The sequence below is a fragment of the Pecten maximus genome, chromosome 4, assembly GCF_902652985.1.
Source record: "Pecten maximus chromosome 4, xPecMax1.1, whole genome shotgun sequence".
NCBI classification, from domain to species: domain Eukaryota; kingdom Metazoa; phylum Mollusca; class Bivalvia; order Pectinida; family Pectinidae; genus Pecten; species Pecten maximus.
The window spans coordinates 11290678-11579035 of record NC_047018.1 but is presented as its reverse complement, the minus strand read 5'-3'; the positions used below and the strand labels follow the sequence as shown (position 1 = coordinate 11579035).

Sequence of the window (288358 nt, the reverse complement as noted above, 5' to 3'; positions counted from 1 at the left end):
GTCTTCGGTATAACTATTTTCTAAATCCATCCCTTACCACGCGATTCAGCATCCAGTCATCCTCCGCGGCCCGCTATAATTGTATTTCAGCCACGCTTTAAGACGTAGTCGGGATGAGATTCAGGCTAATACCCCTGTCCTGTACACGACTGACATCCTGGGGAACCTGTCAAAATAAAACTTTTCCTCAACTTCCGACAAGCCATCCAATTACGTTTTAGGGGCTTGTCACAAATGGATAGCAAGTTAAGCTGTCGATTCCTGGAAGTCTTCGAAGTGTTTGTGATTTTGATACTATACCCCCGGAGACATAGCGATCGAATGCAGTGTGTACTAGGGCCGCCTATAGAAGATAAATCATGCCCGTGGCATGCCCAGACAGCTACACATGCACGAAAGCAGTGCAGGGATTAAGGGCTTCCCAGGGGCTTTCGTTCGACTGTCTCCAAGCGGTGCCAGGCCATCACCGGAAAGCCTGACTGCCAACCCGAGGCGCACACGGATCAATAATAACCGAGTTGTTTGGCGGGATAATATACGAGGACTTGTGAAGCATGGGACATACTTTCCAATAAGACACTTTTTCACCGACACAGTGTGATTTGAACCGGTAAATTATTTTCTGTCATCATTCATCTTTTTCACCAAATCTTGTTCTAGTATCCCGGCTGATGTATCTTACCAAGGCCAGCGCGATATATAGGGTTTAGTCGATGAACAAATACATTGAACTTGGTGATACTTTGCATTATATAAGTTTTACCGCCAAAATGAATGAACGGTGGTAACAATAGTAAGAGGTTCTTATATGATGATTTTGACATCACGCCCCTTATCAGCGCGAGAGTCCAGATATCTGCCAGAGGGCCGAACGCCCTAGTTCTGATATCAGGATTCGATGGGTGATTAGGGATGTCATATCTAAATTGTCATATCATAACTTGTCAACATATGTTTTACCTTTTAAATAAACAAAACATACGCATAAAATATTTCTTTTAAATTCGTGTTCTCGAGGTGCTTTTGTTTCTCATGCTTTACATGGAAGCTTCGGTATGATTGTCTTATTGAAGGGACTCCTTTTCCATTTGTTTGTTGTTTATTAATTTGTCTAATTCAAAAAGCCATACTGCCAATTCCTCAAAATCCCTCGCCAGTCGCCATTGCTGTTTACGCAGACGACAAGTGTACCACTAATAAGCAAGTCATTGCCATCCGCATATTTGGGTGTGGTTAACAAATAAATCATCAAATTATTTCCCGTGAAACCGCAGCTATACCATGCCGTGTTGGCTAACGTTTTGAAAGAGAGCAATGAGCGGAAACGACAGAATCACTTTTGTAGGGGTGTGTGATAGCACTTTTGTAGGGGTGTGTGATATCATTTTTGTAGGGGTACGTGATATCACTTTTGTAGGTGTGTGTGATATCACTTTTGTAGGAGTGTGATATCACTTTTGTAGGGGTGTGTGATATCACTTTTGTAGGTGTGTGATATAATTTTTGTAGGGGTGTGTGATATCACTTTTGTAGGGGTGTGATATAATTTTTGTAGGGATGTGTGATATCACTTTTGTAGGGGTGTGATATTTTTTTGGGATTTTTTGATGTTTAGAACTTTGCCGTTCAAAGTTCAAAATATCAAACTCGTTCATCTCTTTAAAGCATCCGAATGACCTCGATCGCCAGAACCGCGAAACCGAAAGTAGTCTAGTGCAGCATGGCGGCACCATCATCATACGATGACTCAAAAGTATTTTGTCTACAAAGAGTGTGCTGGACACATCAGAGCAGCTGTATTTCCATTCCTCTACCATTAATCGAACAATATCTACGTACGGGTCGAATTCTGACATCTTTTGTGAAAATGAGTCACGTGATTTACTTTCGGTTTCAAATTCGTTGCTTGCAATCGTGGGCATTCGGGTGCTTTGAAGAGATGAACGAGTTTTCATATTTTAGGTTTTTAGTCAAAAACCTAAAAACCTAAAACCTAAAAACCTAAAAACAATTATAAAAGTCGAAAATTTAGAATTTTGGTCAGCAATCTAAAAAACTGAAAACTCATCTTTGTTTTGAAATTTGAGATTTTAGGTTTTTGGTCAAAAATCTAAAAATCTAAAATTCTAAAACTAAAACATTTTAGAATTTTGAATTGTTAAGTGTTACACAGACCGGATGGTTGTCAATAAGACACGAAATATTTAGAGAGACGTTTGTCTGTTAGGCACGAAAGCTTTAGGGAGACGTGTGTCATTAGTCTCTATCACGACTCGGTTTGTATTTGAGTTAGATTGCTTGTCCTTGAGGTTTGAATTCGAGTTAGAATACAATGAATGTATTGTCCCAGGTGTTCCGATCGAGTAAAAAATGTCAATATTTTGAATCATTGGCACGAATTTGAATTAAAATATTATTACTCTATGTCGAATTTGATCTTCTAGTGGTAGCTGTCTGGGTTTAAGATAAAGTGTTGTTAGACTACAATAGTCTCCGCCTGTTGTAGGTAAGACAAGAACGTTCCTCTGACGGAGGTCTCCCTGGTGGAACATGACTCTTACATGAAACAACACCTATATCCCTAATCTTATTCCGAATTTCTAGAATATGGAGGTAAGTAAAACAGGGACGATTTATTAATTTGCGCACGACTCTCTGGGTAGTCTGTATTCAGTTTAAAACGTGTTTGATCTGTCTGCACTTGTTCTGTACGACAATAACACTACACTGCTCTTCTCCTGAAGTTTTAACATGCTTTTTCTTTTTTACTGAAAACGGCATGATAATATTTTAAAGAATCAATGTAGACAGTGCTGACTAAATCAGAGTATTTCTGTCGGAAAGGAATTGAAAACACCACACCATTACGATTCAAATGGATGAGCATATTGTGTGTCCGATAACGATTAGGCCGGCTGTTTACCATACGGACGACTCGTATACGGGATCGAAACTCAATGTCATACGTCAATAAAACAAATGAAATGTTTCATTGTTATAACATCTTTACATATATACTCAACACTTCCCGCCACTAGGCTACAGTACTTTGTAAGTCATTGCATGTAAAATCTGCAGTCATGCAGTGCACGCAATACTTGGTGAAAACTAGTCCATGAAGTATTGTGACATGATGCCCAACAAGATAGCGAGCTGTTCTTAAACGTACATTGGCAATTGTAACATGTTTATGAGTTGTACGACTGATAAACATGGCTATGAGTTGTATAACTGATAAACATATTTATGAGTTGTTTAACTGATAAACATATTTATGAGTTGTGTAACTGATCAACATATTTTTTTGCGTTGAATTATTGATAAACATATTGATGAGTTGTATAACTGATAAACATATTGATGGGTTGTGTAACTTATAAACATATTTACTGGTAAACATATGTATGTATGTATGTATTGTATAAATGATAAACATATGTATGCGTTGTCTAACTGATAAACACATGGATGAGTTGTATAACTGATAAACATATTGATGAGGTGTATAATTGATAAACACATTTATGAGTTTTATGACTGATAATCATGATCATGAGTTTTATAACTGATAAACATATTTATGAGTTGTATAGATCTAACTGATAAACATATTGATGAGTTGTATGACTGATGGACATATTTGTGAAGTATATAACTGATAAACATATGCATAAGTTGTATGACTGCCAGTCAGTGACAGAAATCAAAAGCGCACTTGACAGCATAGTTGACATGGATTAACCGAGAAGCCCAAACCGGAACACGACAGGACACTCTAATGATATGACCTAGAGCCCGGAATCGGGCCGTAAATCCGAAAACATATTTCTATGAAAAAGGAAATATCCCGCAGTTGGAGTAGTCATGTTGCGAGAACATAGCTACGAACCACATCTGACTTGGTTACTATCTGACCAAATGTATACGTAGTCTTGAATACAAAATATACCACCAGTACTTCAACTCAAAGTCAGAACTCTATATGACTCAATGGCACATAATGAAGGCGTCCATGGATATTCACGCCTTGGATGGGAGGACCTGGTAGGTTCAATGTTGAATGTGTCCAGGGATGTTCTGTAAAAACATACTACTATCGTCATTATTTGCTTTGTCCGGGAATATCCTACACCGGCATCCTGCTATCGTCATCATTTTGTAGATCACGTCAAACATCATTGGTCGGTATAGGGTATCGAGATGGCACTCGATAAGGCCGAGACTGGTTACCAACAAACTTCTGAATGGAATGTACAAAGGACAAACAATATAAGCACATTTCAAAATAAACTTAGAGTTAGATACAGTGGAGCAAAACTTAAATATACACCATTATAGGAGACAGAAACCAACACTCGAAATAGAACCGAAGTAATGCAATGCCCAATGAATGTTATCATTTTCAAATTTTAAATAAAAATTCATAATTTTCAATAATGCATTCCAAAAGAACATAAAGAACATTCCGTACACGTGAACATTCTCAACCGTGTCACTATCCCAATGAATTAGAAAACGTGGATGTAACACCTAGTTCCCTCAAATTAAACGACGAGATGTCGGTCTCGCGCTCTGGTTTTCTTCCTGTCATAATGCAGGTACACAAGATCACCAACCCGAACTTTCGGACACTAAGTCTTAAGTCTGATGGCACTTTGGACTTCTCACTGAAAGCATGGTTGGCCTGACGGATGTTATATTGCTCAAATGTAAGTGTCTGGTTTTTCATTGGCACTGTTAAACATTCCCGTACAAGGAGGATGGGATGACGGTCATGTTTGATGACATCAGCAATGAACTGACTTCCTACTGATACCACGGGATCAGTTGTACACTCGGTTGTCAAGGACACAGATGTTTGTCTGAGTGACGCATACACTGGTTGCAGCTTTCGGTGACTCGTTTGATAGCACTTTAACCCACACTCCACATAAAAAAGAGTTGAATGAATTGAAAATAGGTCATCAGAATGTGACAAGTTTATTGCAACAAGATAGAACCACATGTCAAAATAATAAAACCTCCTATGCATACAAAAAATAAATAAATAACATAATCCCTACCATCTCACTATTGAGATTAAGATAGGGATTCGATAGAAAACCGCCACAATATGAGGTTATCTTCTCCACTTGAAACTTTCGATGAATTGTTGGAAAGCACTTTCTATGTCTTGAGTGTTTTTTTAAACAAGTCTTTCAGCATTGCATCGATGGGACCTTTTTTCTGTGTGTTATTTTAAACATCTGAAGCTTTGAGTCTTTTTTTCTCTCAATCGGTTCCACAGGGAGCTGGCACTTTGAATTCGAGTTTCTATTTCGATAGATGCAGGGTTGTCTACCTTTGTTATTTCCACTAAACTTTCGTACCAAGGTGGCAACCGTACTTTAGAAGGTTGTGGACAAACTGTATCTCCACAAGACATGACATTATCAACATTGAAAGCTATGTCATTCTTTTGAGTCTGAAATAAAAATAAAAAAATAAATGTTTAACTGTTGTATTTTTCGGGGACATCTGCGAACTACTGTCAGCAGTAGTTGAAATAAATAGGCTACAGCAGTATGAGATGTTGAATTTGCATCGTACATTATGTGAACAACAAAATACTCCATCTGAAAATACTTCAGGATCTGGTAACAAAACAAAACCACTGACTGTTAACAGTATTCTTAAGCAGGACTCGCATGTTGAAGGACTTTTTGTGAGTGAACTATTTCTTACTTGGGTGGACCACATGTATTTTTGTCTGGGTTCTATTCCTATCTGGTCTCATCGGAATGACATCATCAAGAATATGCCTACTAAAAATAGGGAGACATTTCCAAAGTCTATTGCAATTATTGACTGTATAGAGTTGAAAACACATAAGCCGTCATCGTTAAAGTTACAGTCATAGATGTACTCAGATTACAAATCTTCTACTACATTAAAAGCACGTGTAGCTTGTGATCCACTGGACAATTTGATGTTTGTTAGTGAGCTTTTCACTGGATCCTTGTCAGACAAGGAAATTACCTCAAATAGTGGAATTTTATACCTTGTTGCAACAACTAATTGATGCTAGATTTATTGAATAGGGTGATGCAATTACGGCAGACAAGGGATTCACAATTAAGGATGAATTGAGCAAACTTGGATTGAACCTTAGCATCTCTCCATTTTTTCCCCTCTGGATGTCAGTTAACTTCTTCAAATGTCAACCCAACACAGACCATAGCACAATATCACATTCATGTTGAGAGAGCTATCCGCATAATAAGGACTTTCAGCATTATTTCAGACTTGATTCCAACAAGTGTTTTTGGATCCATCATTAAAGTATGGACTGTATGCTGTTTACTTACAAGTAGTTAGCACTACAGAAACATGTGATTTTCGGTTTGAAATTCAAATTTGATGTACAAAACTGTATATATCTTTACACAGGTACATACCTGATAACCAAATACTGATCCCAGTAGCACAGGGACAGGTTTGCAGGACACAACTGGAGTCGATTTCAAATGTAGGTTGGATATTGGTGCACCCTTTACACACATCAGAATGTGTTTGTGTTCTTCAGTAAAATTCAAAAACCTGCATCAATGGTCACAATTTTGTAATTTAAGAAAAGTATAATTAACTTTATTTATGGCTTAAAGTACCAATAGTTTTGGATAAGATATTGGTTGCAACCACAGCTTTAGGAAAGTTATCAGGAGAGGAAAAGATGGTTATTTAATAGCTCTGAATGCATTAGTTAAATGATGTGCACACATGTACATTGCTTATGTAATAGGCACTGAAACAAATATGAAATGATCCTATATACCTGTCCGAATTGACAACTTGTGGGATGATAGGCGATAGGTTCACTGATACTGGCTTGATTTTATTTCCCGAGGAATATGCCATGTCTGAGGAGTACTGGTCAATGCTTGATCAGCTGTTACATCAGTAATTTTCAGTTGTTGAATGGTCTTGACGAGGCCAATAATATGAAAACACCTTCCACTAGATCTATAACTTTTTTTTACATTCTACCATTCAGTGAATTTTGATTTAAAGGTCAAACATTTTTGAAGATAATTTACAGTTAATTTATATTGATATTAACTCAATGATGCTTCATTTTAATGCATATTTTTTGATTTTACAGATTTGTTCATATTTTGTAAAATTCACATTTTTCACGTAAATGATCTTGATATCATAATTAATATCAATTTGCATGATTGCATTACATTGGCCATAACTATATTTTGGTTGACTGTCAAAGCTATATATCAAATCTTTTTGAGTCATTTCGAAATTGGAATATAACAGGTCTGGATTATCAAACATGAATATAAAGGAAAAAATAACAAACAATTGAAAATAATTTTTCTAATTATAGAATGACGTAGAAATACCAATCAGAACAAATCATTGCATTCTCATCTTCTTTTGTTCGAGTCTGTTATTTTGATTGTGAATGTAAACTTGAAAAATGTATTACAAGGCGTGTACGGTATGTAAACATCAGTTATTAATTACTTTGATAAGTGCAATAGAATGTATTGTCATTCTGAATTGTAGCAATCCCCGAAGTTTGCTTGTGTTTCCCTGTATGTTACTCCTAAACCCCCGATATTTATTTGTGTTTTCTTGCATGCCACTCTTAAATCCCCGAGGTTTGGTTTTCTTTCCCTGTATGTCACTCCCCTCAATCCCCGAAGTTTGTTTCCGTTTTCCTGCAGCGAAGACACGCTCAATCACAACGGTCCAGTGTCAGGTGTTTCGTATTCTAAGAAGGATTGTATTCTTAAAGATACTTTGTACGGTAGTTTCATATTCTGAGAAGGATTGCATTCCTAAAAATTATTTGTACGGTAGTTTCGTATTCTGAGGAGGATTGCTAAAACTATTTGTACGGTAGGCCTAGTTTCGTATTCGAAGGAGGACTGTATTCATGAAGATTATTTGTATGGTAGTTTCGTAAATCTGAGTAGGATTGTAATCCTAAAGATTGTTTGTTCGGAAAATTCGCAATCTTAGGAGGATGACGTTTTAAACACGGTCGTGCAAGACATTCCCGATGAGACCGCGGTATTTTTTGTCTATGTTCGCTACCGTAAAGACATTCCCGATGGATTATATTATCATTTTCTCTAAGTAGTCAGAAAAAAATGTTCTGAAGACACTTCAGTTTTTTTTTAACATGTAAGCATTATGAATAAAACGTGCCATTAACAGCATAATGAGGTAATTAAGTATATTGATGATGAAAGTCCTGCAACTAAAAATCACAATATGATTTACCCAACATTCCGTTATAATCAGTGCGAAATCATTGTATTTCCAGACTAGACTTTCATTACACACAGTTAGTTATAATTACAAAAATACCGTTGGGATGTAAATGGGATTAAAAATCCAAGATGTATACTATAACGACGTGGAAAAGAACACTCAGGAATGTCTCTAGGTGCCACGTGATTTATGTCACAGTCACACAAATGCTTGCAATTAGCAGTATAGATATATAATTGTGTCTTCTGAAATGAAAGCAAACAATTATACCGTAGTTCAACGACTCCTTTAATTATACTTTAATTTTTCAGGCGGAAATTTGAAAAGTAGTTAACATATCGTAAGAAGCAGTGAAATATATCAATTATGTTTGTAAGGATGACAGGGCCATGGCTCGGCGAAGGATGTTTGCGAGTTCACTTGAACGGAAAAAATAGCTGCAGATGTTGAAAACTCGCGGAACAGCGGACCAGTAAAAACGGCAATCGGCACCCGCCCCTGATTGAAAGCTTCGGCAGTCACCATATTGTTGTTTCATTTTCGTCGCATAACTGGTGGTAATCGTTCCCTAGACCCCCGGCCTATGTGATTACGTGTTAAAACTGAATCAATACCTGCTCACCACTCCGGATCTGCGCGTCCCGCTTCCCCTTCTGACTGTGGCGAATGCCGATCCCACGAACCTATGGCGTTACTTTATGGACGTGATTCCAGGATTGCTCTGCCAGTCATGTACAAGGCAATGGTCGGCGTAACCTTCGAGGCGATAAAGTCGGCCTATCTGACCGAACTGCCGCGCCGAGTTGGTCCCTTTAGCAATTAAAAGCTCGCTTACAGTTTTGTTCTGCGAACCTGTCTCGGAGTTTTTTTTATGTAGGTACTGATCTAACGATTGTGACCTTTCTTTACCATTCTCAGTGACTTATGATATCGCGAATCTTATGATACTTGCTATACAAATACAACAATAAACATTACTACCTGGGATAGTAAAGAAAGTATATGTTTTACAGATATACTGAAGATTTGCTCTAACGTTAATAGTTTTACATCATGTACACGTTTGGTTACAGCTCTCTTACATATATATTAAAACATGATTAATGTGTGTTAGTTCAAGATGGTGCCGCCACAAAGATAAATTTAACTGTAGCAGTCTAATTGATATACACTTATGCCCCGTGCATTGCTTCTTTAGTTCAATAAACGCCATTTTGTACACATAATAATTCTTTATGTGATTCCTTTTAATTGTTGCTCCGGGTAAATTGTGTGTGTGCTGAGAATGTTCCTAACTTTAGTTTATGTATCCTTCGTGCTTACAATATTCAGAGGTTTTCAGACATTAATTCATTTTTATCTGATGAACGTGAATGTCACCGAAACGTCACGCTCAAATCATACACTGGCTATGATAGTTAATCTATTCACGTTATGAAGATATATCATCCTTTCCAATGTGTAAACCTTGATGTTTTTGAACAACATTCCTTATAGTGATGCCTACTATTAAACAACATCATTATCGTGATGCCTATTATTAAACAACATCATTATCGTGATGCCTATTATCACAAAACATTCCTTATCGTGATGCCGATTATTTAACAACACCCCTATCGTGATGCCTACTATTAAACAACATCATTATCGTGATGCCTATTATTTAACAACATCCTTATCGTGATGCCTATTATTAAACAACATCCTTATCGTGATGCATATTATTAAACAACATCCTTATCGTGATGCCTACTATTAAACAACATCCTTATCGTGATGCCTATTATTAAACAACATTCTTATCGTGATGCCTACTATTAAACAACATCCTTATTGTGATGCATATCATTAAACATCATTATCGTGATGCCTTTTATTAAACAACATTCCTAATCGTGATGCCTATTATTATTAATAAGTTTTCTTTTTTGTAAGTATAAAAAATATAGTGAAAACCGTAAAGCGTATGTTTCATGAAACTGGATGACGTAATGTTGAGGGCACTCCAGTGTTTTTATCTTTACTGCTGTCGACAAAAAGGTTCTGATGACATTTGACATCACATCCTTCATCAGCCCTCGACTAGATACTTAATACCACGCCCCTCTCTGGCCTCCGGTACTCGGACTGATGAATGGCATGGTACCATACCTTCTAAGGCAGCCCCGGTACTGGGACTGATGAATGGCATGGTACCATACCTTCTAAGGCAGCCCCGGTACTGGGACTGATGAATGGCATGGTACCATACCTTCTAAGGCAGCCCCGGTACTCGGACTGATGAATGGCATGGTACCATACCTTCTAAGGCAGCCCCGGTACTCGGACTGAGGAATGGCATGGTACTATACCTTCTAAGGCAGCCCCGGTACTCGGACTGATGAATGGCAGGGTACCATACCTTCTAAGGCAGCCCCGTTACTGGGACTGATGAATGGCATGGTACCATACCTTCTAAGGCAGCCCCGGTACTGGGACTGATGAATGGCATGGTACCATACCTTCTAAGGCAGCCCCGGTACTCGGACTGATGAATGGCATGGTACCATACCTTCTAAGGCAGCCCCGGTACTCGGACTGATGAATGGCATGGTACCATACCTTCTAAGGCAGCCCCGGTACTCGGACTGATGAATGGCATGGTACCATACCTTCTAAGGCAGCCCCGGTACTCGGACTGAGGAATGGCATGGTACTATACCTTCTAAGGCAGCCCCGGTACTCGGACTGATGAATGGCATGGTACCATACCTTCTAAGGCAGCCCCGGTACTGGGACTGATGAATGGCATGGTACCATACCTTCTAAGGCAGCCCCGGTACTGGGACTGATGAATGGCATGGTACCATACCTTCTAAGGCAGCCCCGGTACTTGAACTGATGGATGACATGGTACCATACCTTCTAAGGCAGCCCCGGTACTGGGACTGATGGATGGCATGGTACCATAACTTCTAAGGCAGCCCCGGTACTCGGACTGATGAATGACATGTACCATACCTTCTAAGGCAGCCCCGGTACTCGGACTGATGAATGACATGTACCATACCTTCTAAGGCAGCCCCGGTACTCGGACTGATGAATGACATGGTACCATACCTTCTAAGGCAGCCATCAAGGATACACCGGGCAGGTGTGACTCATTAGCGATGAAATTCTGTATACAAGAAGTTCAACCCAGAATTTGGACATGTTCTTTCATAAACAAAACACCTTCATAATAAAGTTAGAGATACGTAAGAAACTGTAATCATTAAACAATAGTCTGGTACACCTGGACATTATCTTCATTTATCGCTGTGAGTTACGATTCTATACAACACACTCTGTTAGAGATACATTCGTCATCAATTTACCTAGGTTCTCACGAACAAGCTACAAAAGCATGATGGAAGTCATTTGGATAGGTGGGCAAAAATAAGGTTTAATTACCAATTAAAAAAATATTCAATTGTAAAAATAAAATCAAAGCGTCGTCTTTCAGACGTTAATTAAACACTGTGCGTCATGCATTTCTTTTGTTATAAAGATATATACCCCTGACGTTGACCGTGGTTCTATCATGATACGGAGAAATTAGGAACAAGGTGGGTATTTTTAAAATGTGTTTTCAATAAAGAAAATCGCTGTGATGGTGTTATTTCTTGCTCGCGTACATTCTAATCCTGTTAAGTTGATGAAACTTCTCAGCTGAGAATAAACTTAACGTCATTGTCTTTGGTTGGTGGTTATTTTTTTTTATTAACTTATTACATGTACCTAATATTCGAAGAATCTGCTAGAGTAGAATAGGCTGGTTGGATGCCGCGATATTCTGTTGTTATCAATCTCCGATCTCAGACAAAGTACAGGTTGTCCTGTCGTCAAACCTTGCGTATGGTCTCTCAAGTCTCACGAGATTTGAATTGTCAGAAGGAGAGCGGCCAACATGTTCATGCTAGGTCTCTGTTGGATTGTTTTATAGGTATAGCGGTGTATAACGATGTGATTTGTACGTGTGGTGTCACACTGTAAAAGCGACCTGGTACCATCGCTATGTCAAATTTAGTGTTCAACATGCCCTCTAACGAGAACAGACTTTTTGTGATCGTCAAATGGGCAGTAACTCCTCATTCTCCGTAAATCACCACACGGAACGTAGTAATACAGCCGTATGTCGTCCCTGTTTCCTTTGTTATACGTCACACATACCTTCTCTGATCGAGTTAAATATCTTAAAGGTCTTTTTTTAAAGTAACGCATGGCTAAAATTCCAAATCATTATTAATTGATTGCAAATGTATTTATTGTAAAATCAAACATATGAATACTCATTGTTAAAACCTGTGCTGTTCAAGCTGTATTGTACTGTATAATTTTGTGTTAATATATCTTTTCTTCCTCGTTTGAAGGCGCCGTGTTGTTATTCTCCAGGGCTTGTGACGCCATGCTATATTTCGCCATTGTTTGTTGACGTTTTGTTATATTTCTCAATTGTTTGTTGACGCCGTGTATTATCGTGCCATTGTTTGTTGACGCCGTGTATTATCGTGCCATTGTTTGTTGACGCCGTGTATTATCGTGTCATTGTTTGTTGACGCCGTGTTATACCGTGCCATTGTTTTTGACACTGGGTAATATTTTGCCATTGTTGGCTGACTCAGTGTTATATTTCTCAATTGTTTGTTGACGCCGTGTATTATCGTACCATTGTTTGTTGACGCCGTGCATTATCGTGTCATTGTTTGTTGACGCCGTGTATTTTCGTGCCTTTGTTTTTGACGTGGGTAATATTTTGCCATTGTTTGTTGACGCCGTGTATTATCGTGCCATTGTTTGTTGACGCCGTGTATTATCGTGCCATTGTTTGTTGACGCCGTGTTATATCGTGCCTTTGTTTTTGACGCGGGTAATATTTTGCCATTGCTTTTGACGCCGGTTAATATTGCCATCTTTTTTGACATTTTGCTCTATCAACTGAAAGCTTAAAGTAAACCAATAATTTGATCCCGATGTCTACAATCATGTCAATATTTATGATTTAAAAATAGCGATAAAGATGCTGACCTTCCTTGTTTACATAGGATCACTAATGTGATTAAAACCCCTATTCATTGCTTGCTTGACACGTTGCTTAGCTAAGTTTTTGGTAAAGCTTCTTTGTAATTTAGTGTTACGAATATTAAGTCACGGTTTTATTCATATTGTATCAATTAATTAATGGAATGTGAATCTTGAGGAACTCTAAAGAGCTTTTGATCAATCTACACATTCGTTCATGGAAAGTTATACTGTACATGCCCCCGACATTTTACACTTTTATTCTCCATTAAAAACCTTATGCAGCCTTTAGTTTTCTGTTGGATGAGAGTTGTCTTTCCCTAGATAGCGATACGACTATGTGGTTGTGAGCTGTACAGGATGAAAGACAAGAGTAACACCAAGAGGAAGTGCTCGTATTTGTAAGCCCATCATTGTGTGGATTGGTGGGTCCGTGAGAATCAGACTTGTTGCCGTATATAACGTTGATGACATTTGCATATGTTCGTAAGCAAGGACACTACAGACAATTTTACCAGCAGGGACTAAGCCGTATGATGAGCGTACTATTTGATGCTCCTAATGGTTAATTTCCCATTTCTGGACAGTGACATCCTTTCTATCACTACCTACGGAGTTAAAACTACGCAGAAAACTCAACATTCAGGATATTGTCCCCAAAATCACGATATTTTGTGACGGATGCCGACTGCTGGCAGATAAAAAAAAAACAGGTTTGGAGAGATGAAGATTGATGAGGACCAGGAGTATTTTTGGGGGTCGACGCCATGTTCTCATAAGGAAATATTATGTTTCCTCGTACGTTAAAATGTGTTAAATACTTTCGTTGTTTCCAACATGGTTATTACTTTTGGTCTGTTTCCAGGATTTGACTAGGTGTACAAATCGGGTATCGTCTTTGTAAATGAGTACGGACATACTGTCTATACCGCTTAATATTATCATTTATAGATATATGTCAGTAGTAGGTTTAGACATATGTGGGAAGCTCGTCTCGTGAACACAAGTATAGACATGTCGGTAGTAGGTTTAGACATATGTGGGAAGCTCGTCTCGTGAACACAAGTATATACATGTCGGTAGTAGGTTTAGACATATGTGGGAAGCTCGTCTCGTGAACACAAGTATAGACATGTCAGTAGTAGGTTTAGACATATGTGGGAAGCTCGTCTCGTGAACACAAGTATAGACATGTCAGTAGTAGGTTTAGACATATGTGGGAAGCTCGTCTCGTGAACACAGGTATACACATGTCAGTAGTAGGTTTAGACATATGTGGGAAGCTCGTCTCGTGAACACAAGTATATACATGTCGGTAGTAGGTTTAGACATATGTGGGAAGTTCGTCTCGTGAACAGAGGTATGGACATGTCAGTAGTAGGTTTAGACATATGTGGGAAGCTCGTCTCGTGAACACAAGTATAGACATGTCAGTAGTAGGTTTAGACATATGTGGGAAGCTCGTCTCGTGAACAGAGGTATGGACATGTCAGTAGTAGGTTTAGACATATGTGGGAAGCTCGTCTCGTGAACACAAGTATAGACATGTCGGTAGTAGGCTTAGACATATGTGGGAAGCTCGTCTCGTGAACACATGTATAGACATGTCGATAGTAGGTTTAGACATATGTGGGAAGCTCGTCTCGTGAACACATGTATAGACATGTCGATAGTAGGTTTAGACATATGTGGGAAGCCCGTCTCGTGAACACAAGTATAGACATGTCAGTAGTAGGCTTAGACATATGTCGTAAGCTCGTCTCCTTTACACAATTATAGACATGTCGGTAGTAGGTTTAGACACACGTTGGAAGCTCGTCTACCCTACACGTGTATGAACATGGACAGGTGCCAGAGTAACCCCTGTTTTTGTGAGGAAATGTTAATCCTTAAGTATTGAGGATGTCAATATTATCACCGTTTGCAAAACGATAGCTATTTATGATGATGATTTCGATATGAAATTGTTATGGATTTCTTAATTAGAAATATAAACTTAGAATTTATTTATTTGTATGCTTGGTTTTGGCAGTAACGTGTGGTTGTTTTGTGTATACTTGGAACAAAGCTTGGCGTCAGCTCTGGGATGAGAAGCACAGATAATATTATACATGTTGAGACAATTTTGAGGATTAAATTACAGGCTTTGCTGCATTTCAAATTCATCTTACTTCTCGGATGACGTTGTGAACCGTCTGTGATAAATAAGACCGCATAATAACACAGCGTTTAACTCCGGGATGACAAACGTGTACGTACGATTCTGCTTTCTCGGCAGTTAATACACCCCAATAAAACAGTTTTCACATTACTCACCAGAAGCCCATACTGTATTTGAGATATTTAAACACCAATACCGTGTCTTGATGGAATTGAATCAAAGCGTAAAATCTCATTTTTGTTCCTTTCGTAACTGCGTTTTCTAAACGAGCAGTTAGAGGAACATGTAATCTCGTGTCGTCCCTAGTGCTGTGGGGTCCCGGGCCTAGCGACCGTGACAGCTTGGCCATTTGTTCTCATTTACCAACCAATTTCAGACAACCTTGATAAATTGTCCTATTACATTCCGTCGAGGCACACCGTTAGTGGCAGTAAAATCTGCAGGCTCTGAAGGCCTAAAATGGCCCACACCGTTTCCATACCGGCATTGCCGTTCTCCCGCCCTTAATCATACGTTTAAATTTGATGTTCGGCAAGCACAACTAATGTTTTGATAATTAAAACCCGTTTACGTCTGAGATACTGTAAATGTAAAACATTTCTATTCCAAGTGACTATTCCTGTTTTTGATTGTTTAATTCGAGATAGTTCGAGCTTAAACAGATTTATCTCCTGATCAGAAAAGTAGCTCAGTTTTGCGGCGTGACAATGCCAAGCAAGTCAGGCTCATCAAAAACCTCATTCGTCCCAACTTATTCTGTAGCCACTATTGAATTGTAAACTAATTTCCTTTTTACGAAAATTCCTGATTTGCATGGAATTGCAAAGTGTAAATTAAATCGCAGCGAAAAAATATCATCACTTAAATGCGACTAGCTGATAGTGTAAAAGTGTTTCGAGGAAGATACCATCCGAGTCCCCAGTCACAACTAGCTTGTACAGTAATAGATGCATCATGGAAGATTTCATCGGGGTCCCCAGTCACAAAGTGCTGGTACAGTACTAGATACATTATGGAAGATTTCATCGGGGTCCTCATTCACAACTAGCTGGTACAGTACTAGGGTGCATCATGGAAGATTTCATCGGGGTCCCCAGTCACAAAGTGCTTGTACAGTACTAAATGCATCATAGAAGATTTAATCCTTGTCCTCAGTCACCGACTAGCTAGTAGTATGAGGGTGTATCAAGGAAGCTTTCACCCGCGTCCTCAGTCACCGACTAGCTAGTAGTATGAGGGTGTATCAAGGAAGTTTTCACTGGGGTCCTCAGTCACCGACTAGCTAGTAGTATGAGGGTGTATCAAGGAAGCTTTCACCCGGGTCCTCAGTCACCGACTAGCTAGTAGTATGAGGGTGTATCAAGGAAGCTTTCACCCGGGTCCTCAGTCACCGACTAGCTAGTAGTATGAGGGTGTATCAAGGAAGCTTTCACCCGGGTCCTCAGTCACCGACTAGCTAGTAGTATGAGGGTGTATCAAGGAAGCTTTCACTCAGGTCCTCAGTCACCGACTAGCTAGTAGTATGAGGGTGTATCAAGGAAGCTTTCACCCGGGTCCTCAGTCACCGACTAGCTAGTAGTATGAGGGTGTATCAAGGAAGCTTTCACCCGGGTCCTCAGTCACCGACTAGCTAGTAGTATGAGGGTGTATCAAGGAAGCTTTCACCCGGGTCCTCAGTCACCAACTAGCTAGTAGTATGAGGGTGTATCAAGGAAGTTTTCACTGGGATCCTCAGTCACCGACTAGCTAGTAGTATGAGGGTGTATCAAGGAAGCTTTCACCCGGGTCCTCAGTCACCGACTAGCTAGTAGTATGAGGGTGTATCAAGGAAGCTTTCACCTGAGTCCTCAGTCACCGACTAGCTAGTAGTATGAGGGTGTATCAAGGAAGCTTTCACTGGGGTCCTCAGTCACCGACTAGCTAGTAGTGTGAGGGTGTATCAAGGAAGCTTTCACCCGGGTCCTCAGTCACCGACTAGCTAGTAGTATGAGGGTGTATCAAGGAAGATTTAAAAGGAATGGAGTGTAAAGGGCTACCAACCAGTGTCCCAAAGTTCTAACTATTCGATAGACTGTTCTACCTTATATAGACTACGATAATTTGCTTCCTCGACGAAACCATTTTATCTACATATTGTTTACCAACACTAAAGCAAATAGGCTGCAGAAGTATCTAGATGCTGGTACACGTGGTGTCTGCTACCATTACAGAAATATCATTTATCGCCCTAGCTTCAGAGTTGATTGCCAATTACTTTTATTTGGTCAACTTGACCTTTTCTTCCGAGGTGAATTGTGGAATTTTACCGAAACGCATACATACTATAGATATTCTTAGTGAAGAAAATGCTCTGATCATAGTTATGTAATGAGAGAGAGAGAAATGTAGCAAGGAAGTTTAACGTTTTTATTGTCATCTCATGACGACTATTTCTCATCGTGAGAATATGATTTAACCCGGATTGAGCTCGATTGATATGGCTGGTGTCATCAAGTTGTTCTCATTTTTATCAGAGGAAATGATTTATTACTCATGTATGTAGTAGCTGGTATATTGTAATGTATAGATGATAAAGTATATTCTCTCTACAGCTCCGTAGAAAGGAAATTGACTATATTGATATACAAATGAGGTAGATATCTAGTACTTAAAGTTATGACCTTTTTAGAATATTACATGCTGAGATTTATTGAATTTAGCTGCGGAAACTTTGTGAGAATGTCTATAATGTCCCCTTTATAGTATACAACACCGTTCTTTTCTCGCAGTTATGATGCTGTAGATCTAGGTGTTGTGAACATTTGTGGTTACGTGTACATGCAATCCAGCAAAAGATGTAATAGTTTTGACTTATCGCTTGTCACAAAAGTTTAATTTGCATTCCGTGAGTAACCTCTGGACAGCCTTCCTGACTTTATAAAATATGAACCTTCATTATCCAGGCTGACCGTCATCTTATATTGCGAATCTACTAATGTATTAATATTCCAAGCGGTGGCAGGTAAGGCAAGATTTCCATGCAACATTACATTTCTATGTATTCGTAACATATATAGTATGACAAATTTGCAAAAAAATATGTTAAATGATTGAATCTATACCCCTAATGAAGGTATAGTGTGAGAAGCAATACCGTAGTTCTTTACAATTCCATCTAAACTCGGGGAAATTACCCACCAATTACGGGGAATTTCTTATGCGGTGCTCCGCTCTCTATATGTAAAAAAGTCGCGGAAGATATACTGTATGTCATGCACGCATGCGCAATCGGGTTTGTTTTGAAGAACAGCGGACTGGCGATCAACGCTACGAATTAGATGCCCAAAGTCGATCAGACGTACTTATTGCTGCTGCGATGGCAAAGAAAGGGGTTTGGTAAAAATCCAAACATCGTCTACGAGTTTCAGAGTCAACGTGAACCTGTTAGACAATAATTAAAGGCGAGTTCAACGTGAAAGATACCATGAATTGGCAGCAAAACTTCTCGGTATTTGACGAACAAACCCGTGCTTTTCTGTTTATCATACGGCGATGTAACACGACTCGGGCAGTGCTGGTTCACGTTCTCTTTTAAATGTTTGTTTCATGTTTTACTTATTGATTGTTGGCGTATCCGAGCAGGTTTGGCGGAATTAAATGCATATAAACCCAAATGGATTTATGACGTTTAACTTGATAAAGTTTCATATTTACAGCAAAAAAACATGGAAACTTTTAGTATGGAGTTGAAATTCTCAAATACTTGTTCCGTACAAACCTCGTTAAAAGTAATTTTGTCTATGAAAAGATGGGGATGAAACTAACGAATACTTAGTGTTTATGGAACGCCAACAGGGTCAACATTCGAACTGCTTATTTTCTTATTCTTATTTGCTATTCTTCATTCCTAATGCTTCTATTTCAATCCAATTTCTAATTTTGTATTCTTACCTGCTATTCCTAATTCCTAATGCTTATATTTCATTCTAGTTTACAGTTATTCTAACGTGATGTTTGTTAGCGATACTGCTTCATTGTATGTATCTACTTTGTATTCCCGTTTGCCCTAGTCCATACTAGTTTATGATATAACGCATCTTTCTTTGTTGCAATCTGAATATTCTTACTTGCAAATGCCATTTGATTGTTGTTCTTTTTCTATATAATTAGCGTTTAACACAATGTTAACTTTTTGATTACTATTTCCGTTTCAACTGCAGTCGACAAGAAATTGTTGTCGTCAAGACAACATGAATGAGACATAGCACAAAGCCGAACGAAAGTTACAATATGAAGTTCCGTATTATGACAGCAGGCGTTGCTGTACAGCAAACATCAGGGGGTGAAAATGTGTATCCCGAGTCGAGTCCCGAGCTCTCTACTCCGTGCGTGCACGTGCTTTTAATATTTATCCAATTATTAATTAATGTCAAAAAATGCCTTCATTTTTAAAATAGCATCATCACATCAAATAGATTCGACTTAATGCTTGATTTATAGAAATTTATCATCAAAGCTGACAACCTCACAACTATCGATGCCGATTCATTGTATTACGGACGGTGACACTCCACAGTCATGTATAAACTTGACGATAACCTCGATGTTACGGACGGTGACACTCCAGTCATGTATAAACTTGACGATAACCTCGATGTTACGGACGGTGACACTCCAGTCATGTATAAACTTGACGATAACCTCGATGTTACGGACGGTGACACTCCTCAGTCATGTATAAACTGGATGATAACCGCGATGTTACGGACGGTGACACTCCAGTCATGTATAAACTTGACGATAACCTCGATGTTACGGACGGTGACACTCCAGTCATGTATAAACTTGACGATAACCTCGATGTTACGGACGGTGACACTCCTCAGTCATGTATAAACTTGACGATAACCTCGATGTTACGGACGGTGACACTCCTCAGTCATGTATAAACTGGATGATAACCGCGATGTTACGGACGGTGACACTCCAGTCATGTATAAACTTGACGATAACCTCGATGTTACGGACGGTGACACTCCAGTCATGTATAAACTTGACGATAACCTCGATGTTACGGACGGTGACACTCCTCAGTCATGTATAAACTAGATGATAACCGCGATGTTACGGACGGTGACACTCCACAGTCATGTATAAACTTGACGATAACCACGATGTTACGGACGGTGACCCCAAGTCATGAATAAACTTGACGATTACGGCGATGCTACGGACGGGGACACTCCAGTCATGTATAAACTTGACGATAACCTTGATGTTATGGACGGTGACACTCCAGTCATGTATAAACTTGACGTTAACCGCGATGTTACGGATGGTCATTTTTTGCGTTTATTGATTGGACCGGTTGCACCAGATAAAAGTTCTAACGCAGGTTTTTTCAAATAATACAAAATGAATAAAGGATGTAAGCATATAAAGTAAGCAAAAAAGAAATAATGAAGTATTTGAATGATTTGACATTTTAACATCTCATACTGACACCCTCATCGCAAACTTTACAAAATTTACGCTAAATCCATTATTTTTTTAAGCAAATGTAGCTGTGAGGTGTGTTAGAAGTAGGGATGTAGCAGTGAGGTCAGATAATATCAGTGGTATGACAGTGAGAAAAAAGTCTTTTTCCGCTTTAACAACATATATCAATTATACATAAATGAAAAAAAAAAAAAAAAAACATTTAGAAATTGAATACGGCTAGGAATTTCCAGATGTAGATTTTTAGTTCCTCCCAGCCTGACCAAGATATTCAGGCAAACACAACACCAGGCTGAATCAAATTGATCAGCTTTAGCATCATGTACACGACACCAAACTCTAAATATTAACGGACACACAGACATTGTCAATTTTGACAATGCATACGGACGCTTGCATTGAATAATGACGTCGCTTATACAGGAAGAAAAGGAAGTTATCAGTAAAATGGACACGGTTGAATACCACAAAACTGTCTTGATATACAGGCAGAAAAGGTAGTAATCTGTATCAAGGCACTGTTTGAATACCACAAAACTGTCGTGAAATACAGGCAGCGGAGGGAGTAATCTGTATTAAGAACACAGTAATACCACAAAACTAAATGCTATTACTTATGACAGCATCCCTTCAATCTCTCATATAAAGTTCAAATGATGTGACATTCATATCAAATTAACGTTTAAAGGTTTCCCTAACTGAAAAATGATTTTATTGGAAAGGTTTAATAGCATATTAGAGCACATCGGTACTCGGAAGACAGTAATCCTCATATTTACAGTGGAATGGGAAACCCCTACCCGGTGAGTCCCCATCTGTTTACATCTGTAGTCCTGCGTCATTCTATTTAAAATAGCAGTTTAAGCTTCATGTATTTTAAATAGCAAGACCTCACAAATTCATCTCATATATAGAAAAAGTATCTATGTCATATGCTAATTACTTAAGGAAATACATACAAACCTCAGAAACACATTTTCTTTAGGGAGTTGGTTCAGGGGGAAACACCATCTGATTGGCTGACTTACTTGGTTGAGACCTATAGATCTATCTAGGCTGTTTCTAGAACCGTAGTAAGCTGCTCACACGTAATAACGTATATGTCTACCAAGACTATGCCACGAGAAAGAGAGATAACCGTGGTAGGCTGGTCACACATAATACCGTATATGTCAATTTAGGTTGTTTCAAGAAAAGGGCGGTTAACCGTGGTAGGCTACTCACATGTAAATACGTATATGTCCATTTAGGTTGTTTCAAGAGAAGGGGAGATAACCGTGGTAGGCTGCTCACACGTGATAACGTATATGGTCAATTTAGGCTGTTTCAAGAGAGGGCGGATAACCCTGGTAAGCTACTCACACGTAATAACGTGTAGGCCAACATAGACTATGTCGAGAGAAAGGGAGATAACCATGGTAGTACGCTACCGCTTTATGACGTACGGGCCTACCCAGACTCAGTGTCATGTAGCCATACAGCAAATATAGCAAAATAAATCCCCATTTTAAAATGTCACTATGACAATTATCCTTCAACAACCTCCGAAGGAAACGTGATATATTAGATCATAAACACAGCCATAATCTCCATCTCGAATGTCGTTATTAAAGGTGACCTAGACAACCGTACTCTCAGGGAAGGATGAAGACCTTGACAATACCCATTTGATACACACGTATATATAAAATATCAAACGAATAATTATTCGACTTCTAGTGAGTCATAGTTCTTCAGTACACTCTTCATTCTCATTTGTTTACTTCTTACCGGGACTTAATATATTTATCATTCTTTCGCACAACGGGACCCAATTAAGTACCTGACATTTTCTGTAATCTTAACAATCTACACCTTGTCTTAGTTTCTCGGATATCAAAAGTTAATTATAAAACAATGATGTCCTTATTTTTTTTTTAAATATCTTAAATGAAGGGAGCAGCCTTTCGAAATGTTTTCCAAAAATAAAAACAAAACTTACTGCGGGTAATATTAGGGACATAAGAGGACCAGAGGCATGTCGATATATTTTCGACTAGGAATCTAGATATACAATGTATTTCTTACGGTATGTCATCAGGGCACGTGTCATGTAGACATTTTCTTTTGGTCACACCCATTTCATCAAAACAAAGAAAGATGAAACATCAGCTAGTTATTGTCATGACCACTGGAGAAATCATCTGTTGAAAAATGTTCTACATGCACAAAAGTAACCTTGATACAAATCATAATTAGCAAATTATAAAAGAACTACAAAACTTCAGAAAGGTTTAACATACGATAGCGAGAGAACGATTGTTCAAATGCCCAGAATAACTTTATTTATTTCGAATATAAAATAATAATTCCAAACCATTAAACTTTTCTACATTGATAGATGAAATAAATGACGCCGGCTGTATACTCTGTCCCCTCAATATCACTTTCAAGTAAGTACCACAGCTCGTGGTGTTATTTCATTACCAGAGTAAACAAGCTGTTAGATAAATAAAATACTGATAGTGTATGTATTAAGGTGATTTAATTGTCTGAGAAGATGAATATTGACCGGTATCATTAACAAAGTTTAATTATTTCAGGTTAAAACACGTTCAAATACAATAGGATTTGTAATGTTATTGTTTCTCAATGAATTAATATTTGAAAAATGGTTTTAATTGTTTTAATTGTTTTACATACATATTTTACTAGATGTATGTATGACGTAGACTGCAAACCACCTTGCGTATTTTTGCTGTAGTTTTATATACTGAATGCACGTATTTGTTACGCGGGGCTATTGTTTTTACATTGATCCTGAAGTATTGTTTTAATATATTTATTTGAACAGTGCATTATTTTAAACTTTAATCGGAAACCGATACAGAGCCAAATAAGAGAGCTTCATCTGTACTTTTTTAAATAGCTATTCTTTGAACGGTTTTCTTGCATTGAAAATTTTGACGACGAGTTCTCACAAAAACTGTAGTGAATGCCTCTCATGTACAATGACATCACTCAAAAAGATTCTCTTTAAAACATACATTTCTTTGCTACATGTACAGATCAAGCAGTAGAAAATGTTTCATTCTCATATATCTTACAACTAAAAAAATCGGGGGAAGATCCCATGAAAATGATGAAGTATGGTTTTCTGCCCTATACTGAATCATGGAGTAACATGATAGATCACTCAGGCGTCTTCCATCCGTCACAGGATCGCCCATAAACAAGTGTTTAGGATGCGCGCCGAGCAGACGACACTCCCGTCCTGTTCCCTCCACAGCTGCTGCCAGTAGGCGGGGAGGAGACGGCGGCTTACCTTGCTGCCAACGATCGATACTAATAGACTCTCAGGATGTTTGTATCGTATTAAAGGATCTATGAAAAAGCCATTGATTCCACAAAGTATCAGGCATTATTAGCTTAAAGCAACAATTAAGAAGAAAATCATATAGACGACTTATAATAAACATAGAAAATAGTTGGAGCAGCAAATTGAGCATGTTGACATATTTCTGTTTTGTATGGATAGACAAAACCGTCCCATCGATATTAAAATCGAAGTGAAAACAAATGGTCCTAGACCAGTATGGAACTACTAATTTAATGGGCTTACATATAAAACAATAATGATTTGGAAGACACGACATCTTAACATGAAACAGATATTGTTAGAATTGGATGATTAAAACCCATCTGTAATCTAGCCCAATTTCTTCTGTCACAGTAACGAAGACAAACACATTCCGAGGAAGGCGGAACGCCTCACACGACTTGTACAAATGGACGAGACCAGAGCAGGGAGATCCATGAAAGCGTTATATAATGTATGGCAGTAAGAACCAAGGGAAGTGGCCAGACTTCAGGATGTTTGATACAATGATAAACTGGTATTTTAGTCAGTTAAGAATAATAACTTGGATCATTTATTTTATTGAGTCCTTTTCAACTGTTTTGCTAAAACATTGAGTCCTACAATGTTAAATTAAGATAATTTCCAGAAATTATGCTAGTGCCATAAAATCAATGAGTACAGAACTCGAGATTCAAATGTACTTCTGCACATAGGATTGGTTATTGTAAATAATTAAAAGACACCCGATGTCTTTACAGGCTAAACAAGAATACAGCGAAATATTGAAAGAAACATGTCTAAATAACAAAACAGCGAAATATTGTAAGGAACCTTTCTAAATCACGATGAACCGTGACCCGGAAGCAGATCGTAAGAATTATATCCGCTGCCCCTATGCCTGGATAGTTAGAGGCGACTAATTTTGGGATCTTATCTGTTCTCTTTTTTTCTAAACAACTTTCTTCTTCCTTATGTTTTCCTTTAGTTGAGAGTTGCCCTTGTGAGGACGGCTTTGGGTTTTGTCCGCTGGCCGAGATAAAGCAGTCTTTTTATAACAACGGCAGTTGCTACTCCTGCTTTTAGGAGTGGGACGACTTGTTCGCCCGTTGTTAAGGCTGGGTGTCTTTGGCAGTATACTTCAGTGAGGTAGCACTACACTGTCGGCATCGGTTCCACGCTATCACAAAACACGAACAAACCGCAGCCTTCCAAAACACACACAGGGGCGCCTCGCGCTTGTATCTTGGAAACGGGGAGGCCGTCCTTAAATAACCTTAGCTGTTAAACAATACGAACATTAACCAAACCAAACCACGATTTAACTGTGACTTATTTGTGAAATTAATAAGCAATGTGAAGCTCGGTTTAGTCTGTTTTAATTTGTTGATTGACTAATATATTGAAATTACTCGAGTGATGACCATGTATGATTAGGGTAGTGATACCATCAATGGTCGATTTTTCACTAGGATTCACACCGACATCATAACCAGATGCAGCATGAGCAATGGCTTATCTTTCTTCATAATATTCTCTGTGTCCTGAATAATACATCAGTATAAAATTTTGGCTAGTTTATATAATCAGGTGAAAGCGAATGTGTTAAATACCAGATTGATATGTGAAAAATGCATCGCACAGGGGTACACATTGCCGTTATCCCCCACAACCTTTAACTCCAAATAAATATATACACTTTGGAATATTAATATTGTTAACATGCTAGATCAAACCAAAATTATATTTCCACGAAATATGTCGATGGCAATGATTCCTCAGAGAACACAACGACAATATCGATTATTAGAAGAAAAGCTGAATGCTGAAGTATTGAAAGAATTGAAACAAAGTATGATTCCCATCACCACTACACTGAAGACGATCACCTCCGTTTATTACCTGCTAAATTTCAGTACAATTGAATTAGAAAGAACAATAAATGATAGGAGTTATCTGAAGTAAGTTTCAAACATTGATTGCCTTGCTGTGCAGAGTAACATGGCAGGAATTGCGCGACAATTTTCTAAAGTTCTCAAGTAGCGTTTGGGGAGAGCTCCGGCGCCGACAGTTGTCGACTTTACTTTAACAGCGTGTCTTCACGAGGCACAAAATACTTCTCCGTATGTCTGTCACATACTGGAGTCCCCACCGGACCTCATGGTCCCCGTCAATCCAATTAGGACAGACATTCTGATGTGAGCAGAAAGTAAATAAATTTATTCCTGGTGTCGCTAGCTTGATTATACCTATGAATGGTGGAAATCGTCCTGGACCGAACGGGTAATCTACGTCAGTAACGCGCTTAACGACACTTGAAAGTCCTTGTTCCCGAGAGGCTTGTATGACAATGGCGGGGCATTTGTTACATTGAACATGTCGCTATGGATCATTATCCGTATATTGGTCATTCTAATGGTGATAATTAAACGCTACTACAGCCATCGAACCCCAGTCAGGATGGCCAACTCCCCCGAGAGCAGCTTAAGCTCCATACGTCCCGAGTAATTCCAAACTTTATTGGTGGCGAGCACATCCCAGTAATCTGATTGTAGTTTTATAAGGGGCATTATATCCCATCCATTGCACTATTGCCACACTGTTAATACCTCCAGAGCAACAATCTAAACAGCAACGCTCGTAATTTGACAAAGCCCTGGATGTAAAGTTGTCTGTCTCGAAAAATGCCTGGTTTTACGAGGTCTCTTAAACATACAAGTCTTGTCAAGAGATCCATTTCCAACATTTCATGGTATGTGACATTGATATAATACCTATAATGACGGACGCTACTCATAGTGCTTGTATTCTTTGGCTGGGGACGCAAAGGCGGGGCAATACGGAAGTGATTCTAGGACAGAACGGAAATGGTTACGAAGTGACAGAAAAACAAAGTTTTTTTTTCTATCGTTTTGAAAACGTTTAGTGTGATATTACAAGATTATTCGCCCACGAGTAAAGAAGACATAAAGAGTAAAGAATCTAAGAAATAGACATCGAACCTGTATCTAGCATGGATATGGGTTATATAGGTAAAAAGGGTAGCCATGACGCGAGGACATCGATGATAATTTTTGAGTTTAATTGGAATTGGTAACTAATTTGAGGAAAGGTCATCGAACTCGTACACGAGTACGGGACATAGAACTAAGAGGTAAAATGTCCGGTTGATATTGAACGGGCAATGGACATGTTTTAAATTGTGTATTTTGATTTGGCTTTGGCTGTGCAGGAAGTCGGATAAGAACACAAATACGATTTGATGAAGAACTTCCGTATCCATTTAAAATACGATTCACAATAACACTTTATCGATTTCAGTGGAAACATTATATTCTTTACTGGTAAAACACACCGCCATGGTGATATACACTCTCAAAACAAAATTATATTTTCTTTTCCGGTTCCAAGGCCACACTTCAGCGTGCCACAGCATCCGTGTATACTAACAACTCGTGAATGAGATAATGCCATGAATGGGGAGTGATATTTGTTATTTGAGTTCCTTTGCATTAAAATCATTCATCAATCCGAGGACAGTATTTCTTGTCCCTGAGTGGTGCACCGTTGCTTATCAAATTCGGGAGCACACGCCGGACATCCAGCTTGTATTATGAATATTATCGTGTCCCCTCTGATTAATGTTTCCTCACAAGAGGATAAATACTGCTTGTTGTTTTCCATTTATTCCACAATTTACAATGGTGTTTGAGACGTAGATAATTGGTTACACTTTGGTTATATTTTCAGATGTTCAAACATCCACTGTAAGTCTTTGTCAAAGCTCGCCAGGAAGTAAAATGTAAAACATCACTTGAAAGTCTTTGTCAAAGCTCGTCAAGAAGTAAAATGTAAAACATCCTTTTAAAGTCTTTGTCAAGGCTCGTCAGGAAGTAAAATGTAAAACATCCTTTTAAAGTCTTTATCAAGGCTCGTGAGGAAGTAAAATGTAAAACATCCTTTTAAAGTCTTTGTCAAGGCTCGTCAGGAAGTAAAATGTAAAACATCCTTTTAAAGTCTTTGTCAAGGCTCGTGTCGACGTAAAATGTAAAACATCCCTTGTAAATCTTTGTCAAGGCTCGTCAGGACGTTGAATTTAAAACATCCCTTGTAAGTCATTGTCAATGCTCGTGTCGACGTAAAATGTAAAACATCCCTTGTAAGTCTTTGTCAAGGCTCGTCAGGAAGGAGATAATTAAGTCTGTTCCGATTATCATGGTCCAACTGGTCAAAAATTTGGATGGCGTGAATATAAATGATATAAATGATAACAGCCTGATGCTCGGTGTTTTTACAGGTACTCTCATCCCCCCTGACTGAGTCAGCTTGTTACCGATCGTGGACCTGTGTGTTCCTTTAATGACACACCTTCATTACCCCTAACGTAAAGTCTGCACTCAAGTTATATTTATGACCGGGAAACTCGAAAACACATAAAAGCCATTCAAATTAGCTTTGTTTTATAGGTCGGCGACTGTCTATTACGTTACAGTGGAGACCGTATGGGATATGGGCGGAATGATATCGGCCCTACAGTGTAGCACGTGTACTCTTACACTCTGTATAATGACGACAAATTAGCAAGACATAAACACACAAAATCACACATTTTAATTATAATCATCAAGGAGACAGAATATCCTCCAAACAAATTACAACATATCATATCATCACAGCTCATCTTTGTCGGTTTTCGGAAATGATTTGGTAGATTTAAACTCTGCAGCATTTCATACGACACAATGTATTTACATCTATACTTATGGACTGTATTTACCATAACGCTCATGTAATTATTGTAGTCATAAACGAAAAGATATATTTAAACGAAATTTAATTAGGCGATTGAAGAGTTTTGTCCTGTACGAGTAAATACATTCCAGGGGGCTCGACCCTTAAGTGGGGCCACGAGGAGGTCGAAGCATACTGGGACTTTTAATGGCCCCGGGACGGATGTGTGTCCTCCAGTCCCATCGACAGGCAGTGAGACTGGAGTACCACAGTCGACCCTGATAATTAATTAGCCATCGACCTGCTGGTAAAAAACACAAATTAAGATGCAATTCACTGTAGAAGAATTTCCTGTCCTGGGAAAGCTGTTCCAATTAGTGTAAGTTTGCTCCATGCCAATTAGCCGTTGTGAAACTGGACCTGAATTCGGGTCGTGGTGTGGTGTTATTGCTGTTGGGGAGAAGGCCATCTTAAACGCGATCAGTCACACCATATCGAATTATAACAGTAAAACCATGCATGCTTTATATGTAAGAAGCCATATATAGTTATTACTGTTGTTCAGAAAATAATTAGTTCAGTACTGATTTTGATGAAAGCCTGTCATCAGATGAAATGATGTGGACATTTTTAATGCCATACTTCATATTTCAGGCGAGTCATTATAGATATGAAATCATAATATATTAGATATTTCTTAACAAAAAACAACCAGAATGCAATACCAGCAGAGAATACCGCCATAAAACGAGGGCAAAATATATATCAACTTGAATGGATACCCTTGAACAGTACGAGGAAGGGAATATGATTCGCCATACAAATCTAGGGCAAATCCGGGTTACGTCACATTCTCAAAATGAGAGCGAGGTTGTTGCAAAAGGAACCAATATACATATCAACATATCGCACTAGGAAATCGAATGTTTCTAAAAGAAATCGTGATATTGACCATAAAAACTTTCTCCCGATGTCTTCATAGAAATCACCACCAAGATATTTTATACTTAAAGACGACATATTATGTCATTATACCTACAGGTACAATTGGAAGGACTTTGCACGGTCTCTTTATACCTTATATACACAAAGGGAATATTTACACAGCCGCCCCGAATACCAATGATGACATTTACTTAAATCCAACGAATGTTACGTCCTCCAGGTTACAGTGTACACCGATGATCACCATGAAAGTTGACATATTGATATGTAATGTTTCCCAATAAGATTATGAAAGCGACCATGACATTGGCTGATAATATTTTCCCACCTACATCCTCTGATAGTTAATTTTTCGGTAAGTAGTCGACGTCTATCACCGAGAGTTAATCCTTGGATGTCCTATTAACTGTAACAACTAAACAAGTTAGGGATAGATTTTACAATGTTAACATGAAGTTACGAATTATGTCAAAATGGGGTTAGAAAGTATGACGTCATCATGCGGTTGGGAAGTATATCATCAACATGCTGCTAGGAAATATGATGTCAGCATGTAGCTAGGAAGTTTGATGTCAAAATGCGGCTAGGAAGTAAAATGTCAACACGTAGCTAGGAAGTAAAATGCCAACATGCGGCTAGGAAGTATAATGTCAACACGTAGCTAGGAAGTATAATGCCAACATGCGGCTAGGAAGTATAATGTTAACATGCGGCTAGGAAGTATAATGTCAACACGTAGCTAGGAAGTATAATGCCAACATGCGGCTAGGAAGTATAATGTTAACATGCGGCTAGGAAGTATAATGTCAACATGCGGCTAGGAAGTATAATGTCAACATGCGGCTAGGATGTATAATGTCAACATGCGGTCAGGAAGTAAAAGTCAACATGTGGCTAGGAAGTATAATGTCAACACGTAGCTAGGAAGTATAATGTCAACACGTAGCTAGGAAGTATAATGCCAACATGCGGCTAGGAAGTATAATGTTAACATGCGGCTAGGAAGTATAATGTCAACATGCGGCTAGGAAGTATAATGTCAACATGCGGCTAGGATGTATAATGTCAACATGCGGTCAGGAAGTATAATGTCAACATGTGGCTAGGAAGTATAATGTCAACATGCGGCTATGAAGTATAATGTCAACATGCGGTCAGGAAGTATAATGTTAACATGCGATCAGGAAGTATAATGTCAACATGCGGCTAGGAAGTATAATGTCAACATGCGGTCAGGAAGTATAATGTCAACATGTGGCTAGGAAGTATAATGTCAACATGTGACTAGGAAGTATGTCAACATGCGGCTAAAAAGTATAATGTCAACATGCGGCTAAGAAGTATAAGAAATATAGGACCGATATCGACATACCAGTGAAGCACAGAAAAAAGAAATCCGGACTGTTAACATGCGAGTAAATCCCGCTGACAGACATTGAAATATATAAATCAAATGATACATTTTAAAAGCTATATATATATATATATCTGAAGATTGTATTCATCTAACTGTCACAGATTCACAATCTAATTTAATCACCCCCCTCTCCCCACAGGACAGATAAGATAAGGACACTATATTTTTGCGGATCTTGGTTTCTACTCATCCGAAACAACCTTTTGTATTCTTAATGTTTCCCGTGACATTGCCTCACTTTTTGAGATTTCGGCCCTTTGAGGAAAGTTTCTTCTTGACATTGTGAAAGCAATTAAAATTGTACCTGACGTACCCGGATTGAGGCTGAATACTAAATAATCCTTTAATTGTACCTGGCGTCCCTTGATTGAGGTCCAGAACTGAAAAGTAATAAACATTTTATATGACGTCCTTGATTGAGACGAAGCACTGGAAAGTCATTGAAATTGTACCTGATGTCCCTTGATTGAGGATAAGTACTGAAAAGTCATTAAAATTGACCTGATGTCCCTTGATTGAGGATAAGTACTGAAAAGTCATTCAAATTGACCTGATGTCCCTTGATTGAGGATAAGTACTGAAAAGTCATTAAAATTGACCTGATGTCCCTTGATTGAAAGTCATTAAAATTTTACTTGGCGTCCCCGGATCGTGGCCCAGCACTGAAAAGTCCTTAAAGTTGTGCTTCATACCTCTTGATTGTGCCTCAGTACTGAAAAGTAATTAAAATGTTTCCTTAAGTTATTGAGGTTAAGTGCTTATACATGTACAAGGAAGTGTTACTATCCCGGTACCAGTCCGACAGGTTAGTAGAGGTTATGTCAAAACAACAGGTTGGTAGAGGTTATGTCAAAACAACAGGTTAGTAGAGGTTATGTCAAAACAACAGGTTAGTAGAGGTTATGTCAAAACAACAGTTTGGTAGAGGTTATGTCAAAACAACAGGTTGGTAGAGGTTATGTCAAAACAACAGGTTGGTAGAGGTTATGTCAAAACAACAGGTTGGTAGAGGTTATGTCAAAACAACAGGTTTTCTGGGCCGATCGATTTCTAATATACATATGTTTATAATGTTACGGGCATATTGACAATAACAGGGACTGTGAACATTGCAAATACAATGTAATTAAAACATAAATAATGTAGGTATTACAACATAAATCATACAGGTATTACAACATAAATCATATACGTATTACAACATCAATAATGTAGGTATCACAACATAACTAATGTAAGTATTACAATATATATCATATAGGTATTACAACATAAATTAGATAGGTATTAAATCATAAATAATGTAGGTATTACATCATAAATAATGTAGGTATTAAAACATAATGTAGGTATCAAAACATAAATAATGTAGGTATTAAAACATAATGTAGGTATCAAAACATAAATAATGTAGGTATTAAAACATAAATAATTTAGGTATTAAAACATAATACGCAGACAGAATGCATTATCTAGGGTGAACCTTCTTTCATATATTACCAACCGATACTATGACTTTGTTGCTGTGAGTTGTTCAGGATAGCAAGAACAGACATAATGTATGCTAATATACAGGATGTACTAATATGTTGTTTTGTGTTCTTCGCTTGCGTACATTCCACGAATTAATTAAACTGGTCGTCATATGGCCTATAGTTCCTTAAATGGACATCCAGTAAACAGTGCTCACTTCTTTTAATCAGAGGTAGCTGAATCATAAACAAAAGTAAAGCGACAATCTAATGTTAATATACCCGAAGATTGACCATCACAGAGAGAGGAGCCGGATTAGCCCAGAACATGAGCAAGGTACTGCTGATGTCATGAACCGCTTCCAGATTTAATTAAAAGGTACTCTTCAAGCAATACATGAATTCTTAATTGCGAATGGAATTTGAAATAACGAAATATTATAGACAATGGCACATGTATTTGATTTTCTATATAAACTTAGATGTGGTTACAAATTTTAAGAAACTAGGATAATTATGAAAAGTTGTATTTAGTTTAAACAATACTTTGTTATAACTTCACTCACGCAAATACCAGTGCAGTACAAGTATAGTTTGAAGACCGTTAGACGGGTTGTAAATGATCGTTATATATTTCGAGTCAAGCCAATTTACTCGAAATAAAGCCAAAAGTTGGATATAATTCCAACAGAATTTATTTCTTTGTTCTTGGAATGTTGGGTATCTACATTAAAACAAGGAAAAGTCTACCAAAATTGACCTATGGGATGTCCTTCAGGCCTTGTAGGAAATCAAGAACATAAGAGAAGCTCACGCTTCAACCCTCCTTTAAGTGTAATATCAACTTTTTGTGTAACAATGTATTTAAAAAAGTTAACAGCATAGTAAGCTCAACTAATATACAGCACAGATTTGCCAACAATTTTTATTTGGGGTGTTGCAGTGGGAAAATATTGATTATATGATTTAAAATCATTCCATTAAATAGCATAAGCCAGTTTAGATTTTACTTCAAAAATAATGCATTTCATTGAATTTTCACTTATGGTCGATAGTTCATGCACGTTCAAAGATAGTATCGAGCATAAATTTTGACCAATTGTGCTAATTTTGTTTTATCTTTTTCAATATTATATGATATATCTATGTCTGAAACATGCAATTTAAAAAAAGCAAGCAAAAACTCAAAAATTGTTATCCATTTATGTATGTGCTTCGCTCATTTGAAATGCTAATTTAGGTAAGATAGTTTACATATGTATCAAACATCTAACAATGAAAACATCGTTACTCGCAATTTTGCCTGAACAGTAAAAAAATGCAAAGTCTATGATTCTGAACAACAAAATTCTTCGTTTCTGAAACATTTTTTTATCTGATTACCTGATAACCTTGTAAGAAATGTCATCATTATATGGATGTTTTAATTAAATAAATTTGAAGTTCAACTTTTGCACAACTTCATAATAATTTTGTTCAAAATTGTGTATTCCCCCACTCTGTACGATTGGCCATAATGACAAAAAGAAAATATCTGTTTGATGAAAACAAATTATTTTAACCTTAATTCTCATTAAACGTGAAGGTGATAATTCATGCCAAAATATTCAGCAATAAGATATAAAACAAAATGTATATATACGAGCGAGGGTATAGATCAACCTGACGTCTTTCATGATACCTAAGTATGATGTTATTTCTTCTACGCTAAGAAGAATATGCACAGAAAATGGTTTCCAATAATTTCAGCTCTATGCTTTCATGTCATTCAAATACAAGTTGCATAGATTTTAAAACAGTTCCAAATCAGGCCAACAGGCCAAAATTTCATTGCATGAATGCAAAATCTTTTATTCAAGAAAATCAAATACTGTACATATGCCATATTTCAAAGCTTTTATTCTAAGTTAGTATTGATATCAATTATCATTTTATTTTCTTTTGTCTTAAAAAATGCAATAAAAACAATATTCATGGTGCAATCTTTCTTTGATGAAATAGTTCCTATCTTTTTTTTGCTTGATTTGTATTATACAATGACTAATCATGTAATATAGTAATTCACCCGATATTCTGTATTATCCAGAAATCAAATATAACACTTCAAATTTGTCTAGTAAGCAATTATGCGTAGTTTCTTGACCACAATAAGAGCCAAAAAACAGTTTCCCAAAAATCAAATAGATTTTTTTTCCGATATAACGTACACGCCGATAATTAGGAAAAAACGTTGCAGTAGTATCCCGGTTAATCCTTAAAATTACTGGACTATTTCTTCAAAATATCAACAGAAGAGTTAGAATATATAGTCGAACTTTTACTATATTTCCAGAATAATTAGGAGAAGGTTATAAAATAGCTCAATTTAGTTATATTAAATATTTTCGTTTCTAAACGAACTGTTTTGATTAAGGGCTTTTTAAATAAAAAACAATATTCGCCAAATAGTTAACAGGGGTGGATTATAAATAAAGACGTCTATGGTGTTGGAAGGGAATAATATATACGCATGGGAGGAGACAAGAAGACAACCTATTCTGGAGTTAGAGCAATAGTTTGGTGCTCTTGATTATCAATATAAAGATTTTGTACCGCTGCATATATTTAAGAATGTAATCAATTCATAGCTAATGGTTTAACATAGTATCGCAAACGACGAAGGAAGACAATTTTAAGACTCGTGACCTGATTGGGCCTCGAAAGCATTTTCTGGTAGTCGTTGTTCAGTCTAGACACACAGAAGAAAAGAAAGAATAACACCCACCAAATCGTCACAATTGATCAAATAAGATGATCAATATAAATACACCATTTTTCATGCATTGATGTCTGAAAAATACCATGTTTTCAAAAGCTAAGGGATTAAATAATACTGTAGTATGTTCTGTATTTAAAATAAACAAAAGAGTCAATATTGTCAAGTTTAAAAAAAGGTTAATACTCATTTTGATTGTTAAATACTTTTAATGCTTTGCCTCAAATATAACATTTTAGCAATACACTTTTTGTATGTATTATATTTCAGTTGTTTTGCTCTAAATTAATTTCATATATCAGTGTTGCAAAACAGGTAGATATTTCACTTCAAAAGTGGTCAGATATTTGATATGGTTTTATAAAATGGCAATACCAATAATAGCTAAATACATATAACAGTTTTCATTGTTTAATTAGAAAGTGGCTATTGTCTGCCAGGGAAGTTTTATGTCGAATGTGGATGTCTGAAATATGATCACATCTAAACACAGAGATATATGGTGTGTGTGTCTGAAATATGATCACATCTAAACACAGAAATATGTATCGGGTGTCTTTGTCTGAAATATGATCAGATCTAAGCACAGAGATATATGGTGTGTGTGTCTGAAATATGATCACATCTAAACACAGAGATATGTGGGGTGTGTGTGTCTGAAATATGATCACATCTAAACACAGAGATATGTATCGGGTGTCTTTGTCTGAAATATGATCAGATCTAAACACAGAGATATATGGAGTGTCTTTGTCTGAAATATGATCAGATCTAAACACAGAGATATATGGAGTGTCTTTGTCTGAAATATGATCAGATCTAAACACAGATATATGGAGTGTCTTTGTCTGAAATATAATCAGATCTAAACACAGAGATATATGGAGTGTCTTTGTCTGAAATATGATCAGATCTAAACACAGAGATATATGGAGTGTCTTTGTCTGAAATATGATCAGATCTAAACACAGAGATATATGGAGTGTCTTTGTCTGAAATATGATCAGATCTAAACACAGAGATATATGGAGTGTCTTTGTCTGAAATATGATCACATCTAAACACAGAAATATGTATCGGGTGTCTTTGTCTGAAATATTCAAAACAAAATATATCTTATAAGAACAATTACCGGAAATTAAATGATTGGTAATTCTACAGATGTGAATATTTCGGGAAACTGATGGGTTTTTTTTTAATTCCCCCTACTACATGATAATATTACCTTTACCTTATCTGATTCCAGGTACAGGAAATCCATACTTTTCTACTAGCTTATATTTGGATCTATCTATAGGTAATATACATTAAACTTAAATTAAAAGCTTTAAAGCATAACCGATTGTAAATACACATGTTTTAAAGCCAGTGTTATTGTTGCAAGTTGATTCAATGATACTAATTATAGTTTGAAAGCTTATCATATAACAACTTAACCAACGGTTTAAAAATGTTTACATAAGCGCATGTATTTGTTATCATAAAAAAAAAGAGGGGGGGGGGGGGGGGGGGGGGGGGGGGAAGAGAGAGAGAAAATTGTTATTATAAACAATTGTAATAAATCATGAGAGTTTTTGAAAAGGTTTATATTTTTTACTGTATTCATCTTTATACGTAATTAATATGCATTGATATCAAGTTTACAAAAGAAACATCAACACTATGGAAATCCAGAACGCAATAATAGAAATAAAAATATATTTGAATATAAAGTGAGAACTTCACTGTACATATACTGATTTTAAATGTCGACAATGTATAAAAGAATAGTTTAAATTATCTGATAGCCAGCTGAAATTTCATGATTCATGACTTTTACTAATGATCAAATTTAGTCGGAATTGAAATCTTGATTTGCAAACCGTTAAAGTCTGCCCAAATTTGATAACGAGGCTCATAAGAAAATTGTTAATACAAAGTTAAGATTCTGCATCTTATTGTCGTAATCTTATTTGATATTATGAAAGCTCAAACATTCTACTTCCAGCGATGGCACTGTGATGACAAATTGGTGAGAAGACCGCAGTTTAGGATTTTTTTATGGAACATCAGAGCTGCTTCAAAACTATGCACAACATCAAACTTTGCTCCCCTGAACTGTTCGATAAATGTTTTATTGTATCAGTTATTTATATTACCGTAACCATTGATTATCAATATCATTAATGACACAAACATTCCCTCTCTGTTTACAATACAAATGCAAACCTAAAATCTACAAACGGAGTCGCATCACAATTGCCATAGTTTAAATTCTATTTGTACTACGAAATTATGTTTTTGTTTTTGTTTGATTATCTGCATGTTAAGAATATCTGATTTTCATTTTGAATATCATAAATAACTTAACAATTTTTGTAAAAACAGTTGACGATTAGCTACTATTACGTTTAAAAGGATTCTAATTATGTAAAGTGTTATTGCAGAAATACTATCTTCGTAAATGTTATTTCCGAGTTGATGCATTTCTTGATTTTTATTTTTCATTGTGGTCAATATATCTGTGACTGTAGTGTGTAAAAATAAGCTTATTTTTTCGAGTAATATCCCCAGAACACACAGAATTGAATATTACCTGTAAGTATGAATTAGATGCAGTACATGTACAAACCGATACTGAATAATCCTCCTACGACTCGTCATCGATGCTAATGACATCATATGGCTGTTTCATCCTTCTACAACACGTAAGTGTGTTAGGGACGAGTCGTCAGTGAGGATGCTAGTCAAATCATACAAAATATAAAATGTGAAATATAAATCCACCTTCTACTTATGCATGGTTTCTTCAGTTTGGTTCGGGGCCGCGGGGTGTTCCGACACTTTATCACTAGCCCTCCACCACTGGGTTGCGAGTTCGAAACCTACGTGGGGCAGTTGCCAGGTACTGACCGTAGGCCGGTGGTTTTTCTCCGGGTACTCCGGCTTTCCTCCACCTCCAAAACCTGGTACGTCCTTAAATGACCCTGGCTGTTAATAGGACGTTAAACAATAACAAACCAAACATCAGTTTGGTAGATTTTAGGCCTTAGGTTGTCTTAAAATAGTACTTTCTACTTCCGGATTTTCACATATGCTACCATCATATATAAAAAAAATCTTATTGTAGCAACATAACACAATAATAAAAGTATGACACATTATACACTTGACCAAAAATTTAACCAATAAAACCTGTATTTTAGTGATGTAACCGATTACTGTTTGTGTTAGATAATATTTTAATGCTCCTTAAACTCAAGCAGGAGGATTGGCCACAGGTTATGGCCACTGTTAAAGCCCTCTCCTCCCTGGTTTAATACAACAGTGTTACAGCAACAACAGACATATATGTACATTTAATACAATAAAACAAATTTGGAAATCATGAAGGTGAAAAAGGAAACAGTTTGAAAATGAAGTGGGAAAATATCATAAAGTGATCCTTATCATTTACAACGATATATTGTACAATGATATAATAATAAATCTCCTTGGCACATATTACACACTTTCTCTGTTCAAAACATCCATGTAAATTTTCATACCTAATACTCTTGCTCTAATGTACATCGATCAAGTTAGTAGCTCAAGGTATTTACTCATTTATTTATTTATTTATTTTTTAAAGATTTTTTCAATTCCATTGTAAATCTATCTTGTTATTGAATGTACATATAATAGTAACTACAACATGGCACATGTACTAACACTTGTCTCTGATTTTACAGTAAAGACGTTAGTAGCATAGAATGTATAGATACATGTGTGTAGATAAACGTGTTTGGTCCAACTATCGTATGACGTCTCTCCGACATATGTCTTAATAGATTTATATCACATTTAGAAGCCATGTTTAACCACGCTGGGTAATAGTTATAAATAACCAGGTAGGGAATTGGAAAGGAAGAAAGTCTATAGTGTGTTTATACAATCAATCTTACAAACGTCAGTGATTCAACAATGGTAATGGAAAGATGTAATTCGACAGGTTACACAACAAAAACGGAAGTTAACAGATTCTATAGCTGCTGTTTAAAAATGTTCAATATGTGGAATCCAAGCTTGATAAGTGTTCTCAGATATTGAACAAGTAAAGACTGACGAAATTATCAGCGTTAACGGTAACTACACACGACACTTTGGTTATTGCTTGTTTATTTCGGTGTGAAAAAACCCAACTAAAATGAATTAAACCCGAAGAAATTTAACCTGATAATGAGTTTAACTGCGTTTTAATACGAATGAGTTTAATATCACAATGCGTTTTAACACGAATGAGTTTAATATCACAATGCGTTTTAACACGAATGAGTTTAATATCACAATGCGTTTTAACACGAATGAGTTTAAAATCACAAGGCGTTTTAACACGAATGAGTTTAATATTATCACAATGCGTTTTAATACGAATGAGTTTAATATCACAATGCTACAAAATATCAACAGTGATTTTTAGAATAAGATTATTTTTTGCAATGAAAGGCGGCACTAAGAAGTAAATATTTAAAATGCGATCTATAAAACTACTTGTCAATGTGAACTTTATTTTGTGTAGATTAAGCGCACCACTCGGTAATTAGCGTTTATAATTGATATATATGCTTTGTCGATCTCGTGTGGTGAAGATTTGAAACAGTTCTCACACAAACTCAAGGCAATTAATCAAATTAATTTGTTTAAATAAACATAAGGATTGATTCGTGCATACCTTAAAATTGGCCTGTTTGACTACTGAGAAAACTTAAGTACTTAGAAGTACAAGATATTTATTTCAAGATAAACTCAATTAATCATCTCACGAACTCGTCAAAATCACGACCAATTTCTCAGAAAGCAACACTGCAGATATATGTATATCCTATATGCAGTCATCCTAAAATCAAGAAATATCTTATTATTAATTGTTGATGGTGTTCAGTTAGTTATGCCAAACAACAGACACACAATCCCTAAAGTGTGGCAGATCATTAAAAAAAAGTTCCAAGGGTGGCTTTCCAAAATTGTCCTTCGTTTATTTTGAAACTGCTTTAAGTGATGTGCTGCCCCTACCGTTTTAGCAACAACTTTAGCAAGTAAAATGTATTTGAACACTCGATTTGTTTAATTATTGCGCACCAGAATGTTAGTACATGTTCGTTGTTTTTGTTACAATTGCGTTCAATAACAAAATAGTTTTATGATGGTATTGAAACAAATCTAAAAAGTTAATAAGCTATTAGTTTGATCGTTTACACACCACCATAAGATATTACGTTTTTCGAAAAAGATATATTTTGTTAGATTCAAAGTTGGCGTAAATTTATGTTTATATCATTAGAGAGAACTTGTTGAGACAAAATATCTGAGTTTTTTTGCTGAATAAACTATCTTACGAGTGTTGGATACACATAATATTTTGACCTAATAAAGGTTAGATAAAAAGCTATTGATAAAAGAACAAAATATCAAAATGTAAACAACAATGATAATTGTCAAATATGCTGGGAATATGTAGGCAATTTACACAAAAGGTTTATGAAAACGATTTCTTTTAAAAAATCCAAGATGGCCACCTAAGGATTTTATTGGTTGAACATGTCGTCACTTAACAACTACTTTGCGTCATTCAGCATCGGCGTATGACTAGTTTAGGCTTATTTGTGTGTTTATTTGTACAGTTAACAGCTAAGACAGTAAGGTATAATCTTTAGGAAGACACAATATTATATATCCTTATACTGACGATAGTCACGTCAGTTGGGGATCCAAGTTTTCATGTTGTATTCCAAACAAATGCTCGACATAGGCTCTATACTACGGTTGCACCAAGTGTTTCATTCTAATTCAAGCTCTGTCTGAAATGTTCTTTGCTCGTGATTGCAATGGTCTAGGATTGTATAGGTTTCTGTAAAAGCCAAGGTAATACAGTATGCCGGATGTATGCATGCACTCACATTCCCGTCGTTCTTTGATCGACTGGACACTGACATTTGTAGTCTTTTATCGGAATTTCGTCATCAGATGACAAGCTGAACTGAATCCAAACATTGTATCTAGTCTGGCTCCTGTGTCTAGAACGAATCTGGCATCGGATGAGGTCTGGCGAGTGCTGATAAACCCACACCTCCTAGTCTCCATAATAACTTAATTGTTCAATGATGTAACCTGAAGCTAAGATTAAAAGCTAATGATAACTGGAGAGTTTCACGTGTAATAGTCTTCAAATAGTCTTAATCCAGATCGGGAAAGGTAAGTGAAGATGGATCCATATTGACAAATTCGGACTTAGCCCGTCTAGAGAGATCCGATCCAGCTTTCACTCTCTGAACCAAACAGCTTGCTATAATCAGTCGAGCCTTCATTTACTTTGCGATCACCTTGTCCTTGTCCTCTTTCTTACGATTTCTTGTAAGTTTGTCATCGAATTTCATTTAAACAGGCAGTCACAATTCTAAGCAAAGCCTCTGTAACATCAACAAAGCTTTAAACCACCAGGATAGTGCAATATTCTACACTCCATCGCTATTTACTGTCAGTCCTGTCATGGTTTGCTTGCATGTCTGAATGTTAGCTCTGACCAAGCTTCAGATGTGAAGACATACTAGAATTGAGACCTGATGCCTCAAACAATGGGAGGACATCTCCTAGTCACGGTCAACGACTTCATTGTCATCTGGTTCCAGGCACGTCATTTTTTATGATTTTTTTTTGTTAATGATGCATCTTTTTTGCTTCCTTCCAGATAATGGTTACTGTGTCTAGAATGTAGTCATCAGACAGATGACTTCTGATTACAGTAGGATATTTTCTCGAGCTTAAGTTCAGCACACCTATATGGCAGTGACCTTTTCCTCCAGAGAATATTTCTGAATGGACTGCAAGACCGAGTTGATTCCATGCGAGTTATTATGTACTCACGTGATCTGGATCAAGAAACAGTGGTACTATGGACTTGTTTGATGCCTGAACTATGAAGTGAAAGGTTTAGCATACAGTAAAATTGGAAATACAAAAGAGAGAAAATTGTTGATTCCAGGAAATATCTGTTTTTAGTTTTACTCAAAACAGTAATGGAGATCTGTGTGTGGTCTCCGTGTTTATATCAGAAGAAAGGAATGGGACGCAGTGCGAGTGGATTTTAAGGAAATGATCTTCGGACCAACCTGTCCAGGCTTTACAATCAGAGGCCTTTAGACAGGAAAAGCTTACGGCAAATGCTGACTGGTTCTGTGAAAGAATATGCGACACTTCTAATAGGTCATTGATTATTTTAGACGATCTTGTAAGTAACTGCGAATCTAATGATTCACCTCTCTAACACAACGTCTGTAGAAGGATTCAAATCGTTGTCAATAAGGCGACTGGAGGAAACGCAATGTGAAGTATGACACTGTAGTTTGTGCAAGTAGATCAGGCGAGGTCTTGTACGTTATGACAACAGCAAAAAATGTGTTCCGGTTGGTACAAATGTGAGGAGACACAGACAGCAGATGTTGATTGAATATGATCTATTTAATGTATTCTAAACTGCCGACAAAGACAATATATGAGGTTATTGGAATTGTTCCGATTTTAGTCGGTTTCTTTTTCGAAGTTATATCATGTGACACTTTTACAAATGCGTGCACGTGTTTGTCCTCTCTTTGAAGACATCGCCCTTGTTAAGTCAGTGTATCGTAAAGCATTGTTTATTTCGGATTATTTCCTTTTCCTGCACCTCTACTTTTCCCTTTTTTCTCACAATAGTTTACAACCTTCATTTAACAACTACATCAAATAATACCGCAACTAAAACAAAATATCGAAGTCCAGCGACGAACAGGAACCTTCGTGTACTAAGTAACAAAACATATAAAGACAAGTAAAATAATCAATAAAGCGGTACCAATAACACTTATTATGTATACAAATAGAAATATAATAACAAAACTATAAAGAAAAGTACCTTAATTGTACTTATAAAAATTTTTTATATCAAAATAATTAGTTAAGTGACGTTTGAGATAGGTTATGAATTAATAAATCTGATGCCAGCATTAGTATCGCCTTTGCATGATCAATGGATTCTTTCCTTTGATAAAGAGATAACTCAACAGGGAATACCCACACCTAAGTCTAGACGAGACCATTCTGGTTACCAGGGAATACCCACACCTATGTCTAGACGATACCAATCTGATTACCAGGGAATACCCACCACCTATGTCTAGACGATACCAATCTGGTTACCAGGGAATACCCACACCTAAGTCTAGACGAAACTAATCTGGTTACCAGGGAATACCCACACCTAAGTCTAGACAATACCAATCTGATTACCAGGGAATACCCACCACCTATGTCTAGACGATACCAATCTGGTTACCAGGGAATACCCACACCTAAGTCTAGACGATACCAATCTGGTTACCAGGGAATACCCACACCTATGTCTAGACGATACCAATCTGGTTACCAGGGAATACCCACACCTGTGTCTAGACGATACCAATCTGGTTACCAGGGAATACCCACACCTATGTCTAGACGATACCATTCTGGTTACCAGGGAATACCCACAGACATGTCTAGACGATACCAATCTGGTTACCAGGGAATACGCACACCTATGTCTAGACGAGACCATTCTGGTTACCAGGGAATACCCACACCTATGTCTAGACGATACCAATCTGGTTATTAGGTAATACCCACACCTATGTCTAGACGATACCAATCTGGTTACCAGGGAATACCCACACCTATGTCTAGACGATACCAATCTGGTTACCAGGGAATACCCACACCTATGTCTAGACGATACCAATCTGGTTATTAGGTAATACCCACACCTATGTCTAGACGATACTAATCTGGTTACCAGGGAATACCCACACCTATGTCTAGATGATACCAATCTGGTTACCAGGGAATACCCACACCTTTGTCTCGACGATACCAATCTGGTTACCAGGGAATACCCACACCTAAGTCTAGACGATACCAATCTGGTTACCAGGGAATACCCACACCTAAGTCTAGACGATACCAATCTGGTTACCAGGGAATGCCTAAGTCTAGACGATACCAATCTGGTTACCAGGGAATACCCACACCTGTGTCTAGACGATACCAATCTGGTTATTAGGGAATACCCACACCTATGTCTAGACGATACCAATCTGGTTACCAGGGAATACCTAAGTCTAGACGATACCATCCAGATTAGGTCTTTGAATGGTGGACTAGACAGAAGCTCAATTTCGGAGCAACAATGCAAACCTGGATTTTTTATCTTTAAATGCATCATTACTTTGACTTAAAAGGCTTTATTACACCTGGCTTATAACTGATTTGACAAGTAATATGAAATTTGGCATAGTATATGCATAATAGATTATATGACAGGGAGATCATTCAGCTCTTCATTTATCCAAACATACGATCTGATTTATAAGGCAAAATAAATAGGTAGCCCCACTTGCATTATACTGATTTGTTTTCATACATATAATATATCGTATTGCCCTCATATAGTTTAAATATATATTGAATTCACAATTATTAAGTTAGGACAACCTCATATTTAAGGTTTCTAATTCTAAAGCATTTGTCACCTCATCGACATTTATAGTTTTTTTTTAAAGTGATAAATGATTAGACCTCTTTTATTATTTTATCTTAAGATATAACAGAAATTAAAATAAAACTATTATCAGAACTATAGCATAGAGATGTTTTTTTTCTCATTTTTTGACCATAAGTCTTAAATGTTACATACTACAACCATAACGCAAAATATGTTTGAATAGTGTAAAAAATAATAGAACAATAAAGACAAAGAAGAAGAGATGATAAAGTAATGGGAAGGAGTCAGGTAGCAGACTACAGAAACAAATGTCTGGCCATGGGTGATTTTTTTGTTAGGCAAATAACTCATGTATTATGATATGCCTAAAAAATGAAAAAAAAACTAAATATACACTTTAATTGGTATATTCTTATATACATATTATATATATATTACATACAGGCTTCACATTTGTTAAAACTAAAATAAATAAATTGGTTCCGGATTTTAAATTGCCGGATTTTCCGACAGTGTGTTTAGTTTTAGTTTTGCCTACAGCGAAAAATGGTGGCTCAGAATCAAGGTAAGATTGTGGAAAAACTTAATGTACATGTATAACATATGTCAAACCAAGATTAATTCTGTCTTTGGGATAGAGATATTTAATTTCAAATAGTTTTTAGAAAAAAAATTGCGTCGAGAATTGTGTCATTTTTGGTCAAATATCATGGTATTTTGTTTGAAGTTTTTTTTAGTTGTTACCATGGTATTCACAGGTCTGAAACATAGAAAAAATAAGTTTACTTATCCTCCAGAGCTGCATTAAAAATGCAAATGTTCTATAGAAGAGTATACTTTTTTATAGGTAATATATAGGGTGAACTGGCAATGTTTGCACATCTAAAACATGTGCCATATTTTTCAGAATTGGGCAATTTTACTGTACACTGCTACCTCAGGCTTCTATGTTAAAATCATCACTATTGGAAACAGTCCCTTTATAGGTCATTAGACAAAACGGTATTGGCTTTCTTGGCGTTGAATAAATTAAGGCTTTCATAATTTGTTTCAACTTCCCGAAGTAAGCCACGTCTCTCAGTACTAAATTGTCTATAATAAGATCAGAGGCGTACTTCCGAGTATGTCACGTGTCTAAGAACAAACACCGTACCTCTGTGGTAAGCTCAGAGTACTTCCGAGTATATCAGGTGTCCCATAATTAACACCTCTGTAGTAAGCCCATAATACCTCAGAGTGTGACGTGTCTCAGAACAAACACCTCTGTAGTAAGTCCAGGCTACCCCCGAGTGTGTCACGTGTCTCAGGAGTCAGAACAAACACCTCTGTAGTAAGTCCAGGCTACCCCCGAGTGTGTCACGTGTCTCAGGAGTCAGAACAAACACCTCTGTAGTAAGTCCAGACTACCTCCGAGTGTGTCCTGTGTCTCAGTACAAACACCTCTATAACAAGTCCAAAGTAGAATGCTAGTCTTTGGCTCTCGTGTCCAATCCAAATTTAAGGAAAGTACAACATGGAATTTCACTGTCATACAGATGTTGTATATAACAAAACGGTACGATCAGGAAAGCATGACTTGATGTTGTGCGATTGCGGTTTATTGGTGAAAACCACATCTCGATGGTTTATTTTCCAACCCGCACTTCCAGTATGCTAGTACGGATACGAGAATAGACTGGAGTCTGATAGATATATGTCATATTTCAGTTAATCGGATTGATAATATAGCGTGACACAGTTACTGACACTGCTGACAGAAGGTCACAGACAGTTGGATGTTCCGGTTCAAGCTGATATCATTAATTTGCTGATGAAAAGACCGTAACATAAACGGTTCTCGTCAAGATGTTCAGATGGAAATTAAGACAATATTGTTTTTAAAAAGGCTGGAGAAAACATGTCGATAACATCATATTTACTTGTTTAGAGATAGTATGTACATTCCGATTGGTTTGGAATCAGGAAGTCTTGTAAGTTTGTATCTAATGTTGCTGTATGGTAAATTCAATTATGTCAGCCGCCTAGCGGTATTCCAAAGGAAAAGACCGATAACTCTTACAAGAATATCGATATGCGTGGCACTCTATTGATCGGAGATATCATACTATCTGCTATGCTAATTGTTGTCTAGAAGTAATTTAACTTGCTGTCTGTAATGACGGGACGAAACTTGCCATAGTTGTCGTGATAATTGTAATTTGTGTAATTCTTGTTCCCACGCAATAAGCCCAGTCTGCCTTCCTAGAGCCTCATATCATATATAATAGGATTGCGACTTTCCAGCCCAAACAAAACCAATTAGTCCTAATCAAAACCAGTAAGATTTATAAGCAGCTGATGTGTATAAGCACATGTCCCGTGTCCGATGTACGAGCAGTAATTGGTAAATCATAATTATGATATATAGCCGAAGTATCATGCTTTAAGGCCCTACCTAGTTGCTGACTTGTAAAATGTATTGACACTAAAACAGGCCGAGGTCTTTAATAGTTCTATTATATAAGTGTCATTTGAGTTTTATTATCATGATTCTTTAAACATATACGTTAAATATACCTTTCCTCGATTACAACAAAAAAATGTATTTGTATGGCGGGTGATGTCGATGATGCAGAAGACGCTTAATTTTCCGGAGCACCTGGTCTTAATCTCATCTGACTTTTTCAGGGGTTTTCACGAAAATCTATATATTTTTTTGTTTTTGTTTTGCCATGGTTTTTGAGTTGGAATTATGGTTTAGTTATTATACCGGTATTCTTAGCTGTTTTCATGCTTTTTATTGAACCATCTAAAAAGATTGACGGTCAATATAGGTTTAGATAATTTATAAAGGAATAAATGTTCTAGTCCTTATATATATAACAATGTAGCAAAATAACAAGTTATTACTCAGCTTTGGAAATAAAAGTGAAAAATCAATCGATCGGTTTTGGTGAAGTATAACATCTTGTATAAATATTTATAAAGAACAAAACTCGACGACACGTCTTTAGTACTTTCAACTTGATCATTCCTAAGACTGCTACCTGTTATAGATAAGTATACAATAGACTTTCCAGTACTATGTCTTCCTTCTTACCATCAACTTTACTGTCCTGGTTAGACTCTAATACAAATCTGTATCCGTATACACATATCAGACGCCAAATCTCTATCTTATCATAGCTGTGGAGAAAGTAAACTCAATACCGTAATGTGATGTGATGTGATGTAATTTGATTTAATGTAATATAATGTAATGTGGTGTAATGTGATGTGATGTGATGTTATGCAATCTAATGTAATGTTATGTGATGTTATGTAATGTCATGTGATGTGATGTAATCATGTAATGCAATATGATGTAATGTAATGTAATGCTATTTAATGTAATCTGTATCATATATATGATGTTGAATGTTTTCATACATTATGATAGTGGTTAAGGTGTCCCGACACTTTATCACTAGCCCTCCACCTCTGGGTGCATTTATCAGTTACTGACCGTAGGTCGGTGGTTTTTCTTCGGGTACTCCGGCTTTCCTCAACCTCCAAAGCCTTGCTCGTCCTTAAATGACCCTGGCTGTTGATAGGACGTTAAACAAAATAAACAAAAAACAAATAAACCAAATATGATAACCATTAATCTTTGGAAATGTAAATCTGTCGTTAGATATCAATACCACATTTTTTAGAAGTGTCAAAATCTACATCAATTTTAGCGAAAGGTTCAAGTCAATGGGCTATGTAATATATTGGTGAAGTGCTTTTCACTTATTGCGAAAACATGAAATATGTTGATAAAAATGCATGACATCGTTTTATGAGAACGCTACTCGATCTTATTTATTTCTATTGTGAAATTGATCCTAGTACAATCTTGGCTGAGCTCGAGCTTTCAATGTGTATTTAACTTTTCTATCCATTCAGATCCCGTCTATATGTCTACCCTATCACTACCCTTTCACTACCACATATTAATAACTGCATTGTGTTATTTTATTATGAAAAATAGTTAAATGAAAAATATTCTGGAACACAGAAATGATACCTTGATGACACTGGATTAAACAACAGGAAAGGTTATTCAGGAATGTGTGTCCGCATAAAATGTTATCAAATGATGTGATAGGCCTAGTTAGAAAGTGCCAGGCACTCTTATATATGTATGTGTACATATGATATGACAATGGAAATTGTTCTGTTATAGTTGTCCTCCTTACTCTTCCTTTGTCTGTCTGTTTCCCTCCTGAAGTCTTTATATCCTTTATTTGTTTCATTGTTTGTTGAGTTTGCCGCCTCGTGAACAGCCAGGGACATGTTGAGGCGGGGTCTTCTAGTAGAAGTTGGTTAACTACCTCACTGAATACCATACGGGAGGCTCGCCACATGTCATCCAGACAAATAAGAGTCAAGTGTTTTTCCCAAAGAAACAACCACGACAGCACAGACCGGCCCGTTTCTCAGCTTTCCGAGAAACACAAACCGACACGGGACGGGACCGTCGAATCACGCACATAAGATTTTCACAGGAAAAGACTTCAATAAGTTGTGAAACTTGTCTCCAATCTGTTTGCCTATAATATTGGAAGCATGCTAAGATATGTTTTTAAGTAATATATTCAAGCATTCAACTGCATTCTTTGTAAAATAGTCCTATAATTCTCACAGGATTGCAGACAAGTTGATTAACAAGCGATTAATTGGATAATTAGTGTCCACACAACGAAATATAACAATGTGATAACACACACGGAAAATAAATAATGTAGCGTCAACAAACACGGAAAATAAATAATGTAGCGTCATCAAACACGAAAATTAAATAATGTAGCGTCATCAAACACGAAAATTAAATAATGTAGCGTCATCAAACACGGAAATTAAATAATGTAGCGTCATCAAACACGAAAATTAAATAATGTAGCGTCAACAAACACGGGAAATAAATAATTTATCGTCCTCAAACACGGAAATTAAATAATGTAGCGTCAACAAAGACGGGAAATAAATAATTTATCGTCATCAAACACGGAAATAAATAATGTATCGTCAACAAATACGGGCAATCAATAATGTAGGGCCAACAAACATGGAAAATAAATAATACAGCATCGACCCCCCCCCCCCCCCCCCGCTAAAAAATTATGTTGTCAACAAAACAAACACGGAAAATGAATAATGTAGTGTCAACAAACACGGAAAAAAATATGTAGCGTCAACAAACACGATAATAAATAATAAAGCGTCAACAAATACGGAAATAAATAATGCAGACTCAACAAACACGGGGAATAGATAATTTATTGTCATCAGGACGTTCACACTAATACAAAAGACTCTCACACCAATACAAAGGACTCTCACACTAATACAAAGGACTCACACACTAATACAAAGGACTCTCAAACCAAAACAAAGGACTCTCACACTAATACAAAGGACTCTCACACCAATACAAAGGACTCTCACACTAATACAAAGGGCTCTCACACTAATACAAAGGACTCTCACACCAATACAAAGGACTCTCACACCAATACAAAGGACTCTCACACCAATACAAAGGACTCTCACACCAATACAAAGGACTCTCACACCAATACAAAGGACTCTCACACCAATACAAAGGACTCTCACACCAATACAAAGGACTCTCACACCAATACAAAGGACTCTCACACCAATACAAAGGACTCTCACACCAATACAAAGGACTCTCACACCAATACAAAGGACTCTCACACCAATACAAAGGACTCTCACACCAATACAAAGGACTCTCACACCAATACAAAGGACTCTCACACCAATACAAAGGACTCTCACACCAATACAAAGGACTCTCACACCAATACAAAGGACTCTCACACCAATACAAAGGACTCTCACACCAATACAAAGGACTCTCACACCAATACAAAGGACTCTCACACCAATACAAAGGACTCTCACACCAATACAAAGGACTCACACCAATACAAAGGACTCTCACACCAATACAAAGGACTCTCACACCAATACAAAGGACTCTCACACCAATACAAAGGACTCACACCAATACAAAGGACTCTCACACCAATACAAAGGACTCACACCAATACAAATGACTCTCACACTAATACAAAGGACTCTCACACTAATACAAATGACTCTCAAACCAATACAAATGACTCTCACACCAATACAAAGGACTCTCACACTAATACAAAGGACTCTCACACCATTACAAAGGACTCTCACACCAATACAAATGACTCTCACACCAATACAAATGACTCTCACACCAATACAAAGGTCTCACACCAATACAAAGGACTCTCATACCAATACAAAGGACTCTCACACTAATACAAAGGACTCTCATACCAATACAAAGGACTCTCTCCAATACAAAGGACTCTCACACCAATATAAGGACTCTCACCAATACAAGTCTAGCAGATAAAAAGTTCAGCGTTAGTTGTAGATACCATCGTATAATACATTAACGTACCTGATTCATTGACAGGAATTCCAGTAGGAATATCTGAACTTTGGATATAAATGACGTACAATGTATAAAAGTGTTTCAAATAGCCTCATCTTTTCTTTATAACATCATCATCGCTGATGCACGAGTCAAATATGTAGTATATTTAGTAACAAGAGGCCCAAGGGCCTTAACGGTCATCTGACTCCAAATTAAAGACCCTTATACCATTGTAGTCTGCATTCTCTGTAGCGAATATAGTGGCAGTGTTTGCCATGGTAACCATCTTTAAATTTAGACCAACCCGAAAAATAACAACACTTGATCACGACTATCTCAGGATCATTCCTGGTAATGTTACAGCTGAATCCCACTGGTAGAATTTGAGAAGAAGTTTGAAATAGGTATTGTTCAGGAAAACCATGATTGCGCAATCATCTTACAAAATGGCCGCCATGGCTGCCATGTCAAAGTTTTTACGAGGCCGAAAAATAACAACACTTTGATGGCTCTCCATCCTTAACATCCTCACCAATTTCCAGCTCAATGGCACCGCTGGAACTGGAGAAGAAGTTTAAAATGTGTTTTTCAAGATGGCTGCCATGGCGGTCATCTTGGATTTCTGATCGACCTGAAAAATAACAACACTTGGTCAGGACCATCTCAGAATCATTTTTGCTAAGTTAGAACTGAATCCCAATGATAAAATTTGAGAAGAAGTTTGAAATAGGTGTCGTTCAGAAGAACCATTATTGCCTAATCATGTTACAAAATGGCTGCCATGTCAAAGTGTTTACGAGGCCGAAAAATAACAACACTTTGTTGGCTTTCCTTCCTTAACATCCTCACCAATTTCCAGCTCAATGGCACCACTGAAACTGGAGAAGAAGTTTAAAATGTGTTTTTCAAGATGGCTGCCATGGCGGCCATCTTGGATTTCTGACCGACCTGAAAAATAACAACACTTGGTCAGGACAATCTCAGGATCATTTCTGGTAAGTTAGAGCTGAATCCCACTGGTGGAATTTAAGAAGAAGTTTGAAATAGGTGTTGTTCAGAAGAACCATGATTGCGCAATCATCTTACAAAATGGACGCCATGGCTGCCATGTCAAAGTTTTTACGAAGCTGAAAAATAACAACGCTTTGTTGGCTCTCCTTCCTTAACATCCTCACCAATTTCCAGTTTAAAATGTGTTTTTCAAGATGACTGCCATGGCGGCCATCTAGGATTTCTGACTGACCCGATAAATAACAACACTTGGTCAGGACCATCCCAGAATCACTTCAGGCAAGTTTCAGCTCAATCTCACCAGTGGAACTTGAGAAGAAGTTTGAAATGTGAAAAGTTTACGCACGGCGGACGGCGCACGACGACGGACGAAACATGATGATTATAGGTCATCCTGACCCTTCGGGTGAGATGACCTAAAAATCCTGCACGGCAATGGTCCGCCAGTAGATGAGTAAATTAATGATTAATGTGTGATCTGTATGCCCTTGGTATCACCGACGAGTCCTAGAAGGACGAAACCTTTTATATCTACTGTATCTCACTCTAAATTTGTATTGAAAGTACAATCCTTTGAAATACCATATGGTTAACACTGCTGGTGGACATAGTTCCTGACGTTTGCCATAACCTGTCGTATTAATTCACAAACGAAAAGTTTACTCCAACGCCAAGTAGTTGTCAACATGTTACATGTATGTTCTTAGCATCACAGACAAGGAGAGATATGCTGACACTTGGGGGTTAATTTTTTCCCAGAATGCCTCATTCAAGATGGCTGCCATTTTTTGGCAGCCATCTTGAATGAGGCATTTCTGGGGAAAAAATAACCTCCATAGATATTATGGAGAGAAAAAAAACCCATAGATGCCAGCAATTCTCTCTGTATCTTGGTTTCAAAATACAGAAGTGACATACCTTTCTTTTAATTGAATTTTCTTGAGATTTGATCTTTTCAGGTTGAAAACCTTCTGGACATCTTCTTCTTTCAATATCTGTTGTTGATGAGGCATGGTGTATATAAAAAAAACATTGGAACCTAATTCATCAGAGACCTTGGTGATTGAAACAAGATCTGTGTTCCTGATGACACGTAAACAGTTTCTGTCTGTGTATCAGCCATGCTAGATTTGTTACACCCCATTTTTAAATATGTGTAAACCTCAAAACTTACCAGAATGAGGCTGTGAAGAATTCAATATGACAGCCTCCATGTGTTTACATCACCTCAGGATGTTTATGGGTTTTAACATTATAAAATATAGCAGGTAAGTTGTTTTTTTAATCTTTTTAATCTTATCTTAGAATATTTATTGTAAATATACCAAATTATGTAGAAGGAAGTTTGTTTTTATCATGATTTACGGAGATTGATTTGATGATGCTCAAGTTATCATTGACTCAGTGTTCCGGAGGTCATTTTTTGGAGATTACAGTAGATTTAGATAGTTTTTATTGTAAAATGAAATCATCTCAGTTCAAAATGATCATTCTGAATTGATGTCTTCATCGTTTTGATAATTTAAAGGTTTTGTTTTGTTGCTAGAACTAAAAATACTACCATGGTAAAATGCTTTCACTTTCTATTCCCGGAACTTTCTAGACTGTGACGTCACAGCCATAAATGTCAAGAGTGTTACGGAGGTTATTTTTGTGAATTACAATAGATTTAGATAGTTTTTATTGTAAAATGAAATCAGCTCAGTTGAAAATAATCCTTCTGATTTGATGTCTTCATAGTTTTGATAATTTAAAGGTGTTGTTTTGTTGCTAAAAATAAAAATACTGTCTTTGTAAAATACTTTCACTTTCTATTCTCGGAACTTTCTAGAGAGTGTGACGTCACATCCGTTACTGTCTTGAGTTGTACGAAGGTCTTTTTTCCGCAACTTACAAAAGATTTAAATGGTTTTTATTGTAAAATAGAATCATATTGATTCAAAATAAACATTCTAAAACTGTCTTTTTAACATGATAATTTAACATGTTGATTTGCTGTTTTTAACATGCTAACATGCTATTTTAACATGCTAATTTAACATGCTAACATGACAATTTAACATGCTGATTTGCTGTTTTTAACATGCTAACATGCTATTTTAACATGCTGATTTGCTGTTTTTAACATGCTAACATGCTATTTTAACATGCTAATTTAACATGCCAACATGCTAATTTAACAAGATGAATTGCTGTTTTTAACATGCTAACATGCTAATTTAACAAGCTTATTTGCTGTTTTAAACATTCTAACATGCTATTTTAACATGCTAACATGCTAATTTACCATGCTGATATGCTGTTTTTAACATGCTAACTTAACATGCTGATTTGCTGTTTTTAACATACTGACTTAACATGCTGATTGGCTGTTTTTAACATGCTAACATGCTAATTTAACATGATAACATGCTGTTTTGACATGCTAACATGCTATTTTAACATGTTAGTTTGCCAATATTTAGCTTTTTATGTGTAAAAATTTACTAAAATATGCAAAAAAAATGAACAAAAAAATAGTAAGAATATAAAGTGAAATTTTGTGTTGAAAAAAATTAAGCATGAAAAATGCAAAATTTGATTAAATGTTTTTCAAAAACTGGTTAAGAATTCTGCAAAAAATGACTAAAAATATGCAAAAAAAATGAACAAAAAAATAGTAAGAATAAATAGGGAAACTTGCTAATTTTGCATTTTTCTTGCTTCATTTTTACTATATATTCTTACTAATTTTTTGTTCATATTTTGCATATTTTATCTATTACTATAATATAGCAATCAGAAATGCCTCATTCAAGATGGCTGCCAAAAATTGGCAGCCATCTTGAATGAGGCATTCTGGGGAAAAAATAACCCCCATAGATATTCAAGGGGACAAAAAAGTGTCAGCATATCTCTCGACAAGTCCTACAAGGTCGAGTCATCAGTTTGTTTTTAGTTATCATCTCGTGTCACATTTGTAGGTACTATATAGCAGTGATCAGTTAATGATTTGATGGTCTGACCTCTGGTACCAAGTTTATGTGAGCTGTTAATGATTTGATGGTCTGACCTCTGATACCATATGTTTGTGATCTGTTAATTATTGATGGTCTGACCTCTGCTACCATATGTTTGTGATCTGTTAATGATTTGATGGTCTGACCTCTGGTACCATGTGTCTGTGATCTGTTAATGATTTGATGGTCTGACCTCTGGTGCCATATGTTGATGATCTGTTAATGATTTGATGGTCTGACCTCTGTTACTAAGTGTCTGTGATCTGTTAATGATTTGATGGTTTGTAACTGACATCTGGTCAGCAGTTATTCTGTACATCCTAAGTCACCATGTCCTTGTCAGAAAATGTATAATTAAATCAATACATCCAAATATCCTCCAATAAGTTCCTGACTTTCCCTAGATCGGCAAATAAACGCTTCGGGTGTGTTTTACGTGCTGAAATGGCCTTTAAACTGTGTGAAGTTACACCCTCAGTCTGAGTTATGCGGGGTGTAAAAACTCCATGAACCGTACATACTGGTACGGTAAATAACACACAGCAGCTGACCTTGGAAGGTCAAGGTCACACTGTGTGACACTGTTAATCTGCAGGATGGTATTGACTGGTAACACATGCAAGAATAATATGTACTTACCAATATATCCATTGTTTGCACATACAATAAAACCAATATATATAAGAATTGTAGTGGGAATTTAGTAATAGACGGCATTTGGAAAACAAAAACAAAAAAATGCTGCATCACAAAGCAAGCTGGTACTCCTTCCATGACACATAAAACACATTCTCTAGTTACCTTCCTACATATATAAACCAAACGCTGATCAATTCGGTATTAGATTGTCTAAATCTATTTAGGCTATTAGATATTGAAATTATTAATTCTTCGGAACATTTTCAGTAAACCCAAAGAAGGGCGATTCTGTTGTTTTCGTGATACAGCTTTTCTACATCCATGTACATAGGTATGATGCTTGGTTGATATGGAATTCAGATAGAAAATAAACTTATTTGAAAAGTATTTTCCTTTCATATAGTGAAATAAATCAGAAGCATTAACTAGTCTATAAAAGTATTTATTTACCTATTGATTTGTTGACCACATAATTAAGTAAAAAATGTGTTGGTCTGAGGTATACAGGTTTACAGTATCAGTTATAAAAAAATGTGTTGGTCTGAGGAATACAGGTTTACAGTATAAGTTATAAAAAATGTGTTGGTCTGAGGAATACATGTTTACAGTACAAGTTATAAAAAATGTGTTGGTCTGAGGAATTCAGGTTAACAGTACAAGTTATAAATAATGTGTTGGTCTGAGGAATATAGGTTTACAGGACAATTTATAAAAAATGTGTTGGTCTGAGGAATATAGGTTTACAGGACAATTTATAAAAAATGTGTTGGTCTGAGGAATATAGGTTTACAGGACAATTTATAAAAAATGTGTTGGTCTGAGGAATATAGGTTTACAGGACAATTTATAAAAAATGTGTTGGTCTGAGGAATATAGGTTTACAGGACAATTTATAAAAAATGTGTTGGTCTGAGGAATATAGGTTTACAGTACAAGTTATAAATAATGTGTTGGTCAGAGTAGGAAAGAGGAAAAAGGCAGGTCAAGACATCGTGTGCTAACTTGTTCACACTACTTAGACAAATGGAAGAGGCCAAACAATACTCCTATTGTTGACGCAGGTCATGTGGTATTGTCGCTGTAATTACAGCGTACGGATGTGGATGGGCGGTACATTTATTATTGGGGACTGTTTAACATGGGTTATTGTAGGTAAAAGGACTGTTTGATATCGGTATTATAGATGATGGGATTGTTTTACATGGATATCATAGTTAATTGAACTGTTTTACATGGATATCATAGTTAATTGAACTGTTTTACATGGATATTTAAGTTAACTGAACTGTTTCACATGGATGTCATAGTTAATTGAACTGTTTTACATGGATATCATAGTTAATTGAACTGTTTGACATTGATATCATAGTTAATGGGACTGTTTTACATGGATATCATAGTTAATGGGACTGTTTTACATGGATATCATAGTTAATGGGACTGTTTTACATGGATATCATAGTTAATTGAACTGTTTTACATGGATATCATAGTTAATGGGACTGTTTTACATGGATATCATAGTTAATGGGACTGTTTTACATGGATATCATAGTTAATTGAACTGTTTTACATGGATATTTATGTTAATGGGACTGTGTGACATTGATATCATAGTTAATTGAACTGTTTTACATGGATATCATAGTTAATTGAACTGTTTTACATGGATATTTAAGTTAATGGGACTGTTTTACATGGATATCATATTTAATTGAACTGTTTTACATGGATATCATAGTTAATTGAACTGTTTTACATGGATATTTAAGTTACTGGGACTGTTTTACATGGATATCATAGTTAATTGAACTGTTTTACATGGATATCATAATTAATTGAACTGTTTTACATGGATATTTAAGTTAATGGGACTGTTTTACAATGATATCATAGTTAATGGGACTGTTTTTACATGGATATCATAGTTAATTGAACTGTTTTACAGGGATATCATAGTTAATGGGACTGTTTTACATGGATATCATAGTTAATTGAACTGTTTTACATGGATATTTAAGTTAATGGGACTGTTTTACATGGATATCATAGTTAATTGAACTCTTTTACATGGATATTTAAGTTAATGAGACTGTTTTACATGGATATCATAGTTAATGGGACTGTTTTACATGGATATCATAGTTAATTGAACTGTTTTACATGGATATCATAGTTAATGGGACTGTTTTACATGGATATTAAGGTATATAGGCCGTGATATAAGTGTCAGTAAGGTATAAAGGCCGTGATATAAGTGTCAGTAAGGTATAAAGTCTGTGATATACATTTGTAAGTGTCAGTAAGGTATAAAGTCTGTGATATAAGTGTCAGTAAGGCATAAAGTCTGTGATATAAGTGTCAGTAAGGTATAAAGGCCGTGATATAAGTATCAGTAAGATATAAAGTCTGTGATATAAGTGTCAGTAAGGTATAAAGGCCATGATATAAGTGTCAGTAAGGTATAAAGTCCGTGATATAAGTGTCAGTAAGGTATAAAGGCCGTGATATAAGTATCAGTAAGGTATAAAGTCTGTGATATAAGTGTCAGTAAGGTATAAAGGCCGTGATATAAGTGTCAGTAAGGTATAAAGTATGTGATATAAGTGTCAGTAAGGTACAAAGTCTGTGATATAAGTGTCAGTAAGGTATAAAGGCCGTGATATAAGTGTCAGTAAGGTATAAAGGTCGTGATATAAGTGTCAGTAAGGTATAAAGGCCGTGATATAAGTGTCCGTAAGGTATAAAGTCTGTGATATAAGTGTCAGTAAGGTATAAAGGCCGTGATATAAGTGTCAGTAAGGTATAAAGGCCGTGATATAAGTGTCAGTAAGGTATACAGTCTGTGATATAAGTGTCAATAAGGTATAAAGTCTGTGATATAAGTGTCAGTAAGGTATAAAGTCTGTGATATAAGTGTCAGTAAGGTATAAAGTCTGTGATATAAGGGTCAGTAAGGTATAAAGGCCGTGATATAAGTGTCAGTAAGGTATAAAGGCCGTGATATAAGTATCAGTAAGGTATAAAGTCTGTGATATAAGTGTCAGTAAGGTATAAAGTCTGTGATATAAGTGTCAGTAAGGTACAAAGTCTGTGATATAAGTGTCAGTAAGGTATAAAGTCTGTGATATAAGTGTCAGTAAGGTATAAAGTCTGTGATATAAGTGTCAGTAAGGTATAAAGTCTGTGATATAAGTGTCAGTAAGGTATAAAGGCCGTGATATAAGTGTCAGTAAGGTATAAAGGCTGTGATATAAGTGTCAGTAAGGTATAAAGGCCGTGATATAAGTAGCAGTAAGGTATAAAGTCTGTGATATAAGTGTCAGTAAGGTACAAAGTCTGTGATATAAGTGTCAGTAAGGTATAAAGGCCGTGATATAAGTATCAGTAAGGTATAAAGTCTGTGATATAAGTGTCAGTAAGGTATAAAGTCTGTGATATAAGTGTCAGTAAGGTACAAAGGCCGTGATATAAGTCTCGGTAAGGTATAAAGTATGTGATATAAGTGTCAATAAGGTATGAAGTCTGTGATATAAATGTCAGTAAGGTATAAAGGCCGTGATATAAGTGTCAGTAAGGTATAAAGTCTGTGATATAAGTGTCAGTAAGGTATAAAGTTTGTGATATAAGTGTCAGTAAGGTATAAAGTCTGTGATATAAGTGTCAGTAAGGTATAAAGGCCGTGATATAAGTGTCAGTAAGGTATAAAGGCCGTGATATAAGTGTCAGTAAGGTATAAAGGCCGTGATATAAGTATCAGTAAGGTATGAAGTCTGTGATATAAGTGTCAGTAAGGTATAAAGGCCGTGATATAAGTGTCAGTAAGGTATAAAGGCCGTGATATAAGTGTCAGTAAGGTATAAAGGCCGTGATATAAGTGTCAGTAAGGTATAAAGTCTGTGATATAAGTGTCAGTAAGGTATAAAGGCCGTGATATAAGTGTCAGTAAGGTATGAAGTCTGTGATATAAGTGTCAGTAAGGTATAAAGGCCGTGATATAATTGTCAGTAAGGTATAAAGTCTGTGATATAAGTGTCAGTAAGGTATAAAGGCCGTGATATAAGTGTCAGTAAGGTATGAAGTCTGTGATATAAGTGTCAGTAAGGTATAAAGGCCGTGATATAAGTGTCAGTAAGGTATAAAGGCCGTGATATAAGTGTCAGTAAGGTATGAAGTCTGTGATATAAGTGTCAGTAAGGTATAAAGGCCGTGATATAATTGTCAGTAAGGTATAAAGTCTGTGATATAAGTGTCAGTAAGGTATAAAGTCTGTGATATAAGTGTCAGTAAGGTATAAAGGCCGTGATATAAGTGTCAGTAAGGTATAAAGTCTGTGATATAAGTGTCAGTAAGGTATAAAGGCCGTGATATAAGTGTCAGTAAGGTATAAAGGTCGTGATATAAGTGTCAGTAAGGTATAAAGGCCGTGATATAAGTGTCAGTAAGGTATAAAGGCCGTGATATAAGTGTCAGTAAGGTATGAAGTCTGTGATATAAGTGTCAGTAAGGTATAAAGGCCGTGATATAATTGTCAGTAAGGTATAAAGTCTGTGATATAAGTGTCAGTAAGGTATAAAGTCTGTGATATAAGTGTCAGTAAGGTACAAAGTCTGTGATATAAGTGTCAGTAAGGTATAAAGTCTGTGATATAAGTGTCAGTAAGGTATAAAGTCTGTGATATAAGTGTCAGTAAGGTATAAAGTCTGTGATATAAGTGTCAGTAAGGTATAAAGGCCGTGATATAAGTGTCAGTAAGTTATAAAGGCCGTGATATAAGTGTCAGTAAGGTATAAAGGCCGTGATATAAGTAGCAGTAAGGTATAAAGTCTGTGATATAAGTGTCAGTAAGGTACAAAGTCTGTGATATAAGTGTCAGTAAGGTATAAAGGCCGTGATATAAGTATCAGTAAGGTATAAAGTCTGTGATATAAGTGTCAGTAAGGTATAAAGTCTGTGATATAAGTGTCAGTAAGGTACAAAGGCCGTGATATAAGTCTCGGTAAGGTATAAAGTATGTGATATAAGTGTCAATAAGGTATGAAGTCTGTGATATAAATGTCAGTAAGGTATAAAGGCCGTGATATAAGTGTCAGTAAGGTATAAAGTCTGTGATATAAGTGTCAGTAAGGTATAAAGTCTGTGATATAAGTGTCAGTAAGGTATAAAGTCTGTGATATAAGTGTCAGTAAGGTATAAAGGCCGTGATATAAGTGTCAGTAAGGTATAAAGGCCGTGATATAAGTGTCAGTAAGGTATAAAGGCCGTGATATAAGTATCAGTAAGGTATGAAGTCTGTGATATAAGTGTCAGTAAGGTATAAAGGCCGTGATATAAGTGTCAGTAAGGTATAAAGGCCGTGATATAAGTGTCAGTAAGGTATAAAGGCCGTGATATAAGTGTCAGTAAGGTATGAAGTCTGTGATATAAGTGTCAGTAAGGTATAAAGGCCGTGATATAATTGTCAGTAAGGTATAAAGTCTGTGATATAAGTGTCAGTAAGGTATAAAGGCCGTGATATAAGTGTCAGTAAGGTATGAAGTCTGTGATATAAGTGTCAGTAAGGTATAAAGGCCGTGATATAATTGTCAGTAAGGTATAAAGTCTGTGATATAAGTGTCAGTAAGGTATAAAGGCCGTGATATAAGTGTCAGTAAGGTATAAAGGCCGTGATATAAGTGTCAGTAAGGTATAAAGGCCGTGATATAAGTGTCAGTAAGGTATAAAGGCCGTGATATAAGTATCAGTAAGGTATAAAGTCTGTGATATAAGTGTCAGTAAGGTATAAAGGCCGTGATATAAGTGTCAGTAAGGTATAAAGTCTGTGATATAAGTGTCAGTAAGGTATAAAGGCCGTGATATAAGTGTCAGTAAGGTATAAAGGCCGTGATATAAGTATCAGTAAGGTATAAAGTCTGTGATATAAGTGTCAGTAAGGTATAAAGTCTGTGATATAAGTGTCAGTAAGGTATAAAGGCCGTGATATAAGTGTCAGTAAGGTATAAAGTCTGTGATATAAGTGTCAGTAAGGTATAAAGGCCGTGATATAAGTGTCAGTAAGGTATAAAGGCCGTGATATAAGTGTCAGTAAGGTATAAAGGCCGTGATATAAGTGTCAGTAAGGTATAAAGGCCGTGATATAAGTATCAGTAAGGTATAAAGTCTGTGATATAAGTGTCAGTAAGGTATAAAGTCTGTGATATAAGTGTCAGTAAGGTATAAAGTCTGTGATATAAGTGTCAGTAAGGTATAAAGGCCGTGATATAAGTGTCAGTAAGGTATAAAGGCCGTGATATAAGTATCAGTAAGGTATAAAGTCTGTGATATAAGTGTCAGTAAGGTATAAAGTCTGTGATATAAGTGTCAGTAAGGTATAAAGGCCGTGATATAAGTGTCAGTAAGGTATAAAGTCTGTGATATAAGTGTCAGTAAGGTATAAAGGCCGTGATATAAGTGTCAGTGGGGTATAAAGTCTGTGATATAAGTGTCAGTAAGGTATAAAGTCTGTGATATAAGTGTCAGTAAGGTATGAAGTCTGTGATATAAGTGTCAGTAAGGTATAAATGCCGTGATATAATTGTCAGTAAGGTATAAAGTCTGTGATATAAGTGTCAGTAAGGTATAAAGGCCGTGATATAAGTGTCAGTAAGGTATAAAGGCCGTGATATAAGTGTCAGTAAGGTATAAAGGCCGTGATATAATTGTCAGTAAGGTATAAAGTCTGTGATATAAGTGCCAGTAAGGTATAAAGGCCGTGATATAAGTGTCAGTAAGGTATAAAGGCCGTGATATCACGGCCTTTATACATAAATCTGTTATAAAGACTTGATACCGATAGAAAACGACTAAACAAATGGAATACATGTACACTATGTCGACAGCAAAGTCAACATCGACATGGCAAGATGTTTTGGACAAGTTATTCTCTAAATTTCATAATTTCATGTGTTTGAATTAGTTAAGGTATAGGTTAAGGTAAAGGTTAAGGTATTGGTTAAGGCATAGGTAAATGTATTGGTTACGGTGTAGGTTAAGGTAAAGGTAAAAGTTCAGGTTAAGGTATAGTTGAAGATATAGTTTAAGGTTAAGGTAAAGCTAGGTTAAGGTAAAGGTTAAGTTATAGGTAAGGTATATGTGAAGGTATAAGTTGAGGTATAGGTTAAGGTATAGGTAACGGTTAAGGTATAGGTTAAGGTATAGGTAAAGGTATATGTGAAGGTATAAGTTGAGGTATAGGTTAAGGTATAGGTAAAGGTATAGGTTAAGGTATAGGTAAAGGTTAAGGTATAGGTTAAGGTATAGGTTAAGGTAAACCTTTGGGACGAAAGTCCACGAGCTGCGTAATGCAATCTGGTAGGTAAGATTCATAAACCACATGGCTGTATCTTCATTTGCCCACATTCTAAAATCCTATAATGAGGGGAACGTTGTGACAAGAACTATAGTCTATTTCAGAGTAGTTAACCTAAATTTACCTGTGTTTTTTACCCGAGTTATATTATGATGATAAGTTATACCTTCAATAATGTATAAGATGTACATGTAATTTTTAAAAATATTTTAAATAAAGAATTGATTAATCAAAAATAAAAATTTTGTTTTAAAGGGGCATTCCTTCGTTCGGACATCAGAAAAATGCACAGTTTCTATTGGTGAAATCTATGTCCGAATGATGACTATATGAGTGTTTGTACCTACATGTAATGAAATTAACGCCGAAAGTACAGGAAAAATGCATATCGTATACAAATACTGTATGTCTTTGTGGTAATTAGTGATACTTCAAGTTGTATTAAGAACTTTCTGGACTTAATACTTAAAGAACTTTGGTTTATTTTGAGAGTAAAACTGTCTTATCAATGTAAAAAATATAACTTTTACTACTTTGAAAAAATACATATGATGATACAAGCTGATGGTGCCCGCCACCGTACGTGTTGGTAGATCACGAGACAGCTGTCGACAACGCCATTCGTCAGGTTTTCCCCGGGGTCGCAGTAGAGGGATGTTTTTTTCCACTTCACATGACGTATATATGGAGAAAGACTCAACGGACATGTTTGCAGCAGCTTTACAGGACCGAAAATTCTATCAACAGACCGGTACGCCTGGCCGCTGTATTACCCTTGGTGCCCTTAATAGAGAGTGTGTGGAGGACGTGTGGTTCAACGCCTTTGAAGAACTAGAGAATGCTGACCTACCCGTGAACACCCTACCCTTGACAAACTACGTCGTGTCACATTGGATAGAGGGAGACAGACAGACAGACTTGGAACCACTGCTTAAACAAAGGGACGCCTCACCACCAACGACCTGGAAGCCTGACACAGGAAACAGAAGAAGAAAATTGGCCACTCCCGTCCAAGCATCTTCACCATCATCAGAGTCTTCCAGGAGATCAAGGGTAGCAACGAGATCAACTGGATACAGAAGGACACAGGAGGACCAACCAGACCACGCACCAAGAGATACCGGAACATCCACCACCGCCTCGCCCACCTCAAGGAACGCTTGCAGAACCACACAGCATGATGGACTACGCCGACCCAGCATAATACCTTCTTTACTTGGAGTAAGCATAAAAATGTGTGTATGAACTGTTATGCCATTATTGATAATACCATATACTGTAGGACCCAATTTTAGATGTTGTATAAATGTAGATGCTTTTATAACATATTTAAATAAATTGAAACGTATCTTTTGTAAATGTAGGTATATCCTTATTTTTTCATTCTTAATTAGTGTTTCTTTTCTAATGTTGCATGCTGACTGAGTGACTGAAATGTAGGTACAAAAAATGTAATTAGTGTTTTTTTTGGTGATATATGTAGCTGACTGAAATGCATTATCTATATGTTTCTTATTTTTGCATGTTTAATTTCAACTGTACATGTACTTGTAATATTAGTGTTTTCTTTTGCTTGCTGACTGAAATGTATATTTTATGAAAAAAAGATAAACAAACAAACCGCAGATCAAATTAGTTGTGATAATTGATACATACAAGATGGTGATTACATATATTTTTTTATAATTATATGGTTTATTTACATATAACATTTACTTCTATCATTCACTGATTTTTTTATTCAAAGATCAAACAATGAAAATAAGAATAAATAAGCGCCGTTTGTTTTTGTAATTGGAATAAGTTTACACAGTGTTGAATATCAGTACCAGGCGCGAAACAAATGTCTTATTGGTACAAAGCATTACTTATTCTGACATCAAATGCACTCGTTTATCGCGAGGATAAAACAAGACTTCTTTTAATAAAAATGTTTCCCGATAAAGAGGCCATTGCATCCAGATTAATTTTGTGTAATGTATGCATTCAAGAAACTGTTTGATAATTTACTGCACTGAAATCGATAACTTCGCGCGCAGTGAGAAGCTGATATAACTGGCAGGCGGAGGAAATCAAATCGGCGTTGTGGTCTTACGATATCATAATCAGGGTCCCTAATATGGAAGTGGGATGAGACAATGCCGCACGCTTCTATTGTGTATGTGAGCGTGCTTTAAAATATTTTTATGATAGACGCAAACGGTTTATAAAATATTAACGTTTAGTTGGTGTAAATAAAGTAACCCTGATCAGATAAAATGTAACGTGTATCACACAAAGAAACCTTTATCAAATAAAATGTAACGTGTATCAGACATAAAGTAATGTTTCAGATAAAATGTAACGTATATCAGACATAAAGTAACGTTTATCAGATAAAATGTCACGTGTATCAAACATACAGTAACCTTTATGAGATAAAATGTAACGTGTATCAAACATAAAGTAACGTTTATCAGACAAAATGTAACGTGTTTAAGACATAAAGTAACCTTTATCAGATAAAATGTAACGTGTATCAAACAAAGTAACCTTTATCAGATAAAATGTAACGTGTATCACACATAACGTAACCTTTATCAGATAAAATATTACGTGTATCAGACATAAAGTAACCTTTATCAGATAAAATGTTACGTGTATCACACATAAAGTAACCTTTATCAGATAAAATGTAACGTGTATCACACATAAAGTAACCTTTATCAGATAAAATGTAACGTGTATCAGTCATAAAGTAACCTTTATCAGATAAAATGTTACGTGTATCAAACAAAGTAACCTTAATCAGATAAAATGTAACGTGTATCAGACATAAAGTAACCTTTATCAGATAAAATGTAACGTGTATCAAACATAAAGTAACCTTTATCAGATAAAATGTAACGTGTATCAAACATAAAGTAACCTTTATCAGATAAAATGTAACGTGTATCACACATAAAGTAACCTTTATCAGATAAAATGTAACGTGTATCAGACATGAAGTAACCTTTATCAGATAAAATGTAACGTGTATCAAACATAAAGTAACCTTTATCAGATAAAATGTAACGTGTTTCAAACATAAAGTAACCTTTATGAGATAAATTTAACGTGTATCACACATAAAGTAACCTTTATCAGATAAAATATTACGTGTATCACACATAAAGTAACCTTTATCAGATAAAATGTAACGTATATCAGGCATAAAGTAACTTATCGGATAAAATGTAACGTGTATCCAACAAATTAACCTTTATCAGATAAAATGTAACGTGTATCACACATAAAGTAGTCTTTATCAGCTAAAATGTAACGTGTATCACACATAAAGTAACCTTTATAAGATAAAATATTACGTGTATCACACATAAAGTAACCTTTATCAGATAAAATATTACGTGTATCAGACATGAAGTAACCTTTATCAGATAAAATGTAACGTGTTTCACACATAAAGTAACCTTTATGAGATAAAATGTAACGTGTATCAGACACAAAGAAACCTTTATCAGATAAAATGTAACGTGTATCACACATAACGTAACCTTTATCAGATAAAATGTAACGTATATCAGACATAAAGTAACCTTTATCAGATAAAATGTAACGTGTACCAAACATAAAGTAACCTTTATGAGATAAAATGTAACGTGTATCAGACACAAAGAAACCTTTATTAGATAAAATGTAACGTGTATCAGACACAAAGAAACCTTTATCAGATAAAATGTAACGTGTATCACACATAAAGTAACCTTTATCAGATAAAATGTAACGTGTATCACACATAACGTAACCTTTATCAGATAAAATGTAACGTTTCACACATAAAGTAACCTTTATCAGATAAAATGTAACGTGTACCAAACATAAAGTAACCTTTATGAGATAAAATGTAACGTGTATCAGACACAAAGAAACCTTTATGAGATAAAATGTAACGTGTATCAGACACAAAGAAACCTTTATGAGATAAATGTAACGTGTAGCAGACACAAAGAAACCTTTATTAGATAAAATGTAACGTGTATCAAACATAAAGTAACCTTTATCAGATAAAATGTAACGTGTATCACACATAAAGTAACGTTTATCAGATAAAATGTAACGTGTATCAGACATACAGTAACCTTTATCAGATAAAATGTAGCGTGTATCAGACACAAAGTAACCTTTATCAGATAAAATGTAACGTGTACCAAACATAAAGTAACCTTTATGAGATAAAATGTAACGTGTATCAGACACAAAGAAACCTTTATTAGATAAAATGTAACGTGTATCACACATAAAGTAACCTTTATCAGATAAATTGTAACGTGTATAAGACATAAGGTATCCATAATCAGATGAAATGTAACGTGTATCACACATAACGTAACCTTTATCAGATAAAATGTACCGTATATCAGACATAAAGTAACCTTTATCAGATCAAATGTAACGTGTATCAGTCATAAAGTAACCTTAATCGGATAAAATGTAACGTGTATCAGACATAAAGTAACCTTTATCAGATAAAATGTAACGTGTATCAAACATAAAGTGACCTTTATCAGATAAAATATAATGTGTATCAGACATAAAGTAACCTTTATCAGATAAAATGTAACGTGTATCGAACATAAAGTAACCTTTATCAGAAAAAATGTAACGTGTATCATACATAAAGTAACCTTTATCAGATAAAATATAATGTGTATCAGACACAAAGTAACCTTTATCAGATAAATTGTAACGTGTATAAGACATAAGGTATCCATAATCAGATGAAATGTAACGTGTATCACACATAACGTAACCTTTATCAGATAAAATGTACCGTATATCAGACATAAAGTAACCTTTATCAGATCAAATGTAACGTGTATCAGTCATAAAGTAACCTTAATCAGATAAAATGTAACGTGTATCAGTCATTAAGTAACCTTAATCAGATAAATTGTAACGTGTATCAGACATAAAGTAACCTTTATCAGATAAAATGTAACGTGTATCAGACATAAAGTAACCTTTATCAGATAAAATATAATGTGTATCAGACATAAAGTAACCTTTATCAGATAAAATGTAACGTGTATCGAACATAAAGTAACCTTTATCAGATAAAATGTAACGTGTATCATACATAAAGTAACCTTTATCAGATAAAATATAATGTGTATCACATATAAAGTAACCTTTATTAGATAAAATGTAACGTGTATCAAACATAAAGTAACCTTTATCAGATAAAATGTAACGTGTACCAAACATAAAGTAACCTTTATGAGATAAAATGTAACGTGTATCAGACACAAAGAAACCTTTATTAGATAAAATGTAACGTATATCAGACACAAAGAAACCTTTATCAGATAAAATGTAACGTGTATCACACATAAAGTAACCTTTATCAGATAAAATGTAACGTGTATCACACATAACGTAACCTTTATCAGATAAAATGTAACGTGTTTCACACATAAAGTAACCTTTATCAGATAAAATGTAACGTGTACCAAACATAAAGTAACCTTTATGAGATAAAATGTAACGTGTATCAGACACAAAGAAACCTTTATGAGATAAATGTAACGTGTATCAGACACAAAGAAACCTTTATTAGATAAAATGTAACGTGTATCACACATAAAGTAACCTTTATCAGATAAATTGTAACGTGTATAAGACATAAGGTATCCATAATCAGATGAAATGTAACGTGTATCACACATAACGTAACCTTTATCAGATAAAATGTACCGTATATCAGACATAAAGTAACCTTTATCAGATCAAATGTAACGTGTATCAGTCATAAAGTAACCTTAATCAGATAAAATGTAACGTGTATCAGTCATAAAGTAACCTTAATCAGATAAATTGTAACGTGTATCAGACATAAAGTAACCTTTATGAGATAAAATGTAACGTGTATCAAACATAAAGTGACCTTTATCAGATAAAATATAATGTGTATCAGACATAAAGTAACCTTTATCAGATAAAATGTAACGTGTATCGAACATAAAGTAACCTTTATCAGAAAAAAATGTAACGTGTATCATACATAAAGTAACCTTTATCAGATAAAATATAATGTGTATCAGACATAAAGTAACCTTTATCAGATAAATTGTAACGTGTATAAGACATAAGGTATCCATAATCAGATGAAATGTAACGTGTATCACACATAACGTAACCTTTATCAGATAAAATGTACCGTATATCAGACATAAAGTAACCTTTATCAGATCAAATGTAACGTGTATCAGTCATAAAGTAACCTTAATCAGATAAAATGTAACGTGTATCAGTCATAAAGTAACCTTTATCAGATAAAATGTAACGTGTATCAGACATAAAGTAACCTTTATCAGATAAAATATAATGTGTATCAGACATAAAGTAACCTTTATCAGATAAAATGTAACGTGTATCGAACATAAAGTAACCTTTATCAGATAAAATGTAACGTGTATCATACATAAAGTAACCTTTATCAGATAAAATATAATGTGTATCACATTTAAGTAACCTTTATTAGATAAAATGTAACGTGTATCAAACATAAAGTAACCTTTATCAGATAAATTGTAACGTGTATAAGACATAAGGTATCCATAATCAGATGAAATGTAACGTGTATCACACATAACGTAACCTTTATCAGATAAAATGTAACGTGTATCAAACATAAAGTAACCTTAATCAGATAAATTGTAACGTGTATCAGACATAAAGTAACCTTTATCAGATAAAATGTAACGTGTATCAAACATAAAGTGACCTTTATCAGATAAAATATAATGTGTATCAGACATAAAGTAACCTTTATCAGATAAAATGTAACGTGTATCGAACATAAAGTAACCTTTATCAGATAAAATGTAACGTGTATCATACATAAAGTAACCTTTATCAGATAAAATATAATGTGTATCACATATAAAGTAACCTTTATTAGATAAAATGTAACGTGTATCAAACATAAAGTAACCTTTATCAGAAAAAATGTAACGTGTATCAAACATAAAATAACCTTTATCAGATAAAATGTAACGTGTATCAGACATAAAGTAACCTTTATCAGATAAAATATAATGTGTATCAGACATAAAGTAACCTTTATCAGATAAAATGTAACGTGTATCACACATCAAGTAACCTTTATCAGATAAAATATAATGTGTATCAGACATAAAGTAACCTTTATCAGATAAAATGTAACGTGTATCAAACATAAAGTAACCTTTATCAGATAAAATGTAACGTGTATCAGACATAAAGTAACCTTTATCAGATAAAATGTAACGTGTATAAGACATAAAGTAACCTTTATCAGATAAAATGTAACATTTATCAGACATAAAGTAACCTTTATCAGATAAAATGTAACGTGTATCAAACATAAAGTAACCTTTATCAGATAAAATGTAACGTGTATCAGACATAAAGTAACCTTTATCAGATAAAATGTAACGTGTATAAGACCTAAAGTAACCTTTATCAGATAAAATGTAACATTTATCAAACATAAAGTAACCTTTATCAGATAAAATGTAGCGTGTATCAAACATAAAGTAACCTTTATCAGATAAAATGTAACGTGTATCAAACATTAAGTAACATTAATCCGATAAAATGTAACATTTATCAGACGTAAAGTAACCTTTATCAGATAAAATGTAACGTGTATAAGACATAAAGTAACTTTTATCAGATAAAATGTAACATTTATCAGACATAAAGTAACCTTTATCAGATAAAATGTAACGTGTATTACACATAAAGTAACCTTTATCAGTTAAATGTAACGTGTATCAAACATAAAGTAACCTTTATCAGATCAAATGTAACGTGTATCATACATAAAGTAATCTTTATCAGATAAAATGTAACGTGTATCAGATAAACATTACTCTAGTGTGTGATAAACATTACTCAGCATCTGAATAACGTTTACTCTGTGTATTATAAACATAACTCTGTGTAAGATAAACATAACTATGTTACTGTTCGTCAGGTTTTCACACAGCACAACTTACACTCCATCATATTTCCAAGAGATTTATGTATGTAATCATCTTTGTTGAAAACATTTTAGATGTGGTGTTGAAATCTTACTTTTTCATACTTTATTGTGTGATTTGGTTCTTACATTCTCTCAATAATATTATCACTGTAGTATACGGTAATCGATTCAATAAATCAATCACATTATATTAATTGAATCCATTTCAATGCGGAATGCTGGATGCTGGATGCTGGTGCTCCAAATGTTAGGAACACACATTCACTGTCAGATAATGTCACTAAATTCTACCCGGGTATATTCCACACACCTGTAAACCATGCACTTATGGTTTGTTTAAGTGAGATATAAGCATCAAACTGTCTATGATGTAAACTATTCGACTGTCTTCAGCGTGTCAGTTTAAGGCTTAAATTCTTCATATAGAGCGTGGACATTGTACATTCTGTCGCAATTACATATTTGTAACGACTGAATTTGGGATCTTACTTTATGTCTTCTTTCTAAAGAATATTATTCTGCTTAACGTCTCCCTTGACAGTACCTCAAGTTTGGCATTTAGTTCCGCGTTCGCCCTTGTGACGAACGATTTGGGATTTGTCCCCTGGCTAGGACATATCAAATAAAATGGTCGTATCCATATATATATAAGTTGGTTGTTGTACTGTTTCACTTGACCAAAGTTCAATATTGTACCAAATTGATCTTAATTTCGTGAAATTCCAAAACCATTATAAGGATTCCGTGACAGATGTCGACTGCTAAAGGGAAAAAATCTACCAACAATAGGTTTTAATAGATGCAGGTTGATGTATTCCAGGGGGAAGTTTATGGTCGACATCGTGGTCTCTTTGGAAAATAATCCATTTTATGTGCTATATGAAGTCAGGCATGTTGATGATTGTTGATACCATAGTGGTTCCGTTGTCACCAACGAAATTCTCATTTGAGCTGAAGCAGAAGGCGCTTACCCTCTCGAAACACATGGATCCAGATGTTCAAAAGGTGATTAGCTTAATCATTTGATTAGTGAAAACCTCATTTCTCCTTTACTTAAAACATGAGTGTGTGTATTCCTTAAAATAGGCAGATAAGAAGGCACGTAGGAGTGCTATACTTTCATAAAATTATGTCGTTAGTTTTACCAGAAATTATTTTATCGGGATTTTAAAATTGTTGTTGAACTGTGATTAGCCTAATCATCTTTTGAACAACTGTACCCTGGCCTTATTAGTCCGCTACGTTTTTAAAGGCATTCGTACAAATCTATTTTGTTACATATTTTGCATCGTTTTAATTCTTCTTCTTATTGGTAGTATGGGTTAATTATGTAAATATTTTGATGTTTTGAAATTAAAAGCAAAATGGCAACCAGGGATGACTTCTGATTGGTTAAAATCTACATATCGTATGACTTTGATAAAATTTGGTAAGTAGGTGACAGGTGATTGCACTGCAGAAACAATTTCGGCGTTCATTTTTGAAAAAAAAACTGAATGTCGCTATTTCCTGGACTCTGATTGGTCAAATTCAAATATTGTCCGATTTTGACGAATATTTGGTTATATGGGTACATCATAGGAACCAGTCATTTCCGTAATCTCAATTTCGCATTTTAACAAAATGGCCGCCATTTGCTGGCCTCTGATCGGTCCGAAATTTAGACATTGTTCGACTCCAATGAAAATTGGTATATTGGTATAGTAGGGGATTCCAAATTCAACCGTAGTCGTTACGTTGCCAAAGCAACCATACGAAGGCTTCTGATAAGTCGAAATTTAGATGTTGTTTGATTTCAATGTGAATTGAAATTATCTCCCCTTCAATATATATTACAAACACAAAAATTCGAGTTTTGGCAGTTTTATTATCAAATAATGTACAATATGGAATATATATACTTAAAATGCCCTTTCACCCCTGATCAAGTTGATATCTCTGAAAGTCCATTATATTTAACAGTTAAAGCACTTAGGAGGGGTGAAAGGTCTACAAACAAAAGTACATAATTTATAATCAAGCACAATAATATGGGAGACAATAATTGAATTCCATGAAAACACATGTACATTATTATTATAAACAAACAATTATTGTCAATAATGTCTGCCCATTGACATGAAAATGTTCTAACATAATTAACATGAGTAAAACAAATAATGATTATATTAAATTACGTACATTGAAGCCTACATGTTAGACCAAAACACAATTTTTAGGGTGGGTTTAGGGTGGGTTTTGAAACAACTGAAATGATTCTGTCTGTTCAGGGACAAATACAAAACTAAACTGATACAGGTGTATGGTAAATAACACCTACAGTAAGGAGAGATCACAGGAGAAATTGACCAATGAAATTGATATGTAAATCAGATGACTGTTCACCAGAAATCCTATCCAGGGAACCAACAGGGATTAGGTTTGGCAGGTGAACACATTTACCTGGTCAGTGACAACTACTGGTCACGACCCACTGGACATGAATATATATTGTACAGGGTATAATTAACCATTGTGAAACATAATGTAAATATATACGGGTTTCAGGGGTTTTTGCCATAGCACATTTGCATCCTCGGGACTATGGGGGAGTTTGGGGACTTCTGTAATGGTTTTTCATTACAATTATTACTTGTTCATTTTGTGTTTTACCCATCAATTTTAAATACTACTTTATCGGAAGTATTTTGTTATGTAGTCTGAGTTGTAACTGTTGTAGATTTATATCTTAAGAATGGTGTTATAATTATAGTGTTGTTTTCAGCAAGAAACTGTTAATGATATATTTTGATATGCTCTTAATGAACTTTCTATACAAACATTTTGGCGCAGACTTCTTGATTAAGGCGTAACCGGTTAACAGTTGTAATATACTCAAAGCATGTGAACTTGCTCAATAAGTTCGTTATAAGTATTAAGCTATCAAAAATTATTTCATCTTCAACATTTTGGGTTGTACATTCTTGTGATGGTGATATAGCTATTCTTACCTTAGTATAAGACATGCAATACCTTGATTTTGTCCCCACTCCTATCGTTCTATTTCTGGGTATGAAGACATGCCCGTACCACGTTTTGAGAAACAAAATTAAGGTCGGAAGTGAAAAGTTGGTATGTGTTGTGTCTGAAAATCGTAGTTGAAGTTGGGGGTAACCTAATATTTTAGAGTATAGTGTTCAAAGTAGGATAAAAATGTAGAATCGTCTTTAAAAAAATGAGATTCGAATACACTTAAGTCAAGCTAGATATCCAAATTTGACGAAATATTCTTTTAAAATATGTTTTCTGAATTATTTTTTTTTGTATCTTGGTCCTTTTCACGACCGATTCAGGCCTTGTTATCCTACATTTAGCCTGCAGATTCCTTCGGTTGCATGGGACACGATGTTGTATTTGAAAGAGGAATTGTCCGATATAGGAAAGTAAATGCTTTAATTCCTTTTTATCCCTTGTAGATTTTTGTTGATAAGGATATCAAATTCAGCCATACCGTTAATGAGACTAAAATCTGATTGCAGATGGCAGTGAACCCAATGGTGCAATTTAGGGAGCTCAATATCATAATTTATTTTTATTGTAATAAAGGAATTCAACAAATTTAGTATTGGACATAAGTTTGTGAATGGGATCAATTTTTGTACCATTGCTATCAATTGGAAAGATTGAATGTATAGATTGTTTTTATTAATATGAGTATTTCTATATAGATAGGAATGTTTCTATAATTTTTGTAAATAGGAATTGTTTTTATCATTTCTACAAATAGAAATGTTAATTTTATTGCCATCAAGAGGAATTTTAATTTTATTTTTACGATATAAATAGTAATGTTTATATCATTTCTATTAATAGGATTTTTTGTATTATTTCTACGATATAAATAGGAATGTTTATATCATTTCTATTAATAGGATTTTTTGTATTATTTCTACGATATAAATAGGAATGTTTATATCATTTCTATTAATAGGATTTTTTGTATTATTTCTACGATATCAATAGTAATGTTTATATCATTTCTATTAATAGGATTTTTTTGTTTTATTTCTACGATATAAATAGTAATGTTTATATCATTTCTATCAATGAGAATATTTGTATTATCTCTATATAAATAGAAATATTTGTATCATATCTATCAGTAGGAATGTTTGTAACATTTTTAACAATATGAATAACGGTATCATTTTTTTTCCAATATGAATGTTGTATCATTGCTATAAATAGGAAAATTTGTATTATTTCAATCAATTGAAATCCGTTTTATACCGATGTGAATGCTTATATCCTTTTATTGACATGAATGTCTGTATCATTTCTATATCATTTGGAATGTTTGAAAAAAATTATAAAGATTGGAATGTTTTTATTATTTCTTTGTTAATAGGAACGTTTGTATCGTTTGTAAAAATATGAATTTTAGGAGTTTTTCTATATCGATTGGAATTTTTGAATCACCTTTATTAATATGAATGTTTGTATTATTTCTATATAAATAGGAATGTTTGAATCATTTCTATATAGATAGGAATGTTTGTATCATTTCTATATAGATATGAATGTATCATTTCTATTAATAGGAATGTATCATTTCTATATAGATAGGAATGTTTGAATCATTTCTATATAAATATGAGTTTGTATCATTTCTATTAATAGGAATGTATCATTTCTATCTAAATATGAATGTTTGTATTAATGTTATTTTTTATTTCTATATAAATAGGAATGTTTATATCATATCTATAAATATAAATGTTTGTATCCCTTCTATAAGTGTGGGAATGTTTGTATCATTTCTATATAGATAGGGATGTTTGTATTATTTCTATATAAATATGAGTTTGTATAATGTCTATATAAATATAAATGTTTGTATCCCTTCTATAAGTGTGGGAATGTTTGTATCATTTCTATATTGATAGGAATGTTTGTATTATTTCTATATAAATATGAATGTATCATTCCTATATAAATGGATTGTTTGTATCATTTCTATAAATATGAATGTATCATTTCTATAAATATGAATGTATTATCTTAGTATCAATATTAATGTTATTTTTTATTTCTATATAAATAGGAATGTTTATATCATATCTATAAATATAAATGTTTGTATCCCTTCTATAAGTGTGCGAATGTTTGTATCATTTCTATATAGATAGGAATGTTTGTATTATTTCTATATAAATATGAGTTTGTATAATGTCTATATAAATATAAATGTTTGTATCCCTTCTATAAGTGTGGGAATGTTTGTATCATTTCTATATAGATAGGAATGTTTGTATCATTTCTATATAGATAGGAATGTTTGTATCATTTCTATATAAATATGAATGTTTGTATCATTTCTATATAGATAGGAATGTTTTTATCATTTCTATATAGATATGAGTTTGTATTATTTCTATATAAATATGAATGTTTGTATCATTTCTATATAAATATGAATGTTTGTATCATTTCTATATAAATATGGGTTTGTATAATTTCTATATAAATAGGAATGTTTGTATCATTTCTATATAAATATGAGTTTTTATAATTTCTATATAAATATGAGTTTGTATCATTTCTATATAAATATGAGTTTTTATAATTTCTATCTAAATAGGAATGTTTGTATCATTTCTATATAAATATGGGTTTGTATCATTTCTATCTAAATATGAATGTTTGTATCATTTCTATCTAAATGTGAATGTTTGTATCATTTCTATAAATATGAATGTATCATTTCTATATAAATGGAATGTTTGTATCATTTCTATAAATATGAATGTATCATTTCTATAAATATGAATGTATTATCTTAGTATCAATATTAATGTTATTTTTATTTCTATATAAATAGGAATGTTTATATCATATCTATAAATATAAATGTTTGTATCCCTTCTATAAGTGTGGGAATGTTTGTATCATTTCTATATAGATAGGAATGTTTGTATTATTTCTATATAAATATGAGTTTGTATAATGTCTATATAAATATAAATGTTTGTATCCCTTCTATAAGTGTGGGAATGTTTGTATCATTTCTATATAGATAGGAATGTTTGTATCATTTCTATATAGATAGGAATGTTTGTATCATTTCTATATAGATAGGAATGTTTGTATCATTTCTATATAAATATGAATGTTTGTATCATTTCTATATAAATAGGAATGTTTGTATCATTTCTATATAAATATGGGTTTGTATAATTTCTATATAAATAGGTATGGTTGTATAATTTCTATATAAATATGAATGTTTGTATCATTTCTATCTAAATATGAATGTTTGTATCATTTCTATCTAAATATGAATGTTTGTATCATTTCTATAAATATGAATGTATCATTTCTATATAAATGGAATGTTTGTATCATTTCTATAAATAAGAATGTATCATTTCTATAAATATGAATGTATCATTTCTATATAAATGGAATGTTTGTATCATTTTTATAAATAAGAATGTATCATTTCTATAAATATGAATGTATTATCTTAGTATCAATATTAATGTAATAAGTGTGGGAATGTTTGTATCATTTCTATCTAAATTGGAATGTGTGTATTATTTCTATATAAATAAGAATGTATGTATCGTGTATATAAATGGAATGTTTATTTCATTTCTATATAAATGTGTTTGTATTTTTTTCTATATAAATAAGAATGTTTGTATCATTTCTATCTCGATGGGAATGTTTTTGTCATTTTTACATAACTTGGAATGTTTCTGTCATTTCTGTTAAAGAAATGTTCGTATGATTTCTATATAAATAAGGATGTTTTTTTATCATTTCTGTAAATAGGAAATTATGTATCTTTTCTACATTAATATGAACGTTTGCATCATTCTATAGATACGATTAGTTTGTTTCATTTCTATAAATAGGAATGTTTGTATCATTTCTATATAATTAGATTATAAATGATATAATACTAATGATGATAATAATACATTATTTTATATTATTTAGATATTTGTTTATAAACATGATTGTTTGTTTTATTGACATAAATAGAAAAGTTTGTATCATACATGTTAATGGGATTTTTGTTTTGCTGTATGAATAATAAATGATATATAGAAAGCTCATATCATTTCAATTTAAATGGGAATATTTGTATCATTTCTATATAAATGGTTATATTTGTATCATTTCTATATAAATGGGAATATTTGTATCATTTCTATATAAATGGTTATATTTGTATCATTTCTATATAAATGGTTATATTTGTATCATTTCTATATAAATGGTTATATTTGTATCATTTCTATATAAATGGTTATATTTGTATCATTTCTATATAAATGGTTATATTTGTATCTTTTCTATATAAATGGGAATATGTGTATCATTTCTATATAAATGGGAATATTTCTATCATTTCTATATAAATAGGAATATTTGTATCATTTCTATATAAATGGGAATATTTGTATCATTTCTATATATGTTCAAATATTTGTGTCATTTTTGTTAATGTGATTTTTTTGTTGATAATATTTCTATATCAATTGAAATGCTTTAAACAAATCATCAAAATGGGAACTTTTGTATCATTACTATATAAACTGAAATATTTGTACCATTGCTGTGAATGGGATTTTGTTTTGCTACTTTAAATGTAAGTTTTTAATTGTCTGTACCAAGAACTAGATATATATACTTATACAGTTGCTATAGATGTTTTTTTAATCGTCGCTTGACATGGGAATTGTTGTACATTATGCATTTGAGTATTTGTAATATTAGGTTGGTAGTATTATTTGTATTTATACATTTAAGTGATTAAAGAAACTTATTAAGATGAGTTTTGCTGATGCTTATGATGTAAAGAATTTAATGAAAAGCATGCGTTACTTTGAAGGCAAATATACCGAGTCGATCTGCTGATAACAGTACTTTATTGGAATACTTGCTAATTTTAATGGTCCCGTTTTTTTGTTATTTTTTTAAAAATTATTATTATTTATTTAACACCACAATAATATTATATTAACTTTGAATCCAGTGGTACTTGATAGACACCTTCTGTCGTGAGTTCCATTTTAAAACTTGGTTGTCTGGCAGGTCGTAAAGCGGGTGTCTATATTTGGGTTGTGTACATGTACGTACACTAGTCGGTCTGATTACAGCCGTCCAGGTAGGTAACTCCTACAGAATACATCTGGGCACTATTGTCCACACTCATCTCATTGTCGTTCTCCGTTCAGCTAATTATGAATGCCCAGGTAATTCACTGATACCTGTACTAAACTATGAGCGGACAGGTGAAACCACCTCGATGTGTTCAATTAGTAGTTTTCTTGTCGTTCACTGGAAAATAGACCTGTTCCCCGTGGCGTGTGTTCATTAGTCGTGTCAACACCTCGCAAGAGGATGGTCCAGCGCATGCGTATCCTATAGGTTATATAAAATGCATATTTAATAATAAACAAACTGCTTGCTGTATAGTATCATTAACAGTAAAATAAGGTATTCTTCGTGCAACACAATGTTTTACACTTAGAAAATGATTTTATTAAAAATGACATCAGAAATGTCTGTCGGAAGCGAAAGAATATCATTGTTCTCATATTCACAGCTCTCAGCAGTTGTGAAACAGGTTAAAACAACTAAAAAAAACCCACACACACACGCACACACACACACACTGAAAATAATATTATTAAATATTGTCAAACTGTGTGAATGCATGGTACTTTATATTGCGCACAGTTTCGTCTATGGATTAATTCGATAAATAGTTTTAAGTGAAAGATATAAGCATTTTAACTTGGAGTCAAATAGAATTTATCAATTTGATATAGCGGGAAAAGGGTATAATTAAAAACGCAGGAGCGTCTATCACAACGAATGCAGCTTTATCAGTTTCAAGTTTTATTTTACATTTAAGAAAAATGATTTACTTCCACCGGGGCCAGCCAATCACAAGGCATGGTGTTGATACAATAACGTGTTGTCTTAAAATTCGAAATTAATATGAATAATCATAAGAACTAGACTGCTTTGCTTCATGTGATTCTACATGTATTTGTAATTATTTGACGACAGACATTGTGTACGTACTGTGAACACTGTATCGTATGTATTCCAGTATTTGTTGTGCTTCAGGCTTCCTGTAATCGTTAATACGTTTTACATTGGTGACAACTTGTTTGGTTTGAGGTAGTGTTCCGGGAAGCCGTACTACATCGGGCCTCGTCCCAGGCCCATTATACCAGATTCCCCGCTAAATTGCATTATGGTCTATTTCCTTCCGACAAGTGCATTTTGTAGGTATCCTGGTCCCGGTATCAACAGTACTGGATCCACAGGATGCAGGGTATATATGTTTAGACGAAATTAGATATCGGGATTTAATTTACCATAATATGCAAAAGAACCTTCTGCTAAGGCAATGCTCGAAGCATTAATTGTATTTGTCTGTAACGCTCACAAACAGCATGTCTGTTTTGGAGCCCTAATCTTGTTAAAACTGTTCTGCCATCAGAGCAGTACGGTGTCCCGCCCTCTTCCATTCGAATTATTTCCAGAGTATCTACTGCGAACAATAGACGTCCCCATAACAAATTCATTCCTTAACGGGACAGATGCTTGCCAGCGTTACTATTGGTCATTTGCGCCTGTTACCTCTGTTCTCGAACATAAACAGTCCTAATTAGTGAAAACCTCGTGTGAGTTCGTCCTTCCTAGCGCGTGAGCCGGTTCACCGCTGTTTGTGACAATTTACGTTCGCCACAGAGCCTAGTCCAGGCCGCTGATGTAGACTGCGTGCCAAGTGTCGCTGTAGCACCGCCGCCCAGTCCTGTAGGGTGCGCTACACCGCTATCCGCCGTTATAATATATATACCTAAATTGGAATCCTTCTCGGCGCATCATTTGTTCAACGGTGACCGGCCTGTTGACGTCTTGGTTATGTCGTCTGCTTCGTTGGAGGGGGATGTCGTGGCTCCTGCTAATCACAGTATCAACAGAAATGAAATGTTTCAGACGTTTCAGTCCTGGGCCCTTCAAAATTATGGAGACAGCGGTAAAACGAAAACTGTCACCGAGAAAAAGTATAATAGGATCGTACGAATACTAACAGGCGAGGAACCATCTTCGGCAGAAAATTCCAAGTTCAGATTTTGGGTCAAAGCCAAAGGATTCCGTTTGGGACCATTCGAAGGTTTAGACAAAATTCACGGACTTACAGAGACATTGCTTTACGTACCAACAAAACAGGTGGTAAGTTTATAAATGTTGTCAATGTCATTTACTATTTTATCCATATTTTAGCTATTTATAATATTCCATAACTTGATTTAAAACTTACGATATGTTAGGAGTGTCAATCAGTGCTGTATTCGATTTTTAGGGGACAGTGTGTAGTGCTATCCCGAGAGAGTGCGTTCTAGTGTTAAAGTGTCTAGCGGATATGAGGTCAGACAAAACTAATTAGGTATATTAAAGTAATGTTATCAATAGAGTAAGATGTGAGAGGAGCAGGGGAACACTGTATCCGTGTAGTCTATACACACCACGCTAAAATACAGGCAAAACTTTACAGTGTCTGCCAATCGATCGATGAGTGACACTTGACATGGGATTTTGTACACGGGTCCTGTCGGAGCGAAGTCGCGCCCGATATATCTCTTTTGCCTTATTCTTATCATGCTCCACCATACCTCTGGCCGTTATCGGACAATCCGTCCTGCTGAGGGTAATGAAGGTTCAATGATGATCCTCCGGTCCAGAGCAGTCTGTCCGGTCGAGCAAGCGACCGGGGCACGGATAAAGACGGGATGAAATCAATTCCTAAATCCTCTCCAAGTCTCCAGCTGATTTAATACCAACCAAACTTAGTTTACTGCCTCAGCAGCCCCCGGCATATCCGAGCGGAATATTGGGTCGGCTTTCCAACCGTCCGGTCAATATGTCCCCAGGACACGATTTACGTCTAGATTAATATTATACCACGATCAAAGAAAACACACGGATTACTATTGAAATCCAACCTTACTTATGGCTTTTGTGTACTTTTCTTATTTTCCATATAAGTTTGTTAGTAAAGAATGCATGTTTAATACTTTGCCTAATATCTAATCGACAAAACCTACTTTTCTCATTTATGTATCATAATTACATCTTTTCCCTTTCGTTATTTCCAAAATTAATTTTACGGACTTTCTGTCTTTAAGACAATTTCATGAGTCCGGCATGTAGCTGTCCCGTACCATCTTGGCAGTGCATGGAATCCTCGGGAGAGGGGAATCCATGAATCGAAATTAAGTTCACGCTAAGAAAGTCTAAATGCATTATCCGTCACAAGGAGTTGACATCGGGATAGGAGCTCGCGTGAAACCCCCTAGCCGCAGTATCGATTAGGGGGGACCGTGGCCGGCAAGGGCTCTCCTGACTTGGGGCTTATTTGACAGCCACCGTCCTCGCTGGTCGTCGGACTAATTACCGACTCGAGATATGCCGGTACACGAAGCGTCCACGGGACACCAGTCTCTGCCGTTCTTAGCCATTGGACATGCAAAGAATTTTTATTGAATTACTTATGTTGTCACACAACCCAATTCGACTTCTCCTTGGGTTCGGTAAGGCTGTCACAGACAAGAGAACTAGACAAGGAGCCAATCAGACACTAATCATAATGATAACTTGGGACAAAGTTGTAACTTGTTAGTGAGAGAACCCGAAGAGTTTTGAATATTGTCATTCAATTTGATTAAACATTTCTTAAATTTGATGATTGATACGTTCAGTTATACTTTGAACGTTGTTTTAATTATTATAAGTATCCAATAGTTGTTTTACTATTAATATCCTGCGGATAAAACACGAAACAACTAACCGTCGAATTTTGTAAACAATATAGGCAAAAAGAAAGCACACCAATATAAAAACGAAGACATCCTCGTAATTATTGTAATTCGAGTTTTATTTATTAATGAAAAATGTTTAATGTTATATAATTTAAGTACGATTTAAACATTAATTAAATACTTATTAGACTTTTTTCTTATATCAATATTAAACACAAGAAGATTCTCCAATTTCATCTTCTTTTTAAAATCAGACAATTTGCCATGTTTGAGGCTAACACAACTGTCCTTAATATCCATTTGAGGCTGAAACATCTGCCGTTTATCTAACATGTCTGTCCTTTATGTTCATTTTGAGGCTAACACGCCTGCCCTTTAGGCCCATTTTGAGGCTAACATGTCTGCCCTTTAGGCCCATTTGGAGGCTAACACGTCTGCCCTTTAGGCCCATTTGGAGGCTAACATGTCTGCCCTTTAGGCCCATTTTGAGGCTAACACGTCTGCCCTTTAGGCCCATTTTGAGGCTAACACACCTGACCTTTTGGCCCATTTTGAGGCTAACACGTCTGCCCTTTAGGCCCATTTTGAGGCTAACACGCCTGCCCTTTAGGCCCATTTTGAGGCTAACACGTCTGCCCTTTAGGCCCATTTGGAGGCTAACACGTCTGCCCTTTAGGCCCATTTTGAGGCTAACACGTCTGCCCTTTAGGCCCATTTGGAGGCTAACACGTCTGCCCTTTAGGCCCATTTGGAGGCTAACATGTCTGCCCTTTAGGCCCATTTTGAGGCTAACACACCTGACCTTTTGGCCCATTTTGAAACTAACACATCTGACCTTTAGACTAATTTTGAGGCTAACACACCTGACCTTTGGGCCCATTCTGGAGTTAACACACGTGATCTTTTGGCCCATTTTGAAACAAACCTGACCTTTAGGCCTTTTTAAGGCTTACACGCTTGCGCTTTAACCTTACTTTGAGGCTAACACAGCTGATGTTTAAGCCCATTTTTTTCCATTTCAAAAATTATATTAATAGCAAATTCAATTATTTCCCATTGAATCTCTTATATGTTGGATGGGTATGACATAACAGCGATGAGTTTTTTTTTATACCTAGCTACCACACAGGAAGTGACAGGGTTCGTTATACGTGTAGTTAGTTATACAGCAGTGAGTTACCATACAGGAAGTGACTGGGTTCGGTATACGTGTAGTAAGTTATATAACAGTGAGTTACCACACAGGAAGTGACTGGGTTCGGTATACGTGTAGTAAGTTATATAACAGTGAGTTACCACACAGGAAGTGACTGGGTTCGGTATACGTGTAGTAAGTTATATAACAGTGAGTTACCACACAGGAAGTGACTGGGTTCGGTATACGTGTAGTAAGTTATATAACAGTGAGTTACCACACAGGAAGTGACTGGGTTCGGTATACGTGTAGTTACATGTAGTTATATAACAGTGAGTTACCACACAGGAAGTGACTGGGTTCGGTATATGTGTAGTTAGTTATATAACAGTGAGTAACCACACAGGAAGTGACTGGGTTCGGTATACGTGTAGTTAGTTATACAGCAGTGAGTCACCACACAGGAAGTGACTGGGTCCGGTATATGTGTAGTTAGTTATATAACAGTGAGTTACCACACAGGAAGTGACTGGGTTCGGTATACGTGTAGTAAGTTATATAACAGTGAGTTACCACACAGGAAGTGACTGGGTTCGGTATACGTGTAGTAAGTTATATAACAGTGAGTTACCACACAGGAAGTGACAGGGTTCGGTATACGTGTAGTAAGTTATACAACAGTGAGTCACCACACAGGAAGTGACTGGGTTCGGTATATGTGTAGTTAGTTATATAACAGTGAGTTACCACACAGGAAGTGACTGGGTTCGGTATACGTGTAGTAAGTTATACAACAGTGAGTCACCATACAGAAAGTGACAGGGTTCGGTATACGTGTAGTTAGTTATACAGCAGTGAGTCACCACACAGGAAGTGACTGGGTTCGGTATACGTGTAGTTAGTTATATAACAGTGAGTTACCACACAGGAAGTGACTGGGTTCGGTATACGTGTAGTAAGTTATACAACAGTGAGTCACCATACAGAACGTGACTGGGTTCGGTATACGTGTAGTAAGTTATACAACAGTGAGTCACCATACAGAAAGTGACTGGGTTCGGCATACGTGTAGTAAGTTATACAACACTGAGTCACCACACAGGAAGTGACTGGGTTCGGTATACGTGTAGTTAGTTATACAGTAGTAATATTACCACACAGGAAGTGACAGGGTTCGGTATACGTGTAGTTAGTTATACAGCAGTGAGTCACCACACAGGAAGTGACTGGGTTCGGTATATGTGTAGTTAGTTATATAACAGTGAGTTACCACACAGGAAGTGACTGGGTTCGGTATACGTGTAGTAAGTTATACAACAGTGAGTTACCACACAGGAAGTGATTGGGTTCGGTACACGTGTAGTAAGTTATACAACAGTGAGTTACCGCACATGATGTGACGCGTCTCGGTAATACACGTGTAGGGGTAGTGGTTGGACTCGGTAATACACGTGTAGGGGTAGTGGTTTGACTCGGTAATACGCGTGTAGGGGTAGTGGTTGGACTCGGTAATACACGTGTAGGGGTTGTGATTGGGCTTGGTAATACACGTGTAGAGGTTGTGATTGGGCTCGGTAATACATGTGTAGAGGTTGTGACGGGGCTCGGTAATTCACGTCTAGAGGTAGTGATTGGGCTTGGAAGGATTGCACTCTATATTCTATATGATAAAGCACCGTTCACCAACTCAAGAAGACATCAAGTTTGGGTATTTGAGTAGGCAATGAAGCTCCGCTGTAGAGGGCATGACGTAACCTGGACTTTTAGCTTGAAGACTGCATTAAACAGCAAGACAACTATACAAACGTAATCGACCCAATTTGACAGTGCTGGTGTTATTGGGTCTTCGGACGTTGTTGAACGAAATAATGAATACAAATGATAACCATCAAGATTACAATACAGTCTTCATATAACAAAACGGTCGTTAATAAAACAAGGACGAGATTAAAACATTAACATTCGATATTAAGGTACAAACAGCCGAACAGATAAAAAGGAAACATATCAGCAACTCGCAATTAGAGAATGCTGATTTTCTTCGAACGACTATCGATCATTATACGGTGTCAATGGCCATCGGTCAGTTCTGTTCGGACACTCGGTCTTTGTGCCGTAACATTTCACCACGGCCATGCCACTCACAAGACTAGGCGCTAATTGTACGCAGGTGCAATGCTAGCTCGTGCCCCCGCTAATTTCATGTTTTGTCGCTCCGTCTGCTGATGGCCCGCTCTTCCTCGGCACCTATTAGCGACATACTGTGCCCGGCATACGGCACTCACAATGACGCAGCCAGCTCCCAGCTTTCTTTCCACATTAATAAGTATGTATTGCTACAAACTGTGATTGTTTTGTCCAAGTGACTATCAGTTTATCCCTAAGATTTCGTGTGTAGGTTTATACAGTTTGACGTGGTACAAACTGTGTAGCTACATCCACGTACAAAAACAGGAGGTCACATTGCGGCACCTGTCGTGTGTGTCCTGCCTCGTGTAAATAGTACGTGCATGTATCCTATCTACACGTGTAAATAGTACGTACACGTATCCTATCTACACGTGTAAGTACATGTAGTACGTACTCATGTCCTATCTACACTTGTAAATAGTACACGTGCTCATAGCCTATCTACACGTGTAAATAGTACGTACTCATAGCCTATCTACACGTGTAAATAGTACGTACACGTATCCTATCTACACGCGTACACATATCCTATCTACACGTGTAAATAGTACGTGCACATATCCTACCTTCAAGCGTACACATATCCTATCTACACGCGTACACATATCCTATCTACACGTGCAGGTCATGGTGTTACGTTCGCGTACAGACATGTTCTCAAACATGACATCTGCATGAATATATGTCAACATCCCCATTTTCATGAGACTGGAAGGAAACTGCGTGCAGCACATGATAAATGTAAAACATTCAAGTTTTACCGTAGTCTGTGTGATAATCTTGAAGAAATTGTTCGAATATCTTTTCAGATAAAATATTACCTGGCGTTGGAATAATCAGAAACATGTATATGTTTCTGGAATAATTAAATCGTGCATATTAAATCGATGATATTTACATTCACTTAACGCGTACAGAAAAAAATCATGTGTATTATCACTTACACGTACATTGGAGAAACAAATTCACATGTAGAGGCATTTACATGTACAGACAAATTCACGTGTAGAGACACTTAACACGTACAGACAAATTCACGTGTAGAGACACTTTACGCGTACAGAAAAATTCACGTGTAGAGACACTTAACACGTACAGACAAATTCACGTGTAGAGACATTTACATGTACAGACAAATTCACGTGTAGAGACACTTAACACGTACAGACAAATTCACGTGTAGAGACACTTTACGCGTACAGACAAATTTACATAACACGTACAGACAAGTTCACGTGTAGAGACACTCACACGTACACATAGAGACACAGGAAGGAGGAATGACAGATTGTATAGGAAGAGGTAGGATGAATGACATGATGTAATGTACAGAAAGGGACAGTTTAAAAAGCATATGATTTTACGGTAAATGTCATTTACCCACAACGAGGCGGAATAAGAACGAATGTCTGTAGAGTGGTGGAACTCATAAATCACCGACAGACATAATCACTATTATACCGTTGTCTTGGTAACTGTAGATTTTCAATATCTACCTGTCGTGTCGGGCTGACAGGTAACACACCTTTAATCATTCTACCTGTGTTACAGGATACTTAATCAGAATGACGTGTTTAATTACAGAGCGCTGGACAACAGAATGGGACGTCAGACTACCCCAGCTGTGGTGGGTATTATGACATCCCTATCACAATTAACGATGCAAACCTCTCTATATCCCGCCATCAATGCATAGTATACCTATAACATGATGGTCACTCTCCGGTCAAGCATTGTCCAGTCTTACTACGGCCGAGGCGGTAGTGTGCTATTTATCGATGATCTGTAACTCTACAGTTATGACATGTACAATATAGATATTTGTTGTGCGCGCTAATTTGTAAGAAGATATATTGATTAGTATATAATGAAGATGAAGAATTGGGCCGACTAGTCTGATCGAGACCATATCGTTCCTCTCGGCTCCACGGGAGCAGTCTCGGTTGTAACTAGAACACATACCTTTCCTTAGCCACAATAACGTAGTTATCATATATGTATATTCATACATACAAACTGAAAACTGGACTCTTTTTCACGGGAATGTCTATGACTTAAATAATACCTACCTAATGTTGTAGAAATGGGGTTTTTTTGTATTACAAAACTATATTTAGTTGGACTGATGGGGGAGCAAGTGGCACCTAAAATTATTATTCTTAAATATGTCTGTTCTGGAACTAAAAACTTTAATTAGTATATAGTTATCTTTAATATAATTTGTGTTAATGGAATCTTTAAACAACACGGATGTCACAGAGCGATGTGTAGTTTCACAGGTGTGTCTTTCAAAAGGTATTCCATAGAATACACTGAAATTACACCTTACCAGTAACGTGGTAAACAATGTATAATTGGAAACTGTTTAGATACAAGGTATAAATCCTTACTTATGAGCCGTGCATGCACATGAATCGCTTCGTTTCTTGAGCCTAAATGTAAAAAGGACGATATATAACAATATTCACAAATACTTTGTGAGCTACCAACAATTTATTAAAGTTAATTTACATTAAGCCTAATCAGTTCAAGGTTCTTTCCATGAAAGTATTAGGTATTGTTCAAGAGATAACCGTTTGAAACCTTTTGACCCACGGAAGGTATACAATACGAGCAACTCTGACTTGCAGAGTCATGCGCACCACAGGTCACATAGCTCTTGTAGAGACCCACCATAGACTTGATTTCCTGTCGTAGTTTCACTACTTTCTGCTTGGCTTCGTTTCGACCTACCGTAGACCTGATTTCCTGTCGTAGTTTCACTACTTTCTGCTTGGCTTCGTTTCGACCTACCATAGACCTGATTTCCTGTCGTAGTTTTACTACTTTGCGCTTGGCTTCGTTTCGACCTACCGTAGACTGGATTGCCTGCCGTTGTTTTTCTACTTTTCGCTTGGCTTCGTTTCGAAAATATAGTTAGAATAGCGCGATATGGAGGAGAGAAATCGTACAATGTACTAAGGCAGGTAATCCAGTTTACTACAGTGTCTATATATAACGCAGTCATCATGGGGAACTATGAAATAAGGAAAGTCGTAGTTTTGATGACTTATCCATCGGGACGTCATACAGTAGGATATCTATCCATCGGGACGTCATACTGTAGGGAATCTATCCATCGGGACGTCATACAGTAGGGAATCTATCCATCGGGACGTCATACAGTAGGGAATATATCCATCGGGACGTCACACAGTAGGGAATCTATCCATCGGGACGTCATATAGTAGGGAATATATCCATCGGGACGTCATACAGTGGGAAATATATCCATCGGGACGTCATACAGTATGGAATCTATCCATCGGGACGTCATACAGTCGGGAATATATCCATCGGGACGTCACACAGTCGGGAATATATCCATCGGGACGTCATACTGTAGGGAATCTATCCATCGGGACGTCATTCAGTAGGGAATATATCCATCGGGACGTCATACTGTAGGGAATCTATCCATCGGGACGTCATTCAGTAGGGAATATATCCATCGGGACGTCATACAGTATGGAATCTATCCATCGGGACGTCATACAGTAGGGAATCTATCCATCGGGACGTCATACAGTAGGGAATCTATCCATCGGGACGTCACACAGTAGGGAATCTATCCATCGGGACGTCACACAGTCGGGAATATATCCATCGGGACGTCATACAGTAGGGAATCTATCCATCGGGACGTCATACAGTAGGGAATCTATCCATCGGGACGTCATACTGTAGGGAATCTATCCGTCGGGACGTCATACAGTAGAGAATCTATCCATCGGGACGTCATACAGTAGGGAATCTATCCATCGGGACGTCATACAGTAGAGAATCTATCCATCGGGACGTCATACAGTAGGGAATCTATCCATCGGGACGTCACACAGTAGGGAATTTATCCATCGGGACGTCATACAGTAGGGAATCTATCCATCGGGACGTCATACAGTAGGGAATCTATCCATCGGGACGTCACACAGTCGGGAATCTATCCATCGGGACGTCATACTGTAGGGAATCTATCCATCGGGACGTCATACTGTAGGGAATCTATCCATCGGGACGTCATACTGTAGGGAATCTATCCATCGGGACGTCATACAGTAGGGAATATATCCATCGGGACGTCACACAGTAGGGAATATATCCATCGGGACGTCATACAGTAGGGAATATATCCATCGGGACGTCATACTGTAGGGAATCTATCCATCGGGACGTCATACAGCAGACAATTATAGTGAACAGTGCGGGTTTTTGCGTTTCGCGTTTCGCGTAGAAAACATATATATTTGTAATCAAAATTCTTGTAATGTAACAATATAATATTTACCAGCAAGTAAATATCGTCTCATTGTCTCATTTACATAGTATTGTTATCTTAATTGTATAACTTCCATAAAGCGTTATTGTTCTCGCTCCCTCTCTTTCTCTCTCTCTAATTTTACAATGCTATATATTCATGTAGCATAAAATTGCTCTGGAAAGGTAATTCTTTTTTTATTTAATCTTAATCGAAACACCATTACCAAAAATACATTATTATATGGTTTGTACATCATTATGATATGTATTGTGTATGAATTATTTTGTGTGTTCTCACTATAAACTCTACCAGGTATTAATTGTTCACGGGTCAGAGTATTACAGGATTCCGTTTCTATGGCGATATCCCGATACAGATGTAAACAGATCACCATAACGGAGCTGAAGTTTAATAGGAGGTCGCGTGATCTGTGATTTGTTGGCCATATTCGTGCCTTACTTCTTTCTCGTTTAGTTTTAAAGATAATATAAACCAGTCTCGTCTTTAGAAATACAAGATAAATGTTGTTACAAAACAATGAAAAATAACTAAACCGTCAATAATTCAGATACGTAATCACAGTTTCTGGTCAGATGAAGATAGTGTGATCTATTCGAATCACTTTCCAACGTTAACAAGAAATTGCTTCACGTGAAGTACTTAAGGTGTCTATTACTGTGTGGCCCCAATGATTTGTGATCACCGTCCCCAGTCTAGCGTGATACATGCCGGGACGTGACACATGTCAGCACCAGACGACACATGTTCACGTGACTAGTAGTGACGTGTGGAGATGAAGCCCGCCACAACCCAGTACGTGAGCTGGGACGGTCGTCTGCTCAGGAAGGACATCCCTTCCTCAGGCGGATACATCATCGGACAGGGAAGTAAGACAACGTCGACCCACTCAAATTATAGACAATTTATGAGGTCGATACGCGAGTTATCAAGCCCTCTAGAATCCAGTTAGTTATATATATATAATTACTTTGTGATACTAATAATTTTCTTTCTAAACCGGCCATTGTTATCACAATGGAATTTTCACGACTATAGTTTGAATTTTAGATTTTGTAGCCTTCGTGTATGAATGGTTCTGTCCGTATTAAAAAACACGTAACATATGTTGTCTTTATTGAATAACTTCTCGCATTCTATAATTAATTCAAACTTCGCATACTAATTTATATCACCATAACAAATCTGCCCGAAAAACGAGTATTTTGATGTATGGAATTATAATGTAGTTCCCACACAACAAAATATTTTACAATATGTTTTTGATAGTGACTCCATCCCCTCAATCGCTCATTTGAACTTCAAATTTTCCCAAATTTAGGGTTAAAGTTTTTGCTACCTGACAAAGTATTTTATTTTATAGGTTAAATGGCATATTAGAGCACACCAGTTCTCGAAAGACAGTATCCATGATATTTACAATGGACAGGGGAACACCCACCTTGGGAATTCCCGCCTGTCTGCATCTGTAATTCTACGTCATTCTATTTGTAGTAAGAGTGTATATTTTTTTTATTTTTATAATAGCTACAAAGCTAATAAAGACATATTATTACGGGCATTGTTGAGATGAGTGGCTTAATTAGTTTTGGGAGACCTGTACCCATGTACAAAAGTGGGTAAAGTCCGGAAGTAGAATTACACTAGAGAAAGCTACTTTGGAAGGTTGACGGCCCGTGTGAAGGCTTCCTCCAAAATGTGTGGATCAGTATACATGTAAGAGTATCTAATGAAGACTTTTAATTGATTGATCGCCAGCTAATGATAAACACAGCCAATACTAAGTAGCTTTATATAGGCGCGTGATAGACATAGTCATTTCATTGGTTGGTGCACGAGATCGATGAACGCTCTATCAATCTGACCGCGCACTTCCACATTTAGTGTGTACTTACCCTAACTGGGACAGATCTTTCTGGGAGAGACACAGACACGATTTAATTAGACACTAAGGCTAAAGGTGTAGTTTTAACATAAGACCTTGTTCTGGAGACGAAACTTCAAATATACATAAAATTAAAATGATAAGATGTATTTACCCCAAGGACTCCATGTATCGTGTTCAGTATTCTTCCGTATTACGGTGTTATTTCTAACTGATTGATATGTCATGGTCATATGTGGATCAGATCCCATGACACATAAAAATGACAAAAACAATGATACCTTGGTGTACAAGTCAATGACCTCTCGGTCGTTATGCCAACTTATGTTCAGTCTGTCCGCTTATGGTTTTGTCGCGCAATGTTCCGACTCTCCGTGTCCATACCTTGTGATGACAGCCTATATGTCCCGTCTGTCCGTGTCCATACCTTGTGATGACAGCTTATATGTTCCGTCTGTCCGTGTCCATACCTTGTGATGACAGCCTATATGTCCCGTCTGTCCGTGTCCATACCTTGTGATGACAGCCTATATGTTCCGTCTGTCCGTGTCCATACCTTGTGATGACAGCCTATATGTCCCGTCTGTCCGTGTCCATACCTTGTGATGACAGTCTATATGTTCCATCTATCCGTGTCCATACCTTGTGATGACAGTCTATATGTCCCGTCTGTCCGTGTCCATACCTTGTGATGACAGCTTATATGTTCCGTCTGTCCGTGTCCATACCTTGTGATGACAGCTTATATGTTCCGACTCCTCGTGTCCATACCTTGTGATGACAGCCTATATGTCCCGTCTGTCCGTGTCCATACCTTGTGATGACAGCCTATATGTCCCGTCTGTCCGTGTCCATACCTTGTGATGACAGCCTATATGTTCCGTCTGTCCGTGTCCATACCTTCTGATGACAGTCTGTATGTCCCGTCTGTCTGTGTCCATACCTTGTGATGACAGCCTATATGTTCCGTCTGTCCGTGTCCATACCTTGTGATGACAGCCTATATGTTCAGTCTGTCCGTGTCCATACCTTGTGATGACAGCCTATATGTCCCGTCTGTCCGTGTCCATACCTTGTGATGACAGCTTATATGTCCCGTCTGTCTGTGTCCATACCTTGTGATGACAGCCTATATGTCCCGTCTGTCCGTGTCCATACCTTGTGATGACAGCCTATATGTCCCGTCTGTCCGTGTCAATACCTTGTGATGACAGCCTATATGTTCCGTCTGTCCATGTCCATACCTTGTGATGACAGCCTATATGTTCCATCTGTCCGTGTCCATACCTTCTGATGACAGTCTGTATGTCCCGTCTGTCTGTGTCCACACCTTGTGATGACAGCCTATATGTCCCGTCTGTCCGTGTCCATACCTTGTGATGACAGCCTATATGTTCCGTCTGTCCGTGTCCATACCTTGTGATGACAGCCTATATGTTCCATCTGTCCGTGTCCATACCTTGTGATGACAGCCTATATGTTCAGTCTGTCCGTGTCCATACCTTGTGATGACAGTCTGTATGTCCCGTCTGTCTGTGTCCATACCTTGTGATGACAGCCTATATGTCCCGTCTGTCCGTGTCCATACTTTGTGATGACAACATTTAAGAAATAACTGTAAAATTTCAAAACATTGGTATGTATCAAAAATTAAATTAGTAAAGAGCCAACCGAGTTATAGGTTTTTCATTTATACTTTCGTTTGATGACGGCTAGCAGGAAATGAAACGTTTTGGTATAATTTAGTATAGCCTAGGACAGTTTCAGACTAATTATCATCAGATGAAAATGCCCAGATCGTTATAGCTGGCCGTAAATCTTGAGTTCTGAAGGAGACGAGGTCCAGTTGTAGCGACCCGATTGTTTTTTTCCGGACACGGACAGTCATATAATTCTGGTCCCACTGACGCCATGTCGTGTGTCGTCAACCCTTGGCTTTTTCTAGATGAAGATCCCACATCCAGCGCGTGCTTGTATTAACTGACTAGTTGGTTTCCTGTCACGTCCATTTGTGCTCAACCTGTCTCCAGACCGCGTCTTAGAATATAAGCATTGTATGGGAATGCCTTCTTACATATATATTTAGCTTGGGGAGTTAGATTCAAAAGAGAAGGACATCTCCATTCGTTTTTTGGTGGCATTTGATTTTAGAGCAATTTAGTTGTGATACACAGATGCTGAAAGTAGCAGAAAGTTGGAGGGTGAAATAACTTATGTAAAAAAACAACGTACCGGATTTGGATTCGACAAATCCACCGGAAATGACATCATAACTTGACTGTGTCTCCATTCTATTCCATGAACTGTTAAGTTTAATGTTAGTTTAAGAGAAACTGATCCTCTTTGTTTATTACTGCCTGATTATTTTGTTGTTTTACATCCTGGCTAATAACATTGATATTTTACTGAGTAGATTGCGGACTATTCTCTATAGTCGAGTCTGTATATGTCCGGTTGTGTAACTTTGTGTAGATCTCATTCTGGTCGTTCATTAGAAAATTGTAATTACATGGTGGTCTTGGGGACTTTGACATCAGCACTCATAGCATACAAGAAAGTCATGTATATAATCATATAAAACAATCCAATTTAAACTTCGTTAATTTTCATTATCAGATATGGTCCGACTCTCCTCAATTCTGATTGGCTAAAACATTGTCACGTGGAGGTTAATATTTTGTGATATTAACCTGATATTTCTAATTTTAGAAATACCGAGTTAATATTGTATTTGTAACGTCATTATAAGTGTGCATGGCGTCACAATGCCCCAATCTAAATTTCCTGTTATAAATATAAATATACCCGTAATGCAATTCTACCCTTTTGTTAATAATTTTCACATTTGATACATACATAAAGGACATAATGACCTCACCATAGGTCCACAAATGATAGATAACTCAACAAAATCAACTTTAATGTACTTGAGGTGCGCGCGTCTGTAACCAATAATCTAATTAGAACATAATCTATTGTCATAATTTGGTACCAAACAACAGTAGACAAAGGAAGCTCCCTGGAATTAGGTCGCCTTCATATATAACACCTAGACACCGCTAATTGTGTGATATATAAGATGGACAGTGATGACAAGAGAAGTTAAACAAAGGATTTCTTCATTTTTGTCGGGTGTATCATTAATATATAACTTTAACATAAACTAACAAGGTCGCCACTAAATGTTTGTATTGTTACTAGATACTGGAACGTTTCCTCATACCTATCCTTTCTATAGGATATACGAGAGAGGTTACGTTGTCAATTCGGAGCAGGTGCTGGCGAGGAAACAACTATACTACCCGATGTTTTGTCGGATTTACGGGCGCAAAGCTGGCTTGGTGAGAATCGATCTCCTCATTACGTTTTAACAAGCAGTCGTTGTCATGCCCTACAATGTTCTAGTGTACTCTCACTTACCGATGTTCAGAATGAACAACCCTTCTTACCAAACAACGAGGGGGGGGTCACGAATCTCCTGCTGTGTCGCCATCTACCGGTTTTTCAAATGGATTGGTACATGTACATGTGTCGCCACCTATCGGTTTGTCAAATGGATTGGTACACGTACATGTTTCGCCACCTACCGGTTGTCAGGTAGATTAGTACATGTGTCGACACCTATTGGTTTCTACTTGAGGTAAAATTCTCGAGAAATTGGTTCCAACTGGTTGGCAATTTGAGCATTTCTTTACTTTTTATTCATTAGAAAAAAATACCCGACCAATAGGACGGTCAAATGTGCCAGAAGGATAGTAACGAGGTAGGAACATGGTGTCGTGACTCGTGGCCGAGCTGGTGTGTGACCCGTATTGATGTTCTATACTTTGGATAAGCCGACCACAGGTGGATTAGACCCCGCAGCCTGTACTTGTCATGTCTTATAATGCTGCTTATATGGCGCGGACACCCATCATTTCGTTTCCATGGTAACCCAATATCTGTCATCCGGCTTTCTCATATGGGACTCGGGAATAAAGAGCTTGTAGAAGCTACATTAATATGAAAAGTCCTACTGAGATTTTTCTGTTTAAACGCTGGACTTTCAGAGCGCCCGGCAGCGCTGCGTGCCTTAAAGGACGTAGAGATGCTAGTTGCTCGCCACAGTCGGCAGTTTGTTCCATATTTTACCGAGAAATAGGCTTTTAAGCATACGTCCCTCCATGTTGCTGGCTGTCCTTCGGTAAAATAAGCCCGGACATCTCCACGCAACCCACTACGAGCTCTTATTTGATGCCTTAAAAGTACTTTGAAACTTGGGCAATGTCACGGATCGAAGCCCTAGGTATCCCCGGGAGCTGAGACGGAACCATGCCGACTGCTCAGCAGCGTTAATAAAACCAGCACTAATTACACACACTCCATTTGGGATTCAAGATGGGCCAACATTTCGTGGAGGACAGCATAGCAAGACGCATCGATTTTTGTCACCGATAATTGGTTTACTTTTTGACAAAACCTATACTAATACATGTAGAATAGTAGCGTTGTACCACAGGACGCAGGTGCTCTCCGCGGATCGGTCTAATAACGCACAACGGAGCAAAAAGCCGGAATCTAAATAACTAGTGTACAATCCTTGATTTATAGGTGATAGAACATATTAAAATTATGAATTGATGTTAAATATAAACTCTGCCAAGTTCCTATGAATAATTTGGCAGTTGTATTCAAAATCCACATAAATCATTAACGTTTTATTTGAAATTCATATAGCAACAAATTACATTAAATGACAAGTTCTATCATTATTTTTTTCTATTTTCAAAATTACGATGATATCCATGTGTATAAGATCTGCCAAATTCATTGTGATAGATTACCCTTAATTATGTACAAAACAGAGGTTGATGATGCCGATGTTGATTTATTTACGAGTACAAACTGTCATTTCTAGGTAGGTATTAGTGAGGAGAACGAACACGCGGGCCTTCCGGTAGGTCGGGGAATCAATGGCAACTCGAATAGGACGCTACTATGAGATTTCAGTGTTATTCCAGTGTCCTTGTGGAAAATTAATGTTGGCAAAACAAGGCTAGAAGTGTTTGACAAATGCTCCTCTTTAAATTAACAATATACGGGTCCAGGTGTTGGAATACGGTACATTTAGCTGGATCTGTTCGTGTTACCTTACATAACAAAAAGGTTTCTGTTGTTTCATAGCCGGGCTAATTTGTGTATTTCTGGTTCAGTGCTGTTATTCCAGCGGATTAACAGAAATCCATTGGTCAGAACACGTGGGACACTGTGAGGTGAAGGATCATTGAGCGGACATGGTTCAACGGAAATGGATGCCACTTAATCTAAATATCGAGACTAGACTGTATGTGAGGGTACTATACTATCATATCGAGGCTAGACTGTATGTGAGGGTACTATACTATCATATCGAGGCTAGACTGTATGTGAGGGTACACTATACTATCATATCGAGGACTAGACTGTATGTGAGGGTACTATACTATCATATCGAGACTAGACTGTATGTGAGGGTACTATACTATCATATCGAGACTAGACTGTATGTGAGGGATACTATACTATCATATCGAGGCCAGACTGTATGTGAGGGTACTATACTATCATATCGAGACTAGACTGTGTGTGAGGGTACTATATCATATCGAGACTAGACTGTATGTGAGGGTACTATATCATATCGAGACTAGACTGTGTGTGAGGGTACTATACTATCATATCGGGACTAGACTGTGTGTGAGGGTACTATATCGTATCGAGACTAGACTGTATGTGAGGGTACTATATCGTATCGAGACTAGACTGTATGTGAGGGTACTATACTATCATATCGAGGCTAGACTGTATGTGAGGATACTATAATATCATATCGAGGCTAAACTGCATGTGAGGATACTATACTATCATATCGAGGCTAGACTGTGTGTGAGGGTACTATAATATCATATCGAGGCTAGACTGTATGTGAGGGTACTATACTATCATATCGAGGCTAGACTGTATGTGAGGATACTATACTATCATATCGAGGCTAGACTGTATGTGAGGGTACTATACTATCATATCGAGGCTAGACTGTATGTGAGGATACTATACTATCATATCGAGACTAGACTGTATGTGAGGATACTATACTATCATATCGAGGCTAGACTGTACAGTATGTGAGGATACTATACTATCATATTGAGACTAGACTGTATGTGAGGGTACTATACTATCATATCGAGGCTAGACTGTATATAAGGGTACTATACTATCATATCGAGGCTAGACTGTATGTGAGGATACTATACTATCATATCGAGGCCAGACTGTATATAAGGGTACTATACTATCATATCGAGGCTAGACTGTATGTGAGGATACTATACTATCATATCGAGGCTAGACTGTATGTGAGGGTACTATACTATCATATCGAGACTAGACTGCATGTGAGGATACTATAATATCATATCGAGGCTAGACTGTATGTGAGGATACTATAATATCATATCGAGGCTAGACTGTATGTGAGGGTACTATAATATCATATCGAGGCCAGACTGTATGTGAGGATACTATACTATCATATCGAAGCCAGACTGTATATAAGGGTACTATACTATCATATCGAGGCCAGACTGTATGTGAGGGAACTATACTATTTCGTATCGAGGCTAGACTGTATGTGAGGGTACTATACTATCATATCGAGGCCAGGCTGTATGTGAGGGTACTATACTATCATATCGAGGCTAGACTGTATGTGAGGACACTATACTATCATATCGAGGCTAGACTGTATGTGAGGACACTATACTATCATATCGAGGTTAGATTGTATATGAGGGTACTATACTATCATATCGAGACTAGACTGTATGTGAGGGTACTATAATAGCATATCGAGGCCAGACTGTATGTGAGGATACTATAATATCATATCGAGGCCAGACTGTATATAAGGGTAATATACTCTCATACTGAGGCCAGACTGTATGTGAGGATACTATAATATCATATCGAGGCTAGACTGTATGTCAGGGAACTATACCATCATATCGAGGCCAGACTGTATATAAGGGTTCTATACTATCATATCAAGGCTAAACTGTATGTGAGGACACTATACTATCATATCGAGGCTAGACTGTATGTGAGGGTACTATAATATCATATCGAGGCTAGACTGTATGTGAGGATACTGTAATCTCATATCGAGGCCAGACTGTATATAAGGGTAATATACTCTCATACTGAGGCCAGACTGTATGTGAGGGTACTATAATATCATATCGAGGCTAGACTGTATGTGAGGACACTATACTATCATATCAAGGCTAAACTGTATGTGAGGACACTATACTATCATATCGAGGCTATACTGTATATAAGGATACTATACTATCATATCGAGGCTAGACTGTATGTGAGGGTACTATAATATCATATCGAGGCTAGACTGAATGTGAGGATACTATAATCTCATACGGAGGCCAGACTGGATGTAAAGAGAGTATAATTCTATATAAAAAAAAGATATAACCTGACTTGCCGACGTTAGGTCTAGGTTAGCATTATCATGATGGAGAATTTCACTGTCTGTACCCGCTATAACAAGGACGAGTTGACTCGACGGTGTAAGAATTTCACTGTCTTTACCTGCTATAACAAGGACGAGTTGAGTCGACGGCGTAATATAGTTTAATAATCATTTCATGTTAAAATTTAGCCCCTGCTTATTGTATCAAAAAATACGCCGATTGTCTGCCATAAATGCTTAACACACGTATAAGTGAAAAACAAAACTATCAATCATTCAGTTTTAATTTCAATAACAAAACTTTTGTTGGTATCAATAAATCTTATCTGTGCCATTTCTGAGAGTAGATTTTGAAATAGAAGTGTGATTTAGATGTTCTTCATTATTATGTGTGTAATACGGTGTGTGCTGTCCATAACTGCTATGAGTCCAGGAATGTATGCTGTGTATGTGTAAGGATTACTTCTACATCCTACGATAGATATTAACGTTTGGAAGACTTCATAGCTAATACTGATTTAAAATGAGATAAAGGACGAAAAAACAACAACAACAACAACAACAAAAACCCACCTAAAATACAAAATACAAACAAACAAAACTTGCACGTTGAACGACACAACACTAGCATCTGTTTTGTGAAAGATGTAAAATTGGAGAAATATTTTTTACGCGAAATTGAAAGAATATTTCAATAGTAGTGATTATGGTTTAAATGACAATGCCCACACATGAGTACGACAATGTACAAACATAGAAGTTGGAATATAATACGATTTAGATACGTCATTACATAATCAACGATACTATAAGTACGGGTATGGTACTGTTGTGACGATAAAACAAAATGGCGTTCTTTATAGTCTACTGTTGTGATGTGGATAATATTCAGACCTATACCAGTGTTGAGTACACAGTTAACACGCATTCTGTCGTTTGGAGTATATATATATATGTATGACGTTTTTAAAATAAAACGGGAAGTGCGATTTTTTGGTATTTTCTGCTCATCATCACAAAAAAAAAGTTTCGTTTGAAATTAAAGGTGCAGTTTATGTCATCGGAAAATGCAATTATGTCGATGGTTTCCAGAGAAGCAAGGTTTTGCATTCTTTGTAACCTATTAAATAACATTATATTGTCTCTGAAATAGCAGATACCACATAGCCAAGTGCAATTTTAGTGGTGACAACATTCACGTGTATTTAATGGCCGTGAGAACGCTTCAAAATTCACATTTTCACCCTTATGCCGTGTCCCTGTATTTGACTGAGCCGGCCTCCAAAATGGCTGCCATGCAGCCCCTACCTACCGCCATACTCTTCGTATCTATATAGCAAACGCTACAACAGGGAACCGAAAAAATAGCTGGCTGTTCCATTTGTGTGCAAGCGTGACAATCGGTTGACGAACGATAGTACACTACGTGTGACATAGGGAGCGGATGGCTCGTTTAAACATCCGAAGATTTAAAGTTTCAAGCCCTTAGTCTCACGTTAAAATCTAAGATATCATTAAAAAAGAAAATCAAATAAAAGTGGAAATCTTGGAAGGAGAGAACAGTTTAAACTCGTCAGAATCTCTGAGCTCTGCAATAATTACGAGAGAGGTAATAACATTGAAGACACCACGCCCGGCACGACGGTACCTCAGAGGCCCATGACGCGCGTCGTGTGAGCGATGCGGACATGATCGACCGCGCACACATCGCGTCAGATGCCGGTAACGTTTTACAGCTCAGGTTTGATGTGTCCCAGGACGGGCTAAGTGGAATGTTTCTCAGGCAATCAGACCCAGCACTTCTACAGAGCATGACGAGCATTATGTGTGTTTCATTACATAGAGTCATGTCCTTTCTTACCCTAACATTGACAGGAGCGACGCAATCCCAGGCCAGATTCCGCACCAAATACAATTACTTTGAACCGTATCAAGCCCAACGTTTGTTAGCGAATATTCTCTAACAATGCGACCGTTCCGCACCATCGGAGCTTTCTGATAGTTGATCACGTTAACGCAGGATGGTTTTAAAGCTCACACGAAAAGCGTTGAATCATTTCAAGAGATATCTACTATAGAGCGAAACTCCGCCTACGACCATTGGTCTCTAATCAAACGGTTGATGCTAGATAGTGTTGGGTATATGCGATATGATTAATGTCGGGGTTATCACATATCTGCAAAGGATGTGCTTCATTTCGTCAGCACTGACCACTGCGAGCATCTAGCACGCGCTGTGGCGTCGCGCGACACGACAAATAAAAATATTTTCTGAAAATGATATGTTTGTTGTAATAGACACCAATCACTGTTGATGGCTTCCTAGTCATATCCGACCTACAGAGTGGTTTATCATGTGTTGCCTGTCCCCAACAGTACACGAATTAGCGAGACGATAGTAGTGAAGGTCTAAAAGACATATAACCGGGCACTTCACTCCAAGGCCCAAGTATATGTTGTCTCCTTAACGTCGGTCATTTTCGTCTTCCGATATACATGTATATGTTCATAACGTGAAAACAAAATGACGCGTCCTCGTTTATCAGGATTTAGATGGAATCTCGCGAAATTGATATCACACTATATCTCTCAAGATTGATATTCAACTTTGCCTTGATGGGGTTGCTCGTCGTAGATTTGTCTATTCTCCATCACTTCACTTCGAAAACTAATAGTGTTATGCTTCAACGAGCATATCCTAGCGGAGAGAAATGGAACTACGATTGTATAATTCAGTCTTAAATATATCGCAGGTGTACAAAAGCACACCCGAGCGCAAAAGAAATGGTACTAAGATTGTGTAATCCAGCCTTACATATCTCGCAGGTGTACAAAAGCACACCCTAGCGGAGAGAAATGGTACTAAGATTGTGTAATCCAGCCTTACATATCTCGCAGGTGTACAAAAGCACACCCTAGCGGAGAGAAATGGTACTAAGATTGTGTAATCCAGCCTTACATATCTCGCAGGTGTACAAAAGCACACCCTAGCGGAGAGAAATGGTACTAAGATTGTGTAATCCAGCCTTACATATCTCGCAGGTGTATAAAATTACACCCTAGCGGAGAGAAATGGTACTAAGATTGCGTAATTCAGTTTAACATACATATGTATCTCACAGGTGTATAAAAGCAGACCCTAGCGGAGAGAAATGGTACTAAGATTGTGTAATTCAGTCTTGCATATCTAACATGGTATCTTCCAAAATGCACGTAATTTTAAGTTATACTTATATAATGTTCTGTTTCGTCTAAACACATTTTTTAATTTAGAAATGTATAGCTTCTTTCCCTGAAACGATTGTACAATTGTATGTACCTATCTTGTGTCATCACCTGACCACGTGGTAGTGTTCGTACTCCGGGTAAATGATATTCCGTATAAGCTACATGTTATCATGAAATCATGTGGGCAGTTTCAACGTTAATGCTTTCCCCTAAATAAATGTTATCGCATTCAACGTGAGATCTGACTAAAGAATTTGATCACAGCTCAAACCTAGTGATGTTCATGTATCGAATTACAATAATCCAGGATCCGCAATCGCTTTGAAATACATTTTTACAAACCGGATAAAGATCTAATGCCATTGGTACGATATCTGATCCAGAGTAATTCTGGTGAAATTGTGGTCTCCGTTTGTCAGCTTTTTAAAAATAGATTAATTGATATGACAAAACGTTCTTTTCCGGGTTCTTAAGCTAATGAAATTCAATTTAAAGAATACATTTTCAGAGAAAGACACGCTCTTTTTTTGTATCTAAGGTCTACACAAAATGAAAGTTATAAAATAATGTATGTTCCATTAATCAGGTATAGAATTATGGACATTTAGTCTACAATTGACGTAAAGCGCCCGCCCGGGTTAAGATATATTTGCTATGTTTAAAATGCATGTTGGTGCAACAATACAATGACGTTACGATGGCAATCACATCACGTGAACATTGTGCGGCATTGCAATGTTGGACCAGCTGGACCCTGCATGAACTATCCACTGACATGAGGAGGTCACAGAGAAATCTTCAACCCTCAGGATAATATTCCTGATTATCTGACCCTCGGCCTCGGATCAACCCTCAGGATAATATTCCTGATTATCTAACCCTCGGCCTCGGATCAACCCTGCAGATTTCAGATTTCAGTGTTACACCATCAAGGTAGTTTATTTTACAACACCTACATCTGTACATTCTTTTAACTTCAATCATACTTTTTTGAAGATAAATGGTTTTCTGTATGTTGTGTCTTTTCTGGTTTCGTTTCCCTATTTAACTGATTTCTCACGTGATAATACTCCAAACACACTTCAAAAATTGAACAATTTTCTTCTTTCGAAGGGTTTATGAAATGGGAGTTCATTTTTTTAAACTCAACTGACGTTGGTAATAAAAGCCGAATACTCAATACCGGAGATCTCTATTCTCTTAGCCTTAATACAGAAATACCCAAAGTTTGACACTTCAGACAAGTTAGATGTGCTCTATAATGTTCTTATCAACTGTATGGCGGCTCATCGACAATTCAATAAACCCACAACATTGTCTTTCATTCATGTATCGCAAATATTAGATACATAAAAGGTTAAACGGGTTAAAAGAAAAATAATCATTCACCTCATGGGTAAGATGGCTTCCAAACACGAGATTGCCTAACTTAAGAATATCCCCCTCCGACTGAGATCAACGTCTCACCACGAAAGGGATGGAAATTCTATTAATCTCTCAAATATTAGAATGAGATATTGTGTAAAGATATTGTGTAGAGAACAGGATTTTCCTACCCTCAATCCACATGTGTTACAGGTATGTGTTAGAGATATTATACGTATGTCATTTGAGAGAGCTTCGGGGCTTTATATGATTATCATCTCTCTTTATGATAAATACGATACCATTCTTTTATATTGGTAAACGTAATTTGAGAGTGCTTGAGCGTATTATATAGTGGTCATTCTTCTATACGTTACTATTCTGTGTTGTTAGAAGTTCTGTTAAAATGATTTGGCTGTCATAGGGTTAAGGCATTACATGTACAATTGTATCATTTCATGATTATTCATTAGTTTACTCACTATTGATATATATATGATGCATACATAAAGTATGTACATCAGTAAAAATATATTTTGTAGTAGAGGTGACGCGGATAACAATATATGCTTTTCCTTTTCTGTCGACGCCGTGTTGCCCCCCCCCCCCCCCCCCCCCCCTCCTCCCCTCCTCTTCTCCATTGTCTTGTTAGTATCATTTTCCTTTGATAGCTCTTTTAATTCCACACATAAACATAGGTTGTCTTGTCAGCTGTTAATCTTGAATTTGGCACTTCTTTCTTTACCTTACATCAAGTCTCAACCTTCCTATTGTTTTTTATCAGTATCCATTGTCCACGGATGACTCGCCTCCTATTGTCTTCGTCTGTACATTTTAAGAAGCATCCTTCTTAACGAATATATATCACGTTGTCCCCACCCCAAGCCCCACACCAAACCCCCTTTTCGTCAGATTTTGTTTAGTCCAAATTTCTTCGGGTTTGGGAAAATATTGCTTCGATATGTCTCTAAATCATTATCGTTAATGAAACAGATGTCCCTTGCTATCTCAGAACACCTGGTATTTATACTTTTTCAAACTTTTTCATTGCGGTATCTCATTTGGGTTTTGTCTTTATATATTTACCTGAGCTCTTTGTAACGATACATTTATTTACTTTATTAACCGTAAACACTTTTCACCACACATCATCTCATAACTACCATACTACATAACCCCTAACACTTCTAACCTAAAAGGTTGACGAACGCTCAGAATAGGTCCGAAATATCACGTGCTATTTGGACACATCTGTTTCCAACAGATCACATGACTGTGTTGAGACAAGTGTTTTACCCGTTCGAGGATTAGTTGTTTTAATGTTAAATTAGGTCATTTTTCTTCAGCTGACTTACTGAAGTTTCCACTGTTGTCACCCCGGGCTCTCAGACGCATACTCTAGTTAAAGATAAGCCGTTTTACAATTGATGGACATACTTTAGTTGCAATAGTATTAAAAGTTTGATGTTATGAATAACACTACCATCCTTGCATCGACTGTCAATCACTATAGTTATTATTTCAAATAAATGTTAACTATAGCACATGAAAGTATTGTCCAATAGCAGACGATATATGGACTGAATGTACGACGTCACATGATCTGTCACAGTGGTGAGGTACATAACGACGTCACATGATCTGTCACAGTGGTGAGTTACATGTACGACGTCACATGATCTGTCATAGTGGTGAGGTACATAACGACGTAACATGATCTGTCATAGTGGTGAGGTACATAACGACGTCACGTGATCTGTCATAGTGGCGAGGTACATGTACGACGTCACATGATCTGTCATAGTGGTGAGGTACATAACGACGTAACATGATCTGTCATAGTGGTGAGGTACATGTACGACGTCACATGATCTGTCATAGTGGTGAGGTACATGTACGACGTCACATGATCTGTCATAGTGGTGAGGTACATGTACGACGTCACATGATCTGTCATAGTGGTGAGGTACATGTACGACGTCACATGATCTGTCATAGTGGTGAGGTACATAACGACGTCACGTGATTTGTCATAGTGGTGAGGTACATGTACGACGTCACATGATCTGTCATAGTGGTGAGGTACATAACGACGTCACGTGATTTGTCATAGTGGTGAGTTACATGTACGACGTCACGTGATTTGTCATAGTGGTGAGGTACATAACGACGTCACGTGATTTGTCATAGTGGTGAGTTACATGTACGACGTCACGTGATTTGTCATAGAGGTGAGGTACATGTACGACGTCACATGATTTGTCATAGTGGTGAGGTACATAACGACGTAACATGATCTGTCATAGAGGTGAGGTACATAACGACGTCACGTGATATGTCATAGTGGTGAGGTTTGGTTTGGTTTGGTTTATTTTGTTTAACGTCCTATTAACAGCTAAGGTCATTTAAGGACGGCCTCCCGTGCGTGCGACATGCATGCGTGTGGTGAGTGCGTAGGTGTGCTTTGGGAGGCTGCGGTATGTTCGTGTTAAGTCTCCTTGTGATAGGCCGGATCTTTTGCCGATTTATGGTGCTACCTCACTGAAGCATACTGCCGAAGACACCCAGCAGGACACCCCACCCGGTCACATTATACTGACAACGGGCGAACCAGTCGTCCCACTCCTTGTATGCTGAGCGCTAAGCAGGAGCAGCAACTACCATTTTTAAAGACTCTGGTATGTCTTGGCCAGGGACAGAACCCAAAGCCTTCCTCACAGGGGCGAACGCTCAACTAAAGGCCAAAAGTGAGGCATTGTCAAGGGAGACATTAGGAATAAGAAAGCTGTTAAGAAAGAAGCTAAAAGATAAGATCCCAAATTTAGTTGCCTCTTACGATCATGCAATGGGGGCAGCAGGTACAATTCTTACGCCCTACCTGCAGTCTAGCGCGGGTCGACGGGTTGAGGGGCATAGCTAGACAAGGTTAGCGCGGGTAGACGGGTAGACGGGCATAGCTAGACAAGGTTAGCGCGGGTCGACGGGTTGAGGGGCATAGCTAGACAAGGTTAGCGCGGGTCGACGGGTTGAGGGGCATAGCTAGACAAGGTTAGCGTGGGTAAACGGGTTGAGGGGCATAGCTATACAAGGTTAGCGTGGGTAGACGGGTTGAGAGGCATAGCTAGACAAGGTTATCGTGGGTAGACGGGTTGAGGGGCATAGCCAGACAAGATTAGCGCGGGTCGACGGGTTGAGGGGCATAGCTAGACAAGGTTAGCGTTGGTAGACGGTGGAGGGGCATAGCTAGACAAGGTTAGCGCGGGTAGACGGGTTGAGGGGCATACCTAGACAAGGTTAGCGTGGGTCGACGGGTTGAGGGGCACAGCTAGACAAGGTTAGCGTGGGTAGACGGGTTGAGGGGCATAGCTATACAAGGTTAGCGTGGGTAGACGGGTTGAGAGGCATAGCTAGACAAGGTTAGCGTGGATAGACGGGTTGAGGGGCATAGCTAGACAAGGTTAGCGTGGATAGACGGGTTGAGGGGCATAGCTAGACAAGGTTAGCGTGGGTAGACGGTGGAGGGGCATAGCTAGACAAGGTTAGCGTGGATAGACGGGTTGAGGGGCATAGCTAGACAAGGTTAGCGTGGGTAGACGGTGGAGGGGCATAGCTAGACAAGGTTAGCGTGTGTAGACGGTGGAGGGGCATAGCTAGACAAAGTTGGCGCAGGTCGACGGGTTGAGGGGCATAGCTAGACAAGGTTAGCGCAGGTCGACGGGTTGAGGGGCATAGCTAGACAAGGTTAGAGTGGATAGACGGGTTGAAGGGCATAGCTAGACAAGGTTAGCGTGGGTCGACGGGTTGAGGGGTAAGTTATACAAGGTTAGCGTGGGTAGACGGTGGAGGGGCATAGCTAGACAAGGTTAGCGTGGATAGACGGGTTGAGGGGCATAGCTAGACAAGGTTAGCGTGGGTAGACGGTGGAGGGGCATAGCTAGACAAGGTTAGCGTGTGTAGACGGTGGAGGGGCATAGCTAGACAAAGTTGGCGCAGGTCGACGGGTTGAGGGGCATAGCTAGACAAGGTTAGCGCAGGTCGACGGGTTGAGGGGCATAGCTAGACAAGGTTAGAGTGGATAGACGGGTTGAGGGGCATAGCTAGACAAGGTTAGCGTGGGTCGACGGGTTGAGGGGCATAGTTATACAAGGTTATCGTGGGTAGACGGTTGAGGGGCACACCTAGACAAGGTAAGCGTGGGTAGACGGTTTGATTTGGCCATGTGTGCTTCTGTTTAGTTTGAAGCATTGGATAAGGCATTTTTTGCGAACACATTTGGGTAACATGTCGTCATAAATAGTGTATGTTTTTTTGTTAATTCAACGTCCTACCAAGAGCTTCGGTCATAAGAGGACGGTCTCTAAGGATTATGGAGCCAACGCTGCCTTAAAAGTGTCATCTTCCGGGAATGTCATTATTTGGAAATGGCAACATGGATTATGTACGAACAAACCCTGTTCTTATTATTGAAACGCAGCGACAATACTTCTTGAGAATTTTACCTGTATCACGTAGCCATTGTGAAGGATCAACATGAAGGCAAATACTGCCTGACGTCATTGAGTACGTCAGCCATAAAGTAGTTAGGAAACAGAAAACTACACCCAGTGGTGTAAATGTGCAGTAGAGTTCTTACGGTCGTCTGCCATATAAAGGGCACAAAATAAATCTCTGGTTCCGTCGGCTGTTCTACGTCTGTCTCGTTCTGTCAAGCACGGTATGTGTACAGCACCTGTAGGATTGGTCGTGGAAACAACCTCACAGCCGATTTATAAATAAAAGATTGTTGGTTTCGGTTGAGAACGTGTGAACGTTAAGGAAGAAAAGGTAGTGTTTCATAAAAAAATGCCCCGCATTTATTTAAAGTATTTTGACGATTTTATTAAATATCTTTTCTGTTCAATGATGGACCGTCTAATTCCGATTGCACTAAGGCCGTACTTTTGAATGGTTGTATGGGATGTTGCCTGCAGACACCGCTACTGACTGGATCTATACATCCATTACTGTTGGGCGGGTGTAGGTCTGCGCAAGACAATCCCATCATCTCCACAACAAATATAGCCACTTCCTCATGTTCACAGCTAATGACGGCCTGTGGGAACTAGGTTTTACATAACGGACGTGTCGAACACACAGAAATTAAAACGAGAAATGAAATATTTCACTTTGTCGCCTAGTTTGTTTTATATAAACCAGGACGATTTACATTACAGTAGCCATACAAAATGAGACATGTTCAGAGAAAAACAACTGGTTACTTGATATTGTTGCCAGATTTCAATTAGTTTTGACTGTAAAATCAATGTGTTTGATTTGTAATGACTATGAACTTCGGTTGCTATAGCTTTCATGTCATCATTAAATGCGAAGAAATTTATTTTTGAAGAAATGTTTTTTCTTTTGACTATATATCCGGGTACCGAGTCACGAGCACGATTCTTCCTAATTTGATCTTATGTTTATCTTCCCGGAAGGTTGGGATGATAATGAATTTGTCGGCGGTTGCAATCATTGCCGTAAACCGGTCCAGAGGCATGACATACGCGTGCCCATATTGTCACTGGTAACGGACTGTCATCTAGATGGGTTTACACGTCCCGATAGAGTATGCCATTCATGTTGAGGGACCATTAAGTAATTGTCGACATAAATGCCGTCATTCCGACAATCAAAGCAATTATTAATACAAGAAAAACGTATTTGTTCTGATTTTGGTGAACCTCGACCGCCATTACTGTGCGGCGCGTTAAACAGGTGGGAGCCGAGATGATGATTACTTATGTGGCCCAGTGTTTATATTATCTGCTGAAATTAGGGAGAAGATGTGTAAATGAAAATCTAAGTGCACGTCTCGATCAACATCACTTACTGCAATACCTACGGACAACCATGGATTTACCGACAGCGCTCTCTTATACATTGTCTGGTGCGAGGGCCTGGTAAATACTACGGCGAACAGTCCTGTCTTGTTCTAAATCCTACTACGGCAAACAACCTTGTCTATTTCTATATCCTACTACGGCACACAGCCTTGTCTATTTCTATATTCTACTACGGCACACAGCCTTGTCTATATCCTACTACGGCAAATAGCCTTGTCTAGTCCTATATCCTACTACGGCAAACAGCCTTGTCTAGTCCTATATCCTACTACGGCACACAGTCTTGTCTAGTCCTATATCCTACTACGGCAAATAGCCTTGTCTAGTCCTATATCCTACTACGGCAAACAGTCCTGTCTTGTTCTAAATCCTACTACGGCAAACAACCTTGTCTATTTCTATATCCTACTACGGCACACAGCCTTGTCTAGTCCTATATCCTACTACGGCAAATAGCCTTGTCTGGTCCTATATCCTACTACGGCAAACAGTCTTGTCTGGTCCTATATCCTACTACGGCACACAGCCTTGTCTATTTCTATATTCTACTACGGCACACAGCCTTGTCTATATCCTACTACGGCAAATAGCCTTGTCTTTTTCTATATCCTACTTCGGCAAACAACCTTGTCTATTTCTATATCCTACTACGGCACACAGCCTTGTTTATTTCTATATCTTACTACGGCAAATAGCCTTGTCTTGTTCTGAATCCTACTACGGCAAATAGCCTTGTCTAGTCCTATATCCTACTACGGCAAACAACCTTGTCTAGTCCTATATCCTACTACGGCAAACAGTCTTGTCTTGTTCTAAATCCTACTACGGCAAATAGCCTTGTCTAGTCCTATATCCTACTACGGCAAACAGTCTTGTCTATTTCTATATCCTACTACGGCAAACAGTCTTGTCTAGTCCTATATCCTACTACGGCACACAGCCTTTTCTAGTCCTATATCCTACTACGGCACACAGTCTTGTCTAGTCCTATATCCTACTACGGCAAACAGTCTTGTCTAGTCCTATATCCTACTACGGCACACAGCCTTGTCTAGTCCTATATCCTACTACGGCAAACAGTCTTGTCTAGTCCTATATCCTACTACGGCACACAGCCTTGTCTAGTCCTATATCCTACTACGGCACACAGACTTGTCTATTTCTATATCCTACTACGGCACACAGCCTTGTCTAGTCCTATATCCTACTACGGCAAACAGCCTTGTCTTGTTCTAAATCCTACTACAGCAAACAGTTAAGTCTCGTTCTAAATCCTACTAAGGTAGTTATTCTACTAAACAGTGTTCTTTCTTTTAAATGTTTTCTGATATAGGATAAATCACTGTTCTGAGAATATGTGACCAGTATGAAATAAAAGCTCAAAAGATTTTTTTTCCTGATGAAACACATTTAAGTATCATATTGATACCTCAGTATCGCTAATACTAAACAACTAAACCTGGAGATATGTGGACGACTGATACTTGATATCCCATTCGTTGTTGTCTTGTGTGTCCCTCCGTATGTCTGTCCGTAAATGACTGTCTTACGTCTCAATAAATACATAAGAAGGTTATGCTGGAGTTATCTGCCACCCTAATGATTCCGGTAGAAATGATCACTCGGTACATGAACTTGTTCCATCAGTACCTTCCTGACCTCTGTCCGGACTCTGGGATCAATACCCGCTGATATCCTAGCTCACTGTCCACGTATCACCTAACATATATGAAATGCTTCCAAGCAAACCGTTTCAAATGTATTTGATATAAGAGCATCCCAGCTGACAATACGTATAGAATTTCTAAACCCACTAAAAATCCGAGTAGAATATATCAAAGGTACCCATGTAATCTCCGTCTCCATGGTACTACTACCTTCTACAGATTCTCTCAACGGGAGTCAAGATAACTAGTCCGTGTATAGAATTTTACACAAACACTTCATTAACATTATCCAAAGTAACAATGTTTCTTTTTTGAGAATCCATCAATAGCATCCAACATGCAAGCAACATTGCCATTTTAAGAATTTTAACAACACCCACCATCCCACATAACAATACCTTTTATAGAATTTCTTTAAAACAATTCCAGATGAGAAATTCCTCCTTCAGCAATCCTGATATCTGAAGTTTATCTGCTCAACAGTATCCTATGTAACAGTTACATCCCAACTGTACCCAGGGTAAAATTAATCTGTTGACATTCCCCAAATTGCACAACATCCTATCTGGTCAATAAAATCACCAACAATATTCCAAGTGATTTTAGCAAGTCACCTTTCCTTCTATAGAATTTATCAACACTCACCAAAGTAACCATCCCTTCTACATAATTTATCAACAAACACCAAAGTAACCTTTCCTTTTATAGAATTTATCAACAGTTACCAAAGTAACCATTCCTTCTAAAGAATTTATCAACAGTTACCAAAGTAACCATTCCTTCTAAAGAATTTATCAACAAACACCAAAGTAACCTTTCCTTCCATAGAATTTATCAACAAACACCCAATTAACCTTTCCTTCCATAGAATTTATCAACAAACACCAAATTAACCTTTCCTTCTATAGAATTTATCAACAAACACCAAATTAACCTTTCCTTCTATAGAATTTATCAACAAACACCAAAGTAACCTTTCCTTCCATAGAATTTATCAACAAACACCCAATTAACCTTTCCTTCCATAGAATTTATCAACAAACACCCAATTAACCTTTCCTTCCATAGAATTTATCAACAAACACCAAATTAACCTTTCCTTCTTTAGAATTTATCAGTCACCAAATTAACCATCCCTTCTATAGAATTTATCAACAAACACCAAAGTAACCATTCCTTCTATAGAATTTATCAACAGTTACCAAAGTAACCATTCCTTCTATAGAAGTTATCAGCAGACGCCAAACTGGAATACGTGTGTATTTATTTTGCTATCTAGATCAGTTATGATATAACCCTACCTTAATTCACGAGTCAAATGTCGAACAACGGATTACCTTAATGAGGTTTTTGTTTTTTAGACAAATTAACCACATGGCACTTCTATCAAAAAGTATTCTACAACTGTGAATAATGAAATCCACATAAAGGGTTGCCCAGTATTGAAGACATAGATCACTGGCATATGTAATCAAGTATGGTGTTAACTCAATTAAAAATCTAGACCCGATAAATAAGCGTCAATAATGATACTTAAACTCCTGGAATACAATATAACCATTTAACTATTGTGCCAACTCTCCACTCAAGTACACAAATGAGCACGTCTCCTGATAATGTAAGTAACATGTGTTGTGCAAAAGGTTTATATCTTGTCTTAATTTGTTCTGGGCGAGGAAATGGCTTGAAAAAAGATACAGAGAGAGCATTGATAAGCCATCAGATATTTATACCGTTTCATTTCCAATCGATTTTAGCGAGGCCGTTTGATGACACTACGGATGTCAAGACCAACCTAACTAGCACAGATGCAAGACAATATTGCCACTCGTAATTTGTTACCAGGAGATAGTAAAAAAATAAATGATGTCGTGATGGGAATATAATAAATATTAAAGTATAAGAAATTTGTCCTGCAAACATCCATCCATAACCGACTTTCGCCTATGTTTTGAATGTCATATCCAATTGAGAAGTGATTATCGGCGTGATGTAGCACCTGCTGTCGCGGGGGCCGGGAGCTTTTGGACGATTTTAGCGGTCCTGCAGCTAGCACGGAACCGAACCGGAGTCTATCCGCCCGGCTCTAAGCGCGCCGTTAGACGTCTTACGGCCCTCCTAATAGGATCGTAATCACACGGTCGTGTCTGTCGCTCTGACCTCGTTAGCCGCTAAAATGAAATGATGATACTTGGTAGGGTACTTATCGATCTGAGATCGTCACAATATCACATTTTCTAAAAAAAAAAAAAAAAAAATGCCACAAGACGTATGGTGGTGGAGTGACGTTAAACTCCGGTGCTGCCCACCTTGTAGTTACAAACTACCATCTAATTACCGTCGATGATTTATGAAGATTTGAAACTTTTTTCGCATATCTATTTTAATTATATATGAAAATAAGAGAGTTTTGTCGAGTTTATATATGTGTGAGATGAGTTCGTGTTGGAATATGAAGGATGTCCTTGATGCTAGTTGACAAGCATCCATAAACCTAGAGCTAGGTTGTCTTAAGTTCCAGCTGCCGCAGCAATGACTGGTACAGTATGAGAGCGTGGTCCCGTGTTGTGGAGCTCTCAACATCCGTCTGTAGTGTCCTCACCCACTGACCCTCAGCATAGACCCTCGGGCTTATGTTATCAGCAGTGTTTGTTCGTTTTATTCATCCCCTCTCTCTGTCTTGTTTCCTTTTCAAGGTTCCTATTTCTTTTGTTTCTTTTCTGGTCTGGTGTCAATTGTATCTGTGCCACATTCTTCTTTCCTATTGTTCCTGATAAGAGGACAATGTCTGTGGACTCCTTTTGCTCTTTCGTTCACGTCTGGCCACATCCGTGTCTTTCCGCTGTGTATACTCTTTATATTATGTATATGTCTGTGCTGTTTTAGTAAACTATGTTGTACCTGTACCGTCCCGTATCCTGTCCGTTCGTCCTGCCGTGATTCGGGGATATGTAAGCTTTCATTTATCCAGTTGTCCATGTTTTTGATTTGCAACATTGTCTTTTATTTGTCTACTAGTTCTTATTTTTTGACATATATAATCCCTTTCTTATCCCTCCATTCGTCCGTTATTTTTGTCCTGGTTTACACGTTGTCTTAACGTCCGTTATTTTTGTCCTGGTTTACACGTTGTCTTAACGTCCGTTATTTTGTCCTGGTTTACACGTTGTCATAACGTCCGTATTTTTTGTCCTGATTTACAAGTTGTTGTCTTATCGTTTCTGTTCAGTTTAACCATTTGAAGCTGGCTGCATGGCTTGCATTTTGACCAGAGTTGATCTGGACAATTATTCATGAAGAAGGCTCACAGCTGTATAAACGGAGGGTTTGACTTCCGGGGAGTGGAGGAGCGGGGTCCAATAGGATAATTAGAGGGTTGTAAAGATGTCTTCTTCTGTATGTACAATGTATATAGGAATTCTGATCATTCGGTCTGCAGCATCATTTGGCGATGGGAACTGAATATTGTATAACTGAAAAGTCTTTCCTGTGAAGGTAAATAAGTGAGGCCAAATAAACAACGTCTTTTCTTTATTCAAATTGAAATTCAGTGTTTTTCAGCCGCATTTGCTTTGGATCGTCTTTTCATCTAGAAAGCAAAATGTTAAAAGTAAAATATGTCTTCCATGCACGGTACAGCGAGGCGGGTCCAAAAATAGCAAAAATGTTGACAATATAACTTAAAAAGTGATGTGTCATGGTCATTGAAATATTATTTTCTACGACGGAATAAACTGGTTTAGTTTATCCATTTGTAGTCATTAACCTGCAGTTATCGGGCGTACTAAATAAATGTCAATTTTCTAAGAGTCGACAAATACTGTGATTCCCGACATACTGAGGGTAACAGAGGATGATACTTCCCGTAAAGTTCTCTAAAAAGATTACGATTGTGTAGGCAGTAAATACCGGGTATCATTTTATCTTTATTAAATCGACGGAGAAGCCAGGATGGTGACTCTATTAGGCGGCGTGACTGTCTCCCGTGGTCGAGCCGAGCAGTACCTCAAACTGTCTTCTCTCCTTTTGATAATAATTGCATGCAAATGAAAACTATTAAACGAAAGTTAACAAAATCACTTAGTTTGGTAGATAAGATGGGACGGTAAAATGTTTTCCCGTCAACGAAATTGCATCCCTTTAGGCAAAACTATTAACAGGAATGTGTAACATGTAGTTGATGTTTGAATCCATGCCCAGTCGGTTATCTGTCCAGCAGTAGTTAACAGACCTGTCATTAACTACATAATATGCTCCAATACTAATCTTTCATCTGCCTATTACAGAGTACAAGTCTCATTGCCAGTTCTGGGGCGATCATCCCACTACTGGCCAGTCCCGATACAGATGAAATCTCTTAGAATCATATGACGTCATAGGAACACATAATGTTTCGTGATTCATGTGGCTTTAATAGCCTTTTGTTCACCATTGTTAATTTACAAATACATCTTCGAAAATGCTGTTGATTCAAATCTGTACAGAATAAGTCAATTTTATCATGGCTGAAGATGGGCGGTATACCCCCTCGGTATTGGAGCGAGAATTACGGCTGAGGCGCGAACGTTTACGGAGGGTGTTGACGGTGGGTAAGATGGTATCGAGTGTTATAAGGCTCTTTTCGTCGGTGCGAAACAGTTTACCGACATAATGGCGCAATGTCTAAATAGTCTGACTTTGTGAACTACTAAATTCAACAACGTAGAGCCAGTGCCAGACAACATATTAATATTGGAATCAGTATTATATAGCAAGCTTCTGTCTGTCAGCACTAAAAAAAAAAAAAAACCAGAGAAGAAATATTTAACGATATGTAATTTTTTTCTGTTAGTCTGTTCAGCAAAAACGGCTTTTAGAGAAGTGTCCCGTTGGCAAATTATATACACCATATGAAGTAACGGGTTGTTATAGGTTGTTGTCGGGTTATATACACCATATAGAGTAACGGGCTGGTATAGGTTGTTGTCGGGTTATATACACCATATAGAGTAACGGGTTGTTATAGGTTGTTGTCGGGTTATATACACCATATAGAGTAACGGGTTGTTATAGGTTGTTGTCGGGTTATATACACCATATAGAGTAACGGGTTGTTATAGGTTGTTGTCGGGTTATATACACCATATAGAGTAACGGGCTGGTATAGGTTGTTGTCGGGTTATATACCCCCATATAGAGTAACGGGTTGTTATAGGTTGTTGTCGGGTTATATACACCATATAGAGTAACGGGTTGTTATAGGTTGTTGTCGGGTTATATACACCATATAGAGTAACGGGTTGTTATAGGTTGTTGTCGGGTTATATACACCATATAGAGTAACGGGCTGGTATAGGTTGTTGTCGGGTTATATACACCATATAGAGTAACGGGTTGTTATAGGTTGTTGTCGGGTTATATACACCATATAGAGTAACGGGTTGTTATAGGTTGTTGTCGGGTTATATAAAAAACCATATAGAGTAACGGGTTGTTATAGGTTGTTGTCGGGTTATATACACCATATAGAGTAACGGGTTGTTATAGGTTGTTGTCGGGTTATATACACCCATATAGAGTAACGGGTTGTTATAGGTTGTTGTCGGGTTATATACCCCCATATAGAGTAACGGGTTGTTATAGGTTGTAATCGGGTTATATACACCATATAGAGTAACGGGTTGTTATAGGTTGTTGTCGGGTTATATAGAGTAACGGGTTGTTATAGGTTGTTTTCGGGTTATATACACCCATATAGAGTAACGGGTTGTTATAGGTTGTTGTCGGGTTATATACACCCATATAGAGTAACGGGTTGTTATAGGTTGTAATCGGGTTATATACACCATATAGAGTAACGGGCTGGTATAGGTTGTTGTCGAGTTACCTGTTTCCTGTGGAGTAATTTGTCCTACCGAACCCGTGTACAGTTTACTCACACTTACAATAATGTAGCTTCCCTATACATGATGAGACGATGGTCCGGGGTACAGGTTAATTGATAAACCATGGAATTCTTAGATTATGTTGCTCAGCATTGAATTAGGTACACGTGTACGACGAATTAACTGTTGTGGTCATTTGATACCATCATAAGTCTTCCTGATATTTCAAAAGAAATTTTAAAAGGGAATATTATTTTCTGTGTATTTAATTAATTAAATATTTTAATCCCGTCTCATTACGTCATGCCGATTTGATGTCGATCCTTTAGTTATTGATACATTCTGTTTATTGATCGGATTAACATTACCTTAATACCTCCAAAATAAACATAACAATACACAGAGAAATAAACACTAGAATGTTATACCAGTAATACTCGTCAACAAGGTCCGTCAAATAAACACTAGAGTGTTAGACCAGTAATACTCGTCAACAAGGTCCGTCAAATAAACACTAGAGTGTTAGACCAGTAATACTCGTCAACAAGGTCCGCCAAATAAACACTAGAGTGTTAGACCAGTAATACTCGTCAACAAGGTCCGTCAAATAAAAACTACAGTGTTAGACCAGTAATACTCGTCAACAAGGTCCGTCAAATAAAAACTACAGTGTTAGACCAGTAATACTCGTCAACAAGGTCCGTCAAATAAACACTAGAATGTAATACCAGTAATACTCGTCAACAAGGTCCGTCAAATAAACACTAGAGTGTTAGACCAGTAATACTCGTCAACAAGGTCCGTCAAATAAACACTAGAATGTTAGGCCAGTAATACTCGTCAACAAGGTCCGTCAAATAAACACTAGAGTGTTAGACCAGTAATACTCGTCAACAAGGTCCGTCAAATAAACACTAGAGTGTTAGACCAGTAATACTCGTCAACAAGGTCCGTCAAATAAGCACTAGATTGTTAGACCAGTAATACCGGTCAACAAGGTCCGTCAAATAACTCGTCGACAAGGTCCGTCAAATAAACACTAGAGTGTTAGACCAGTAATACTCGTCAACAAGGTCCGTCAAATAAACACTAGAGTGTTAGACCAGTAATACTCGTCAACAAGGTCCGCCAAATAAACACTAGAATGTTAGGCCAGTTATACTCGTCAACAAGGTCCGTCAAATAAACAATATAATGTTAGGCCAGTTAAACACTAGAGTGTTAGACCAGTAATACTCGTCAACAAGGTCCGTCAAATAAACACTAGATTGTTAGACCAGTAATACCGGTCAACAAGGTCCGTCAAATAACTCGTCGACAAGGTCCGTCAAATAAACACTAGAGTGTTAGACCAGTAATACTCGTCAACAAGGTCCGTCAAATAAACACTAGAGTGTTAGACCAGTAATACTCGTCAACAAGGTCCGCCAAATAAACACTAGAATGTTAGGCCAGTTATACTCGTCAACAAGGTCCGTCAAATAAACAATATAATGTTAGGCCAGTTAAACACTAGAGTGTTAGACCAGTAATACTCGTCAACAAGGTCCGTCAAATAAACAATATAATGTTAGACCAGTAATACTCGTCAACAAGGTCCGTCAAATAAACACTAGATTGTTAGACCAGTAATACCGGTCAACAAGGTCCGTCAAATAACTCGTCGACAAGGTCCGTCAAATAAACACTAGAGTGTTAGACCAGTAATACTCGTCAACAAGGTCCGTCAAATAAACACTAGAGTGTTAGACCAGTAATACTCGTCAACAAGGTCCGCCAAATAAACACTAGAATGTTGGGCCAGTTATACTCGTCAACAAGGTCCGTCAAATAAACAATATAATGTTAGGCCAGTTAAACACTAGAGTGTTAGACCAGTAATACTCGTCAACAAGGTCCGTCAAATAAACAATATAATGTTAGACCAGTAATACTCGTCAACAAGGTCCGTCAAATAAACACTAGAATGTTAGGCCAGTAATACTCGTCAACAAGGTCCGTCAAATAAACACTAGAGTGTTAGGCCAGTAATGCTCGTCAACAAGGTCCGTCAAATAACATATAGACCCTTCTATTGTTTTGCTAATATATTTTACTTAGCCCCTTTTTCAGAATTGCTGCCGTTTCTTCAATTATTCACCATCAATTATGAATTATTATTTATGTTTAAAATTGCATTTGTCACTTTAGAGCCGCCCATCTTTATAAATTTCTTTATCTTGTACCTATAATTGTTTTCGAACATCTATATTTTCTATGCAATGTACAAGATCATGTTTATTATTTGATGATAGAATTATTTAGTATTTCATATGATTGATTATATATTATGTTATTATGTATATGTATCCTTATGAGCCGTAAGGCTTAAAGTGAATAAACAATACAATACAAACACTAGAATGTTAGGCCAGTAATACTCGTCAACAAGGTCCGTCAAATAAACACTAGAGTGTTAGGCCAGTAATACTCGTCAACAAGGTCCATCAAATAAACACTAGAGTGTTAGACCAGTAATACTCGTCAACAAGGTCCGTCAAATAAACACTAGATTGTTAGACCAGTAATACCGGTCAACAAGGTCCGTCAAATAACTCGTCGACAAGGTCCGCCAAATAAACACTAGAGTGTTAGACAAGTAATACTCGTCAACAAGGTCCGTCAAATAAACACTAGAGTGTTAGACCAGTAATACTCGTCAACAAGGTCCGTCAAATAACTCGTCGACAAGGTCCGCCAAATAAACACTAGAGTGTTAGACCAGTAATACTCGTCAACAAGGTCCGTCAAATAAACACTAGAATGTTAGACCAGTAATACTCGTCAACAAGGTCCGCCAAATAAACACTAGAATGTTAGACCAGTAATACTCGTCAACAAGGTCCGCCAAATAAACACTAGAGTGTTAGACCAGTAATACCGGTCAACAAGGTCCGCCAAATAAACACTAGAGTGTTAGACCAGTAATACTCGTCAACAAGGTCCGTCAAATAAACACTAGAGTGTTAGACCAGTAATACTCGTCAACAAGGTCCGTCAAATAAACACTAGAGTGTTAGACCAGTAATACTCGTCAACAAGGTCCGTCAAATAAAAACTAGACTGTTAGACCAGTAATACTCGTCAACAAGGTCCGTCAAATAAAAACTAGACTGTTAGACCAGTAATACTCGTCAACAAGGTCCGTCAAATAAACACTAGAGTGTTAGACCAGTAATACTCGTCAACAAGGTCCGTCAAATAAACACTAGAATGTTAGACCAGTAATACTCGTCAACAAGGTCCGCGAAATAAACACTAGAGTGTTAGACCAGTTAAACACTAGAGTGTTAGACCAGTAATACTCGTCAACAAGGTCCGTCAAATAAACACTAGATTGTTAGACCAGTAATACCGGTCAACAAGGTCCGTCAAATAACTCGTCGACAAGGTCCGCCAAATAAACACTAGAGTGTTAGACCAGTAATACTCGTCAACAAGGTCCGTCAAATAAACACTAGAGTGTTAGACCAGTAATACTCGTCAACAAGGTCCGTCAAATAAACACTAGAGTGTTAGACCAGTAATACCGGTCAACAAGGTCCGTCAAATAACTCGTCGACAAGGTCCGTCAAATAAAAACTAGACTGTTAGACCAGTAATACTCGTCAACAAGGTCCGTCAAATAAACACTAGAGTGTTAGACCAGTAATACTCGTCAACAAGGTCCGTCAAATAAACACTAGAGTGTTAGACCAGTAATACTCGTCAACAAGGTCCGTCAAATAAAAACTACAGTGTTAGACCAGTAATACTCGTCATCAAGGTCCGTCAAATAAACACTACAGTGTTAGACCAGTAATACTCGTCAACAAGGTCCGTCAAATAAAAACTACAGTGTTAGACCAGTAATACTCGTCAACAAGGTCCGTCAAATAAACACTAGAGTGTTAGACCAGTAATACTCGTCAACAAGGTCCGTCAAATAAACACTAGAGTGTTAGACCAGTAATACTCGTCAACAAGGTCCGCGAAATCTAGGGTCCCTGTCATCCACCGACTAGAGCCCGGATGTCGCCATACCTTTCTCAGCCACATCTAATTGCTGGTGAAGCTTACGAGGCAGGTTTAAAGTTACAGTAATATTGCCAACTGATGTTGTCTGTCGGACAAATGAAAATATCTCTAATCTAGTCAGGTAGGTTCTGAGATCGACGGTTATACGTCCCTCGACAGACTTATACATAAAAACCGTGACTACACGTCTATAAAACAAAATACTTAACAATTTTCTGGACATTACTAGATAATATATATAAGGTACGCTACACTCACATAGCGACACAGTGAAAGATATTAATACAGGGATATCAAAATATGGGAGCGCTGACATCAACGGCGATTAGTAGAAATATTTTCTCCCTTCCTGATTTTCTCGTATTTGGTTTGCAGAATTTTATGAGACATAACTAGACTTTTGATATGACTGCTGCCGCAAGCGATTTAATATCAGCTAAATCTGATATGGATTTACCGATCGCTAGATGTAATAAAAATACAATACAGACAAGAGCTGGATTATGTCCGCGAACATTCGCCGAGCTCATCATCACCGGATCATTAACGGGCGGTAAACAGGCACATGAAGGGGTGTAAATCGGTCGTGATATTTGATGAACCTAATCGGAGGTGTGACCCAGGGCCTAGGATAATCATTGTCAGCATCTTAATGCTGACGTGACAACAAAACACCAGGTTTAGAGGACAACACAACATGACATGTAGGATTACGGTTGACGTAACAACAAATCAGGTTTGTGACAACACTACGTCAGGATTAGTCATACCTGACAATACTACATCAGGTTTAGGATCACACCTGACAACATTACATCAGGTTTAGGATCACACCTGACAACATTACATCAGGTTTAGGATCACACCTGACAACATTACATCAGGTTTAGGATCACACCTGACAACACTACAACAGGTTTAGGATCACACTTGACAACATTACATCAGGTTTAGGATCACACCTGACAACATTACATCAGGTTTAGGATCACACCTGACAACATTACATCAGGTTTAGGATCACACCTGACAACACTACAACAGGTTTAGGATCACACTTGACAACATTACCTCAGGTTTAGGATCACACCTGACAACACTACACCAGGTTTAGGATCACACCTGACAACACTACATCAGGTTTAGGATCACACCTGACAATACTACATCAGGTTTAGGATCACACCTGACAACATTACATCAGGTTTAGGATCACACCTGACAACATTACATCAGGTTTAGGATCATACCTGACAATACTACATCAGGTTTAGGATCACACCTGACAACACTACACCAGGTTTAGGATCACACCTGACAACACTACACCAGGTTAAGGATCACACCTGACAACATTACATCAGGTTTAGGATCATAACTGACAACATTACATCAGGTTTAGGATCACACCTGACAATACTACATCAGGTTTAGGATCACACCTGACAACATTACATCAGGTTAAGGATCATAACTGACAACATTACATCAGGTTTAGGATCACACCTGACAACACTACATCAGGTTTAGGATCACACCTGACAACACTACGTCAGGTTAAGGATCACACCTGACAACACTACATCAGGTTTAGGGTCATAACTGACAACATTACATCAGGTTTAGGATCATAACTGACAACACTTTAACAGGTTTAGGATCGTACCTGACAACATTACATAAGGTTTAGGATCACACCTGACAACAATACATCAGCTTTAGGATAAAACCTGACAACATTACATCAGGTTTAGGATCACACTTGACAACATTACATCAGGTTTAGGATCACACCTGACAACATTACATCAGGTTTAGGATAAAACCTGACAATACTACACCAGGTTTAGGATCACACCTGACAACACTACAACAGGTTTAGGATCACACCTGACAACACTACACCAGGTTTAGGATCACACCTGACAACACTTCATCAGGTTTAGAATCGCGCCTGAAAACATCACAATTGATTGAGGATCCTAACAACACAACTTCGGGTGTAGGATCACAGAGGATTTGACGTCACAAAACCAGGGTTAGGATCACAATTATTGAGACAACACCAGGCGACAGTTGTCTTGGACACATACTTCGCTGTACGCCGTATCGGCTGTAAATAGAAATAGAAACGGCTGTAAATAGAAACGTATGTACTTCATGAATACACTATGTAGCTGATGAAAATAGTAACGGTGGTCTTAGTGGTAAACTTCAATTTTGAGTGGTAAACTTAAAGTCTGCGTGATATACTTAAAGTCTGAATGGTATACTTAGTCTGAGTGTCACGATCCATACAGGAGTATTACCACCATGTTTAAGGTTTATGTTATCCAGCTTCCTGTTTTACGTTTGTGTTTTAACAACTTAATAGTCACGTTCATGTACTTCTCAAACATTTTATGATATTCTAGCTTTTATATCATTGGAATTAACCAGACCAAACCTTCTGAAATCCATGTTATATCATGTACATATTGCCTTCAAAGAAAAGCTCTTTACACAAAAAAAAACAACAACAAAAAACTTATAATATGAAAATGTTCATTGCTATCTAGATATTCCGATTTAGTATGAAAAGCATGTACAAGAATCCCATCATTTTAGCTCACCTGCCTCAAGGGCTAAATGTATATCATTGTGTGGCGTCCGTCGTCTGTCCGTCATCAACTTTTTTCCTTTAGATAACTTTTCCTGAAAAACCAAAACTAGGAATTTGATATTGGGCTGTTGGGTTCCTGGAATACACTTACTAAAGTTTGTGAAAAGAAATGACCTTGAATTGAACAGCCTAGATAGAGCACATTCGGGAATATGAAAATAAAGCTCACTGCCTGATTTTAACCTTAGTATTGGGTAAATGCACAGAGTGTTTGCTTTACACCTATAATTTCTGCTGGCATCGCTATTCGTTGCTTCGAAGGATTTGTTAATATTAAATATAATCTTTAAATATATCACACTAGACGCAAGCAGAGCCACGCCAACATTTGTAAATCGGTCAAGCTATATATATATAACGAATTTCTTCAAGTTGAATATCGTATGTTTGTTTATATGGTAACGTGGGGCGAACGGTTTCCTTAAGAACATAAATACCTTTGTGCAATTTGTGTAAAGAACATCAAATGGAATACAAACTTGTGCGGAATATTTTGCTGGTAGGGTTCTATGTTGAATTCAGACAAACTCTGAAAACAAATGATTTTTTTATTTAAGGTCATTGGGATCAAATGTTTAAAATCACTGAAACAATTTCTTTTATTTAACTGATAGGCGGAGAATTATCAAATATGTGAACAGCAGGTGAGCGATACAGGCCCAATAGGCTTCTTGTAAAAATCATCCGACAACCTGTCCGGAAAATTGTACCGCCATCTGGTGGAGTGACGGGAAACATCGATTCAACGTGCCAAGCTTCGGTCGGACAAAAATTGTGATGACTGCTTTAGCAGGGTAGAGAGTTTGGCGATTGTTACTCACATGTGTACATTCTAAAAGTTCTATTTATAGACATGTTTTTTACTTACAGACTGACACAAACAGCAATGACATGGACCGAGGATACAAACGAGTCGCAATCGTCGAGGACTTCTTTGAAATTATATATGGCGTGCACGTGGAAATGGATGGACGAGGCGGGAAACACGCGGGGCAGAAAAGGACCTACCGGGCGGTAAGATCGTCGGTTATGATGGTGGATGTTTTAAAATATTTGTCTCTTTGTACGTATACTGTCAATTCCATTTCAAAACATAATCGAATTTCATCGATATTTACCCCAACACGCATCAAGGTCATCACAGTTGACTCCGAAATGTACCAAGGTCATGGATATATCCATGATACGCACCAAGGTCGTGGATATCCACATGACGCGTACTAAGGTCATAGATATCCCTATGGCACGTGCCATGGTTATACACGGGTGTTTATTCTGACACGTTCAAAGACCATATGTATTTTAGCTTGAAACGAACCAAGGTCATTTGTAGTTTCGTACAAAGTGTGTTGACTTAGTAAGCCACGCCACCTCAAGACTTTCAATGTAGTAAATACTGTAATTGTTGGAACATGTCGTCGAGGTTTCTCTACTTATAAAGAAACCATGACGGACATGGAGGTTTTGTTTTAAAACAAGAACAGAACTATAATGTATAATGTTTTAACAGTGGTGACACGCACATAGGTCTAGGTAGACAGGGGATACAACCGCACACATGGTCCACAATCTTCATAACACCTGTAACTAGTCAGGTAAGGGAGACAACCGCACACATGGCCCACAATCTTCATAACACCTGTAACTAGTCAGGTAAGGGAGACAACCGCACGGATGGTCCACAATACTTATTACACCTTATAACCGGTCGAGCAAGGGAGATAACCGCACACACGGTCCACAATCATTATAACACCATATTACCAGGCAGGTAAGGGAGACAACCGCACACATGGTCCACAATATTATAACACTTTATAATCAGTCAGGTAAGGGAGACAACCGCACACATGGTCCACAATCTGTATTTAAGGAATAGTTTTTTTAGCGTTTATTGGTGTGTAAAACGCACGTTATTGCGTCATGTTGAAATATCTGTAGCTTACAACACAAGTAAACGATAAAAAAACAAGAATTATTCCTTATATTAACATTTTCACTTGTGTTTTTATTAATTGTTATCAGAAAATCAATTCGTCATTCTTTTTTCGGCGTTATACGAATACATGTAACGGCCGAAAAATTAATGGAATTGCTAAACGGCTACTTTCAATTTGACGGGAAAGGTTGTCAACTACAGGATAAACAATTTTGTTTCGATTCCTGAAAAATATTTCAAAACATTTTTCCGTCGTTATATTCTAGCATATTCTACCATATTATATCAATATTTTCAAAGTCAAAACAGAAACGATTATAGTCATTGCGCATATTCACACTAATTGCGCATGTGTGCACCGGTCCGGTTATGAACAATGTATTCCTACGCGTCAATTTTTTACACACTTGTAAAAGATGTTTTCGTTAGTAAGGTTATATAACGAACACACAACGGATAACACTATATAACCAGTCGGGAGACAAGTTATAATACTATAGTAGAAGTCAATGTAAGGTCAAGGTCAGGACAGGAACTTTAATGGTATATGACTGGTTTAAATTATGCATATCAAAGTCACGCGAGCAAAGGTCATGAACACATGTCGTCACACGTTAACAAATGAAATTCTATAATCGATTCACGATGAATGAAGTTTTGGCCGCGTTCACTGTCGAGAGCTTTATCAGTCACTGATATTTTGAACTCAAGAATACATTTCATCAATTTTTGATAAATTTCTGTCTTGGGTTCCTCGGACTTCACAACCAGTACAGTTTCTATTTGTTCTTGTTGGGTTCGCTAGTGACAGGAAACTCTCCGAATGGACCCCTATCTTCATACCTTAAAATCACATAATCAAAGCTATTACTACCGAAGCCTATTTTCCGTTTTTGTAGTGTCATTACGTCCTGTACATACGTCTATGTTTTCGTCAACAGACAACTGATGTGTGAATGATATCCTATAATTATGTGACATAAATTTACATGAATTAATAAAATCAGTGTTCACACCATTCGAACTGTTACATACATGTATTACTCTCAAATGAGAAATTCCGTAAACGATGTCAGAGAACATACACGCCCTCCGATTTTGCTGGAATATCGCGTATTTCTCCAAGCAGATTCCGCGCCCATGCGTCAGTAGGAGTGTTTTGTTTTGTTTTATTCCGGACGTAATAAAATACAGACTAAAATACGAGGATGTAGACACTCACATCAAATACAAACCATATCATGATATACGATATATACCAAGTCCGGGATTATGTAGATAATTGAAGGTGACAGAGACATGGCGAGTAACTCCAACTTAAGGCCATTTTCAACCCGTTTAATCGTAGAAAACTGTTCTCTAGGCAAAGCTGTGTTAAGCTGGAATATCTTAATAACAAACTGGCTGTTAATGAAACTTCTACTTGGGCACCCCTACACGTCGGTCGGCCCATCACCCCTACACGTCGGTCAGCCCATCACCCCCTACACGTCGGTCGGCCCATCATCCCTACACGTCGGTCGGCCCATCACCCCGACACGTCGGTCAGCCCATCACTCCTACACGTCGGTCAGCCCATCGCCCCTACATGTCGGACGGATCACCCCTACATGTCGGTCGGCCCATCACCCCTACACGTCGGTCAGCCCATCACCCCTACACGTCGGTCGGCCCATCACCCCTACACGTCGGTCGGCCCATCACCCCTACACGTCGGTCAGCCCATCACTCCTACACGTCGGTCAGCCCATCGCCCCTACACGTCGGTCGGCCCATCACCCCTACACGTCGGTCAGCCCATCACCCCTACACGTCGGTCGGCCCATCACCCCTACACGTCGGTCGGCCCATCACCCCTACATGTCGGTCGGTCCATCACCCCTACACGTCGGTCGGCCCATCACCCCTACACGTCGGTCGGCCCATCACCCCTACATGTCGGTCGGTCCATCACCCTTACATGTCGGTCAGCCCATCACCCCTACACGTCGGTCGGCCCATCACTCCTACACGTCGGTCGGCCCATCACCCCTACACGTCGGTCGGCCCATCACCCCTACACGTCGGTCAGCCCATCACCCCTACACGTCGGTCGGCCCATCACCCCTACACGTCGGTCGGCCCATCACCCCTACATGTCGGTCGGTCCATCACCCTTACATGTCGGTCGGCCCATCACCCCTAAACATCGGTCAGCCCATCACCCTTACATGTCGGACGGATCACCCCTACACGTCGGTCGGCCCATCACCCCTACACGTCGGTCGGCCCATCACCCCGACACGTCGGTCAGCCCATCGCCCCTACACGTCGGTCGGCCCATCACCCCTACACGTCGGTCGGCCCATCACCCCTACACGTCGGTCGGCCCATCACCCCTACACGTCGGTCGGCCCATCACCCCGACACGTCGGTCAGCCCATCACCCCTACATGTCGGTCGGCCCATCACCCCTAAACATCGGTCAGCCCATCACCCCTACATGTCGGACGGATCACCCCTACATGTCGGTCGGCCCATCACCCCTACATGTCGGTCGGCCCATCACCCCTACATGTCGGTCGGCCCATCACCCCTAAACATCGGTCAGCCCATCACCCTTACATGTCGGACGGATCACCCCTACATGTCGGTCGGCCCATCGCCCCTACACGTCGGTCGGCCCATCACCCCTACATGTCGGTCGGTCCATCACCCCTAAACATCGGTCAGCCCATCACCCCTACATGTCGGACGGATCACCCCTACACGTCGGTCGGCCCATCACCCCTACATGTCGGTCGGCCCATCACTCCTACATGTCGGTCAGCCCATCACCCAACACGTTGGTCGTCATAAAGCTTCATGGAGGCTCGTTGGTTTTTTTCACAGATGAGTTCTGCTACATGTACCTCCATTTGTCCACACGGCCAACCTTGTGTATATTATCGTCACAATTCACAATTTTCATTTATTGCGTATGGGGAATATTTACGAGGAGGATACTGACGAGGGGGATACTGGCGAGGGGAATACTGACGAGGGAAATACTGACGATGGGGATATTGACGATAGGGATATTGACGATAGGGATATTGACGATAGGGATATTGACAAGGGGAATACTGACGAGGGGAATACTGACGAGGGAAGTACTGACGAGGGGAATACTGATGAGGGGATACTGGCGAGGGGAATACTGACGAGGGAAATACTGACGATGGGGATATTGACGATAGGGATATTGACGAGGGGAATACTGACGAGGGAAGTACTGACGAGGGGAATACTGATGAGGGGATACTGTCGAGGGGAGTACTGACGAGGGGGATATTGACGAGGGGGATACTGACGAGGGGAATACTGACGAGGGGGATACTGACGAGGGGAATACTGACGAGGGGAATACTGACGAGGGGAATACTGTCGAGGGTGACACTGGCGAGGGTGATACTGACGAGGGGGATACTGACGAGGAGGATACTGGCGAGGGTGATACTGACGAGGGGGATACGTAAATATATTTATTATATAACTTTGAAGTACAGTGTGTCTGTACTGTATATATCTATTATATAAAATTTAGGCACAGTGCGTCTGTACAGTAAATATATTTATTATATAACTTTGAAGTACAGTGTGTCTGTACACTAAATATATTTATTATATAACTTTGTGTACAGTGTGTCTGTACCGTAAATACTTTGAGGTATTTTGTTTCTGTACAGTAAATATATTTATTATATAACTTTGAGGTACAGTGTGTCTGTGCCATAAATATATTTATTACATAACTTTCAGGTACAGTGTTTCTGTACAGTAAATATATTTTTATATAACTTTCAGGTGCAGTTTTTCTGTAGAGTAAATATATTTATTACATAACTTTGTGGTACAGTGTATCTGTACAGTAAATATATTTATTATATAACTTTGTGTACAGTGTGTCTGTACAGTAAATATATTTATTGTATAACTTTGAAGTACAGTTTTTCTGTACAGTAAATATATTCATTATATAACTTTGAAGTACAGTTTTTCTGTACAGTAAATATGTTTATTATATAACTTTGTGTAGTGTGTCGTCCCTAAATATTTATTTTTACTTTAGGTACAGGGTGTCTGTCAGTAAATATTTTAAATTTAACTTTAGGACGTATTTCGTACATAAATATATTTTTTATAAAACCTTAGGTACAGTGGGTCTGTACAGTAAATATATTATTATATACTTTGAGGTACGTGGTCTGTACAGTAAATATATTATTAAATTTGAAGAACGGGTTTCTGTACAGTAAGTAATTTATTAAAACGTTGAAGTGCAGTGTGTCTGTCCGTATAATACTTTCTTATAAAATTTAGGCACAGTGGTACAGTAAATATATTATAATTAACTTGAAGTCGGTTTTCTGTACAGTAATTATTATTAAAAACTTGAGGTACGTGTGTCTGTACAGAATATTTTTTTATAAATTGAAGAAGGTGTTTGTAACAGTAATGATTTATTATATAACTTTGAAGTACAGTGTGTCTGTACAGTAAATATATTTATTATATAACTTTGTGTACAGTGTGTCTGTACAGTAAATATATTTATTATATAACTTTTAGGTAGAGTGTGTCTGTACAGTATATATATTCATTATATAACTTTGAAGTACAGTTTTCTGTACAGTAAATATATTTATTATATAACTTTGAAGTACAGTTTTTCTGTACAGTAAATATGTTTATTATATAACTTTGTGGTACAGTGTGTCTGTACCGTAAATATATTTATTATATAACTTTGAGGTACAGTGTGTCTGTACAGTAAATATATTAATTATATAACCTTTAGGTACAGTATTTCTGTACAGTAAATATATTTATTATATAACCTTTAGGTACAGTGTGTCTGTACAGTAAATATATTTATTATATAACTTTGAGGTACAGTGTGTCTGTACAGTAAATATATTTATTATATAAATTTGAAGAACGGTGTTTCTGTACAGTAAATGTATTTATTATATAACGTTGAAGTGCAGTGTGTCTGTACAGTATATATATCTATTATATAAAATTTAGGCACAGTGTGTCTGTACAGTAAATATATTTATTATATAACTTTGAAGTACGGTGTTTCTGTACAGGAAATATATTTATTATATAACTTTGAGGTACAGTGTGTCTGTACAGGAAATATATTTATTATATAAATTTGAAGAACGGTGTTTCTGTACAGTAAATGTATTTATTATATAACTTTGAAGTACAGTGTGTCTGTACAGTAAATATATTTATTATATAACTTTTAGGTACAGTGTGTCTGTACAGTAAATATATTTATTATATAACTTTGAAGTACAGTGCATCTGTACAGTAAATATATATTTTTTATAACTTTGTGGTACATTGTTTCTGTACAGTAAATACATTCATTATATAACTTTGTGTACAGTGTGTCGGTACAGTAAATATATTTATTATATAACTTTGAAGTACAGTGTGTCTGTACAGTATATATATCTATTATATAAAATTTAGGCACAGTGCGTCTGTACAGTAACTATATTTATTATATAACTTTGAGGTATAGTGTTTCTGTACAGTAAATATATTTATTATATAACTTTGTGGTACAGTGTATCTGTACAGTAAATATATTTATATATAACTTTGTGGTACAGTGTATCTGTACAGTAAATATATTTATTGTATAACTTTGTGGTACAGTGTGTCAATGAAACTATTCTTCAATTTTCAGAAAATCATAGGCACTTAGGTGTTACGCTTAGTTCAAATGCCAAATGGAATGATCATATAGAAAACATCTATTATTCAGTGTTAAAAAAAGTCAATGCATTGAGAAAGTTAAAATTCTTGGTAAAGAGAAAAATACTTAGTAAAATATATTTATGTTTCATACTTCCAACCTTGGAATATGCTTGTGAACTTTGGAGTGGGTGTACTCAATACCATATAGATATGTTAGAAAAAATTCAACTCGAAGCAGCTAGAATTGTCACAGGACTGCCTCGATATGCTAGCAAACAATCACTTTATTATGAAACTGGTTGGGAAACTTTAAAAAGTCGGCGAGAAAGAAGAACACTTAGTTTGTTTTATAAAATGCATAATAAAATGACTCCTCCATACCTCTATGATTTATTACCTGGTTTAGTTGGTGAAAGAAATCCATATCCATTGAGAAATAATAGCAACTATATTATCTCCTTTTATAGTTTAACAAATACTCGATCATCTTTTATACCAGCTACGGAACAGACTTTGGAACAATCTCTCGGAAACTGACAGAAATCAGCCATCTCTGAATACTTTTAAAAAACATATACAAATAGAAAATGAAAGCCCCCCTTCATATTTTAATCGTGGAACTCGTTATCTCAATATTCTTCTTACTAAATTAAGACATAATTGCAGTGCATTAAATAATGATCTTTATAGAGTAAATTTAACTGATTCACCATCATGTACCTGTGGCTATCCATGTGAAAACTCGTACCATTTTTCATTAGAATATCCTATATATAATAATATAAGGAACGATATGTTAATAAAGTTGAATCATTATCAACCAATACAACTGGATACTCTCCTGTATGGACATTTCTATCTGAAACCGGAACATAACAAAATTATTTTTGAAAGTGTCCAAGAATTCATTCATGCTAGTAACAGATTTTAAATATATCCCTGCAGAATAGGTGAGACTATGAGACTATTTTAAACACATTATATCATACAAATACTCTTAGTATTCCATCTCCTATATTCCTGTCTTTCTATTAATTCCCTACACAATTCTATCACCGTCCTTTCTTGAACGTTACGAATTGATATTTTGGTATAAACTGTCCACCAATTTTATTTGTTTGTTCTGTAAATATTATTCTGCCTGGCACAATGAAAAGTTACCTAGCAGGAGCTTGATTATCTAAAGGAGAACGATTAAGGAATGAGCATAAAAGGACAATGATAAGTTGAAGGAGTGTGCATATGCAGTCAGTTTGTTCCAGGCAGATATTATATTATGTTATTGTGTGTAAATCAAATATTATTGTTAGACATAAATTAAATATTGTATAATTATCTGTATTCCCTTCACTTTCTCTCTTTAGTCTTCCTTTTCTAATTTGTCAATAGTAAAATTAATGTAAATGTCCATTGTTTGTGTCACATTGTTGTAGTAATGTTTGGAGGAGAGGGCTTTAATAAGTTGTATAACTTGTGCCCAATCCTCATGCTTACAGTTTGAAGCAATAAAAATATGTTTAAACATTAAACAGTGTGTCGGTACAGTAAATATATTTATTATATAATTTTGAGGTATAGTGTTTCTGTACAGTAAATATATTTATTATATAACATTGAGGTACAGTGTTTCTGTACAGTAAATATATTTATTATATAACATTGAGGTATAGTGTTTCTGTACAGTAAATATATATTTTTTATAACTTTGTGGTACATTGTTTCTGTACAGTAAATATATTTATTATATAACTTTGTGTACAGTGCGTCTGTACAGTAAATATATTTATTATATAACTTTGTGTACAGTGTGTCGGTACAGTAAATATATTTATTATATAACTTTGAGGTACAGTGTTTCTGTACAGTAACTATATTTATTATATAATTTTGAGGTATAGTGTTTCTGTACAGTAAATATATATTTTTTATAACTTTGTGGTATATTGTTTCTGTACAGTAAATATATTCATTATATAACTTTGTGTACAGTGTTTCTGTACAGTAAATATATTTTTTATATAATTTTGAGGTACAGTGTTTCTGTACAGTAAATATATTTATCATATATTGTTAGAGTACGGTGTAACATTTCTGTATTAATTGATCATATTGGAGTATATGTATGAAAATCTAAAAGTAAAATCACAAAACTGTAATGTAGATTTCTATAAAAGTGAAATCACAAAACTGTAATTTAAATTTCTTTGAAAGTGAAATCACAAAACTGTAATGTAAATTTCTATAAAAGTGAAATCACAAAACTGTAATGTAAATTTCTATAAAAGTGAAATCACAAAACTGTAATGTAAATTTCTAGAAAACACTGGCTCTGTTTCACTGTTCTACATTAAGCTAGTCCTTATCAAACCGCCAATTAAGTGTAATTGTTTTGATATTGTTTTTTTATGAAATACAACAATTTGTAAGAAGTGAAATTCATTATGTAACACGTTCTTTCGAGAAACATAATTTATTTTAATCACTTTCTATGGACATTATCCTATGTCGGGACTATGTATAGCGCGTGTCTTCGAATTCATTTGATAAAGTTTAAAAATGAATTCAAAGAATTTTTCGATTGTCTGTTTTGTCTCCATTTAATGGTCCAATTTAAGTTTACAATGGTTGCTTTGTTCGGTAGATGTCTACTGAAACCATCGACAGATCAAGTCGTAATTTACAACCGTATTTGACGATACGTTACACGGTAGTAATACCGGGGATCTGACGACGGTACACTAATAACCCACCTCGTACTCCCGCGGACCTCACGACCATCCGCTAATAAGCCACCTCGTACTCCATATCCGTATAACAGGCGTATAACGAGGATCGATAAGATGATACAGTCCCTACCCCGACAGCTCGGTATACCCGACTCTCACTGTCACGACACTATTTACTGCCGTCTGTATTCCCCCTCCCGATGTTTCTACCTTGCAATTTTCGGATCGTACCTCGGCTCGGGTTCGCTAATTAGCTGGCTCCCGTTGCCGGGACCGCGTTTGTGTCCTGGGCGCTAATTAATCCTGGCTCGAGGCAGGTGTAGCAACATGGCGATTAACCACACGATTCCAACTGCTTTCCTAGGTGGTGATTGTGTCTAACTCATAGTGGAGACATCCGTAGCCTAGCGATTCTTTGGAAATTACATCCTGGCTTTTCATATAGGAGGAAAATTATATTTCCACGATATTGTACTATATGAGGTATAGCCTGGCTTTTTCACGGCGTGCAGCCTGTCATATCCAACTATTTTAATGTCGAGTTGAGCAGGGATACACAAGCCCCTAGGAGTATCTAACTTTCGGTTTTACACCGAATGAATTGCCGACCTTTTTTTCTCAATATTAGCAGATCCTGACGGCCCTATCGGGTCATCATATCACCGAGCACTCAATTACACACCCATTTCATAGCGATCTTAGGAAGAATCGGGAGAATTTCACCGTCTTATATAATCATTTACCACGATTATAGCAGAAATGGTCTGTTCTTGGCCATTAAGTACAGAAATATTGGAGTCTCCCCCGGCGGTTGAGAGACGATCTCAGTCTTAAACAGGAACAGCGCAAAGGGCAATATTTTTGAAGCTCTATTTTTGCAGACAAGAAAGGTTCATCGGGATTAATTTTCTGATACATTTAACAGCTAAACTTGTAGTGAGGGCGTACAAGTTTTACAGGGTAATACAATATCGTTACGTCACAGGTAAAAAGACAATAGATAATACAATATCGTTACGTCACAGGTGAAATTGACAATAGATAATACAATATCATTACGTCACAGGTAAAAGGACAATAGATAATACAATATCGTTACGTCACAGGTGAAATTGACAATAGATAATACCATATCGTTACGTCACAGATAAAAAGGACAATAGATAATGCAATATCGTTACGTCATAGGTAAAAAGGTCAATAAAGAATACAATATCGCTAACTCAAAGGTAAAAAAGACAACGGAAAATACAATTTCGCTATCTTAGAGGTAAAAACGGACATTGACCCATTTGGAATACATCATATCGCTACGCCACATGTAAAAGCGGACACTGGTCCATTTGGAATATCGCTCTCAAAGGTAAAAACACAAAACAAAACAAAAAACAAAACAAAAAACAAAACAACAAAAAACAAAAACAAAAAATACGGAAAATACAGTATCACTACGTCAGAGGTAAGAAAAACCGGGCGCTGGCCTATTTGGAATATTCGGAAATACAATATCGCAGGTAAAAACAAACGCTAGCCCACGGTGTACGACAGATTGTACCAAGTGTCAAGAGGACCAGATTGTACACTCTAGAGCAGTGTACATCCGAGAGCTCTAGAAACCGGTATAATATTGGACCAATATATTAGTGTGAATCGTGTCTACTCCATCGGGCAACATGTCATGTCGGCTGACCAGGGTGCGCTCCATCTTCCAGACCGTGAAATGGACGCACGTACTTGCCAGAGCACAAGACAATCGCGGTCGGTGGTATCGACAGAGGACAGAAACCATCACCACTGATGAGTTTGGTGAAGTGAGTGTGTAAGTCTCGCCAAGCTTGCTGATGGAAATAAATAGGTGACTTGAAAATTATATTTCAATTATTTTAGTATTTGGTTTTACCAAAATTATTTTATAACGCCTCGCCAATCGTCGAAGTGAAAATTTGTCGAACAAGGCTGAGTGGCTTCGGCCGTGATCGACCCTTTAATGTTCGATACTCCGGATAATGGCCAAATAAGCGAGTCAAACCTCTGCTCTGGTGTTCAATTTGAAACCCATTACTTTATCTACCCCTGCCACGTCCGAACCAGCGGTATCAGATCGACCGAAGCCTGTTAAATGAAATGATATCAGGCGGAGAGGTTGAAAAGAAACCTCTCCAATGCTACACAGTTATTCCGCAACAGAAAGTTAAAAGCGATTTACGCGAAATCAATATGTGTGGTAACTAGTTTTCGATCTCATTACAACTACCAACAGCATTTTCTTACAATTAGCAAATGTAGTTTATTCCAACAAATTCGTTACGTGGTTGTACGCTTAGGTCGCATAGCCGAGAGACGCGTGTCCATACTTTAGTGTGTCCCGTAAGTGACCAAGGACATTCAAACTTTTAGTCGATTAAGATTGCAAGCGTGAAAACGACCCAGACATTTGTCTGGAGATCGCAATCCTTATGGTGATTAAACGGCCATTGGATGATCAGACAACAGTAACAGTTACACGGCATAGTTAAAAATAAAACACGGTCCGGAATTCCGGAAAGTGTGAAGGAATGAACTTTAAAGCCCCTATCACAAATCAACAGCCCGGAATGTTTAAACAGATCTCGGATGTTCCAACAAATAACTTGCGGGGTTTATTATTGTTATCAAGATTATTCATTTAAGACAAGAGATACGCTACCGATAAGAAATAGCGGAATGGAAATTAATTTTCTAAACTGGTTCAATTCCCGTTTCGCTTGTAATGAGTTTAGAATGTTTGGGACATTCACTCTGGACTTTATCTGGGGAATCAGATCAGCCGGCTATCGAGCCTGGTGACGAGTATTTTATCGGGACGCTGTGGTCGACAGGGATACACATTTACAAAGGCTTTCGTCAGCTATGACATAACACATCGCAATGGCACACTCGTGATGGTTAATCACTGGGTAATGTGATGTTATATAGAACGAAGGTTGTTAAACCATGTCTAGGAAGTAAACGCAAATCCATATATCGTTTTTATTACTTGAAAATTATATTTGTTATCATTTTTTTCACACTTAAAGACAAGTGACATGTGAGTAGTGTGTGTACAATAAACACCACTCGCCTGTAAGCCACCATGTAACGAGATGATAGTTTACTAGGTATACTTGTCTGTCGAACACGCCTGTGTTTATCTTCAGGTCTGTTCGAACACGCCTGTGTTTATCTTCAGGTAGCGTAAGTAACAGACAGTGTTGGATAACGACAGTGTAAAGCCGAGCAGTAGAAGCGGACCGACCCATCGTGGAACCCAATGATCATCACTTACACAGCGCATGATAGAATGACTCCTGAGCATGCATGAATTTAATAAAAATCTGTCATCTGAACCAAGGCCGCGTTTTATAAAGGAGAAGAGACAGGCACCAAATCTGTGAATACGGGTGACATGTAGAACTACAACAGTCTAACATGCTATGTGACGACGGTGGTTGACAAACCAATGTTGCTATAGAACAGGTTATATGTGGGCATAGACCGAAGATAGTGTACATGTTTTGTCGGAACATCTTCCCTTACACGCTGTATTTATCTTAGCTTATTAGAAAATCGCCCACTGAAAGGTCGAAATGATATTACAGTGGATTAAAAATAACAATAATTTAAAGAAATAGTTCTAAATGTAAATAGAGCATAACTGATAGTCCTACTATATTTATTTCGTTTTCATTGCTATTATGGCGATCAGATTAATCAATTGTATATTTGCTTATCTTTTATTCACAGTGAAGAATTATTAACTCTTTATTCACAGTGCAGATTTATTTACTGTTAACTCGGGTGTTTATTTATTTGCTATTTACTCAGTGTTTATTTATTTGCTATTTACTCACAGTGTAGATTTAATTACTATTTACTCACAGTGTTTATTTGTTTATTATTTACTCACAGTGTAGATTTATTTATTATTTACTCACAGTGTAGATTTAATTACTATTTACTCACAGTGTAGATTTATTTATTATTTACTCACAGTGTAGATTTAATTACTATTTACTCACAGTGTTTATTTATTTACTATTTACTCAAAGTGTAGATTTATTTACTATTTACTCACGGAGTAGATTTATTTACTATTTACTCACGGAGTAGATTTTTTTTACTCTTTATTCATAGTGTAGATTTATTTTCTGTTTATTCACAGTATATATTTCTCTACTCACAGTGTAAATTTATTAACTATCTACTCACAGTGTAGATTTATTTACTATCTATTCACAGTGTATATTTGTTTACTATTTGCTCACATGGTAGATATATTTACTCTTTACTCAGAGTAGATTTATTTATTTACTCAAAGTGTAGATTTATTTACCGTTTACTCACAGTACAATATATATATTTGTTTACTATTTGCTCACATGGTAGATATATTTACTCTTTACTCAGAGTAGATTCGTTTTCTACACGATATACATTGTATACCTTTGTTTTTTTTATTGATTTTACTATTCACGCGAGGTTTAGAGAGACAGAATAAAATGACTAAAAGGAGGAAACATGTTTAAAACAATGTGTTTTTTAAAGATTATTCCATATCGAATTCCATTCAAAAAAGAAATGTATTTCTCTTTAAAAACATATAAAATAGATATGTTTCTGTCTGGTTCGCAAGTCTGAGCGATTAATGGTGGAAAGTTAGTAAAATGTCCCATCCATCTATAGAGAATGTCTGTTTGTTTTCCTCCATTACGCTCTGACACCAGTATGAGGGGTTCCAAAACACACTTTTGGTCAAATGTTCCCAATAAATATAAGTTAGCGCTACCGCCGTCCGTTTGTCAGCCCATACATTTAGTTTAAATACTGTTTTAAATACTCCGTAATTGAATGTGGGTATGGCGCTCTGAGAACCTAATCATCATACACAATTCGACAGATCGATACCTCCTGTAAAACGGGCGAATTAAAATCAGGACCCGCTCCGTCATCGTTCCTTAAAATTCAATTTCGATGCCGACCGCGTCCCAAGAGAGAGAGGTAACAATGTAGTTTATGCCCGACCACATTTAAAAATATTTCCCCTAATACCAAGTTTATATGGTGACTTTTTCGGCTGAGTAACTATATTTTCGTTGTTTGTATTTTGACCTTGCCATAAATACCCCCTCCCTCCCAGCCATCAATAGCTCCCCCTCCCAGACACATACACACACACTCAGCCATCAGTATCCCCCCCCCCCGCCCCCCTTCAGCCATCATCATCTCCCTATAGCAGTGGTGTAGTGACCAGAGTTAATAAGCCTCGGATAACTTACTTTCTAAATATATATACAAACAATAGATTTCCTGGCTGTGACAGTATTAGCCATGTACGTTAGCGACCAATCATCAAAGCGTGACATAGTTAATTACGACAAAGGTGAAAATTGTGGATCATTTGTGCTTCGTAGTATGGTATTTATCTGTATGAGGTTTTCATCCGAAAGAGAAATCGTTAAGTATTTTTGTTTGTTCTATCCTGGTTTGGACAGCAAGGTCGGCCGCGAGCGTTATTTTTACCGTCCCAGAATGAAACAAGAGAAAAGTGTAACGTCAGAGTCGTGCGACAGACGGGCCTAGTTTCTTTCCTTTAATTTTTAATCGCCTTCAAATGCAACAGAAGTCAGTGGGGTTGTTTAAACTAAATGAAATCACTGAGCAATTAGCTCTATAGCTTACACAATTAGCAGACTTGAGGCCTACACTTAACGGGGAACCGTGCTCTCGGCTTAACTGCAACTCTCATTTGTTAAGTATAACTATGCCCCATCCAGAAGAGATTTGGCCAATAAATAACTAATTCTACTTTAATTTAGATAAACTGGTATACGACTGCAGAACAGCACATACATACATCACAGATCAAACGGATAAAAACAAAACCGATGGTACAGGATTCTGATGTCAATACACAGAACTGGTGGTACAGTGTTCTGATGTCAATACACAGACCTGGTGAACAGTGTTCTGATGTCAATCCACAGAACTGGTGATACAGTGTTCTGATGTCAATACACAGACCTGGTGAACAGTGTTCTGATGTCAATACACAGAACTGGTGATACAGTGTTCTGATGTCAATACACAGAACTGGTGATACAGTGTTCTGATGTCAGTACACAGAACTGGTGATACAGTGTTCTGATGTCAATACACAGAACTGGTGATACAGTGTTCTGATGTCAATACACAGAACTGGTGATACAGTGTTCTGATGTCAATACACAGAACTGGTGGTACAGTGTTCTGATGTCAATACACAGAACTGGTGATACAGTGTTCTGATGTCAATACACAGAACTGGTGATACAGTGTTCTGATGTCAATACACAGAACTGGTGGTACAGTGTTCTGATGTTAGTACACAGAACTGGTGGTACAGTGTTCTGATGTCAATACACAGAACTGATGGTACAGTGTTCTGATGTCAATACACAGAACTGGTGATACAGTGTTCTGATGTCAGTACACAGAACTGGTGATACAGTGTTCTGATGTCAATACACAGAACTGGTGATACAGTGTTCTAATGTCAGTACACAGAACTGGTGGTACAGGATTCTGATGTCAATACACAGAACTGGTGGTACAGTGTTCTGATGTCAATACACAGAACTGGTGATACAGGATTCTGATGTCAATACACAGAACTGGTGATACAGTGTTCTGATGTCAGTACACAGACCTGGTGATACAGTGTTCTGATGTCAATACACAGAACTGGTGATACAGTGTTCTGATGTCAATACACAGAACTGGTGATACAGTGTTCTAATGTTAGTACACAGAACTGGTGATACAGTATTCTGATGTCAATACACAGAACTGGTGATACAGTGTTCTGCTGTCAGTACACAGAACTGGTGATACAGTGTTCTGATGTCAGTACACAGAACTGGTGATACAGTGTTCTGATGTCAATACACAGAACTGGTGATACAGTGTTCTGATGTCAGTACACAGAACTGGTGATACAGTGTTCTGATGTCAGTACACAGAACTGGTGATACAGTGTTCTGATGTCAATACACAGACCTGGTGATACAGTGTTCTGATGTCAATACACAGAACTGGTGATACAGTGTTCTGATGTCAATACACAGACCTGGTGATACAGTGTTCTGATGTCAATACACAGACCTGGTGATACAGTGTTCTGATGTCAATACACAGAACTGGTGATACAGTGTTCTGATGTCAATACACAGAACTGGTGATACAGTGTTCTGATGTCAATACACAGAACTGGTGATACAGTGTTCTGATGTTAGTACATAGAACTGGTGATACAGTGTTCTGATGTCAATACACAGACCTGGTGATACAGTGTTCTGATGTCAATACACAGAACTGGTGATACAGTGTTCTGATGTCAATACACAGAACTGGTGGTACAGTGTTCTGATGTCAATACACAGAACTGGTGATACAGTGTTCTGATGTCAGTACACAGAACTGGTGATACAGTGTTCTGATGTCAATACACAGAACTGGTGATACAGTGTTCTGATGTCAATACACAGAACTGGTGATACAGTGTTCTGATGTCAATACACAGAACTGGTGGTACAGTGTTCTGATGTCAATACACAGAACTGGTGATACAGTGTTCTGATGTCAATACACAGAACTGGTGATACAGTGTTCTGATGTCAATACACAGAACTGGTGATACAGTGTTCTGATGTCAATACACAGAACTGGTGGTACAGTGTTCTGATGTTAGTACACAGAACTGGTGGTACAGTGTTCTGATGTTAATACACAGAACTGATGGTACAGTGTTCTGATGTCAATACACAGAACTGGTGATACAGTGTTCTGATGTCAGTACACAGAACTGGTGATACAGTGTTCTGATGTCAATACACAGAACTGGTGGTACAGTGTTCTAATGTCAGTACACAGAACTGGTGGTACAGGATTCTGATGTCAATACACAGAACTGGTGGTACAGTGTTCTGATGTCAATACACAGAACTGGTGATACAGGATTCTGATGTCAATACACAGAACTGGTGATACAGTGTTCTGATGTCAGTACACAGACCTGGTGATACAGTTTTCTGATGTCAATACACAGAACTGGTGATACAGTGTTCTGATGTCAATACACAGAACTGGTGATACAGTGTTCTGATGTCAATACACAGAACTGGTGATACAGTGTTCTAATGTTAGTACACAGAACTGGTGATACAGTATTCTGATGTCAATACACAGAACTGGTGATACAGTGTTCTGATGTCAGTACACAGAACTGGTGATACAGTGTTCTGATGTCAGTACACAGAACTGGTGATACAGTGTTCTGATGTCAATACACAGAACTGGTGATACAGTGTTCTGATGTCAATACACAGAACTGGTGATACAGTGTTCTGATGTCAATACACAGACCTGGTGATACAGTGTTCTGATGTCAATACACAGACCTGGTGATACAGTGTTCTGATGTCAATACACAGAACTGGTGATACAGTGTTCTGATGTCAATACACAGAACTGGTGATACAGTGTTCTGATGTTAGTACATAGAACTGGTGATACAGTGTTCTGATGTCAATACACAGACCTGGTGATACAGTGTTCTGATGTCAATACACAGAACTGGTGATACAGTGTTCTGATGTCAATACACAGAACTGGTGATACAGTGTTCTGATGTCAATACACAGAACTGGTGATACAGTGTTCTGATGTTAGTACACAGAACTGGTGATACAGTGCTCTGATGTCAATACACAGAACTGGTGATACAGGATTCTGATGTCAATACACAGACCTGGTGATACAGTGTTCTGATGTCAATACACAGAACTGGTGATACAGTGTTCTGATGTTAGTACACAGAACTGGTGATACAGGATTCTGATGTTAGTACACAGAACTAGTGATACAGGATTCTGATGTCAGTAGATATCTTGTTACAGTACATGGTTGGTATCTTGTTAGTACATGGTAGATATCTTGTTAGTACATGGTTAGTATCTTGTAAGTACATGGTTGGTATCTTGTTAGTACATGGTTGGTATCTTGTTAGTACATGGTTAGTATCTTGTTAGTACATGGTTAGTATCTTGTAAGTACATGGTTGGTATCTTGTTAGTACATGGTTGATATCTTGTAAGTACATGGTCGGGATCTTGTTAGTACATGGTCGGTATCTTGTAAGTACATGGTTGATATCTTGTAAGTACATGGTTGGTATCTTGTAAGTACATGGTTGGTATCTTGTAAGTACATGGTTGATATCTTGTAAGTACATGGTTGGTATCTTGTAAGTACATGGTTAGTATCTTGTTAGTACATGGTTGGTATCTTGTTAGTACATGGTTAGTATCTTGTTAGTACATGGTTAGTATCTTGTTAGTACATGGTTGGTATCTTGTAAGTACATGGAAAGCGGTTCTCTAACAGTTACACATGTCACAAACATTAAGTGCTACAACGATAGCTAAGCTAACACATTTATAACTAAGTCCATATATAAAGTTCATCACAGAGTTAGTCAAGGGTGTGTGTCGTTTACGTCAGAACGCGAAACAAGCAGATGCCTTCCTGGTGATGAGAGAACGTTCCGTGTGAATATACATGTATATATATATATTGATAACATTAATTAACTTCCTGCTTCCTTGTCTCCTTTTTAAGAACTTATTTCATAGCATGCAATGTAACAATAGAACTTCTGTTGTGTTTCAAAATATGCAACATGATAGCAGTACAAATCCTTTGTATTGTTATATATTGCATACAGCTGTAAGAATTATGTTGTAAAATCTATTTCAATGAACATTACTATGGAAATTCGTCTGGTTTATTTTTTTATTACATTTTTACCAGTGAAATATCAAAAATTATTCATTCTATAAAAGTTATATTTTTCAAATATATTTATCACTAGTGAAAAATATCACTTTTGCTGATTTGACCAATCAAATTAATGATTAGAAAATACCAAAATAATTGACCAATCAGAAAGCCCGACATATATCTCAGAACCTGGACAGGGGGAACTACATGTTTTGTTTACAAATTATCGCTGTAGGCCTAGTTAGCATACGGGGTAGGTTTTTCGTTGATAAAAAATGCAATAAACAGAATATCTAACAGTGTCTTCAGTAATACCAAATATATTTCACTCGTGTGGCTAATATTTAGATATTTTTCACTCGTGCTGCGCACTCGTGAAAAATATCAAAATATTAGCCCCACTCGTGAAATATATTTGGTATTACTGTAAACACTGTTAGATATCCTCTATTTATTTTCATTTCCTTTAAACACAAAAATGATGGACAGTTCAAAAGCAACTCCATTGGACGGGAGGTAACTCCTATATGGATAATGTAACTGAGGTAAAAAAAAAAATCAAGGTATTTCGGATACTATTCCAGTAGGGCGCTATTAACATAGCCAGAAAAGTGTCGTAAAAATAAAATAATAATAATAATAACAAAAAAAATGTGTCGAAGCAATATAGAATACAACGTACAGGAAGCGTCAATCAGCTTTCTTGCCCACCACTAAATTTGGAGATTGGTTTTGTACGTCAATACGCTGTGGCAGATTATGGTAATCAGGTAGATATATGTTACATTTATGTTGTTATAGAAATGTTAGAAGTTATCAGTGGTTGGAGTAGGATAAGGAACTATTTAGAACGAGTGCCAGGTAAAAGGGGTACTCTTTATGGAATGAGCATTGTAAGAATGAATAGTATTTGATATATTTATAAAAGAAATGTGATTAAAACATGACATTTTTTAAGTGATCTCTGTACACATTTAGCAGCGTGATCATTGTCTACAACTATCATCGAAAGCTAAAGGAAGCTTGAATAACTAATTACATGTACTAAATTTGTCTTTAACGCACTATAGAAAGAACGAAATGTGAAGACATGTAAGGGCTATGTCTATTTATACTAAATGTGAAGGTTATATAGATTTATACTAAAATGTGAAGGTTATGTAGATTTATACTAAATGTGAAGGTTATGTAGATGTATACTAAATGTGAAGGTTATGTATATTTATACTAAATGTAAAGGTTATGTAGATTTATACTAAATGTGAAGGTTATGTATATTTATACTAAATGTGAAGGTTATGTAGATGTATACTAAATGTAAATGTTATATAGATGTATACTAAATGTGAAGGTTATGTATATTTATACTAAATGTGAAGGTTATGTATATCTATACTAAATGTGAAGGTTATGTATATTTATACTAAATGTGAAGGTTATGTAGATGTATACTAAATGTAAATGTTATATAGATGTATACTAAATGTGAAGGTTATGTATATTTATACTAAATGTGAAGGTTATGTATATCTATACTAAATGTGAAGGTTATGTATATCTATACTAAATGTGAAGGTTATGTATATTTATACTAAATGTAAATGTTATATAGATGTATACTAAATGTGAAGGTTATGTATATCTATACTAAATGTGAAGGTTATATAGATGTATACTAAATGTGAAGGTTATGTATATCTATACTAAATGTGAAGGTTATGTAGATTTATACTAAATGTGAAGGTTATGTATATTTATACTAAATGTGAAGGTTATATAGATGTATACTAAATGTGAAGGTTATGTATATCTATACTAAATGTGAAGGTTATGTAGATCTATACTAAATGTGAAGGTTATGTAGATCTATACTAAATGTGAAGGTTATGTAGATGTATACTAAATGTGAAGGTTATGTATATTTATACTAAATGTGAAGGTTATGTATATTTATACTAAAATGTGAAGGTTTAATGTAGGTTAGTAGTAACAAGCGACGGTTATACAGATTAGTACTAAAATTTGAAGTATAAAAATTACGTGAAGAAATAAATTTTGTATTACTGCGAATGATATAACTTCGATCTACATGTTGACATTTTAAATTACCGGTAATATTGAATGTTGGACTGTATGGACGGAATCGATAAGCGATTCGGGACAAAAAAATGGTTATGGACAAATCGAAATTATTTCATCAATATATGACGTTGGTGTTTTGTTATAGCAGATATAGTTTGTCTCCTGTGTCGGAGAATTTCTAAAGTAACGCCAATCTACGTAAAACAATGGTTCTGATTCCTCTAACAGCAATACACTTCCATGTAACCTATATTATAAACCATATGTAGAACGCAAATAGTTCTTTCTAGTAATAGATAATTTAGTATTTTAAAATAGTTCACTAATTGGAAATAAATACATGTTATCCGATATTTTAAATCATCAACTCTATTTTCAGATTGCGGAAACTTACGCTTTTTTGCCTCGGGAAGCAGTGACGAGGTTTCTCATGTCTTGCTCAGACTGCCAAAAGCGTATGCATCTCGGAACGGAAAACACCGCACCTGTCGAGGAGCTACATACAAACGGGATTCCGACCAACAACGAAAAAGACTTTCTCAACACATCGCCAATCATCGATTTTAACGTACCGATCACCCAAACGTATCTCAATCAAATGCGAAACAGGGGCTACTTTTCCGAGTTCAATTTCAACGACGATGTAAGTAGAATTAGCATTTTAGCTTATAAATCTGAGTTTACTTGTTAGTATTGTGTCATGTTTTGAACTGAAATGGTAAATATGATATTTATTTTGGAATATACTTTGATATTTTTGGTATTTTTCGGCATAGCCGTATGATTTTCTTTTGGCCCCGGATATGACGCGACAGGTGGCGTTACTGGTCAAGATGAAGTATGTGCTTGGTCAATGTAGCGGTAAATGCAAACTGCAGATATGCAGTTTAAGACGAAACAAAATAAAGATTGAATGCAAGCTGAGTAAGTGGATGTATCTATTCAATGCCACATTAATAAAAGTATATTCCTGATTCAAATGCAGTCTTATTATCACCAAAAATGATCCAAACTGATTTAATTTTGTTATCCGTGCTGAAACGCATTCATTGATTAGTTCGTTAATTTATTTCACCAGCAGTTTTACATTATAGCCACCAGCATTAAAACTATGCCGTTTAGCTTTTTTAAATATATTTCTTGTTTAAGATCGTTATTTTGTGATGTGAAGCCACTTTAGGCAGCTATCAAGGGTGTTTGAATATATATTAATCAACTGAACTGCTGAAAACGAAATATGCATACAAGCCATTGTCATGTACCAGATGATGACTCTGTCCGAGTAGCCTCCCCTGGTATAGCAAACGCAATTTTACCTCCATCGCCCTTCAATACAAAATGTACTCTGGCATGGAACGCGGATGATAATACCATATGTATCAGTCGGTTATTTGAACAGATTTGTCCCCACAAGGGATGTACATCGTTATGCTCGGGATCGACATCTCCAGAAATTTCCCATAAAGTTGAAAATTAGGTTAGTCCGTCAGTCGTCTTACGCTTTACGGAGACAGGTCGATGTGTCAGTGCTAATATATTGTCGGCGATTCATGGGGGCCTTGGGGAGGATCACCAACTCAGAAATATACTATTCGTAGGCGAGAGATATACTGACATCTCGGGATTTATATCGCCAACCGTATGGCCAGGACACGTACCATTCTTCTCCAAAAAAAGTTAATATAGGTAAAATGTATTTCGCATAAAGTAAGAGTAATTCCCAGCCCACACTACGTATTCGTTTATAAGAGTGAATTGGTAGGACGAGTGTTCACATGAAGTGATAATTCAATTTTTTTTTGTCGAAAGTAGTTGAAACCATTGTTATCAGTCAAGAACTGTTTACGGTACAGAAGGTACTACCGTGAAAACTGTGTTTACTTCCATCATTCAACGTCGATATCAAGACAAAAATCCAAATAAATATCGATAATGTGCTTGTCTTGAGTGAATATGAAATAGAGTATATCAATCGGCGATTGGTGCTACTCAAACACTACTGCTGTATAACGAGGTCGATCATTAGTTATGTACTGTGGTCAGACTGTTCCGTCTAATATAAATAACTATCGTAATTCCAAATGGTGGCACATGCGCAAATGATGTATATATGCTTTGACTTAACATGCGCATCGTAGGTTTCTCAACACTTACTGTCGCCGGTAAATAGTACCCGACTACTGTCGCCGGTAAATAGTACCCGACTACTGTCGCCGGTAAATAGTACCCGACTACTGTCGCCGGTAAATAGTACCCGACTGCTGTCGCCGGTAAATAGTACCCGACTGCTGTCGCCGGTAAATAGTACCCGACTACTGTCGCCGGTAAATAGTACCCGACTGCTGTCGCCGGTAAATAGTACCCGACTGCTGTCGCCGGTAAATAGTACCCGACTACTGTCGCCGGCAAATAGTACCCGACTACTGTCGCCGGTAAATAGTACCCGACTGCTGTCGCCGGTAAATAGTACCCGACTGCTGTCGCCGGTAAATAGTACCCGACTGCTGTCGCCGGTAAATAGTACCCGACTGCTGTCGCCGGTAAATAGTACCCGACTACTGTCGCCGGCAAATAGTACCCGACTACTGTCGCCGGCAAATAGTACCCGACTACTGTCGCCGACAAATACCAAAATAAACCCACCACTCCCATTGCAATACTTTCTTTATCCTTGTTTGTTTGTTCTTTCTGTTCTTTTCTCTTCGGTCGGGTTCTCCTAGGCGACCGTCCTCGGATAACTTTAGCTGTTGCGGTAAAGTAGAATTCCGCACATATGACACATGTTCTTCGGTGACAAATATAAAGAATCTCTACATCTATAAAACAGACACACTATACACACTAGACCTGTGTCAAATTCAGAGAGAATCAGTCTTAATGATAAGTTATATAATGATTAATACACAATGTAGTTGTAGTCCTATTAAGTATGTTTTCAGAAATTGAGCATGCAGTATATGAAGTATTATCATCCACGACCCAACATTGATAGCCTATTACTTTGCCGGTATATTGACATGAAGATTTGTTCATATGCCGAGTAATACATTTAGGTATGTCGTAGCTAGCGTTTAGTACCCGTTTAAGTTAGACTTGGTTAGTAGTTATTACATGTACCCGTTTAGATGAGTCGTACCGTTAAGTATCCGTTTAGGTGTTTAGGTGTGTCTCGTTTAGGTGTTTAGGTGTGTCTCGTTTAGGTGTTTAGGTGTGTCTCGTTTAAGTGTGTCTCGTTTAGGTGTTTAGGTGTGTCTCATTTAGGTGTGTCTCGTTTAGGGGTGTCTCGTTTAGGGGTGTCTCATTTGGGTGTGTCTCGTTAAGGTGTGTCTCGTTTATGTGTTTAGGTGTGTCTCGTTTAGGAGTTTAGGTGTGTCTCGTTTAGGAGTTTAGGTGTGTCTCGTTTATGTGTTTAGGTGTGTCTCGTTAAAGTGTTTAGGTGTGTCTGGTTTAGGTGTTTAGGTGTGTCTGGTTTAGGTGTGTCTGGTTTAGGTGTGTCTCGTTTAGCTGTTTAGGTGTGTCTGGTTTAGGTGTTTAGGTGTGTCTCGTTTAGGTGTTTAGGTGTGTCTCGTTTAGGTGTGTATCGTTTAGGTGTTTAGGTGTGTCATGGTTAGCGTACCAGGTGTGTCGTGGTCAGAGTTTAGTACCAGGTGTGTCGTGGTTAGAGTTTAGTACCAGGTGTGCCGTGGTTAGAGATTATTACCAGGTGTGTCTCGTGGTTAGAGTTTAGTACCAGGTGTGTCGTGGTCAGAGTTTAGTACCAAGTGTGTCGTGGTTAGAGTTTAGTACCCGGTGTGCCGTGGTTAGAGATTAGTACCAGGTGTGTCTCGTGGTCAGAGTTTAGTACCAAGTGTGTCGTGGTCAGAGTTGAGTACCAGGTGTGTCTCGTGGTTAGAGTTTAGTACCAGGTGTGTCGTGGTCAGAGTTTAGTACCAGGTGTGTCGTGGTTAGAGTTTAGTACCAGGTGTGTCGTGGTTAGAGTTTAGTACCAGGTGTCGTGGTTAGAGTTTAGTACCAGGTGTGTCGTGGTCAGAGTTTAGTACCAGGTGTGTCGTGGTTAGAATTTAGTACCAGGTGTGTCGTGGTCTGGGTTTAGTACCAGGTGTGTCGTGGTCAGAGTTTAGTACCAGGTGTGTCGTGGTCAGAGTTTAGTACCAGGTGTGTCGTGGTTAGAGTTTAGTACCAGGTTTGTCGTGGTTAGAGTTTAGTACCAGGTGTGTCTCGTGGTTAGAGTTTAGTACCAGGTGTCTCGTGGTTAGAGTTTAGTACCAGGTGTGTCGTGGTTAGAGTTAAGTACCAGGTGTCTCGTGGTTAGAGTTTAGTACCAGGTGTCTCGTGGTTAGAGTTTAGTACCAGGTGTGTCGTGGTTACAGTTTAGTACCAGTTGTGTCGTGGTTAGAGTTTAGTACCAGGTGTGTCGTGGTTAGAGTTTAGTACCAGGTGTGTCGTGGTCAGAGTTTACTACCAGGTGTGTCGTGGTTAGAGTTTAGTACCAGGTGTGTCGTGGTTAGAGTTTAGTACCAGTTGTGTCGTGGTTAGAGTTTAGTACCAGTTGTCTCGTGGTCAGAGTTTAGTACCAGGTGTCTCGTGGTTAGAGTTTAGTACCAGGTGTGTCGTGGTCAGAGTTTATACCAGGTGTGTCTCGTGGTTAGAGTTTAGTACCAGGTGTGTCGTGGTTAGAGTTAAGTACCAGGTGTGTCGTGGTCAGAGTTTAGTACCAGGTGTGTCGTGGTTAGAGTTTATACCAGGTGTGTCTCGTGGTTAGAGTTTAGTATCATGTGTGTCTCGTGGTTAGAGTTTAGTACCAGGTGTGTCGTGGTCTGGGTTTAGTACCAGGTGTGTCGTGGTTAGAGTTTAGTATCATGTGTGTCTCGTGGTTAGAATTTAGTACCAGGTGTGTCGTGGTCTGGGTTTAGTACCAGGTGTGTCGTGGTTAGAGTTTAGTACCAGGTGTGCCGTGGTCAGAGTTTAGTACCAGGTGTGTCGTGGTCTGGGTTTAGTACCAGGTGTGTCTCGTGGTTAGAGTTTAGTACCAGGTGTGTCGTGATCTGGGTTTAGTACCAGGTGTGTCTCGTGGTTAGAGTTTAGTACCAGGTGTGTCGTGGTCAGAGTTTATACCAGGTGTGTCTCGTGGTTAGAGTTTAGTATCAGTTGTGTCTCGTGGTTAGAGTTTAGTACCAGGTGTGTCGTGGTCAGAGTTTATACCAGGTGTGTCTCGTGGTTAGAGTTTAGTACCAGGTGTGTCGTGGTTAGAGTTTAGTACCAGGTGTGTCGTGGTCAGAGTTTATACCAGGTGTGTCTCGTGGTTAGAGTTTAGTACCAGTTGTGTCTCGTGGTTAGAGTTTAGTACCAGGTGTGTCTCGTGGTTAGAGTTGAGTACCAGGTGTGTCTCGTGGTCAGAGTTTATACCAGGTGTGTCGTGGTTAAAGTTTAGTACCAGGTGTGTCGTGGTTAGAGTTTAGTACCAGGTGTGTCGTGATACATATTTGTTCAGGTGTTAATGTGTCCGCCATTAGGTCGTAACAACATTGATTGTGCTACCTTCTGTTTACCCCAACTGTCACACTGTTCTGCTGCTAATGATGCGATCTCGCCATGTCCAAATAAGGGAACATTAAGTGCCGTGCGTGATGTGGTTGGTGATGGACTGAGTCCTGAGACGTCTTCTTATCACTCCCGGCATCACTATAAGTACACTAGCGAACGGAGGCGTGATCGCCTGGAGATCAAGCCGTTGTACACATCCCCGCCCCGTAGGAAAGGTCGCCAGGTCGAATGCAAGTCGTCACCAGGGTAATGGGCCTGGTGACCAGGGCCAATCAAGGTTGATGGTAGCGCGCGCTCCTATTGCTCCGATCGCCGAAGCAAGGCGTCTTGTCAGCTCGACCAGTCTCTCGACAATACCCATCCAAACCTTCGACGTCTCCTTGCAGATCGATTAGAGCCTAGTTGCGCCCCAGGTCAGGTCTGGTCGCCAGCTTCTGAAACAATCACCCCGGTAAACCCTGTGTGAATTTGATGTATAAAGAGTTTGAAATCACAACCTTTGTTTGCCTTCACGAAAATCAATAGTATTCTACCGTTCCTTCTTTTCATGACGGGCTTCAATTGAACACAAAATCTCTTTACCTGACCCAGCTTCCCCAGTATTTCATTAATAGACGTGTTTACCATGCATGCACCTTACGGTGGCCATTCTCTTCTGACTACCGTACAGGTAATCTTCATTTACCTGAGCAGAAAACCCCCGTGTTACATCGATAGCGCGCTACCGCTCATTATAGGAGCGTCTCGTGCAGTGACCGGGGAAACCAAATGCGTGCCAGAGTATAGGGGGGATCGATGTGTACTCTCCTTCAATACACAGGGATGACGATTTTGGCTGACATAACATTCCTGGCAAACACATCGGCACGACGTTATCGACGACACAACCTTTCTATCAGAATCATACATGTATGTAGAGGGTTAGTGATAGTTCTGGTGTCATATACAGTGTAGCTATTGTTAGATTGGGAGTGTAGGGACATATTACTTAACTTTCATTACGATAGTAACACCAATCCGTCAAAGCCATGTTACATACAGTCTGGTAATATTGATGAAACCGATACCCATGACTGTACTCCGTGGGTTCACTTACAGGTTTAAAGTTGCTGTTGATCTTTTTCTATATCTAATTGTTGCATTGAGCCCATAAACAGACTCTAACATACCATTACTGGTGAGACGGGAACAGATATATACTATTCCGTTCTTATTCCCAAATAATGCTTCCATGGATAGGGTTTCAATTTCAATTTAATCTGCTTGCTTCAATGGACGATTCTTCATAAAAAGTATAACGGTATTGCAGTTACATGGTTTGGAGGACATAGCAATTTGTTTAGGAGTTCACTACATCTAAGGTCATATGACCATGGATTTGACTATAGGGTAGTGTTTTAATCGTTACTTCAATACCTTTGATATCTACTGTGTAATTGTTTCTTATTCCAAGGTGTTACTGTTATTTATTATTATTTCGTTATTTTGTTGTTTAATATTAGTACATATAATTGTTATTGTTATTATCATGTTAAACATAATTAACAGTTGTGTCCGAATGCATCAACGGTTAATTTAGTGTACGTAGAGATATTAGTCCATCAACAGTTAATTTAGTGTACGTAGAGATATTAGTCCATCAACGGTTAATTTAGTGTACATAGAGATATTAGTCCATCAACAGTTAATTTAGTGTACGTAGAGATATCAGTCCATCAACAGTTACTTTAGTGTACGTAGATGTATTAGTCAATCAACAGTTAATTTAGTGTACGTAGAGATATTAGTCCATCAACAGTTAATTTAGTGTACATAGAGATATTAGTCCATCAACGGTTAATTTAGTGTACGTAGAGATATTAGTCCATCAACGGTTAATTTAGTGTACATAGAGATATTAGTCCATCAACGGTTAATTTAGTGTACATAGAGATACTAGTCCATCAACGGTTAATTTAGTGTACATAGAGATATTAGTCCATCAACGGTTAATTTAGTGTACGTAGAGATATTAGTCCATCAACGGTTAATTTAGTGTACATAGAGATATTAGTCCATCAACGGTTAATTTAGTGTACATAGAGATATTAGTCCATCAACGGTTAATTTAGTGTACGTAGAGATATTAGTCCATCAACGGTTAATTTAGTGTACATAGAGATATTACATAGAGATATTATTCCATCAACGTAATTTAGTGTACATAGAGATATTAGTCATCACGGTTAATTTAGTGTACGTAGAGATATTAGTCCATCAACGGTTAATTTAGTGTACATAGAGATATTAGTCCATCAACGGTTAATTTAGTGTACGTAGAGATATTAGTCCATCAACAGTTAATTTAGTGTACGTAGATATATTAGTCCATCGACGGTTTATTTAGTGTACGTAGAGATATTAGTCCATCAACAGTTAATTTAGTGTATGTAGAGATATTAGTCCATCAACAGTTAATTTAGTGTACGTAGAGATATTAGTCAATCAACGGTTAATTTAGTGTATGTAGAGATATTAGTCCATCAACAGTTAATTTAGTGTACGTAGAGATATTAGTAAATCAACGGTTAATTTAGTGTATGTAGAGATATTAGTCCATCGACAGTTAATTTAGTGTACGTAGAGATATTAGTCAATCAACAGTTAATTTAGTGTACGTAGAGATATTAGTCCATCAACAGTTAATTTAGTGTACATAGAGATATTAGTCCATCAACGGTTAATTTAGTGTACGTAGAGATATTAGTCCATCAACGGTTAATTTAGTGTACGTAGAGATATTAGTCCATCAACTGTAATGCTCCATCTAGATCTAGTTGTAGTCACAGTACACAGCATACCTTCACTGCTTTCTCACTAGCTTATCAATAATCACACATCTAACATTTCAAATTAATCCTTCGTATGTTCGGAATGCGATTCGTCACTTTAGTATTATTAACACAGTCCGCGATAGAAAACAGTATTTGTAGGCTTTCTAAAACGTCTTTTTCGTTTGTCAAGCAAATAGTCGAAAACAATTTGAGTCTTGAATCCTTGATTTGATCAATCAGAACTTGTTTCTATCTAAACACGACTTTATACTGGGCAACCAGACGTGGAAAAGAAAGGACAGACATTGGGGGTGTGTATCTGTGTTGCGGAGACTACTAGTTAGGACAGACATTGGGGGTGTGTATCTGTGATCCGGAGAATACTAGTTAGGACAGACATTGGGGGTTTATATCTGTGATCCGGAGACTACTAGTTAGGACAGACATTGGGGGTTTATATCTGTGATCCAGAGACTACTAGTTAGGACAGACACTGGGGGTTTATATCTGTGATCCGGAGACTACTAGTTAGTACAGACATTGGGGGTTTGTATCTGTGTTCCGGAGACTACTAGTTAGTACAGACATTGGGGGTTTGTATCTGTGATCCGGAGACTACTAGTTAGGACAGACATTGGGGGTTTATATCTGTGATCCGGAGACTACTAGTTAGGACAGACATTGGGGGTTTATATCTGTGATCCGGAGACTACTAGTTAGGACAGACATTGGGGGTTTATATCTGTGATCCGGAGACTACTAGCTTGGACAGACACTGGGGTTTGTTAAGATTGGATATATATTATGTTCCGGAGACTACTAGTTAGGACAGACATTGGGGGTTTATATCTGTGATCCGGAGACTACTAGTTAGGACATACATTGGGGGTTTATATCTGTGATCCGGAGACTACTAGTTAGGACAGACATTGAGGGTTTATATCTGTGATCCGGAGACTACTAGCTTGGACAGACACTGGGGTTTGTTAAGATTGGATATATATTATGTTCCGGAGACTACTAGTTAGGACAGACATTGGGGGTTTATATCTGTGATCCGGAGACTACTAGTTAGGACATACATTGGGGGTTTATATCTGTGATCCGGAGACTACTAGCTTGGGCAGACACTGGGGTTTGTTAAGATTGGATATATATTATGTTCCGGAGACTACCAGGAGCTGGTTCCGCGAGCATGTCATTGTAATTAGTTGTTATTGTTTGGATATTTGAATGGTAGCTCTTCATTGCTACAAGGCTGTAGAAAAGTCCCCAAGGGATTCATAAAGAGGATATAAAAACCAGATCAACTCGCGTGAGGACAGAAGCAAATCTCTCCATAACGCTCAATAAACCGTCACGTGTTTGAGAAGCACCGAACTATTGTTTAAACATTAAACAGACATGCTGTAACCATTTCTTTAAAAAGCGCCTTTAACATAGTGTGTTCATCGGACTGCAGACCGTGCACGAGCGAGGTACAATGGGGTAGTAAATCAACTCGTGAGGGTGGATTTCGGACTCTGTTCGGATCGGATCCTCGTTCGGAATTTGGGACCAGCATGGAATTAAAAGATAACTGGTCAGATGATCTAATCTTTATTTTGGGGAGTTGTTTATATTTTGGATTTAGTTTTATCATATTGTTATTTAGTATGTACTTTGGGTGGGGGCCGCGGTGGCCGAGTGGTTAAGGTGTCCCGACACTTTATCACTAGCCCTCCACCTCTGGGTTGCGAGTTCGAAACCTACGTGGGGCAGTTGCAAGGTACTGGCCGTAGGCCGGTGGTTTTTCTCCGGGTATTCCGGCTTTCCTCCAAACCTGACACGTCCTTAAATGACCATGGCTGTTAATAGGACGAAAAACAAACAAGTACTTTGGGTCTTCTGATTTTGGTGGTTTAAAATGTCGTAAAATAAATGCAATTTCCGGATATCATGAAAAGGATGACAATGTTCTCATTTCTCATTCAGCTTTGGAAAAAATACATTGGACCATTTTGTTAATCTATTCGTTGAAATTGAGTAGCAACATATTTGATTTACAATTACAACAGCTGTCATCTGTCTTCTTGACCACTTGATTTATTTATCTCTGTCTTCTACACATTATCTAGCAGGCATTCTTAGTAGCTTAAACATGTGATTTGATGTTGTGTTGATTTTTGTTCCAAATTTACTTTTTGTTTTTACAAACCTACATAAAGATACATGTCTGTCCCTATGAGAGGTGTCTGTAATAGTTATACTGTAAAGTTAGCCTGATTTTCCACGTGAGACATATATAGTTATACAGTAAAGTTAGTCTGATTATCCACGTGAGACATATATAGTTATACAGTAAAGTTAGCCTGATTATCCACGTGGGACATATATAGTTATACAGTAAAGTTAGTCTGATTATCCACGTGGGACAGTTATAGTTATACAGTAAAGTTAGCCTGATTATCTACGTGGGACATATATAGTTATACTGTAACGTTAGCCTGATTATCCACGTGGGACATATATAGTTATACTGTAAAGTTAGCCTGATTATCCACGTGGGACATATATAGTTATACTGTAAAGTTAACCTGATTATCCACGTGGGACATATATAGTTATACTGTAAAGTTAACCTGATTATCCACGTGGGACATATATAGTTATACAGTAAAGTTAGCCTGATTATCCACGTGAGACATATATAGTTATACAGTAAAGTTAGCCTGATTATCCACGTGGGACATATATAGTTATACAGTAAAGTTAGTCTGATTATCCACGTGGGACAGTTATAGTTATACAGTAAAGTTAGCCTGATTATCTACGTGGGACATATATAGTTATACTGTAACGTTAGCCTGATTATCCACGTGGGACATATATAGTTATACTGTAAAGTTAGCCTGATTATCCACGTGGGACATATATAGTTATACTGTAAAGTTAACCTGATTATCCACGTGGGACATATATAGTTATACTGTAAAGTTAACCTGATTATCTACACGGGACATATATAGTTATACTGTAAAGTTAGCCTGATTATCCACGTGGGACATATATAGTTATACTGTAAAATTAACCTGATTATCTACACGGGACATATATAGTTATACTGTAAAGTTAGCCTGATTATCCACGTGGGACATATATAGTTATACTGTAAAGTTAGCCTGATTATCCACGTGGGACATATATAGTTATACAGTGAAGTTAGCCTGATTATCCACCTGGGACATATATAGTTATACTGTAAAGTTAGCCTGATTATCCACGTGGGACATATATAGTTATACAGTAAAGTTAGCCTGATTATCCACCAGGGACATATATAGTTATACTGTAAAGTTAGCCTGATTATCCACGTGGGACATATATAGTTATACTGTAAAGTTAGCCTGATTATCCACGTGGGACATATATAGTTATACTGTAAAGTTAACCTGATTATCTACACGGGACATATATAGTTATACTGTAAAGTTAACCTGATTATCTACACGGGACATATATAGTTATACTGTAAAGTTAGCCTGATTATCCACGTGGGACATATATAGTTATACAGTAAACCTTATTATCAACCTGGGACATATATAGTTATACTGTAAAGTTAGCCTGATTATCCACGTGGGACATATATAGTTATACAGTAAAGTAAGCCTGATTATCCACGTGGGACATATATAGTTATACTGTAAAGTTAGCCTGATTATCCACGTGGGACATATATAGTTATACAGTAAAGTAAGCCTGATTATCCACGTGTGACATATATAGTTATACTGTAAAGTTAGCCTGATTATCCACGTGGGACATATATAGTTATACAGTAAAGTAAGCCTGATTATCTACGTGGGACATATATAGTTATACTGTAAAGTTAACCTGATTTTCCACGTGGGACATATATAGTTATACTGTAAAGTTAACCTGATTTTCCACGTGGGACATATATAGTTATACAGTAAAGTTAGCCTGATTATCCACGTGGGACATATATAGTTATACAGTAAAGTTAGCCTGATTATCCACGTGGGACATATATAGTTATACTGTAAAGTTAGCCTGATTATCCACGTGGGACATATATAGTTATACAGTAAAGTTAGCCTGATTATCCACGTGGGACATATATAGTTATACTGTAAAGTTAGCCTGATTATCCACGGGGGACATATATAGTTATACAGTAACGTTAGCCTGATTATCCACGTGGGACATATATAGTTATACAGTACGTCCCTGGACATATATAGTTATACTGTAAAGTTAGCCTGATTATCTACACGGGACATATATAGTTATACTGTAAAGTTAGCCTGATTATCCACCTGGGACATATATACAGTAACGTTAACTTTTTATCAACTTTGATTACCAGGGACATATAGAACGGCGGTAAAAATGAAAAAGCGTCAGTTTTCTGTATTGGATTTAAATACTTTATTTTCATTTTGAAACTGGTCATTAATTAAGTCACTGATGTCACTTTGTCACTTTATTATATTGACGTGTGGTTGATAGTTATGGTGTAACACCTATAGGCCCACGAGGGGTCCTGTAAATCTGAGGAATAGAACGTCATGACAGTTTAGTACACTATCACAATAATGGGGAGGAGGGGGAGGGGAAGAGGGTAGAGGTTGATGGTAATCGGATTACGGGTGTAGGACGAGGCCTGGTGAACACTAGAGAGAAATACTACCCCTACAACAGCCAGGGGATCGGTTTGGTAACAACACAAATATAATTGAAATGTGATATTTAACAGAGAAATTGGAAGCATGGCGATATCGAACGAAAACAATCGTCCCAGAATTAATATCTTATTGTCTCCATTTACCATCGGTGTCCGCTGTGTGCTAAAACCTCCCGTATTCAGGGTTGATGGCGTAAAGTTTATGGGATATTACCGTAAACAAACGACTGATTATCTATGTAGTAATGTTTAATTTATTAAGTGTAGTGTAATATATAACAAATACTGATTTGAAAAGCAGCAAATTATTTATATATAAATAGGCCTACTTTAGAATATTTACTACTTAATTCTTTGTTTCTACAACAGTTAATGTTACAACTTTTGACGGGTTACAACTAATGACATGTTACAACTAGTGACCATGTTACAACTTTTGACGGGTTACAACTATTGAGATGTTACAACTATTGAGATGTTACAACTATTGAGATGTTACAACTAGTGATATGTTACAACTAGTGACCATGTTACAACTAGTGATATGTTACAACTAGTGACCATGTTACAACTAGTGACCATGTTACAACTTTTGACGGGTTACAACTATTGAGATGTTACAACTAGTGATATGTTACAACTAGTGACCATGTTACAACTAGTGATATGTTACAACTAATGACATGTTACAACTAGTGACCATGTTACAACTTTTGACGGGTTACAACTATTGAGATGTTACAACTATTGAGATGTTACAACTATTGAGATGTTACAACTAGTGATATGTTACAACTAGTGACCATGTTACAACTAGTGACCATGTTACAACTAGTGACCATGTTACAACTAGTGATATGTTACAACTAGTGACATGTTACAACTACATTGACGGGTTACAACTGTTGATAGTGTATGTTATAACTTTTGATATGTTACAACTTTTGAACCAACTTTAGCTTGTATTTATGAAAATAGCACATATTCAAGAAATATTATTATTGTTTTTAGTACGAAATTACAAAATAGAACATATCCACACAAAATATTCATATTTTTGGTTCAATGTTACAAAATAACACATACTCAATGTCCGAGTGTGATAATAATGAAATGACAACCTCTCCCTATAAAATATTGTCTGTATTAACGAAGGTGTAAACAGTTCAAAGTAAAGATATAATACATATCTAAGATTGTAATATATGTGAACAAGATGGTCAGAGGTCACCTGCCAGACCACGTGGGGTTTCTCCGGGTATTCAGGTTTCCTTCCACGTTAACTTCCATCCGAACCAACAAGCGTGTTAACAAGTACGTCAATGTTTACATATAAAGATAAATAGTGGAGAATACCGACATGTCGAGCGCTTGTAAAGGTGAAGAAAACCAAGGGTTCCGGGAGAGAAAGCGTCTTCTGCTTCATGGACGCCAATATAATATTTACAAATGATATCATGATGTCGGCCGTAATGTTGTCCGTGTCTTCATCTCTCGATTCCCCTACTTCTGGAAATAGTCGACATATGGCACGGAAATCGTCATGATGGGAACAAACCTTTGAGTATCGAATCAACTTGTATCTATAATGTAAAGTGCGCTACAGTGGCGAGAGTATGCCAATGGACCAGGGTCATATGATCAATGGGTTTTTGTAGTAAGCTACCAGGAATTATAAGGTCCATTTTTTGTGTGTTTTAGCATTCAACATTCCGTTCAAATATCGTCCGACTAGGTACGTTAAGATACAATATATCGTCTGACTAGGTACGTTAATATACAATATATCGTCCGACTAAATACGTTAATATACAATATATCGTCCGACTAGACACGTTAATATACAATATATCGTCCGACTAGATACGTTAATATACAATATATCGTCCGACTAAATACGTTAAGATACAATATATCGTCCGACTAGGTACGTTAATATACAATATATCGTCCGACTAGATACGTTAATATACAATATATCGTCCGACTAGGTACGTTAAGATACAATATATCGTCCGACTAGATACGTTTATATACAATATATCGTCCGACTAGATACGTTAATATACAATATATCGTCCGACTAGGTACGTTAAGATACAATATATCGTCCGACTAGATACGTTAATATACAATATATCGTCCGACTAGGTACGTTAAGATACAATATATCGTCCGACTAGATACATTAATATACAATATATCGTCCGACTAGACACGTTAATATACAATATATCGTCCGACTAGATACGTTAATATACAATATATCGTCCGACTAGGTACGTTAAGATACAATATATCGTCCGACTAGATACGTTAATATACAATATATCGTCCGACTAGATACGTTAAGATACAATATATCGTCCGACTAGAAACGTTAATATACAATATATCGTCCGACTAGACACGTTAATATACAATATATCGTCCGACTAGGTACGTTAATATACAATATATCGTCCGACTAGATACGGTTATATACAATATATCGTCCGACTAGATACGCTAAGATACAATATATCGTCCGACTAGATACGCTAAGATGCAATATATCATTTCTGATCCTGGTGTATCAACGAAGTACAGGTAAGTTGTCGAGGTTTGATATCTGTACAGTACAGGTAAGTTGTCGGGGTTTGATATCTGTACAGTACAGGTAAGTTGTCGGGGTTTGATATCTGTACAGTACAGGTTAATTGTCTGGATAAGATATCTGTACAGTACAGGTAAGTTGTCGGGGTTTGATATCTGTACAGTACAGGTAAGTTGTCGGAGTTTGATATCTGTACAGTACAGGTTAATTGTCGAGGTTTGATATCTGTACAGTACAGGTAAGTTGTCGGGGTTTAATATCTGTAGAGTACAGGTAAGTTGTCGGGGTTTGAGATTGAGACAGTACAGGTTAATTGTCGAGGTTTGATATCTGTACAGTACAGGTAAGTTGTCGGGGTTTGATATCTGTACAGTACAGGTTAATTGTCGAGGTTTGATATCTGTACAGTACAGGTTAATTGTCGGGGTTAGATATCTGTGCAGTACAGGTAAGTTGTCGGGGTTTAATATCTGTAGAGTACAGGTAAGTTGTCGGGGTTTGAGATTGAGACAGACATATCTGTAACAGGTGTTATGAAGTGACGACATACCTCCATGTCAACAGATGTAGTGTATCATTGTATCATTGTACCAGTCCCCGTCTGATCTACATTGTTGTTAATTCAGCAGCAGTAGCTAGAGGGTTACGAGAAATATCAGGCGAAATAAATTGACGAATTTACATGTATGTTAAATAGACTTGACAGTCAATTAAAAAAACATCGTGTCAGGCTTTTCCATCTGATCAAGAAAATCACTTACCGTACACCTACACACAGCCTCACAGCCTTAAACACACCTCACCCTTACAAACTGACACAACCTTATACACACCTCACCCATACACACTGACACAGCTTTACACACACCTCACCCACACACACAGCCTTACACACACCTCACCCATACACACAGCCTTACACACACCTCACTTCTACACACAGCCGTACACACACATCACTCCTACACACAGTCTTACACACACCTCACTCATACACACAATCTTACACACACCTCACTCCTACACACAACCTTACACACACCTCACTCCTACACACAGTCTCACACACACCTCACTCCTACACATAATCTTACACAAACCTCACTCCTACACACAATCTTACACACACCTCACTCCTACACACAATCTTACATACACCTCACTCCTACACACAGCCTTACACACACCTCACTCCTACACACAACCTTACACACACCTCACTCCTACACACAATCTTACACACACCTCACTCCTACACACAATCTTACCATACTCCTAACACACTCACCTCACTACACACTAACCCTTAACAACCAACAACCTCACTCCTACACACAGTCTTACACACACCTCACTCCTACACACAATCTTACACAAACCTCACTCCTACACACAACCCTTACACACACCTCACTCCTACACACAGCCTTACACACACCTCACTCCTACACACAGCCTTACACACACCTCACTCCTACACACAATCTTACACACACCTCACTCCTACACACAACACAACACCTCACTCCAACACATCTTCACACCTCACTCCACCAACAACAACCTACACACACCTACCTACTCCTACACACAATCTTACACACACCTCACTCCTACACACAATCTTACACACACCTCACTCCTACACACAACCTTACACACACCTCACTCCTACACACAATCTTACACACACCTCACTCCTACACACAATCTTACACACACCTCACTCCTACACACAGCCTTACACACACCTCACTCCTACACACAGCCTTACACACATCTCACTCCTACACAGCCTTACCACACATATCACTCCTACACACAATCTTACACACACCTCACTCCTACACAGCCTTACACACACCTCACTCCTACACACAGTCTTACACACACCTCACTCCTACACACAGTCTCACACACACCTCACTCCTACACATAATCTTACACAAACCTCACTCCTACACACAATCTTACACACACCTCACTCCTACACACAATCTTACATACACCTCAACTCCTACACACAGCCTTACACACACCTCACTCCTACACAGTCTTACACACACCTCACTCCCACACACAATCTTACCCACACCTCACACCTACACACAACCTTACACACACCTCACTCCTACACACAACCTTACACACACCTCACTCCTACACACATCTTACTTACATACACCTCACTCCTACACACAATCTTACACACACCTCACTCCTACACAGTCTTACGTACACCTCACTCCTACACACAGCCTTACACACACCTCACTCCTACAGTCTCACACACACCTCACTCCCACACACAATCTTACCCACACCTCACTCCTACACACAATCTTACACACACCTACACACAATCTTACACACACCTACACACAATCTTACCCACACCTCACACCTACACACAACCTTACACACACCTCACTCCTACACACAATCTTACACACACCTCACTCCTACACACAATCTTACACACACCTACACACAATCTTACACACACCTCACTCCTACACACAGTCTTACACACACCTCACTCCTACACAGTCTTACATACACCTCACTCCTACACACAGCCTTACACACACCTCACTCCTACACAGTCTCACACACACCTCACTCCCACACACAATCTTACCCACACCTCACTCCTACACACAATCTTACAAACACCTACACACAATCTTACACACCTCTCACTACTACACACAATCTTATACACACCTCACTCTTACACACAGTCTTACACACCTCACTCCTACATATAGCCTTACATACACGCCATCCCTACACACAGCCTAACACACTCCTGACCCCACTACACACGGACAGGAGGGCTCGCGCTATGGTGTTGCTATTTCCTCTCGTTCTGCTGATATGCTAATTGGGTGACAGACATCGGCACACCTGTTGCTCGGCAAACTGCACACAGCTTGTGTGTCATCGGGGTGCTGTTGATTCGGCTGCGATGGTGTCTATATTCAGTAGCAGCATTCTACAAAGTGGTCTGCCCTGTACTGATTGGTCATCAGCAGCAGGCCGGTCCATGCGGCCGACCTGTCTCGTCAGACCCCTGTTTGTCCTTGTTTACCGCCCCGGCAACCATTATCAATTTGGAGACAAGCGTTATCAATAATTCATATGCCGTTCCGCAGCTAAGTTACACGGGGAATACAGCTTCATATACTCATGTGCAGCCTACCAGATTTAATATATATGGCCGCACATTTGACATAACACAATAGAGAAGTTTGGTAAGTTGTGTCGCGATGGTCCTATATAGACGGTCCATAGCCTATATCACTGCAGTAAGTAGATCCTTAGAATACTCAGCAGATGCGACACAGGCAAATAGTAAACCACTCTTCCAAAAGCACTGAACTCTATAATTATTTGCCGATCGATAACTGAGAGGTGCCCAAAGGCGTAGGGGTGTAAATAAATTGGAAAACAGATACAAATCAATACTCTGAAACAAAGCCAATGGAACCCTCTCCGACCCCCTGTCGGAAAATTCTCATCCACGTATGACTGACTAATGGGTGCTATTATTACCGTTGTCACGCATGTATAGTTTAGCCGAGGAGAGAGATCAAGTGGAGTTTGAACTCATATTTAATGTGTGCCCGAGAATATTTCGGTAAAATCCGACCGTCCGCACCAGTAGCTAATACAGGGGGAAGCACTTAGAAACACGGGAGTGTGGGCCTTCCCTATTTCAAAAATTGATTTTGGTGGCACGTTTTGCCCGTATTTCGTTAGTGAGTATGAGACTGCGGAGCCGGTAGCAGCAGTGTGTAACAGCTCAGAAGAGACGACTACCTTGCAATGCCCCATAAATTTTGTTTCGGTGCCAGGTGTGTAGATCAATAGAGAAACAGTTGTCCTCTCTAATTTAGTGTCGGTTGAAACGGGAGGCAGGGAGCGCTCGCCAGCTCTTTGTTACAGAGTGGCCGGTGCTACTTGACATTGTTCGACTGTTTTGACACGAGTGCCAACAGGAGTAAGAGTTTCGGAGGGCCTAATAGCATCACCATGTCAAAGCGGGGCACACGAACGGAGAAAGCGGACAAAACAGAGGTTAGTACTGTACACTTTACTGTTTCACGCTGGTACTCGCCGTGATACCTTTACATTATTGATCTGACGTCGAGGTAGTAACCGACACCTATACTATAACCATTGTTTCGTTGGTTCAATACAATGGCTGACAGGAACATCGTCACCGAAATGTCACACCTATCGTTACAGTCGGTGGCTTTTGATGTTTCTTAGATAAAGTGTCCCTCTCTATATGTACGATCTTACAAACATTATGGCGATTTCTTATGTAAGTAGATCACAGTTGTACACAATATGGCACACGACACGAGGGTAGCACGCGAGGGAAACCGGCCATAGGGAGGGGTTCAGTGTTCTTACGGGATTCTGACTGCGATACTACTGACACTTGGTAAATCACTGTTAGAATGTGGTATGTACACACCTGGGATGAGATTCCACAGATTTCGTTTTTGTTTTGTTTTACGGCCTTGATTAGACAGGTATAAGAACTGTGTTGGAAGTTCTCGAGACAGGTGAGAACGGTGGATCACACAGGTGAAACATTCACATCGATTTTTCGTCAGAGGAGTCATGCATCATATTCAGTGTGTACCACACAAGCTGCTCCCCTGACAAAGGGTCTCCACTGTCGACTGTAGAACCCAGCTAATGGATGTCTCCATCCACATAGATATTCATAACACGGCCGACCGAATATGAAACAGCGATCTGTATGTATTATATAGGGTGTGACAATGACATCAACACCGTCACACACTACATACAAACATTTGGTACAGCCATTTTAGTCTAAAATCGATAATGGGGGTAGAGGCATAGACCCGGCAGCCAGTAATCGATAGCTGGTACAGGTGTGACAGAGGGTGTGAGGCGGGTCGATAACGACTAGATATTAGGTGTTGGTGTGTAATTAGTCTGCCGTGTACAGGTAGCACAGGTAAACAAAGGTACGGCGGGGTCGTACGATAATGGATGCTAGCCCCAGAGGACTTCCGATTGTTAATGATGCTGGGGAAGATATGGATGACAGTAATGAATTATTTCGGAACAGGGATTATGGGGTTTGACCGTAATGGAAACGAGGGGTGACTTTCTATGTTATATTAGAGAGGACATTGATTTTCCCCTTTGGCCAGATAAGAGAAATAACCGAAGCCATGCGAGTAGATGTTGTGTACCTGATGAGTTGCAGCAGGTTGTCTATATTATAGGAGACACGTGGGTATTGTCACTGACGGGCATTAGTCCTTATACAAGTCATCGTTTTAAAATGCAAGTAATGTAAGATGGAAACAATGCCACCATATCTTTGATAAATTATTGACTTTATGTTTTGGAAGATTATATAATAGAATTATATATTCTAATTGATCAGACCTGTTGAATATGCAGAACACTTGCGTAAAGACACCGGGGATGGGCTATAATGACCAAGTGATCGATACCCTGTGGTGTTTGTCTGAGACAGAAAACGATTCGGCAGGGATAAGAAATAAAAATATAGGGGATGACAGATGGAAGATATTTGGAGATAAATGAGTAGGTACAAACCATAGAGTCGATGTAGATGAGTGCAGACTTGTCGATACGTATAGTGTAGGGGTACTGTAGGTGTGGTGTAGGGGTACTGTAGGTGTGGTGTAGGGGTACTGTAGGTGTAGTGTAGAGGTACTGTAGGTGTGGTGTAGAGGTACTGTAGGTGTGGTGTAGAGGTACTGTAGGTGTGGTGTAGGGGTACTGTAGGTGTGGTGTAGAGGTACTGTAGGTGTGGTGTAGAGGTACTGTAGGGGTACTGTAGGTGTGGTGTAGGGGTACTGTAGGTGTGGTGTAGAGGTACTGTAGGTATGGTGTAGGGGTACTGTAGGTGTGATGTAGGGGTACTGTAGGTGTGGTGTAGGGGAACTGTAGGTGTGGTGTAGAGGTACTGTATATGTGGTGTAGAGGTACTGTAGGTGTGGTGTAGGGGTACTGTATGTGTGATGTAGGGGTACTGTAGGTGTGGTGTAGAGGTACTGTAGGTGTGGTGTAGGGGTACTGTAGGTGTGGTGTAGGGGTACTGTAGGTGTGGTGTAGGGGTACTGTAGGTGTGGTGTAGGGGTACTGTAGGTGTGGTGTAGGGGTACTGTAGGTGTGGTGTAGGGGTATTGTAGGTGTGATGTAGGGGTACTGTAGGTGTGGTGTAGGGGTACTGTAGGTGTGGTGTAGGGGTACTGTATGTGTGATGTAGGGGTACTGTAGGTGTGGTGTAGGGGTACTGTAGGTGTGGTGTAGGGGTACTGTAGGTGTGGTGTAGGGGTACTGTAGGTGTGGTGTAGGGGTACTGTAGGTGTGGTGTAGGGGTACTGAGGTATAATGTAGGGGTACTGTAGGTGTGGTGTAGGGGTACTGTAGGTGTGGTGTAGGGGTACTGTATGTGTGATGTAGGGGTACTGTAGGGGTACTGTAGGTGTGGTGTATGGGGTACTGTAGATGGGCTCTAGGGGTACTGAGGTATAATGTAGGGGTACTGAGGTATAATGTAGGGGTACTGAGGTATAAGGTAGGGGTACTGAGGTATAAGGTAGGGGTACTGAGGTATAAGGTAGGGGTACTGAGGTATAATGTAGGGGTACTGAGGTATAAGGTAGGGGTACTGAGGTATAATGTAGGGGTACTGAGGTATAAGGTAGGGGTTCTGAGGTATAAGGTAGGGGTACTGAGGTATAAGGTAGGGGTACTGAGGTATAAGGTAGGGGTACTGAGGTATAAGGTAGGGGTACTGAGGTATAAGGTAGGGGTACTGAGGTATAAGGTAGGGGTACTGAGGTATAATGTAGGGGTACTGAGGTATAATGTAAGGGTACTGAGGTATAAGGTAGGGGTACTGAGGTATAATATAGGGGTACTGAGGTATAATGTAGGGGTACTGAGGTATAAGGTAGGGGTACTGAGGTATAAGGTAGGGGTACTGAGGTATAAGGTAGGGGTACTGAGGTATAATGTAGGGGTACTGAGGTATAAGGTAGGGGTACTGAGGTATAAGGTAGGGGTACTGAGGTATAAGGTAGGGGTACTGTAGGTGGGCTGTAGGGGTACTGAGGTATAAGGTAGGGGTACTGAGGTATAAGGTAGGGGTACTGTAGGGGTACTGAGGTATAATGTAGGGGTACTGAGGTATAAGGTAGGGGTACTGAGGTATAATGTAGGGGTACTGAGGTATAATGTAGGGGTACTGAGGTATAATGTAGGGGTACTGAGGTATAAGGTAGGGGTACTGAGGTATAAGGTAGGGGTACTGAAGTATAAGGTAGGGCTCTATATTTGTGGTGAAGGAGTGCTCTTGATGTGGCTGAAGGGGCGGACAATGGAGTTACAATACGGATTTGGTTATGGATAGAAGCATCCAAAGCTGCCCGGTTGGAACTTCCGATAGGGGATCGATACGTGATGCTGTTGTTATAATACTGATCGGTGACCTGTGGGTCAGTCGAGTAACATTTACAAATTGACAAAGTCGTATCTCAGTGACACGAGGCACAGCTGTTACTCTCGCCTCTAGTGACGTCCCTAAGAGGGCACAATTAGCCGGTGTGTCCCTGTCATATATATAGTGCCCCTTTCTTTGTCATCAGAAGAATAGGCGGTGTATAGCTCTAAAGTCGGCCGATTGTCCTGCTTCCTTTTAACTCGTGTTGAGGATTTGTTGGGGTCTTTGCACTAAGAACAATTGAGGGTAACATCCTGCCACTGTTGTAGTCTCGGATGCTGTTTCCTTGTGATGTATATAATACACCCTTGTATAGAATCGTCACCATCCATACACCGCTTGCTTGGTGTTTGTGTATAAGTTTCTAACATCGGTAAACAATAATTTGCGGCCGTTCCAACCGATGATATCCTGTGTAGTCTCCGTTATTGTATAGCTCTAGACCCCTGTGTATTGGCCATTGGCAAGGAAAGACAATTTCGTTAACGACAAACATCAATCATTAGAACCTATAAAAATACTTACTCCTCTTTATCATTAATTCTTACAGTAAAGGTAGAAATAAAGTGAATGTAGGGTGTGAGTTGGCCGTAGTTTGCCCACGGTCTGATTGAACCGGTGTAGGCATTAATGGTATCTATAATAATTCCATCTTTTCGTTATTTCGATCACAATACGACGATATGTTGGCGGTAAACCATTGTCACCGTTGGGCGATAGCTAATGTATTGTGTGTGACACCCACCAAAACACAGCTGACAATGACGCGGTAATGGTTAATGCAGTCCGTGGCCCCACGGCCATTAGAAGCGTGTCTCGGACATGTCCGCACTCACAGCTAGAGGCTGTTCACCTCACACAGAAAATTTCGATAACTGTATTCTTGACCCGTCATTACTATAGTTTAGCACGGAGTACACTTCGGATGATATTGCGTGTAATTTGCCAATAAAAACAATGGCTTCAAATCCGATCAAACTTTGGCGAAAAAGTAAAATTTCTTCTGTAACATTTTTAAAACCCAGATAACTACATTATTTTTGTCTCCAGATTTTCAGTATGGATTTGAGCAGGGACCTGTTTATACAGATATACAAGTCTCGGTGTATACAGATATACAAGTTTATGTTTATACAGATATACAAGTCTCTGTGTATACATATATACAAATTTATGTTTATACAGATATACACGTCTCGGTGTATACAGATACATAAATGTATACAAGTCTCGGTGTATACAGATATACAAGTCTCGGTGTATACAGATATACAAGTCTCGGTGTATACAGATATACAAGTCTCGGTGTATACAGATATACAAGTCTCGGTGTATACAGATATACAAGTCTCGGTGTATACAGATATACAAGTCTCGGTGTATACATATATACAAGTCTGTGTATACAGATATACAAGTCTGTGTATACAGATATACAAGTCTCGGTGTATACAGATATACAAGTCTGTGTATACAGATATTCAAGTCTGTGTATACAGATATACAAGTCTCGGTGTATACAGATATACAAGTCTGTGTATACAGATATACAAGTCTGTGTATACAGATATACAAGTCTCGGTGTATACAGATATACAAGTTTATGTTTATACAGATATACAAGTCTCGGTGTATACAGATATACAAGTCTCGGTGTATACAGATATACAATTCTCTGTGTATACAGATATACATGTCTCGGATTAAACAAAAACAAAAGTTTTGTTTAAACAGAAATAAATGTGTTTAAACTCAGGGTCAATAAACAAATTGAATTGAATATTAATCTGTAGTTTACACAAGTACATGTATCTGTGTATGGTATATACAGTGTATGGTATATACAGTGTATGGTATATACAGTGTATATTATATACAAGTCCCTGGTTTATACAGTGTATATTATATACAGTGTATGGTATATATAGTGTATGGCATATACAAGTCCCTGGTTTATACAGTGTATATTATATACAGTGTATGGTATATATAGTGTATGGCATATACAAGTCCCTGGTTTATACAGTGTATATTATATACAGTGTATGGTATATATAGTGTATGGCATATACAAGTCCCTGGTTTATACAGTGTATATTATATACAGTGTATGGTATATATAGTGTATGGCATATACAAGTCCCTGGTTTATACAGTGTATATTATATACATGTCTCTGGTTTATACAAGTTTCTGGTATATACAGGTCTCTGGTTTATACAAGTTTCTGGTATATACAGGTCTCTGATTGGTTTATTCAGTGTATATTATATACGAGTCTCTGGTTTATTCGCGGTCCTGGTTTATACAAAATTAGTGTTTTCACAAGTCTCTACTTGATGCAGAGATCTGATTATTGTGTTCGGTTTATGTTAACATAATTGGTCACGATAAATCAGTTGACTTGATGCGACAAAAATTATACCAAGCATTGTGTAATGATTCCATCTTAAAGTAGTAATATATATAATTGTCATCGTAATTCAATTCTAATCCTTGTCTATTTGGAGCTTAATATGTACAGTACTTTGGTTGCCAGTGTTACAGATAACACTTACAGAGTGGCGATAATGATGACTCCTCAAACAAACACATTGTTCGACGTCACCAAGGCTTTATACACCAATACAACAAACATGTATTTTTATCCTTCATGTTTTCCAGATATAGTAATTTTTCTATTCATTGACATATAATTCAAACTCCGAAAAAATGCAATTCTCGTCAATGCTATAAATGTACAAACTATCTGTAAGTCTCCATTGGAGTACATTACCGTGCTGTCCAGGTGCTGTTACTAGGAAATTCCTCTACTACCAAACCACGCAAGCTTGGCTTATTACCCAGCCTTCAGTTGAGAAAATTGCCATGGTTACCAGAACAAAAAACGAAACAACAATGACCCATAGTGTACAAGCATCAACTAAAATGATTTCAAATTAATTAAAAAAAAAATGTTCACACGTCCAAAAGTTAGCGAAAGGGATGTCACGAGGACGTACCACGTGCTCCACGGCGTCGTATTAGAGCTTACCAAACTGCTAAGTAACATTTAGACGAACACGCAAACAGCCCTGGGGGTAATTATCATTTAGTGTTATAATCAATAAGGTCCGTGTCGACACACACCCCGGGTAAACACAGGGCTTCATACAGCTAGCATGGTGTCTCACCTCGGCTACTTCAGAACGAGCTGTCTGCCGGTAAGTATAGCTCAAGAAATTACTTATTGGCGTAACATTAATCAACAAAAACTATGAAGTTCGGATTATTGTTTAGCGGGAACTGCTTGTGGACAGGTGTCTGTAAATTACCTTGATAACCGACTTGTAATGTAAGGACAAGTATTGATAATGTAGGGACAAGTATTTGTAATGTAGGGACAAGTATTTGTAATGTAGGGACATGTGTTTATAATGTATAGGGACAAGTATTGATAATGTATAGGGACAAGTATTGATAATGTAGGGACATGTGTTTATAATGTATAGGGACAAGTATTGATAATGTAGGGACATGTGTTTATAATGTAGAGACCTGTATTTATAATGTATAGGGACATGTATTTATAATGTAGAGACATGTATGTATGATGTAGGGACATAGGGACAAGTATTGATAATGTAGAGACATGTATTTATAATGTAGATACCTGTATTTATAATGTAGAGACATTTATGTATAATGTAAGGACATGTATTTATAATGTAAGGACAAGTATTGATAATGTAGAGACATGCATTTATAATGTAGAGACATGTATTGATAATGTAGAGACAGGTATTTATAATGTAGAGACATGTATTTATAATGTAGAGACATGTGTTTATAAATGTAGAGACATGTATTTATAATGTAGAGACAAGTATTTATAATGTATAGGGACATATATTTATAATGTATAGGGACATGTATTTATAATGTAGGGACATGTATTTATAATGTAGGACATGTATTTATAATGTAGGGACATGTATTGATAATGTAGGGATATGTATTGATAATGTAGGGACATGTGTTTATAATGTAGGGACAAGTATTGATAATGTAGGGACAAGTATTGATAATGTAGAGACATGTATTTATAATGTAGAGACATGTATTTATAATGTATAGGGACATGTATTGATAATGTAGAGACATGTATTGATAATGTAGGGACATGTGTTTATAATGTAAGGACAAGTATTGATAATGTAGAGACATGTGTTTATAATGTAGAGACCTGTATTTATAATGTATAGGGACATGTATTTATAATGTTGGGACATGTTTTTATAATGTAGGGACATGTATTTATAATGTAGGGACATGTATTGATAATATAGGGACATGTGTTTATAATGTAGGGACATGTTTTTATAATGTAGGGACATGTATTTATAATGTAGGGACATGTATTGATAATATAGGGACATGTTTTTATAATGTAGGGACATGTATTTGTAATGTAGGGACATGTATTTATAATGTAGGGACATGTATTGATAATATAGGGACATGTTTTTATAATGTAGGGACATGTATTTGTAATGTAGGGACATGTATTTATAATGTAGAGACATGTATCAATAATGTAGGGACATGTATCAATAATGTAGAGACATGTATTTATAATGTATAGGGACATGTATTAATGTAGAGACATGTATCAATAATGTAAGGACATGCGTTTATAATGTAAGGACATGCATTTATAATGTAAAGACATGCATTTATAATGTAAGGACATGTATTTATAATGTAGGGACATGTATTTATAATGTAGGGACATGTATTGATACTGTAGAGACAAGTATTTATAATGTATAGGGACATGTATTTATAATGTAGGGACATGTATTTATAATGTAGGGACATGTATTTATAATGTAAGGACAAGTATTGATAATGTAGGGACATGTATTTATAATGTAGGGGCATATATTTATAATGTAGGGACAAGTATTGATAATGTATAGGGACATGTATTTATAATGTATAGGGACATGTATTTATAATGTATAGAGACATGTATTTATAATGTAGACATGTATGTATGATGTAGAGACATGTATTTATAATGTATAGGGACATGTATTTATAATGTAGGGACATGTATTTATAATGTATAGGGACATGTATTTATAATGTATAGGGACATGTATTTATAATGTATAGGGACATGTATTTATAATGTAGGGACAAGTATTGATAATGTAGGGACAAGTATTGATAATGTAGGGACAAGTATTGATAATGTATAGGGACATGTATTTATAATGTATAGGGACATGTATTTATAATGTATAGAGACATGTATTTATAATGTAGACATGTATGTATGATGTAGAGACATGTATTTATAATGTATAGGGACATGTATTTATAATGTAGGGACATGTATTTATAATGTATAGGGACATGTATTTATAATGTATAGGGACATGTATTTATAATGTATAGGGACATGTATTTATAATGTAGGGACATGTATTTATAATGTAGAGACATGCATGTATGATGTAGGGACATAGGGACATGTATTTATAATGTATAGGGATATGTATTTATAAAGTAGGAACATTATAATGTAAGGACATTTATTTATAATGTTTAGACCTGTATTTATAATGTAGAGACATTTATGTATAATGTAAGGACATGTTTTTATAATGTAGAGACATGTATGTATGATGTAAGGATATGAATTTAAAATGTAGGGACATGTATTGATAATGTAGGGACATGTATGTATGATGTAAGGATATGAATTTAAAATGTAGGGACAAGTATTTATAATTAAGAGACATGCATTTATAATGTAGGGACATGTATTTATAATGTAGAGACATGTATGTATGATGTAAGGATATGAATTTAAAATGTAGGGACATGTATTTATAATTAAGAGACATGCATTTATAATGTAAGGACATGTTTTTATAATGTAGAGACATGTATGTATGATGTAAGGATATGAATTTAAAATGTAGGGACATGTATTGATAATGTAGGGACATGTATTTATAATGTAGAGACAATTATTGATAATGTAGGGACATGTATTTATAATGTAAGGACAAGTATTGATAATGTAGGGACATGTATTTATAATTAAGAGACATGTATTTATAATGTAGAGACATGTATTTATAATGTAGGGACATGTATTAATGTAGAGACATGTATTTATAATGTAGAGACATGTATTTATAATGTAGATACATGTATTTATAATGTACATGTGTTTGTAACGAAGGGACGTGTATTTGTGAACATCACCACGCACTGTTTTTTTTTCTGACACCAAATACCTGTTTACGATCATATAGCAGTTACATCCAGCATTTCAGCGTCATCACAACAAGTGTTTGTTGTATGATGGAGAATTAGGAGCCGACTTTAACAGGGTGACACCTGCCTGGACAGTGTCCAGAATGGCCGAAATCGACCATGTACTGTATGTCTCCAGCCTGGGTAGTGTGTGATGCCAATTTCCCCAAATGCTCCCGTAATTTTGACCAGAGGGACATTAACAAAGAGAAATCAATACTAACTTCTCGACTACGTAACTCCCTTGAACTGGCCATCTGATGTCCGGAGCCATAACGACCGCCCAGATGACCGCTAATCTCTACGACCGAAATCATCTCCATTGACCTTATTCGAGCATTGTTTGCCTAGTTTATACCAAACAACATACGGTCGGGGACGTGTAGACTATAAAGGGGGTACCTTAACTAAGTATATGCCTATGGTTTTCTTTGTTTTTGTGTTATGTGATTTCCCCTTACTTTGGTGTTGTCTAGGGTTTCGTGTACATATCTGTATATGTCACAGACATTTGTGTATACGTGTAGAGAGAACTTTGTGCTCCTGTAAGTCAATACTAGCGTGACAATTCTCTCTGTTCTAAGATTATAACTGGTCATTTGTGATGGTGTGTTAGGAATGGCTTAGAATTGTTGACGCCCCTCTCCGAGAGCGCCTCTGTAAACGACAAATACCAGTTCTCTACGTTTGTCTGTGTATCAGAGGCACTAACGGTCTACTGGTGACATTTCCTTCCTCCTATCAAATAAAGGTCTGCGTACAACCAGTTGTTGCTAAGTTTGCGTGTAACTGTTTCTGTGATAATAAAGACTGGGATGTTAATGACGGGGACAAGTCTAGGCCGAGTAGTGTTTGTACCTCAGAGTCAGCGGGGAATCAAAAGACTGTTGATGAGTCAGGTAAGAGATGAGAATCAAAGCCATCCGTGTACAAGGGAGACCGCGCGGATAATCGCCACCATACAGTATTGATCCGATACATGTACCTGGTGCTCACATTTGATAATTAGAATGAAGCTATGAATTGGGCTAAATGATTATAATGTATTGAAAGTGAATGAGAGTCTGATTAAAGGTGAGGTAGAGCGGTACAACACACAGGTACAGTCCGCCATCATAGGCTCCTTGCGGCGCGTGTCAGTCGCGCGGTGCTGTTCTTCAGGCACGCGATCAAAGGTCCAAGGGAGGGGATAGTCCGGGTCCATTGTACTCCGCCTAGCAGGTTTGGCAAAGGGTGCACGCTATTGGCCAATTCGTCCATTGTGTCCTGTCCGCCATCGGCAACAGCACGGGTTATGTTATTAATATGATAGAGTGGATCGATACCGACCTATACCGCTCCACTCGCCCATGGTGCTTTGTTCTGGCAGACAAGGGTACGGGGAAGAGGCAACAGCCTGAACACACTCGGGTACTCCATATCAATATTTTACTAGTTCATACACACATATTATATCCGGTTGTTACCACCAGCTAAGGTGTATCGTGGTGATAAGGTCTCAGGAATTGCCGTTTATAAGGTTATATATGCCAAGATTACTGTGAATACTTTGATGATTGGTGAAGTTGGGGTAAGTTTTATTTGATAATTTTGCCATTGTCTCTAGACCGTCCAGGATTGGTACGGGTAATTGGACATACAATGTATGTACTGGATATCGACTAAAATAGAAATTTTGTCTTCCAGGAGAGCATGTCGAGTGCCGATAGCGTTGCCAGTGGAGATCAGAGTCCCTCTCCCACAGCCGAGGACACCAACGGTAACCACGCCTCCGTCTTGAAACAAGGTAAATTCTACGTTTTTATTGTGTGGTGTATCGTGTTAAAACAAGGTAAACTCTACGTTTTTATTGTGTGGTGTTTCGTGTTAAAACAAGGTAAATTATACGTTTTCATTATGACCCATTCTGATATGAAGTGTACAGAAAAATAGACTAGATTTAGATTGAGTCATACGTAAGTCCTGGTCCCAGATTACATTACCATCAACACGTGTATACCGTCAAAACGTTTATTAAAGAACTTGTAAATGATTCATACATTTGTGTGACAACATCTTTAGGAGGACTTAGATTAATTTTTCGTGTTTCTGAGTTTAAATACAGATGTAATGCGATGATAATATAATGTAATTTCACACAAGTTTTTAATGTCTGTGCGGGCCGTTTTCAGATATCATGAAATATTTAATGCGTGTATTTAAAACATGACAAGTTTCAGCTAACCGCCGATTAGACAGACAATGAGACATTTCTCTGGCACAGTCCTCCACATAACCGCTCCGTTATTTGAATACAGTAACCATTTAATAAGGAAATTTGTTTTACTGAACTTAGGCTGATTTTCCAGGCACTGTCTTCAGCATTCTTATTTCCGTTATACATTGTATTCCCTAAGGACTGACTCTAAATATATATGAGTAGCGTTAATTTTTATCAAGTTTTGGAGTTTTATAAAGTGGATAAGCTTTCAGCATTTCTAAATGTCATCACACTATAATGGGTGCCTTGGGAGTATTCTAAACCACGTGAAACGGGGCGTTACTACCGGAGTGGCGTCCTAAATTCATATAGCGAGCGAGTCCTGTCACAAAGATCTGACAAAAATGGCCCTGTCGTGGAGTACTATCTAAGCGGAGACGGCTCGTAGCTTGAAAGTTTTAAAACCAAAATCGAGGTATCTAAAGTGTTTAAACCTCACCATGAGCGGGTCTTTAACTTATATGATCATGATTCGACAGCTCTCCAAGGAGCTGTTACAGAACCCTCACGTTACACGACTAAGGGACCCGCATGTTGTTTGTGTCTCCATTACTCCAGTCCTGGATCAGATTTACTGTTGATGGTGCATCATGTCCTGTTACAGGGCAATGTGCCGACCCGTGAGTAAACACCGACACACGTTCCAAAGCTCATATAGCTACAATTACATCATTTGACATGGAGAAATCATATATGACGACTGTCTTGTCTGGGGTTTCTAAGTAAATAGGGGTATATCGACGAGTCTTACGACCGATTCAAGGCACCGAATTGTCTCCATCGACTTCTATTGTGTGTCCATAACGCTTAAAATCCCAAAAGCCTGTTGCGACAAATTAGAATATATGACCGTTCTTTCGGAAGCTAACACCTTCAGCATAAATAACTTGGTGACGTCATTGGCACACCAGCGAGTGATGGCTACCGCTCCCTAAATACAGAACGACGGAGACTCCAGTATGACAGCATTCCCTGGTACCAGCGGTAAATTATCGAATCCACTCGTGTTCTGAGACATCGGCTGAAAACAGCATTTCTTTGAAAGGAAGATCATATTTGATCTTTTATCATTGTTACAAAAGCTAGGGAAAATCGCATTTATATAAGCGGGGTTTGAACCTAGTAATGTTTGACAATACATTAACTATAGATTAGAACATAGAAATATGTTGGTTGATTGTATTTATTCTTGTGTTTGAATAGTAAAATACAGGGATGGACAACACACTGTTATCATTTTTTTTGTCATTGTTCATATCTCCGAAAAGATTAACTTTACCTTCGACATGACACGTATCTTGCGTAGATTTACAACTGGCTATTAAAAGTTGTTTTCATCCTAAAATTGTTTTAAAACCACATTAGGGCAATCATTTAACAATCACCAGTTTCATAGCTTATAACGCAAGTTGATACCTACCATCTGATTAAGTTGTTTAAAGAAAATACCAACATGTCCAAGGGCTAAGTTTATTCCTACCATTAGATACAATTGTTTAAATAGAATACCAACACGGACAGAAACTTAGTTTATACCTACCATTTGATACAGTTGTTTATATAGAATACCAATATGGACAAAGACTTAGTTTATACCTACCATCTACAGTTGTTTATATAGAATACCAACATGGACAGAGATTTAGTTCATTCCTACCATCTACAATTGTTTATATAGAATACTAACATGGACAGAGATTTAGTTCATTTCTATACCAATATAGACAAAGACTTTGTTTATACCTACCATCTACAGTTGTTTAAATAGATGCCAACATGGACAGATCATGTGACTTTAGGTTTTTGCGTTAAAATTTTGACTATTTAATAGACACAGACAACAATAAGCCTTTTGTTAACCTTCTAACGGGGTGCCCACAATTCGGCTGCTGTTGGATGTTCTATGTATCCTATTGAAATATGGCATTAACTATGCGCGTTCGGACAGTATGTGTGACCTTACAAATGACTTCTGATTCGAAGATGATTGACCAATAATATACCACCAGCATTTGCTTTAAAGATGGACCGATAAAGGATGGTTATTTGGTTTTTTTGAATTCCCTTGGAGCTTTTGTTCTAGAAAAATATCAAAATATATTCGCACAGATCAGATAGGACTATGAACAGAATCGTCACAGATATGTTCCAGGTGGAGATGTTTGATAGAGACAGATTGTCAAGTGTTGTCCGTCCAAAATACCTTTAAGTTGACTACCATGGCAGTAGTTCGTTATTTGTACCAGATCACTACACTAGGTAGAGATAAAGGCTTTACCAAGAGTATAGCGTGCTCTATCGTACCGAAATCTACTTCAGTGTCGAGGAGAAACATTCTTATAGGGTACAGAAAAATGAAGACTGCTAGGAATTTGTTGCAAGTATATAGTTCGATATCAACCAATATCTGATAAACGATAATAAGAAATAAAACGTGTATTCTATCCCTGATGTGTTTAGAATCCCGATAGACATTTCGTAATCACAATATCAGTTCGTCCAATAGACCTTCATTTCGAAGTCACATTGTAACGTCCTTCATTTTGTGATTTGACTGAAACATGAACACTACCTCTTCACAAATTGAAATTCCGTTATTAAACCTGTTACCATCATGACCTGTACCACTATCAGACACTAGGCCCCTCAGAATCTGGAACTGGTTCCTTAGACAGACATTACTCATTATGTGTGCCGTAACATGATCTTTCGGGAAGGACAATTTTTCACCGTTTGTTACGAAAGTGAATCAATCATAGGAGGAAAAGTTTATGATCTTATACGCTATAAAAAATGAAGTTTAAGAAAGACGGGATCAATTTGTGGATTTGTCGGAAGCCTCGAGCCGCTGTGTATGGTTGAGTGTGTACCCACTTGTTGTCTCCCACTGCAGCTAATACGCACGCACACATCACAAAAACACCCCACTATCGACAAAATATTGAAGGGGAGAATTTGAAACGGGAGAGTCGGAAGTAAATAGCGTTTGTGACGTGTAGGCTTACGAGAATCTGGCTGTCAGGATCAGAGGGGACAACAGACACATAATAAGTTATTCATTACTCTGGGAAGGAGACGTTAGTTGGATACAGTGACTGTTCCACAGGAAGTTCAATGGAACAGATCGCTATTATGGCCCAAAACAGAGCTGTTCTGCAATTACCAGGCCTTAGTAATCAATCACCCCCGGCACCAGGCGAGCCCGCGCCCGTGCCGCTGATGACAAATTCTGATTATTGTAGCACATGAGTAATACTCACTAGTCTCGTAATCGGCATTATCACTGCCTAATAAAGCTCCCGGGCAGGGGACACTTCGATCCACAGGCAGCAGCTGACAACAACCACCTGTGGAAAAAAGTTTTCAGTTAAATAGTATTACACGCTGAAATAATGACCTTTTTAATACGTCATGTACGATCTCTCAACAGCATTGGAAACTAACATCATTTTCCATTTTTTTTCTGCTTCAATTATGGCCTAATTAACTAAACGGTTTAGTATAAAAATTGTCGGAAATTATCAATAGCGGATTTGTTACGAAATGCTGATGTAGCTGTCTACTCCCTTATGACATTATCTGTTTCATTTCTTTTCCTGTTGAGAACATTTATTGTGTGGTTTTGTTAAATTTTACTTGCATTATGGAGTTGAGAATTATTGACGGCCCCCTGTACGCGTATCATTGATTTACTAGGGAAATCTCTTCACAAAGGTTCCCCGTTAGACCGTAGAAAGAACCGCCAACTCCAGTAGACAGACTCTTGGCTTTTGATGAAATAAATGGCCTGTGATCTTATCGATAAAGACAGTTGGTTAGAGTATATAAAGATCCCCCACAGACATCGAGGAGGTTTGACGGAAGCTCCAAACAGCCAGTAAATTCGTGATGGTCGATTTTTCGTTGGGAGTGCAACAAGTAGCGACGTGATCCATTCACCGAAAAGAGATGTCTCGAACATTTCAGTCTTTAGCCCCAGCATACGTGAGTGTTCTCTAAATCCCCATACATTATTTATTTCCTAAACCATCTACAAATGTAGGAACACCGATGACTGTGTGGCTAACTTGGATAAAGCAGGGAAAATCAATAGGGTGCGCTCCCGTCGGTACTGGCAAATGTGTACATTCCACGGCGAGTGCTATTATATCCGCGCGTCCTACAAGTTTGACCGAATCGACCTTCCGTGTGCATACGATATGGCGGTTTTCAAATGTCTCATCCCATCAAACGTGCCATATGTTATCAAATTTGGAAGAAAAAGTTCAGTTCGCTATTACACTATGCTGCCACCTCGACCTCGCGCTCTGATAGGATGTCCAACTTCCTTCAATCCAAAGCCACACGACAATCACTGCCAGAAAATCATGAGACGAGGCTCTCTGCACGAGGACGCTTATCAACAAACAAGGAACATTTGCATAAGCTCTGTCTTCAGCGAACGTTGCTTTAACTTTCAATTTCGATCTGGGTTTAAGATTTCAAAGTGGTCTGTAGTGTAGGGCCTTACCGCCACTACAGTCGCTGATTGCTGGCAATGGCGGCTTTCATCCGCTGAAAAAAAATCCGAGCAGTATCAGATCTGAAACCCAAATGAGATCAAGCAATTGCGAATATTACACAGGTTTGGGACAGATAATTTAATCATTAAACATCGTATTGATTTGAACAAACTTTCCACCCTAATTTTGTTAAACTGTTATTGGACCTCATGTAAAGAGAAAAAATAATGGATAAAAACTGGAAATCCTAAAGCAGTGATCGTTTTTAGAATAGACCATGTTTCTTGGAGTCTCTCGGGACCTACTTGATCGACACTCAGTTTGTGTGATGCTTTAGAAGTTAGCGTTCGAATGTCGGGCTCTAAGCCGTCGCCTTTCTCCTCTACCGACGTAGTAGTAGGAAACACCTCTACATTTAGTTAACAATCATTTTATGACCAGGAATATTAGTCGTTAGATCAAATAAACACTTTATTATAGGGTTTTTTATGAATAAATGAGTAGGATAGAATTGAGTGAGCGAAAGATCTCCATAAGCTACTAACGTGGCTCGGTATATCCATTTAACGGTGTCGTAGGGACTATAAAGATGAAGCTCGAATTGCCCTTTACCTTATGTACTAAACCCCCACAAGTAGACGAAACACTTACTACAATAACACTAAGCCTAATATCTGTGCTGCATTCATTGTGGCCCGCATGGGGTAAAACGGATAAGGTAGAAATTGAGTGTATAGAAATGTTGACTAGTTTACAATAATTTCCTAATGACACTAATGAAAACAGACGCTTGACTACACTTACGCTACAGAGAAGTATACAACACTACAAGCCCCCAATTTCCATTGTTATCTCCCAGATCACCAGCTGTGCAACACTAGTCCTACCTGATTGTATATTCATCATAAAACTCAGGTGAAATTTTAGTTGAGACATTTGTCACACTGACGTACAGATATGCTGTATGCATATATTAATATCAAAAATAATCAATGGGTGAATCAAACGTGTCTTTTTTAATTTTCTTTACTATGGACTTTCTGGACTAGACATTGTTGTAAGGGGGATCAGGACTAGATATTGTTGTATAGTGGATCTGGACTAGATATTGTTGTATAGTGGATCTGGACTAGACATTGTTGTAAGGTGGATCAGGACTAGACATTGTTGTAAGGTGGATCAGGACTAGACATTGTTGTAAGGTGGATCAGGACTAGACATTGTTGTAAGGTGGATCTGGACTAGAGATATTGTTGTATAGTGGATCAGGACTAGACATTGTTGTACAGTGGATCTGGACTAGACATTGTTGTAAGGTGGATCAGGACTAGACATTGTTGTAAGGTGGATCAGGACTAGACATTGTTGTAAGGTGGATCAGGACTAGATATTGTTGTACAGTGGATCTGGACTAGATATTGTTGTATTGTGGATCTGGACTAGATATTGTTGTATAGTGGATCTGGACAAGCTATTGTTGTATAATGGTTTTGGAATAGAGATTGTTGTATAGTGGGTATGGGTAAGAGATTTTTGTATGGTGGATCTGGACTATAGATTGCTGAATAGTGGATCTGAACAAGAGGTTGTTGTATGGTGGATATGGACTAGACTTTGTTGTACAACCCAAATGACTGCCTCTAACATCTCTTATTTTTACTCCCACGTGTAAATGTGTCATGATACTTAGCACGTACATATATAACCGGATACACAACCTCCGCAACTAGACCACATATGATGCTCAGTTAATAAGATACATATCTTGATGACAATTGTCCATGTTATGAAGTTTTAATGGTCATTAGGAAATTGTGCATTTTAAAATAATATAAACCCTAAGGATAACAAAAACGTGTAATGATTGAGCCCATATATACGACAGTCCCATGTTACAGTAGAGTTACCATAGATATCCCTAAAACAATCCCATGTTAGAGTTACCATAGATACCCCTAACAACAGTCCCATGTTAGAGTTACCATAGATACCCCTAACAACAGTCCCATGTTAGAGTTACCATATATACCCCTAACAACAGTCCCATGTTAGAGTTACCATAGATACCCCTAACAACAGGTCAATGGTACCGTAGAATTACCATAGATACCCCTTACAACAGTCCCATGGTACAGTAGTTACCATAGATACCCCTAACAACCGTCCCATGGTATAGTAGTTACCACATATACCCCTAACAACCGTCCCATGGTACAGTAGAATTACCATAGATACCCCTAACAACCGTCCCATGGTACAGTAGTTACCACAGATACCCCTAACAACCGTCCCATGGTACAGTAGTTACCATGTATACCCCAAACAACCGTCCCATGGTACAGTAGTTATCATAGATACCCCTTACAACAGTCCCATGGTACAGTAGTTACCATAGATACCCCTAACAACCGTCCCATGGTACAGTAGTTACCACAGATACCCCTAAAAACCGTCCCATGGTACAGTAGAATTGCCATAGATACCCATAACAACCGTCCCATGGTACAGTAGAGTTACCATAGATACCCCTAACAACAGTCCCATGGTACAGTAGAGTTACCATAGATACCCCTAACAACCGTCCCATGGTACAGTAGAGTTACCATAGATACCCCTAACAACAGTCCCATGGTACAGTAGAGTTACCATAGATACCCATAACAACCGTCCCATGGTACAGTAGAATTACCATAGATACCCCTTACAACAGTCCCATGGTACAGTAGTTACCATAGATACCCCTAACAACCGTCCCATGGTACAGTAGAATTACCATAGATACCCATAACAACCGTCCCATGGTACAGTAGAGTTACCATAGATACCCCTAACAACCGTCCCATGGTACAGTAGAGTTACCATAGATACCCCTAACAACCGTCCCATGGTACAGTAGAGTTACCATAGATACCCCTAATAATGATTCAGTGATGTAGCAGTTCAATATTGGGATGGAGTTACCAGAGATATGCCATGTTCCATGACGGGCGGATTTAGCATAGATACCCCCAGCAACAGGTACCATGTTACTACTGGTAGTACCCAGACTGGGTCCTTTCATTATATCATACAAGGAGAACCCTTAATAACAAGATTCCCCCCCTAAGAACGCCACGTATTTTACCTCTTGTCTAGCGGTGGTTTACTAGAAAAAGTGCCCACAAGACTTGGCTGTTCGGCGCGACATATGTTGGCCCCCAACTTCAAAGCTAAATAAGGTGCACTGCTGCAACAGCTGGTCCCATACGGGCACACGACAGTATACCTGTGTTGTGGCTTAGGGACATATGTAAATATTTATCGGTCCTTGGTAATGCATACGTACCTACAGAGGCAGCGAAGCGCGACACCGCTCGGTGGTAACGAGCCGATGTGATATCGGACCGGCAAAAGTACCGGTGCGGGTGTGAGCTTATCGAACTGGTAACACTGTTCCTCTTTAGATTAGCTTCTATACGTCAGTGTTAAATATGTATGTGAGAATTACATGCTCGTTATAATTGAGTGTTAAACCTTTCTGATAACTTCTTGCTCTCATCGATTTTCCTGCTTGTATCCAAATATGATCAAGGATTTTAATCTTTCCTCGGAAATATTAATAATTTATAAACCATTTCGTTATTCTCGCCCCTTCCCCACTGACGGGATATATCAGAGTCGTAAATACGTTACAATGAGATGTGTGCTGGATTACCCCTGATGATAGGTCGGAAAGGGCGCCTGAACAAGCCGCGTGTTCGCTGTGGTGCCTCCCGTGAAACCAGCACTAAATCTCAGCTTATTTAGGCGAAGTAAGCCTTCAACATATGGCTAATAGATACTGAAAACCAGCAAATAATTAATGATTTCGAACTTTCCGTCAATGATACAAAAACGTCACTGAAATTGATTGCCGTATGCTTTGGATGGCATTGTTATATATACCAGTCACACCCGTGGTATCAGTCACACCGTGGTATCAGTCACACTCGTGGTACCAATCACACCTGACGTAGCGGTACACAGTCTCGTGGTACCAGTGACACCTGACGTAGCGGTACACGGTCCCGTGGTTCACGTGACACCTGACGTAGCGGTACACAGTCTCGTGGTATCAGCCACACCTGACGTAGCGGTACGCAGTCTCGTGGTTCACGTGACACCTGACGTAGCGGTACACAGTCTCGTGGTATCAGCCACACATGACGTAGCGGTACACAGTCTCGTGGTACCAATCACACCTGACGTAGCGGTACGCAGTCTCGTGGTTCACGTGACACCTGACGTAGAGGTACACAGTCTCGTGGTATCAGCCACACCTGACGTAGCAGTACACAGTCTCGTGGTACCAGTGACACCTGGCGTAGCGGTACACAGTCTCGTGGTACCAGTTACACCTGACGTAGCAGTACACAGTCTCGTGGTACCAGTTACACCTGACGTAGCAGTACACAGTCTCGTGGTACCAGTTACACCTGGCGTAGCGGTACACAGTCTCGTGGTACCAATCACACCTGACGTAGCGGTACACAGTCCCGTGGTACCAGTTACACCTGACGTAGCAGTACACAGTCTCGTGGTACCAGTGACACCTGACGTAGCGGTACACAGTCTCGTGGTACCAGTTACACCTGACGTAGCGGTACACAGTCTCGTGGTACCAATCACACCTGACGTAGCGGTACACGGTCTCGTGGTACCAGTGACACCTGACGTAGCGGTACACAGTCTCGTGGTACCAGTTACACCTGACGTAGCAGTACACAGTCTCGTGGTACCAGTGACACCTGACGTAGCGGTACACAGTCTCGTGGTACCAGTTACACCTGACGTAGCGGTACACAGTCTCGTGGTACCAGTTACACCTGGCGTAGCGGTACACAGTCTAGTTGTACCAGTTACACCTGCTGTAGCGGTACACAGTCCCGTGGTACCAGTGACACCTGACGTAGCGGTACACAGTCTCGTGGTACCAGTGACACCTGACGTAGCGGTACACAGTCCCGTGGTACCAGTTACACCTGACGTAGCGGTACACAGTCTCGTGGTACCAATCACACCTGACGTAGCGGTACACAGTCTCGTGGTACCAGTTACACCTGCTGTAGCGGTACACAGTCCCGTGGTACCAGTGACACCTGACGTAGCGGTACACAGTCTCGTGGTACCAGTGACACCTGACGTAGCGGTACACAGTCTCGTGGTACCAGTTACACCTGACGTAGCAGTACACAGTCTCGTGGTACCAGTTACACCTGACGTAGCGGTACACAGTCTCGTGGTACCAGTTACACCTGACGTAGCGGTACACAGTCTCGTGGTACCAGTTACAACTGACGTAGCGGTACACGGTCTCGTGGTACCAGTGACACCTGACGTAGCGGTACACAGTCTCGTGGTACCAGTTACACCTGACGTAGCGGTACACGGTCTCGTGGTACCAGTTACACCTGACGTAGCGGTACACAGTCTCGTGGTACCAGTTACAACTGACGTAGCGGTACACAGTCTCGTGGTACCAGTTACAACTGACGTAGCGGTACACAGTCTCGTGGTACCAGTTACACCTGACGTAGCGGTACACGGTCTCGTGGTACCAGTGACACCTGACGTAGCGGTACACAGTCTCGTGGTACCAGTGACACCTGGCGTAGCGGTACACAGTCTCGTGGTACCAGTTACACCTGACGTAGCAGTAGTCTCGTGGTACCAGTTACACCTGACGTAGCAGTACACAGTCTCGTGGTACCAGTGACACCTGACGTAGCGGTACACGGTCTCGTGGTACCAGTGACACCTGACGTAGCGGTACACAGTCTCGTGGTTCACGTGACACTTGACGTAGCGGTACACAATCTCGTGGTACCAGTTACACCTGATGTAGCGGTACAGCGTCTTGTGGTACAAGTCACATTTATTTTTTGTCGACGAAAAGAACGAAGTGAAGGTGAACACAGACTTCTGGTTACGATGGCAGTTATTGACATTGAAAACTATAAATATTGATTTAAATTCAATGCTGTAAATATACATACTTTAGCGTTCCGCTATAATATAATTGACATCGAATACTGTAATTGGTATTAGTTTGATAAACATTTCTGCCCAAAAAATTGAGTGTTCCAAAGTTTGTAATAGCCAAAAATGACCTTTATGTTGGTTCTATAAATATTTTGTCGGATTTAAGACCATCCTTATGACATTGTTTAATCAAATAAGCGTTTGATGCCATACATAATGTTGAGGTATTAACGCAGGTTAAGTGTACGTAGGTGTACGTCCGTATATATTTGTATATGCAGTCACGGTGGTTCAACTGTATACCACTAACCTACATCTTGTGATTACTTATATTCTGTGTTGTTTCAAAAGATTGAGCCGGTACCAATATTTAAAAGAGGCTTGCTTGATTATCGTTCCTCGCAGACTTGCATTAAGATCAAAGGGCGACCTTATATGGATTCTCGTGTGGGAATGAGGAGCTGTTCTTAGAGCCAGTACAATTACAGTGTAGCCACGGACGTTCTCATAGTCTAATGGAAAATCTGAAGGCTCTTTGATTGTAGTCTCTGTTCTGCCATCCTCTTTACACCTCTGATGATGATGGCGGCACGCACGAGGTTTTTAGATAAATGCTTTTACCTGAGGACAAATCACCAAATGTACCTGGGGGAATTGGTTGAGTTTACCTGTTCCTACGACCGAGTTATTGATTATACACACCTTAATAACCCCATATTTTACTTACTTTTGTTGAGCTAAAATCATGTTCACCTTTGCGGGACACGTTGCTATGACGACCAGACTATCATGTTTTGTCGCACCTTGACTTGGATACCGTGCTTCAGCAGATTTTCTGATTCCTGCGTCTAACACTGCACACGGCACCATAACTTTTTTTCCAGCATTGATAACAGAATCAGGTACCGCGTGTTGGTAAAATGTCATTTTACTCAGCCCGGGCTGTCAAGCTTAAGGTGTTAATGGCTCCGGCTAACCAAACTGGAGACCCTAGCATGATAACCATCAGTGGTGAAATATAAGTACTCCCCAAACCTTGCCAATTTCTCCCTCTCAAAGGTTTACGCTCTCTCTAACGTAAGTGTGCCTATACACCTCGACCCCACCTTGGGGACACGCGAGGCGAGAGTTGGGCCACGGTGACAATAGCGGAGGTGAATATAAATGGCGGCGAGGTGACAGGTCCCCACACCGACCCTTTACACCGCGTGCGGTGTAATGGCGGGACGGTAAAGGCATAAAACAGGAAAATAGGGATAACTGCAGTAAGAGCATTGCTCACGGTCATAAATACTCCGAGGTATTACGCCCAAAAGCGGTTGTTTGCATGCACATGTTCAGATGTATTTCGTGATCAAAGGTTGTGTGCGCATGCAAGATTAATACTTGGGATTGTACACATCTGACACTGTATTTACACAAATGTAATTCGTATCGAAATAATTTATTCTATATCTCTGTTCCTTATGATCACAGGAGAGACTGAATTTGTAAATATCAAACGTGTAGAACGAAAGATGACATATAACATTGTCTGAGGAATTCCAAGACAATAGAAATAAAATGTAGAGGGAATGTAGCAGGATACCTCTGTACAGAAAGAATGCCAAGTGTTGGGCTTTTCAAAGACTCCTGACCTTTTAGAGAGATATCTTTTGTAAGGACAAGAAAACATTATGTAAACAATAGAAAGAGGTGTATTGTGTATTGAATAGTATTAAAAGTTTGGCAGCTTGCTTTGTTTGCCTGCGCCTTATCTACGACAGTATTATTGATCAATAAAGTTCCCTTCTGTTTCAAACCCCTCCAAGTTGACGTAAAGCGGATTGCCCCACCTCGCGGGGTTTGGGGATAAGGGACGTCCCCCGGTGATTTCGGCCTGCCAGACACCTGCACGGTCCCCGATAAGGTCAGGACCGACGGGCTAATCGGCTTTTATTGCCATATTTGATTAAATATGGAGTTCAGTCAATTAATCTATGCACATGGAGCGAAACATGGAGATACATTCAACTCTGTGCACGACCAACGACAGCTCTGGCTGCTCTGTAGGGGCGACAGTGACATGTTCGACTGGGTTATTAACTTGGTTAACAGTTGTAAACTTGTCACAGTTGATTTGAACATGGGTTACAATTATCACATTATGAGGTTCCATCAACTTGGGTTACAATAATTTTAATATCAACTTAAGTAACAATTATTGAAATATCATCTTAGATAACTATTACCTTGAGTAACAATTATTGGAACATTTACATAGGTAATAATTGGTATCAGTATGTTAACCTGGTTATCAGCTGTTGTCAGTATGTTAACCTGGGTAATAATTGGTATCAGTATTTTAACCTGGTTATCAGCTGTTATCAGTATGTTAACCTTGATAACATGTGTAATCAGTATGTTAACCTGGTTATCAGTTGTTATCAGAATGTTAACTTGGGTTACAGTTGGTATCAGTATGTTACCCTGGTTATCAGTTGTTATCAGTATGTTAACCTGGGTAACATGTGTTATCAGTATTTTAACCTGGGTAACGTGTGTAGTCAGTATTTTAACCTAGGTAACAGTTGTTATCAGTATGTTAACCTGGTTATTAGCTGTTATCAGTATGTAAACCTGGGTAACAGTTATCAGAATGTTAACCTGGGTTACAAGTTTATTAACACGGGTTGGGAAAACGGATATATAACATTTGGTACCGGTGTTACATTAACTGCTTCCAATCTGTCCTTCATTATTTTACCGCTGACGTTTGCCTATTTTGATTAACGAGATTATTTAAGTTTAGAAAGATAGAGTACCTCACGATATTAATGAGTAGTTATAAAATGAAGATCGCGTTTAAACAAACTGAACACGTCTGGGAAATTAAAACTATCTTTTGAACATTTCAGCTTTCTGTAGCAACTTGTAATCGATAGATGTCGTCATTTTTTATTGCTTGTTAAAAAAATCAAATCAAATTTTATAGAACAAATCTCGCGATATCAGAATCTTCCACGAGGTGAAGTCCAATACAGTATCATCATATCATATCATATACATATAGGTAAATCCTCGCGACAATTCCCCTGGAGAATTGTCTTTTGAATGATTGGAATTATTGTGTGACTGGAAGTTGTGTTTCTTTTGGGATAGTAGTTTTAAGGCGAGTTGTATAGTATAAAGGACATGGTGGGTGGGGTGACGCGTCACGACAGGGAGAAGTAGGTCCGAGGTTTTTTTAGGATTGTAAATTATTGGCTGGAGTTAGCATCAGGTAAATCCCTACCTGATACCGGATAATTAAAAGCACGAGCTATAGGTATCGTGTCGTCTGCTTCGCTACCTCGGATGACGATCGATGAGATGGTTGGAGAAGAACCATTATTCACTGGTCCCCACAAAGGACGGAGAGTCGGTGGAGACGTGCCACACTCTGAGGCCGGCAGTTTTTCCAAGATTCAATTTGTTTGTCCTATTTTTTGACAATTTGTCACTTAATTCGAAGTGTGTGCTGAAAGAAAACCCTATTTTTGTAAGGAAATGTGACAGTTTGATACGTTTATGAAGACGTTAAGGCTGACGTTTTATAATGGAAGAATTTGAGACAGGTAAGGGAGAAGAGCATTTCTTGGCTGTGAAATCGATATTTTTCGATAGGTGAGCACTGTACTGATTTTTACAGGTAACGCGCTAAGTGGCAGGTAGGAAAATGAATTGGATTGGTTACCATGGTAACGGGTATCTGTCTCGGCTACAGCCGAGTCACAGGATTAACCTAGCGGTGAGCACGGATGTAGAAAGGTGGAGATCTACGTCAGGAGCCGAGATCGGAAATGGGCTTGTCGGGTCTGTGAGGTGCCATTAGTGACGACAGTCCATACGAACAGTTGTTATGATTGGAGTCACAATATTGGTTTTACGAACATATCTTCCGTTTTCATGGCACACTTTACCTTTGTCTTACCTTTGTGAATTTATTTGTTATGGTTTGATTAATATCGGTTTTTTTCTTTGTTTTTTTATGTGTTTAATTAAGGACACGTGACAAATATTTTGCTGCATGTTTCCATTTAAACGTTTCTTGATACCAATTTATCGCTTCGTTTCCTTCTAACCATCTATCGAGAAAATAACTAATGTTAGGGTTTTCGTTAACACGGAGAATCGTGTATGCCGTGAAGAATTGAATTTGTTTCTCTGTTTTAATGTGTAACTTGGTAACACATCTACCTGTTTGCAGGTGTTCCGATATAATCACACAACAAATGTCATACCTTAGTTGTAATCCGCTTCCTGCAATCGATCCTAGTAAGGCCAACCTAGCGTCAGAACAGGTGTTAGTGTCGTGTCGGGTCTTCTTTAAATTAAGGTACAATCAGTAAAAACAATAGCTACACATAACTTTATATATCACTACACACACTAATATATCACTTCACACACTAATATATCACTACACACACTAATGTATCACTACACACACTAATATATCACTACACACACTAATATATCACTACACACACTAATATATCACTACACACACTGATATATCACAACACACACTAATGTATCACTACACATACTAATGTATCACTACACACACTGATGTATCACTACACACACTAATATATCACTACACACACTAATATATCACTACACACACTAATATATCACTACACACACTAATATATCACTACACACACTAATATATCACTTCACACACTAATATATCACTACACACACTAATATATCACTACACACACTAATATATCACTTCACACACTAATATATCACTACACACACTAATATATCACTACACACACTAATATATCACTTCACACACTAATATATCACTACACACACTAATATATCACTACACACACTAATATATCACTTCACACACTAATATATCACTACACACACTAATGTATCACTACACACACTAATATATCACTACACACACTAATGTATCACTACATACACTGATATATCACTACACACACTAATATATCACTACAAACACTAATATATCACTACACACACTAATATATCACAACACACACTAATGTATCACTACACACACTAATATATCACTACACACACTAATATATCACTACACACACTAATATATCACTACACACACTAATATATCACTTCACACACTAATATATCACTACACACACACTAATATATCTCTACACACACTAATATATCACTACATACACATTGATGTATCACCACAAACACATTGATGTATCACTACACACACTGATATATCACTACATACACATTGATGTATCACTACACACACTGATATATCACTTCACACACACTGATATATCACTACACACACTAATATATCACTACACATACTGATATATCACAACACACTAATGTATCACTACATACACTGATATATCACTACACACACTAATGTATCACTACACACACTAATATATCACTACACACACTAATATATCACTACACACACTAATATATCACTACACACACTGATATATCACAACACACACTGATATATCACAACACACACTAATATATCACAACACATACTAATATATCACTACACACACTAATATATCACTTCACACACTAATATATCACTACACACACTGATATATCACAACACACACTAATGTATCACTACACACACTAATATATCACAACACACACTAATGTATCACTACACACACTAATATATCACTACACACACTAATATATCACTACACACACTAATGTATCACTACACACACTAAAATATCACAACACACACTAATATATCACTACACACACTAATGTATCACAACACACACTAATGTATCACTACACACACTAATATATCACTACACACACATTAATATATCACTACACACACTAATGTATCACTACACACACTAAAATATCACAACAAACACTAATATATCACTACACACACTAATGTATCACTACACACACTAATGTATCACTACACACACTAATATATCACTTCACACACTAATATATCACTACACACACTAATATATCACTACACACACTAATATATCACTACACACACTGATATATCACAACACACACTGATATATCACAACACACACTAATATATCACAACACATACTAATATATCACTACACACACTAATATATCACTTCACACACTAATATATCACTACACACACTGATATATCACAACACACACTAATGTATCACTACACACTAATATATCACAACACACACTAATGTATCACTACACACACTAATATATCACTACACACACTAATATATCACTACACACACTAATGTATCACTACACACACTAAAATATCACAACACACACTAATATATCACTACACACACTAATATATCACTACACACACTAATATATCACTACACACACTAATATATCACTACACACACGGATATATCACTACACACACTAATCTATTCCTACACACACTAATATATCACTACACACACTAATATATCACTACACACACTAATGTATCACTACACACACTAATATATCACTACACACACTAATATATCACTACACACACTAATGTATAACAACACACACTAATATATCACTACACACACTGATATATCATTAATTTATACCTAGTGACTACAGAAAGAACTTGTTTGATGTATTACAGAATCAGCGTGTGAAAATGGTGATGGCCTGATCCCGGTGAATCTATCTACGCCCCGGGGGATGCGTATGACGGACAGTCCACTGGAAGACGAGAGAGCCTTGTCCCTCGGTATCATCAGCAAATCGCCAATACCCTCCACTGGCGGACACCCCGAGAGGAAGCGACGGGCTAGTGACGACAGTTGCGAGGTATGTATCAGCATTGCTGTGCTGACCAGTGTATTTTTATGCATACATAACTATTTAGATTATTACGCTGACATCTAGCTTTAAGGCAAGGAATAATTAAAACTGAAGTGTTAATGCGTATTGGTGTGTTTGGTTGAGTGTTTTGATGATGTCGCGTGCCTCTTTCAGAGTTCAACAAAGGCAAGTGAGGGAGGTACTGTTGATGATCTACAGGGAAGCAAAGATGACGACGATGACGATGACATGGACGATGATGAAAAACTTCTGTCCACGGGAAAAGAATACGACCCTGAGCGTTTAAAATCGTTTAATGTAAGATTGACATATTGTTTCCTGATTTCAGTTTTCATCCATATTTTATACAAAATATATTTGAAGAAGATATTCCTTAAAGTAACAAAATAAAAATGATTTTCTTTATGTACTTTAACCATATTATTACCTTATATACTTATATACAGTAATGTGTGGCGCAATGCGAAACCTTCATATTTGCTCAACCTATGTTCTGTAATGAGTATATAACTATATTGACAAAAAATATCTACATCGAATTGCCTTGAATGTCTGTGATTTGGGAGACTGGTTAAAATTTCAAAATAAAACGTAGATGGATTCATTTTATAAGGTCAGTTAATGTGCACAATTTTTTTTTCCAGATGTTCGTGCGATTATTTGTGGACGAAAATTTAGATCGAATGGTACCTATCTCAAAACAACCCAAAGACAAAGTCCAGGCCATCTTGGAAGCATGTGATCGTCAGTTTCCGGAATTCCACGAACGATCCCGAAAGCGAATCCGTACCTACCTCAAATCGTGTCGGAGGATGAGGCGATCTAAGGAACAGAACGGATGGGAGCCGGTTTGTACTAACTTTTTACTCTAAATCTGTAAAAATAAAAGACTATTCTTACGCTTATACTGCCGTATAATACAACTATTTGATAGTACATAGTTATCATAAAGAATATCAAAATGAAATTAAAATTTAAAAAAATAATAAAATCAACAAATTGAGTACATTCCCAGATGGCCTACAATATCCCATACCTACCTGCGTGTCTCTGTTACGTTTATGTCCTGTACAATTTTGTATGTACCGGTATGTAACTCTTTACACTTAATATGTTTATGAGAATAAAATCTTTGTCATTGTCTTAAATGTATCACTTTTACATGTTTCCACAGCAGATCCGACCCACGCCCCCTCACCTTACGTCAGCCACCGCCGAGAGCTACCTGGCACAGGCGTGTGAGAACGAGAGTCAAAACGCCAAAAGAATGAGAATGGGTCTGGAACCACTTCCGGTGAGAACATTCATACAACGTTTAGTAACTGGTGTGACAGTGAATTTGGATTGGCCTGGTCTCCCTTATCAGTGTAAGGAAGTTGAAGTGCATAATGAAGAAACAGTGTACTTCAGCATCATTACAGGAGAAAAGGAGGTTGACTGGGACAGACATATTAATACTAGAAAATACAGAAAACTTGTCAGAACTTGAAATGAACATCACATGAAAGTTTCTGGGCAGAAAGTAAATATACTATATAATACAATAGAGATATTGAGTACAATACATTGGGACACAGATTAACAGAAACTATAGTCCGTGGGTGATTCCCTATGTAATGATTGCTTTCTTGTTTTAGGCTGGTTCTATGCCTTCCGTACTTAACACGACCAATCAGACGACAGCCCAGCCCGTGGCACAGCCAGCCGTGGTGCAGCCTCAGCCCCAGCCTCCACAGCAGGCCACGCCCTCCCCTCACTCCCAGCCTCCATCCCAACCCCCTTCCAGGGCTTCGCCTCAGGCACCGCCAGCTTCTCAGATAGAACGTCACCCTCAATCAACTAATGATTTTATGCGCCACCAGCCACCGCCTGCCTTCAGACCACCCCCAGAGTTCCACCCACCTTTCTTCACAAATGGAAATGGAATATTTCGTCCCGGATTTCCACCAGGTTACCAACATCCGGCACATCACCATCCACCTGTGCTGCAACATAGCCCCATAGCACCAGCCTCTGTTCAAAACGGTACGTTGGCGTTACCCTCATTTACCTTGATCCCATGAGACTAGTTTAACTATGACAGACTATTAAAATCAATTGCTGATGTGCTTTGTGTATCTTGTACCTTAATAATATACTGAATAGGTAATCCTGCAGGGGCGACTTCCATTTGTGATTTTAAGGAAATTAGGACCCGTCTGACTTTCAAGATGGCAATCATGGTCACCATCTTGAAATCTTGCTTTTGCTCTTTCTCCAGAACAGATTGTTTCACATGTGAACATTGTATGATCCAGTCGTTCTGAAAAGAAACGAGGCCCTGTATCCGATTTGAAGTGACCGTCTTTGCCGCTATGTTTAACCTGTCTTTACTTATCATTAAACGGTAGTATCGCAGGACAAATTATCTCTTCGCTATCTTCAAGAGTTGTTCTCTTCTTCTCCCGAAAAGAAGGGAACATAGAGACAACAGAAAGTAATGAAAAGGCACACATTTCAAGAATTATTTCAAAAAAGGTCACAAACTGAAATTTGCCCGATGTCTGTCATCGTGAAAATCTCGTTATTGGTACACAAATACATCTCATTAGCGGTTATAGCTACACATGTATATCTCATTATTGTACATATGTACGCCTCATTAGCGGTTTTTAGTACATATGTTCGTCTCATTAGCGGTTATTGGTACATATGTACCTCTCATTAGCAGTTATTGGTACACATGTACGCCTCATTAGCGGTTTTTAGTACACATGTACGCCTCATTAGCGGTTTTTGGTACACATGTACGTCTCATTAGCGGTTATTGGTACATATGTGCGCCTCAGCTGTTTTTGGTACACGTGTTCGTCTCATTAACGGTTTTTGGTACACATGTACCCTTCATTAGCGGTTATTGGTACACATGTACCCCTCATTAGCGGTTTTTGGTACACGTGTTCGTCTCATTAACGGTTATTGGTACACATGTACCCCCCCCCATTAGCGGTTTATGGTACACATGTACGCCTCATTAGCGGTTTTGGTACACATGTACGTCTCATTAGCGGTTACTGGTACACATGTTCGTCTCATTAGCGGTTATTGGTACACATTTACCCCTCATTAGCGGTTGTTGGTATTGGTACACATGTACATACCCCTCATTAGCGGTTTTGGTACACATGTACCCCTCATTAACGGTTATTGGTACGTATGTACTCCTCATTAACGGTTATTGGTACATATGTACCCCTCATTAACGGTTATTGGTACACGTGTTCGTCTCATTAGAGGTTATTGGTACACATGTACCCCTCATTAACGGTTATTGGTACACATGTACCCCTCATTAACGGTTTTTGGTACACGTGTTCGTCTCATTAGAGGTTTTTGGTACACATGTTCGTCTCATTAGAGGTTATAAGTGATATCGTGACAAGACTTTGCTAAGATTAAGTTAGTTGGTTTTTGAATCCTTGCTACCTTCCGGATAAGGCTCTAACTACATAGTATTGAGGTAGCCAGAACGTGTAAGGTACCCAGTGTCCATCAAGTCCAGTTTCCAGAGGACCATACCTGAACGTTTGTCCCTGTGTACGATTGATCTATGTACTTTTAGACAGAGGTGACTAGCTGTAACATTATAACTTTGTATTTAACAGGCCCAACAGACCTTAGTATGAAGAAGCAAGCTTCCAAGAACCAACTGAGTGCCAGTGAAGTGGCCACGATAAAACAGCTGATTGCCGGCTACAGGGAGTCGGCCGCCTTCCTTTATCGATCAGCTGACGAACTCGAGCAGCTGCTTCTGCAACAGAATTAATGGACAACATCATCTCTATTTTAAACTGCAGCAGGATTCTTTTTTTTTATTTTGAAAACACTTGAATGCCTTGGTAACGTCGATATTTTGAAGAGTATATATGATCTACTAAAGTGTTATTTTATAAACATATACCTCGCTTTATTTTTCTCCGGATTGTGATTATGTTATTTAGGAATATTCCCTCATCGTAGTATTCGGATGTTTCCGGGGAATATCGGCAATGTCCGGTACCTTTGAGACATTTCCATTCGTATTGAACAAACTACAGGAATATTTGAGGAACAGTCCTTGTTCTATTTTTCTATCTACGATTATAATGTCTTTCTTTAGTTGCTATTAGTAGAGATATTTTGAAGAATTATATTCAAGATAAGAACAAAAGGACAGAACAACATATTGACATTTGATATATGGCCACAGTTGAATTGATCACTGTAAAACTCCGTAAGAGAGTGAGATTGTGCGATAGATCTGTGGATGCCATGCTACCCCAATACCGCGACATCCGCTACTTGTGGGATGTTGTATGTTTTCTCTCCTCAACTTGATGGCTCAATGTGGTATGAATATTTGTGCATATCTCACGTACGTGGGAGTATATGGATATTTGTGTGTATCTCACGTATGTGGGAATATAGTTTGCCTATTTTATATCAATAAGACGAGATTAGATATCTCTTGTGATTTGTTACTTGGTGCCCGTGAGAGGTGGCTGACGACACGAGGGGGAATAACTCTTGTTGTTCCCAGGTGTCCACAGAGGGGTGGCTGTATATATACATATTGTTTGTGCAGTATGTGTGAGTTTAATTATCTGAGCTGTATATACATATATATATATATATATATACAAATATATATAAGATTGAAAGTTAAACTATAAAAAGACGTATATTAAAAGTGAAATGTTGAGATACATGTTAATATCAACACTATATCATGTTTTAGAGGAAATGCTGCAATGTTGATTACATGTACTCGTATGTTATTTGTAAGTGGTTCATTTATTTTTGTGGATTCGTGCAATTCTTAGTCCATGATGTTGATTTGATCTCAGGCGTTTTGTCATTTTTAACATTGATGTAGAATGTAGTGCCGGGTACTGACATTGGCGACACTTAAAAGTAGGTAGGTGTCATAAATAACAGAGCCCCAAGGTATCAAATAAGTACCCCTAATCCATTCTTAAAAAGTACGTCTCAAATTTATCCAGATCCTATGGCAAAATATAGTCGTGACTAATTGAGACCGAAAACAACATGTTCAAGCATGAAATAGATTCATTTAGACTAAGAATTATCGGTATAAGTGATATATACTAGACTAAATTAGACTCACGACCACTTTCTCCAGCAGGAAATAGACTAATTCAGGACTAATGGTAGTAGTAAGGGAAATGCTCGCTCAAAGTGAAAACTACTATACTAGTCATAGCAGACAAGTCAAAGTTACTAGTCAAACTAATACATGGCTATATTAAATTATTTTCAAATAAACGCCTTTTTAATCTAGCTATTATTTTAGGCAGATACGTTATTTAATCCGTTTTTATTTATCACAATAGATGTTGACGATGTCAACTTTAAATATACTTCGCTATAATGAACTGGCTGCGCGCGGCTTTAAAAAGCTGACGTGCTGTGTGATATCAATTTGTATGAAGTTCACCTTTATGTATGTATATATTTATTACAAATAATTGTCTTATCCATGAAGCTTATTTATTTAATTACGAATTGGCAATGCTATTGGCATTAACAGGTATTTATAAGAGTCCCTATTGGTTTAGGCAGACTTTACGCCCTTTGAGGGGTAATATGGGTCCCTGTTAGTTTAGGCAGACTTTATATCCTGTAAGAGGTAATATGAGGTTATTTTAGTTCGGGCAGACTTTATTTCCTGTAAGAGGTAATATGAGGTTATTTTAGTTCGGGCAGACACCCAATACCAGGTGGTACATATATAAAGTGCTAGGGACCTCTATCTGCATAAACACTATTTTTGGTATGAAAGCTTATGTACTGTTTTCATTAATATTTGAATCTCAATACGTACTACCTAGTCATGATTTGTGCGAGAGGTACGTTATCCACTGTCCACGATATACGTGTAGCCATGGACTTGTCTGATTTTGTATTTATATTTGCCTTATATCTATCTCTGTGGGTTTACGTCATCCATATACTTATGACTGTTAGTTTACGTGGTTTTTGTTTGTTATTTTTATTTTGCTCATTTTGTTAATTATTTATTATTTATATCCTAATACTCATTCAGACCAGGTGCCTGTCCATTTTCTCATATATTTATTGGAACTTGACGCATGTTTTTATAGTGAAATCGTAATTAGAGTTATCCCCCCTCTAACGAAAAAACTAGCAGCTGTTCGGTAACGGAAGTCTGTGATGCCGACAACGTCTCTCAGTGTGACGTCATATGTCCGTTTTGTCTGATATTGCTTGTTACCTCCAGTGCATTACAATAGATCGTATTTATTATCGGCTATTCCTTCGCTGACACATTCCATTTCTTGATATTGTTGAGGGTACGTTATGTCTGTGGCGTTATCTCGTCACTGTAATGAGAAACAATAGGATGGTTACATCATTATATCTGAAATCCACAAATAAATCATGTTTCTTTGTTAAATACTGGGCCGCCATTAACGAAGACACGTTTTAGTGCACATACATGTAACTGCCAAATAATTATAGTATAAAACAGCTTTATTCCATGACATTATTTTAAATGATCTTTAATAAGTTTGATTTTATTAGTTGAATGCAGTAAGATAACATTACACTAACTCTAGTCCATTCCATAAAGGCGGGCCCGTTGACACGTTTAAGAGTTAAACGTTTTATTTATTTTTATTCGTTTTGTGTTATGTCCTTTCATCTACATTCCATAACTTGGTTGGCTTATGTTGTTATCCATTCCATTACGTACACGATCCCCCGTTTGTTCAGCTCTGCCTACTTCACGAATGATAACTCAAATTATTAAGCATATTTTTCTTATAGAAATCCGAAGTACTATTTTGTTGTCTAAACTCCTTGAATTTAGTGATAAATTTTTCAACCAGGTGAAAAGTAATTAAATCTAACAAAGGTGTGACCATCCTGGGTGTTTACATCCGGGGCCTCGTGTACTTCCGATATTTTTTATTTGTTTTATCAGGAATATGTACTGAATCTCCAAGTGCAATATATGTATTGATATATGGTTAGAAGGAACATGGCAGTACAGAGGATATTTATAATATATAGTATATATTATGTATTTTGTTTTGTGAACATGAATAAATTGAAGAAAATAACGTCAATCCAACGTTGTGTTGTGTATATGCAGTGTTGTAGTTGTACATAATGACATACATTATACAATGCTCCACCTCCAAAACCTGGCACGTCCTTAAATGAACCTGGCTGTTAATAGGACATTAAACAAAAACAAAGCAAACAAACAAGTCTCCATTCTGAGTTATTTCCATTAATAACAATTCGTTGTTTTCTGTCTGTTAAGAAATCATCTATCCATCTTACTACTGTATGATGTATTCGAGAAGCTTTTAGTTTTTGAACTAATCTCTTGTGCGGTACGATATCAAATACTTTTTGAAAATCGGCATAAATACAATTGACAGGGTTTCCATTGTCCAGTGCTGTTGTTCATTTATCAAGAACAGTACGGAGTAGAAGAGTTGCCGATATGCCCGATATGAACCCATTTTGTTAGTTACAGAAAAATGTGTTATCTAAGTGATCCCTGACGAATGTTTCCATTGTTTTGCACACAAATGATGTGAGACTGACGGGCCTGTGATTCCCAGCGAGTGATTTGCTTCCTTTGTTTGTAGTTTGCGCATACATCCCTCCAGACTGTTGGTACTGTTCCTCATACATCCCTCCAGACAGTTGGTACTGTTCCTCATACATCCCTCCAGACTGTTGGTACTGTTCCTCATACATCCCTCCAGACTGTTGGTACTGTTCCTCATACATCCCTCCAGACAGTTGGTACTGTTCCTCATACATCCCTCCAGACAGTTGGTACTGTTCCTCATACATCCCTCCAGACAGTTGGTACTGTTCCTCTTACATCCCTCCAGACTGTTGGTACTGTTCCTCATACATCCCTCCAGACTGTTGGTACTGTTCCTCTTACATCCCTCCAGACTGTTGGTACTGTTCCTCATACATCCCTCCAGACTGTTGGTACTGTTCCTCTTACATCCCTCCAGACTGTTGGTACTGTTCCTCATACATCCCTCCAGACTGTTGGTACTGTTCCTCATACATCCCTCCAGACTGTTGGTACTGTTCCTCTTACATCCCTCCAGACTGTTGGTACTGTTCCTCATACATCCCTCCAGAGAGTTGGTACTGTTCCTCATACATCCCTCCAGACAGTTGGTACTGTTCCTCATACATCCCTCCAGACAGTTGGTACTGTTCCTCTTACATCCCTCCAGACTGTTGGTACTGTTCCTCATACATCCCTCCAGACTGTTGGTACTGTTCCTCTTACATCCCTCCAGACTGTTGGTACTGTTCCTCATACATCCCTCCAGACTGTTGGTACTGTTCCTCTTACATCCCTCCAGACTGTTGGTACTGTTCCTCATACATCCCTCCAGACTGTTGGTACTGTTCCTCATACATCCCTCCAGACTGTTGGTACTGTTCCTCATACATCCCTCCAGACTGTTGGTACTGTTCCTCATACATCCCTCCAGACTGTTGGTACTGTTCCTCTTACATCCCTCCAGACTGTTGGTACTGTTCCTCATACATCCCTCCAGACAGTTGGTACTGTTCCCCATACATCCCTCCAGACTGTTGGTACTGTTCCTCTTACATCCCTCCAGACTGTTGGTACTGTTCCTCATACATCCCTCCAGACAGTTGGTACTGTTCCTCTTACATCCCTCCAGACAGTTGGTACTGTTCCTCATACATCCCTCCAGACTGTTGGTACTGTTCCTCATACATCCCTCCAGACTGTTGGTACTGTTCCCCATACATCCCTCCAGAGAGTTGGTACTGTTCCTCATACATCCCTCCAGACTGTTGGTACTGTTCCCCATACATCCCTCCAGACTGTTGGTACTGTTCCTCTGTCTATTGATTGGTTATATAGAAATGTCAGTGGTACTGCTCTTGTGTTGGCCAGTTCCTTGAGAAGTCTTCGATGTAGTTCGTCTGTGCCCGAGGATTCAGTAACATTGAGACTTAACATCGCATCTTGGGATTTCTTTACTTGTAAGCATCACGCTTTCCATCCCATTTTGATACTTTACGAGGATTTGAGGATTGTCACCTTTTGGCTCTGTTACACATACGCTATTGAAAAAAGTTTGAAAGGATTTCGGCTTTGTCTGTTTTCGCCGATGTTGCATTGTTGTAATCTGTATGAAGATCACCAATAGCCAAATTAGTTTATTGTTCTATTGTTCACAGTATCCGTACATGTGTACTGAGGAATAATCACCCGCACACACTGATTGCTGTGCCAATATAGGAATTTTAGCTAATACTCTGACAACAAATGTTCTGAAGAACAATTGCTATTTTTCATCAGTATGGATTTGTTAGAGAATGATGGTTCCCACGTGTATACGGAATTGACTAATGTTGATACCCCTACATATCTCATAGATCGGATCCTCGAGCTAACACACGATAGAGTTCTGGACCTTGAACATTTGAGGTACAAATTCTACCAGCTTGCTAAGGCCAGAGATGACTTCCCAATCAATGAAGAATATCTCCGAAAAGGGCTGGGTTCTAGAAGAGCTGGTTCTCCCGCGATCTACTACAAACTCGCTAGAAACTGTTTTGTTCTTCTCCGTTACAGGAGAGTATACAGAAGAACTATATGAGATTATTTCAAGAACAAGGAAAGAACCTTTTCAGGTTACCAAATCACAACAGAGTAACAAAGAATGAGGCGTAACAATCCTTGAATATCCATTGTAACCGTGAATCCTGATCGTTTAGACATCAAAACCCGCCAATCTGACTTCGTGTAACAAATGTAAAACTTGAGGAAAGAACAGCGAAATGTGAGACGACAGAGAGAAATCAAAGGAAACAATAAAATACTACAAAGATTAGATAAAATCATTGAGAATACAGATGAACAACTTATGATAGAGGATACCGAAGACTTTGTCGCACTCGTGCGAGAAACCCTTGTGACAACTCGACACTTAGGAAAATTCAGGATTTACATCAGGACAATTTAAACATGGTAAAGCAAATATGTAAACGTAAGAAATCAACCAATAGTATTAAATCCTCTATGAAATATATATGAGAAGGTAACTGATTGCAGCATGATAGAGAAAAGATTTGAAAACAATCAATTGATCAAATAAAGCATTGTGGCGTTGATTTGTATATGATGGAAAATACAAAAAAAAAAAATCATATAAACAAGTTTCGGACAAAAAAAACCTACAAAAACAAATGCGTGACATCAAACGACAACTAGAGAACAGAGGATACTGCACACAAAAAAAGTAATTCTGTTACAGGGTTGGCTCTCGTTATATAAAATAATACGAAATCCTGACTGTGGTGTTGGACATAACACCGCTATCCGACGCAACATCATCCCCACTTTCGCTAGAAGAAGATTCAGAAGGACATGCGCTGCCCTGGAATTTCTTAGACGCATTCTCCTTGGTCGAGGTACTGGCACTTGCTTTTCCTCTAAACCGCTAATGGAATTGATAGAGAGGAGAAGGTTCCTGTGAAGAGTTATGTCCCTTCCTTCATCGTTCTCCTTCCTGGCGACAATTATAGGTAGTGTTGTATCAGGGTGACGACCGTGCATGGCTCTGCCTCCCACTTGTTTGATAACTGGTCCCTGTCATCGAAGGAGACTATCTTGGGTCGTCACTTTAAATGTTGCTCCTCTGACTTTCTTATCGTATTGCCCTTTCTGTCGTGAGTGTGACTTGGAGACGTTAGCTGACGCTATCTCGCATGGTCTCTGAATTGCTGACAACACCACGTACTAAACGTATTACTCTATAGCTACTAACTACCTGACGATACAATATACACAGTACGTGATATAGAACTTTACATGACTCAGTAATTCAGTAATTAACACATACCAATTACGTTACAAACACATATAAACATCTAATCGTGCAGTACACGGAAATCACTTAGATGTGTCCAATGTAAAAGCGGACGTATTCGTAATTAATATACAGTCTATAGTACAATCGATATTGAAACTATCTTTATTATTTCGTACTCGTACATTGGTTAAAATTCTGTCACGTGGACGTTTGTTTTTGTAAAAACGTATATTGACTTGATAGAAACAAAAAAGTGTATTAAAAAAGGTGTGATACGCGGTTATAAACAGACCTCAAAGGGAATAACCACCATATATCCAGAGTTCACCCTGGACCCGAAAATCATGGGCTATTTTGACAGGATTTCAGAAATCGTATGGGCCGAAACATAGCAAATTGAAGAAATTTGCGAGTTTTGGTGGGCCATTTTGGAAAATATGGGGAGTTATCCCTGTATATCACTTCAGAATCAAACGCTCTGAAGACCTAGTTACGAAGCGACGCTCTTTTGGCAAAATGAACGTCAACAAACAGCTGAAAACACGATTCCCCTCGCTCAGAGGAAATTGAATTCCACAATGGATAACTCAGATTCAGCCAATACTGAAAGGGCCACAATGACACTAATAACTAATCTTTCAGGCACCACAAAAAAGTGACAAAGTGTGTAGATAACACTCCATGTGTGAACAATTCAATGTTTACAATTGTGATCTTATAGCTTCGTTATTAAATAAGTCTTCAGAATAATGTCTCAATTTGCCATATTTACATTACAGAAAGTTACCCGTCAGTTGTCAAAGACAAAAATAAACGACACAACGCCTACATCTGACGTCACCAATACCGATACAGTTTCCGTCGTCTGTGTGCGGGTCCTCTCCGCTCCGTCGGCGTCGTCGTCTTGAGTGCAACAAAAACAAGATTTAGTTGGATTCACCACAGCAGGGGAACACAGGAGAACACGAAGATACTATGTTAATTACGGCGTTTACGACATTAGTAAGTATAAATACTACAATTCAGAAAGAAATTTATTACAGATTATTATTGCGAATATTCATGTTAGATCTATATAAAAATGAAGTTTTTTTTTTTATATTTTCAAGAAGCATTTAATCATAAGCAATTATAGATATATAGAAAACGTTGAACTTATTAAATATTAACATTTTCACTTCGCTTACCTTCAATGAAACTGGTAAACTGAGATAACTTCCTTTCCCGATGAAGATTTTTGGTCGAGTGCTTCTGTTCTGAGAGACGAATAACGACATGTGAATACATGATCTAGTCCTATGACAATGGAAGTCACTGCTTTCGGACCGTCGAATACCGCCAATTTTCAAATCAATGTTTCTCTACTTCCTTTTATCAGAATTTGCGTCCCAGTCTGACAATAAAGTAATATATTTCGGGAACATCACATATAACCTCCACTAATCTGCGTCTAAAATCCACATTGTTGCACTTTTTCTAGAGCTGTGCTCTGAACATCTCGGCAAGCATCGCATATACGGTCACAGAAGTTGGATTTAAGATTTTGAGTAAGATATGCCATCTGTGAATAACCGCATGACTAAAAACCCAGCATTCATTAACATTACAAAACCTTATAAACTATCGAGTTTTAAAGGGTTTCTCGTCTCGTATAATGGTACATTTGCACGGGGTACACTTCCCTTCATCAGTCCATGGAAGCAACACATTTGACAATCAATCCTTAAGTGATTCATCAACAGTGTGTATCTGTATTACAACCTTACTTATAGCAGATAATGTTTCTGGTTTTGTCTGTACTGCCTTCCTACATTTTGATCTATCATAGTTACTTCCCTTTGATTAACTCTGATAAACTTTGGTTTCCCCCATGTGTGTGAGGTGTGTGGTATGTTCGTGTTTTGTCTGCTTGTGATAGCATGGAACTGATGCCATCTTTATAGTGCTACCTCATCGTCGATAACCCACGGTTGATTGCATTACACTACGCTACACTTATCACTTATAAGTGTAACGTAATGTAGACGAACGACTGTAGCATACTGCCGAAAACACCAAGCAGGATACACCACCAGGTCACATCATAATGTGAAGGACTTAAGAATAGAGTATTGAAGGGTTTTAGAATGTGTGTAAATAGTGAGGTTTTTTTGTGTTTTGGTTATTCACTGTTGAGGTCTTGTAGGCCTAGTCTATTGCCCAAGTTTTCGAAACCGATCCCTCTAGAGTGACCAAATCACACACATTGAGAATTAAATTCCCTTTTTATGGGCAAATAGTAAAGTTGTTATTGTGAAAATACTTTATCTCTAACACGCCATTATGCATATTAACACGCCATTATGCATATTAATATCAATAAACTTTCAAATTATCAAAACGTGTTTAGAACTATACCCTGTGTTGCCTTGACGACGAGTAGCTGACTGACCGCTGTTCCACTACTGTGCATACAATGTACATGTACGATAAGAAGAACAACGTTACGAAGTGACGTCATACCGTGGTCACTGAATTTTACAATCTCATAGCGGGAATATTAAATTGGTTAATGAAATACACGGAGAGATTGTCAATATTGGTCTTTGCATTGGCTGATGCAGGAAAGGAAACCTAGTGATTGTACAAATGGTACATGGGCTGTTTGGCAGTTGACTTCATTTACACGAGGTTCACTTAAGCTTCCTTCCATTGTGATAAGTGTTCTAATTTACCCACACAAGCTCCCCGTTTATGCAATCGAAAACATGTAAATTAGGTTTTTTTCCTTGATTTGTCAGTTGTTCATTAGAAAAATAAAATAAATATTGATAATCTAAACAACAATCTCCTTCCTAAATTCGTTGGTTTAAATTGTTGTCAATTAATTAGATAAATGACTATATATTTCCTTTGCCATCATCTGAAGACATGTTGTTATTAATATGTCATATGCGTATGTGTTTGAAAACTGAATAAAAATTGTAAGTTACAAAAAAAAAAAATTGTTGACAAAGGAATGGATATGAGTGCCATTCATCTTTACCTAAGTGGATATCGGGCCTTTTTGCCCGACGTACAGCGTCGTCTACATTATAACGAGATATTAGTGAGTTTGATGAACCGATATCATCACAACTGACCATTAGTTTCAGATTGATGACGTTTTGGGATGATTCTTACTATAACAGATTTGTTAGAATGTTGTCTTAAATCAGGGACGTTCCTGGTTAAATTGCCGGTGCCGTCTCTCAGTATGTTTGAGTTTCATTGTGTAGGTGTGCTACAGAGGGATATTACCACGTAAAACAATTGAATTACTTTGATTTAAGTTCCTGACTACTCTCCTCCCTTGATTAAACATTACACAAGAAGGCGTTCCCTGTGACTAACACATTACGTCATCATAGGTAATACGCGTACAGGTGATTTCTTACCTGTTACCTGCTCATAGGCTTACAACTATACCTGTTTAAGGCTTATTTCCCCTGGTTCAGTGGAGCGTGGTACCGCCACAGAAAACCGGTCCGGCTAGTTTACTGTTGACTCTATTTATACACAGATCGATGAGATCGCCAGACATGGTTTGTTATGTTGACGTTAGGTACTGAGAAACCTGCATCATGTTTTGACCGTTAGTTCCGATGTCCAGTGACTTTAACACGTGTTCAGACATGGCCGAAGCAGCCATAGATACGAATGTGAACCAAACTTCCGACGACACCACAAATGTTTCCCCTGGGGATGAACCGGTCCACGAGAATGGAGATGACGACCCCCCTGCCCCACGGGATGAAGACCCGACCTCCGCCCCTGACGACAACTCACCCCCTCCAGAGATAATTTGGAGTGATCGGAAGTATGGCCTTGGGGATCTTACGGAGGAATCCGGTCTCCTCCAGAGGATGTGTCGGTTTTCTGAGGCCCCCGGGACGGGTAATATGTCTCCGGGGCTGAAGATTTATTCGGAACAGCCCGTGTGGTTACATAGTCGTCATAACAAACGACACGCAAAGGCCCGGACCATTTACAAGGACACGAACGGAGCCTACTTCGAGGTCGGACAGACTCTCCTTATACCAGACGACTTCCAAGGTAGAGTAACCACGTGATTTCACTGTCAACACTACTTAATATAGTGTCAGTCGGCTTTCTGCTTTGTTATGCTAATTAGGACTTTTACACAATATCCATACGGTATCAAAACAAAACTTATATATAGGGCCATAATTCAATTCAAAATGTTCTTCAATTGATTAATATTAAAGCTATTTAATATCCTATGCCCACGTGCTCAAACGAATATGTACGGCATGAACTTACCGATGTGTCTCCGCGTTTAAACAAAATAATGTACATATGTACTAAAGCTTACATCAATTTATTGCATGTTATCTCCCATGTCCCCCTAAATATAGGTATGTTACCTCCCATGTCCCCTAAATGCAGGTATATTATCTCCCATGTCCCCTAAATGCAGGTATGTTATCTCCCATGTCCCCTAAATACAGGTGTGTTATCTCCCATGTCCCCTAAATACAGGTATGTTATCTCCCATGTCCCCTAAATACAGGTACATGTATGTTACCCCCATGTCCCCTAAATACAGGTATATTATCTCCCATGTCCCCCTAAATACAGGTATGTTATCTCCCATGTCCCCCTAAATACAGGTACATGTATGTTACCCCCATGTCCCCCTAAATACAGGTATGTTATCTCCCATGTCCCCCTAAATACAGGTATGTTATCTCCCATGTCCTCTAAATACATGTGTGTTATCTCCCATGTCCCCTAAATACAGGTATGTTATCTCCCATGTCCCCTAAATACAGGTATGTTATCTCCCATGTCCCCTAAATACAGGTATGTTATCTCATGTCCCCTAAATACAGGTGTGTTATCCCCATGTCCCCTAAATACAGGTATGTTACCTCCCTTGTCCCCTAAATACAGGTGTGTTATCTCCCATGTCCCCTAAATACAGGTATGTTATCTCCCATGCCCCCCTAAATACAGGTGTGTTATCTCCCATGTCCCCCTAAATACAGGTATGTTATCTCCCATGTCCCCCTAAATACAGGTATGTTATCTCCCATGTCCCCCTAAATACAGGTATGTTATCTCCCATGTCCCCTAAATACAGGTATGTTATCTCCCATGTCCCCTAAATACAGGTATGTTATCTCCCATGTCCCCCTAAATACAGGTATGTTATCTCCCATGTCCCCTAAATACAGGTATGTTATCTCCCATGTCCCCCTAAATACAGGTATGTTACCTTCCATGTCCCCTAAATACAGGTATGTTATCTCCCATGTCCCCTAAATACAGGTATGTTATCTCCCATGTCCCCTAAATACAGGTATGTTATCTCCCATGTCCCCTTAAATACAGGTATGTTATCTCCCATGTACGATGTACCTCGAAATACTATAATCTAGAATCGTATTTTCGAATGGGGATTGCATGTACCAAATGTACGGATTATGTTCTTAATGGTGTAAATTACCATTGTATTACAGGGTGGTTCGAGTTGGTACCGCCAGACTTCACCAGAGCGCGCTACTGTAGGAACATTGCCGAGGTTGCTAGTGTGATGCCAAAGAAAATTTTTACTAGGACGAGGCTAAAGGGAATTCGAATAGTTGAGGAGGAGGGCGAGGGCCAAAGCTATCTAGAGAGAAAAGTTTCGGCGGGTTCTATCTTGCGTGTGAAGGGTACTTTCTCAGCAAAATGGCGGACGTCAGCAGAAACGGGTCTGGTGAAAAAGAAAAGCAAAAACTGGACAACAGTTGAGGAGCAATATCTGAAATGTTTAGATAAGGACGAAAAAGAGGTCATGATTCCTTTTAAACAAAAAGGAAAATTCAATATTATCTATGAGAAAGGTTCGAAAGATAGTAGATGTATATTACATATGAAGGATATAATTTCAAACTTTTCCTTGCCACTTAAAGTTAGGCTTCTCTTCGGAAAAGCTCCCGTGAATCCTTGTATATTCACAGGAATGCTGGTACTGAAAAGTCATTCTGTCTGCGAAAGCATTGTGGGAAGTACAGCATCCAATCGGCGTAATGTTCTGTTCGAGCTTCCTCTAGACTTGCCGTGTACTGTGGAGGTGGCGGAAAACGAGCGCGAGAGCTGTGGCCACCAGAGGGCGTACAAGGATGGTAAGAAGTTGTGTCAACTGTATGCGGTGTCCTATTCGTCACTGATCAAACTTTCTCCGAATATGGACACCGACCAGGAGATGTACCAGCACATCCCAACCGCTAAGGCCAAGCGTGGAGCAGACGACACTCTTCAGACACTCGATCTCATTACCAATATTAGTTTGACTGATGAACCCGTGGATACCTTCATACAGGAGTTCTCCGACACGGACTCCGTACAGAGTGCGGATCAGTCAGGCGGGGCCGTTAAGGGCAGTCTCATGGAGCTTAAGGAAATTACCACAGACACTGCACGAGATGATACATTGTGTTAGGGTATCGTTTCTAATGTTGATGGTCTAGAAAGTAAACGTGATGATGACACATTGTGTAAGGGAATTGTTTTGAATGTTGATGGTCTAGAAGGTGAACGTAATCACACATTGTGTTAGGGAATTGTTTTGAATGTTGATGGTCTAGAAGGTGAACGTTATCACTCATATTGTTAGGGAATTGTTTATAATGTTATGGTCTAGAAGGTGAACGTAATCACACATTGTGTTAGAGAATTGTTTTGAATGTTGATGGTCTTGAAGGTAGACGTGATGATGACACATTGTGTTAGGGAATTGTTTTGAATGTTGATGGTCTAGAAGGTGAACGTAATCACACATTGTGTTAGGGAATTGTTTTGAATGTTGATAGTCTAGAAGGTGAACGTGATGATGACACATTGTGTTAGGGAATTGTTTTGAATGTTGATAGTCTAGAAGGTGAACGTAATCACACATTGTGTTAGGGAATTGTTTTGAATGTTGATGGTCTAGAAGGTGAACGTAATCACACATTGTGTTAGGGAATTGTTTTGAATGTTGATGGTCTAGAAGGTGAACATAATCACACATTGTGTTAGGGAATTGTTTTGAATGTTGATGGTCTAGAAGGTGAACGTAATCACACATTGCGTTAGAGAATTATTTTGAACGTTGATGGTCTAGAAAGTAAACGTTATTATGGCACATTGCGTTAGGGAATTGTTTTGAAAGTTGATGGTCTAAAAATTGAACGTGATGATGACACATTGTATTAGGGAATTGTTTTGAATGTTGATGGTCTAGAAGGTGAACATAAATTGCGTTAAGAAATAAGAGCAATACGAACAAATGCTACAGTGCCGACAAAGAACAATTATGATGGATTTAAAACAAGGTCAGGTTCAGTTATATACTTAACGATAAGCTTTTAAGTTTAAAAATTATGAATTGCATCTCGAAGAAATTCTATCTTTCTCTGCCTCTGTCTAGTCAGACTAACCTGTCACGTTGACTTGGTCGTGGGGTATTAATTTGGTCCAGACTGATCTCTGGGTCAGACGCTCAATACAAAAATAGCATGGACAAATAACATATCCAGGCGTTGAATTGTTAACAAGTACAATGTATGTGTTCATTAATTGCAGGTCAAATAACATTACTCAGTGTAGACGCTACTACATACATTATGTATGTTTGATCTCGGATGTTAGGGTATCTCTTTGAAAGCTATCTGATGAGCAGGTTCATATAAACTGCTTGTGTCGTGTAAGCTATAAGTAGTGATGGACTATAAATAGACGAGTTACTCAAGTTGCCAACAAGGGTGAAAAAAGAGAGGAGGCAAAATAAAGAGGAGGAAAAACAGATAAAATGTCATTGAAAAGTCAACATGACAGGTCGTCATTGTGGGATTATGACTTTAGGTCTGATAAGCATTACGATGATTGTTGTTTAATTAGATATTTCCTATACCGTCGGTGCCATTTGATGGTGCTGATATTTCGTATGCGGTTGGTGTCATTTTATGTATTTTTGTGACGAGGAGTGTATATGCCTGTCGGTGCTGTTACAAACACTTTTTTTTTGGTTGGGGGCTGGGGGTCACGATAATGATCACAGTCAATGTTAGCTTTGCTGTGGTAGTTAAAGTTTGATCCGGTCACTCGAGTTTCCCGGTTTATTTATACGTTAGTGTTGCAGCAGTTGTCGCCCCTTTCTCGTGTGTCGTGGCCAACAGAAATCGAAGCATGAATTTTTTCATTGTTATTGTTTATGTTTAATCTTCATTGTTTTAAAACGACTATAACTATAAAAAAATCACGGTAAGAAAACATAGTCAGGCAAACTGTTTTTTTAGTGTCCGCAACCGTATTTTTTAAGTACTTAAATAACTGCGAAACAATAGCATTACAATTCGGTATGTCCTTCAGTAATGTATATAAAACCTCTCGTAAACAATGCTGCCGTTACTCGCACCACTTGACCCCATCCAGTTTTCTCCGTGTAACACTGTTAACAAACACGAATTGGGGTGAAAGTGGTTTATAACCAGTACACAGTTGCAGACACTTTATTTAATTATCATAATTATAATTATACATGTATAATTATTATAGTTGATATACAGAAGGTATCTGCTAAAACACCGTACGTCTGATAATATTTTTCAACGGTGACTTTTACGGTTATAGTCGCTTTAACGCAAACGTCCATAACGATAGTCTCATCATTTGTGATAGAAGTCTTACAACTTTGTATTTATTTAAAACTATGCAATTTATTTCTACATGTCTCTCATAAAAAGTAAAAGAAAATTAAATTTATTTGTGTACGTCATTGCATCACTCCTTATGTTCCTACTGAGAAGTCAACTTGTTACAAAATATTTGGACAAAAATAGTATTTTCACGAGTAAGGAGTTCTAGCTAAAATGTTAATACACTCAAAGACTATGTATGACTCTTAATTGAGAATGTTTGTATCCCGATCAACAAAGACTGGCGAAAATAAACAAACGGGGTAACTGAGATTGCACAAACGACAAGTGAACAACACATCTAAATATGGATTTAGTAACTTACTATACAGATAAAACTGCACCACACAACTTTTCGTCCTTCTCTGGCTTTTCAGTGATTCTAGGGGCTAAATGTTTGGGAATTCACAAGGGAAGACGGGGAAATAAAAACTGGTCTAAACAATAGTTAAAATGTAGAAGAGGATGTCATCTATCAATTCAATTAATTTTGTATAATTAGATAATCTCGAAAGAACAGAAAACACGTGTGCATCAGTAGGGTAACGCCAAACTTTTGAATTAAATTCAGCCAGCAGGGTTACGCCAAACTTCAGGGGACTTATTCAACCAGTAGGGTTACGCCAAACTTAAGGGAGACTTATTCAACCAGTAGGGTAACGCCAAACTTCAGGGGACTTATTCAACCAGTAGGGTAACGCCAAACTTCAGGGGACTTATTCAACCAGTAGGGTAACTCCAAACTTCAGGGGCCTTATTCAACCAGTAGGGTTACGCCAAACTTCAGGGGTCTTATTCAACCAGTAGGGTAACGCCAAACTTCAGGGGACTTATTCAACCAGTAGGGTAGCGCCAAACTTCAGGGACTTATATTCAGTCAGCACGGGTAGCGCCAAACTTTCGGGACTGATATTTAACCAACAGGTTGACGTCAAACTTTATAGACTTATATTTATCAAGTAGGGTAACGCCAAACTTCGGGGACTTATATTCAGCCGCAGGGTAGCGCCTAGCCCGAGTGTCCCCTTGCCATGACACCATGTCTAGTGTAGGGCTAGAGCGTACTGCAAATGAAAACTTGGATTTCTCCAATACCTTTTTGTGTCGCTAAGATTTTGGTGCAGATAACTTGAATTTGGCATGACACTTACGAGGGCTGATCGATATGTTATGAGCCTCGTATTGAAGGAGGTACTCAAAGATGCTCTTTTTAAGTCCTTGTATTCTCTGACTATAAAGGGCCGTGTACCCAAGGACTGGTCTCATTTAGTTATTTTATATCGACGAGGTAGCACTCTAAAATAAACAAGACAAGCGGTGTTTGCAAAATGGACAAAATCGGTTAGGGTTAGGGTTAGGGTTAGGGTTAGGGTGAAAGTGTCCGTCATTGCCATGACTGCCATTCAAGATTGTGGCGTTAAATTGATTGAACATCCGCCTTATTCACATGATCTCGCTCCATGAGACTTTCATGTATTTCCCAAACTGAAAACAGCTATATTTGTGCTCCATAGTGCACTGGAAGTGTGATTATGTTGACTGCCACCTTCATAGTATGTAATTTGGCGTCGAATGAAGTGTGAAATTTTGACCAGCTTAAGCGACTATGCAGACAAAATAGGACTAAATGTGTGTTTTGGGGTTAATAAATATCTAATTTATCCGTATATATCAGGTATGTGTTATGTCACGCCCACATAGCAAAACCTAATCGACACCGATAGTGTCGCAGAATTCAGCGTGTTCGTATACTAGCGCGTTCTGGCCCTATACAGGCATGGTGCCAGCGCCAGGTGAATCTCGAGCCAGGTAACGCCAATAACATGGGCTTCTAATCGGCCATTAGGGTAACGTCAATAACGGGGACTTATAGTCAGACATCAGGGTAACGTCAATAACGGGGACTTATAGTCAGACATCAGGGTAACGTCAATAACGAGGACTTATAGTCAGACATCAGGGTAACGTCAATAACGGGGACTTATAGTCAGACATCAGGGTAACGTCAATAACGGGGACTTATAGTCCGTCATCAGGGTAACGTCAATAACGGGGACTTATAGTCAGACATCAGGGTAACGTCAATAACGGAGACTTATAGTCAGACATCAGGGTAACGTCAATAACAGGGACTTATAGTCAGACATCAGGGTAACGTCACTAACAGGGACTTATAGTCCGTCATCAGGGTAACGTCAATAACGGGGACTTATAGTCAGACATCAGGGTAACGTCAATAACGGAGACTTATAGTCAGACATCAGGGTAACGTCAATAACGGGGACTTATAGTCAGACATCAGGTAACGTCAATAACGGGGACTTATAGTCAGACATCAGGGTAACGTCAATAACAGGGACTTATAGTCAGACATCAGGTAACGTCAATAACGGGGACTTATAGTCAGACATCAGGGTAACGTCAATAACGGGGACTTATAGTCAGACATCAGGGTAACGTCAATAACGGAGACTTATAGTCAGACATCAGGGTAACGTCAATAACGGGGACTTATAGTCAGACATCAGGGTAACGTCAATAACGGGGACTTATAGTCAGACATCAGGGTAACGTCAATAACGGGGACTTATAGTCAGTCATCAGGGTAACGTCAATAACGGAGACTTATAGTCAGACATCAGGGTAACGTCAATAACGGGGACTTATAGTCAGACATCAGGGTAACGTCAATAACGGGGACTTATAGTCAGACATCAGGGTAACGTCAATAACGGGGACTTATAGTCAGTCATCAGGGTAACGTCAATAACGAGGACTTCAGTCATCAGGGTAACGTCAATAACGAGGACTTATAGTCAGACATCAGGGTAACGTCAATAACGGGGACTTCAGTCATCAGGGTAACGTCAATAACGGGAGACTTATAGTCAGACATCAGGGTAACGTCAATAACGAGACCTATAGTCAGTCACCAGGGTAACGTCAATAACGGGGACTTCAGTCATCAGGGTAACGTCAATAACGGGGACTTCAGTCATCAGGGTAACGTCAATAACGAGACCTATAGTCAGTCACCAGGGTAACGTCAATAACGGAGACTTATAGTCAGACATCAGGGTAACGTCAATAACGGGGACTTATAGTCAGACATCAGGGTAACGTCAATAACGGGGACTTATAGTCAGACATCAGGGTAACGTCAATAACGGGGACTTATAGTCAGACATCAGGGTAACGTCAATAACGGGGACTTATAGTCAGACATCAGGGTAACGTCAATAACGGGGACTTATAGTCAGACATCAGGGTAACGTCAATAACGGGGACTTATAGTCAGACATCAGGGTAACGTCAATAACGGGGACTTATAGTCAGACATCAGGGTAACGTCAATAACGGGGACTTATAGTCAGACATCAGGGTAACGTCAATAACGGGGACTTATAGTCAGACATCAGGGTAACGTCAATAACGGGGACTTATAGTCAGACATCAGGGTAACGTCAATAACGGGGACTTATAGTCAGACATCAGGGTAACGTCAATAACGGGGACTTATAGTCAGACATCAGGGTAACGTCAATAACGGAGACTTATAGTCAGTCATCAGGGTAACGTCAATAACGGGGACTTATAGTCAGACATCAGGGTAACGTCAATAACGGGGACTTATAGTCAGACATCAGGGTAACGTCAATAACGGGGACTTATAGTCAGACATCAGGGTAACGTCAATAACGGGGACTTATAGTCAGACATCAGGGTAACGTCAATAACGGGGACTTATAGTCAGACATCAGGGTAACGTCAATAACGGGGACTTATAGTCAGACATCAGGGTAACGTCAATAACGGGGACTTATAGTCAGACATCAGGGTAACGTCAATAACGGGGACTTATAGTCAGACATCAGGGTAACGTCAATAACGGAGACTTATAGTCAGACATCAGGGTAACGTCAATAACGGGGACTTATAGTCAGTCATCAGGGTAACGTCAATAACGGGGACTTGTAGTCAGACATCAGGGTAACGTCAATAACGGGGACTTCGGTCATCAGGGTAACGTCAATAACGGGGACTTATAGTCAGACATCAGGGTAACGTCAATAACGGGGACTTATAGTCAGTCATCAGGGTAACGTCAATAACGGGGACTTATAGTCAGTCATCAGGGTAACGTCAATAACGGGGACTTATAGTCAGACATCAGGGTAACGTCAATAACGGGGACTTCGGTCATCAGGGTAACGTCAATAACGGAGACTTATAGTCAGACATCAGGGTAACGTCAATAACGGGGACTTATAGTCAGACATCAGGGTAACGTCAATAACGGAGACTTATAGTCAGACATCAGGGTAACGTCCATAACGGGGACTTATAGTCAGACATCAGGGTAACGTCAATAACGGGGACTTATAGTCAGACATCAGGGTAACGTCAATAACGGGGACTTATAGTCAGACATCAGGGTAACGTCAATAACGGGGACTTATAGTCAGACATCAGGGTAACGTCAATAACGGGGACTTATAGTCAGACATCAGGGTAACGTCAATAACGGAGACTTATAGTCAGACATCAGGGTAACGTCAATAACGGGGACTTATAGTCAGACATCAGGGTAACGTCAATAACGGGGACTTATAGTCAGACATCAGGGTAACGTCAATAACGGGGACTTATAGTCAGACATCAGGGTAACGTCAATAACGGGGACTTATAGTCAGACATCAGGGTAACGTCAATAACGGGGACTTATAGTCAGACATCAGGTAACGTCAATAACGGAGACTTATAGTCAGACATCAGGGTAACGTCAATAACGGGGACTTATAGTCAGACATCAGGGTAACGTCAATAACGGGGACTTATAGTCAGACATCAGGGTAACGTCAATAACGGAGACTTATAGTCAGACATCAGGATAACGTCAATAACGGGGACTTACAGTCCGTCATCAGGGTAACGTCAATAACGGAAACTTATAGTCAGACATCAGGGTAACGTCAATAACGGGGACTTATAGTCAGTCATCAGGGTAACGTTAATAACGGGGACTTCGGTCATCAGGGTAACGTCAATAACGGGGACTTATAGTCAGACATCAGGGTAACGTCAATAACGGAAACTTATAGTCAGACATCAGGGTAACGTCAATAACGGAAACTTATAGTCAGTCATCAGGGTAACGTCAATAACGGAAACTTATAGTCAGACATCAGGGTAACGTCAATAACGGAAACTTATAGTCAGACATCAGGGTAACGTCAATAACGGGGACTTATAGTCAGTCATCAGGGTAACGTTAATAACGGGGACTTCGGTCATCAGGGTAACGTCAATAACGGGGACTTATAGTCAGACATCAGGGTAACGTCAATAACGGGGACTTATAGTCAGTCATCAGGGTAACGTCAATAACGGGGACTTATAGTCAGTCATCAGGGTAACGTCAATAACGGAAACTTATAGTCAGACATCAGGGTAACGTCAATAACGGAAACTTATAGTCAGACATCAGGGTAACGTCAATAACGGGGACTTATAGTCAGTTACCAGGGTAACGTCAATAACGGGGACTTCGGTCATCAGGGTAACGTCAATAACGGAGACTTATAGTCATACATCAGGGTAACCACAAGAACGTGACTTATAGTCAGACATCAGGGTAACCACAAGAACGTGACTTATAGTCAGACATCAGGGTAACGTCAATAACGGAGACTTATAGTCATACATCAGGGTAACCACAAGAACGTGACTTATAGTCAGACATCAGGGTAACCACAAGAACGTGACTTATAGTCAGACATCAGGGTAACGTCAATAACGGGGACTTATAGTAAGACATCAGGGTAACGTCAATAACGGGGACTTATAGTCAGACATCAGGGTAACGTCAATAACGGGGACTTAGGGTCAGACATCAGGGTAACGTCAATAACGGAGACTTATAGTCAGACATCAGGGTAACGTCAATAACGGGGACTTATAGTCAGACATCAGGGTAACGTCAATAACGGGGACTTATAGTCAGTCATCAGGGTAACGTCAATAACGGAGACTTATAGTCAGACATCAGGGTAACGTCAATAACGGGGACTTATAGTCAGACATCAGGGTAACGTCAATAACGGGGACTTATAGTCAGACATCAGGGTAACGTCAATAACGGGGACTTATAGTCAGACATCAGGGTAACGTCAATAACGGGGACTTATAGTCAGACATCAGGGTAACGTCAATAACGGGGACTTATAGTCAGACATCAGGGTAACGTCAATAACGGGGACTTATAGTCAGACATCAGGGTAACGTCAATAACGGGGACTTATAGTCAGACATCAGGGTAACGTCAATAACGGAGACTTATAGTCAGACATCAGGGTAACGTCAATAACGGGGACTTATAGTCAGACATCAGGGTAACGTCAATAACGGAGACTTATAGTCAGACATCAGGGTAACGTCAATAACGGAGACTTATAGTCAGACATCAGGGTAACGTCAATAACGGGGACTTATAGTCAGACATCAGGGTAACGTCCATAACGGGGACTTATAGTCAGACATCAGGGTAACGTCCATAACGGGGACTTATAGTCAGACATCAGGGTAACGTCAATAACGAGGACTTATAGTCAGACATCAGGGTAACGTCAATAACGGGGACTTATAGTCAGACATCAGGGTAACGTCAATAACGGAGACTTATAGTCAGTCATCAGGGTAACGTCAATAACGGGGACTTATAGTCAGACATCAGGGTAACGTCAATAACGGGGACTTATAGTCAGACATCAGGGTAACGTCAATAACGGGGACTTATAGTCAGACATCAGGGTAACGTCAATAACGGGGACTTATAGTCAGACATCAGGGTAACGTCAATAACGGAGACTTATAGTCAGACATCAGGGTAACGTCAATAACGTGGACTTATAGTCAGACATCAGGGTAACGTCAATAACGTGGACTTATAGTCAGACATCAGGTAACGTCAATAACGAGGACTTCAGTCATCAGGGTAACGTCAATAACGGAGACTTATAGTCAGACATCAGGGTAACGTCAATAACGGAGACTTATAGTCAGACATCAGGGTAACGTCAATAACGGAGACTTATAGTCAGACATCGGGTAACGTCAATAACGGGGACTTATAGTCAGACATCAGGTAACGTCAATAACGAGGACTTCAGTCATCAGGGTAACGTCAATAACGGGGACTTATAGTCCGTCATCAGGGTAACGTCAATAACGGGGACTTATAGTCAGACATCAGGGTAACGTCAATAACGGAGACTTATAGTCAGACATCAGGGTAACGTCAATAACGGGGACTTATAGTCAGACATCAGGGTAACGTCAATAACGGAGACTTATAGTCAGTCATCATGGTAACGTCAATAACGGGGACTTATAGTCAGACATCAGGGTAACGTCAATAACGGGGACTTATAGTCAGACATCAGGGTAACGTCAATAACGGGGACTTATAGTCAGACATCAGGGTAACGTCAATAACGGGGACTTATAGTCAGACATCAGGGTAACGTCAATAACGGAGGACTTATAGTCAGACATCAGGGTAACGTCAATAACGGAGACTTATAGTCAGACATCAGGGTAACGTCAATAACGGGACTTATAGTCAGTCATCAGGGTAACGTCAATAACGGAGACTTATAGTCAGACATCAGGGTAACGTCAATAACGGGGACTTATAGTCAGACATCAGGGTAACGTCAATAACGGGGACTTATAGTCAGACATCAGGGTAACGTCAATAACGGGGACTTATAGTCAGACATCAGGGTAACGTCAATAACGGGGACTTATAGTCCGTCATCAGGGTAACGTCAATAACGGGGACTTATAGTCAGTCATCAGGGTAACGCCAATAACGGGGACTTATAGTCAGACATCAGGGTAACGTCAATAACGAGGACTTATAGTCAGACATCAGGGTAACGTCAATAACGAGGACTTATAGTCAGACATCAGGGTAACGTCAATAACGGAGACTTATAGTCAGACATCAGGGTAACGTCAATAACGAGGACTTATAGTCAGACATCAGGGTAACGTCAATAACGGGGACTTATAGTCAGACATAAGGGTAACGTCAATAACGGGGACTTATAGTCAGACATCAGGGTAACGTCAATAACGGGGACTTATAGTCAGACATCAGGGTAACGTCAATAACGGGGACTTATAATCAGTCATCAGGGCAACGCCAATAACGAGACCTATAGTCAGTCACCAGGGTAACGTCAATAACGGGGACTTATAGTCAGACATCAGGGTAACGTCAATAACGGAGACTTATAGTCAGACATCAGGTAACGTCAATAACGAGACCTATAGTCAGTCACCAGGGTAACGTCAATAACGGGGACTTATAGTCAGTCATCAGGGTAACGTCAATAACGGAAACTTATAGTCAGACATCAGGGTAACGTCAATAACGGGGACTTATAGTCAGACATCAGGGTAACGTCAATAACGGAGACTTATAGTCAGACATCAGGATAACGTCAATAACGGGGACTTATAGTCAGACATCAGGGTAACGTCAATAACGGGGACTTATAGTCAGACATCAGGGTAACGTCAATAACGGGGACTTATAGTCAGACATCAGGGTAACGTCAATAACGGAGACTTATAGTCAGACATCAGGGTAACGTCAATAACGGGGACTTATAGTCAGACATCAGGGTAACGTCAATAACGGGGACTTATAGTCAGACATCAGGGTAACGTCAATAACGGGGACTTATAGTCAGACATCAGGGTAACGTCAATAACGGGGACTTATAGTCAGACATCAGGGTAACGTCAATAACGGAGACTTATAGTCAGACATCAGGGTAACGTCAATAACGGGGACTTATAGTCAGACATCAGGGTAACGTCAATAACGGGGACTTATAGTCAGACATCAGGGTAACGTCAATAACGGAGACTTATAGTCAGACATCAGGGTAACGTCAATAACGGGGACTTATAGTCAGACATCAGGGTAACGTCAATAACGGGGACTTATAGTCAGTCATCAGGGTAACGTCAATAACGGGGACTTGTAGTCAGACATCAGGGTAACGTCAATAACGGGGACTTATAGTCAGACATCAGGGTAACGTCAATAACGGAGACTTATAGTCAGACATCAGGGTAACGTCAATAACGGGGACTTATAGTCAGACATCAGGGTAACGTCAATAACGGGGACTTATAGTCAGACATCAGGGTAACGTCAATAACGGGGACTTATAGTCAGACATCAGGGTAACGTCAATAACGGGGACTTATAGTCAGACATCAGGGTAACGTCAATAACGGGGACTTATAGTCAGACATCAGGGTAACGTCAATAACGGGGACTTGTAGTCAGACATCAGGGTAACGTCAATAACGGGGACTTATAGTCAGACATCAGGGTAACGTCAATAACGGAGGACTTATAGTCAGACATCAGGGTAACGTCAATAACGGGGACTTATAGTCAGACATCAGGGTAACGTCAATAACGGAGACTTATAGTCAGACATCAGGGTAACGTCAATAACGGGGACTTATAGTCAGACATCAGGGTAACGTCAATAACGGGGACTTATAGTCAGACATCAGGGTAACGTCAATAACGGGGACTTATAGTCAGACATCAGGGTAACGTCAATAACGGGGACTTATATTCAGTCACCATATTTAATGTATTGTATCAATCCGCCCGGCGCCATATTTGAGATAGTCTATATCCACCGAGCTCTTTTTCAGCGCGTTTTCCAATGATTTATACACATTCAGAGGTCACTATGCAAAAGAAGGACAACATGTACGTGTATAATTTTGAAATAAAGCAAACAGTGGGCACTTTCTGACATCGAACTTTATCTCCCAAGCTACAATATTTATATAGCGTTTGACCTGCTAATATTTCATATAGTGGGTTATAATAAATTATTTTGAATCATAAGGGCACCATTCCCTTTGATTGTATAACGTAGGCGAGGGAACAGATCCTCAACAGTTTGTTTAAATATCGTTTAATACAAATACTGTCAGATGAACGACCACTTACTGAAGACGAGTTAACGGGTATCCTACCGAAAGGATGTATAACAAGAGATCCCAGAGGGATCTTGGCACCCACCATTGAATGATCTTTACAGGTTCCATGTCAGATTGATCTTCTCTCTATTTTTCCCTTCCTCTAACTAATCTGTGTACATTGAGAAACATCCCTCCAGTACTTTTCAAACAAGGGGAACTTGTATATGAAATTTGAGATTTGTCGATAATGGCTGCCTGTCGACCATGTTGTTTTCATATTTAGTCCCAAAATGCAATACGACCGACCAAGGGGAACCTACATATGAAATTTCAGAAAGATCCCTTCAGTACTTTCTGAGAAATAACAATAACAAACTTCAATTGTTAAAATCCAAGATGGCTGCCTGTCGGCCATTTTGTTATCCGACTGATCCCAAAATAAAATATGCATAACTAGGGACCAAGGGCAACCTACATAAAGACATTTCAGAAAGATCCCTTCAGTACTTTCTGAGAAATAATGATAACCAACTTCAATTGTCAAAATCCAAGATGGCTGCCTGTCGGCCATGTTGGTTTCTGATCGGTCCCAAAATGCAATATGCATAACAACAGACCAAGGGAAACCTGCATATGAAATTTGAGAAAGATCCCTTCGGTACTTTCTCAGAAATAGCGATAACAAGAATTGTTTACGGACGGCCGGACGGACCGCGGACCATGGACGCAAGGCGATTTTAATAGCCCACCATCTGATAATGGTGGTGTAAAAATATCAGATGTATTGATATGGAAACATTCACATGTTTTCCCCAGAAAGGTCCATTGTTCTCCTGGAACACTAAAGTGTCCTGCACGGGGATATTCGTCGTGTACACAATCATACTAATGCTGTGTTCTCAATGGGCGCTGCAGGTCTTGACTAGTACAATGTGCGTTTCATTGCTTTTCTGAACTAAGGGGTTTTTATAATGATACATTTGCCTCTATTACTTTAGGAATAATGGTACGTCGCCATTAAAAGCTGCATTAATGCTGCACACTTGTAACGTTATCACATATCTTTATTATGATCTACTACTGAAATATAAAACGGATCGCTTTAGGTTGCATGGAAGCTAGTAATGTGTGTTTGTGAAAATATCGGATTTTGGGTTGCCTAGGAACTGCCTTGTGGAAAGTGCTGGGATACTTCACAGTGTTTGGGCACGAGGTTTAGTCGATATAGTCGTAGCATGATGTTCCCCTTTCAACCATTCGTGACAATTAGCTACATTGATATTTCGTCATCTGTCGTAAAACATCCAATGAAAGTAGGACGATGAGTGAACGGTAAACCATTGGTTTTTAACGTGCCTTTAATACTGAACACATTGACTCATAACTACAACATAAAATAAAACATTCGTTGAATAAATTGGGTTAATGTTAATTCGGAGCAAACATCGTTTGAGTTTGGGGATTCTCGACAATTAAATGTACAGAATACCAGGCGAGTTTAACAAACGATTTTCCGTCCTATCGATCACGTGCTATATAACGGGATCAGTATAATTACACTTGATGTGCGTCATCATTGAACCCTCAGGCATTCCCTTTACTTCTCTCTGTTTCTGACGACGTTTCAACGCTGTAGTGATATCTAACTTTCATTTCAGTCGTGTAGTTTTCCGCCATTTTCTGCAGATGTGATAATGTTTCGGCGTACAAGCCATTCATGCATAAATCCGTTGTATTCAAAGCTTTCACAAAAAGAGGAACATTTGCAACCGGAAGTTCGAGTAGACTTTTCTTCTCGTCCATCGTACACGCCACAATAGTATGATCCTTTATGACATCATGTGTCTGTAGGACAGAAGTGAAACTGCAGGGTTTGGTAGGCGGTCGGCCGTGTAGAAGTTTGATAAATACACCTTTAGCAAGTCCCGCTGATAACAAATCATTGATACTGTGCACGTACGCAATGTCATCAACATTAATGTGTTTAGATGTTGCTTTTCGCGCTTCTATCATATAGAATAATCCTTCCGCATCAAATGGAAGTAAAACCTCCGTGTTGTCGTCCATGAAGCAACGTAAACAGCGCAGTAACTTCCGGCGTGTTACCTTGCGGTAATTATTGTAGCGTATGAAGTCTTCATGGATGTTGACAACCCGAAGAACTCCTGGCTGCACCTCTACCCTCTGGTAAAGCCCTTCCGGTTCACTTTCACATGGAGGCTCCTTCAACACAAAGCCGGGTACAAGCTTGGCAGACAGCATCCGGACCGGCATAACTCTAGCGACACTTGCCACCGTTTTCATGGGCATTTCGAGGTCATCTATCAATCGAAACCAACCTGTAAATGTAGAAAATAAATGCCAATGAAGTAACATCATTCGAAAGCTTTCATAATACTATAGGAAACAAAGTACAGGTGTGTTAATGATATGCTACATAATCCAGGTAAGTACACAGGTGTCAAAGATAGTTACACTGTGTACTTCCTACCGGCTCGACTAGGTAGAAATCCTCTTTAGCGCATCCGTTAGAACGTCAGCCTAGTTAACCAGGTGTTCTGGGTTCGATCCCGCGCTGAGGCATTCAAAACTAGTGACCATTGTTATGTTCATTTAGAGACTCAGGAAGTATTGAGAAAGATATCCAATGGGTAACTCCAAGGTTCCCTAGAGTTCAAACGGTTGCTCATTAGTCTAATAAGCCATATTTCTCGGGTTCGATACCAAACTACCTACTCATTTACCTTACAGAACCAGTCAGCGCCATACAGCTACCTCAATACCGTGAGGTTACCTCATTTACTCTACAGTACCAGTCAGCACACGTAACTACCTCAATACCGTGAGGTTACATCATTTACCCCACAGACCAGTCAGCACCACGTAACTACCTCAATACCGTGAGGTTACATCATTAACCCCACAGAACCAGTCAGCACCACGTAACTACCTCAACACCGCAAGGTTACATCATTTACCCTACAGAACCAGTCAGCACCACGTAACTATCTCAATACCATGAGGTAACATAATTTACCCTACAGAACCAGTCAGCACCACGTAACTACCTCAATACCGTGAGGTTATATCATTTACCCTACATAACCAGTCAACACCACGTAACTACCTCAATACCGCAAGGTTACATCATTTACCCCACAGAACCAGTACTACCTCAATACCGTGAGGTTATATCATTTACCCCACAGAACCAGTCAGCACCACGTAACTACCTCAATACCGTGAGGTTAAATCATTTACCCTACAGAACCAGTCAGCACCACGTAACTACCTCAATACCTTGAGGTTATATCATTTACCCCACAGAACCAGTCAGCACCACGTAACTACCTCAATACCGTGAGGTTAAATCATTTACCCTACAGAACCAGTCAGCACCACGTAACTACCTCAATACCGTGAGGTTACATCATTAACCCCACAGAACCAGTCAGCACCACGTAACTACCTCAATACCGCAAGGTTACATCATTTACCCTACAGAACCAGTCAGCACCATGTAACTACCTCAATACCGTGAGGTTAAATCATTTACCCTACAGAACCAGTCATTACCATACAGCTACCTCAATACCGTGAGGTTAAATCATTTACCCCACAGAACCAGTCAGCACCACGTAACTACCTCAATACCGTGAGGTTAAATCATTTACCCCACAGAACCAGTCAGCACCACGTAACTACCTCAATACCGTGAGGTTAAATCATTTACCCCACAGAACCAGTCAGCACCACGTAACTACCTCAATACCGTGAGGTTAAATCATTTACCCCACAGAACCAGTCAGCACCACGTAACTACCTCAATACCGTGAGGTTAAATCATTTACTCTACAGAACCAGTCAGCACCACGTAACTACCTCAATACCGTGAGGTTACATCATTAACCCCACAGAACCAGTCAGCACCACGTAACTACCTCAATACCGCAAGGTTACATCATTTACCCTACAGAACCAGTCAGCACCATGTAACTACCTCAATACCGTGAGGTTAAATCATTTACCCTACAGAACCAGTCATTACCATACAGCTACCTCAATACCGTGAGGTTAAATCATTTACCCCACAGAACCAGTCAGCACCACGTAACTACCTCAATACCGGGAGGTTAAATCATTTACCCCACAGAACCAGTCAGCACCACGTAACTACCTCAATACCGTGAGGTTAAATCATTTACCCCACAGAACCAGTCAGCACCACGTAACTACCTCAATATCGTGAGGTTACACCATTTACCCTACAGACCCAGTCAACACCACGTTACTACCTCAATACCGTGAGGTTACATCATTTACTCTACAGAACCAGTCAACACCACGTAACTACCTCAATACCGCAAGGTTACACCATTTACCCTACAGAACCAGTCAGCACCACGTAACTACCTCAATACCGTGAGGTTACATCATTTACTCTACAGAACCAGTCAGCACCACGTAACTACCTCAATACCGTGAGGTTACATCATTTACCCTACAGAACCAGTCAGCACCACGTAACTACCTCAATACCGCAAGGTTACATCATTTACCCTACAGAACCAGTCAGCGCCATACAGCTACCTCAATACCGTGAGGTTAAATCATTTACCCTACAGAACCAGTCAACACCACGTAACTACCTCAATACCGCAAGGTTACATCATTTACCCTACAGAACCAGTCAACACCTCGTAGCTACCTCAATACATCGAGGTAAAATTATTTACCCTACACAACTAGTCATCACCACGAAGCTACCGTAATACCGCGAGGTAACATCATCGGAGAGTTCCTCCTCAACTACTGACTCTGATGGCTCAGACGAGGATGGGAGTCAAACACCCAGGTATGTTATTCCTGCTAGGAGACCCAGACGCACTGTTGCTGAGTCGCAACAGCCAGTGCAACCACATACTGTTGGTTCAAGGGATTTTTGGGCCGAAACGGGTAAGAAGGGTACGTGTCAAAGTTCCAACACTGCAGGCAGTGATTGTCAGACACAAGACTCGATACCAGCTGCAAGGGCCAGGAGAGTCTGTAAATCTCCTAACTTGTATGGGGAATGGCTCATGGGAACCTTGGTACCGTCCAATTCTGGAGCTGGGGTCTATATAGATACTCTGAGCAGTGGGAGAATGTCGTGGTACGCAAAGTTTACTCCGGATTGTGAAATTAATATTTAATCTCTACAGCTACTTGTGTGTATTACCTTATGGTTTACCATTGAATAAGAAGAAACTGTAGCATAATTGTAATTTACATTCAATTATAAAGTAAAAGATTAATATTCACATCAGAAAAGCTTTGTTATCTTTTATTCGTTGCTAATTCTTTTATAATTAGTAGATTCAACCATTATGGTTGATATTGGTTTAATGCCAGGAGTCATTTTCATTTGCAGGGGAGAATGTCACAGTAGTCAAACTGTTATTAAGTTTGACCAATACATGTAATATGTATAGATACTTGCGCTGTGTATCGTGTGTAATGTTGGTATAAGTCCCTGTGTCATATAATGTCCGATGTACACCTGTGTATACACTGTATATTTGTTATTGTGACGTATGATAGGTAATCGCAAGGATTCGTTGAGTGTGTCACTTTGACCCAGCATTTTAATTTTCAAGAGTAACCCCGGGGATGGTAATGAACCAATGTCCTTGGCAACAGACTCTCCTAACACCGGCATTTAACAGTCTTCGCCGACATAAATCAAAAGAATCCTGGCCATTGAAACTGTCCTCTAACACCGACATAAATCAACAGGACGTCACCATTGAAACTGCCCTCTAACACCGACATAAATCAACAGGACGTCACCATTGAAACTGTCCCCTAACACCGACATAAATCAACAGGACGTCACCATTGAAACTGCCCTCTAACACCGACATAAATCAACAAGACGTCACCATTGAAACTGTCCTCTAACATCGACATAAATCAACAGGACATCACCATTGAAACTGCCCTCTAACACCGACATAAATCAACAGGACGTCACCATTGAAACTGTCCCCTAACACCGACATAAATCAACAGGACGTCACCATTGAAACTGTCCTCTAACATCGACATAAATCAACAGGACATCACCATTGAAACTGTCCTCTAACACCGACATAAATCAACAGGACGTCACCATTGAAACTGTCCTCTAACATCGACATAAATCAACAGGACATCACCATTGAAACTGTCCCCTAACACCGACATAAATAAACAGGACATCACCATTGAAACTGTCCTCTAACACCGACATAAATCAACAGGACGTCACCATTGAAACTGTCCTCTAACACCGACATAAATCAACAGGACGTCACCATTGAATCTGTCCTCTAACACCGACATAAATCAACAGGACATCACTATTGAAACTGTCCCCTAACACCGACATAAATCAACGGGATCTCACCATTAAAACTGTCCCCTAACACCGACATAAATAAACAGGACATCACCATTGAAACTGTCCTCTAACACCGACATAAATAAACAGGACATCACCATTGAAACTGTCCTCTAACACCGACATAAATAAACAGGACATCACCATTGAAACTGTCCTCTAACACCGACATAAATAAACAGGACATCACCATTGAAACTGTCCTCTAACACCGACATAAATCAACGGGATCTCACCATTAAAACTGTCCCCTAACACCGACATAAATCAACGGGATCTCACCATTAAAACTGTCCTCTAACACCGATATAAATCAACAGGACGTCACCATTGAAACTGTGTTAACATCCTGACTAAGATAGTGTGTCAGAATTCCATGTACAACCTGTTTATTGAATTACCGTACTTTCAGGACTAATTTTACTTAGAGATTCATGCAATCGTTGCTCATGTCAAAATCTTGGAAGAGTCTTCATGTTTCTGCAACAATAGTTCCAAAATTATGATGCAACAATTCAAACACGAATTGAAATACTACAAGTATATACTTTCTATCGATTGGCCAGTTTAAAGCATTATAATAATCAATCTAAAAAGACAATAGAGCTGTCTAAATTAGAACAAAGCTGTATGGGATTCATTTAACCCTTAAACGCTGAGAGGACTTTGTCTAATTATCGCAATCTCCCTTCAAATCAATTCCCGAGGAGCTGTATTACAAAGACAAAGTGATCAATGCGTAAGGCTGTAGTGGGATGTCTGGGTGTAACAGTCTGTCCTTGCCTGCTGACCTTGCCGACCTTGCTTGCTGACCTTCAGGCTGCTGTAAGATAGGGCATTATTTAGCGTCACCAAATGAGCCCTCGGAACTTCCCGTGAACGTCACAGAGCTCACAAATCGATCTGTTGTACCAGACGCTAATTAGATGTTTTCAACAGAATTCTTTCCGGGGTTATAATCTAGGAACATTATGCTGCATCACTTAGAAGTACAAAACAGCCAGTGTCTTCATTAACAAGCTTCAATAGACGATCAAAAGATATAACATTATGACTTTCTTTACTATAGAAAACCAGGATATTAAACTTACTAACCTTGAGTCACTTTTCCGTGTAAAATTGAATTTGAATTAGATCAGGAAAAACTTTCATAACCTATGTAATTCATCTTCAGTCAGGAATAAACAATATATATGTATAAAAACAGGTGTGAATTGGACCAGGGGCATGACAGATGTGTATTGGACCAGGGACATGACAGATGTGACCTGGACCAGGGACATGACAGATGTGTATTGGTCCAGGGACATGACAGATGTGTATTGGACCAGGGACATGACAGATGTGTATTGGACCAGGGACATGACAGATGTGTATTGGAACAGGGACATGACTGATGTGTATTGGACCAGGGACATGACAGATGTTAGTTGGACCAGGGACATGACAGATGTGTATTGTACCAGGGACATGACATATGTGTACTGGACCAGGGACATGACAGATGTGAGTTGGACCAGGGACATGACAGATGTGAGTTGGACCAGGGACATGACAGATGTGTATTGGACCAGGGACAAGACAGATGTGTATTCGAATAGGGACATGCCAGATGTGTATTGGACCAGGGACATGACAGATGTGAATTGGACCAGGGACATGACATATGTGTACTGGACCAGGGACATGACAGATGTGTATTGGAACAGGGACATGACAGATGTGTATGTTGGACCGTGAACATGGTAATTGTGTATTGGACCATGGCCATGGTAATCGTGTATTAGACCAGAATAAACCGTTATTTAATCTTCAGAGCTAATAATTGATTCCAGCACACGAGGAAAATGATAAGATTCCATTATTTGTCAACTCGTCGTCTCCTGACAATTGTAATACAATTAAAATGAAATGTAGGACGATATGTTACAGCGAAGAACCACGAGGAGAAGACAAGTAATGTCCCCCGGTCTCGTCAACCTCCTTACGGAAACATATAAGACTATAGGCAAGATTTCTATGACACGAGTACAATTGGTTATTACGGCGAATCTCGTCAACGCGCTGTAGTACAATGAAGCGGTTATAATATCTGACTAGTGGCGGGCGACATTATAATGCGCCTCACAGGGAGTGGCAGGAGCAGATTTCACAGAGAAGAAACAATTTTACGGATGCAAAATTGCGTCTTTTACTACTGCCTACAGAATTTACGTTGATGGAGCACTAAAGCGAAAATCTAAGCTGGCCGATCTCAAAATTTCTCTTACATATATAACAAACTCGATGTTTAACCAAACAACCGTGACCAACATCCAAAGACAGTGATGTAGCAAATCGTTTTTGGAGTGTATGCTTTTATGAGGGGTCCAGGGATTGATTGATTGATTGATGGGGCTTAACGTCCTTGTTCCGGTTATAACCGAGCCTAGGACACAAAGGGGGTCCAGGGGCGACTGCAGCCACCTTTTAAGCTTGCCAGGGGCCAGAGGCGAAACCCCGGTGGGGGGTCTTGGAGACGAAGCACCCTGGAGCTGTCGGGTTTTAGCTAATCAGAAATCTTTTCTATTAACACCCAACATCTTTTTCTTCGATAAAAGTGACAAAATGCAGTAATACATTTTTGTTAACAATGTCTAACTTCGATAACCTGTGCCAGTTTCTTGCCTGATTTCCGAAGATTTCCACTGATCTGCATCTTTCCGTTGCCATTTTTTGTCGTTGGTGTATACTGGTAGTTGTAAGCACAACTTTATGCGAATTACATTGAGTCAAGAAACTTTGACGGAATGGTTTTTGAGACATACAAACAACTGTATATTAGATATTTGTTTACTAAAACGATCGGCTTGTTTACTGATTGGAAAATTTAAGTGAGCAGTATCATACTTTGTCGTCAATAGAAGAGAATGACGAACACAGTCATCCTTCAGTTCGTTTTCTGAAATGATGTTAAAACTCGGAAGGCTGAGATTTGCCTTGAGGTGTGTCACTAGACGTAGTATCAGAAAGGCTGGTGTTCTTGCTTTCACTTACTAAATTGTGATCCCAAGGTAGATCAAAATGTCCACTTAACATTAAAAGTTAAGTTTCCCCTCTGCCATCTTGGTGGTACAGCGGGAATAAAGTTGCTTCATGTTTTAGCATGGTTTCTGATATCACAATGGATGATATAACAGTTTATCACATGTGCCTTTGAGGTAGGTAAGCAAGTTCCTCGAAATAGAATTGTTCCACAAAATCCACACCATCTGTACAGACTCGGAACTGATTTCGCTCCATCGAACGGTCATAGAAATACAAAGAGATTTTGCAGCCTTACAATTTATTTGTACGTCATCAGATTCCCAGAAATTACGAATTTGTATTAGCACGTTCCTATTAACCTCTTGAAAGCTAATACATGCAAGCGTTGACAACGACGCCGTATGGCGTACATGACTATATGCATATACAGATGTAATCGTGTTTTTTTCCTGAAGGTTGACTAATTCCGGCAATATGTACTTAGAACCCACCGGAGTCATGAGACAGGTACTCTGGCGAAGGTTCTGTGTACTAACACATACAGCCATCCATTATTACTCTTTAGTCACGAGACTGGTACTCTGGCGAAGGTTCTGTGTACTAACACATACAGCCATCCATTATTACTCTTTAGTCACGAGACTGGTACTCTGGCGAAGGTTCTGTGTACTAACACATACAGCCATCCTTTATTACTCTTTAGTCAGGAGACAGGTACTCTGGCGAAGGTTCTGTGTACTAACACATACAGTCATCCATTATTACTCTTTAGTCATGAGACTGGTACTCTGGCGAAGGTTCTGTATACTAACTCAGAAACCCGTCCATTACTCTTTAATCGGGTCCCGATGTATTTACTGCACCAACAGACACGTACATCTTACTTAGGTGTCGCCAAACTCGGCCAAAGTGTGACAAGTTCCTGTTCTTATATAAACTTAGAGTTACGATTTAGAACAAGTTTACAACTGGCGATGATGCCAAATATGTAATCCATGTAATACATTATCATGTAGGATAGGAATCAAAGTAGGATCAATTGACATATACTGAGTTAGACAATGTTACCAAGTAGGACAAGGTTACCTCGTAGGACAAGGGTATCGTGTAGGACAAGGGTATCATGAAGGACAAGGGTACCATGTAGGATAAGGGTATCATGTAGGACACGGGTACCATGTAGGATAAGGGTATCTTGTAGGACAAGGGTACCATGTAGGACAAGGGTATCATGTAGGACAAGGGTACCATGTAGGACACGGGTACCATGTAGGACAAGGGTACCATGTAGGACAAGGGTATCATGTAGGACAAGGGTACCATGTAGGACAAGGGTATCATGTAGGACACGGGTACCATGTAGGACAAGGGTACCATGTAGGACAAGGGTATCATGAAGGACAAGGATACCATGTAGGACACGGGTACCATGTAGGACAAGGGTACCATATAAGACAAGGGTATCATGTAGGACAAGGTTACCATGTAGGACAAGGGTACCATGTAGGACACGGGTACCATGTAGGACAAGGGTACCATGTAGGACATGGGTACAATGTAGAACAAGGGTACCATGTAGGACATGGGTATCATGTAGGACAAGGGTATCATGTAGGACACGGGTACCATGTAGGACAAGGGTACCATGTAGGACAAGGGTACCATGTAGGACAAGGGTACCATGTAGGACATGGGTATCTTGTAGGACAAGGGTACCATGTAGGACACGGGTACCATGTAGGACAAGGGTATCATGTAGGGCAAGGGTACCATGTAGGGCAAGGGTATCGTGTAGGATAATGGTATCATGTAGGACAAGGGTATCATGTAGGACAAGGGTATCATGTAGGACAAGGGTACCGTGTAGGACAAGGGTATCATGTAGGACAAGGATATCATGTAGGACAAGGGTACTGTGTAGGACAAGGGTACCATGTAGGACAAGGGTACCGTGTAGGAGAAGGGTATCATGTAGGGCAAGGCTATCTTGTAAGACAAGGGTGCCACGTAGGATAAAGTGAGGCGTTTCATGTATGAGGCGGGTATCATTTAGGGTAAATATTAAATAAGTCAAACCTCGGAAACCCATTGTCACCCGCCTCGGGTAACAAGGGTTTCCTCGGGTTGACAAGGGTTTCCTCGGGTAACAAGGGCTTCCTGGGGTTGACAATATCAACTGTCACATGCTAAAGAATGCAATCTTTATATGCTGTCATTATGTCATACCATTATGTCAGTATTGCAGATGATGTACCAAATAGACAGTTTTAAACATTCTCTAATCTCTCTATGCACTTGATATCATTCAATCTTGGGTTCGATTTAAATTTTCATACGTTTTCATAAACGACAGCTTCAATTTTTACAAATAAATTGATATTTTTTCTTTCTATATACATGTAGAGCGCTGCTATCTTTTAGCTATGGCAATCCTGAGCTTCAGGTCAAACATAACAATCTTGTGAGCGGTAGAAAGCGAGTAGGTAAGGTATCTAATGGAAACGCCCACACATCTAAGCGTACCAGATATATGTTGTGTTTTACTGTCGACTTTCTAACAACATTAGTGGCTAGTTAATGCGGATTGACCCTCATAGACGGTTTCCTCGCATCCATTATCGGACGGCAATTAGATTTGTTTTATTCCCTCAGTATAACAAAAAAAATCAATGTTCTCTGCTGATGTGACCCACTTAACACCTGACGAGTGCCCTAATTAAGACATTGTACGACGTTCCTTGTCCCCCTGGCCACAGCTATCTCCCAGTTCATCAGTGTCGATTCATCCCCGCACCAGTCAATTGTGGAGCCCCTGCTGTCCAGGAAAATTCCTATCTAATTGGTACGCCCGTAGCGATGTCTATCAACCTCGACTTGTCAAGCATGTCCCTGGTACACATTCAGGAGTAAATATAACATGTCTACCTGATTGAAGATTAGATAGGGAGAACCAATCGGGCGAGAACTGATCAAATTATGTGTGCTTATCAGAAACTACCGCATATCAACAGTATATGTGACGCTAACAACAGAACGCTGTCCCCGATGGCGAGGCTGGTTGACATTGGGACGGGAAACAATATTCAAACATGGTTAGGATAACTGGTTATTGATTACACCAAACGAATACAAATTGTTTTCTGTTAACTTTCATGCACAGACTTTACACAAGAAACGGACGTATTGCTTCCTTCGGAGGACAGCATTTGGTTTTAATAAAACATGGCAACCAACACTTACACAAAATAACATACCCTGAAGTATTAAATACACGAAGTTGATTCCAATAACTGTAGGGCAGCAAGCGATACCAAGTACAGTAGTGATCACGGGATAAACGTCAGGTGTGCCGTATTCTCACCTCTATCATAAAAACTAGAATACCCAGTATGGAGAACTTTTATAACCGTAGCTATTGACGATACCATGTGGAACATAGGTTTTACCTTCCTCGTCGGTTATAAAAAAGAGCATGCACGTCAGTTGTTGGCATGCATACAAAGTCCAACACTGCCTCCAGAACTCATAGACGGTTACTTACAAATACCTTTATAACAGACAATATTGACACCAGGTAATGTCCCGTGTTAAACTTTATAACAGACATTACTGACACCAGGTAATGTCCCGTGTTAAACTTTATAACAGACAATACTGACACCAGGTAATGTCCCGTGTTAAACTTTATAACAGACAATACTGACACCAGGTAATGTCCCGTGTTACACTTTATAACAGACAATACTGACACCAGGTAATGTCCCGTGTTAAACTTTATAATAGACAATACTGACACCAGGTAATGTCCCGTGTTACACTTTATAACAGACAATACTAACACCAGGTAATGTCCGGTGTTACACTTTATAACAGACAATACTAACACCAGGTAATGTCCGGTGTTACACTTTAAAACAAACAATACTAACACCAGGTAATGTCCGGTGTTACACTTTATAACAGACAATACTAACACCAGGTAATGTCCGGTGTTACACTTTAAAACAAACAATACTAACACCAGGTAATGTCCCGTGTTACACTTTATAACAGACAATACTAACACCAGGTAATGTCCGGTGTTACACTTTAAAACAAACAATACTAACACCAGGTAATGTCCGGTGTTAAACTTTATAACAGACAATACTGACACCAGGTAATGTCCCGTGTTACACTTTATAACAGACAATACTGACACCAGGTAATGTCCCGTGTTAAACTTTATAACAGACAATACTGACACCAGGTAATGTCCCGTGTTAAACTTTATAACAGACAATACTGACATCGGGTAATTTCCCGTGTTAAACTTTATAACAGACAATACTGACACCAGGTAATGTCCCGTGTTAAACTTTATAAGAGACAATACTGACATCAGGTAATGTCCCGTGTTAAACTTTATAACAGATAATACACCAGGTTATGTCCAGGTAATGTCCCGTGTTAAACTTTATAACAGATAATACACCAGGTTATGTCCCGTGTTAAACTTTATAACAGACAATACACCAGGTAATGTCCCGTGCTAAACTTTATAACAGACAATACTGACACCACGTAATGTCCCGTGTTAAACTTTATTACAGACAATACTGACACCGGGTAATGTCCCGTGTTCAACTTTATAACAGACAATATTGACACCAGGTAATGTCCCGCGTTAAACTTTATAACAGACAATACTGACACCAGGTAATGTCCCGTGTTAAACTTTATTACAGACAATACTGACACCGGGTAATGTCCCGTGTTCAACTTTATAACAGACAATATTGACACCAGGTAATGTCCCGCGTTAAACTTTATAATAGACAATACTGACACCAGGTAATGTCCCGTGTTACACTTTATAACAGAAAATATTGACAACAGGTAATGTCCCGTGTTAAACTTTATAGCAGACAATACTGACACCGGGTAATGTCCCGTGTTAAACTTTATTACAGACAATACTGACACCGGGTAATGTCCCGTGTTCAACTTTATAACAGACAATATTGACACCAGGTAATGTCCCGCGTTAAACTTTATAATAGACAATACTGACACCAGGTAATGTCCCGTGTTACACTTTATAACAGACAATACTGACACCAGGTAATGTCCCGTGTTAAACTTTATAGCAGACAATACTGACACCAGGTAATGTCCCGTGTTAAACTTTATAACAGACAATATTGACACCAGGTAATGTCCCGTGTTACACTTTATAACAGACAATACTGACACCAGGTAATGTCCCGTGTTAAACTTTATAACAGACAATATTGACACCAGGTAATGTCCCGTGTTACACTTTATAACAGACAATACTGACACCGGGTAATGTCCGGTGTTATACGTTATAACAGACAATACTGACACCAGGTAATGTCCCGTGTTAAACTTTATAACAGACAATACTGACACCAGGTAATGTCCCGTGTTAAACTTTATAACAGACAATACTGACACCAGGTAATGTCCCGTATTAAACTTTATAACAGACAATACTGACACCGGGTAATGTCCCGTGTTATACGTTATAACAGACAATACTGACACCAGGTAATGTCCCGTGTTAAACTTTATAACAGACAATACTGACACCAGGTAATGTCCCGTGTTAAACTTTATAACAGACAATATTGACACCAGGTAATGTCCCGTGTTAAACTTTATAACAGACAATACTGACACCGGGTAATGTCCGGTGTTATACGTTATAACAGACAATACTGACACCAGGTAATGTCCCGTGTTAAACTTTATAATAGTCAATACTGACACCAGGTAATGTCCCGTGTTAAACTTTATAACAGACAATATTGACACCAGGTAATGTCCCGTGTTAAACTTTATAACAGACATTACTGACACCAGGTAATGTCCCGTGTTAAACTTTATAACAGACATTACTGACACCAGGTAATGTCCCGTGTTACACTTTATAACAGACAATATTGACACCAGGTACTGTCCCGTGTTAAACTTTATAACAGACAATACTGACACCAGGTAATGTCCCGTGTTAAACTTTATAACATACAATACTGACACCGGGTAATGTCCCGTGTTACACTTTATAACAGACAATACTGACACCAGGTAATGTCCCGTGTTACACTTTATTACAGACAATATTGACACCAGGTAATGTCCCGTGTTACACTTTATAACAGACAATACTGACACCGGGTAATGTCCCGTGTTAAACTTTATAACAGACATTACTGACACCAGGTAATGTCCCGTGTTAAACTTTATAACAGACATTACTGACACCAGGTAATGTCCCGTGTTACACTTGATAACAGACAATATTGACACCAGGTACTGTCCCGTGTTAAACTTTATAACAGACAATACTGACACCGGGTAACGTCCGGTGTTAAACTTTATAACAGACAATACTGACACCAGGTAATGTCCCGTGTTAAACTTTATAACAGACAATACTGACACCAGGTAATGTCCCGTGTTAAACTTTATAACAGACAATACTGACACCAGGTAATGTCCCGTGTTACACTTTATAACAGACAATACTGACACCAGGTAATGTCCCGTGTTAAACTTTATAATAGACAATACTGACACCAGGTAATGTCCCGTGTTAAACTTTATAATAGTCAATACTGACACCGGGTAACGTCCGGTGTTAAACTTTATAACAGACAATACTGACACCAGGTACTGTCCCGTGTTACACTTTATAACAGACAATACTGACACCAGGTAATGTCCCGTGTTAAACTTTATAATAGTCAATACTGACACCAGGTAATGTCCCGTGTTAAACTTTATTACAGACAATACTGACACCAGGTAATGTCCCGTGTTAAACTTTATAACAGACAATACTGACACCAGGTAATGTCCGGTGTTAAACTTTATAACAGACAATACTGACACCAGGTAATGTCCCGTGTTACACTTTATAACAGACAATACTAACACCAGGTAATGTCCGGTGTTAAACTTTATAACAGACAATACTGACACCAGGTAATGTCCCGTGTTACACTTTATAACAGACAATACTAACACCAGGTAATGTCCGGTGTTAAACTTTATAACAGACAATACTGACACCAGGTAATGTCCCGTGTTACACTTTATAACAGACAATACTGACACCAGGTAATGTCCGGTGTTAAACTTTATAACAGACAATACTGACACCAGGTAATGTCCCGTATTAAACTTTATAACAGACAATACTGACACCGGGTAATGTCCGGTGTTAAACTTTATAACAGACAATACTGACACCAGGTAATGTCCCGTGTTACACTTTATAACAGACAATATTGACACCAGGTACTGTCCCGTGTTAAACTTTATAACAGACAATACTGACACCGGGTAATGTCCGGTGTTACACTTTATAATAGATAATACACCAGGTAATGTCCCGTGTTAAACTTTATAACAGACAATACTGACACCAGGTAATGTCCCGTGTTACACTTTATAATAGACAATATTGACACCAGGTAATGTCCAGTGTTAAACTTTATAACAGACATTACTGACACCAGGTAATGTCCCGTGTTACACTTTATAATAGACAATATTGACACCAGGTAATGTCCAGTGTTAAACTTTATAACAGACAAAACTGACACCAGGTAATGTCCCGTGTTAAACTTTATAACAGACAATACTGACACCAGGTAATGTCCCGTGTTACACTTTATAACAGACAATACTAACACCAGGTAATGTCCGGTGTTAAACTTTATAACAGACAATATTGACACCAGGTAATGTCCCCTGTTACACTTTATAACAGACAATACTGACACCAGGTAATGTCCCGTGTTAAACTTTATAACAGACATTACTGACACCAGGTAATGTCCCGTGTTAAACTTTATAACAGACAATACACCAGGTAATGTCCCGTGTTAAACTTGATAATAGACAATACTGACACCAGGTAATGTCCCGTGTTACACTTTATAACAGACAATACTGACACCAGGTAATATCCCGTGTTAAACTTTATAACAGACAATACTGACACCAGGTAATGACCCGTGTTAAACTTTATAACAGACAATACTGACACCAGGTAATGTCCCGTGTTAAACTTTATAACAGACAATACTGACACCAGGTAATGTCCCGTGTTAAACTTTATAACAGACAATACTGACACCAGGTAATGTCCGGTGTTAATTATAACAGACAATATTGACACCAGGTAATGTCCCGTGTTACACTTTATAACAGACAATACTGACACCAGGTAATGTCCCGTGTTAAACTTTATAACAGACAATAATGACACCAGGTAATGTCCCGTGTTAAACTTGATAACAGACAATACTGACACCAGGTAATGTCTCGTGTTAAACTTTATAACAGACAATACTGACACCAGGTAATGTCTCGTGTTAAACTTTATAAGAGATAATACACCAGGTAATGTCCCGTGTTAAACTTGATAACAGACAATACTGACACCAGGTAATGTCTCGTGTTACACTTTATAAGAGATAATACACCAGGTAATGTCCGGTGTTAAACTTTATAACAGACAATATTGACACCAGGTAATGTCCCGTGTTATACTTTATAACAGATAATACTGACACCGGGTAATGTCTCGTGTTAAACTTTATAACAGACAATACTGACACCAGGTAATGTCCCGTGTTAAACTTTATAACAGACAATATTGACACCAGGTAATGTAACAACAATTGTTGTTGTATGACGTCACAGTTTTTTTCTTTACCTGTATAACTGACGCGAATAACAATTGTCGTTCTATGACATCACAGTTTTTATCTTTACCTTTATAACTGACGTCAATAACAACAATGGACGTTCTATGACGTCAGTTTAATTCTTACCTTTATAACTGACAGGTATAACAACGATAGGTGTCTTGTCCTTACAAGGGGCACCTGCCAGGACATCGACCGACGTGACATTTTTGGCGTAGACTTTCCTTCCTCTCATCTCTTTGTACACTACAAGGGGTTTGTGGATATCGTTAGCGCCCTCCAGACTAGCCAACAGACGGTTCTCCTGCCAAACTTTGACCACTGTTGGAAGACTTGTCTCTTCGAGGATATCTTTCATTGTCTGTGGTTGGTCACTCCATATAATCGGGAGGTTTCCGGACATGGCTCCCTGGAGCACGGACTCCGGGTCCATTGCTGTGTCCGTGGATTGTACGGTCTGTGGTGGGGATGTCAACATAGTGGTAGTAGCGATCGGTTTTCTCAGATACACACCATTTACGTGCCCAGATCAATATTCCAGTACACAGTGAATCATACAGTCCAACACTTCATTCATGTTACCAACTTCTTCCCAGCCTATTTATATTTAAAGAGTAAGATTTCAATAGTCTCATCTCATATTTGGCATACTGTGTTCGTGTACACATATCCCTTCAGATTTTTTTTTTTTTCGTATTTCAGCACGAGCTATATAGATGTGTATGTTGATTCTAAAACACACGTATTGAGTTCGTCAAACCTGATGTAAAGTTCTATTGAAATCCCGAGAAGTCCCCTCCATTATATTGCCTGCGTTTTGCATATTCAGGTTCGAGACCTTTAAAATCGTATAACAGCATTGATCACATGAGACTACGCAGTGTAAATACACATCTCGGGTGAGAAATGTTTTTGAGTATCGCTACCTCGGTCTGTGTAACAACGCTGTATGATCAATAATCGCTGAGGGGAGTCGGGCGCCTCCACAACGGGTGTATTAAGTGTGTGTTGTAAAACCTAATTTGATATCCGTGTGTCAGTGTTCAGACTGAAACACTACGCAGTATCATTCAATTGTATTTGGGGCGCCCGGCGACATCAGATGGCCCGTAAAAGGAGCTTCAATCTAGAGACATGATCAAGGTACTTCGGGCGGTTTGACACAAGTTTGTCAAGAGCTGTCTTGACAGTGAAACTAGACCAGGTGATATTATCTTACGTGTAGATATGTGAAACCCACGTGCACCCTGGTCTATAAACAGCAATTTCCTCAGAATTACAAGCAATCTCCATCACATATATTGCCGCACGCTAATTCCTTTTATCCAGCGCTTCCGCTTGTGCTTGTTTTAACACTCACCACGCCGTTATGGGCTAGCGGCTGACTGCCACCTCCAGTTATTTAGTACACCGTTAAAGGTCGAGGCTTTCAAAACATCTTTGTAGCTTAAAATATATTAATTCCTGAAGTATTAGGAAATCCCAAAAGGGAATAGTTTAGACAGATTTACTGTGGTATGTTAGTTTTCACTCCGGTTTAGTCATCCCGATGTATTTTTCGTTATGCCAGTGAGAGAAGTTACAATTGTACGCCAACCCCCGTGTTCGGTCCAACACGATTGGGTACACACGACTGTAATTTTAGACCCATCAATCTGTCGCTGAAAATGTTTTAAAGTACTCCGTGTAATTTCGTGCTCAATAAGATCACTTAAGATACTCTGTATCCCCGGTATAGATTTTCTCACGGAAAACGTATACCGTGCCCTTGGTGTTGCATGCGGTGTTGTGACGTCACGGCACTGCCCAGAGGTCCTACGTTGAGTGGTTAACAATGGACAAAATGGGCGTGACCTTTTCAACTATGACCACTAAATTATGATGTCTGTTTCCGTATCGCCACCATCATCGGTCAAGTTCAGGTGTCAATCTTGTAACCCGTTTTACCTTGACACAGTCAACCACTCACCTTGACGGTATTTAGCACTCTCAAATATTTCGACAAACTTTTTATTCAGGAGTCCTTTTATAAAAACCAGGTAACCTCAGTTTAGACTAAATTGTCAAGGAAATAGATCTACTGAGCTGATGTTCGATTCGATCTTGTGCTTTCATGTACGGTTGTAATTATATATAAGTCGGCGATAATGGGAAGCGCATTATGTAAGAGTGGTCTGTCCAACCAGAGGACTTAGAATACGTCACACTCGTATTCACGGAAACACACACCTTTTGTCATGGACAAATATACAGATTACATCAGTTTATTCATGGTTAAGACTAGCAAAGTACCCCTATATCAGACTAGTGTTTAACAAATAATACGTCTGGTATAATTCGTTGTCATTCACTTAATATTTACTTTATAACTAAAGAAGTGTTCATCAAGTATTTCCCCAGATATTCATTAGTTGCCTAGATAACATCGTCGCTCCATATTTTCACTCGTCTTTGTGACTATTCGTTGAGGGATTCTGTGTATGTTTGGTTTCCTTCTGCTTTTCACTGGTATTTGAAAGTCAAAGACGCCGGGGTAAACAAATGTTTATCAGGCCCCGAGAAAAGAATCTAAGTGCTGTTTTCAAACCAAAATTTCAGTTGAAGCGTTGAAAATCTTTAGTAATGAAAAGAATTATCCTTTTACTGTAAGGACAGCCGAGAAAACAAAGCTCCTTTGAATTTAGATGTAAAAATGTCGATTCACGAATATAAAATGCACCATATAGCTAATTGTCAGATAATTGATAGAAAGTTTATACTCAAAATTTCTCAGATCCAGTTGTTTTCTGATTCCGGATGACCCATGATTGAGTGTCATAGTTCAAGGTCAGTCAAACTTGACTTCTTCTCAAGTGTTTAAATTGTTGCTAATGCCGCCTGTTTGAACCCTTCAGCCATTGCCTTTGTGAAGTACATTGTAAAACTACCGATAAACGACAACGTAAGATCTAAGAAACCATCGGTTTATTGACAATCAGCCCCCAGCCCGACCATACTCTATGTGACCTATAGTTTATCAGCCATTTTATGTCCCATAGGAACGATGTTGATCATATTATGTGATAAAATGATATAGAATGATGACCAGTATCTAAACTGTTAGGGATAACATCTTACTACAACATTACTGTTAGACTGTATCTAAACTGTTAGGGATAACGTCTTACTTCAACATTACTGTTAGACTGTACACGTATCTAAACTGTTAGGGATAACATCTTACTTCAACATTACTGTTAGACTGTATCTAAACTGTTAAGGATAACATCTTACTTCAACATTACTGTTAGATTCTACCTGTATCTAGATGTTGTCTCCCCGTACTTAGTAGCTCGAGTGGCCCAAAACAGAGTTGTTTATGCATTTAATACTTTAATCAGGAATTTCCATTTTGGTCATATATTAAAAATGCATGTACAAACATATAGATATAAAGATATATCAATATGCTTACATATAATATGCCGATGCTATTCCACTGTTTAATACTCATAAATTACAAATACAGCACGATACAAAACTGTGGGACAAGTTCCATTCAACCGGAGTCGAATTATTGAACAATCTTAAAATGAAGGCTATAGGATTTTAAAACGAAAATTTCATTTCACCACAACCGTCAGAATGAGAGAATTTTATGGCATAGATGGATAGTTTCACATTGGTCTTGATATATTTCCAAATCTCCAATCACGTTTTATTGAATTGACACTGAACACTTCCAACACGGTTCCATCTGATCATCCAAGCCTGTATCAGTACTGCTGTTGTCCCACGACTCGTGCCAATATCTACTATACCATTACAGATAGACGTAGACCAGGCAGCATGTCTAAATTGGAATTGGTTTGAGTAAATACACATAGAAGTAAGTATTGTTATTGTGACGTGTGTATACTGTATTATACACATAAACATACCAATTTCTATTGTACGCAAAGACGTGAAATTATATCCAGAATACCAAACGACCTTGTCTATCAATGATAACTCTGGCAATAGAGTATTGAATTGTTGCAATTTTCTATCTGCTGTAATTAAATATCCAACAAATAGACGAGTAAAAACAAAAACAACAAATATTACCGACATTATAACGAAACCATAATTCAAACTCAAAATGGATTTAACCACGGCAAAATATCAACAAAAATATGTATTTGCACGAAGACAATTGAAAAGGTACATATTACAATTATAAACAACCCTTAGTTCCATTAAATATATGACTTTTATTGCCTAAACGATCTAAGGGCAACCAATTTTCCAAACATGAAAATGAGTGTTGGAGGAGTCAAGGATCCCAACTTATGTCACAAAACAGAATAATTTCTGTTCCTTAATGCTGAGGAAGAATCTCATCTCATAATCATTATGAACCACTAGTCATCAAACAAAGGTGATATAGACAGCATTTCAGATGAGAGAGAATAGGAGGTGGATGATGTTGAATGAGGAAAAAAATATAATAAACTAAACAGATGACTAAATTGTGACTAAAGTTCCAGTGGAACTAATACAATATTTTGTAAGCTTGACTAATATTTAGCATTCGTTATATAGCAAGAGTACTATGGGGCGAAATAATACGAACTCGGCTCATGCCAAAGAGAAAAGCATTCGAAATGGTATAAAAATCAATAAAATATGAAAATGAAACGTTAATTGTCTAATCAAATTGCCCATAAAAAGTACAATTTCATGTTTGAAAGAAAATTGGTTGTAAGCTTCCGGAGATAATCTACACAGAAGATAAAGAAGAATCAAATTCTGAAACAACTTTTGCAACAATAGTTAAATGAAAATACCATTCAGAAAAAAAACCCACTGTATATCACAAAAGGATCAGTTGAAATATGTGGCAGCAAATATCAGGACAAGATTCAAATACTGGAATTGACAAAGGGCAATAACAATTACATACTATGAATATAAAGGCTTTACCAAGTTTGAAGGAGATTGACTGAAAATTGTAGGAGATCTCTGGACAGGATTCAAATACTGAAATAACTAAAGGGCAATTACAGCTGCAAAAACAGTCAAATCTATATTCAGTTCAAGGAAACACAACTACTTACCATGATAATAAAGTCTAAAACATTTCAAAGAAATTATTTTAAAATGTAGGACACCTCTGGACAAACAAAGATAAACACAGGACTGATGGACGGACACCGTCACACCATTATACTCTCGTCAAATACTGACACACCAGTAATTAAGACTATATTCTGTTTTACCTTGCAGAAATAGAATAATACATTAGGTATATATCTTAAATATATACCCAATTCCTTAGTGAAAGCTAAGTTTAGTCTTACTATCAGTACATTTTTTGACTGATATGACATAGAATGACAGGTTTAATTATGACATATGTTCTATTTTTTATCTTAATATTCATCTAGCACGTGGATCTATAGCATAATCATTGATAAATAATTGAAATATTTTTCATTAACTTGCCATAATGATTCAAAATTTTCAATCGCTGTTTTCTCAAAACTAACAAGAAATTATTTTCTCTAAATGAAATATCGCTCTTCTGCATTTTGTTTTGCAATCCATGTATTCATATAATCTAATTGACGATTTGTCAGTGTTATCATGTCAGGGTATCGGGCCGACCATCACTGCGCCATTGTAGAGTTCTTTTTTAAGAACGTGGATGTGGCGCAGTGGTATAAGCTGCTGTATGTCTGGCTAGGCGATGAGGTGCCGTAGATAGTGAGTTCGAGTCCTGGTCAAGGCACGAGTCATAAAATGGTTATCATCCGTCATTGCTGTTACTATGTTACATATATAATTATAAACATAGTGATCCGAAGATCCTGTCGTAGTTTTATTGAAATTCTAAATATTCCTAGCCTGCAGAAAAACTATGTCGAGTATTACGAACAGGTAAGTTCCCAGATTTTACTTACAACGTAATAGTCGGATATTATGTACAGGTAAGTTAGGAGTTGTTGGATAGTACGAACAGGTAAATTTGGACGGGGCCACTGTTCAAGGACAGGTAACTGTGTAGGCCTTACGTTGAGACGTTTAATTCCAGAGAATACCAGCAACAGTTTACCTACCTTACATTATGTTTCGACTGTGATTATATATTGGTTTTGTTATACATCAAATAGAATAAACGTTACAACATGGAGACTTTCTGACAACATACGTTATACATACATATACAACAGTAATATTACAACTCTACTTACTAGAGCTAATCTGCCTGGTATACTTACCGTTAAGACAGAGACCTGATAGCTCTAGTGCGAGTCCCTTTACTATTTGATGTTTTTCATGTGAATTTGGATTACAGTTATCAATAAATTAATGTTTAAAAACAAAATATATCCTAGTTAATACATGGAGTCAATTCTTGATATGAGAATCTTGTAAGAAGTTACAGAATTCCAGATGATATAAGATGGCTTGAATAGGATTGCTTTTAAATTAAGAATTCAGTTTATTGATCAAAAGGAAACATGATGACAATAATGTCTGCTACAAATCTGACTCATTGAGATACAAAACTAAAGAAGTCTTAAAGTAAAAAATTAAATCCCCCTAAGCCATGATCAGCCTAGAACATTAAAGATATCAGATGAAAATCCCTTTAGCAGGTCACATATTTAGAAATGAAATATCATTTATTTTATAGATTTAAAAAGAGAGGATATTAATCGACCCCTATTTTTTTTTTAATCTATTTATCAAGTTTTCAGAATCAGTCCGAACCTATTACTCATAGAGAGCACTGATACCATCACCATTTACTCCAAGATATCATCGATTCCATTGCGTAATTACAAGAATGTTATTTGTGTATAACTGAATCGAATTCATGATACACACAAAACCTTTCATATCAAATTAATTATTGATATCGAGAAGTAAGTTTTAAGATATCTAAAACTAATTTTCCTATCACGATTTTTTTATTTTCATTGACAGCTATATCTAATTGCTGATGGGGAATATGCATTTAAGATTGGGAATCATTACTCATCGTACCATTACTCATTGAACCATTTCCAATTTAATTCTTTCTGGCATTAAAAATAAATATAAACATGGATTTCGTTAGTCAATCACAAGAATCATTCGATACGTTGTGATATCCGCTAATTGATTCTTTCAGATGAAGAGATAGCTAACATAGATAAACATATTAACAACAACACCATCGGGTGTATGGTGACAGAGATGATACTGACCCCATTATATATATACCAGGTCATATTTAACCCATTAACGGCCTCATTATATATATACCAGGTCATATTTAACCCATTAACGGCCTCATTATATATATACCAGGTCATATTTAACCCAATAACGGCCTCATTATATATATACCAGATCATATTTAACCCATTAACGGCCTCATTATATATATACCAGATCATATTTAACCCATTAACGGCCTCATTATATATATACCAGGTCATATTTAACCCATTAACGGCCTCATTATACATTTTATAATGTATATATACCAGGTCATATTTAACTCATTAACTGCCTCATTATATATGTACCAGGTCATATTTAACCTATTAACGGCCTCATTATATATATACCAGGTCATATTTAACCCATTAACGGCCTCATTATATATATACCAGGTCATATTTAACACATTAACGGCCTCATTATATATATACCAGGTCATATTTAACCCATTAACGGCCTCATTGTATATATACCAGGTCATATTTAACCCATTAACAGCATAATCATATATATACCAGGTCATATTTAACTCATTAACTGCATAATTATATATATACCAGGTCATATTTAACCCATTAACGGCCTCATTATATTTATACCAGGTCATATTTAACCCATTAACGGCCTCATTATACATTTTATAATGTATATATACCAGGTCATATTTAACCCATTAACGGCCTCATTATATATATACCAGGTCATATTTAACCCATTAACGGCCTCATTATATATATACCAGGTCATATTTAACCCATTAACTGCATAATTATATATATACCAGGTCAGATTTAACCCATTAACTGCATAATTATATATATACCAGGTCATATTTAACTCATTAACTGCATAATTATATATAAACCAGGTCATATCTAACCCATTGCTGTCCTCTCACGAGGATATATATAATAAAAGTCTTCATTGATACTTCGTAACACCTGTGTTAACGACTAATTTTAGCAAATGTACAGACTCAACAAATTAAAACCAGTGAAATCAGCTACGACAAAACGGCGGATGCATTACTAACATATTCAGGTAAAACATTCCATATACAATGTCTACTCTTATTAGGTAAACACTTCTTATATATACATTATACATATTTATGACGGAAAATAAGCCTGATATAATTGTAAGATGTTTAGAAGTTTCAGATCAGAGCCATCTTAGATATAAGAGTTGGTCGTGGTGAACCCCTAAGGATTCCGATCATCAGATGTATTAAAATCTAACGCCTCTGGACTGATCGATACGGGTTACTGTCACCGAGGAGATTGCTTATCACTCATTCCTGATATCCAGTAATAAAACATGATTAGTTTCAGAATGTATGGAACTGATTTACAAACATTAGTCATCAAATCGATTTATGGAGAAAAAGTCAGGTGTAAAGAGGTTTAGTAGTCTTGTCTCCGTAATGGAATTTCTATCAATTAGTATACCTGAAGTGAATATCAGTAATGGAATTATTTCTTCTTCTAAAGTAGGGTATTTGGAGGTTCAAATCTGTAATGGAAGGATTCTAGTTACTCAGATCTACGTCGGAAGTAACAGTAGTGATGTTATTCTTGCCATTTCCCGACGTATACTGGAGGAAATTAGTAAGAGAATAAAGTTTTACTGACGAAAACAATAACAACACCAACTTTAGAGAGATGAAAGTTGATGAAGACCATGAGAATTTATAAGGTCGACGTCATGATCTGATTTAGAAATATTCTATTTCCTTATGCGATCTGAAGTCAGACGATGTTGATACGCCTAGTGGTTCCGTTCTAACCATAGTTTATTTTTGAGAATGTGACTTAATCCGGATTTGACGAGATCAGTGTGGCGGGTATCGTCAATGAAGACGACATTATTTGATATACAAATATATTTTCCCGGAATACCTAGTCTTATTCTTATTGTACTTCTTTATTATATAAAAAGTATGCGTGGGAAGAGAGGTAATTTAACAACACCTGCTGAGAAGACTAGTAATTCGGCAACCGAAATTAGAGAACCTTGAACACACTCCTGTCGGACAGAGAGATCCTTTATCACAATTTTGTCGGACAGAGAGTTCCTTCGTCACATTTTTTTTTCGGACAGAAAGATCCTTCCTCACACCTCTGTCTGATAGACAAATCCTTCCTTACACTTCTGTTGGACAGAGAGATATTTCGTTACACTTTGTCCGACAGAAAGATCCTTCTTCACACTTGTCGGACAGAAAGATCCTTCTTCACACTTGTCGGACAGAAAGATCCTTCGTCACACTTCTGTCAGATAGACAAATACTTTCTAACACTCCTGTCGGACAGAGAGATCCTTTAACACAATTTTGTCGGACAGAGAGATCCTTCGTCACACTTTTGTATAACAGATACATCTTTCGTCACACTTGTCCGACATATAAATCCTTCGTCATACTTCTGTCGGACACTGGAAAGTCTTTGACATCCTCTGCTCAACTTTCAGTGACCTCTATTTTTTTCTTATTTTGTGCGTGAAATGCACCGAATATGTATGTAAGTTTTGTCGTGTAAAGTTGTTATTACAAATGTGTATATAAAGTTATAAAAATCTTTTTTTGGTAAATTTGCATGTTTCTCCTCAATGCCTGCCCTGCAGGTAGGGCGTAAGAATTGTACCTGCTGCCCCCATTGCATGATCGTAAGAGGCGACTAAATTTGGGATCTTATCTTTTCTCTTCTTTCTTAACAGCTTTCTTCTTCCTAATGTCTCCCTTGACAATGCCTCACTTTTGGCCTTTAGTTGAGCGTTCGCCGCTGTGAGGAAGGTTTTTGGTTCTGTCCCCTAGCCGAGACATATCAGAGTCTTTAAAAATGGTAGTTGCTGCTCCTGCTTAGCGCTCAGCATATTAGGAGTGGGACGACTGGTTCGCCCGTTGTCAGTATAATGTGACCGGGTGGGGTGTGCTACTGGGTGTCTTCGGCAGTATGCTTTAGTGAGGTAGCACTATAAATCGGCAAAAGTTCCGGGCTATCACAAGGAGACATAACACGAACATACCGCAGCCTCCCAAAACACACATACACACTCCCCACACGCATGCATGTCGCACAAACGGGAGGCCGTCCTTAAATGACCTTAGATGTTAATAGGACGTTAAACAAAATAAACCAAACCAAACCAAATTCTCCTCAATGCCTGAAACTATTCTCACCGCTAAGCAATCCCATAACCTGCTGTATAGATCTTTAAGCAACATGCTTATTTTCGCAAAATGGGCGCCGCTAAAGGACAGAAAAATGCACCTCAGAAGTTTGCAAAGCCATCAAGACGGGAAAGTCATTTTAAAGGACAGGTTTGACCAACTCCAAAATAGTGATGCATTCGAACTTTATCAGTGATTTTATAATCAATATTGTTAAAGAGACATCACGGCTGGGATGAGAAGAAACTTTCAATCTATGAAGGATATACATTATACCCTTTCCATTGTCGACAGCGGAAGCTAAAAATAGACTGAAATGAATGCCGCTATATCTTATTACTCTAAATTAAAGATATGAACACATTTTACACCCAATGTTTTCTATGTTTAAATATGAATAAAAACAAGTAGCTGATCTAAAATAAATGTTTCCCTCTCTTCTGTCGCCTGCGACACTCTGATCTGACAAGTTTGACGGTCAGAATATTGAAATTCTACTGATGAGAACAACACTCAACAAAAGGTCGACGAAAATTCGTAGATGGATTCTACTCACCAAATATCGTTTTATCCCAATCTTTTCGCAAATGCTAGGAATTTATCCAGGTGTCCGATTGATTAGTAAAAAAGCAAACAATGATGATGGCCTTGTAACCAATCCCTCCGAAAAACTCAATAGACAGAATTTTTGCATTCGGGCGTTGCAGTTGAGTGGCCCCAAAAATGTAAACAGTGTAACAATTATGTAGTGACGTCTATGAACCTACAGCGTGAAATCTTACAAAATGTCCCCAAACAGCTCTGTTATGAAAATCTGCATCATCAATACTGTCTTGTCTTGTTGTGAAATAGGACATTCGAGAAATGAAAATGAGGTCGCATCGGTTCAAACTTCAACGATACCGAGGGCATTTTTAGACTGTCAATATCTTGCCAAGTGAATGTTTTCTGGTGGTATCATATTTCAAATATCATTACAATCTTCTTCCTCCAAAGAAATACCGACAAATCCTACTAACTGCTGACTTCGACGATGACGATACTGTGCGACATGCTATAAAGTGTTGATATTGTTTGTGTAAATGAATTCTGCACGCGCTGTGACGTCATGACTTACTTGGGAGAATTTGTCTGATACTATGTAAATACCAAATATACCGTATGTTAATCTAGTTTGTAAATGGTGCATATCTTATTTCATTTTAAAGATACTTAAATACGGCAATCAATATTAGTTTTGCCTGCTTAAAAGTCAATAATATTTTATTGGAATTCATATTAAAATTCGAATGGTGGCAGGACTGCAAGAAAAATTTAAGTAATGGGATTCGAACTCGGCACACTTTTAACAGTTGAACAAAGTTTTACGCTGAAGGCGTTATTGTAAATAAATGATTTCTCTAGTCCAGTATTGTTTTTTTTTCTTCCTATATTTTAATTTGGAAACCAGGGAATGTTTATATCAACACAAGGAATTATGTTTATTACTGGAGCTGTCCAGTGATCACCGGCCTGCTGGTTATCTTCGGGGACACCGACTGCAATGGATTGAAAACGAAAGTAACTCAAACACTGATATGGCGGTTAAAATAAATCAAAATCAAAGTAAGGAAAACTTTAGAATGATGAAGGTATGTGATAAAAGCAAAACCACCGATATGTGTTGATCTGACAAGTCGGATCGCCCTAGTTTCTTCGCATACTCATGATATTTTCCTCCACACAAGAAACTCGGGTACTCCAGGAAGTCAAATAAACACATACGGGTTGTTTTGTCTATGTATATGTCTTACAGGTTGGTTTTCACGAAGTTTTTGTATTTTGGCAGCTAACATCCTAACATTTGGCTTGACATGCTAGTTTTGACATTCTAACATGCTAAGTTCAGCTTGATATAACAGTTTTGCCATGGTAACATGCTAATCCTTGACAAAATAGTTTTGCCATGCTAACATGTTAATTCTCGACATAATAGTTTTGCCATGCTAACATGTTAATTCTCGACATAATAGTTTTGCCATGCTATCATTAAACTTGACATGGTAGTTTTCACGAGTTTTGACGTATTATAAGAGTATGTATTTAGCTGGCTTTACTGCTGTTTTGCTGTTGTAGAAATTGATAATGTCTTAATATACTAGAATACACAGTGATTATTCTATTTTTACTTTGTTTTCCTTTTGATATATTCCGGAATATACAGATTAGACTGAAGACATTCTGCGATGTTTCCATTTCTCGGTTAACTGGGTAATGCATTCAATGTTGATCACACACTAGAGATTTCAAATGCTCTTCTCTAATGGATTGTAACTCCACGTTTTACATTGCCGTTTTAAAATTCCTGGCATTCACAACTGCAAAATTAATAGAGATGATTTCTTAGATCAGTTCTACTTTCAACATATGAATCATGCACTAAAAAGAATCAAAAGTATTACGATCTATGTCTATGATGCGTACACGAAGTCGTTGATCGTATTGGGTAGGGCTGCCCCGAAATGCACTTCCAAAAACAAGTTTCTATTTTTTATAAGATGAAATCTGCCCAGTTCTGGTATGTTATCAAATCGAATCCAAACAACGTAAACTAGTGTCATACTCGTCTCTCGGAGTGTTATTGCCTTCGTCGTAACGTTTTACCGAAAGTCGTAAACAACCCATGTAGCTTCTTATGTAATGCTTCTCAGTGGAATTTGGCTGCAATGGCTTGACGGGGACTTGTTTGTCAGACTTGACATTGACATGTTTGAAATGAAAAGGACTCTTGCTGACGAGTCCACTATACGCAACACTGTGGACACCTACAATGACCAGTGTCTTAGGATGTTTTTTCTAGAAACAGGTTGTTTATGTAAGGATTTTTGTTACCTAACTAATAAGTGTTGGCATTCATAGGTTGTGTAACAAATATACTTATATAAGCCATACTTTCCAATATGAAGAAACTGTTTGGAGAAAAACAGGTTCTCTTTATGATTTCTCCTTAAAACAGAAAACACCTTCATTTCGATCTTCTGATGGGGTATTTGACGGGCGATATCTCGATATATTTTGCATGGTCTAGTCTCACCGACGGACTCCCTTTCCGCGTTTAGATAGATGTCCTTGATGGCCACTACAGATTCGTTATCTTCTTCTATCAAACAGAAAACGTCTTGACATATCGAGTGTTATTTTCATGTTCACGTGTTGACGAGATATCTTTCCTGAGCAAAATAAGTCCGAATGCAGTTTTGGCAACATTTCGACGGTTTGGCGGTTTGAATGGCGACCGTCAATGCTTTCCTCCTGAAGTAACTCCTGTTATTGTCTTCAGTCGTATCCATTTGCGTAACCGTGTCCGTCTACCACAACCCAATCACTTATCAACTGAGAATCCTTGACAACTGGATCGTGGCTAAGCAGCGTTTCCAGGTACCCTTTAAATGGATACATGTTGTTGGGTGACGAAACAAGTTTTGCGTTGAAACAGACGCTGACATCGGCGAAAAACGAATGCAACCAGAGATTAAGGGATGCCACGTACTGATCGGCAAGGTCAGTATCATCTTTCTTGATGATTTGAGTTTTTATGAAGAGGGAAGTATTTTCTAAATCTACGTAATCGTCTCAAGCTCCAGACAAGTTGAAGACGTTGATTTTGATGCCAATATCCTTCTTCCACGCTAGTTTGAGTGGATGGAGAAGCGAATAGATATTATTCCGATTGGACACATTCACACGAAAACTGATATACATGTACTAAAGACATCTTTACCGAAACAATCGATGGCTACACACAGATGAAACACAAAAACACACACATGTATATCACCTTTTTTTGGAAATCATGAATCGAAGATATCTTTAACTCGGCGCTGATTGGTTGGTTTTCAAACCTTTATTCTCTTTCCAGGTGGTTCGATGCTTTACTAAGTTTTAAATTCAAATCGACCTCTAGATTCGATAGCGCAGTTTCTGGCTGCAGTTTTGATGTTTCTTCCTTTTAACAAATCACCTGCCAAACTCATGCCAGAATCGATTGTCGATATTCTACAAATCTCCCCCCTTTCTTTAAATTGGCGTGATGGTCTTCATTTCGCGTTCCTCTAAAGACATTTTAACCATCACCTTCTCCAGTTGGATTCAAGAAATACTTATCGAATAGGTTTCTTTCGCTTTGTAAGCAGCTTTCATAGTGACTTGTTTTTTCTTCAATTTGAACTCATTCATTCCTTGTATATAGCATTTAGATCTGGGTCATCAAGCCTAACGAACGTCTTCTGAATGAAAGGTAACGACAATTCTTAAATGTAGTTTTTCTACACTGGCCTACTTACCCTAATTTTGAAGAATATCATCTCGCAAATCTGTGAATAAAACATTTACAAATCCTACCAACTTGAACTTGTATATACTGGGGCCACCATCTTGTATTGAATTCAGCAATAACAAAATCATCTAAATTTACAACTAATTACACACTAAATGAACTCCCCCTGACAAAAAAAAATAGACCGGAAAAAATCCTTATATACTAAGTATTACATCTAACTTCACCGATCAGTAGGACCGATGAATTCACCTTTCTATTGATTCTGTGGTCCCTAACATCCTACTTTAACGCGAGGTTTACTGCAATTTCGGGATCAAATTCCGCTCCAGCAACATTTTTACTCCCACCCACGACCATCTAAGACCACAATTCATTTTCACACACGCTGAACCAAGAATGAGGGTATTGAATTTCGGCCAAACCCACTTCCAACGAACATTACAGACTCGTGGTGTAAGTCGTCAACGTATTGTTGTAGAAGTGTTACAATGAACGTTTACTATGTAGAGTTATGTAAAACATCGTCCCTGCTCAGTGTAGGGCAAGGCATTGAACAACTAATGCCACTGCTCAACAAAACAATCCACAAAGATAGGGGATGACCTACGCTGAGATGATATATATGCTACACACGATGACAGAATAGATGATGCAGACTTGGCAAAAGAAAAAAAAATTCTCTATGCAATTTCTGACTAAATAATAAGCAATTCGACTTTCCAGTTGTATCGTCATTCATTTTTATGTCGCCTTAACTGGAATGTTTTGATGACTTTTGTACTTTTTCTGGGCATAATCTTTAGGTTTAAATCTCTTCAACTTCTTCAACATGTCAGACCCTGTTTGTGTTGGAATCGTTAATCGTGAACCGGGTATCGTAAAGATGTTTTAGCACTTTCGTCATATTCTTCATATTTTTTTCAATCCACTCGTATCAGTGACATGGTCCGTCTCCAGATGTAGTCAAACTTGTGTCTTGAGATGGAGTCAAAGGGGTAGCTCGAGATGGTATCAGTGTATGAAATAGCTCGAGATGGTATCAGTGTATGAAATAGCTCGAGATGGTATCAGTGTACGGGAAGCTTGAGATGGTATCAGTGTATGAAATAGCTCGAGATGGTATCAGTGTACGGGAAGCTTGAGATGGTATCGGTGTATGAAATAGCTCGAGATGGTATCAGTGTACGGGAAGCTTGAGATGGTATCGGTGTATGGGAAGCTTGAGATGGTATCAGTGTGTGGGAAGCTTGAGATGTATCGGTGTGTGGGAAGCTTGAGATGTATTGGTGTATGGGAGGGAAGCTTGAGATGGCATCGGTGTGTGGGAAGCTTGAGATGGTATTGGTGTATGGGAAGCTTGAGATGGTATTGGTGTATGGGAAGCTTGAGATGGTATCGGTGTGTGGGAAGCTTGAGATGTATCGGTGTATGGGAAGCTTGAGATGTATCGGTGTATGGGAGGGAAGCTTGAGATGGTATCGGTGTATGGGAAGCTTGAGATGGTATCGGTGTATGGGAAGCTTGATATGGTATCGGTGTTTGGGAAGCTTGAGATGTATCGGTGTATGGGAAGCTTGAGATGGTATCGGTGTGTGGGAAGCTTGAGATGGTATCGGTGTATGGGAAGCTTGAGATGGTATCGGTGCATGGGAAGCTTGAGATGTTATCGGTGTATGGGAAGCTTGAGATGGTATCGGTGTATGGGAAGCTTGAGATGTATCGGTGTATGGGAGGGAAGCTTGAGATGGTATCGGTGTTTGGGAAGCTTGAGATGGTATCGGTGTATGGGAAGCTTGAGATGGTATCGGTGTATGGGAAGCTTGAGATGGCATCGGTGTATGGGAAGCTTGAGATGCCGTCAAATGGGTAGCTCGAAATGTTACCGTCTCCCGTAATGGTCGTAAGGAACTAAAGGTAGTGGTTTGCATTTATCTTAAAACGATTTATTACTTATCCGACTCTGAGAGTAACACTTCAAAACGAGTTGACGTGTGAGGCCCTCTTTCGGGAAATCAATCTTTTCGGTTATTGTAACGACATTGGGATGAACACCATCTTGGTCATATCGTTGATATCTCGATTCCCTTGCTTATTAATCCGCTGGGCCTTTTTTCACGGCGTAAACGCCAATTTATAATAGTTTACTAAGCTGAAGAAGGGAGAGATGTGAATACATACAGTATTGGTACGGAACGGTACTGTTTTCGTCTATACCAGCTTGATGTGTTAACTACTAATTAGTGGATGATTCATTTAAAAATGCTACACCTCCGACAGAGTGTAATTAATTGTTATCATTTTGACAATAAATGACATTTAGTCCATATATGTATGGCTATTTAAGATTTACAAATAAAAACTAATTTTATAACGTCAAAAATTGTCGTAATGAAGCCAAGAATTTACGAACTTTTGAATATCTCTGCCTTAGGAAAGAGACCACAAAACTCAACTGTGTCATTTCCACATGTGTTCCGATTCCATTGTCGTTTATAATTTCATCTGTCTGTGCAGTTTCCGATTGAAATCATTCACTTACTTCGTTCTCTTTCATAATCTAATCTATGCTTCCTTCTTTCTGAAGATGTTAGGCTAACACATGTGGCCTTCCTCGCTTCGCCATTTGGTTCCTACTCGTTTGTGTTTTCTTTTTTCGGCGCACGTGCAATCAGTATTTCATTCAACATGCAGGCGGAGCGAAATGAAATTTCTTCGGGACGCAATTAACTATTTTTATTTTATTTTTAAAAGATAAAGGAAGATAAATAAGAAGAGAAAAACTTCCAAGGGTGAAATTAATGTAAAGTGTGTAACTTTTATTGCTGAAAAAAAATACTTACGAGTCTATTCGTGTTTTTAATTGTTAAAAAGTACTATTTGTCGGAAGTGTAGCACTTTTAAGTAAGCTTTTGCCCAAATACTACTGTAACGGGACTACTCTATGCTTATAATTATACCATAAAATACTCACTTATTTTCAACCAAATCTTAGACATCGTTGTCTGATATAACGTATTTATTTAAATTTTTTATCGAATAATATGATGTCGTCGGTAAAATACCCTATTGTATAAGTGACGGTGACGTTGATTGTGTCTAAATATAGATACGTCAGATACAAAACTCTTACACCCACTTCTACTTATAATCACGTGTTTCATCAAATGATAGGAATTCTTGAAAATATTCCAGTGATATGGTGAGGTATTGAACTGACACACCTTTGGTGCTATCATACACTGATTACCTGTTGATGGGTACCTCAAGTGTTCTACAAGGACCTGGATAGGGAAACAAGTGGTGGTGAGGAGGAGTATAATCAGTTTACTACAATTAGTAAGAACTTTATGGCCTTGTAAATATGATATAGATAGCCCCGTAACGTAAGTAAATAACATCACTTCAAGAATGTCGTTACAATAGAATTAAACTGTCAACGACTGGAGTAAAACTTTAAATTATATTACAACCCGTATTTCATAAGTCGTTACTCATGCAAATATAGGATACATCGCATTACCTGTAAAATAGACTATGTAATCGACACTGATGATATGACCGAACACTGTATCAGGCGTACGTACACTAACATACAGGTGTAGGGATCATGTAACACGGAACCGGTATTCCCCAGTACAAAACAAGAAACACCGCCCATGTCGGTACAAAACAAGAAACACGGCCCATGTCGGTACAAAACAAGAGACACGACCCATGTCGGTACAAAACAAGAAACACGGTCCATGTCGGTACAAAACAAGAAACACGGCCCATGTCGGTACAAAACAAGAGACACGGCCACTGTCGGTACAAAACAAGAAACACGGTCCATGTCGGTACAAGACAAGAAACACGGCCCATGTCGGTACAAAACAAGAGACACGGCCCATGTCGGTACAAAACAAGAAACACCGCCCATGTCGGTACAAAACAAGAAACACGGCCCATGTCGGTACAAAACAAGAAACACGGCCCATGTCGGTACAAAACAAGAAACACCGCCCATGTCGGTACAAAACAAGAAACACAGCCCATGTCGGTACAAAACAAGAAACACGGCCCATGTCGGTACAAAACAAGAAACACGGCCCATGTCGGTACAAAACTAGAAACCCGGTCCATGTCGGTACAAAACAAGAGACACGGCCCATGTCGGTACGAAACAAGAAACACGGTATATGTCAGTACAAAACAAGAAACACGGCCCATGTCGGTAAAAAACAAGAAACACGGCCCATGTCGGTACAAAGGAAGAAACACGGCCCATGTCGGTACAAACAAGAAACCCGGCCCATGTCGGTACAAAACAAGAAACCCGGCCCATGTCGGTACAAAACAAGAGACACGGCCCATGTCGGTACAAAACAAGAAACACGGCCCATGTCGGTACAAAACAAGAAACCCGGCCCATGTCGGTACAAAACAAGAGACACGGCCCATGTCGGTACAAAACAAGAAACACGGCCCATGTCGGTACAAAACAAGAAACACAGCCCACGTCCGTACAAACTAGAGACACGGCCCATGTCGGTACAAAACAAGAAACACGGCCCATGTCGGTACAAAACAAGAGACACGGCCCATGTCGGTACAAAACAAGAGACACGGCCCATGTCGGTACAAAACAAGAGACACGGCCCAGGTTGGTACAAAACAAGAAACACGACCCATGTCGGTACAAAACAAGAACACGACCCATGTCGGTACAAAACAAGAAACACGGCCCATGTCGGTACAAAACAAGAAACACGGTCCATGTCGGTACAAAGGAAGAAACACGGCCCATGTCGGTACAAACAAGAAACCCGGCCCATGTCGGTACAAAACAAGAGACACGGCCCATGTCGGTACAAAACAAGAAACACGGCCCATGTCGGTACAAAACAAGAAACACGGCCCATGTCGGTACAAAACAAGAGACACGACCCATGTCGGTACAAAACAAGAAACACGGACCATGTCGGTACAAAACAAGAAACATGGCCCATGTCGGTACAAAACAAGAGACACGGCCCATGTCGGTACAAAACAAGAAACACGGTCCATGTCGGTACAAAACAAGAGACACGGCCCATGTCGGTACAAAGCAAGAAACACGGCCCATGTCGGTACAAACAAGAGACACAGCCCATGTCGGTACAAAACAAGAGACACGGTCCATGTCGGTACAAAACAAGAGACACGGCCCATGTCGGTACAAAACAAGAAACACGGCCCATGTCGGTACAAAACTAGAAACACGGCCCATGTCGGTACCATACAAGAGACACAGCCCATGTCGGTACAAAACAAGAAACACGGCCCATGTCGGTAAAAAACAAGAAACACGGCCCATGTCGGTACAAAGGAAGAAACACGGCCCATGTCGGTACAAACAAGAAACCCGGCCCATGTCGGTACAAAACAAGAAACCAGGCCCATGTCGGTACAAAACAAGAAACACGGTCCATGTCGGTACAAAACAAGAAACACGGCCCATGTCGGTACAAAACAAGAAACACGGTATATGTCAGTACAAAACAAGAAACACGGCCCATGTCGGTACAAAACAAGAGACACGGCCCATGTCGGTACAAAACAAGAAACACGGCCCATGTCGGTACAAAACAAGAAACACGGCCCATGTCGGTACAAAACAAGAGACACGACCCATGTCGGTACAAAACAAGAAACACGGTCCATGTCGGTACAAAACAAGAAACACGGTCCATGTCGGTACAAGACAAGAAACACGGCCCATGTCGGTACAAAACAAGAGACACGGCCCATGTCGGTACAAAACAAGAAACACGGCCCATGTCGGTACAAAACAAGAAACACGGCCCATGTCGGTACAAAACAAGAAACACGGCCCATGTCGGTACAAAACAAGAAACACGGCCCATGTCGGTACAAAACTAGAAACCCGGTCCATGTCGGTACAAAACAAGAGACACGGCCCATGTCGGTACGAAACAAGAAACACGGTATATGTCAGTACAAAACAAGAAACACGGCCCATGTCGGTAAAAAACAAGAAACACGGCCCATGTCGGTACAAAGGAAGAAACACGGCCCATGTCGGTACAAACAAGAAACCCGGCCCATGTCGGTACAAAACAAGAAACCCGGCCCATGTCGGTACAAAACAAGAGACACGGCCCATGTCGGTACAAAACAAGAAACACGGCCCATGTCGGTACAAAACAAGAAACACGGCCCATGTCGGTACAAAACAAGAAACCCGGCCCATGTCGGTACAAAACAAGAGACACGGCCCATGTCGGTACAAAACAAGAAACACGGCCCATGTCGGTACAAAACAAGAAACACAGCCCATGTCCGTACAAACTAGAGACACGGCCCATGTCGGTACAAAACAAGAAACACGGCCCATGTCGGTACAAAACAAGAGACACGACCCATGTCGGTACAAAACAAGAAACACGGTCCATGTCGGTACAAAACAAGAAACATGGCCCATGTCGGTACAAAACAAGAGACACGGCCCATGTCGGTACAAAACAAGAAACACGGTCCATGTCGGTACAAAACAAGAAACACGGCCCATGTCGGTACAAAGCAAGAAACACGGCCCATGTCGGTACAAAACAAGAGACACGGCCCATGTCGGTACAAAACAAGAAACACAGCCAAGGTTGGTACAAAACAAGAAACACGACCCATGTCGGTACAAAACAAGAAACACGACCCATGTCGGTACAAAACAAGAGACACAGCCCATGTTGGTACAAAACAAGAAACACGGCCCATGTCGGTACAAAACAAGAAACACGGCCCATGTCGGTACAAAACAAGAAAAACGACCTATGTCGGTACAAAACAAGAGACACAGCCCATGTTGGTACAAAACAAGAAACACGGCCCATGTCGGTACAAAACAAGAAACACGGCCCATGTCGGTACAAAACAAGAAACCCGGCCCATGTCGGTACAAAACAAGAAACACGGCCCATGTCGGTACAAAACAAGAAACCCGGCCCATGTCGGTACAAAACAAGAACCACGGCCTATGTCGGTACAAAACAAGAAACACGGCCCATGTCGGTACAAAACAAGAGACACGGCCCATGTCGGTACAAAACAAGAAACACGGCCCATGTCGGTACAAAACAAGAAACACCGCCCATGTCGGTACAAAACAAGAAACACGGCCCATGTCGGTACAAAACAAGAGACACGGCCCATGTCGGTACAAAACAAGAGACACGGCCCATGTCGGTACAAAACAAGAGACACGGCCCAGGTTGGTACAAAACAAGAAACACGACCCATGTCGGTACAAAACAAGAAACACGGCCCATGTCGGTACAAAACAAGAGACACAGCCCATGTTGGTACAAAACAAGAAACACGGCCCATGTCGGTACAAAACAAGAAACACGGCCCATGTCGGTACAAAACAAGAAACCCGGCCCATGTCGGTACAAAACAAGAAACCCGGCCCATGTCGGTACAAAACAAGAAACACAGCCCATGTCGGTATAAACAAGAGACACGGCCCATGTCGGTACAAAACAAGAAACACGGTCCATGTCGGTACAAAACAAGAAACACGGCCCATGTCGGGACATAATGAGAGACACGGCCCATGTCGGTACAAAGTGAGAGACACGGCCCATGTCGGTACAAAACAAGAAACACGGCCACTGTCGGTACAAAACAATAAACACGGCCCATTTCGGTACAAAAGAAGAAACACGGCCCATGTCGGTACAAAACAAGAAACACGACCCATGTCGGTACAAAACAAGAAACACGGCCCATGTCGGTACAAAACAAGAAACACGGCCCATGTCGGTACAAAACAAGAAACACGGTATATGTCAGTACAAAACAAGAAACACCGCCCATGTCGGTACAAAACAAGAAACACAGCCCATGTCGGTACAAAACAAGAAACACGGCCCATGTCGGTACAAAACAAGAAACACGGCCCATGTCGGTACAAAACTAGAAACCCGGTCCATGTCGGTACAAAACAAGAGACACGGCCCATGTCGGTACGAAACAAGAAACACGGTATATGTCAGTACAAAACAAGAAACACCGCCCATGTCGGTACAAAACAAGAAACACCTCCCATGTCGGTACAAAACAAGAAACACGGTCCATGTCGGTACAAAACAAGAAACACGGCCCATGTCGGTATAAACAAGAGACACGGCCCATGTCGGTACAAAACAAGAAACACGGTCCATGTCGGTACAAAACAAGAAACACGGCCCATGTCGGGACATAATGAGAGACACGGCCCATGTCGGTACAAAGTGAGAGACACGGCCCATGTCGGTACAAAACAAGAAACACGGCCACTGTCGGTACAAAACAATAAACACGGCCCATTTCGGTACAAAAGAAGAAACACGGCCCATGTCGGTACAAAAGAAGAAACACGACCCATGTCGGTACAAAACAAGAAACACGGCCCATGTCGGTACAAAACAAGAAACACGGCCCATGTCGGTACAAAACAAGAAACACGGTATATGTCAGTACAAAACAAGAAACACCGCCCATGTCGGTACAAAACAAGAAACACAGCCCATGTCGGTACAAAACAAGAAACACGGCCCATGTCGGTACAAAACAAGAAACACGGCCCATGTCGGTACAAAACTAGAAACCCGGTCCATGTCGGTACAAAACAAGAGACACGGCCCATGTCGGTACGAAACAAGAAACACGGTATATGTCAGTACAAAACAAGAAACACCGCCCATGTCGGTACAAAACAAGAAACACCTCCCATGTCGGTACAAAACAAGAAACACGGTCCATGTCGGTACAAAACAAGAAACACGGCCCATGTCGGTACAAAACTAGAGACACGGCCCATGTCGGTACAAAACAAGAGACACGGCCCATGTCGGTACAAAACAAGAGACACGGCCCATGTCGGTACAAAACAAGAGATACAGTACGTAGAGCCAAACATTTTACCGTAAGATTCATAATGTTTAAATTTGTGTTTGGGAACACATATCTCGAAGGTTTTAAAGTTATAAAGTTATTATCTATACGGCATAAGTATAACGATAAGTTGTTGCATACTCGAATAATATCGAATTTGGCCATCAGCATAACATTTAAATTAAAACCTAAACACGTCGACGTTTAAATGACAATAAACATGTGAAGTTTTAAAATGTTTGATTCACAAGCGGATTGGAAATCCCTGTATTAATGTAACTACGTTATCATATCTGATAATGGTCTATATTGAAAAAGTTAGACGATATGTTGTGATGCACTACATCGTTATATATTTACTGCCCGGGGATATATTCTGACTGGAAATTAGTTTCTATATCCTGTTAGTGGTTTACAAATATGCTGCATAAAGTTTTGAAGAGCCAATCTATCTTAAAAAGCAGTTACATTTGTACAGGGATTTCCAATCTGCTTGTGTATAAAACATTTAAAAACTTCAGGGTCACTAATGATTGATGGCAGTCAGAGGAACCTTTCTTGTATATATGTTTCAACATAAACACGTCTACAACAATGTAAGAGTTTACGTTCAGCTACACAATAGTAATTTCGGACCTCTAACATAATAAAATATACTGTCTTCGTAACAATTAGCTTTAACATATATGACAAGCCTTTGCGGGGAAAAAAGAGGCATTTATTAAAATCAAAAACTCATTTATCAATATCAACATCAATAATGATTTATTGATATTACGAAATGAACTGAATTGTTAATATTATTGAGTGTATTTTATAATACGTTTTGTATTGATAAATCAGCGCCGCCATGTGAAGATCTGGGATACAGCTTTCGGTATTCTCGGTATTCTTCCATTCTGAATCAAACGAATCTACGGCCATATTTGGACGTCCTTGAAAGAATGTCCGTAATATCCACTCGAGTGTATTATGTGATATGATATGATACACGAAAAAAAAAAGATTGATTAATATCTTTAGAAAAAAAGACAGCATTTATCAAATAAATAATTAATTTATTATAATTGTAATATTAATAATTCAATAAATATTTAAAATGAATTGAATTATTTATATCAATAGACGACTAATGACTAATAAATGAATTATTAATATTCAGAAATGTTTCTTTTTTTTTCCACAACGGTTTGTCATACATATCTTTATCTATTTTTATCTAACGTCGGACCTCTACTAGTACATAATTAAGTCTAACTAATACAAATATCATTTCAGCTTCCGCATTATATAGGCATACTTTCTAGACAGTAGCATCCCAGTACCACAATAAGTGGTGTTAGTCCACTCTCGGACCACTACGTAATCGTGCCGACTTCTCGGTATCCGACCTTTCTATTGGTTGAGATGATTTTGAACTTTGATCCGAAAAAACAAACTCTCTTTTATTTAAAACTCGAATGGTGCCATCGCCTTTGTGTACACTGTGTAACTCAGAGATTGAAACCATTATTCATATTTTATGGGAATGTCAGGAGGTTCAAAATCTTCTTCTTAGCTTTGAAACTCTTTTAGATACACTCCTTATTCCTTTTGGTTTTAATAAAGAATCATTTTTATTTGGTCTTCTCACACAAAATGTAAATGGTAAAATTGATAATGAAATTCTCATTGTAATTAAACAGTACATATATAAAATGCGCTGTCTGCACAAGTCCTTAAATTTAAATGCTTTAATAAATACTATACAGGACTATTTTAATATACAAAGATGTGTAGCTTATAGCAAAGGAGGTATGTATAAGGAGAGATTTAGAAACGAATGGCTAAAATGGGAAAAATTAATTAGGTTATAGCTTTCATTTCATAATATATTTAACTGACATGTCTCCTAGGCTCTAAAACACTAAACTGGTCAATAATTTTGCTTTGTTGCTCTGATAATATATTGTGATTTTTCCATCCCCTTTCTCTCCCTTTTTTGTCTATTTATCTTTCTATTTATGTATGTCAATACTGTCTGTATGTCTGTGTCTCTGTTAAGTCTGTCTGTGTCTTTCGGTCTAAGTAGGTTGGTGTTAGTCTATGTATCTGTTTGTCTGTATATGTCTGTCAGTCTTTCTGTATATGTCTGTGTCTCTGTTTAGTCTGTCTGTGTCTTTTTGTCTAAGTAGGTTGGTGTTGTTAGTCTATGTATCTGTCTGTCTGTGTGTATGTCTGTCAGTCTTTCTGTATATGTCTGTGTCTCTGTTTAGTCTGTCTGTATCTTTCTGTCTAAGTAGGTTGGTGTTGGTTTATGTATCTGTCTGTGTGTATGTCTGTCTGTTTGTCTGTACATGGATGAATAGCAGGATAATAGAAACAGAATGTGTGTTTAATATGCATTTTCTTATATATGTATGTATACAATAATATATACAACATGTGTAGTATGTGTGCACTTGTATGGGTATATTTGAGTTGTAGTAGGTGCGGTATGTGGATATGTTTTCATGTAAGTGCTGTGTGTACATGCCAATGGATGGATATCAAAATAGTACATGTATGTGTAGTAAAGCATGTGTGCTCATTGTCATATGCAATAGTTAGTATATGACTATATGTAGTACGTATGAACATGTATATGTGTATAGTGTTGTGTACATGTATGTATATGTACTAGAACATTCATGTGTGTGGGAAGGTGTTTGCGTGGGGTGTGTCATTCTCATTCATCAGAGTTACTTCCCTTCGTTTCATATGTCACTCGGTCAGTACGGTGGTGTAACTTAGCAGACTCTGGGGGGCGAGAATGGGGCTGTGTTGGTGTGTATGTGTGTGTGTAAGCTTGTGCGTAGTAAATTATAATAGAAATACACATCAGTGCTGAAAGGTGTGAATGACCATAAAATGTAGATGTCTTGTGTTTGTTGATAATATATGTTTAACTGAATAAAATATAAATTACAAAAAAAAAAAAGTCTAACTAATACAAATATCATTTCAGCTTCCGCATTATATAGGCATACTTTCTAGACAGTAGCATCCCTGTACCACAATAAGTGGTGTTAGTCCACTCTCGGACCACTACGTAATCGTGCCGACTTCTCGGGTATCCGACCTTTCTATTGGTTGAGATGATTTTGAACTTTGATCCGAAAAAATCTCATTTGTTACGTCATCAGGAATTGCTTCGACGTCATACCATTGAGCCTGGTCATGACTTACGTGTGCAGAATTCTACTGAATCTACCTTAGTTGCGGTATCGGAAACTGTTACGTTCTCCCCACCCGTTTCAAATATTCACGATCAATGTAACGGCCTGTCCAATATACAATTACTATTTTTTTTTTCTCCAAAATTAATCATATCTGCCGCACACAGAATACATATCCACCACTATTTATCGGTTATATACATTGATAACATGTCTGTCTCTTAGAAACGTCCTACACGGCGGGAAGTGGACGACACCGCCAATATTAAGTAGATGAATAAAAACCTGTTTATTTCACAGCTATACTTAATCAGTTCAGTTACGTCAACAATTCAAAAATAAAGTATGTAATAAACATCTTGAAATGGAACGTGAACCAATCCTGCACGCGCCGAGTTACATCCCCAGGATGATAAACAGAAAAGTATGGATTTGTTTATCAAATGCCAAGACGTTTCACTGCCAATTCATGGTAGCTTTTCACGTTTAACTTGTCTATAAGTTTTGTTCAACAGACTCACGTTGACTCTGAAAGTCGTAGATGATCAGCCCTTTTCTTTGCGCATCTCTGCTTGACGGCAGCAGCAAGTACGTCTGATCGACTTTGGTTTTCTGATGCGTGGCTTTGATCGCCATGCAGTCCGCAATGTTGTTTTTTTTTATCAAGGTACTGAAAGTACTGTAGTGCTAAAACTCTTGTGCAATTTTATCAGTTGACAATGTTTTACAATTCTTTTGTCTGATGGAATAGTATCACAAGCAGGATTTCCCTTATTTTTGAGCAAGTCAATATCCAGTTCTCTAATTGGTTCATTACTGTACTTTGACAGATATCATTTTTGGATCTGACCAACCTCACTTGTCCATTGTATGCATTTAAGTTAGTCAAAGGCGTTTGAATGTGTTTACACAGTTGTAGCATTGCATATTGTTGATGTTAACTTGTTCCAGCAAAGTTAAGTTCCATTACATGAACGCACCAGTCAAATGTAACTAAATTTAGGGCCTTTTGCTTTTGTGAAGTAGTTTCAATGTAAGAAATGAATATCAGACGGACACTGCAACATTTTGAAGCGTTTTACCCTGGTCCTTGTATTGAGATTGTATCAGTGATAAGACGCTTCCGACTCTCAACTATTATGTGATTATTTGAATCTGAAAGAATGAAGGACTTGGTCGAGCTCTGCTAAATTTGAGGGAAACGTATCATATTCTGTTTCGGTTATATTGCACGGAAAGGGTAGGTGGCATCTCTTGTCAATAAATGGGCCATAAGTCCACCGATGGCAAACGTGGTAATCGAACATGGCCGAGCTGTTAAGGCATTTCAACTTGTTACCAAGTTTGATGGAAATCTCCCCGAATAGTTAATTTCGAGAAAAAACTGACAATGAAATTTGGATGTCCATATGGCATTTAACTAGGTCACCAGAAAAAAAGGTCCAACATTTGTTCCACAGAAGTGAAGTGTGAAAGATGGATGAACTAATAACCCCATCCCCTCCCCCGGCTTTGTGATTTGTCATATCTAGCAAAAGTTCGTGTGTTGTGTAAGTTCGTGTGTTGTGTAAGTTCGTGTCTTGTGTAAGTTCGTGTCTTGTGTAACTCTAAATACCAACAGACACTCGCTGACCTGTGTAACCTCTATCTACCCAACATATGGCATTAGTTTAGCTTTTGATGGGTAACTTGTCCACATTTTACGATTTCTAACTGCTGACAGGTAAAATCAACACTTGGTTTTAAGGGGAAATGATTTATGAAGACTATGGAAGGTTGTCTGCCTGATATCCTGATACCATTGAGAGTTTTACTGTGAAAAAAGAAAGTCAATTTATATGGCTTATGGATTCTGTTGTCACCTCCAGGTACTGCATCTGAGAACAGGACATAATCTAGACTTGACCTACATCGGGTACAGTGGATTTATCAGAATACTGTTATCCATCAACACATTAGTCATGCAAGCAAATGTTTTGAAGGAAGTCAGAACCTGGCACTAACAATCCCTCACTCATACATGTCTTGGGACAAGCTAACACATAATACTTCTCTCAAAGGAAATTACCACCAATAAACATTTCTCGATTTTAAAATCATTCACTAACAACCCTTTTAGAATCACAACATTTCTATACCTTACAATTTATTTATACCTTACATTGTATGTATACCTTACACTGTATGTATACCTTACACTGTATGTATACCTTACACTCTATCAATACCTTACACTGTATGTATACCTTACACTCTATGTATACCTTACACTCTATGTATACCTTACACTCTATGTATACCTTACACTCTATCATTACCTTACACTCTATCAATACCTTACACTCTATCGATACCTTACACTCTATCAATACCTTACACTCTATCAATACATGACACTCTATCAATACATTACACTCTATCAATACCTTACACTCTTTCAATACCTTACACTCTATGTATACCTTACACTCTATCGATACCTTACACTCTATGTATACCTTACACTCTACCAATACCTTACACTCTATCAATACCTTACACTCTTTCAATACCTTACACTCTATGTATACCTTACACTCTATCAATACCTTACACTCTATCAATACCTTACACTCTATCATTACCTTACACTCTATCAATACCTTACACTCTATCGATACCTTACACTCTATCGATACCTTACACTCTATCAATACCTTACACTCTGTCAATACCTTACACTCTATCAATACCTTACACTCTATCGATACCTTACACTCTATCAATACCTTACACTCTTTCAATACCTTACACTCTATCATTACCTTACACTCTATCAATACCTTACACTCTATCGATACCTTACACTCTATCGATACCTTACACTCTATCAATACCTTACACTCTGTCAATACCTTACACTCTATGTATACCTTACACTCTATCAATACCTTACACTGTATGTATACCTTACACTCTATCGATACCTTACACTCTATCAATACCTTACACTCTTTCAATACCTTACACTCTATCGATACCTTACACTCTATCAATACCTTACACTCTATCGATACCTTACACTCTATGTATACCTTACACTCTATCGATACCTTACACTCTATGTATACCTTACACTCTATGTATACCTTACACTCTATCAATACCTTACACTCTATGTATACCTTACACTCTATCGATACCTTACACTCTATGTATACCTTACACTGTATGTATACCTTACACTCTATCAATACCTTACACTCTATCAATACCTTACACTCTATCATTACCTTACACTCTATGTATACCTTACACTCTATCGATACCTTACACTCTATCAATACCTTACACTCTATCTATACCTTACACTCTATCAATACCTTACACTCTATCAATACCTTACACTCTATGTATACCTTACACTCTATGTATACCTTACACTCTATCAATACCTTACACCTATCAATACCTTACACTCTATGTATACCTTACACTCTATGTATACCATACACTCTATCAATACCTTACACTCTATCAATACCTTACACTCTATGAATACCTTACACTCTATGTATACCTTACACTCTATCATTACCTTACACTCTATGAATACCTTACACTCTATCAATACCTTACACTCTATGAATACCTTACACTCTATCAATACCTTACACTCTATGAATACCTTACACTCTATGTATACCTTACACTCTATCATTACCTTACACTCTATGAATACCTTACACTCTATCAATACCTTACACTCTATGTATACCTTACACTCTATCAATACCTTACACTCTATCAATACCTTACACTCTATCATTACCTTACACTCTATCAATACCTTACACTGTATGTATACCTTACACTGTAGGTATACCTTACACTCTATGTATACCTTACACTCTATGTATACCTTACACTCTATGTATACCTTACACTCTATGTATACCTTACACTCTATCAATACCTTACACTCTATCAATACCTTACACTGTATGTATACCTTACACTGTAGGTATACCTTACACTCTATGTATACCTTACACTCTATGTATACCTTACACTCTATGTATACCTTACACTCTATGTATACCTTACACTCTATCAATACCTTACACTCTATCGATACCTTACACTGTAGGTATACCTTACACTCTATGTATACCTTACACTCTATGTATACCTTACACTCTATGTATACCTTACACTCTATCAATACCTTACACTCTATGTATACTTTACACTCTATGTATACCTTACACTCTATGTATACCTTACACTTTATCAATACCTTACACTCTATCATTACCTTACACTCTATCAATACCTTACACTCTATCGATACCTTACACTCTATGTATACCTTACACTCTATCAATACCTTACACTCTATCAATACCTTACACTCTATCATTACCTTACACTCTATCAATACCTTACACTGTATGTATACCTTACACTGTATGTATACCTTACACTCTATGTATACTTTACACTCTATGTATACCTTACACTCTATGTATACCTTACACTTTATCAATACCTTACACTCTATCATTACCTTACACTCTATCAATACCTTACACTCTATCGATACCTTACACTCTATCGATACCTTACACTCTATCAATACCTTACAGCTATCAATACCTTACACTCTTGGTATACCTTACACTCTATCAATACCTTACACTCTATCGATACCTTACACTCTATCGATACCTTACACTCTATCAATACCTTACACTCTATCGATACCTTACACTCTATCGATACCTTACACTCTATGTATACCTTACACTCTATCAATACCTTACACTCTATCGATACCTTACACTGTATGTATACCTTACACTGTATGTATACCTTACACTGTATGTATACCTTACACTCTATCAATACCTTACACTCTATGTATACCTTACACTCTATGTATACCTTACACTCTATGTATACCTTACACTCTATCAATACCTTACACTCTATCGATACCTTACACTCTATCAATACCTTACACTCTATCAATACATGACACTCTATCAATACATTACACTCTATCAATACCTTACACTCTTTCAATACCTTACACTCTATGTATACCTTACACTCTATCGATACCTTACACTGTATGTATACCTTACACTCTATGTATACCTTACACTCTATCAATACCTTACACTGTATGTATACCTTACACTCTATCAATACCTTACACTGTATGTATACCTTACACTCTATGTATACCTTACACTCTGTCAATACCTTACACTGTATGTATACCTTACACTCTATGCATACCTTACACTCTGTCAATACCTTACACTCTATGTATACCTTACACTCTATGTATACCTTACACTGTATGTATACCTTGCACTCTATCGATACCTTACACTCTATGTATACCTTACACTCTATCGATACCTTACACTGTATGTATACCTTACACTGTATGTATACCTTACACTCTATGTATACCTTACACTCTATCGATACCTTACACTCTATCAATACCTTACACTCTATGTATACCTTACACTGTATGTATACCTTACACTCTATCGATACCTTACACTCTATCAATACCTTACACTCTATGTATACCTTACACTCTATGTATACCTTACACTCTATGTATACCTTACACTCTATGTATACCTTACACTGTATGTATACCTTACACTCTATCGATACCTTACACTCTATGTATACCTTACACTCTTTGTATACCTTACACTCTATCGATACCTTACACTCTATGTATACCTTACACTCTATGTATACCTTACACTCTATCAATACCTTACACTCTATCGATACCTTACACTCTATGTATACCTTACACTCTATGTATACCTTACATTCTATCAATACCTTACACTGTATGTATACCTTACACTGTATGTATACCTTACACTGTATGTATACCTTACACTGTATGTATACCTTACACTGTATGTATACCTTACACTGTATGTATACCTTACACTCTATCAATACCTTACACTCTATGTATACCTTACACTGTATGTATACCTTACACTGTATGTATACCTTACACTGTATGTATACCTTACACTGTATGTATACCTTACACTGTATGTATACCTTACACTCTATGTATACCTTACACTGTATGTATACCTTACACTGTATGTATACCTTACACTCTATGTATACCTTGCACTCTATCAATACCTTACACTCTATCAATACCTTACACTCTATGTATACCTTACACTCTATCAATACCTTACACTCTATGTATACCTTACACTCTATCAATACCTTACACTGTATGTATACCTTACACTCTATGTATACCTTACACTCTATCAATACCTTACACTGTATGTATACCTTACACTGTATGTATACCTTACACTGTATGTATACCTTACACTGTATGTATACCTTACACTGTATGTATACCTTACACTGTATGTATACCTTACACTGTATGTATACCTTACACTGTATGTATACCTTACACTGTATGTATACCTTACACTCTATCAATACCTTACACTCTATCAATACCTTACACTCTATGTATACCTTACACTCTATCAATACCTTACAGCTATCAATACCTTACACTCTATGTATACCTTACACTCTATGTATACCTTACACTCTATGTATACCTTACACTCTATGTATACCTTACACTCTGTCAATACCTTACACTGTATGTATACCTTACACTGTATGTATACCTTACACTCTATGTATACCTTACACTCTGTCAATACCTTACACTGTATGTATACCTTACACTCTATGTATACCTTACACTGTATGTATACCTTACACTCTATCAATACCTTACACTGTATGTATACCTTACACTGTATGTATACCTTACACTCTATGTATACCTTACACTCTATGTATACCTTACACTCTATGTATACCTTACACTCTATGTATACCTTACACTCTATCAATACCTTACACTCTATCAATACCTTACACCTATCAATACCTTACACTGTATGTATACCTTACACTGTATGTATACCTTACACTGTATGTATACCTTACACTCTATGTATACCTTACACTCTATCAATACCTTACACTCTATGTATACCTTACACTCTATGTATACCTTACACTCTATGTATACCTTACACTCTATCAATACCTTACACTCTATCAATACCTTACAGCTATCAATACCTAACACTGTATGTATACCTTACACTGTATGTATACCTTACACTGTATGTATACCTTACACTCTATCAATACCTTACACTCTATGTATACCTTACACTCTATGTATACCTTACACTCTATCAATACCTTACACTCTATCAATACCTTACACTCTATGTATACCTTACACTCTATGTATACCTTACACTGTATGTATACCTTACACTCTATGTATACCTTACACTCTATCAATACCTTAGACTCTATGTATACCTTACACTCTATGTATACCTTACACTCTATGTATACCTTACACTCTATCAATACCTTACACTCTATCGATACCTTACACTCTATCAATACCTTACACTCTATCGATACCTTACACTCTATGTATACCTTACACTCTATGTATACCTTACACTCTATCAATACCTTACACTCTATGTATACCTTACACTCTATGTATACCTTACACTCTATCAATACCTTACACTCTATGTATACCTTACACTCTATCAATACCTTACACTCTATCAATACCTTACACTCTATCAATACCTTACACTCTATCGATACCTTACACTCTATGTATACCTTACACTCTATGTATACCTTACACTCTATCAATACCTTACACTCTATGTATACCTTACACTCTATGTATACCTTACACTCTATGTATACCTTACACTCTATGTATACCTTGCACTCTATCAATACCTTACACTCTATCAATACCTTACACTCTATGTATACCTTGCACTCTATCAATACCTTACACTGTATGTATACCTTACACTCTATGTATACCTTACACTCTATCAATACCTTACACTCTATGTATACCTTACACTCTATCAATACCTTACACTGTATGTATACCTTACACTCTATGTATACCTTACACTCTATCAATACCTTACACTCTATGTATACCTTACACTCTATGTATACCTTACACTCTATGTATACCTTACACTGTATGTATACCTTACACTCTATGTATACCTTACACTGTATGTATACCTTACACTGTATGTATACCTTACACTGTATGTATACCTTACACTGTATGTATACCTTACACTGTATGTATACCTTACACTGTATGTATACCTTACACTGTATGTATACCTTACACTCTATGTATACCTTACACTCTATCAATACCTTACACTCTATCAATACCTTACACTCTATGTATACCTTACACTCTATCAATACCTTACAGCTATCAATACCTTACACTCTATGTATACCTTACACTGTATGTATACCTTACACTGTATGTATACCTTACACTCTATGTATACCTTACACTCTGTCAATACCTTACACTGTATGTATACCTTACACTCTATGTATACCTTACACTCTATGTATACCTTACACTGTATGTATACCTTACACTGTATGTATACCTTACACTGTATGTATACCTTACACTCTATCAATACCTTACACTGTATGTATACCTTACACTGTATGTATACCTTACACTCTATGTATACCTTACACTCTATCGATACCTTACACTGTATGTATACCTTACACTGTATGTATACCTTACACTGTATGTATACCTTACACTGTATGTATACCTTACACTGTATGTATACCTTACACTCTATGTATACCTTACACTCTATCAATACCTTACACTCTATCAATACCTTACACTCTATGTATACCTTACACTCTATCAATACCTTACAGCTATCAATACCTTACACTCTATGTATACCTTACACTGTATGTATACCTTACACTGTATGTATACCTTACACTCTATGTATACCTTACACTCTGTCAATACCTTACACTGTATGTATACCTTACACTCTATGTATACCTTACACTGTATGTATACCTTACACTCTATCAATACCTTACACTGTATGTATACCTTACACTGTATGTATACCTTACACTCTATGTATACCTTACACTCTATGTATACCTTACACTGTATGTATACCTTACACTCTATGTATACCTTACACTCTATGTATACCTTACACTCTATCAATACCTTACACTCTATCAATACCTTACACCTATCAATACCTTACACTGTATGTATACCTTACACTGTATGTATACCTTACACTGTATGTATACCTTACACTCTATGTATACCTTACACTCTATCAATACCTTACACTCTATGTATACCTTACACTCTATGTATACCTTACACTCTATGTATACCTTACACTCTATCAATACCTTACACTCTATCAATATCTTACAGCTATCAATACCTAACACTGTATGTATACCTTACACTGTATGTATACCTTACACTGTATGTATACCTTACACTGTATGTATACCTTACACTCTATCAATACCTTACACTCTATGTATACCTTACACTCTATGTATACCTTACACTCTATCAATACCTTACACTCTATGTATACCTTACACTCTATGTATACCTTACACTCTATGTATACCTTACACTCTATCAATACCTTACACTCTATCAATACCTTACACTCTATCAATACCTTACACTCTATGTATACCTTACACTCTATGTATACCTTACACTCTATCAATACCTTACACTCTATCAATACCTTACACTCTATCAATACCTTACACTCTATGTATACCTTACACTCTATGTATACCTTACACTCTATCAATACCTTACACTCTATGTATACCTTACACTGTATGTATACCTTACACTGTATGTATACCTTACACTCTATCAATACCTTACACTCTATCGATACCTTACACTGTATGTATACCTTACACTCTATGTATACCTTGCACTCTATGTATACCTTACACTCTATGTATACCTTACACTGTATGTATACCTTACACTGTATGTATACCTTACACTCTATCAATACCTTACACTCTATCAATACCTTACACTCTATCAATACCTTACACTCTATGTATACCTTACACTCTATGTATACCTTACACTCTATGTATACCTTACACTCTATGTATACCTTACATTCTATCAATACCTTACACTGTATGTATACCTTACACTCTATCAATACCTTACACTCTATCAATACCTTACACTCTATCGATACCTTACACTCTATCAATACCTTACACCTATCAATACCTTACACTCTATGTATACCTTACACTCTATCAATACCTTACACCTATCAATACCTTACACTCTATCAATACCTTACACTCTATCGATACCTTACACTCTATGTATACCTTACACCCTATCAATACCTTACACTCTATCAATACCTTACACTCTATCAATACCTTACACCTATCAATACCTTACACTCTATGTATACCTTACACTCTATCAATACCTTACACCTATCAATACCTTACACTCTATGTATACCTTACACTCTATCGATACCTTACACCCTATCGATACCTTACACTGTATGTATACCTTACACTCTATCGATACCTTACACTCTATCAATACCTTACACTCTATCAATACCTTACACTCTATGTATACCTTACACTGTATGTATACCTTACACTCTATCGATACCTTACACTCTATCAATACCTTACACTGTATGTATACCTTACACTCTATCAATACCTTACACTCTATCAATACCTTACACTGTATGTATACCTTACACTCTATCGATACCTTACACTCTATCAATACCTTACACTCTATGTATACCTTACACTGTATGTATACCTTACACTGTATGTATACCTTACACTCTATCAATACCTTACACTCTATCGATACCTTACACTGTATGTATACCTTACACTCTATGTATACCTTACACTCTATGTATACCTTACACTCTATCAATACCTTACACTCTATCAATACCTTACACTCTATGTATACCTTACACTCTATCAATACCTTACACTCTATCAATACCTTACACTCTATCGATACCTTACACTCTATCAATACCTTACACTCTATCAATACCTTACACTCTATCAATACCTTACACTCTATGTATACCTTACACTCTATGTATACCTTAGACTCTATCAATACCTTACACTCTATCAATACCTTACACTCTATCAATACCTTACACTCTATCAATACCTTACACTCTATCAATACCTTACACTCTATCAATACATTACACTCTATCAATACCTTACACTCTATCAATACCTTACACTCTATCAATACCTTACACTCTTTGTATACCTTACACTCTATCAATACCTTACACTCTATCAATACTTTACACTCTTTGTATACCTTACACTCTATCAATATCTTACACTCTATCAATACCTTACACTCTATCAATACATTACACTCTTTGTATACCTTACACTCTATGTATACCTTACACTCTATCAATACCTTACACTCTATCAATACCTTACACTGTATGTATACCTTACACTCTATCAATACCTTACACTCTATGTATACCTTACACTCTATGTATACCTTACACTCTATCAATACATTACACTCTATGTATACCTTACACTCTATGTATACCTTACACTCTATCAATACCTTACACTCTATCAATACCTTACACTGTATGTATACCTTACACTCTATCAATACCTTACACTGTATGTATACCTTACACTCTATGTATACCTTACACTCTATCAATATCTTACACTCTATCAATACCTTACACTCTATCAATACATTACACTCTTTGTATACCTTACACTCTATCAATACCTTACACTCTATCAATACCTTACACTCTATCGATACCTTACACTCTATCAATACATTACACTCTATGTATACCTTACACTCTATGTATACCTTACACTCTATCAATACCTTACACTCTATCAATACCTTACACTCTATCAATACCTTACACTCTATCAATACATTACACTCTTTGTATACCTTACACTCTTTGTATACCTTACACTCTATCAATACCTTACACTCCATCAATACCTTACACTCTATCTATACCTTACACTCTATCAATACATTACACTCTTTGTATACCTTACACTCTATCAATACCTTACACTCTATCAATAACTTACACTCTATGTATACCTTACACTCTATCAATACCTTACACTCTTTGTATACCTTACACTCTATGTATACCTTACACTCTATCAATACCTTACACTCTATCAATACCTTACACTCTATCAATACCTTACACTCTATGTATACCTTACACTCTATCAATACCTTACACTCTATCAATACCTTACACTCTATCAATACCTTACACTCTATCTATACCTTACACTCTATCAATACCTTACACTCTATCAATACCTTACACTCTATCAATACCTTACACTCTATCAATATCTTACACTCTATCAATACCTTACACTCTATCAATACATTACACTCTTTGTATACCTTACACTCTATGTATACCTTACACTCTATCAATACCTTACACTCTTTGTATACCTTACACTCTATCAATATCTTACACTCTATCAATACCTTACACTCTATCAATACATTACACTCTTATGTATACCTTACACTCTATCAATACCTTACACTCTATCAATACCTTACACTCTATCAATACCTTACACTCTATCAATACCTTACACTCTATCAATACCTTACACTCTATCAATACCTTACACTCTATCAATACCTTACACTCTATCAATACATTACACTCTATGTATACCTTACACTCTATCAATACCTTACACTCTATGTATACCTTAGACTCTATCAATACCTTACACTCTATCAATACCTTACACTCTATCAATACCTTACACTCTATCAATACCTTACACTCTATCAATACCTTACACTCTATCAATACCTTACACTATATCAATACCTTACACTCTATGTATACCTTACACTCTATGTATACCTTACACTCTATCAATACCTTACACTGTATGTATACCTTACACTCTATGTATACCTTACACTCTATCAATACCTTACACTCTTTCAATACCTTACACTCAATGTATACCTTACACTCTATCAATACCTTACACTGTATGTATACCTTACACTCTATGTATACCTTACACTCTATGTATACCTTACACTCTATCAATACCTTACACTCTATCAATACCTTACACTCTATCGATACCTTACACTCTATCAATACATGACACTCTATCAATACCTTACACTCTACCAATACCTTACACTCTATCAATACCTTACACTCTATCAATACCTTACACCCTATCAATACCTTACACTCTATCAATACCTTACACTCTATGTATACCTTACACTGTATGTATACCTTACACTGTATGTATACCTTACACTCTACCAATACCTTACACTCTATCAATACCTTACACTCTTTCAATACCTTACACTCTATGTATACCTTACACTCTATCAATACCACATGTCCCAATATCAGTAAACATGTTTGATCCCTACACCAACTATCGTACACTTTCCATATCGCGGATCTGTAAACATCATTTTGAAATATTTCATTGAAATTAAAAAACTAAAAAAACTTGAAAACACAAGATGTATGTTTTCGCCCCAGGCCGATTCATCAGTCCACCGATATTTCACACAATTGGTCCACGTGATACATCTGTCTTCCCTGGAGTTTTCCATCACATTTAATCGATGCTTCTGAAAATAAGATTCTAAAGGGAATTAATTATTTAAAGAAAACCTTGAAAACTCCAAAGTATTTAAAATAACATCGATAATACTGACAAATCAAGGACCCTACGATAATGGCCCGTGTTGCTTTGTAACAAACGTGGTTTTCTATGTTGATTGCGTTATTGCGAAGCTTTGACCTTGTGTCTTTGTTGGTGTATCATTGTATCGGTGTACCAATGTGTTGGTGTACCATTGTGTGGGTGTAGCATTGTGTGGGTGTAACATTGTGTTGGTGTACCATTGTGTTGGTGTACCATTGTGTTGGTGTACCATTGTGTCGGTGTACCATTGTGTCTGTGTACCATTGTGTCAGTGTACCATTATGTCGGTGTACCATTGTGTCTGTGTACCATTGTGTCGGTGTACCATTGTGTCGGTGTACCATTGTGATTGTGAACCATTGTTTCGGTGTACCATTGTGTCAGTGTACCATTGTGTCGGTGTACCATTGTGTCAGTGTACCATTGTGTCAGTGTACCATGTGTCGGTGTTCCCTGATAACCATACTATATTGAACACCAAATTGAAATCGATAAGCCCTCGTGCTAGCTTGAGACCGAATTAAGGATGGTATAAAAACGAAATATAAGATTTCTTGACGAAGTGAATCATTATAAAATTTCAACTGTCGATATATTGTAAGTACGAAGAAAAATGCATGGTCTAATTTATCTAGTTATACATGCATAGGCTTGTGTCAGCGATTTTGAAATGTTGGTAAATTTGCTGCTTGAAGGGGTGGACTGTGGATTAGAAACGGGATCAATTTTTGCAATCTTTTCGCTAAAGAAAGCAATTGCCTTTCCTGTGAAAAGTCACCTGTCTGCTTTGCCTTCTGGGAAAAAACATATTGATTTTTTTTTTATTTAATAAACCTTATTTCCTAAAATGTTAAAATACATTTAAAAGTTAAAAGTAGTATTTGCTATTTTGCGCCCAAAGGTTGTTGTGATTGTCTCTAATTATAACATTATTTTTTGCTTAAAGATGCAGTTTTGTTGGTGAAATAGTCGACATCGTTTGAAGAACGTATTTTGGAATATGTGGAAACTAGAGAATTTTGCATAGTTACAATTCGCTCTTAAATCTCTCGATAGAAATCAAACGTATTGCTCGGACAGAATTCTGTGAAAGATGATGAAGCATTGGTATCAAATACGTCTGAAGGATGTTAATGTGTGATTCGGTTACATCTGTCATCTAAACAACGTACTGGTTATTTCATTTAAACTTTATTTTATTGATTAAACATAATTATCGAGCAACAAGCTTCCCTGTATAAGATCTTTCCAGAAGTGACATTAAACATTAGACACAATATATGCGTCCATCATATTTGAATTCATCACATGACATTTTGGTATACTGTTACTAGAAAAAATAATAATCGTCAGGATTCAGTTCATCAGGGTACAGGTCGTCAGGGTACATGTAGTCAGGGTACAGGGGTCGTCAGGGTACAGGTCGTCAGGGTACATGTAGTCAGGGTACAGGTCGTCAGGGTCGTCAGGGTAGAGGTCGTCAGGGTAGAGGTCATCAGGGTAGAGGTCATCAGGGTAGAGGTCATCAGGGTAGAGGTCGTCAGGGTCGTCAGGTTCGTCAGGGTCGTCAGGGTACAGGGGTCGTCAAGGTAGAGGTCGTCAGGATTCATGTCGTCAGGGTAGAGGTCGTCAGGGTGGAGGTCGTCAGGGTCGTCAGGGTCGTCAGGTTCGTCAGGGTCGTCAGGGTACAGGTCGTCAGTGTACAGGTCGTCAGGGTACAGGTCGTCAGGGTACAGGTCGTCAGGATACAGGTCGTCAGGGTACAGGTCGTCAGGATACAGGTCGTCAGGGTACAGGTCGTCAGGATACAGGTCGTCAGGATATAGGTCGTCAGGATACAGGTCGTCAGGATATAGGTCGTCAGGATACAGGTCGTTAGGATACAGGTCGTCAGGGTACAGGTCGTCAGGGTCGTCAGGGTCGTCAGGATACAAGTTGTCAGGGTCGTCAGGATATAGGTCGTCAGGATACAGGTCGTTAGGATACAGGTCGTCAGGGTATAGGTCGTCAGGATACAGGTCGTCAGGGTCGTCAGGATATAGGTCGTCAGGATACAGGTCGCCAGGATACAGGTCGTCAGGGTACAGGTCGTCAGGGTCGTCAGGGTCGTCAGGGTCGTCAGGGTACAGGTCGTCAGGGTCGTCAGGATATAGGTCGTTACGGTCGTCAGGATATAGGTCGTCAGGAAACAGGTCGTCAGGGTACAGGTCGTCAGGGTCGTCAGGATATGGGTCTTTTGGATACAGGTCGTCAGGATACAGGTTGTCAGGGTCGTCAGGATATAGGTCGTCAGGATACAGGTCGTTAGGATACAGGTCGTCAGGGTACAGGTCGTCAGGGTATAGGTCGCCAGGATACAGGTCGTCAGGATACAGATCGTCAGGGTACAGGTCATCAGGATACGGGTCGTCAGGGTACAGGTCGTCAGAATACAGGTCGTCAGGATACAGGTCGTCAGGGCCGACAGCACACAGATCGTCAGGGCCGTCAGGATACAGGTCGTAAGTGTCGTCAGGATACAGGTCGTCATGGACGTCAGGGTACAGGTCGTCAGTGTCGTCAGGATACAGGTCGTCAGGGTACAGGTCACACAGGTCGTCAGGGTCGTCAGGATACAGGTCGTCAGGGTACAGGTCGTCAGGGTACAGGTCGTCAGGATACAGGTCTTCAGGGTCGTCAGGATATAGGTCGTCAGGATACAGGTCGCCAGGATACAGGTCGTCAGGGTACAGGTCGTCAGGGTCGTCAGGGTCGTCAGGGTACAGGTCGTCAGGGTCGTCAGGATACAGGTCGTTACGGTCGTCATGATATAGGTCGTCAGGAAACAGGTCGTCAGGGTACAGGTCGTCAGGGTACAGGTCGTCAGGGTCGTCAGGATATAGGTCTTTTGGATACAGGTCGTCAGGATACAGGTTGTCAGGTTCGTCAGGATATAGGTCGTCAGGATACAGGTCGTTAGGATACAGGTCGTCAAGGGTACAGGTCGTCAGGGTATAGGTCGTCAGGATACAGGTCGTCAGGATACAGATCGTCAGGGTACAGGTCATCAGGATACGGGTCGTCAGGGTACAGGTCGTCAGAATACAGGTCGTCAGGATACAGGTCGTCAGGGCCGACAGCACACAGATCGCCAGGGCCGTCAGGATACAGGTCGTAAGTGTCGTCAGGATACAGGTCGTCATGGTCGTCAGGGTACAGGTCGTCAGTGTCGTCAGGATACAGGTCGTCAGGGTACAGGTCACACAGGTCGTCAGGGTCGTCAGGATACAGGTCGTCAGGGTACA

The 288358-nt window shown here is 38.3% G+C and overlaps 5 protein-coding genes across 13 annotated transcripts; 3 read left to right on the top strand and 2 right to left on the bottom strand.

The window, feature by feature from the left end:
- The first annotated feature begins 45688 nt into the window (after positions 1-45688).
- On the top strand, positions 45689-51472 carry LOC117324884 (cell wall protein IFF6-like). Its single transcript, XM_033880712.1, has 2 exons — positions 45689-45707; positions 50460-51472. Exons 1-2 carry the CDS (start codon positions 45689-45691, stop codon positions 51470-51472), a joined length of 1032 nt encoding a protein of 343 aa, XP_033736603.1.
- Positions 51473-53802: 2330 nt separating this feature from the next.
- LOC117325233 (nucleolar protein 4-like) lies at positions 53803-203753 on the top strand. 4 transcript variants are annotated; one of them, XR_004532226.1, is made up of 11 exons: positions 81359-81843; positions 126056-126199; positions 147885-148148; positions 178684-178783; positions 196418-196605; positions 196774-196917; positions 197265-197468; positions 197795-197914; positions 198258-198645; positions 200265-202298; positions 202347-203753. XR_004532226.1 is itself a non-coding variant. In XM_033881329.1 (10 exons), exons 2-10 carry the CDS (start codon positions 126077-126079, stop codon positions 200423-200425), a joined length of 1692 nt encoding a protein of 563 aa, XP_033737220.1. In that variant the 5' UTR covers positions 53803-53872; positions 126056-126076; the 3' UTR covers positions 200426-203753. The 4 variants fall into 4 exon arrangements, 3 of the variants coding, with proteins under 3 accessions (XP_033737220.1, XP_033737219.1, XP_033737218.1); XM_033881329.1 differs by lacking the exon at positions 81359-81843 and adding an exon at positions 53803-53872 and having other exon boundaries at positions 200265-203753; XM_033881328.1 differs by having other exon boundaries at positions 197798-197914; positions 200265-203753.
- Positions 203754-204185: 432 nt separating this feature from the next.
- LOC117324883 (putative uncharacterized protein DDB_G0285119) lies at positions 204186-205517 on the bottom strand. The gene has a single exon (XM_033880711.1). The coding sequence runs from the start codon at positions 205515-205517 to the stop codon at positions 204186-204188; it is 1332 nt and encodes a 443-aa protein (XP_033736602.1).
- Positions 205518-211032: 5515 nt separating this feature from the next.
- Positions 211033-216312, top strand: LOC117325232. 6 transcript variants are annotated; one of them, XR_004532225.1, is made up of 3 exons: positions 211033-211601; positions 213032-214144; positions 214783-216312. XR_004532225.1 is itself a non-coding variant. In XM_033881326.1 (2 exons), the coding sequence occupies exons 1-2, from the start codon at positions 211151-211153 to the stop codon at positions 213994-213996; spliced, it is 1416 nt and encodes a 471-aa protein (XP_033737217.1). In that variant the 5' UTR covers positions 211033-211150; the 3' UTR covers positions 213997-216312. The 6 variants fall into 6 exon arrangements, 1 of the variants encoding a protein (XP_033737217.1); XR_004532224.1 differs by having other exon boundaries at positions 214375-216312; XR_004532223.1 differs by having other exon boundaries at positions 214258-216312.
- An 11289-nt stretch (positions 216313-227601) lies between these two features.
- On the bottom strand, positions 227602-246311 carry LOC117325231. Its single transcript, XM_033881325.1, has 2 exons — positions 244562-246311; positions 227602-228600 (listed from the first exon to the last, which is right to left on the bottom strand). Exons 1-2 carry the CDS (start codon positions 244911-244913, stop codon positions 227846-227848), a joined length of 1107 nt encoding a protein of 368 aa, XP_033737216.1. The 5' UTR covers positions 244914-246311; the 3' UTR covers positions 227602-227845.
- Between the last annotated feature and the right edge of the window lie 42047 nt (positions 246312-288358).

Coding starts and splice junctions, on each gene's coding strand:
- LOC117324883 (XM_033880711.1), bottom strand. CDS start 205,517: ATGGGGAACAGTACCAACAGTCTGGAGGGATGTATGAGGAACAGTACC.
- LOC117325232 (XM_033881326.1), top strand. CDS start 211,151: ATGTCCAGTGACTTTAACACGTGTTCAGACATGGCCGAAGCAGCCATA. Junction 211,602..213,031: donor TATACCAGACGACTTCCAAG/GTAGAGTAACCA, acceptor ATTGTATTACAG/GGTGGTTCGAGTTGGTACCG.
- LOC117325233 (XM_033881327.1), top strand. CDS start 81,532: ATGTCGTCTGCTTCGTTGGAGGGGGATGTCGTGGCTCCTGCTAATCAC. Junction 126,200..147,884: donor AGAAAAGGACCTACCGGGCG/GTAAGATCGTCG, acceptor CTCTATTTTCAG/ATTGCGGAAACTTACGCTTT. Junction 197,915..198,257: donor TGGGTCTGGAACCACTTCCG/GTGAGAACATTC, acceptor TTCTTGTTTTAG/GCTGGTTCTATGCCTTCCGT.
- LOC117325231 (XM_033881325.1), bottom strand. CDS start 244,913: ATGTTGACATCCCCACCACAGACCGTACAATCCACGGACACAGCAATG. Junction 228,601..244,561: donor TATACCTGTCAGTTATAAAG/GTAAGAATTAAA, acceptor CTACATTTACAG/GTTGGTTTCGATTGATAGAT.